General features: G+C 46.1%; 1 protein-coding gene across 1 annotated transcript; it reads left to right on the top strand.

The window, feature by feature from the left end:
- Positions 1-64,052: 64,052 nt before the first annotated feature.
- Positions 64,053-287,486, top strand: RAB9A (RAB9A, member RAS oncogene family). The gene is made up of 3 exons (XM_086934566.1): positions 64,053-64,190; positions 245,503-245,535; positions 285,923-287,486. The coding sequence occupies exon 3, from the start codon at positions 285,959-285,961 to the stop codon at positions 286,568-286,570; it is 612 nt and encodes a 203-aa protein (XP_086790692.1). The 5' UTR covers positions 64,053-64,190; positions 245,503-245,535; positions 285,923-285,958; the 3' UTR covers positions 286,571-287,486.
- The last annotated feature ends 872 nt before the right edge of the window (positions 287,487-288,358 follow it).

Genomic DNA, 288,358 nt, shown 5'->3' with positions numbered 1-288,358 from the left:
GGAGTTCTGGCGAAACTTAGAGGAGTATGGGAGGCGGAAGTGGGGGAATTAGAGGACTTAGACTGGGAGCTGATACTGATGCACCCCCGAGAAGTGGCCATTAAGTCACGGCTGAGGCTGATCCAATTAAATGTGCTGCACAGGACATATTTCGATAGGAGGCGTCTCCTCAAGATGGGTAGGATAACAGACGCCACATGTCTTCGATGCAGATCCGAACAGGGGGATTTCTACCACACTATCTGGCCATGTGAAAAAATACAAATATATTGGTCTCACATCTTCACTGAATTGGGGGAGGTACTGGGAATAGAGCTAACACTGGACCCGAAACTGGCGCTACTAGGCATGGTGACTGAAGTAGACCTGCCACGCCCGCATATCATTTTCCTGGTGCTGGCACTAGTAGTGGCGAAAAGGGACATTGCGAAATACTGGGGGGTGGCGGAGAGGCCGGAAATAGAGGCGTGGAGGAGAGGGCTAGACCTCTATATGGCAGCAGAACGAGTGACATACAAAGCTAGAGGCTGTCCCAAAAAATTACAAAAGGTATGGAATAAATGGAGACAATACCATGGCCTAGAAGTGGGGCAATAGAAGGTGACCCATAGAGGGATAGACGGCGGAGACGGGAGTAGGAGACCACCTGATAGCGATAAGTGCCCGAAAGAAGACTGGGACACTGAGAATCCAGAGACACCAAACATATGAGGTGCTATACAGAGACATGGGTGGGGAGACAAGCAACAGTATATTATGCACAAATGGAACTGATGGATAAGTGACACATAGATTGATGGAAATGTGATCTGACTGTCACCCCTTTGAGGGGGAAAAGCTACCAGTTTGTAGATATGTATGGGTGGGAGGGGGGCGGGGGGGAGTTGTGGGAGAAAAACAAAAGCAGGATTGGGGGGTTACATGAAGAGCTCGTAAGCCTTAGAATAATTATACACTAATTGACGAGAATGGTGTCGCCGCCCGGCCCCAGGGATGTGGGCGTGAAGGCTGTGGATTGGAGCTATAATGTAAGTTTGACGTGCTAATGTGAGCTTGATACACCTGTATTCTTTTTATACCTGCACAAAAATAAAGTTTTTAAAAAAAGATTAATCAAGAATGGGACAATAGCGAGACACAGATAAGAATGGGCTGGTTATGTTTCTTAGTGAAGCCAATATCGGCCAATGGCAAGATAGACTAATATAGTCGGAGTGAGTGACAAGGAGTCGAACATGGTTTACTTTTTGAAACTAACATGACTATTAGAGGCTATAAGGAGCGTAATAATTGAGGTTGATAAAACATGTAGCTATAATGAATGGCACATAAATATGCGAGTACTGACATAATGCTTAAATTATTGAGTTAACCGTCGATGATATTTAACCATCAAAGTGATAATAAAGAGTTGGTTGATCAAGAAATACATAGCAGAATCATCCGTTTAAAAGTAGGATACATATGGGGTTTCTTTAGACTATGAATAAGAATAGACAAAACGAAGTCATATATGATTTACCCAACAGGCTAAATGGAACTTATCATGGCTCCATAATAGCATCATTGTTTGGAAAACTGACATACTACACATCGTCCTTGGAAAAAATTAAAGAACTACCTGTTGTCGATACTACTTTGCAAGCGAAGGTACAAATTTGTTTTGGTACATTTATGATGAACTTAACATGGTTTTAACATAGGATACGGCATAGAAACTTTGAAAATCGTTTTTCCATGTGAATTTTATTATAGATAAATCGGATAAAGATACACCAGTGGTTTTACAATCAATAAATTGACATTAATAAAGAACATGATATATGATACGACGCAATAGAGGTGAGCTGGGATGTCTTATACATTGTGTGTGCATGCTTTGGCTTGTTACAGGGTACTAGAGACACTCCAGACTTTTGATAGTCATATATCTTGACATCGGGTGTTTACACACACTGTGGATGCGACTATGCATTGTTTTATAATGGACTAGCAGCCCGTCCCGACGTTGTCCGGGTATGAATTACTTCCGGCCAGTAGTATATTGTTTTGTAGGATTTCGTTTTGATAGCATTTCTTATCTGTGACAGGCCTGTGAAACGCTCTGATTCAAAGTGCACTGCTGATGCACTTAAGAGTATGCGTTCAGTAGTGTGTGAACTCAAGTTTCCCTACTTTATTTTTCCTTGCAATATTATATAGCGCAAACTCGACAACATGGCATGAGCACAATTACATTACAGAAGAACACATTCATTTGTGGTAGGCACGGGGAGACAAAGCGATTTGCCTGGAATCACAGGATGTTGAGCTGATGCCGAGATTCGAACGTAGCTCCCCAGCTCTAAAGTTCGCAATTCTAGAACCTGTGGCGGGAGGTGTGTCTAAAAGTGTATGTCGGTGCTGGCCATCAATGAGAGAGACCTGTGCATTTTTCAAATGGGTGGTGAAAAAATATGAGTATGTTGCTGGAGATGTGGGCCGCCGTGCCACCAATGTACTTACCGGGGGAGGGTAAACACCCATTAATCCGCAACTTTCTTTCCGCATACCATCACTCCGCATACTTTCATTACGAAAGTACCATGACTCCGCAATCCCATTATAACGCATGGCATTACATTTTATATGCTTTTACCACGCATATATTTACAATGAAATTCGTTGTAAATGCATGAATGGTAAAAGCATGTTTTTTTTAAATGTTTGGATAAGGTAAGTATGGGTATAGGGGTATATGTTTGGGGGCAACTGAGGTATATGTTTTGGGGTGTTTGGGTATTATAAGGGTTCAGATATAGTTTTGGGTTATGGGATACATGGGTAGTTTTAGGGTTTAGGGATAGGTATGGGATTTGGGGTACAGGGGTAATTTTAGGGTCCAGGGCTAGGTTTGGGTTTTGGGGTATAGGAGTATTTTTAGGGTTCAGGGGTATGTTTGGGTTTTGGGGTACAGGGGGTATTTTAAGGGTTCAGGGCTAGGTTTGGGTTTTGGGGTACAGGGGTATTTTTAGGGTTCAGGGCTAGGTTTGGGTTTTGGGGTACAGGGGTATTTTAGGGTTCAGGGGTAGGTTTGGGTATTGGGGTACAGGGTTATTTTAGGGTTCAGGGGTAGGTTTGGGGTACAGGGGTAGTTTTAGGGTGCAGGGGTAGGTTTGGATTTTGGGGTACAGGGGTATTTTAAGGGTTCGGGGCTAGGTTTGGGTTTTGGGGTACAGGGGTATTTTAGGGTTCAGGGGTGGTTTTGGGGTACAGTGGTATTTTTAGGGTTCAGGGCTAGGTTTGGGTTTTGGGGTTCAGGGGTATTTTTAGGGTTCAGGGGTAGATTTGGGTTGTGGGGTACAGGGGTATTTTTAGGGTTTAGGAATAGGTTTGGGTTTTGGGGTACAGGGTATATTTATAGGGTTAAGATGGGTTAGTGTTTAAGGGTGTTGGGGTATTTTAAGGAGTAAGGGTGGGTTATGATTATGGGGTGCAGGGGTATTTAAAGAAAACAGGGTGGGATTAACACAGGATATGAGACATGACATGAAGGGCGGAATGTACCACACGCTTCCAGCGTTTGTCACGCCCCCAGCACATGCCCACACAACAACACAGACACGCCCACAAGGGACTACTTTGCTGGCACGGTTCTTTTACCTTTTAAATGTATATGGTGGGTGTCTGCATAGCCTATGTCCTCCTGCTGCAACTGCCCTTTCCAACGCTGTATTGGGTGTTCTGATTGGTGCTGTGGTTCCTGAGATTACCCGCCTCAAAGGTTTGGGCTCTCTCTTTATTATATTAGTATAGATTTCACTTACCTGTCTCAGTGTTATTCACAAATGGGTCTTGCTGTAGCATGGAGTCATATATCTTGACATCGGGTGTTTACACACACTGAGGATGCGACTATGCATTGTTTTATAATGGATTTCACTTATCCGTCTCTGTGTTATTCACAAATGAGTCTTGATGTAGCATGGAGTAATATTGGTTGGATTATTTGGGATGCGTGGCGTGCTTCGCGCTTTCTTGGTGTTTAACAACATGGAGCTGTCATCAATCTTTATTGAAAATGAGGTTGATTACAGTGATGTTACCCATATACGGTGATGGTGGTAATTACATACATAAGTGTAATGCATGCAAGATATGCATGATTAAGAGTGAAAAGCCTTTCAATCCTATGTACATGTGCGTATATACAACCAAAACGCCTAGGATTTAGTATATGCTTCTTTTCTTTTCTGTTTTATGTACGACTTACAGCCTTGAGAATGCCCGAACGGGGAGAAAGCCGCGTCGGCTGTGGAACAATTGAAAAATAAAAGCTTGAATTTTCTACATCTTATGGTCTTTGGAAGTTGCTTCTGACAAAGGATATGGACTAACAAGAAAAGTGATATAATTGCACAGAGGATAAAAGTGACTATCTTGATGTGCACTGGTGTATTACGTATTTTGAGGTGACCTACGGCCTGAATTACTATTTGGGCAGGAGGTGCCAGTTGATGCTCTAGGTGGATGTGCATCCAACGCCAAAGATGCACTCTATATTGTTCGTTGTGTGCGAAATTGGGCTGAAATTGTAATTATATGTGACTAAGAGAAGTAAGGTTGATGTGCGGGTCACTATAGCAAATCTGCCATTCTTTGTATCTCATATGGTTTCTATCTTGGCCTGTAGGGGCTGCACATTGCCCCCGCCCACCAAGTGTCCTAAGTAGACTACCGACGCTTGCCCTATCTGGCATTTGCTGGCTTTGATAGTCAGGCCTGCCTGCTGCAGGGCCTGAAGCACTTCCAGGAGGTGCCCCAGATTGTCCTCCCAGCTGCTACTGAAGACAGCTATGTCGTCCAGATAGGCAGCAGAGAAGGCCTCTAAACCGGAGAGGAGCCCGTTCACCAGACGCTGGAAGGTGGCAGGAGCGTTTTTCAGTCCAAAGGACATCACTCTAAACGGGTAGTGGCCCTCTGGGGTGGAAAAGGCGGACATCTCTTTGGCTCCATCTGTTAGGGCGATCTGCCAGTACCCTGGCGTGAGGTCAAAGGTACCAGGTATTGGGCGGCCCCCAGGTGGTCAATGAGCTCATCCTCCCTAGGGATAGGATGAGCATCAGTCTTGGTCACAAAGTTCAGTACTCTGTAATCCACACAGAACCTAAGTTCTGGTGTGGTGCCCGGTGGGGCAGCTTTCGGTACCAGAACCACCGGCCTTGACCAAGGACTGATGGAGGGCTCTATCACCCCCAACTCCAGCATCTTAGTGACTTCACTCTGGATGCTGGCCTTCACCTTATCTGACAGCCTGTAAGACTTGGACTTGACAGGGAGGCTGAATACTGTGTCCACATCATGGGTACACAGGTAGGTAATCCCAGGGATAAGGGAAAACACACAGAGAACTGCCCCAGGACCTGGCGGCAGTCCCTCTGTTGCTCAGGAGTTACGGATGGGGAGAGAACCACTCCCTCCACCGATCCATCCTTGTCTTGGGAAGCAAAGAGGTCCGGGAGAGGTTCACTTGCCTCTTCCTCGGCCCCATCGGTCACCATCAGCAAGGTGAGCTCAGACCTCTCATGGTGGGGTTTGAGGCGGTTTGCGTGTAATACCCTGTGGGGCTGCCTGGGGGTCTTAAGGTCCACCAGGATCGTGGAAACAGTATAGTACTTCGCTCAGTCACTCGTGCTCACTTTGTCTCAGAGAGGTACAAAGAATAAACGGTGGGGATGTTTTCAATTTGCATTTTTTTAACCAACATCATTCTAGTGTAAAATACGTGGGCTGCAACAACCATGAGACACAAACAAATCTATATGGCTATAAGCACCAACTGAGAAAGAAAAGGTAGAATTCTACCATAGTGCTAAAACAATGAATATATGCAGGTATATAGATATATGGTAATAATAATGCATACTCCTACAATGCAAACCCTAACTAGATGTACCTAAGTGTACCTAGCATGTATGTAGGTGTGTAGCCAAGAATCCCCTTAGGATAAAGACAACCCCATTACCCGATGTGGGAGAGCGAAAGACCCTGTCTTGGGCTCAAGAAGGACACTCTGCGAGGGATGTCAGACCACTGTGTGCTGGAGTGTCTGCAGGAACCTCAGCATCTTGCGTCAATGTGTCAGCATGGAAGTCTTTTTCCTCTACCCTGCCCAATGAAGATATAGTGCTTATATACCCGAAAGTCACCCTCAGGGGTTTTACCTAGAAGTGTACTATGGACATCGTTGGGTAAGTATGACAATAGATGTGACCCTTATACAGAGTTATTATGCAGAAGATGGTAATCCTGCTGTGGTACTGAGAATCCTCATGCATGATACATGAGGCTAGTTTTCAGAGAAAGCCACACGACATGTAGCACCTAACAATTATAACGGTCAGCGCCAGACCTGGTATGTAGTACAACAGATGTAGGTAAAAGGTTGTGTAGCTACCTAGACCTGTATTGAGGTACACTGGGGTTCATAACACCCACTCCTCATCCGACTGGACAAAATAATAATAAATGCTAAAATATGCCTGTTTAAAAAAAAAATGTAGCTAAAATATGAGTATGAAAGCATTTAAAAAGAGGGTAAATGCTAAAAGTAAAAGATGTAGTCGTAACAAAGCCCTATGAGTTCTCTAAAAGGTCAACATACTGTGAGACAAACTGAGCATGCCGAAAAGCCATTGTGTTCAGTGAGAGCAGAATAGGAAAAATAAAACAAAAATTATCTTTTTGAATTTTAGTTTTAGTTGTTTTTGAAAAATTGCCAAATTGTTCCCAGAACACAGAGAGCCAAATGTTTATGTGTCCTGTGAAAGAGACGCAACGTCACTGTTGCCGCCTTCGCAGACGACGGTCCCTGTAGCACCTCTTGGATCAGGTCACTGGAGCAAAGGTGATCTTCTCCTGGTCCCACAGCCGTTGCTGTGGAAACACTTGAAGCCTGTAAGCCTGGTACAGAGCCGGTGTCCATTCCAACAGGATCTGAAGCATCCCTTGGTGGCTCTAAGAATGCCGACATCAGGATTGTAATATGCTTGGTACACTGCACTTCATGGGCCTTTAGCGGGTCTAGCAGTACATCTACGTCCGGAATCGCAACCAATGGAAGTGTTAGACAGATGTCCAACACGCACTCGTGTTCGCAGAATAAGCAGCGGAGTACAGGCAAGACACAGTCCACCCAGATTGATCTGAACAATAGAAACCAATGCTCGCTTAGCTCCCGAAGCCAAGGTGTGTCCAGATGGATTACCATGCATTCACGGCAACATTGCTCCAAGAGCGCCTTTTCCATCTCCTTGGAATTGGGGACATCCATTGCGTAGCACAAAAATTGTAATTAGGATACCCACTACCAGTAGCAGGATCAACGGAAGTCCTCCAAAAATGCTTCCAAATACGGAGTGTATTAAAGATGGAATAACTCCAAAAACCGTCTGAAAGGTGCATAATAGTCCAAAACCTATGGTCTTAAATAGGTGTACTATCCCACTCGTATTAGACATGTTAAAGATTCGATGTACCACTTCTCCTAAATGGAGCGGGAAGTTAGTTCGGACTAGAGCCTGTATCTCAAGACCTTGCAACCTGGAGATAAAAAGTCTTTCGAGCTGAGGTTGAGGTCACCTCCTTCTGTAAAAGCATAGCTTTCAGTCTGCTCAGATAATAAAATCGTAGAAAGGAAACATTTAACGAAGGCCATAGTGGCACCTCGCCGAATTCTCATAGTCTGAACCCCATTCCTGCATCTAATTCATGGATAAATTCCTTCCCAACGCTTCATACCTCCCCACTTGATGGCACTCTAGGCAGTATTGAAATTAGAATCTTGTTACTGGCAATGTTATATGGCCATGGATTAACCATTCTGTGGACGGTGACTCAGCCACGGTAAAAGATAGTTGGTCCACTTTTTCAATGTGCAGCATTGTATACTTTGCATCTCTCTGTGCCATTGTTTGCCTGGTTGTTAAATTATAGGCTGAACACAGAGATGTACTGTTAATATATAGCCAGGGCATGTGACCAGAGCGCAATGATTGTAGCGTCTAGCTTAATAATAGAATGGATTGCAACTTTGATTGCCCATGTAGTAGGATGGACATATCCTGTTCCATTATATCTATAGCAGAAGACACAATGTTGCCCAGTAAATACATTCTTGATGTTAGTGTGGTCATGCCATTGTCGACCACTACCAAAGCATTTTCTAAGTTAACCCTGTCAATTTCACACAAACTCTCCACAGCTTCCTGTTGATTTTCCAAACTTCGTTGTAAATGGCGTATAAGAAGCGTTTACGATGTGGTTTCCGGGGACCTGGCAAAAAATCCCTTAAATCCATGTAATTTGATAGCAAGGATAAGTGCTGTTTCACCTGGGGCAGTGTTGAGGTCCTTAGCCACTCTAGGCATAACTTTCCAAAACTATAGGATTTCACCACCTCTGGACGTTCTCTTTGTACATAGCGCTGGTCAGGCCTATGGATACTACACCCTTCGGTGGTAACTTTGAATCTTGATTGACACCCATGTGTGTTGATAGGCCAAACTAACCATTCCTTCCAATTGGGTACTGAAGAATTGTATGAACCCTCATGTATAATGTCATTAAGTGTCTTCTCACTACGTGATGTATAATTTTGCCATCCCTCAAAGCGTGTAGGGGAGGGAATCCGAGGTGTTTTCAGGTCCTTAATCTTGGCTAGTCAAAGACGGAAAAATTGTTGCACTGTTTCGTACAGGAAGATAATTTGCTGTGGTATGAGGCATGCTCTAAATAACGCCTCAGTTCCCTGAACTTGCCAATCTTTAGTCCCCCAGACAGATTTTGCGTCTAATAGTGTCTTTCCAAAAATTGAAACCCTGTAAAGACAGCTGGGAAATAAAGGAAGCAGAGTATATTTGTGTCATGTTGGTGAGCATATTTTCCTTTGCAGGTGTAAGTGCAACCTTATAATAATATGAGGTTGGGTCTGAAGTGTTAAACCCAGAAAAATAATCAAACCTTTGTGCAAAAGTATGTGAACTACCTTTCGATGATGTTGGGCAATGTTCCCATTGATGGTAAGTAAAAACATTACGTTGAATACTTAACTTCTGCAAGAAAGGGTTACCTTCGTTTTGGTAACAGTACATGGTGTCAAATCTGATGTTTCGTCATACAATTCATTTTTTGAAAAAGCAGCACTTTGTTCTAAATCAGAAATCATGCTATTTACAGTTTCAAAATCCCAATCATCAGAGAATGTGATGGAGGTGATGATATCATTTAAAGATATTTTAAATACATGTGGTATTTTTAAATGTTCAGTGCAACCCAATACATTATAGGAAACCCTGTCCCAAACTATTCCTTCAGGAACCGGAACTGCTGTAATGTTCACAAAAGACAGGTCTCTTCTTTCACGATGAAATGACGGATGAGGTTTCAGGACCAAGTTCATATGTTGTACTGCGGAGCGTTCTGGGTGATAATGTCCTTTCAGAAGCAGGAAAAAGACTGTCACTACCCCTATCCAGAGGACTAGGAACAGTAGACCAATTGTAATCCAGAGCTGTAGCCAGGGAGAAACAAAGTAAGTCTTTTTCAGCCAAAGGTCAATATTGTATATTTTTTCCTTTTCCAAAACCAGAAGCTGGGGGTGACTCAGGTTCACTTGGATCCAGAGAGAAGGTATCAAAGTCAAAGTAGCCAGATACTGCTTAATCTATCTTTGGTAGCTCAGAATGTTTTGTTCAACTGGTAGTTGATACATTTTTAGACATATTCACATAGATGTCGGTATTAGGCCGAATTGAGATCTGTGTTTCATTTGCGTTTTGTTGTTGTTCAATTTCAATCGGTACAAGTTCCATTCCACTGTTGGCAACTCCGTTACTTTGTATAGAAGAATCTTCAAACGTTATTAGTCATTATGTCTGAACTACCTGTATGGTAGCGAGACAAGATCGATGGCTACCCAGGAGCCCACGCGGCCTGCTATTCAGTATTGGCCGCAGTGTGTGATTTGATCAGATCAATGGAGACAAATCTATTTTCTTTTTTTCCAGCAAGAGGCAGTAGAAGTACTGTTCTTGTTCCTTCAACAACCAGGAAAGGTACAGGCGCTCTTGGAGATGGCCCAAATTATTTCTTGTCCACTATTGTTTCCCTAACCAGGTCCCCAATTTTTGGGACCAAGGCAGGTCTTGCGGAAACTGCTTTCACTTCCCTAGTGGTGGTGCGTTTTATTTGGCTGTTGCTTTGTAGTGTCTGGAATTCATTGAGTTCCTGTAAGACAGCCAAAAGAATATTGATGTCAAATGTTTTTTCATCCGCCACTGTGCTGCCACAATGGAGGTCGGGTACCAAATTCTCATTATCTATCAACAAAAAGAAATACAGAGTTCCCCGGTTACAGTCAGCTAGAGGACTGTCATTGGTCTCTCTCTTGTCGGGTCAAAAAGAGAAAAGTGAGTGTAATAAACCCTCTCTCGGAATTTTAGGGGTACCTCACACAGGTCGCCGGTAGGACTACATTTGTAATCCCACCCGGTGATCGTCCAGCGTCATCATCGGTACCCTGCCCCTGCGCCAGGCTGGCAGTGCAATGCCTGTCGGGCAACAATAAATGTTGCTCTTTGGCGGGGATCTTCTATTCCTTCGCCAAAGGGTGTGTGGATGTAAGGGGACTATGCAAGGAGGTAATTTGTGATTGTGCAAAAGTGAGCGTGGGTGAATAAAAAGAGTCAGTGGAGTCCAAAAATTAGGATTTTAATGGTATGGCTCACTGCTCTATTAAAAATACAAGGGGTATAGAGGCAGAACAATCAAGGTAGTAAGCCTCATTCGACCCTTGGTGAGTGGATGGTCAACATGTTTCTTGCTTTTGAAGCAATTCGTCAGGACCAAGGAGTGCTCATATGATTTGCAAGGGCACCCCCGTGATCAGGGGGCCCAGTATACGACCTGGTAGGTGTCGTATGGCAGTCCTTCCTCAGGACCCTTCCCAGAACCGTATGTTATACTCGGGAGGCTTCCTCGAGCTGACCGGGTGGGGCCAGGACTTGGTGGAGACCACCTCGGAGTTCCTGGCGTGGGGCGTCTAGTCACCTACCCTTCCCACTGCGGACGGTACCAAATTCTCATCCCAAACAGGACCTTGTATGGAGTATGGCCTCCTGGGGAACTTCTTGGCATGTTATTAAGTGCCCTATGGACCCCATACAGGGGATTTACCCAACTACCACCCAAAGCTAATACCTTTGCTGTTAAGTATTGCTTAAAGTCCCGGTTTTGTCCTCGCCCCAATCGAATTTCTCAGGGGATGAAACGGAGTGGAGTACCGCAATGCAGCACCCAAACTTCTCATGGCTTCTTTGTAAACCAGAGAGCTAGATGCAGGGCCACGGTCAGAATGTAATGTGTCAATTGCTTATGTCCCAATGAAGACTCGCAAATCCTTTATAACAGTTTGGGCGTCAGCTGAGCGCTAAGGTCAAACCCACAGGAATCTAGAGCATGAATCCACTTCTACCAAGATGTACTTGTAAGCCCCATCAGATTGAATGGGGCCACAGTGGTCCAAATAGACACATTTGAGAGCTCTGTATGATATCAGTAAAGATGTCCGTGGTGGAAGTGCTATGGTGGAACCCTTCATATGCTGGTAGATGTCCCACTTAAGGACAAAGCCCTTGGTCTGCTTTGTAAGACCCAGACACCAATAACGTTGCTTCAATAATGAAACTGTTCCAGTAATACCTGTGTGGGAGGAACCTAGACCCTCATGTGCAGCTAGTATTAAAACTAATCTGCAATCCATGTTTGGTATTACTCTATCCCCCACTCCTGGAATTTGAGCATACAGAATATTTTGTGCATCTAACTTGTAGGAGAACTTGAGTGGAAAAACTTTTGGCAAGGCTGAGCTGTTTTTAAGTGAAGAGATGACAGCTACTATTATCTGTCCGTCTAATATCCTGCGAGAAGGAAAAAACTGCAGCAGTTTTCACTGTCGCCTTAGCGGTTTCATAAGCCAATCAATTCCCTTCAACGTTCAAGCCAACACATTGATGACTCAACGTATGAATCACGTGAGCCAGCTGAAAGCCTTTTTTCAGCTCTGCCACTTGTTCCCAAAGCAATTTGTGCCTTATTGTTCAACCATTTAAATCTCTGAATCCATTTTGGTCACAGTAGTGAAGATATTCATTGTATGACTGGACACGGTAAAAGGAATCACTTAAAATAAGTGTGGGGAATTTTATATCCATATTTTTTGTGCCAGGACCAGGGCTTTTAGTTCTGCCAGCTGAGCCCTGCAATCTCCTAGAGACTGTATCTGCATATTGCTAGGACGGAACTTACCATCCCGCATACGATCCTTCAGAATCGCACATGCTTCGTTGTATTGCTGTTTACTACCTACGACTGGCTGTGCTAAACTGTCAGTGTAAATTATATATTCAGAATGATCTAGAGTCATTATTTCATTAGGGAGAGCATATTCTTGTTCGTACTGCAGAAATTTTGTGTTTTTAATGCAGAATTAAATGTATAGTCTACGTCTGTTGCAGTGAGAGAATTATCCTACGCTTGCATTAGTAACAGCCTCTAAGGTTGGTACTCTAGTCACGACAATTATTTGTTTCCCCTGAGCCAATGCTCTTTCTCTCACTACTGTAAATGTAAATGTAATTTGTACTTGTAAAGCGCACTAATACCCCAACTGGGGTGTCCTGGTGCTGTAACGCATACTGCTGTGGAACCCTTCCTGGCTTTTCCCTGTGAAATGTCCACTCCTGGGCACCCCCAAGGTGAAGCCAGGCATCCCAGCACTGTTGGGGCCTTTGTGGAGATTAAGCAAGCTATTGCCCAGAGCTGCAGAGTGGGACCCATGATTAGAATAGGCACTGAGGCGAGAATTATCAGGTCCGAGGAAATTGAGCCCAAGACCCGCCAAGGCGGGAATTGATGCCTGGTCCCGGGCCTGACCTCTGCATCAGGGTCTGCCGCTCTAACCATTGAGCCACACTTCTCCCTTATCCTACTGCAGTCTGTACTGCTGTTTAGATGTTATCAGTGGATGCAAAGCGTATCTCTGCGTTTGTGTACAAATAAGATTTGTATGCAATGGGTGCAGTTTCGCCTTCATTGAAGGTGTGGAGAGTGTACCCGGATTGACCCGAGATTACCCGCATCCCCAAATTCTCAGTTTTTACATGTGTGTGCACATGTTTGGAAGATATCCTGTCTGCTTGTAAGGAACTGAGAATTTCAGTGTGTTCCTGTGTCCAATGTCAAACTGAAAAATCAGGTCTAATTAAGTCGTAGAAAGGTTTTACTCTTTCTGCGTAATCTAAAATGTGTGTTCTGCCAAAAGTTAGGAATCCTAAAATGTATTGTAGTTTTTTCAAAGTTTTTGGAGGTTGGAGCAGTGCACATTTTTCCAAAGCTGCTAGGCTTTTCCCTTCACATCATTAAAGATTATATCCTATGAATAAGACATTGAGGTGGGCCATTTTTGATTTTTTAAAGTCACATTTGTAGCCCTCTGAGGCGAACCCCACAATGATGTTGTTTACATTGTTCAACCGATCCAATAGTTCATCGTCCATCAGGTAAATATAATGTACATCGGACAATGCCTCTTCATCAAAATTTTGAAGTAACTCTGATACTCTTGCTGAGAACAACCCGGGATTATTCTTATACCCTTGGGGCAGTCTACAGAATTGACGCTAAGAGCCTAGGGCTGAAAATACTGTCAAATATCTGCTCTCAGGTGCTATATTTTGGCAAAAGAATCCATTTCAGATATCCAGTGTTGTTTTGTATTTCTTCAGCACAATGTTATTCAGTAATGCAACACTATGTGCATTCTGTACTATAAATGTTTAGGTCGAGCAATTTATTGCTCTGAACCTATTGGGTTGAAAACAACTCTTTGACCAAGAGGATTCCTCCCAATGCATGTTGTCTACTGAAGCGTGCAGCTTCGCCAGGCGCACGCTTGGCCTGCTCATTCCCTCCCACTCCCGCTTGCTCCCCTGCTCCCCCTCCCCTGCCCCCCACGCCTCCCACCAGACTACCATTTGTTGCACGCATCAGCAATACCCCCGGAAAGGCAGAAGCCACGAGCTTACATGTTTGTGTGTGTAACTTATTAGCTGGAAGCCTGTGAATATCTCAACACACTTGTTTTTTATTTATTGTTTCCTGCTTTATTTGGCTTTTTATTTATTGTTTCCTGCTTTCTTTGGCTTGTTTAAATTTTTATGTATGATCCGCCCATCTGCCATTTCTCCTATCCTTCTTTCTTGTGTTACTCTTTCCCTTCCCTTTGCTTTCTTCTTTGTTTTGTTAATGTTGCGAGGCTTCTCTCTCGCTCCCCCGCCCCCCTACCAGGCTCTTGAAGCGGCGCTCCCCAGGTCATAAACAGGACCATCTGCTGCATTCCTAGAGAAAGGTCACGCTTGACAATACCCCCGGAAAGGCAGACGCCACGAGCTTACATGTTTGTGTGTGTAACTAATTAGCTGAAAGCCTGTGAATATCTTAATGAGAATGTCTTATTTTTATTGTTTCCTGCTTTCTTTGGCTTGTTTAAATTTTTATGTATGATCCACCAATCTGCCATTTCTCGTATCCTTCATTCTGGTGTTACTCTTTCCCTTCCCTTTGGTTGCTTTCTTCTTTGCTTTGTTAATTTTCCAAGGCTTATGTTTCTGGCATCCCTCCCTAAGCGCGTCCTGCGCCGCAGTCCAGATGAGGTCAGTGAGAAGCGTACCACCGCAATTGCTTACTCAACATATTTCGAGGGCAGTGCCCCTCAGACTTCCAACACTCTAGTGGTGTTGGGTGAATACATGGAAGTTGCAAAGACAAACAGCAGCCCCTTAGACGGACTGGGGGCCGCTCAGTGAACCAGGGGCAGCGTCTGGCTCACCTCTCTGTCCTCCACTTTTTGTGCTCTCCAGATTATCCTTCAGGTTGTTTTGACGCCTCCGCAACATTGAGAACAGATTATGGCACCGGGTGCCGCTTTAGTGCCAATACAAAAGGGGGTGGTGATGGACGGAGCATGTGTACCAATCAAACACTCCCACCCAGTCAACAGATCTGGGTTTAATCCATCACCGTTCTTTAGCCCACTTTGCCACCCCAGTTCAGACATGGCCATATGCAAATCAGTCTGACCCTGTGCCTCATGGGAACAGTCCAGCCCAAACTGCCAAGCCATGCCTTCCCTGGACTGGAAACAAGCTTCCTAGGACCAGTTTCTGGCATTACAGCCGTCTTCAGCCAGGCTTGCTTGAATCCAGTGGCAAAGTGAGTAAGGGACTCACGTCTGAGCATACCCTGCCAACTTATGGCAAACAAAGCGGTACAAAAGGGGGTGGAGATGGACGGAGCATGTGTACCAATCAAACACTCATAACCAGTCAACAGATCTGGGTTTAATCCATCACCGTTCTTTAGCCCACTCTGCCACCCCAGTTCAGACATGGCCATATGCAAATCAGTCTGACCCCGTGCCTCATGGAAACAGTCCAGCCCGAACTGCCAAGCCATGCCTTCCCTGGACCGGAAACAAGCTTCCTTGGACTGATTTCTGGCATTACAGCCGTCTTCAGCCAGGCTTGCTTTAATCCAGTGGCAAAGTGAGCAAGGGACTCATGTCTGAGCATACCCTGCCAACTTATGGCAAACAAAGCGGTACAAAAGGGGGTGGTGATGGACGGAGCATGTGTACCAATCAAACACTCACACCCAGTCAACAGATCTGGGTTTAATCCATCACCGTTCTTTAGCCCACTCTGCCACCCCATTTCAGACATGGCCATATGCAAATCAGTCTGACCCTGTGCCTCATGGGAACAGTCCAGCCCGAACTGCCAAGCCATGCCTTCCCTGGACCGGAAACAAGCTTCCTAGGACCGGTTTCTGGCATTACAGCCGTCTTCACCAAGGCTCGCTTGAATCCAGTGGCAAAGTGAGCAACGGACTCACGTCTGAGCATACCCTGCCAACTTATGGCAAACAAAGCGGTACAAAAGGGGGTGGTGATGGACGGAGCATGTGTACCAATCAAACACTCACACCCAGTCAATAGATCTGGGTTTAATCCATCACCGTTCTTTAGCCCACTCTGCCACCCCAGTTCAGACATGGCCATATACAAATCAGTCTGACCCTGTGCCTCATGGGAACAGTCCAGCCCGAACTGCCAAGCCATGCCTTCCCTAAGCTTCCTAGGACCGGTTTCTGGCATTACAGCCGTCTTCAGCCAGGCTTGCTTGAATCCAGTGGCAAAGTGAGCAAGGGACTCACGTCTGAGCATACCCTGCCAACTTATGGCAAACAAAGCGGTACAAAAGGGGGTGGTGATGGACGGACGGAGCATGTGTACCAATCAAACACTTACACCCAGTCAACAGATCTGGGTTTAATCCATCACCGTTCTTTAGCCCACTCTGCCACCCCAGTTCAGACATGGCCATATGCAAATCAGTCTGACCCTGTGCCTCATGGGAACAGTCCAGCCCGAACTGCCAAGCCATGCCTTCCCTGGACCGGAAACAAGCTTCCTAGGACCGGTTTCTGGCATTACAGCCGTCTTCACCAAGGCTCGCTTGAATCCAGTGGCAAAGTGAGCAACGGACTCACGTCTGAGCATACCCTGCCAACTTATGGCAAACAAAGCGGTACAAAAGGGGGTGGTGATGGACGGAGCATGTGTACCAATCAAACACTCACACCCAGTCAATAGATCTGGGTTTAATCCATCACCGTTCTTTAGCCCACTCTGCCACCCCAGTTCAGACATGGCCATATACAAATCAGTCTGACCCTGTGCCTCATGGGAACAGTCCAGCCCGAACTGCCAAGCCATGCCTTCCCTAAGCTTCCTAGGACCGGTTTCTGGCATTACAGCCGTCTTCAGCCAGGCTTGCTTGAATCCAGTGGCAAAGTGAGCAAGGGACTCACGTCTGAGCATACCCTGCCAACTTATGGCAAACAAAGCGGTACAAAAGGGGGTGGTGATGGACGGAGCATGTGTACCAATCAAACACTTACACCCAGTCAACAGATCTGGGTTTAATCCATCACCGTTCTTTAGCCCACTCTGCCACCCCAGTTCAGACATGGCCATATGCAAATCAGTCTGACCCTGTGCCTCATGGGAACAGTCTAGCCCGAACTGCCAAGCCATGCCTTCCCTGGACGGGAAACAAGCTTCCTAGGACCGGTTTCTGGCGTTACAGCCGTCTTCAGCCAGGCTTGCTTGAATCCAGTGGCAAAGTGAGCAAGGGACTCACGGCTGAGCATACCCTGCCAACTTATGGCAAACAAAGCGGTACATCCATCCATCCATCCACCCACCCCCCCACTCTATCCATCCATCCATTCATCCATCCATCCCCCCACTCCATCCAGCCATCCATCCCCCACTCCATCCCCCACTCCATCCATCCCAGTCCATCCATCCATCCATCCATCCCCCACTCCATCCATCCATCCCACTCCATCCATCCATCCATCCATCCCACTCCATCCATCCATCCATTCCCTCCACTCCATCCATCCATCCTCCCACTCCATCCATCCATCCATCCATTCCCCCACTCCATCCATCTATCCCCCACTCCATCCATCCATCCATCCCCCCACTCATCCATCCCCCCACTCCATCCATCAATCCCGCCCACTCCATCCATCCATCCATCCATCCCCCCACTCAATCCATCCATCCATCCCCCCACTCCATCCATCTCCCCACTCCACCCCCCACTCCATCCACCCCACTCCATCCATCCATCCCCCCACACCATCCATCCATCCATCCCACTCCATCCATCCATCCATCCCACTCCATCCATCCATCCATCCATTCCCCCACTCCATCCATCCATCCATCCACCACTCCATCCATCCATCCATCTATCCCCCACTCCATCCATCCATTCCACCGACTCCATCCATCCCTCCCCAGCCCCACACTCCATCCCTCCCCAGCCCCACACTCCATCCCTCCCCTGCCCCACACTCCATCCCTCCCCCGCCCCACACTCCTTCCCTCCCCTCTTAACACTCCATCCCTCCATCCCTCCCCCGCCCCACACTCTATCCCTCCCCCGCCCCACACTCCATCCCTCCCCCGCCCCACACTACGTTTCTCCCCCGCCCCACACGCCATCCCTCCCCGCCGCACACTCCATCCCTCCCCCGCCCCACACTCCATCCCTCCCACAACCCAAACTCTATCCCTCCCCCGCCCCACACTCCATCCCTCCCCCCACACTCCATCCCTCGCCCTACACTCCATCCCTCGCCCCACACTCCATCCCTCGCCCCACACTCCATCCCTCGTTTCGTGCATGTGGTTAAATGTCTGTAGTCTAAAATTAGATGGTATGAATTGTCCGGTTTCTTTACGGTAAACCAAGGGTTATTCATGGAAGAAGTGCAATTTTCTGAAACACCTTGTTATTCAAGTTGATCTGACCTGTTTTCTCGCGTCATCTTTTATTGGATTCTGTCTCTGTGGAGCTGGAGTAGTTTTTACTGGGATTACATGGTGAGGTGACTCAGCATTCCACCCTACATGATTGGGGTATAATGCAAGAGCTAGTGCTACTGCTCACTCCTGTCTGTATCAATATTTTAATGATTCTGGAACAAGGTCAGAGAAGGCTGGTAAAATTACTGTTTCTCCCTTTGGGAAGTCCATTACAAACTCAGGAGGCCAATATTTTTCAGCCAAAAGGATATTGTATCCAAATGTCAGCTTCTCCCAAAAGAGACCCTTCACCTTCCTGGGTATGTCCCCCTCCATATAGAGTTCTACTTCATATAATTGGTGTGGGACACTTACCTTAGTTTCAGGTGTTTCCACTGTGATATGCTCATTCAATACCACTGTCACCAGAAATTCCATCAAGTTCTGGCAAGCTATTGTTACTTCTGCTGCACTTTCTAGCATCGTCAGAGCCCATTCCCCATTCAGAAGTTGAGTCCTCAGCAGCCTGGGCACTTCTTATTTTAATGCCTGCTACTTTCTTCTTTTTAAATTGAGGTTTTGTTTTTGGTTTATCTTCTTGGTGAACCCTGAAAGGAACGAGAGGAATGTGTATCAGTACCCTGATTCCTGTCCGGCTTTTTATTGTTATCACAGTTTCTAAGGTTATACGTCCTTTTGAAGTGCTCCTGTTGAGGAGACCCACCCCATGATTGTGATGCATTTTGCTTATTTTTCTGTTGTTTATTATCCCATTTCTTTTTAGGAGGATCTGGTGTTTGCTCAGTGTTATCCTTTTCAGGATTTCCAATTACTTGTGGTTTCATTGGTCTAGCTCCCTAATTATCTTTACCTAATTCAGTCTATGTAGCTTCGATAATTTTAGGTAATCCTCACTCCTGTTGTGCAGGAGTGCATTCCCTCAGACGTTGGCATATAGCCACCGCTGCTGCCTCCCCTTTTATGTTTGCCAACATAATTGTAGATACCTGGGAAACATTGCCCATTAATTTCATCCCTAAGTTCAGAGCAGGTTCTGCTCCATACTCATTCTGTATTTGTCTTAATACTTCTGGTATCGCTGCTATTGAAGGGTTGCCATGTGTCCTGGTATAGATGGCAGTGAAGACTGTACCCCAAGTGGTACAATCCTCAATCAGTGCAGCTATCGCCAGTGGCAAGCAGATTGTCAGTATTCTGTGTTTTCTTGTGGGTATATGTGTGGAAACACCGCCTCTAACTATGCTATATTCTGTGCTTTCCAGAATGGCATTTGCTTACGTTTAGTGGGCATTCTTCAAATAACTGCAATCAGTGTTTGTGGGGTAATTTTAGTTGTGGTCCCTTGTATTTGACCTGCAGGAGTAACCCTTGTGGGTTCTAGTGTGAGTGTTCTCATAACAAACTGTGTCATATTTCTATAAAGTGTTATTATTTCTTTATGTAGTGGACGTAGGTCTGCAATGGCAATGTGCCGACTTCTGGATGCGGTGTGTAAGCAGCTAGGACCGGACAAATTGTTCCATCTCTGCTGTGTGGACAGAGTCTTACTTTTTCTGTTGCGTGTAGGAGGGCGCCTTTAAACCAATTTATATGCTCTTGGTATGTGAGCGAAACTTCAATGTCCTTGTACGGACAGTACTCTTCTGGTATTTCATCTGGAGTATAAGAATTAAATGTATTTGTGCGTGTGTCTGCAGGTGGGAACTTGACCCAAGAATAGAATACCTCTGTTCTGAATGACTCGTGTGCCTCAATCACAAATGTTACGGCCCCTCCTAATGCTGAGAGACCAACATTTTCTAATTTTGCAGCAAGTGCATTTCTGAAATTTTCTGAAATATTTATAGCACTTTCCTGCTCATCTTCCTCCCTACTAGTACTATCATTGCCATCAGTTGTAGCCTGAGATATTATCGTGGAAGTTTAAAGAAGAGATAAAGGTTATGGACAATGTAGGGTACTATTATCCTTCAAGCTTGAATAAACCTACAGCCAATATACAGGGTATACCTACTCAGCTGTGACAGGTTTTTTCCCTTCCCACTCCAGATGTCTCTGGGAAAGTCTGAGTAGGGGTCTCTGAAAAAGCACGACTGAACTACTCAGATATGACCGTTAAATAAGAACCAAACCTACGTTGGAGGTGCCATGTCATGTAGTTCCTACAAATCTATATAGGATCTGTGCATTTACACAACATAAGCTAAGGAATTGGTATTCAGACAGATTCCAGACACCCCCAAAGGATATGTTAGTATGTTAGTCTTGCTAGCTCACAGTGCCACTCCGAGCCCCTCTTACCAAGGAGCGAATAGTTTCTGGCAACTATCGAACATGACAACCCTCAGGGATCATGGAAACCGTAAAGTACTTTTCGCTCAGTCACTCGTGCTCACTTTGTCTCAGAGAGATATACAAAATAAACAGTGGTGATATTTTCAATAAGCATTTATAGAGCCAGATTCATTCTAGTGTAAAATACGAGGTCTGCTGCAACCATGAGACAGAAACAAATATATATGGTCATAAGCACCAATAGAGTAAAGAAATCGTAAAATTCTACCATAGTGCTAAAACAATGAAGATATGCAGGCATATAGATACATGACAATAATAATGCGTACTTCTAGGATGGAATCCCTAACTAGATGTACCTAAGTGTAACTAGCATGTATGGGGGTGTATAGCCAAGAATCCCCTTAGGACAAATCCAACCCCATTACCTGATGTTGAAGAGCGAAGGACCCCGTCTTGGTCTCAAGAAGGACACCTGCGAGGGATGTCAGACCACTGCATGCTGAAGTATCTGCATGCCGGAAACTCAAGATCTCGCATCAGCGTGTCAGCATGGAAGTCTTTTTCCTTTACCCTACCTAGTGAAGATGTAGTGATTATATACCCGAAAGTTACCCTCAGGGGTTTTACCTAGAAGAGTACACTGGGCCTTGTCAGGCAAGGATGATGATAGAGGTGACTCTTATACAAAGTTATTATGCAGAAGAAGGTAATCCCGCTGTGATACTGAGAATTCTCATGCATAATACATGAGGCTAGTTTTCGGAGAAAGCCACACGACAGTCATGTAGCACCTAACTAGGTAAAAAGTCAGCGCCAGACCTGTTATGTAGATCAATGGTAGGACAGATGTAGGTAAAAGGTTGTGTCGCGACCTAGGCCTATATTGGGGTACATTGGGGTTCAAAACAGCGTGTTGCATCTTGGTTGCAGTGTCTCTTTTTTGTACTTTATCATACTCTTCTTTGGAGATTATAGAGATACATGACCCAGTATTGACTAGAATTTTAACATTCTGCAGATTAATTTTTATACTGCATTTTGGTTGATCATTAGGATTACATTTGTCCAGGATGGCCACTAATAGAATGAACTGCCCAATCGTTCACTAATATCTGTGAACTCACTATCTTTTCTTGCATAATAAATATTTTTCAGGTGGCTACTTGCCTGAGACATCTTGGCAAAGTGGTCTTTTCTTGCACATTTACAGCATTCTATACAAATTGCTGGGCTATTTCTATAGGAAGGTATATGAATGTTAGATCAGGATCAGTAATATTCACTTCTGCTAATTTCTTCTTGTTTATGTATTAATAGATTGGTTTTTCCTTCAGTCTTGTAATGTTAATTGTTTAGAACATTAGCTGAAACCAAATTTAAATCGTTGGATTGTCCTTCTGGTTTCTTAAATATTTTTGTTTCAAATCTGTTTATTGAGAATATAATTCAGATAAGAACAATATAGCCATCAAAATCAATAGAGAACTGACAAGGGAGAAAGAAGAAGCGGAGGAGAAAAAGAGGAAAGCGCAGAGAAAGATAATGGTTGAGGCGGGTGATAGTCAGCATCCCCCCGATACGGAAAACGTGGGCTAAAGAAGCAAAGTTGCTGCAATTCCCAAGGCCAGCACGTGCCACAGTTGACATTCAAGAGGAGAGCAAGGCTGCCTGCGAGGGAGAGGGTGGGATGACGGGAGCCTGCGGGGAGAGCCCCACCAAAGGGAGGGGTCGAGCAGTACTGCTATTGGTTCCCCAGAGGCTATCTGCATCCGGAGGGGATACGGCATCTTCAAAAAGGCGCAAAGCCCTGAGCTCCAGGGGCTGTAGACTGGCATGTATCAATGGTTGCCAAAGTTTGGTGAAATTAGTGTCTCGAAGTTGCGGATGTGCCTTAAGCAACTCCATTGCCGTAGTATGCCACAGGCGAGTGAACCAGACATTTACCGGAGGTGTTTCAGCCTTCTTCCAATAAAGAGCTATGATTTGCTTGGCAGCGCCAAGCATATGGCGGCTTAGATGCCAATCTCTGCGGGTCATGGCAAGTAGGTTCACTGGCTTGAGGCCTAGAATGACTGTGGTTGGGTTTTCAGGCAACGGATAGCCAATTATCAGTTTGATGTGGCTAAGGACCTCCTTCCAGTAGATGGTCAAGAGCGGGCACGTCCACCAGATGTGAAGAAAATCCCTGGGGGCGCACATGCAACGCCAGCAGGGAGGTGAAGAGGTAGGAAACATTTTGTGTAGTCTATGAGGAGTGCAATACCATTGCGGCATGACCTTGTACGCGGTTTCCCGCTGAGAAATGCTACGAAAAACCTTCTGAACGTCACGCCACAAGTGGTCCCATTGTGTGGTCGTGATGTCAGTGCATGTGTCTGACTGCCACCTTGACTGATAAGCATGTGGGGTGACACGCTGAGAGTGTTGGAGGACTTGGTATGTGCGAGAGATTAGACCCCTGGAGTTGTCAAAGGAGCGCACCAGGCGTTCAAAAGGGGTAAAGGGGCGAGTGGCCGCCTCTGCCGAGGATGACACCTTGACCCAATGCCAAAGTTCAAGATATTGAAACCTAGCCCCCTCAGGGAGCTGGAAGTCCTATTTACATTGATCAAAAGATTTAAAGGAGTCCCCCGAGAAGAGGTCCCAAAGTGTCCGACAATCCCCATCTGTCCAGTCCCAGAAAGAATGTGGGAGATGGGAAAGAGGTATGGCCTCTAGACAATGCTAGCTTATCCGAGATATCAATCATGGCGTTTGTGGGGATGGCTATATAGACGCTATTTGATTGTGCCTCCCGTGGGAGCCAAGCGAGGTCCCAGATGGGGCGACAGGTAACCGCCCTATCCATGTGAAACCAGACCATCTCACTCTCCCACGCCATCCATTACGAAATAAAACAGAGATGAGAGGCCCAGTAATACTCTAACAAATTAGGACAAGCAAGCCCCCCGTCTCGCTGTAAGAAGAGAATTTTATTAGAGAAGCGCGAACGATGCCCTCCCCAAATGAATGTGGGGAGCCTACGCTGAAGGCTCTGAATCTGATGTTGTGGGAAGGGCGTGGGAAGGGTCTGAAACAGGTATAATATTTTTGGGAGTACCGACATTTTGACTGTATTCAAACGCCCCAGCCAGGAAAGAGGGAGGGATTTCCACACTCTCAGATCCTCTAGTACGCCCTTTTTACACTCCTGCCAGTTAGCTTGTGACCATGTGGCGAGGTCGGGAGTCAAATTGAGCTCTAAGTAGTGAATGGAATGGGATCTCCGCCTCAGGGACTGTGAGGATCAGGGCCCACGATTTAGCATGGTTAATTATAAGGCCTTAAACCAGTTCAAACGATTGAAGCAGTCTATGAAGAGCAGGCAAAGAGGTTCGCGGGTGGGATAGCGTATGAAGGAGATAGTCCGCAAACAAGGCTATTTAATGATCCAACCCACCAAGTGTGATGACATGAATATCGGGGGACTGTTGTATCATGACAGCAAGGGGTTCTAAGACAAGGGCAAATAAGAGGGGGAGAGGGGGCACCCCTGGGGGGTGCCTCTACGGATCGAGATGGGTCTCGTGAGTTGGCCGTTAACCCGTACCTGGGCCAGAGGGGAGAGGTAGGGAGCCATGATCCTAGCGATCATCTGAGGGCCCAGCCCTATTTTATGCAGGACAGCCCGGAGGAATACCCAATCTACTCAGTCGAATGCTTTTTCAGCATCGAACGATAACAAGCAGAAGGGTATCCTCCAGTGATGAGCCTTCTCGACTAAATGTGCAATGTGTCGCACATTGTCTGCACCTTGCCGATGGTGAATGAAGCCAACCTGATCAGGTGCAATAGGCCCGGGTAGGTGCAGATCGGCTAATATTTTATTATAGAGTTTAAGATCCATATTTAAAAGAGCAATAGGGCGGAAAGAGGAGCATAGGTTGGGTTCCTTCCCTGGTTTGGGGAGTAAGGCGATTTTGGCCACTGCCTTAGAGGCAGAGGACCCCTCAGTATCTGAGAAAGAATTAAAAAGACGAAGTAAATGGGTCTTAAGTTGCGGGAGAAAAGCACAATAAAGGAAGACCGGAAGGTCATCTGGTCCCGGAGATTTACCGAGAGGGAGATCCTTCTGGGAGCCGGTGAGTTCCTCCGGGGTAAGCGGGTCCTCCAGGAGCTGCGCGTGGTATTGGCCAATCGGCGACCAGGCGCGGTCTACCAAGACAGCCTGTATCTGTTCTGGACTGGGTGATTCCCTTGTATAAAGGGACGAGTAGTATTCATGAAAGGTTTTAGTTTAGCTGCTTCAGTGGTGGCTCATGTGCCATCCTCCAGTTTAATTTTGGCAATGTGCGCCTTAGCTGCCCGTGTCCGGTGGCGACGGCCAGGACCACTCCCACCTAGTCTCTCCCCTCATAATACAGTTGTTTCAGGGCTAAGAGAGCGTGATCTGCCTTGTTGGTTCTATGTGCCTTAGCTGGCCTCTAAGCATGCCAAGGGGTCTCTTGTGGAGGGCCAGAGGACGTTCCTAATCTAATCTCTCAAGTGCCTTTATATCCCTGTCCCTCGCCATCCTTTTAGCAAAAAGAGGAATAGCCATGCACTTTGCGGGCCCCGACAAGCCCCCTGAAGCGGCCTGGATAGGAGCCTTAAAAAAATGGGGGACGGCGGAGGAGGAGGTATTGCAGGACGAGGAGGTAAAAGGTACCTGCAAACATCCCATCTCTCTCGAGTGGGCACAACTACTGCACACCTTTACACACAAAACCACCCCTGAGAACGAACCAGCAAACTTCCAACCCCAGGCCTCGCACACCCCCCCTATAGGGCCCAACATAGAAATTTTGGGGTTGGAACAACGTAATTAGGTTCCCACTAACATAGGAGGCATACCTGCACGTCCCCCGGTCATTATAAAATACTCGATCAGAACTGTTTCACACCCCAACCTCCCTCCCTGCATGAAGGAACAATCACACTGCAAGGAAACAATACCACCACCCACACCGTAGATCATACCCAACTGAAATTTGACGACTCTCTGCCACTCCCACCCAATTCTCACCCCAACAGTTACAGGTTCGAAGCTCTGCACTAGAAGTTATAGTATTACCGTTAGTTTGTTGGGAACGTACTCAATCAAGTACGGATACACAAGCAGTGGGATAGCATAGGACCATCGACAGCAAAAACACCCACAACCAATACTGTAATGGTCATGAATGCGTCACAGCGGGAGGGCCCACCCTCCACATGACACTCCCCACTGTTGGGCGATTGTAATAGATGAATGTTGATGGCACAAACAATTGTTAACCTGCGCCAGATCCACGCCTTAATACAATTGTAATAATGTGTATAACGAAAGTGTCAAGATATATGAACTTGCTCATGAAAAACCTCAATAAACAAGTTTAAAAAAAAAAAAGGAAGTGCCTTTATATCCCGAGAGAGCTTGTCTTCAAAAAGACAGGCTTTCCGACCTTGAATCGTGGCCTTAAAAGCGTCCCAGACCACGGAAGAGGGGGTCTCAGAGAGATCATTAGACGCAAAGTAGGACGTAATAGCTTCCCGAAGTTCTGCAACAGCCACGGGATCCCGAAGAACTTGAGGAGGGAGGAGCCATCATAGAGGATGGCGTGGGTGAGCAGAGTGGTCCTGTATGAGAAGCTCCACGTGAGAGTGATCAGAGACGGAGATGTCGGACATAGACACCGAGAGAGTGTCGCTGATCAGGAAGTGTGAAACAAAGATGTAATCGATGCGCGAGTAAGAATGATGGACTTGGGTATATTAAGAATAGTTGCGAGCGGCTGGGGAATGGTAGCACCAAATATCTGTTAAGCCAAGATCAGTTAGATGCCTCTTTAAGGTAGAGGTCATGGCCCCCATCCCATGAAACGAGCCATCGTTATGGTCCAGACCCGCATCCCAGACCAGGTAGAAGTCGCCCCCCAGGATGAGGTGAGAGTCATCATGTGTTACCTGTTCTCGCAGGAGATCCCTAAGGAAGAGGTCTTGAGCGTGATTGGGAGCGTAAACGTTGCAAAGAGTGAGAGCCCACTGCCCGATCTTAACCATCAGTTTGAGAAATCTGCCATCTTTACTACGGATCACCCTGGAGTCTCCCTAGTGGATGCCTGCCCTACAGAGGATAGCCAACCCAGCAGATTTAGTGGGTGCAGATGCCCAGAATTGAAGGGGGTATTGAGGGTGGGCCATGCGGGAAATATCTGCCCTCAGCACGTGAGTCTCCTGTAGGAAGACAACATCTGGATTCTGCTGCAATAAATATCGCTGTTAGAAATGGGGGTCTCTAGTTGGCAGTGGCTGGCCACAGCCCAAGTAGGGACCCTTCTTCGTAAGTCAGAGTAAGGGGGCTACACCCTTTGATAACCCCTGCTCAAACCTGTGGTACCGTAGCACGAGCAGCTAGTCTTATCTCAGAGGCAGTGTGTAAAGCATTTCACAGTAACACAGTGGAGGACACTACAAAGGGACACCACACAAGTAGTTATAAAAAATGAGTATCTTTCTATATAGACTTAACACAAGACCAATAATGGTAAAAAGCCACAATACTGAAAAAAGGGGGGTAATCTTGAAAAGCTGGAAAAAGAGTTCAAAGTGTTCAAATAGGGGTTCAGTTCAAGGGAGGGGTCTGATCCGGGTGCAATGCGAGGAAAATGGTGGATGCACGCGCCTGCTCTGCGATGTCGTGATGTGATGATCTCGATGCGATGATCCGGGGTTAGCGAGCCTTGGAAAAGCCCACAAACATGCAATGTGATGATCTTTGGCGTTAGCAAGCACTTTGTGGCCCGCAAGCGTGCGATGTGATGATCTTTGGTTTGCGAGCGCTCGGGGCAGCAGCGCGATGATTTTTCTTACGCTCTTCAGCTGCGACGGCTCACAAATGGCTTTAGTGATGATTTCAGCACTCTCTTCTCTGTAGTTGAACTAGAGGCCCTGGAACTCACAGGATCCTCGCCTGCAGATAGAAATCCTCACTGGGAGGAATCAGGAGGCTGGTGGGGTTGTCAGATGTGCCTGTGACTCCAGCAGGAGGCTAGCTCTCTTCTAGCCCTTGGGTGCATGCTTTAGCAAAATTAAAGTTCTCTCAAAAGTCCTTATCCCTCTTCTTCCAAGTCCAAGGGGAACTACTGCAGGCCAATCCAAGAAATAGCACACAAGCACAAGGACAGTCCTTTCCTGCAGATTCCTTCAGTGAAACGGACGGAGATTCTTCTTGACATCCAGGAGCAATACCAATTGTAGGGGTTTGGGCACAGATATTTATACCCCAAAAGTCTTTGTTCTCAAAAGTCTCTAGTCACTGAACCCAGCCAGAACCAGTTCTGCTCAGACCTGGGGCACTTTATTTACCAGGCTGCATCCTTCCATCAGACGCACAGTAGGAGGTGGAGCCAGCATTCACCTTGCCAGGCACCGCCCTATTCAGGTCAGTTACCCCTCCCCAGTACTCAATGAAGATCTCTCTAATCAACCCAGGTCTGACTCAGCCTGCCTTGTCCCTCTAAACCCAGACAGCCAATACACATAACAGCAGAGCACACTGGAAGGCTTAGGCAAGAAAATACCTACTTTCTAAAAGTGGTATTTTCAAACACAGAATATTAAAACCAACTTCACTAAAAGATGCATGTTATCATTCTGAGTTCAGGCATACTAAACTTGTATTTCTACCATGTTCCCCGAGTCAGATAGGACTATAAGATGTAATAGCCAGTCTGCTCATTCCAGCCTATGGAGAACAGGTAGCCTTGCAGCAGTGAAAAACAAAATGGAGGGAAATTCACTACCAGGACATGCTACACATACCAAGCCATGTCCTACCTTACACACGCAATGCACCTACCATAGGGGTGACTGACATGATGCCAAGGGAAGGCTCAGGGGCTAAGAAGTGTGGGCACTTCACAGCCAAGATGGCAGTTCTGGACTGCATGCAGACACTGCAGTGGCAGGTCTGAGGTACACTTTACAAGCTGCTCCTGTGGGTGGCGCAAACCAGCGCTGCAGGCCCATCAACAGCATTTGGGTTACCAGCCCTGGGCACACACAGGCCACACTACTAGGGACTAACAGGTAACCCAAATAAGCCAATCAGGGATATACCAATTCACAATCATATTTACAAAGGGAGCATTTGCGCTGTGGCACTGAATGGCAGTGGCACAGCGCCCAGAGCATATTATACCAGCTAAAACAGAGGAGACAGCAGCGAAAAATGGAAGGGAGACCCACACCAATGGTGCCAGGTCTAACAATCACCATATCTGGCGGCACTTGTTGGGAGAGTTGAGACCCTTTACATTAAAGAAAAGGAGTTTCAGACAGGGTACAGAAGTCATTTCATGGGTAGACCACATGCAGGCGCCAACACAGGCAGAGGAAATAGAGTGGAACGCACTGCCACCCCACCACCCCCAGCATGGCCCCAGAGGAAGCAGGTATAGCAGGAGCAATTCGCAGAACCCAGTGCGAAGCACGGAGGCGTAGAAGCAGCGCTCATGTAGAGTAACGCACCCATGGAAAGTAGGGAACGAAAGAGAAGAAGAAAAGGAAAAGGAGAGCAAGAAAAGTGAAACAAAATCGCCAAGTGGAACAGCGGCCAACGTGACCAACATGACCTATTCAAGTCCAGGAGCAAGCCAGGCTCAATGACACAAGCCATCCCAGAGATGTCACTCTCAGAGGAATAGGAGGGGAAACGGGTCTCAGAATATCAGCATCGCGGTCGAAGAACACACTCTGGTACCGCTGCCATGATGTAGTCAGGGCGAGGGGTGAGCAAGCCAGGGGAGTGGGGGACCAACCCCGCTTATGCAGATGACCTGTGAAGACGACACTGATCCGCAGAACATCGAGAGATGCCTAGACATTAGGTCTCTGTGGGCTGGGAGCCTGAGGGTGATCGCCCACCATCTAAGGAGCGAAGGTTTATGATAATGTCTTGTTTGGCTTGAGAAAAGGCCCGTTCCCCTCGGTGAGACGGGCGTTTAGATCGGTGCACCCTGGTCCATTGAGGTTTCACAGGTTCACGATTCAGGGATGGTAGTCTTGAGGGGCTGGATGGCGCAGTGACCCGGAAGTGGAGCAGTTGTGCGGCTTTCTGGAAGGATCGCAACACTGGGCATTTGGATTCCCATTGGAAAATGAGTGCAAGTGGATGGCCCCATTGGTACTGGATGCCCAGCTCCCTTAACTTGTCGGTGACGGGTTTGAAGTCCCTGTAGCAACGAAGCGCGGTAGGGGAGAGGTCCTGGAACAACTGGATGGTAGAGCCCTTGTAGGTGAATTCTGATTTAGAGCGCGCTGCCTGAAGGATCGCCTCCTTTTCCGTAAAGAAGTGGACCCGGGTCAGTATGTCGGGGATAAGGCCAGGGTGACCAGGAGGACTAGACACACGGTGAGCACGCTCAAGTGCCGGCGGGGAGGCATCTTCATCCGCTCTAATTTCTTGTAGCAGGTCTTCCACGAAGGTCATGATGTCCGAGCCCTCAGCCACAACGGGGACCCCCCTTAGGCGCAAGTTGTTGCAGAGGCCCCAGTTTTCTAAGTCCTCCTGCTTGATTTTAAGCTCGATGTGTTCTTCCTCCAAGATGGCCAGATGCTGCCAAAGTTGCTCTTGGTCCTCCGTGTGAGCATCAACTGTCTTTTCGAGGTCATCCACTCTTCCAAGTTCCACGACATCTCTCCTGCACTCCCTGACGCATGATTGTACCTCCGTTCGAAGGGAGCCTATTTCAGATTTAAGTTCTTGCATAAAATTGGCCATGAAGGATTGGGTGACAAGGTCAAAGGACCCCCCCGCCGATGATGCCATATCCACGACAGAAGTAGAGCCCGGTTTATTTCACAGGGCAGTCACAGGGTTGTCCATCGGGGTGTAGCAGTGTCCTTCCCAGCCTTTGATCGAGTCCCACGTGCTAGGCAGCAGATCAATGTCAGGGAGCGCCACACGAGGCTGGATGGCTCCCTGTGCAGGTGTTAGGGGGCACCAAAGTAGGCAGTAGCAGAATGCTCCCCAGGCGAGGGACGAGCAGCAGGGGGCTGATCCTCCAAAGTCCCAGGCCCCCCAACGTCTCCACCAGACGTGTGGAAGAGTCCGGGTCGCAGGCCGGAGCAGAGAATCTCCACAGGACACCAGGGCCAAGGCCAGGCATGTGGTGAGAGCAGGGGCCCCCGCAGGATCACACAGGAGTGGGCCACATGCACCGTCTGGGAGGCAAGGCCAGGAAGGAAGGGTGATAACGTAGGGTCCAGCTGCAGCGTGTTACGGTCCTAGGGGGCACCAATCCAACAAGCGTTGTCACACTCCCCGATTCAAAGAGTGGCACCTCAGAGCCCCCAGGGGATAAGCCAGAGGTACAGTCCATCTAGTAGCCCGAGGCTGGATACCCGGTGTTGCACCGGCAGAACAATGCGTCAAAAGGCCCTGCAGCTGGGGGAAAGATACGTCTGCTATGAGGTAGAGTTGCACTCCCAGGCCACCAAGCCCCCAACCCAGTGCCCCGAGTGATGCATAGGGTTCACCAATGCTCAGGAGGGTGGCGTTATGGAGGCTGCTTCTTCAGGAGCCCTCCAGGGCCCAACACAAACCAAAATGGCGGCCGCAGGCACTCGTCTCAGGCTCTCCCCCCAGGGTCTGCAAGCACGCCCTCGCTGTCAGCCAGAAGGATGCACCTGGCAGGCAGGGAATGCCCAGTCAACGATGGCTGATGCTTGATGTCCAGGGACCTCCGGCGGCGTGACCGTGGTGCAGCGAGGAGTCAGATCGGGCACCCCAGCAGGCCTCCACAAACCACGCGGGGGCCCAAAATGATGACAAAGGTTGTTGCTGCAGGGCAGCGTGCCCTCAATGCCCCACTGCAGGGGAGGCCGGGCCTCCAGGCCACTGCCCCAGACCCCCGGAAGGGATGAGGACCTCCGGAGTAGCGACGGAGAGGTGTGGCAGGGCCTCGCTGGGCAAAATCTCACTCAGAAACCGGGAATGTACAAGATGGCGACATTGATGGCTCCAGCCGGAGTCCGGCCCTGCATCGGCACCGATGTACGCAGTCCAAGGCTGCAGGTGGTATCAGGGACTCTCCGGGGCCCAGCCGTAGGTGTGGCGTGTCTAGGGAGCAGTGGGTGGACCCGGCCAGGACGCCGCGGTCTGTGCCCGTGAACCACACCAAAAAGGCCCAAGTTGGTGACCTAACGAGCCGCCGCTGGTGAGGGCACCTTCCGTGCATCAGCGCTGGGGGCCAGGGCCTTCAGATCACCAACGCGGACTCCAGGAGCTCCCGCAGGATGCCTGGGAGTAGTGTCAGGAGAGTGATGTGGGCTCCAACTGGGCAGGGACACGTCAAGGCCCGGGGAACCCAAGATGGTGGCTGCCCACGCCCGGGCAGGGGAACACCTCGATGTTGCCGCACACAAGGCAGACAGCAGCCCAAGGTAAGCGCCAAGCCACCAAAAGCTGCCCGATCCTTCTACTGTCCAGACACTCCAGGCAGCGTTGCCAGCGAGACCCCCCGCGCCGCTTTACAAGCGTATAACGGCAACGGCTGTCTGGAGCCTCCACGCAGCGCATCTCACTTCATGAGCAGCGACACCAGGCCCCCATCCTAAATACTTAACACGTAGCAGAGCGTTCTTAACTTTAAATCATACCAAACACCTTGTCAGGACTAGGATTTTTGTGGCACTATAATCTTACCTGTACTTTAGCGCACAGCTACTTGCTCATGTATCATTTTGTCTGTGTTTCTGAATGCACATGTTGATGCTAACATGAGTATAGTTGCAGCATATGCCTCTACAGATTCTCCTGGAGCCTAGTATCTATATTAGGAAGTATGATGTTCCATGATAATACTAGGGTACTGTGAAAATATTATTTTCAGCTTCAATATATTGATCCCAGTTTGCTCTCCTTCTTGCTTCTCTATGAGTGTTACATTATGAAACAATCTTCCTTCTGCTCTCAAGCAAATGTATAAGAGAACTTGTTTGCGCTGGGCACTCTACTCTAATCCATCAAATGCTGCTAATTTCACATCAAAGCTGTTTAACTACTGACTCCACCTTTCCCTAGGGGTTCTATAAATTCTGAAATGGTGGTGGCATTCCCACTGTGTTTATCACCCCAGACATGGTGGACTGGAAGGTATGGCCAAAACAAGGGTAAAATGTACTTGGAGCATAAGAGAGGGGAGCAAAGGTGGTGTGAACTAAAGGGAATATTGATGAAGGTGAAAGACTATTCATTTTTTTAAACAGAAGCAGAGATGTTATGTTATGAGTTTTTGTATAGCGCGACAGCTGCCCCAGCAAAGAGGCATCCCGGCGCTGAACCGCAGATAAATGGCCACGCACAGAAGAGCACAGTAAGGCCTACAGAGTAGGGAAAAGAAAAGTTTTAATGGCATTCCTAAATTGGAGGTAATTAGTGAGCCCCGAATGTGGGCCGGCAAAGAATTCCAAATGATGGAAGCTCTTTTCCGAAAGGAACAACCTCCAGCGCGAACCCTTCTCACGCAGGTGATCACTACTAGGCATTGTCCCATAGAATGGAGCAAGCACGTGGGGGTGTAGGGTAAAAGTAGGTCGGTCAAGATTTGTGGAGATGCCAATTTCCAGATTTTAAAGGCTATACACAGTGCCTTAAACTCCATTCGCCTAGCCACAGGTAACTAGTGGAGACGGTGAATGGCGCTTGTCACTGAGCAGGTTCTGCGCAGACCGAGGAGAGAACTTGCGGCTGCATTCTAGACTCTCTGTAGCCTTTGTATTTCTGACTTGTTGAGTCCCCGATACAATGAGTCTAGACATGATCAAAGCCTGGATGATGATCTGCCTCGTAGGGGCATCAAAGAAGCCCAGGATAGGTCTGAGTCAGCGCAACAGACCATAGCAGGTTCCCGCCACCTTTTTGGTTTGAGTCTGAAAGTTAAGTGAAGCGTCCATCCAAACCCCTAGATTCTTCACTGCAGGCTTGGGGACAGGGGCGTTGCCTAGACTCTTTGGCCACCAGAGCTCGTTCCAACGTTCATGGTTCCCTCCCACCAACAACACCTCCGACTTGTTGGCATTCAGTTGGAGACAGATGGTGGTCATCCACTCGGCGACTGCCACGAGATCGCCCTGAAATTTCATGGCATCCCACTTGGGGTCGCTCGAGAGAGCCACCAGCAACTGTGAGTCGTCGGCATAAGAGACCATGGTCAGCCCTCTGTCCATTGCTACTTCGGCCAGAGATTGAACATAAAGATTGAAAAGCAGAGGTGTGAGAAGTTGGCCTGATATATGATGTTTCCAATTCTGGAACCACCTTGTAACAGTCCAAACAATCCCTTATGGTGTCTGGTTGTAAGTCAACCTTATAGACAAGCTATCCTAATGGTAGCATGGACTAAGCAGCCTTAAAGGCTTAACTTAAGAGGTCGTGTTAAGCAAGCTGTTTTACCAATCACAATCATGTAATATCAAATGAAAGGACACCACACAAGTATATATTATAAAAATATATGTATTTATTACTAGAATAATCCTCTGTACTCTTTATGAGTGCAGAGGCACAAGCGTTTAAACAAAAGCACAGTTAAACATATGAAAGTTGCACAATTATGGATGAGGGCGGGTGGCCACTAAAACCATATATTAAGAAAGTGGTATAGGAGATACACCAATCGAACAGTGGTTAGGCCTAGGGAATTGCTGGGAGCAGTCGGGACTAGCAATGCTGAAGTCGGGAAAAGCCCGCGGGATTCGGGTGCAGCGCTTAAAGCACAGGCATGCACCAATGTAAAGTCAATGGTGCGTAAAAGTTATAAAGTTATAGTTTATGAATACTTCCGCTCAACCTAGAAGGACGAAACTTAAGACACATACATTAGAGGTGTGTACCAGTGTGGGAACACCGGCGTTGCTGAGTTACCTCACCCACAGGAAGCGGGTGCACAGGTGCGAAGTAGTGTCGGGTTTTGTCACGCAGGTTGCTGGTGCTTGGAGCTGAAGATGTTGCAGGCGTCGAGACGAGAAGTGTCCGGTGTTATCCAAGGGTGGATCGAAGTTAAAGATGATCTGAAAGCAGAGGGGACAGAGTCTGGGTCATTTAGCAGTGACCAGGGTGGAACCAGAAGGAACCAGGCAATGTCGGGCGCTTTCAGGTCGCTGACGGGTTGTTTCTCTCCACTGCCACGTGGACTCTGGGGCACCGAGGATATCCAGGAGTGGATCACGAGCTGTCCCACGCAGGCTCTCGCTGTCGGCGGTGTCGGCTTCCGGTTTTGGTGCAAACAACCCTTGGCAAGGGCAACCCACGAAGGATTCGAAGATGGCGTTGTACTCGGACCAGGAGGGTCAGAGCGGGTGCTCCTTTTCAGGGGAGCGAGGGCAAGTCTGGAGCAACCAGAATCACAAGTTAGTTTTCAAGGTTCGTTGGCACAGGGGCCACAAGCCAATGGGCAAGTGAACGGGCCAATGCATTGAGCCAAAAGTTGCAGAAGGGCCCCACGCACCACTCAGTGAGTGTGGAGGGGTGGGCTTCGGTGCAAGAGAGGCTCAGGGCTGGGGCTTCTCAAACCCCAATGCACAGCTTCGAGGGTCACTCGGAGGCTGCACGGTCAGCGTCTTGTGGGCTTTCCAAGATGGCGGGCCCCCCGCTTCAGGTCGCATCCACGGGTCTCAGCTCTGCAGGGACTGTGGATCGAGCTGTTAGAAGGCAGGCACGCTTGGTCTTGTTGAACTCTGTCGCTCGAGTTCTGGCGGGAACTGCAACAATGCAAACGTCGAGGTGCTGGATGGTACCTGTTTGCACAGGGTGGTCACTCCTTGACCAAAAGGGAGATTCTTCAGTCTTCTACGTCGAGTAGGATGTCGAAGGGTCCAGAGTTTCGTTTCATAAGTTTCAGTCAGGATAATCTGAGTGCTATGGCACTGCTCCCATTCTTATACCAATCTAGGGGGCTGGATTATCTGCTAGGTCCCCTCCCATGGGTGGGACCCAGGAAGGGGGTGGTTACACCCCTTTCCCTTTGTCCAGGTCACGCTGGGACTGGGGCTGGTGTGCCCCAGAACCGGTTTGACCGGATTATGCAAGGGGAAGCCTTGTGCGCCCCAGGCACTGTCTGGTTTCTTTCAAACCTCCCTGCTACAATCCACTATCTCCTGTCTGGGGTGGTGTGACACCTTCCTGTGACAGGAAAGCCTTTGTCCAGGCCTCCTCGGCTGAGTTTCGGCCAGCAGCAGGAGGTCAGACTCGTGTCTGTGGCAGAAGCGTCCATTTTGTGATGCTGAGGCTCTTTTAAAATCAACCGCGTTTTATCAAAGTAACATGTCTTCTCCCTCTAGAGGGGTGGAATGCTATCCCCGTCGACAGGACTGTTTAGGGGATAGTATTCCAAATCGTATGACACCTTACACGACATGTTTTGATAAAGCCAAACCAAAGTTAACATATAACCGCGATGGATTATAATGCACTTAATAGTATGTGGTATGGCATTATCCCGGAACAGCTTAGGGAGTTGTTCCCGACAGCTGCAGACAGGCTCAGCTCATGCTAGAGCACCATCTCACGTTAAACCACGCACTCTGCCTCCAGGATTGATAAGGCCTTCCATAGGAGTGACTCACAGGTTTATATGTGTCCAGATATAGGTTTAGATATAGGTATACTATATCTAAGCAAGAGGTGATTACACCAACTTGCCCCAGCTGAGTGATCAGCCAGTTGTGCCAATTTAAGAACCAGCCAGGGGTGGCAAAAGCTATGCTGCAGCCCCTGGTAGGGCTTGGTGGCACCTATGCCCTGAGCACCTATAGTGCATGGTACAGGGGCTGACAAGGAGTCCAGTTCCAATTGGGTTATGTACCTATAGTACATGTATGTGAATTTAGAGAGAGAACAGCAGGTTGGGGGTCTGATTAGCAGGCCCACAGCCTCATTAAGTCGAAAACCAGTGAAGCAAAAAGCAAAAATTGGGGTGACCATAGGATAGCAGACCCTACTCTTCTACAAGAGGGCTCAGGGAGAGCCCTGTTGAACCCCTTGACCTATAGGGAAAGTACTAGAGGCGAAAGGGGGGGCTATCACCTGAAACTTCCTGTCCACGGGGAAGGATGCCAGCCACTTCAATGCTGAGCCAGTGACTTCAGCCTCCGCCAAATGACTCAGCAGAATGCCGTGAGACACTGTGTCAAACGCGGCACTAAGATCCAAAAGGATCAGTGCCAGCGTTTGCCCCGCATCTAAGGCTTTCCAGAGATGTTCAGACACAGCCAGAAGCGCTGACTCGGTGCTGTGGCCGGGGCGAAAACCATTTTGGAAGGAATTGAACCTATGGTTAGAAGCGAGATATTCCGTGAGAAGAGAATTAACGTAGTCCTCCGTAATCTTCACTGTCCAAGGTAGAAAGGAGATAGGCCGAATGTTTTCTGCTTTTTTGGGGTCTAAAGAAAGTTTTTTGAGCTGCGGTATTACCCTGGCCTGTTTCCAAGCCGTAGGCACGACCGCTGCGCCAAGGGACCCCTTAATCACCTGTTCCAACAAATGTATGATGGTGGGAAGAATTTTCCAGAATTGGTCTGGCTTCAGAGGGTCAACAGGAGAGCCCGACTTGACTTTAGAACAAAGTGTAAGTAGAACATTATTTTATTTGTATTTATTAATAACGTTTTATATAGCGCAACTAGACCCAAGAGGGTATCAGAGCGCTTTATATTTAGGATCATTGCGTTAAGAGTTACATCAGTTACAAGAGCATAGTAAGGTACAGTACACAAAAACAATGTTGCAAGAATTCGTAGGAGGGAGGGGAGGAAGGAGTCATAGCGAGGAGACAAGTGGGAACTGTGCCCAATATCCGGCTGAGCAGCTGACGGTCAAGGGGGAAACCAGGGCCAATCTCCTCTTGAATGATAGGGGGAAAAGCCTCAAGAATGCCATTGGTATGATTGCAGGATGTCTCAAGGGGGCCTATCTGGACCATAGGGAAGCTTTTGTAAATGTCTTCTACTTTCCTAACAAAGAAGGCTGCCAGCTCATTGCACTGCCCGTCAGATGTAATCAACGAGCCTGCAACGTCTTTCTGGTGCACTATAATGTCTACTCCACAATACTGAATTGAGCCAGGTGTTAGTAGAGCTGAACAGTTCCAATGAGTGACAAGATATCAGTCAGACAGATTGGGCAGACTATTCATTTGGCAAGCCTCCCCTCAACAAAGTGCATCGTCAATTGATTGAAGAGGCTATGCCCTGAAGGTGAAACAAGCACAATAGAGCTGCACAAGAAAGGTGGTAGATGATCTAGTAAAGCATGGGCAAGGTCTGAAACAGACAGATGGTAACCAGAACACATAATGCACGCGCACGTCACCAATTGATGCCTGTAAGAACCACAGGAACCTCAAACAGAATGCAACTGTCCATTTACAACAACCTTTTCTATCCCTAACATTACAAATGCAGCGCATGGCAAGATGCTATGGGAGTGGAGAAGTGGGGGACATACCCAAGACCACTGGAATTAGGTGGCAGGGAAAGGCCAAATTCGGCAGCAGGGTTGAGTAAATTATACAGCAAGAAAAGAAAGGCATATTATGCGGCTTAATGTGCCAGATTTTGTGGTACTATTACTTTATTATTTTGTTCTTTATACTCTTGTAAAGACTTTCTTTTCTTTCGTTGCACCTCATTAATAACAATTTAACACACAAAAATATCAATAAGTAATAGAAATGTGACCAGTCAACCTTTGCAAAAGGCCTTCCACTGCACAGCAACATGTGTTTGTTCGTTGTTATAAACTTTTGAACTGATTGCGCTAGAAACAAAAACGTTTTGTTCAAATCTGCAGATTATGCAGTAGATGATGGAATACGTGGCAAATGCTTCAAATCTATTCTGTGAAAATCACAGCAGCCACACAATCGCATAATTCTAGTGTCCCTGAGCATACCAAATGTTAGACCTGGCATCCTTATGGTAGTCTTCCTCCAATCCTTTTGCTTTTTACCTCCACGTTTTGCTGTATCTTTATGTTGGCCATAGGACTCTGAGCACTTTACCACTGCTAATCATTGCTAAAGTGCATGTGCTTCTTCCCTAAACAATTGTGTAATTGGTGTACACCTGATTGACATATACCCGGGCCTCTAAGTTAAATGCTACTAGTCAGACCCCCCAGGATATAGCGGCATGGATTGGCAAATTTTGCGGCAAAAAAATGGAAATTTAGCGGCATTTAGCGGCGTTTTATTTTGGGTTTTTTGCAACACCAAACACAGATATCTTACTGTTTGAGTTATTTGACAACATGGAGCTATGTACATTTTGTTTATTTACAATTCAGCCCATTTGTTTTAGTTATAAGGCATGTTAATCTTGGCCATGTACGTTCAGTTCTTCTGAGCACTCCACAATGCGCAACATTAAAAAAATCTGCCTTTCTGCCTGTAATTTCGCTTCCCCCGGTCTCTCTGCCTTTGGGATTCGCTCTTTCCCTTTCATCAGCTGCCATTTTCAGCAGCATGGAGTAATTTCATGGCTCGAACTCCGTAGCAGGTGCTTTTAAAGCAAATTTCTTTTTTTTAAATAATCAGCAACTTCCACCCCAACCTCAGCTTTAGGTGCGGCTGAATCAAACGGTTCTCTGTGACAAAAGAAGCAACCCACTGAGCTATCTACATATAATGCAGTTCATTACAATACAATATGCTGTTAGACTTTCTTTGCAGTATGCATATAAACTCTCTGCTATACTTAATAGTGAGTGAAAACAGCCATGAGACGAACTCTGACAGCTCTCTAGCGCGGATAATAATCATCTGCCTTAACTCTGACTAAGCAAGTCTCACAGTGCTGGGAAAATAAAGGCTGCTGCTTGTAGTACCACTGACAAGTAAGGATATTAAACCCTTCAACTAAACTAGCAGTTTGATGAATTATTAGTGCAGACAAAACTCAGAGATGGCCTGCATTTACAACACAAACAGACAACTTCAGTGTACCCATTTCCAAAGCGCTATGCTGTGCTGGAGGCCCCCTCCCCATTCTCTTAATAAACATTTTGAGTTTCATCAGCGAATTATTAAATGCATATCTGACTTACCTGGTGTGGTCTCTTGATAGTCAGAATGATCCACTGAGAGGAGCTGCCTGCCTGAGTGTCACAGCAGAGATTGTTAGCCTGTCTCTTCTTAAGAGAGTCAGACAGACAGCCGTGCTGCAGCCTCAACCTGTGCCACCTGCTCTCACTGTGAGAATCACGGTTGGGTGGTGAGTCCGGCCATGGGCACTAGTTGGGCTGACTGGCTGGGCAGGGTACAGCAACAGTATGTGCCCAGGTCATGAGGCGGTGAACAGGTGATCGATTGTCACCGGCGTCCTCCTTTCACTCTGGGCCATGTATCAGTGTGTGCAGAGGAGCAGCAATGAATTCCTCGGTGCCTTGGGGCCCGACTGGCAGGCAGGAAATGAAACATCCTGTCAGACTGGTACAATCGAATGAGGACTTATCAAGGCCCGGGAACATCTACTAAAAGTAGTTGTGGTGCTAGGTTCTTTGGCATAAGAAAGCCTTCGTTCCATTGAGCAATTATTGCATTGTAAATATGTGCCTCTGCAGAGTTAGAGACGAGCAACAGTAAGCTGCATCTCTCCTCGATCCTTTGTCCGTGCACCGACCCTTCCCTCCCATAGAGAGAAGCTGTCACACCAACCTCGGAGGGGTGGGGGGCCAGGGCCGGGGGTAGAGAGACGGGAAATTAATAAATCCTCTCGGCTTGTTCTGTCTCTGCCCTATGCTTACTGCGCCGGCCGGCGTGACTCTCTATGCCAGTGAGCCTTGGTAGAAAATAAACAGCCATTTAGGAAACAGAGGCAAAACACTTTCTACTTCCAGCCTGTGCATAATTTCACTTCTATCTATATTTATTTTACATTGAGCTGCGTGAAGGACGGACGTACCTCCTGTCTGTGTTCTGTTCGCCGGCCGGCTTTCCTCCTGCTCCGAGTCCGCTTCCCTGGTCTCTGAGGAAGAGTCTTCGTGTGTGTCGCTGCCGCTTCATGCTCTCTCTCCCTCTTGCTGGTGTGGTGCTGGTCTTCTCCCTCTCTCGGCCGCCGTGGTCTTCTCCCACTCTCGGCCGCCGTCCTCGACCTCCTCGCTCCTTCTCTTCTCGCCGCGAAATCAATCCTGGGGGGAATGGGAAAATGGGTGCCTCGCTCCTTCTCTTTTAAGGCGGAAACGGGCGGAAAGAGGTCGAACAGCGGAAACAGCAAATTTTGCGGCCTTTTTGCCAATATCGCGGCATTTCCAGAGATCGGGCGATTTCGTGATTTTTTTGCAAATCGCGAAATCGCGATAAGCTGGAGGGTCTGACTAGTGGGCTTAGGCACTGATTGTGCCACCCACAGCAAGCCTTTCAAACTTGTCTCAGGCCTGCCACTGCAGTGCTTGTGTGTGCAGGTTAGCACCACTTCGACTTATTATTTAAAACTATTTGACAAGCCTTAAACTCCCCTTTAATTACATATAAGTCATCCCTATGGTAGGCCCTAGGTAGCACTAAGGGCAGGGTGCTATACAAGTAAAAGGTAGGACATGTCCTGTTATGGTTTGCATGCCCTGTTGATGACAAACAGCCCATTTCTTTTTCACTACTGTGAGGCCTACCCCTTTCATAGATTAACATTGGGAATTCCATTATACCTTTTAGGTGGTTCGGTCCTGATCAGAGAGAGGTAGTATTTTGATGTTTCATATGTTTGTAATGGTATTGCTAAATCCTATTTACTGGTGAGGTTGGATTTAACTTTACTATTTTAGAAATGACACTTTTAGAAAGTGTCTGTCACAGCAGGAGTGATCTTGTTGAGGTAATGGGGGACAGGGATCAAACAAATATGTTGAAAACATATGTACCCCCCAACACCATACATTCTATTACCTCTCTTGTATTAGACTATGCCACTAATCCAAGTCTGTATGAGCCAATCAACAGCTACATGTACTCACATTACATTTTTCTTCACTCAGCTCTCATATATATTTTTTTATACAAAATGATACGCCATCATACGCCTTACTCAGAAAAACACTTGGCATATATCACAAATACTTTTTACTTAAATTGGGTCTTCACTTCAAACTCCATCACATATGTATTATGTCATGTGTAACCAGATGCTGCTGTTTCTACATCTGCATATTTCCAGAAGGACTGCTGTGCTGCCAGGAGGGACTGCCGCTTTGCTAACTGCTTTGTTCTGTTGGCTTGCTGCTTGTTGAGTGCTTTAATGCAGGAGGGACTGCCACTCTGCGACCTGTTTATATGTGCTGGCCTGCTGCCTGCAACCTTTTGCTGTTCTACAAGTGTTCTTCAAAGGCTTGGTGGCTTGGCCATCATATACTTTTTCTCATCCATGGAGGGGAACTAAGGGCTTTTATATTATTTATTACTCAGGTCCAGCATACATGCCCAAATGTAAGTGTAAATAGAAGTACTATGCTGTTCCTAACACGTAGTGCAGGTATTGGTATGTGATCAAAGAGTTTGTCAAGTATTTGTACACTCACTGAGCAGGAGAAGAGTTTCCTCCTTTCGGAAAAAGACCCTCACACACCCAGCACACTAGGGGCCAGATGTAGGTAAATCACATTTACCGATTTTGAAATACCGAATTTTACTGATTCGGTATATCAAAATCGGTAAATGTGATGTAGGTACCAACATCTGGATTAGTTACCGATTCCTTAAGAATTCGGTATTTACCGATTCGGTAAATACCGAATCGGTATTTGCTATTGAATCCTATGGGCCTTGAAGCCCATAGGATTCAATTCAAATACCGATTCGGTATTTACCGAATCGGTAAATACCGAATTTGTCAAGGGTGCAGGGGGTGTCACTTTGACACCCTCTAGCACCCCCAAAACGGGCATGTGTGCAATGTGGCACACAGACATGCCCTAAGGGCACGTCTGTCTGTCACATGGCACATGTGTACATGCACAGATGTGCATGTACACAGGAATCGGTATTTTACCATGGATTTGTATTCCATGGTAAAATACCGATTCTGAAAGCCATGTGCCAATGGAATATTGGCTACCCACATTGCATTTTCGGTAATTTTACCGAATCGGTAAATATTACCGAATCGGTAAATTTACCGATTCGGTAATAATAACGATTCGGTAAAATTACCGAATATATGTCCCTACATCTCCATAGCCCGTTACCAATCGGAAACGGCCGAAAATCGGTATTTTCGGCCGATTCCGATCATCCCCCGGTAAAGGGCTACCTACATCTGGCCCTAGGTGTCTTGCTTCATCATCAGGTCTGCTCCTTATCGGGTCGGCGCTACAATACCCCATCGGCACCCGTGATGGGGCCTTCTTGGCGCAGATCTTTATTCCTAGTGCTGTTGGGTGCAGTGCGTGTGAGGGCCATTAACAATAGTGTAGGTGAAGATGATGTGTAGGGATGTGAGATTAAAACAGGGAATAGTGGTCCACTCAGAACAATTTTAATGAGTTGTGGTCACTACCCTGACTAAAACGAAAAAAGGCGCATATTCTCACTCTAAGGTATGTGAGGAAATATTCTAGTGAAAACGGTCAACATGTTTCTTGCCTGTAATCTATTAATGGCAATTCTTCAGGACCAAAACTAGATCTACCTACACTTTTTGGTGGTGGTCAGGGGGTGTAAAAACTACCACCCATACAGCACCCTAAAAAGTGGTACCTGTAGATCTCTACCAAAACCTGCAATAAAAACACAATATGACAACATTATAATATCATATCAAAGTCAGTGTAATGTGTTGGGAGCACCATTAAACATCCATGGTGCCTCACACGCATGCAGAACACAGGTGAGCTGTGACATGCATCATCTGTGATCTCAGTATGATAAAAACATAAAAGGCAGCAGACAATACACCAAAGAAATCGCCATGATCACAAACAGTTGGTGGTATGGTTGTTGAACTCACCCTAATTGGGTCAAAGGCTAGCAGCATGGTGTACTGGCAGAGACAGACACTCAAGTGTAGCGTCCTAGTGAACAAGGGAAGACAGCATTTGAACACCAGGTCCCAGAACTGGTGCTCAGTTGGCTGCGCTAGAACCAGGGTCCTGCGCATGGCGCCCCCAGCCTGTGTCTGAACGTGGTTGTGTGTTAACGTCAGAGAGATACTCCGAGAACATTTACTCTTATGGAAAGCATGGTGGTAGCGTCAAGGAACACCACAGGCGGCGGCTGGTGGCATCTCCAATTCCAACCGAAGTCAGTATCAGAAATACCCCTGGTGTGCACCGAGTGGGCCGCTCCCGAACCCCCATCTACTAACCTGTGCAGTATTATACACAACATAAGCACACAGAGCATTGCTCCAAAGTCCAAGAGTGGATAATTAAAAAGCTGATGCCAGATCCCACAAACATTGGCAATGAGTTCAATGTGCTGGGTCAAGCTCTCCCTAGTTAAGACCACCACGGATCTGGCTTGTAGTCCTGTGCTTATCGCGAGCGGGACTTCCAAGATGGCGACCGCGACTAGACTGCCGGAAAAGGACACAGGCGGTCTAGTCTTTCCGGAAGAAGCCATGGTGATCCAGCAGGCAGGGAAACAAGAGATGGACACTGAGCCCAAGGAGGCGTTCAACGTGGACCAAGAGGGCCACGGACTCAGTGAGACCAGCAGGAGACCGGACCAGCAAGAAGACGCCGAGGCGAGCGAGAGCCCCAAAGAAGAACCGCCTAGTGGCAATGCGCACGAGTCAGGCCGACCCGAGGAAGAGGAAGAGGGCGGCAAGGCTCCAACAGCCACGGCCCGGAGGGTCGTGGCCTTTGGCAGGTACCTTTTTTTAGGTTCCTCATGATGGGTTGGTGGTGATCACTAGTGTAAACAGCACCCGGCTACAACCCCTTCACTCTACACTCCCTTTCTACCCCGAGCACCAAACTTCCTTTTTTCGTGCAGTCCACTTGTGTCTGGGGTGTCGGTGGTGGTGGTACATTCCCTAGTGGAGAACCCCATTACTGTCCAGGCCATTGTTTTTGTTGTTCCTGAGGATAACAGCGCTGTACAAGACCTCCTCAACCTGGATGTCCTGCCAAATAGGGAGAGAAGAGAGATAACCAGCCCTTCATTCCTGGTGGAAGAAGCTCTAACACAGCCCACCCTGAGGTGTACGGACTGGACTGTATGGACTGAACTGTCCCCAAAAAACCCTTTTTCTTTTGTACCTTTTCTTTCGGAACTCCACATAATTTGAACTGTAGCTTTACTATAATAAAAATAAGCATAACTCCACCCTTGTCCTGACACTTTCTACAACTGGGGATCACAGTGGTGTCAGAAATAGGATTGCGTCATTGAGTAAAATGACCCAACCCGTCACCATGGAAGATATGATCGCCCAGTTAGCCGAGGGACAGAGACACCTGCAGTTGGTTATGGAACGCCAAGCCCAAGAAGCCCAAAAGGAGAGAGAAGCCTTTCACTCAACCTTGAAAGAGCAAGCTGCCCTATTAGTTACTAACCAACAAGTCCAGGACCCAGCCATCCTAAGGCTCACTGATGCCATATCCACAGCCAGGGTCCATCCTAATATACCTAGTTCCGTTGTCCAGAAATACCAAGAAGGGGCGGATCCCGATTACTTTTTCGTGAATTTTGAAAGGGTGGCTACAACTGCGAGCTGGCCTCCCGAGCGATGGGGCCAATACATAGCCCCACTTTTATCTGGGGAGCTACAAGCTGCCTATCAGGCCGCCAACCCCTCCAGCCTCACACCCTACCCCGAGGTAAAGAAATCAATCCTTGAAAGGCTGGGCTATGACACGGAATATTACAGGTCGAAGTTCCGCAAAGAAAAGTGGGTGGCAGGCGACAACCGGAGAGCCCTCTATTACCGGGTTAGAGACTTGGGAGAAAGGTGGTTTAGCCCAGCCGCTCCACCATGGAGGAGGTCTTGGAAAAAGTATATTTGGAACTCTACCTAGAGGCCCTTCCTGCCAACACCAGATCTTGGTTGAGACAACATCCACACTTGACCGTACAACCAGCGGTGGACCTGGTCTGTGCCTATCATCGATCCCCAGACTTTAAAGCCCAACATGTGAAAATCCCTCCATCTCTAGGCCCTAAAACATCCTTCAGACAGACTGAGAGTAGAAGTGCCAGTGTAGGTAGACATTACAAAAAGGGGGGTTGAACCCATGCAGTCGCGGGGACCTGGGCGTTATGTGGTAAGTGTAAAGAGGGGTCCCCGCAAGGAGAACGTGTTGTGTAAAACACACACTGACACAGTTATGAATCAAAAACCATTAATCAAAGATAATCAAAGGTTACTCATAACAAGTATTGTCATTTATTTAACAACACTAGGTTTAAATCAATAAGACATTACATTCATATTTATTAAGTGAATGGCCCCAAACGGGAGAAAGGAGAGGGAAGAGAAAAATGTGCTCAAAGCGGTGTAAAGTCAAGAAAAATACACAGAGTCAAAGAAAAATAGGTTATTACAGTCTTCAAATCGCAATTGGAATTATTCCAAAAACAAAAGGCCTACACAATTGTGGCATGCATTGTATCACTATTAACCTAGGGACATTCAACGGTCACATACATAGTTCAATGTAATCAGGGGGATGTGCCGGAGGTCCCAAATGAGAAGGAAAGTCGTCGACGTTTCAACCCCTAACCGTAGGCTACATTAAGTCCTTTACCGGGGTCTTCATCAGGACAGGTACAAGGGGAGGGAAGACGAAGTAGGGTGGGGCAGTCCTATTTCAGCTTAGAACAATCAAATTGCTGATTCAGAACCACAGAGAGGCGAAGTCGTCTCTGCAAACTCCGCCGGCGGAGTTTGCAGAGACGACTTCGCCTCTCTGTGGTTCAGATTCAATTATCACGGAACTTTCCCTCTTAACGGAACGTTCAAGTATGGCGGAATCTTCCGTGTGTACCTGGAAGGGTTGTCCCACTTAGCTCTGCTCTGACTTAAAAAGAAAAGGTTTTCAGACAAGCGATTGAACACGCAACAGTGTCACAACAGAATCCACTTCGGTTTTGCCCAGGCTAATACAATTGGTTATATCGGCATTCTCTTAAGTGATAATTCGTGAGGCAAAGTGACATCAGGCACCATATCCGAATTGCATAGACTACCAGTGTATTTACTCCTGTGTAGTTAATTTTGTGTATTCTCGGAGCAGCTAGTCTTACCTGGAATAGTAACAAATTGGACGCCTATCCACTTCAGCAATTTGATTGTTCTAAGCTGAAATAGGACTGCCCCACCCTACTTCGTCTTCCCTCCCCCTTGTACCTGTCCTGATGAAGACCCCGGTAAAGGACTTAATGTAGCCTACGGTTAGGGGTCGAAACGTCGACGACTTTCCTTCTCATTTGGGACCTCCGGCACATCCCCCTGATTACATTGAACTATGTATGTGACCGTTGAATGTCCCTAGGTTAATAGTGATACAATGCATGCCACAATTGTGTAGGCCTTTTGTTTTTGGAATAATTCCAATTGCGATTTGAAGACTGTAATAACCTATTTTTCTTTGACTCTGTGTATTTTTCTCGACTTTACACCGCTTTGAGCACATTTTTCTCTTCCCTCTCCTTTCTCCCGTTTGGGGCCATTCACTTAATAAATATGAATGTAATGTCTTATTGATTTAAACCTAGTGTTGTTAAATAAATGACAATACTTGTTATGAGTAACCTTTGATTATCTTTGATTAATGGTTTTTGATTCATAACTGTGTCAGTGTGTGTTTTACACAACACGTTCTCCTTGCGGGGACCCCTCTTTACACTTACCAGTGTAGGTAGAGGCCTGACGAGAACGCCAACGCAACCCCTTCTTCCAACATCCGGACCTCAGTGTTTTAGGTGTCTGGATTGGGGGCACATAGCTAAAAATTGTCCAGTTAAAAGTGAAACGATAGAGCCCATGGAGGTTGGTTGGACCCAGGGAAGGGTGCTAGCTACAGGAGGAACGAAACCCTGTTATAGAAAAACCATCTGTCTAAACGGCCGGTCTGTTGATGCTCTTTTAGATACCGGGTGTCACCACACGATAATATCACAAGAGGTGGTTCCTATGAGTCACATTAAAAGTGAAGCCCAGATACAAGTGTCTTGTGTTCATGGGGATGTCCGACTGTACCCTGTAGCCAATGTCCTCATGGACATCGACGGAGACCCCCTGATACAACAGGTCTGCATAGTCCCAACTCTTCCAGAGAAGGTTATATTAGGAACAGACCTGCCCCGCTTCGACGAGTACCTGGCCAAAGTGTCTAGAAATCCCCCTGAGACAGATTGGCTACAAGAAGTCCCCTTTGCCACCTCTGAATTCCCGCAAAGCAAAACCAAGGTCCCCAAGTCTAGATCAGAAAAAAGGAGGGAGCGAGCGGCTTATGCAAATTCTTTGTGTTCCTCTGTTACCTGTCTCCTTTCCTCCCCAGAAGAAAGCGACTGGCCGGCCCGTAGTTTCAGGACGGCTCAACGAGACAACAGCACTCTAACTCAGGCCTGGAGTCAAGCACACAAAGAGGAACCTAACAAGGTAGGACCCTACTTTCTTGTTAAAGAGAGGTTCCTTTATCGGGTCTGTGGGACTCCCAATTCATGTAAGGAACAACTACTAGTTCCCCTTCCGTTCAGAGAACAAGCTATGCACATAGCACATAATCAGGTTGGGGGTGGTCACTACAGGCAAGAACACACACTGCAGTATGTATTAGAGAAGTTCTACTGGCCTGGTATTTATAGGGAAGTCGCTAGGTTTTGTGCATCCTGTCCCAGGTGTCAGCTAATTAATCAGTCTACAGATAAAAAAGCCCGGTTAAGACCCTTACCTATAATCGATGTACCCTTTACATGGGTAGGCATGGACTTGGTTGGTCCTCTCTTACCCTCATCCCGTGGATACAGATATATCCTTGTGGTGGTCGATTATGCCACCCGATACCCCGAAGCGATACCACTAGCAAGCATGACCACAGTGGTAGTTGCCCAAGCAATGGTTTCTTTTTTTTCAAGGGTTGGATTTCCCTTAGAGATCCTAACCGACCAGGGAACCCCCTTTATGTCTAGATTAATGAGAGAAGTTTGTACCTTACTGGGTATTCACCAACTCCGTACCGCTGTCTACCACCCCCAGACGGACGGTTTGGTAGAACGGTATAATCGAACCATAAAGACCATACTCAGAAAGTGCACCACGGATTCAGGGAAGGACTGGGATTGAAAGCTCCTGTTAATCTTGTTTGCCATACGCACCCATGAACAGTCATTAACCGGGTTCAGTCCCTTCGAGCTTGTCTTTGGCCGTAAACCCCGTACCCTCCTAGACATTACAGTGGAATAATGGACTGAGGAAGAAGAGGAAGGAAGACCTCTGTTGACATATTCCACAGCTCTAAAGAAAACCTTAACATCCCTCTGGGAGGAGGTACACCAAAATCTTGAAAAAGCAAAACACCAGCAAAAGACAGCTTATGACAGGAAAGCACAAATCCGCAAACTGAAGGTCGGAGATAAAGTACTTATATTGATGCCGACCTCATAAAAGAAGTTATTAGCAACGTGGCAAGGTCCCTATACCATCACTAGTGAGGTAACCCCTGTCACATATAGAGTGGCTATACGAAGAACCAGATCCAGAGAGCAGGTATACCATATCAACTTGCTGAAGAAATGGGAGGACCCACCCCCTCAGGTTAGAAACACTGTGGCGTCAGTAAACCACATCACTTGTACAAAGACCCGAGAGATACCTGATTATCCTTAACTTCCTCATTTTTAGAACGACCCAATATAGGGGAAATGCTCACTACGAAAGAAAGGACACAATTCTTTAACGTGTTGGATAGTTTTCCTAGCGTGTGCTCCAGCACTCCGGGGAGAACCACTCTGGTCCACCATAACATAAGAACCGAAACAGCGACAGTTATAAAATTAAAACCTTACTGCATACCAGCCGCCCGACGACAGGCTGTGGAGCAAGAAATAGACTTTATGTTACAGGCAGACATTATAGAACCCTCCCAGAGCAACTGGTGTTCCCCAGTAGTGTTTGTGCCCAAACCGGACGGTAATCTAAGGTTTTGCATCGACTTCCGCCAACTCAATGCACATTCCAAGTTCGACAGTTATCTAATGCCAAGAGTTGATGAGCTCGTAGAAAGACTTGGAGGAGCCCGTGTGATGTCGAAAATAGATCTGACAAAGAGGTATTGGCAGATTCCCCTCCATCCCGCTGCCAGAGAGAAAACAGCTTTCTCCACTCCCTCCGGGCTATACCACTTAAGGTCATGCCCTTTGGACTGCACGGAGCACCCGCAACTTTTCAGAGGTTAATGGACATCATTCTACGAGCCCATCACCAATATGCGGGAGCTTACTTGTATGACATTGTGGTGTACTGCCCTGACTGGGAGACACACTTAGATTAGGTACATCTTCTCATCCCTTCACAAAGCGGGTCTAACCCTCAGTCCCAAGAACACCACCCTAGGAACTAATCACAAAGAATATTTAGGGTACTCCATTCAAAATAGAACTATACAGCCACAGCGCAGTAAGTTAGAAGCGATACAGAACATACCACGGCCAACCACTAAAAAGTACATACGAGCTTTCCTCGGACTAGTTGGTTATTACCGATGCTTTATTCCAAACTTTGCATCCTTATCTTGTCCCCTAACTGTCCTCCTAGCACATAGATACCCCAATAACAGAGTAGAATGGACAGATCGCCAAGAAAACAGGTTTCAGACCCTAAAAATCTTGTTATGTCAAGCTCCGGTTTTATTGTGTCCCAATTTCGAAAGGCACTTTGTCCTACAAACGGACGCTTCTGATCGTGGACAAGGGGCGATCCTCTCCCAACCTGATCAAAAGGGCAAGTTACGACCCCATCTATATCGCAGTCGTAAGCTGCTCCAACGAGAGACCCATTATTCCACAATGGAAAGAGAATGCCTGGCTATCAAGTGGGCCATGGGAGCCCTGCAATATTACCTGTTAGGACGCCCTTTCTTTTTGGTTACCGACCACGCCCCTCACACCTGCCTTGCCACTCACAAGGACACCAACCCTAAGATACTCCGGTGGTTCCTCTCCTTACAACCTTTATCTTTTCAGACCATTCATGCCCCCGGATGAGCCCAAGGGAATGTGGATTTCCTCTCCCGTTATCCATCAAACACATGGCCCGAACGTCCATGCCTGGAAGGAGAGCAATGTAGTCCTGCGCTCTTCAGGAGCGGGACTTCCAAGATGGCGCCCGCGACTAGACTACCGGAAAAGGACACAGGCGGTCTAGTCTTTCCGGAAGAAGCCGTGGTGATCCATCAGGTGGGAAAACAAGAGACGGACACAGACCCCAGGGAAGCGTTCAACGCGGAATGAGAGGACCATGGACTCGGTGAGACCAGCAGGAGACCGGAAACGCAAGAAGACGCCGAGGTGAGCGAGAGCCCCACAGAAGAACCGCCTAGTGGCAATGCGCATGAATCAGGCCGACCCGAGGAAGAGGAGGAGGGCGGCAAGCCTCCAACAACCACGGCCCAGGAGGGTCGTGGCCTTAGGCAAGTACCTTTTTTTAGTTTCCTCACGATGGGTTGGTGGAGGTCACGAGTGTAAACAGCACCCGACTACAACACCTTCACTCTACACTCCCTTTCTACCCGAGCACCAAACTTCCTTTTTTCGTGCTGACCACTTGTATTTGGGGTGTCGGTGGTGGTAGTACAGTCCCTAGTACAGAACCCCGTTACTGACCAGGCCATTGCTTTTGTTGTTCCTGAGGATAACAGTGCTGTACAAGACCTCCTCAACCTGGATGTCCTGCCAAATAGGGAGAGAAGAGAGAGAACCAGCCCTTCATTCCTGGTGGAAGAAGCTCTAACACAGCCCACCCTGAGGTGTACGGACTGTACTGTACAGACTGAACTGTCCCCAAAAACCCCTTTTTCTTTTGTACCTTTTCTTTCGGAACTCCACATAATTTGAACTGTAGCTTTACTATAATAAAAATAAGCATAACTCCACCCTTGTCCTGGCACTTTCTACAACTGGGGATCACATGGCTGCAATTATCTGCAGTGGTCTAGGAGTCCATCAGGATAGCCTCAACACTTCCCATGTGCCGAGTGCCACAGGGGGGCATCGTGTGCTCCCAATTACTTACAGTTTGTTGTGAAGAACCATCAGTATTCCTACCCTTTGCTCTGCCGGTCCGGGTTACTCTGAGTGTGTCGGGGCTCGTACTATTATACCCGGCCGGTCGATTAGAGGGGGCAGAACTTCCGGATGGAGCTGTACTCGAGGCTAGAACGCTAACCCCATCACACGGGCGCCATGGTGGACAGTCCCCGGGAGATAGCGATCATACCGCCTGAGACAATCACATGGGACCGGCTTGCCGTGTCCCATAGTCTTGGTTAAATAAAAGTCAATAACTCGGGTTGATCTGTTACCATGTAGGCAGTGAATGCAAGATAGTGAGAGAATCTGGACAACTGGATGTCAAAGTAGGTCTTGACCAAAAAGTACCAATGTCCATGATTAGGTGTCAGTGCTGATAATAACAGTGTAGGGGGACATCCCATTGGAGGAAATGGATCTGGTGACATTAGGGTGAGGAAGTTCTGTCAGCTCAATGAATATGTTTAAGTGAGGAGACTCCAAGGGATATCTTCATTTAACTCGCTCTTGTCAGTGGCTAATCGCAGGACCCAACATTGTTCAAGGTGGAACAATGACTTCTTCGGCATACCCGGGTGTGTTTCAAGTATACCGCATTGAAATTATTCAGGGGTGTGCCATGCCTGATGGAAGTGTGCAGTCATATTAGTGTTGGTTTTGTGGCATCTGAAATTGCTTCTATGTTCCATGATTCGGACTTTGACCTGAATTTTGGTCATTCCTATGTATAGGAGTCGGCTTGGGCAACTCAGTATATAGATGCTATTAGATGAGTTGCAATTGGTGTGTGTCATGATTTTCCAGGTGACTCCGTTGGGGAATGTCAACTCTTTATTGATCTTGGTCTGGGGGCACACTGAGCAGGAGCCACAGGGGTAATGTCCCTTAACAGTTGAAGATCCCATAATGTTCTCTGTGAACTGTTGTGAGAAGTTGGCCTGATATATGATGTTTCCAATTCTGGAACCACCTTGTATCAGTCCAAACAATCCCTTATGGTGTCTGGTTGTAAGTCAACCTTATAGACAAGCTATCCTAGGGGTAGCATGGACAAAGCAGCCTGAAAGGCTAAACTCAAGAGGTCGTGTTAAGCGAGCTGTTTTACCAATCACAATCCTGTAATATCAAATGAAAGGACACCACACAAGTATATATTATAAAAATATATGTGTTTATTACTAAAATAATCCCCAGTACTCTTTATGAGCAAAGGGGCACAAGCGTTTAAACAAAAGCACAGTTAAACATATAGAAGTTGCACAATTATGGATGAGGGCGGGTGGCCACTCAAACCATATATTAAGAAAGTTGTATAAGAGATACCAATCGAACAGTGGTTAGGCCTAGGGCCTAGGGAATCGCTGGGAGCAGTCGGGACTAGCAATGCTGAAGTCGGGAAAAGCCCGCTGGATTCGGGTGCAGCGCTTAAAGCACACGCATGCACCAATGTAAAGTCAATGGTGCGTAAAAGTTATAAAGTTACTGTTTAAGGAGACTTCCGCTTAACCTAGAAGGATGAAACTTAAGACACATACACTAGAGGTGTGTACCAGTGTGGGAACACCGGCGTTGTTGAGTTACCTCACCCACAGGAAGCGGGTGCATAGGGTCGAAGTTGTGTCGGGTTTCGTCACGCAGGTTTTTGGTGCTTGAAGCTAAAGATGCTGCAGGCGATGTGAAGGAGAAGTGTCCGGTGTGATCCAAGGGTGGATCAGAGTTGTAAAGTACCTGAAAGCAGAGGGGACAGAGTCTGGGTCACTCTGCAGTGACCAGGGTGGAACCAGGACGGAACCAGGCAATGTCGGGCGCAATCAGGTGGTTGTCGAGGAGCTTATCTCCGCTGCCACGTGGGCTCTAGGGCATCTGCGACGTCCAGGAGCGGGTCACGAGCTGTCCCACGAAGGCTCTCGCTGTCGGCTTCAGGATTGGAGCAAACAACACTTGGCAAGAGCAATCCACACAGGACTGGAAGATTGCTTCTCACTCGGACCAGGAGGGTCAGAGCAGGCGCTCCTTTTCAGAGGAGCGGGTGCAAGTCTGGAGCAGCCAGAATCACAAGTTAGATTTCGTAGTTCGCCGGCACAGGGGCCACAAGCCAACGGGCAAGTGACCGGACCAACGCGTTGAGCCAAAAGAAGCAGAAGGGCCCCACGCAGCACTCGGTGAGTGTAGAGGCGTGAGCTTCGGTGCAAAAGTGGCTCAGGGCTGGGGCTTCTCAAACCCCGATGTACAGCTTCGAGGGTCACTCGTGGGCTGCACGGTCAGCGTCTCGTGGTCTTTTCAAGATGGCGGGCCCCACGCTTCCGGTCGCCTCCTCGGGTCTCAGCTCTGCAGGGACTGTGGATCGGGCTGTTAAAAGGCAGGCAAGCTTGATCTTGTTGATCTCTGTCGCTCGAGTTCCGGCGGGAACTGCAACAAAGCAGACGTCGAGGTGCTGGATGGTGCCTGTTTGCACAGGGTGGTCACTCCTTGACCACAAGGGAGATTATTCAGTCTTCTACGTCGAGTAGGATGTCGAAGGGTCCAGAGTTTCGTTTCATATGTTTCATCAGGATAATCTGAGTGCGTTGGCACTTCTCCCATCCTTATACCAATCTAGGGGGCTGGATTACCTGCTAGGTCCCCTCCTATGGGTGGGACCCCGGAAGGGAGTGGTTACACCCCTTTCCCTTTGTCCAGGGTCGCGCTGGGACTGGGGCTGGGATGCCCCAGAACCGGTTTGACCGGATTATGCAAGGGGAAGCCTTGTGCTCCCCAGGTAGTGTCTGGTTTCTTTCAAACCTCCCTGCTACAATCCACTATCTCCTGTCTGGGGTGGTGTGACACCTCCCTGTGACAGGAAACCCTTTGTCCAGGCCTCCTTGGCTGAGTTTTGGTCAGCTGCAGGAGGTCAGACTCGTGTCTGTGGCAGAAGCATCCATTTTGTGGTGCTGAGGCTCCTTTTAAAAATCAACCGCGTTTTAGCAAAGTAGCATGTTGTCTCCCTCTAGAGGGGTTGAATGCTATCCCCGTCAACAGGACTGTCGAGGGGATAGTATTCCAAATCGTATGGCACCTTACACAACATGTTTTGATAAAGCCAAACCAAAGTTGACATATAACCGCGAGGATAATAATGCACTTCATAGTATATGGTATGGCATTATCCCGGAACAGCTTAGGGAATTAGTCCCGACAGCTGCAGACAGGCTCAGCTCATGCTAGAGCACCATCTCACATAAAACCAAGCACTCTGCCTCCAGGATTGTTAAGGCCTGCCATAGGAGTGACTGATAGGTATATATGTGTCCAGATAGGTTTAGATATAGGCATACTATATCTAAGCAAGGGGTGATTACACCACCTTGCCCCAGCTGAGTTATCAGCCAGTTGTGTCAATTTTAGATAGCCAGCCAGGGGTGGCAAAAGTTATGCTGCAGCCCCTGGTAGGCCTTGGATGCACCTATGCCCTAGGCACCTATAGTGCTCTGTACAGGGGCTGATAAGGTGACCCAAGCCAATCTAGTTATGCACCTAGGGTACATGGAATCCATTTTACAGAGAGAGCAGATAGCCTGGGGCCCTGATTAGCAGAGAACCAGGCCAACTAAGTCGAAAACCAGCTAAACACTAGGCAAAAAGTCTGGGGTAACCATAGTCAGGTATCCACCTTCATACAACGGATGTGTTACTTATTAGGTCTCGTGTGTATAAGCAGATCCTTTAAGTTGCTTGTCCGTTTGAACGCAAACCTTGGTGTTGGTAAGCTCAATGTCCCTGTATTGAGAATGTCCCAATGTTTCCGAATGATGTTCCTAATTCGGTTGGATTCGGGGTGAAAGTGGTTACACGTGTGATTGAATGTTCTGGCTCTCTGGTCACGTTTTCCAGCAGGCTTTCATAGTCGTATGTCTCACTCGTTTTCGAGCGAGGGCAACCACTTGTTCAGGGGACTCACGCTTGACAAGATCTCTCATCAAGGTTCTCGACTCTCTCTGGTAGTCTACCATTGTACTGCAATTTCTTCTAATACGAAGGCATTGCCCAAAGGGTAACTTCTGTCTCAAAGCACTTGGATGATGACTACTAAATAGCAAAAGGCTATTCTTGTTGGTAGGTTTCCGATATATAGTAGTAGTGATCCTGCCTCCATCTAGTTTAATCAGTAGGTCAAGGAAAGGGATCTCCGTCGCTGAAATCGTGTTGGTAAATTTCAGGAATGGATTCAATGTATTGATCCAGGCACAGAACTCCTCACATTTAGTGCGTTCTACTTTCCATAGGATTAAAATGTTGTCACTAAATCTTCTCCACAGCAGCACGTTCACCTGGTATGGATTGCTGGGGTTGTTGATTTCCCTGTCCTCGAAAGCTGACATATACATACATGCTAGACTCGGCGCGAACGTGCTGCCCATTGATGTGCCCTGTGTTTGGTGGTAGAGCTGTGTATCATACTCGAAGTTTTCAGTTAATGCCATAGTTGCGCATTCCATTATGAAAGCCACTGGAGTAGGTGAGGCCCACTCACTGTTACTGAGTGCATCCATAATCACTTCAAGAGTTGCCCTCTGTGGGATGCTAGTATAGAGGGCCTCAACATCTACAGTGACCAGTAGATTCACCTCTTCTGGATGTTGGGCCCCCTAAAGTAGACGGAGGATGTCTGTGGTATCCCTGACAAAGGAAGGTGTTGTTTTGACCAGTGGATGAATAAAGTGGTCAACAAATTTGGACAGGGGTTCTAGAATAGACCCGATCCCTGACACAATGGGGTGTATGGGCAGGAGGGTGATCCCCTTGTGGATTTTAGGTAAGCAGTAAAAATACGGAATCCTGTGTTCTTTGGCTAGTACGAATTCAGCTTTCTTCTTGGTGATCCAGCCTTCAGTTTCTGCAGAGAAGACCATAGAGGATATGGTCCTACTCAATCTGGGAGTCAGATCGTCCCTAATAGGAGTGTAATATATCCTATCACTCAACTGCCTGCGACATTCAATATCATAGTCCTTTGTGGACATGATCACAGTCGCCCCACTCTTATCAGCTTGTTTGATGGTGATATCCACATCGTTTGCTAAGTCCTTAATCGCGCGGCCTCGCTTGATGATAAATTGTGGTAGGAAGTAGGAGTGGTCATACTATTGAGATCCTTAAGTACTGCCTGTTCGAACGTAAGCACTTCATTGGGAATCATGCTGCTGTTCGGTGTGAAAGTAGACGTCTATGTAAACCTGAATCGTCCACTGGTGGTGGCGGACAATCCTGAAAGAATGCTTGTAATCTAATCTTGCGAAAGAAGCTCTGGACCTCACAAATGTCTCGAAATGTATTAGTTCTACGTGTGGGGACATAACCCAGACCTTTTTGGAGGACCCTCTCCTCTACTGGTGTGAGGACTATCAGGGAGAGGTTGATGATTCATCCCTCTTCCCCCTCGTCTGAATCCTGGTTTCTACTGATCGTGCAGGCTGTTCCTGCCATTGTACTCTTTTTTGTCCTCTTCTGCGCCTTCATCATATACTTTTTGCCATACCGCCACAGTCATGGGACTCTGAGTCCAGCAACTGAAACCACCTCAGACTCTGCGATTCACTTCTCTTAAGACAAGTGCTCCACCACGTTAAGCCGACACTCTGTGCCCCCCATGTCCACGACATGTAAGCGGAGACCCAAGACAAAAGCGGCACCTTGAGCTGGTGCCAATCAGATCAGCTGTATTCCCTTTGAATGCCTTACCTGGGCAATGCGGAGTGCAGAGAATATGTCATCCCCACGCTAGCCGCCTTGGGTCGTCCGATGCCAAAGACCTGCTTCCCTTGTTTTCAGCATCCGGAGCAGGTACGGATTCACACCAGACCTCAATGGTCCCGGGCAGTTTCTGTGCTTCCACTGACAGGTGGTGGAGTCTGCCTTAGTAGCGGAGCTGTGTTGTTTCAAATCCTCTGTTGTTTGCGCCTGGTAGTGTAAACCAGTAAATGATTGCGTGACTGCCCAATCCAATGCGAGTGTTCTTTCGGCACTTCAAAGTTTTCTCATCTTGCATTTCTGCCTACTGTAAACAAAACGCTTTGAACGCGAGTGTCCCTTCAACATTCAAGAACTATTGAACACCATGATTCTTGGCATTCTTTAATTGTGCATATCTTGAGAAATATATGTGATATTTTTATCATTTTTGTCTCGTTTTGCTAATAATACAGACAACTATTTTTTATTAACCTTTGTGGTGGGTGTGTGTGTGTGTGTTTTGCACAAATACTTTAAACATTGCCTCTTTGGATAAGCCAAACTGCTATTTGCCAAGCTACCAGATGATGAGCACAGTTTATCTTTTAGTGTGTACTTAGCTTACCCTGACTAGAGTGGTGGTTCCTGCCTGGCTTTGGTGCACTCCTCAGCCAACAAGGAATTTAATTTCTAACATTGGTGATCAGCGATGAGGATAGAACTTGTGTTTGTGCAATATCATACAGTAACTCATTGTTCACTACAACTCTGTACTGAGACCATTTTGATTTTGTTGTTTCAATTTGCCCTGTTTAACCTCTGTGATTTTTTACTACTTGACCATGTCCCCAACAGGAGAAGTAGTAACTGTACCTGCATCAACTGATTTTGAGCTGGATAAGTGAGAGTCCTACAATGGGACCTTGCTAAAGAGGTTCTGTAAGGGATTTCAGATTTCTGTTAAAGGACTCTCCAGGAAGTTACAGTTCTGGAAAGCATTGAGAGCCTGGGCGGAGATCCAGGTTGAAGGATTTGACAACCCAGGGGAGGAGCAACAGGAAATCATAGAGGAGGAGTGTAGATTCCAATGTTGGTTTACAACTTCTGGGGAATATGGCCAACAACCTACAGGAAGAAATAGTGGTTCCCCGGGCCAGGAGCAGTGTCTCCTCCGAAACCTGTCCCTAGAGAAGCTGGCAGACAGGAAGGAAGAAAGGAAACTGAGGCTAGATTTTGCTAAATTGGAGCAACAGCAGAAACTGGCGCTGGCTGCGAAAAAAGCTGGTCCTAGCATAGAAAAGACTAACCATGGAGGAAAGGAGATGTTCTTTCAGAATACTCTCAGCGAGCTGGACATAAGAGCCCTACAGGTGGGGCCCAACAACAGTAATGGTGTCAGCACACCTGCAGGGTCTTCACATAAGTCAAAGTATAGAGTACCCGAAGATTTAGTGCCTAGTTATGTGGTAGGGGATGATGTGGGCAAGTGATTTGCAGCCTATGAGGTGGCTTTAAGAGTGCACAACGTCCCAGAGAAGTTCTAGGTTGGTAGTTTTTGGAGGTGCATACCCACAGGAGGAAGAAACACTCTTCTCACACTAGAAGTGGAGAACCAGACATGCTACACTGCAATGAAGCGATACAAAAGGGGATGATGGATGGAGCGTTTGAGCAAATCAAACACTCACCCCCAGTCAACTGATCTGGGTTTAATCCATCACCATTCTTTAGCTCACTCAACCACCCCAGTTCAGACATGGCCATATGCAAATCAGTCTGACCCTGTGCCTCATGGGAACAGTCCAGCCCGAACTGCCACGCCATGTCTTCCCTGGACCGGAAACAAGCATCCTGGGACCGGTTTCGGATTCATAATCCTCTTCAGCCAGGCTATCTTGAATCCAGTGGCCAAGTGAGCAAGGGACTCACGTCTGAGCATACCCTGCCAACTTAGGGCGAACAAAGCGATACAAAAGGGGATGATGGACGGAGCGTTTGAGCAAATCAAACACTCACCCCCAGTCAACTGATCTGGGTTTAATCCATCACCATTCTTTAGCTCACTCAGCCACCCCAGTTCAGACATGGCCATATGCAAATCAGTCTGACCCTGTGCCTCATGGGAACAGTCCAGCCCGAACTGCCAAGCCATGTCTTCCCCGGACAGGAAACAAGCATCCTGGGACCGGTTTCGGATTCATAATCCTCATCAGCCAGGCTATCTTGAATCCAGTGGCCAAGTGAGCAAGTGAGTCACGTCTGAGCATACCCTGCCAACTTAGGGCGAACAAAGCGATACGCAAGGGGATGATGGACGGAGCGTTTGAGCAAATCAAACACTCACCCCCAGTCAACTGATCTGGGTTTAATCCATCACCATTCTTTAGCACACTCAGCCACCCCAGTTCAGACATGGCCATATGCAAATGAATCTGACCCTGTGCCTCATTGGAACAGTCCAGCCCGAACTGCCAAGCCATGTCTTCCCTGGGTCGGAAACAAGCATCCTGGGACCGGTTTCGGATTCATAATCCTCATCAGCCAGGCTATCTTGAATCCAGTGGCCAAGTGAGCAAGGGACTCACGTCTGAGCATACCCTGTCCATCATCCCCTTTTGTATCACACTGCAATGAAGGCCATTTTGACCAGTAAGTTTGGGCTGACACCTGAGAAATACAGACGATGGTTCAGGGCCAGTCCCAACCTATCCACACAGAGCTAGGTTGATTGCTTAGATGACCCTGGTAAGGCACTGAAGGGCTGGGTGAGGCGCAGCAAAGTAAATGATTAAGCTGTAAAACTTATTTTTGAAGGAGAGCATGCTTGATATTTGTTTCGCAGATCTGTGCCAACACCTAGTGAATAGTAAGCTTTCTGACCATAGGACGCTTGCTGAGGAGGCAGAAATCTGCTTGAGAGGGTCCAAGAAAGCATCTGGAGTGGGGGACAGGGGAGGGGAAGACTCCCAAAAGGGTGGTCAGGGTTCCAACCAGATTAAGAATGGGGAAGATTAAAAGACTGGGCCCCCAAAACAACTCACAGGGTAAAGGGTCTGGTTCTCATTCCAATCTGGCCACCAGAGGAGAAACTACCCTTTTAAAGTTTAGTATCCCAAGTCCATTAAGTGCTACAAGTGCTTTGAGTATGGACACTACTAGGCAGATTCCAAGTGTCCAAAAAGAGCCTCAGTTCCCACTGGAGGAAAGGTTCCAGGGGTGTCTAGTGTAGTGCTGGAGGGGGGGGGGGTTATTGTTGTTACCCTAGTGTCTTTGAATGACAGTGAGATAGTTCCTAAGATTCATGTGCCCTCAAATACTGCAAAGTATAGGCAATGGGTTACCATCAATGGACAAGGTGTGGATGCTCTGAGGGATACAGGAGTCAGTACAACTATTGTAAGGAGTAAGCTGGTTTCCCCAGAGCAGGTAATTCCCTGTGCATTCCACCATGTTGTGGTGGCTGATAACAGAAAGGGGCATTCGCCTGTGTTCCTGGGTCCATTTGAGTGGGGGGAGGGAGTTTCAGATCTTCTGAAAGCTGCTGTAAGCCCTTTATTGGCTATGAGCTGTTTGTTGGGTAATGCCCTTGAGCACCCTACCTGGAAGAAAGTAGAGCTCAAGGCTCATGTGGAGATGTTAGGATTACCTGATTGGAACTGTGGTACGACAAGGTCCATGGCAGCCCAGGATGGGAGACACAAAGGCCTGAAGCCTGGAACAATGGCACAGCCATCTTCAAGAATACCTTCAATATGGGTGAAAGATTCAGGGGTAAGATTAAAAGAAAGGTAATGTTCCAGGAAGTGCAAATTAACCGTAACACCATTCAAGGGTAACCACCCATTTTAAAGGTATTCTTGAATATACAGGAGGTAATTTTAGACACTACCTGATGGATCTCAACAGTACATTCCTTGAGTGGCGGTGGTACTCACCTAGGGAAGCGAGTACCTATTTGCGAAACCCAGTGATGACGCCGCCTAACGAGAATACCATAGTGGTGACTGATACATTCCGCTAATGGCTATGTTTGGTAGAGAGTTTCGGAAAAGGATTGTTAACGCCTGAGTCCTTCCAGATCTGTAGAATTCACTCTCTTTTGATTGAGAATATTATGACACATGGAAGAAGAGTGATATTCAATACTTACACTTCTACCTCACCCTCTCTGTTGATTTGTAAGTTATAAGTTCTCCACCCCTTACCATCCACAAGCCAATGGCCTTGTTGCAATGTTTAATAAGACTCTGAAGGGCATGATCATCGGCCTGCCAGAGGCCCTGAGGAAAAGGTGGGATATCCTCCTACCATGCCTGTTGTTTGCCTACAGGGAGGAACCGTAGAAGGGAGTGGATTTTAGTCCATTTGAACTTCTGTTTGGTCACTCTTTTAGAAGACCCCTGAGTTTGGTCAAGGAAGGCTGGAAGCAATCCCCCAGGAAAATTCCCCAAGATGTAGAGAGCTACATGCTGGCCTTCAGGAACCAAGTGGCTAAGTTATGGAATCAAACTTCCAGTAACCTAGAAGCCAGCCAGGATGTCATGAAGAAGTGGTATGACAAAACTTTCACCACAGTAGATTGGTAGCCTGGTCAGGCTACCACTCTCTCGAACAAACTCCCATCCCATCTGCTATCACAGCTCCTATTTGACAGACACCTTAGTTAATCACCCTAGTCCACACTTAAGTACTCTCCCCACCAGGCGCTGAACCACATTCTGTTTGTGACCCCACCATCTAAACTAATGCCTTAATTGTGCATGACCGTGGCCAATTAAAAGGGCGCCACCTTAGTGCCGCATTCTGGCACATCTACTGCGACCCACTTATTGTGACCCCAACTACGCCTTCGCCGTGTCATTTCCGGCTCGCAAGGGGCTGTGGTCCAGTACTTATACCTGCCACCACCCACTGACTTTCCTCTTTGTTCCCCTGCTACCAAACTCCAGGATTATTTACGACAGGACCTTGGATGGAAACGTTGGTGCCCTGCTAGTCCTTCGGGCAGTTGGAGCCTGAGCAACCGGGAGCTTGCCATGCAACGCTCAACCCCTAAAAATTTGTGAATAAAGTCATGGACTGGTGGTTCACAGTATTTAAGGGGGAAAAATCCACAGATAAAATTGTAGCACGGATTGGGTTGGGCCATGTTTGCCATTTGGCTGATCAGGTGGGTGGGCAGCTTAGGTTACACATCCCTGCCTGCCCTTGGATCACCTGTAATTTATCCCACCACACTGGCATACTTCTGTATGAAATAAACCTGCAGCAAACTGTTTTCTACCAAACTTTGTGTGTTGTGATTATTTATTGCAGTGTGTACGAAGTACCTTACTATGCTTCGGGGGAGGGTGCCAATATTGGCATCATGTCTCATGTGGTAACCCCTGCACGCATCTTCCAATAAAAACAGTAACTGGAACTCGCTGTAACCCATGTATCCTGCTACTGCTGTAGAGCCAGGTGCGCAACGCCCATTGGGCTCAAAGGGCTTCAGTCCCCCCCCCCCCCCCTCATGTGTGTCAGCCCGGGATGAGACAGTTTCCCGGGCACACACACACACAGCTGAACCCGAGTACTTCACAGGTCCTTAAAAGACCATGTACCTGTTTATGAGACTTTGTTGTTCTTTCACCCCTTCTTGAAGCCCCTGCATCTTCACTCTGCAAATTGCTGGAAGAATACCCCCCTGGAATTTCACTCTAGTTGCGCCTCTGTGTAGAGCGCTCTGAAGTCTTCATAAAATTGCAAAAATAAAATTTAAAAAAAGACCTAATTACCTGCACATATTGAAACTATTGTAAAAAAACTAAACACACTTTAATTTGCACTGGTTGCCCTTCGCAGATTGCTCCCGCGGGCTGTATCGCAGTCTTTAGTCAACACGAACACATGAAATGAATTTTGTTCCAAAAAAGAGTTGCGGGGTGTACGCTTCACGATTACTTGTGCGTACAAGATTGAGTTACAGTACCCCACTGTTCTGGACGGGGTCCGGGTAACAATGTTCCTTTCCCCTTCCCACTGAAGAAATCTCACGTGACCCACGCTATGTCAAAGCGTTCCTTTAGTGTTCATTGCGGTGGACACCATTAGCTGCAGGCTACAAAGACACAACACGGCCAAAACCCCGAATAAACAAACAAAAAACTTTGAAGATAAGCGAATATTACAGTATGGAGCTGATATTTCCGGGTCGGCCTCGGACTGGGCGGTCTCTCTCTGGAAGGATAGGTCGTCTTTTCCGGGGCATGTTCCTCTCTTCTAACCAATCACGTGCTTTCTGGACCGATACGGCGACAGAGCCCCGCCCAGCTCCGCTCCAGTCAGTTTAGAGTGGTTTTCCTATTGGCTCTCTTCGCCTTCACTTTTTGAAGTCTTGGAGAGTCGAAAGCAAGTCTGAGGCGATCAGATGTTTAAAGATCCTTCGCTGGGCGGTAAGTCTCGCTGGGGATTCTGTGGGGGTTGCTCTTGGGGTTTGATTGTCATTCTTTAGTGCTCCAATACTTGGAGTGTCGGCCCTTTGCTGAACGCATCAGAAAGCGGACAGGATCAGGCTGGGTCAGCTGCTGTTTACCTGCTGTCTCTATGCTGCAGGTTGTTGATACTCCTTGCTGCAATCCCGCCCTCTCCTTCTAGGGACTATTTCTGTCTGATGTATTTTTTGTTTGCCATCGCTGTTTCCCAGCACATCGCAGTGTGCGTCTTCAGTGCTGCTAAACGCACGCAGTGAAAAGAATATTATCACGAATACATAATCTTAATAGTTCAACGTGAAATTGCACGTATGGAAACAGAACACTCGGTTTCATTGGATAGAAATTCCTTCAACCTTGATTGAATCCTCAGATCCTGTCTCCCCGTGCGAGTTAAAAGAAAGCTATTGTCAGATAGGCATGATGCAGGGTCCCATGACTGACTCACTGCAGTTCAATTTAGGCCTGACCTGTCAGCTGTACGAGGCACGTGATGAGTCTGTCGCAAGTGGGGCATTTTTCCTTACTTTGTGTGATTAGTCGTGCCGAATTGGATTTTATACGTTTGCAGTTAGTTTCCCACTCCCCCTCGTCTCCCGGTACTAGGTAGGAGGGCCTGGACGGGATGGGAGATTGAGTTTTGTTTCTGTAAAGGGTTAACACAGCTTTATGTTCCCTCCTTTTACATATACATTTCAAATGTGGTTGTTCACCACTCAAGCTAGCGTCAGTGGGCTGCCCTCAGCCGACACTGGGGAGTGAGATTCATCTCCAGATATTGTAGAAAGGAAGGGCAGGGAGCTTGTCTTCACAAGACACTGGGTTGTGGGTGTCCTTAGCATGCGCAATAAAGTTAAAATATGACCATGTCTAAAGGGGCATCATGGTACCGTGCTGGTAGTTAGTTTAAAAAAACGGTGCATTTTGGGATTTGCAGTCCTGGTTCACTTCAGTTGATTCCGTATAAGTTCAAAGTTCACAGAAAGGATTAGTGATCTGATCTGTAGTGTTCTTGTTGACACTGAGCCATCTGGTAATTTTGGTTGTTATTGCACCTTAGTAACTAATAGCCGGAGAGTGCTTTGCAGCTGTTACCTTACTGCTTCCTTTGAACTTACTTGATACTAAAGCAGGGTACCTTCTTTTTGTTTGTTTTACTTTTTTTTTTACAGCTATGTATAATAGCAGTTACATAGACTTATTTGTTACATATTCGTTTTTGTAGTTCGTTGTATATATGTAGACTCAATCGTATTTATTCTTTGCTTTCCACATCTGTTCCACTCCCTAGCTTGGAAAAAGATTTGCCATGTTGTAAATACATAATCATTTTTTTCACCAAGAACATAGTTAGGAATTGTGGGCTATAGCTTTATTGATAGGATAGAGGCTCATCAATATTTGGGTCAGTGGTGGGATGGGGAGCGAGAGTAATACATTCCAAAATCCATCCTTAAAAATCAGAGCGAGCACATTGATATTTTGCAACACAAGTACTTTAAGGCACGGTTGAGCTGTGCTTATGACGAGTTGACCTTGTCATGAACAATGGGAATCATGGATCTGCAGCACAGGAGGGGAAAACCCCTTAATAAGAAACTTGCCACTTGCCTTCCTAACTGCAAAATCAGTTCTTATTTTTTTTGTAATCCCTTTCACTATTATGCTGTTGCTTCTGTGTTGCTGTTCTGCTTTTTTCTGACAATCTTTCCAAGTCGTGAAAAAGGACAGTATTAAGTGGAAAATTTGGCAGGATTTGTCAAAGGTCAATTATATTTCAATGAGACCCCTAGCTCAGTTTCACGATGATTACTGGAGTAGAATAGTCCATGGAAAAGCATCACTGCTATTACCATTTTATCGTACACAACCTATTCTCAAGGTAGGGCCATTCCCAAGAAGTTTGATTTATTTGCATGGATAAACGATGCTTGCGATGTTCGTAGGGGTAGTTATCAAATTGGTATCATATCAGATTGTGACAGCTTTCATAGACCTTTTGGTTAAGGTTGATTCCCATACCACAACTGAGTAAAAACTGGTCACCCTGTTTGTTCTATGACGATCTCGTTAGGTTGTGTGCTCAGCAGATGGAAATGATTGCGCATTTAGTATGTATTAGTAAGGAACAAATGCAGAATGCAACAAATGCTTGTGGTAGCTGTTATTTTTTTTAATGTATTTTTCCGATTTGTAGGAAAGTGCCTATATTAAATGTCTAAAACACAAAAACGCCTGCTCTGTGAAATTTGTAGCGTCTTCCAGAAACTGGAAGCTGCTACGATCCGGTATAAGTGTTTGTTTTAGTAAAGCACCCAAACTAATATTTTTAAATTTGCAGACCTAGTTAACACAATTTTAGCTTCTGCACTGAGGGTCAGCAGTGGCACTTCATCTGCTGACGTTGTTACCTTGTTTAATATATTCAGGTTTTAAAAAAATGCTTTTAAGTATTCAGCAGTATCTTATGAGCTGAACTGTTCCCGTATCTAATTATGATCTATTCTACTTACTCCATAAAGTGCCACAGAACTATATTTGAGCTTGTTGCCTGTTAAGTTGCTGTAACAAGGGAACCAAAAGACAAACAATTGATGGACGGAATGCAGAACAAATCAAAACATTCACCCCAGTCAAAAGATCTTGGTTAAATCCTGGCTGATGAGGGCTGAAAGCCCGAAACCGGTCCTAGGATGCTTGTTTCCAGTCCAGGGAGGACCTGGCCTGGCATTTCGGGCTGGACTGTTCCCATTGGGCGCAGGGTCCAGACTGATTTGCACATGGCTGGGTTCAAACTGGAATGGCATGGTGAGCAAAAATCGATGGATTTAGGCACAGATCTCTTCTGAACTTGGGTGAATGTATGGCATTGTTCTGCATTCTGTCCATCAATTGTTCTTTTTGCATTTGTCACCCTGAGTGGGACGGGTATGCCCAGACGTGGTTCCCGTGCTCTCCATGCCACTGAAGTCAAGCTATCCTGGCTGATGAGGGCTGAAAGCCAGAAACCGGTCCTAGGATGCTTGTTTCCAGTCCAGGGAGGACCTGGCCTGGCAGTTTGGGCTAGACTGTTCCCATTGGGCGCAGGGTCCAGACTGATTTGCATATTGCTGGGTCCAAACTGGAATGACATGGCGTGCAAAAATACGATGGATTTAGGCCCAGATCTCTGTACTGGGGTGAATGTATGGCATTGTTCTGCATTCTGTCCATCAATTGATCTTTTTGCTTGTAACAAAGGAACCATCATAAACCATAGTAACGTATTTGATGTTACTAAGCGAGTGCCCTGTCATCGCTTGACGATTTATGTGTTGATGGTTTTTGGTTTATAACTTCCTATTATAATCCTTTTTTTAAATTTAATATTTTTCTTAGTGCTCGTATTAACCTGAGGTGCTGCTTTTCTTAGAACTTACTGTAATGCTATTGATGATGCCAGAGTCCCTGCTTATATGGAAAGCTCTACTGGGGGTCCTCCTCCTGTAAGCCCAATTGCAAACAGACACCTTTCTTTAATGGGATTGGCAGGGGCACAAGAGGTTTGGTGGTGTGTTGCACTGGTGCGGGCCCCATGCTGGTGGTCTGAGTGCGAGGACCTGGGCAGCTGCCCACACTGCCCATGCCTAGCACCGACCCTGAAGATGGGTATGATTATGTGCCTGGCTCCAGTCTCCAGCTGTTGGTGAGGATTGCTTTATAGTATTTCTAAAAGTTTATTTCTCTGCTAATGATATGCAGAAGAACCATTGCCTTCAGTTTTTTGGCATAGATAAATAATTGTTTGACAAAACAAAGGCAGCCAGTTGGTCTCTTAACTCTATATCTTTAGAGAGGTTGCCAGTCTGTATTCCTCACAGCTTGCAAATAGCCACAAAGGGATAGACAAATCAAGAAGACCGCTATGGCGTGGCCAGCATTGACTGTGCAATATTGCTTTGTTTTAATTTACTTCGAGCTATGTTACTCAGCAACCCATGCTGCAACATCTTTAAAACACATTTTCAATGCAAATAGAACTTGCAAACACAAAACCTATTGGCTTTGCTAATGCCTATTTTTTGTGTGCAGTATTATTGGGAATACCAAGTAATGTGCCACAATTGGGTCTTAACTGTAAGTTGTACATATCACATTCTGGAATATTGAATGTTCTTCTTATGCATGATACAGGACATCTAAAATAGCTGTATGCCAGTGTAATCTATGATCTCCGGGATCTCGTGTCAGGCCCGCAATAGGTTTCCGACACGTGCGGGGACCTTGAAGATAGTGTGACTGCAGGCACGCCCTCCGCCGGGATCCCTATCACATAAATTTATAACGAATCCAATACAGAGTGCTGGATGAAAACCGTAAGTTACTGCTTCACCCTGGAAACCAAGAGAATATCTCCACCACTGAGTACACCTTATTGCGTGTACTTTTACTTCACTTAAGGCCGTATTTGTTATGGCCTTTCACTGTTGGTCCTGAAAAAAACCCATTGCAACCCATACGAAATCGGCTATATATATATAGATTTTGGCAGTACGTTTTGCACTTTTTTTTTTACAGTTCCACATTACCAAAGTACCCTGTGTTATTTTGTTTATGGCCTTTTCGTTAATTACAAGGTTAGTTGATGTGAGGTCATTGTCTCACTGGATTACCGATTATTATTACATTTGGGTCACTCCTCGTAATTGGCATGATTAGCTTATGTTGGCTTTTAGCGGTGCATTCTGGTCCCTGTAGTCTCTTACTGGGCCCTGTAAGAACGTCCTTAACTTTTCATGCCAAAAACACTAAATTCTAAATAAGTGTAAAAGCATTAAGGTAACTATGTTGTTCTGCTTACATTTCCTATGCTTTATTTAATCTTGCCTTCCCTATGAGTGTTTGCTTTTTCAAGGGTGGTGTTACTTTTTTTTTCAGCATAATACTCTTCTCTCCCCTCCTTCATAACCTAAAGCCCATTTTCTGGTTCTCCAGCGCCGCAAAGTCATACAAATGCAATAGCTCTAGCAAATATGATCACTCCACTCAAATTAAAAAAACTGAAGTACAAAATATTGTCATTTTCAACGCCAAGAGCTCTAACTTTCACAAACGTGAGACCGTTTGCATTGCAAATGCTTGTATTTCTTTCGAGGCATACCTCGTAGTCTTCGATGGGCAGCTCTGGATTAAAATGCGCCCATGCTGCAGGCAATTGATTAGGACTGCCGGAAATTCCCCACTTACTAGTTTTTCCAGTTTAGAGTTCATTAAAAAGATCACTCACCCCACGTAGAAACCAGCATTGGTATAGCCAATAGGTCTCGCCTTTGGGACCTTATAAGTGTTTAGTTATCCATCACAATATCCATGGTGCAACAATATCAAATGTTGCATGGCTAAACACTTATAAGGTCTCAAAGGCAAGACCTATTGGCTATGCCAATGCTTGTTACTCTTGCCCCAGGACCCCACTTTTAAAATTCTTCTGGCTAGGAGGGGGATCCTGGAGACAATTTAAAAAGTTACCTTTTTCACTACCTATCGCAAACAAAAACCTGCTCCGCTTTAGTCGGGAGTCGAAGCATACCTAGGATGCACTCTGCACCCTAGGTGGGAAGTCAGTGATGAAGTATGCCACCAACTAGGTTGGTGAGTGAGGGTTCTTTTTTAAAACTTAATGGTTTTCTCCACATGATTGCTTTTGGATGCAGTTGACTATTTCAGGCTCGTTCATCCGTATTGTGGAAATAGTGTAACCTATGTGACATATCTGTTGTGATGTGTCTTCTTCCCAGTTGTTAATGAAAGATACACAGTCTGTGGCGGGGCAGCTGGGGGTGTGATATAATATGTAAGCTCCAAGTGAATGGAATGTGAGTGGGTGATAGCGCCGAGATCAACTTTGCAGCACTTTATCAAGTTGCATCAGATAGGACACACCTCATGCCAGATTTTGTTTAGTGCTTACATTGTAAAAAAATAAGTGCCAGGGCTCTTGTAAGGAGACCACTGCAGCTTGCACCACACATTGCACACGACATGCTGCCAATGATAACAACACTACTACTAACTATCACACTCCTACAAGTGTGACCATTTTGACTTTTCCAGGCCCCCAAAGCTATAAGAATGGCTTGGGCGGCAGATAATAGTAATTTTAACAGTACTTGAATCCTCATCAGGCAGAGAGAGAAAGCAGGCGTAAACTAACAGGGCAACTCCAAAGCTGTCAGGCTCTGGGAAACAGCCATGTTTTGATCTTCTTCCTGAACTGTAGAAGATCATGTAGCTGTCTAAATTCCAAAGGGAGGCTGTTCCAGAGTTTGGCAGCGGCCGAGCTGAACACTCTGCCTCCTGACTTGGCTCTTTGAATTTTCGGGACTTTCACCAAACAGGCGGTGGCAGAGCAAAGACACCTTGTTGGAGTGTATCATGTGAAGCTCTCTTGAAGAGGTATGGGTCCCAGGCCATGAAGAGCCTTAAAGACCAAACACAGAAACTTAAACTGGACCCTCTGCATTATAGGCAACCAATGAAGCTCTGCAAGGGCCAGTGAACCTGACGAGCGTCGTGGTTTCATTAGTGCCAATTTGGCCGCCACAGTTTGAACTCTTTGGAGGCTCTCAATCAAGAATTTGGGGGCCTCTAACAGTAGAGCATTACAGTAGTCCAGTCTACTGAGGATGATACTACCAATAACCAGCGCTCTGACCGTCTTTGGCAGCAGCGGGAGGATCTTCCTTAGTGCTTTAATCAGGGAAAAACAGTTCCCCACCACCTTATTTACATGTACCTCCATGGTCCAGTTCGCATCAAGCATCACTCCCAGATTATGTACTGCTTTAGCCGGAACCAGAGTTAGTAGACTTGGTTGGAGAGGGCCAGAAATTGTCCAGAAAAAGGGGAGGGACCTTCCCCACGGCGCAGTATAAGACTTAAGTCTTATCTGAATTAAATTGAAGTGAGTTAGTTCTTTACCAGACGGCAGTAGCCTGCATGCAGTCATGAAAAGTTGCCAAAGAAATTGACAGATTACCCTCTAGGGAGAAGAAAAGTTGGGTGTTTTCGGCATAGTTTACCACTTTCACACCATGTGCCTTCATAATTCCAATCAAGGGTCTCATATAGATATTAAAAAGAATAGGGCTTATCGCCGAAGCCTGAGGAACGCCGTGGTGGATGTTGGAAAACTTAGACTGATACGGCGGAAGGGAGACCGCCTGACACCTGTCAGAAAGATAAGAACGAAACCACTCTAAAGCCGTCCCTGACACCCCAACTTCTTCCAGCCTGGTCAGCAGGATACCGTGGTCGACTGTATCGAAAGCGGCAGACAGGTGGAGCAAAATGAGAATGCCCGATTGTCCCCTGTCTGCCCGCAGTTGAAGGTCGTCTAACACGGTCACTAGGGCAGTCTCAGTTCCATGGCCAGGTCGAAAGCCGAACTGAACGTCATCGAATCTGGAGTTAGATTCCAGGAACTGAGACAAACTATTGCTGACCAGTCGTTGGATGATTTTAATCGGGTAAGGTAAGAGAGAGATTGATCTATAGTTCCGGCGCAGGTCGGGTCAAGTGTCATTTTTTTCAAAAGTTGAGTAACCACCGCCCGTTTCCAGCATGCTGGTACTGAACCAGAGATTAAAGAGCTGTTACAGATCTGACGCAGAGTAGGAAAAAGCTCAGGGCCCAGCTCCTTCCAAATTTTGTGAGGGAGGGGATCTAAAGGGGACCCAGAAGAAACACTCATAGCAGTTCTGTTAAAAATCTCCTCCGAGAGTGGCTCAAAAAAACTCGGAGAGGTCAGACGACCTGCCCTATTATCCTTCCCTAAATCTCGTGTCTCCTTGATTTTAACAGTGAAGTCTTCTTTCTTAGAAGAATTATTCCTATTCAGACAATCAATGATGTTGTTTATTTTCTCCATGAAGAAGCTCGCTAAACTATCACACAAAGCTTGGGTGATAGTTTATCTTAAAAATTGCTCTGGAGTTATTTTTAGAATTTAGGATATTAGCAACGTATTTGGATTTGGCCAAATCGATTTCCTTCTTATATTCCACTATTGCAGCCTTCCAGGAGACTTTATCCTCATCCAAGTAGATCTTCCTCCATTTCCGCTCAGCCTTTCGGCAAGTTGGTTTTAAGGTGATCATTGTACCAGCAGGCTGACGGCCTACCAGTCTTCTTACAATTTTTTAAAGGGGCAATCTGGTCAAGTCGACTTTGAATCTGATTGCAAAAATCCGTTTAATTGTCTTCCACTGTTCTATCATTATTAAAATCATTTCCTAAGGAAAATATCAAGGAGGAATCTCTCTTTTTTTTTTTTTTAAAGTCCCCTCCAATCTGTACTCCTTAACATCCTTGTTTCGCTGGTGACAGGCCGAACCCTACTAGGGTCAAGTATCTGGAACTTGACCAGGTGGTGGTCGGACCATCCAACCGGAAGGATCTTTATTGCTTCCACGGCCTGTTCCTTAGAAAAAGTTAAGTTCAGTGTATTCACCCCCTATGGGTGGCTTCAGTAATCCACTGGCATAATCGCAGGCTCTCACAAGCCTGAAAAAGATTACTGTATCCAGAGTCTAAGTTTCCGTTGCACCATAGATTAAAATCACCCATGTGAAACCAGTTAGAATGGGCAAGGGCCTTTTTGCAGGTGATATCTATCAGTCCCTGCAAATGACATGAACGTACCGCTCCTGGGGGTCAATAACAAATAATGCCTGCCAGTAAGCAACCTTTAGAGTCTTTAAGTGAGAAGCCTAAAAGTTCGAAGCCTTTGACTTCATCGATCTCTAATTGGACAAAGTCCAAGAGTTCCTTAAAAATAATCCCTACCCCACCTCCTCGTCCACTGACTCGTGGTTTATGTAGAATTTTATAGCCCGGAGGACAAGCCAAACCTAATTCTACCTCCAATCCAGAGTGAGTCCAGGTTTCAGTCACGAAGACAACATCTAGACAGTGAGAGTCAAGGAACAATTGGATCTCCACATGATGTTTAGGCAGAGACCTAACATTGAGCAGTTCTCCGGCCATGACATCCTTTTTGACAAAGTCAGAAATAAGACCAGCTGTTCCCTCCAGACTAGGTCTAGCAATCCTGCCACTTGCCGACTTGCCTAGCTGTCTTAGCGCCTCACTAGAGTAACAAATCTTCTTACTAGAGTCATCCCCTGCATCACAACGGGCAGCATGGCTGGCACTGTGCACGGCCAGTGAGCGGACGTGCGTGCCTTAAGCGCACCAGCGGCACACCTGCTGCGCGAGTCCACTGCACGCGTTCGCTGCGCCAGCGTCCTGTTTATGTAGGACTAGGGTGGGAAAAGACTAGACTGCTGATCTCGAAAATGGCGGGTCTGCTCTCACAGACGGACACCGCGAGGACAGTCTAGAGTCAGGGGTTTCAGGCAGAATTAGTCAGTGCTGCAGTTTAATTTCTAACTTTCAATTAAAACAGAGATGCAATCGTTATAAAAATACAGAATGTGGAAATAAGCAAATTCATAGCCCCCCCACCACATAAAAGAATCACGTAGCTTAGCTGCGCGGCCACGCCAGCGTCCCGCTTATGTAGGACGCTTTATTGCATATTTATATGTCTGGGATCGTAGGAAGACGGATTTGGGAATGCACAGTAATAGGATATTACACATACTGTCCTGCTTTCTACGCCACTCCTGTTCAGTGGGAGACACAGGGGGTGGGTGGTGGAGAGTGAGCAATTTTCCCAGAATCGCATGGTTTGTTTCCACTTTCTGACGCCGTAACTGAAACGTAAAACGTCCCAAAGGAGTGAATGCTGTTATAGACGTGGCCTTCTGGCACTGCTGTGTTTTAGCCTGTGGTCTATCTGGAATGGGCCTTATTGTCATATCAGCAACATGTAGATGGGTATGAGTTTGTGGCTGCAGCCTGTAAGTAAAGTAAAAAAAGTGTACCTGTGAAAGGACATTGGCCACGGAAGCAGTGCTTGGTCAATGGTCCACAGCTTAGACGAAGACACCAAAGCTCAGGAGGAGCCACTAATGAGTAGGAAAGAAGAGTGATGGGAGAGCCAGCTAATAATAACTAAAGGTAAGTAATGAGTGGACTTTAAGCCCCTCTTTAGATTTTTATGTACTCGAGATTTCGCAAGCACTGTGCAGGTGAAACCAAAAAATGGGAGTGACCACTCAAAATGGTGTGTGTGTGTTTTTGAAAGGTCTCCCCCCCCCCCCCCCCCTACTTTTACTACTTCTGCAACTCGGGCACCTGTTAACAGAGCCTTCAAGGTTTGTAGCATTCCAAATATAAGGTTTTCTTATTATCTAACTTTTAAAGAATGAAAATATGAAACCAAAGCAACATTTTGATCCCCTCAAGGTTTATTAATTTGTAGTATTTATTCGCTGCCTATTTTAACAGTACACAAAATGTTGGCGTATACCTTTTGGAATGTTTTTTTCTTTTCAACAAGACCTTTATTGACTGGTTGCAAAGTTGACACAGCAGGGTGTTTACATCCCAATGGGCCGGCACTGCGTCTCAATTGAGTCCACAATGGAGAGGGTATGGGAAGAAGCACAGCAAGCCGCCTACAACCCATCGGGCCAGCCACGTAAGGAGAGCACGCATGTTATTCAGTCAACTATTCAGGTCTCTAACAAACATAAAGATCCCAACAGCGGGAAAAAAACACAGATCTCTTGCCATCGGTCTTCATCTGGGTTGACCACCCCTGCCCTGGTCCCCTGCCGTGTATCAGCATCCCACATCACCTCTGCTCCCCAACCCACAAAGTGTCCAGCGCCAGACAGACCGCCTCTTCCAGCAATTCATGATTCTACGTCTTCAGGGTGTCCCGCCTCCTCCCGTCCGCCCTCCTCCTCCAGGAGCTGGTCTGGGTGTGTGTCATCAGTATCAGTGTGTTTCAGTAGGTAAGTTTGCAGAGGGCCCCAAATGTTCCGTGGGCGAGATGTAGGTGACATAAGTTCAGAGTAAATATGTAATTCATCCTGAAAGTGTGTGAGATCGTTCAACCACTCCTTAAATTTTGGAACCCTTCCTCTTCCCCCAACGGCATGCAATCCTTCTTTTTGCTAACAAAAGGGACAGTGAAGTGTATTTTCGGATCTTTACAGGCAATTGCTCAGTGTATCCCAAGAGCACCACAAGGGGGGTATCAGGCACGTGCATCCCTGTCATCTCATCTAATGCGCCAAGGACCTCCCTCCAGTATTACCGGATCAGTGGGCAGTTCCAGGCCAAGTATCCAAACCCCGCTCCTTCCGCTCCACATCGGTCACACCGGTCAGTATCCCGCAACCAGAGACGGTGCAGTCGGACAGGTGTATAATAAAGTTGGTGCAAGTATTTATAATGTATGAGTCGTAATCTGCTATTAGCCGAGATTTCCCTGGTCTGCCGACAACAGAATGACCATTGTTCTTCCGTGAGGGGGTGTCCCATGTCCCCCTCCCATCTGACCCGGGCCGGGGTCCCTCTCCCATTCCTTCTGTGTAGTGGACTATAGCCGTGAGAATACATGCTCTGGGGTTTCCTTCTGTAGCAGGACGTGCAGGGGGCCATGATGGGCGGTTCGAGTGGGAAGCAAGGCGTGAGGGCCCGAACGTCCTGCCTGAGTCGCACATAGTAGAAGCGTTCCAGCGGGGTGGGGGAGGAGGTGCCAAAGAATTTGTCACTGGTGCAAAAAGTCCCCTAAGTATTCAGTTGACCCCAAGTAAGCCGAGAGAGCCTCCTTAACATCCTATAGCACCCCCCTCTCGTGTAACAGGGATATCGTGTTGTCCCCGCAGAGGCGCCAAAGGTGAATACATTAGCGGGCTCTGGAGCCGCTGTGCCAGGTCCCGCCAAGCGGGTGTAGTGCATTGGACGGTAGTGGAAGCCAAGTGTCTAGGCACCGTGGGGGCGCTCAAATATGCTGAATAAGGAGTGGGTGCCATGTGCCCATCCTCTACCGCCAGATGAGGCATGTATGGGGGGGGGTGTATCCAGTAGGCCGCAAAGTGAGCCTGGGCGCAGATAAAATATAGTTCAATGTCCGGGATCTCCAGACCTCCTGCATCAAAGGGGCGATGGAGGATCTCCCAAGCCAGTCTGGGCTTTTTCCCGCCCCATGTCAATCTGATCAACTGTGATTTGATACTGTTAAAGAAATGGCGGCTCGGAATGTTCGTAAACAGGTAAATTATGTAAGATCACCATTTTAATCAACGACACTCTGGCGGCCATGGATAAGGGCATCGCAATCCGTTGGGGTATTTTATCCGTCAGTCGATCTAGTACCCGGCCATAACTGTCTCTCATCAATTCCTGCCGGCAGCGGGAGATGCGGATACCCAAATATGTAACCGAGTCTGCGCACCAAGCCAGTGGATAGTCAGGCTCGAACTGCGGGGAGGAGTCAGTTAGGGAAAATATCTGGGATTTCCCCCAATTCACCTTTATTCCCGACAGTCTACCGAACAATATTAGTATACGAAGAATGGGGTTAAGGCTTATGTCAGGGTCCCTCAGATATAGCGTAAGGTCGTCCGCATACAGTGATATTAGAATTTTGCCTCTCAGGGTAGACCAGGGCGTGCTCTTGATGGTGTTGTCTGAGTTTGACAGCTAATGGTTCATTGGCAATAGCAAAATAGCAGGGGTGACTCTGGTGCCTCTGGTGATCGCGAAAGGGGCCGACTGTACCCCGTTAATAAGGATCCGTGCCTGCAACCCTGAGTACAGTAGGTTAATCCAGGCCAGAAAGAGGGGGGAACCCCATGCGTTGCAGCACGTAGGCCAGATAATCCCATTCCAGGGAGTCAAACGCCTTAGTGGCGTCTAGGAATATTGCTGCGGCGTTTGTCTCCGGATCCACATCCTGCAGGAGCGCGAACAGTGTACACAAGTTGCGGGATGAGCCTCTAGTGGGCACAAAGCCCGACTGGTCCGGGGGGACCAATGCGGTCATCAGGGGGCTAATACGGTTTGCAACTAATTTAGCTAGGATCTTCGCATCTACGTTTATTGAGGAGAGGGGCCTGTATGAATCACAATATTTAGCGTCTTTGCCTGGCTTGGGTATAGAGATAATGTGCGCCTCCCGCATAGGCGGGGGAAGGATTCCAGACTCCCTAGCCTCTTCGAATACGTGTCACAAGTGCGGGATGAGCAGGTGATGAAAGGTTTTATAGAATTCCCCTGGTAGGCCGTCCGGCCCTGGCGCCTTCCCAGATGATAGCTGCATTATAGCTGTAACTATCTCTTCATCCTCGTGATGCCGTAAAAGAAATTTCCTTTGGCCATCCCCCAGCCACGCTATCACTGTGTCCTCAAAAAAGGTGTCAAACTCAGTAGAGTGATCTCTTTGAGTCTTGTATAGACGTTTATAGAAACTACGGAAGGCTGCCACTATATCCGCCGTATCTCTTTGGGTCTGGCCATCCTCATCCTCCACTTCTAGGACCATATTTGAGAACCGTGTAGAGCGGATTAGGGATGCCAACGCCCTACCCAGTCTGTCTCCCTCTCCGTATTATCACTCCCTATAGTATTTTCTCCTAAATTTACACTCGCTCTCAGCAGTGCCTTGGTACTCATCCAGTGTACTCCTAAATTGCGCCTGCAGCTCGGGCGTTGGGGCTGTCTGTAATCTAGTTTCGATATGTTTAAAGTCGCCTTCCAGTCTACTCAATCTGGTCCTAATATCTTTCAGGATTCCTCCACTCTTGGCAATGCATAGGCCGCGGATGGTGACTTTAAATGCCTTCACTGTAATGGGGGCTACATCTAGCCCCGAACAAACGCCCAGCTGAATGTGCACAGTTGCAAAAATTTTTGCCAATTTTTTAACCATATTCATCCGTTTTACTCCATAATTTTCAAATTAATAGTAATGCTATAATGAAATGGACAACCGAATTGGTGACTGTGATTATTTTTATTTGTTTACAGAGACCCCCGAAGAAGGGCGTTGAGCCCGAAATGCATTGGGTACTTTTAAAATAAACACTGCCTGAAATGAATTCGTGCTCTAGTCCTGTTCATTCTTAAAGTCTGGATAGACACAGTTGAACAGTAAAAATTCGGAAACAGCATATATACTTTTGCGTGTGGACTCGAATGAAAACCGAAGAATAAGGATTATAAATTTGAAAATTATGGAGTAAAACGGATGAATATGGTTAAAAAATTGGCAAAAAATTTGCAACTGTGCACATTCAGCTGTGCGTTTGTTCGGGGCTAGATGTAGCCCCCATTACAGGGAAGTTGTTAACTTTGGGTGTAGTGCCATGCCCTACAGGCACTAATCAGCACGCAAGCATTAGATGAAATGAAATAACTTTGAGAAATTGGATTATGAGGTGTGCATCCTGCCCCCCCACTTACAGTGACTTTAAATGCCTCCCATATCTTGGCATAGTCCACAACCGAGTTTGGGAAGAAGTCTGCGATCTCCTGTTCAAGCTCTTGTTTAAAGACTGGATCAAGCAGAGAGAGTGGATTAAGTCGCCAGGATAAATATGGAGAGCTTTCATGCGGGGGTGAGAATGATGACCATCGGGGAGTGATCGGAGTAAGTGCTAGGGAGATGAAGGGCGTGTGACAGCCACGGAATAAGCCCTTTAGTGAGCAGCCACATATCTATTCTCGACCAGGAGGCCCGAGCCGTGGTGAAGCAGGTCCCTTCCCTCTGCAGCAGGTGCATATGTCTCCAAGCGTCAACAATCTCATGATCATCAACAATCAGTTTTAAAGTGGATTGGGATTTGGACCAGTGGTGTGGCTGAGGGTGAGAGAAGTCGAGAGCAGGCTCAATAGTGACCTTTAAGTCCCCTCCCCATAGTAGGTGTGTGGAGCCTATTTCCAGGATTTTACCCCAGATTATTCTGAAAAATCCAGGGTCATCGGAGTTGGGTCCATAGCAGGAGACAAGTGTGAAGGTCTGGGTAGCTAATCTGCCCCAGGCAATGTAATATCGGCCCTGCTTATCTGCCAGAGACCCTATAGGAGTGTATGGGAGATTTTTCCTCACGAGAATGCACATACATCGGGCATAAGATGAGTAGGACGAGAAGCCGGTATAGCTGGCCCATCGAGATGCAAATGTGGGGGTAGCGTTAGGATTAAAGTGTGTTTCCTGCAGCATCGCACAGTGTATATTGTGGCGATCTAGATAAGCTAGGATGTGTTGGCGCTTGCGCGGGTCTCCCAGTCCCCGTACATTCCCTGTGAGGAACCGGTAAGTTGGATGGGGGGGGGGTGGGGGGGCGTCAGTCACTCACGGCGGCAGACATGGAATTCCGTATGTGTCAGCTATTTCGGTGGGGTGGTAGTCTCAGTGTAGTGGCACAACCAGGATCCACTGACCAGTGTCGCGTGGCAAGACATTAAAATGTAAGATTCTGTAACATAAGTGAACTTCCCTCCTCGCCCTCCCACATCAGCAACCCAATCCTGCCGTGGTCCCCTTCCCTCCCTCCTCTCCCAACCTCCGCATGTCCCAAGAGGCACCATAACCTCTTTCCAAACAACAAGACTGAGGGAAAACATCAAATATCCCAAACTCTTCATCCCCAGTCGAAATATGCTAACAGCACTGTGGGTTCACCTAATGGGTGGGTTCCAGAGGGCAGCCAATACCTCCTCGCAGGAGCGAGGGCGTTCGGGCAACAATTTAGGGTCAGCTCGTGTCAATTCACATCTTAAGTCTATGGCTTACTGGGTGACCAACACATGAATATAGATGTTTTTCAGGATCAAGTCATTACCAGCTTGCAGATCACAAAATTAGGACTGAGAACTTACCGATTCCGTCCCCTCTAGGGAATTGCATCCCCCAGCAGCGCCGATCAAGAGGGAAGGTGCTCAGAAGGCGTCCATACATACCACACGGTCGGTGTCTGTGTCGCAGTTCTTGCCCCCGGCGCCACTCGGCCATTTCGTTGATAACCCGTCCAGAAAATGGCAGGTCGAAGCGGCAAAGTCCCGTCCATCGTCCAGTGAGCAGCGCAGGGCGAGTTTGGCGTGTCTTTACTCTGTCTGAAGCGCCGCTGTTTTCTTCTTGGGGGTGGGGAGGAGAGGCTCGGGCCGCCGGCTGCTTCGATAAGTTTTTAAGAAATTCCTGTGCTTGCTGTGGGGAATTAAAAAAATGTCGGTTTACCCGAATGCGTAATTTTGAGTCGTGCCGGGAAGAGCATAGCGTAGGGCAGATTGAGCACCTGCAGTTTCTTTTTGACTGGAATAAACTTTCTCCTCTGTTCCTGCACTGCCATAGTAAAATCACGGTAGAGGGAGATCTTCATACCTTCAAAACTGAGCTGTCCATGCTCCATGGACAGGTGGAGGGCAGTGTTGCGGTCCCAATAGTTTAGGATCCTGGCTATTATCCCCCGGGGAGTGGCACCTGGGACCGGTCTCGCAGAGAGGGAATGGTGCGCCCGCTCCACCACCAGGACAGGCGAGAAGGATTCCCTCCCAAACAACGTTATAAGGAATCGCTCAACAAAGTCCTCCATTCGCCCAGTAGCAGTCGATTCCGATACGCCCAGGATTTGAAGGTTGTTGCGGCGAGAATGGGATTCCAAGTCCTCATTCTTGGCTGCTATTACTTTGAGGATCCTCTCCATGTCAGACGTTCGAGACGTGGTAGCAGTGGCAGTGTACTCTAGGTCCGAAATGTGACGTTCCGCCTCTGTCAGCCGATCTTCATGCTTGTCTACCCAATGCGTAACACCGTCCAACCTCGCGTTCATGGAGTCCATCTTAAATTCAATGGAGGTTAAGCTAGATTGCATGACAAGCAGGAGTTCCTTCAAATCTGCAGTGGAGGGGGGGGTAGGGCTCCGCATGGTCTTCTTCCTGGTCCGTCTGGGACCGGGTGGACTTTCGTGCCTCAAAGTTCAGCTTCGGCTGGCGTCTGTCCAGTTTCCCCATCTCCAAGGGTTGGGGGTTCCTGATACTATGGCAAAGAGAGAGGGAGGGGGGTCTGTCCGCAAATGTCAGATCACTCACGGTCACTCCTTCCTAGATCTAATACAGGTAATAACCCCGAACGTGGATCACATTTCCTGAATATACCACCAGGCCTACAATAGCAATACGGTGCGACGTCTCCCCAGTGTCTCGGCTGGCAGGGTCTCCACCACAGCAAGGCCTATATCCGTCTAATTCAAGCAGTCGCGTACTCCAACAGCAGTGTCGTTAAGAGCAGAGCGGAGTACAATACAGCCAGCATCCTCCCCCTTCGCACTTCCCCAGCAGGTCAAGCAGCAATCTCGGGCCAGAGACTAAGCCCGCAGCAGCATCTCGAGCAGGGTCCAGACCCCCCTGTGAAAAGTAGGGGTCACAAGAGTAGGCGTCAGTCCAGCTCCACAGGGCGCTGCGGGTCTCTCGCTCCAGCGCAGCAGGGATCAGTTGGGTGTCCGCAGGCAATTCCCAACCGCGCCCAAGGCCGCGGGGGGGGATCGCAGCAGGTCTCCGTTAGTGATGCGGTCGCCTCTCTCTACCTCCACAGGCTCAGGTTCACCTTTCAGCGCCTCTTTAATCCCCCAGCCAGACTAGGCAGGCCTCAAGTCCGGTGTCGTCAGCCTAGGGGGACGCCGCACACTCGATGTCCCCTTCGCTCCAAAGTAGCAGTGATCTCAGGCCAGCTATCCGGCCCGTAGCAGCCGCCTGGACAGAGTCCAGGCCCCTCCGCCAAAATCAGAGGTTGCAAGTGTAGGCGCCAGGCCCAGTCTACAAGACGCCGCAGGCCCTTAGCTCCGGCGCAGCAAGTATCAGCGGGAGTCTGCCAGCCACCCCAGCAGTGCTCAAGGCAGCAGGGAATGACACAGTGGGTCCCCGCAGGCGATGCAGTCGCTTCCCTCCGCCACTGCAGGTCGCACCTCTTCCCCAAGTTCTCAGTTAGCTCAGGCTGGGCCCAGGTCCGGGACCGTCAGGTCGCCAGGGCCAGCCCAGGGGGACGCCACCCGCTCAAGCTGTCCCTCATCCCCAGGCAGCAGCACACGCTCAGCCGGGTCAGCGCGCCCGCGTTCACCGCTCACCTTAGTCTCGCCGCAATTACTGGCCAAGCGTCCCCCGCAGCATCTAGGCTGCAATTAGCAGTGTTCGGCAGCCGGACAAGATGACAAGGGCTCCCTCCACGGTATATGGGGACAGCTCATTTCTAGCTTCCTCAGTCAGGTCGCCATAGCCGGCGCCATGTTGTGGATGATTGCTCCGGGAGCGGGTGGCAAGTTTCGGTTCGTATCAGCTTTTACGTCCCCACCAACAGTCCAAATTCAGTGCCGCCCTGTCTGTGCAGCCATGTGGGTGTTATTTCAGCCGCTTTACAGGCGGATGAGAGCCAGAACAGCAAGATCCTCACACAAGTGCAGTCATCTTGCTTGGCGCCCTCTAGCGCCCCCCACCTTTTGGAATGTTCCAACTTGGAAAATCATAGTTATTAGTGATAAGGAAGATATTTCTTTTTTGTCAACTTAAATTGGTTTCTGTGACTTAAATTGACATTTCTTATAGTTATTCTGCTAGCTTATTATTTGTGTGAGCTTGTTTTAGTTAATAGTAACATTGTATATATGTATATATGTGTGTGTGTGTGTGTGTGTATGTATGTATGTATATATATATATGTATGTATGTGTATGTATGTATATATATATATATATATATGTATATATATATATATATATATATACATACAATGTATGTATGTGTATATATATATATATATATATATATATATACCAACAGCAATCTTTCACCACGGAACCACCGGCAAGGCAGCAGCGAAGAAAAATCACGCGAGTCCCAATCTTCATTCGGCAAGATTTATTAAAGAGGCAAGTTCACCAAAATCTGACGCGTTTCGGGCGTCCGCCCTTGGTCACAGATCGTCAGGCAAATAAAGGAACATCCCTTTTAAAGGGTACATTGCACGAATTCAATTAACGATTTTTTTCATTTGCAACACCATGTGATTGAAACATAAAAACTGAGAACACACTACATATAACTGACATAGCTAGTCTGTTTTCCAAACCACAATTTGATATATATACAAAATCGAGTAAAACGAGGTATTGTTGCACTATTTACATTTTGTTGCCCAAGTTGACACGGACATTTCCATTTTTGTAAAGTTGTAATATTTTACGTTGTCTGGATTTAATATCAAAAAACTATTGTCAATGCCCATTTACAATGACACATATTAACCGCATGAATGCTCTTGTACAATGGATTGCTAAGAGAAAGCACAGTATAACTGATGGTCATATGTCAGTAGAAAGTGCAATGCGCGTAGAAAAAGTGCAAGTGCAAATAACGCAACCTAATCTGTGCAAACATAGCATATAAATAAATATTTATAAATAATTTCATGTTTAAAATCATCTAGGCTTCTCAATTCATAAAACCTGATGCTGGACATATGATCACAAAAATATCATCCATGTCTTAGTCTTTTGCAATCGCTCAATTAGCTGCATAAATGCACTGGAAACGTGCCAACAATATGGATCATAATTGATTGCAATATTTTCGATTGTGTATGTTTGGATAAAGCAACAAATTGCACCCACCCTTCATAAAATACTCTTCATACATGATTCAAAACAGAGGAAACAAACTAAAGCATTTGTCTTAATGTCTATGTTCCAAAACTGAAATAGGAAAAATAATGTGAATCCATTAGCCAGTAAAGAATGAAAAATCAATCGTGCATGTGATAATAAAGAAAAGGGATAATCTACAGTGTGTGTAATAAAATTCATAATGAAATTTGAAGGGTAAAGGCAGGAAAAGCAAAAAATTGCCCATAAATGAAACACTCAACAAGGATTGGTTATAAAAAAACATGTAAATCTTCCGTTGTGTTCAATCCATTGGGAAATCTGCTGTCTAACTCAATGATAAATTGTGACTCAAGTCTTCTGAGCATTTTTTCCCTATCGCCACCCCGTCTAGATTTGGGGACAGAGGCAATGACATAATACTCCAAGCATTGCAAGTCGTTATTATGTATCCCTTTGAAATGTCTGGCAACGGGATATGTGCCATCGTTGTTCACGATGGCACGTAAATGCTGGAGTATTCTGGCATGCACATGTAGCTTTGTGCTGCCCACATATCTGAGGCCACAGGTGCATGTCAGAATGTAGACAGCAAAGTCTGTTTTACAATTGAAAATGCCCTTGATATTTTTGGCAATAGGACTGAACGGTGTCAAGTATTGGGAAGTGTTTTTTCCAAATTTGCATGCTCTGCTGGTTGAGCAACGCTTGAATCCCGGCCGGAATTTCAACCAATCATCTTGTTTTGCTAACTCAGGGAATTCGTGGGTGATTTGGGTTTTAAAGGAGGGTCCCCTCCGATAAGTCACCACAGGGTTCTCTGGAAGCCTGGGGGCCAGAACCAAATCTGTTTTTAAAACAGGCCAGCGCTATTTTATGATGGACTTAATTTGTCTGGCCTGTTTGCTATACCCGGTGATAAGTCTGGGAGTTTGTTCCTCCCTTGAATCAGTTGGTACAGTTGATTCATTGTTGGTGAACAAGGACTGACGGGATCTAGCATTGGTTTTCTGGATGGCAGTTTTTAAAACTGACTCTTTGTATCCCCTAAACCTAAATCTATCTAAGGCTTCATTTGTACAGACATGTAGGTCAGAATCAGTGCTACAAATTCGTTTTAACCTGAGCAACTCCCCAAATGGAATATTGTCAATAGTGTGTCGTGGATGTGAACTGCTGGCATGTAGGATGTTATTGCCAGGAGTTTTCGTTCTATGTACTTTGGTGACAAGACGGCCATCTTTAATGTATAGTTTCACGTCTAAGAATTCAGCTTCATTGGTACTCACATTTGAAGTGAATCTCAGGTTTTCTTGATTGTTTTTAATGCAAGCAAGGAAATGATTGACACTTTCCAAATTCCCCCTCCACAGAATAAAGATACCGTCTATAAATCTTATCCACTGTATGACATGTTTTTGGTACATTGCACCATGGGTGCGCAAGAGGACCTGTTCCTCCCACCAGCCCACGTGCAAGCACGCGTAGCTGGGGGAGAAACTGGCCCCCATCGCAACACCTCGTTTTTGTATGTAGATGTTGTTACCAAATAAAAAGAAATTGTTATTTAAACACCAACCAGTAAGTTCCAAAATCATCTTGTTATGCATGTAACATTCAACCGGTCTCTTCCCAAGGAAATGTTCTAATGCGGTCAGGCCTGTTGTGTGTACGATGCTGGTGTAGAGCGACTCTATGTCTAGAGTGACCAATAAAAGATTGTCGCTCCACGGAATATCCTTGACTTTGGCAATGAAATCTCCCGTGTTCCTTACATATGTTGGTAACCCTTTTACTAAGTCCTGTAGGAAATAGTCAATGTATTCGGTAACATGTTCTATCATTCCACCATTGGCCGAAATAATCGGCCGGTCAGGTACTGGTGTCACCTGTTTATGCACCTTTGAAGGAGATAAAGTCTTGGTATTATAGGAAATTCCACATAGAGGAAGTCAAATTCTTGCTTAGAAATCATATTTTCCCTCTTCCATTTGTGGAGCAATTTCAGAAGTGATTCTTTGGCCAGATTGTAATCCTTGCTTGTAGATTTGATGTAACATGAGGCATCATTTAGTTGTTTCATGGCCTCCTCAATGTAGGCATCCTGAGGCCAAATAACCACATTGCCTCCCTTGTCCGCAGTGGTGACGATGTTTTTGTGGTCTTTATTCAGTTTTGAGACCAAAGATAGATATTGTTCTTCTTGTTGACTTTTGTAACGCTTCTTGTGCTTGATCTTATATTGTAGTCGTTTAAGATCTTCCACAACAACGTCATGAAAAACATCTATCGAGTCTCTTGGCATTACAGGCATGAACTTTGATTTAGGTTTAAATGGACTGCTATTCGCGCCCATCTGAGCCACAGATGCCTCTCTCAGTTCTTCCTGGGTAGAAATTGAAACAGGGTTCGATGTGTCATTATTGGCCAATTGATGTAAAGTTAAAAATGCTTTGGCGTCTCGAGCAGGCACATTTAAATTTGTGGTGATTCCACTGGTATTGTTTTTTGTATTGTTGCCTGTAGGACCATCCTTGATGTTGAAAAACTTTTGCAACTGAAGTTTTCTGATGTAACAATAAACATCAACCCGGGTTTTGGCATAGTTGAAGTCCGATGTTGGGCAGTAAGTAAGACCAAGGCTGAGTAGTTGTTTCTCAGCCATATTAAGGGACAAGCTGGATAGGTTAATTATAGCATTGTTCTCTACCGCTTTTTGTGCAAATATTGCTTTTTTGTTTTTTTCGGCGACTTTGTGTTTTTTTCTGCGTTCCCTTCTTCTTTTGTTACGTCTTGACTTTTTTTCTGCTGCCTCGTTAGGGGTCTGAGTGTTTGCAGGCGGTCCGAGACTAAAAAATCCACTTCCTCTCCCAGGTCCAGAATCATTGCATTTGGATTTCTTGTAAAGTAATCGCCATCTTCAGATGATGGACCACTGGTAAGTATTTCTTCACCACTGACAGTGTTAACAGAGTCAGTGGTCGTTGATGTTGTAGCTATTGCTTGGCTGGTTTGTTGGGCAGCTTTGGTTTGTTGCTGCGCAAGTTTATTACTCTTGGCTTTTTCATATTTGCGTGCAAAAGTATAGATTCTGCCCTGCGCATAGTCTTCCTTGTCTCGGGCGAATTTGTATATTTTGCGCGCTTTTATTTTCTCCTCCTGTATTAAAAGCCTTTCATCAATTTCTTTGCGCATTTTGGTAATAATGTCTCTTGGTTCAAACTTTGCCAGCAGCTCATTCATTAATTTCCTTCATTAAATTGTCTCTATCAATAGAAGCATATTTGATGAGGATCTGAACCAGTTTAGCCGATGATTCTAGGTTGGTTTTACCCCATTCACGTAACATTTCCGGGTTGGGGTTTTCATAGCTTGGAGCCAGAAGAATGCGCAAACCACGTGGAACAAGTCCTTCCTCCAAGTATTTGGTGAGAGATTTGTGCTGCCACCATTTTATCATTTCTTGCCGCATGCATTTTTCTAAGCGTTTTAAGGCCACTTTAATTTGATTTTCCTCGCTGCCATCTTGTTCATTGGACACATGTTTACTGCTTGTTGCAGAATTCAAAGTCACTTTGGGGAGATTAGAATAAAGGGCATCTGCTGCTGCCTCTCTTCCCCTTAAAATTTCATCTGACATGGTGATGAACTTACATTTGCCTTGAGATATTTTTAACAAAGCGATGAACCCAAAACCGATCTTTCACAGAGTCCAAAACGCTTTCTGCCGCTTTTAGTTCCCACCCCACCGCACGTATATGAAGGAACACTCACCACTGCTTGTACTGAGAAGTATTCGGCGTTTTCCCCGTCTCATTATTCAGACGTGCCGCCGCTGTTAATTTCTTCCCGTAGAGTTTATGAACAGCCGCCGTGCATTCAGGCAGAGATACTATTGTCGCGGAAGAGAGATTGATTGTTTTTTTCCACCGAATACAACATCAGCGTTCTCTCCGGCCGTCGCTGCCGTTCGAATCAAAATCTGGTGCAGTGAAGGTTCCAACTTGTGCGGGGGCTGTCGCTAAAGAGTTTCCCTCCAGGAAAGCGAAAAGTTGAAGGTTGAGTGCAGACAGCCAGCTTGTGGGGGGTGGACTCGCCTCGGGAGCAACCTCCTCCCGAATTTGTATACGCCAAAAGCAATCTTTCACCACGGAACCACCGGCAAGGCAGCAGCAAAGAAAAACCACGCGAGTCCCACTCTTCATTCGGCAAGATTTATTAAAGAGGCAAGTTCACCAAAATCTGACGCGTTTCGGGCGTCCGCACTTGGTCACAGATCGTCAGGCAAATAAAGGAACATCCCTTTTAAAGGGTACATTGCACGAATTCAATTAACCATTTTTTTCATTTGCAACACCATGTGATTAAAACATAAAAACTGAGAACACACTACATATAACTGACATAGCTAGTCTGTTTTCCAAACCACAATTTGATATATATACATAATCGAGTAAAAGGAGGTATTGTTGCACTATTTACATTTTGTTGCCCAAGTTGACACGGACATTTCCATTTTTGTAAAATTTTAATATTTTACGTTGTTTAGATTTAATATCAAACAACTATTGTCAATGCCCATTTACAATGACACATAATAATATCTACATAATCTCTGAGTTTCTCACAATGAGATTTGAAACCTCATTCTTAATTTTTTGTCCACAGTTGGAGTTGCAGCCCGTGGAGCCACCGTAACGGTTATACCTGCTACCCAAGGTTAGCAGCTGGTCACGCAGCTCAATTTACGGTAGCCTGGCAGATATTGATGTGTAGTGAGAAAAGCGTGGCTTGCAATATGTGTAGTATAGCTCAAGTTATTACTCAGTCTGTATATTGGTATGTTTCAAACAGTGTGATACTAGCTAAAAAGCAACAGAGCACTATACAATGTGTGGTTTTAGCTTAGATGGAGCAGACCGCAGAAGGGTAGAGATCAAGGATCTGGGATACAGTTGGAAAGGGGAAGAACCCTAGGATGATGGTTACAGGCAAGTTTAGTCAGCATGGGGAGTCCAAGTCCTACAGAGAAAGTGTAACTGGATTAACGTGAATCTGGCATACCTGCTACTGTTTTGCCTGTATGCTTGCCCACCTTCATTGATCAACTGTTCATTCATCTCTCGGACCTTCATTTTGTATGGATCTTCTCCTCAGTATCTTTATACTTCTCTGATCACCTTGTATATTGCTGTCACGTTTGTCTGCTCAGTTTCTAGTAATTTGTAAACGTTCAGCATTCATACTGGTGGGGTTTCTGAGAAGCTGTACCACTTTTTTTTGACTTTGCTCATAATTTAAACGTATTGTAAGAATTGTCCCACTGATCTGTTTGTGTCCCATTTTTCCTGAAATGTTCATCATCATTCCAACTCTGATTTTGTCCCGTTTTCTGTCTTCTCAGTGTATTTAAGTCCATGTCATGTCCTTGTCCTGCCTTTGTGCCCATCTCACAGTTAGCCAGTGAAGAACGAAAAACACACAATTTGCTCCTCGCTATGTATTCAGTTAGCGTCCTCTGCATTTACATTTTTTCGAGCTCTCGAAGGCATACACTTTTGCTTATTTGTTGACAACCTCAGGCCCCAGCAATACGACGTCTTCCAGTACTTCAACTTCTGATCCTCTAGTATCACTCTTCTTTTATTCAGGGATTTCCTCACACATGGTGTGTAGTTAATACAAGCGCTGTGCTTCACAGTTGAAGGCATCCCACTTTTTTTCTTGTTCTACCACTGTTGTTCATTTTCTTTGAAGTTTCTTAGAATGTTCTTAGGAGGTTCAGTGCCTAGAAGCCTCCGGCATAAACGCGCTTTAAAAATTATATTTTCATTTCATTATTTTCAAATTGGGAGTTTTACTGGTCGTCACAAACAGGAAGAAGAGAAAAATACACGTTCAGTTCTGTGTTTGTTAGTAGTTTTCTTGAGTTTTTTTCATCGGTTTATTTACTGTCCATGGTCAGGATGATTTTATTTAGATTACAAAATGGATCTCTTTTCCAACCAAACTTTCTCCTTGTGAGGAACAATAATGATGTAAGGCTCCAATACCCCATCGATCTGTCCGGGCTAAATTATCCATAATTACAGAAGGGAGGCACAGTTTGTTGGATAGTGGGTGCGAGTAGTTTTAAATCTACCAGTGACCCCTTATGTAAATGTCAAATCTCCACATGGGGATCTACCTCAGGCCTACTATGTGTTCTACAGTAGTGAAACTCATAAAAGGTGAATGGAAGCTGCTTGCAATAAATCCTAACCACTTGCAATAGCTTGGGGTTGCATCCAACCAATTGTTCTTGTGCTCACCATTTCACTCAGTCTGGATCCATTCATATGCAAATCAGTCTTGACTATTCCTCATGGTAACAATCCAGCCCAAACTTCAGAGCCAGGTCCTCCCTGAACCGGAACACAAGCATCCTGGGTCCAGTTTTGCCCTACTTATGGGCTCATCAGTCTGGGACAGCTTGGTACCAGTGACACATGAAGCATAGGACCCAAGTCTGGGCACACCCATGCCACTTATGACAGAACATGAAACACACAGCAAGTCACCAGTTTAATGTTAAAAGTAAAGCGCGCTTCACTTTTAATGTTAAAAGTAAAGCTCGGGTGCCACAATTATAGCAAAAATAAAGAAATAGATTTTTTTTCTGTTTCTTTACTTTTGCTATAATCGCCGCAACCGCGCTTTACTTTTAACATTAAAATGCTAATTAGACCAACTACTGGTCCGTGTTTGCCTGTTTTTTTGGGCTGTCCGCTGTGAAAAGGAGACCAATATTGTTGAATTCTGGGGTGCTTTTTTAACTTGTCTCTAGTTCAGTGCTAATCTTACCATTACTCATTCAAATTGTGTTAGCTTTGGCTTTTTTGCAATGCAAATGTTATCTCAATAAGTTGATGTAACAAGCTGCATGTCAGCTACGGAAGCCCATTCATTTGCTAATTATTTTCCACATAAGGTTGCTAGACCATAAAGTGGAGTTTTCAGGATTTTGAATTGTTTCTTGTTTGAGGATGTTACTCTCTCCTGCGTGACCCACCTCTGTACTAAGGTTACGAGTGACCTGGCACCCGCCTTTCAGAGGTTCTTGCATCCACCCAAGTCTGGCCTGGCACTGGTGCGTCCCAGCCTGGCACACACCGGGTGATGATCTCCCCACCTCCTTTTAGACCCCAGCTCACTACTGTTTGCAGTCTGTCACTCACCCCTCACCTCCCTGGCACTCACCCTTCACCCCTCAGGCCTGGAAGTCACTCCTCGCACCTGGCACTCACCTTCTCGCTCTCTGGCACTCAGCATTGACCTCCCTGACACTCAACTGTTACCTCCCTGACACTCACCCTCGACCCTCCTGGTACTCAAACTTCCCCTCCCTGGCACATATCCTTCAACTCCCTGACACTCACCCATGTCCCTCCTGGCATTCACTACTCGCCCCCTTGACACTCACCCTCCACCTCCATGGCACTAGCCCTTCATCCCCCTGGCCGGGCAGCTACCCTTCGCCCCTTGCACTCACCCTTCCCCTCCCTGGCCCTCACCCTTGACCCTCCTGACTCTTACGTCTCACCTCCATGACACTCAACCTTCATCTCCCTGGCTTCACCCTTCCTCCCCCTCACCTGGCACTCAACCTTCACCTCCGAGGCACTAGCCCTTCACCCCCCTGGCCTAGCAGCTACCCCTGGCACTCATACTTCCCCTTCTCGGCACTCACCCTTCCCCTCCCTGGCACTCACCCTTGACCCTCCTGACTCTTACGTCTCATCTCCCTGGCACTCACTCCTCACCTCTCAGGCACTCATCCTTCACCCCCTGGCCTGACAGTCACCGATATCCCTCCTGGCATTCACTCCTCACCTCCCTGGCACTCATCCTTGAGCCTCCTGGCACTAGCCCGGTTTCCCCCAAGAACAAAAAATAACAAGCATTGGCATAGCCAGTAGGTCTCGCCTTTGGGACCTTTATAAGTGTTTAGCCACGCAACAGTTGATGTTGTTGCACCAGGGATATTGTGCTGCATAACTAAATGCTTAGAAGGTCCCAAAAGCGAGGCCTATTGGCTATGCCAATGCCTGTTGAAGGTGCGCTCCTTCCAGGTATTTTGACAAAGGCTGCTATTCAGAGTTACTTTCAGTCACCTGTGGAGTGCCACAGGGTCTTCACTCAATTCCACGTTATTTAATGTGTACCTGCAACCTCTGGTCGATATTATTATTCCATTTGGGATTTCAATAGTGTCCTACGCTGACGAAACCCACCTGTTTTTTTCGCTTGCTCCTAATGGCGACCCTTTATCATCGACATTGGTCCCTTGTCTGGAACGGGTTGCCAGCTGAATGAACACTCAAGCTCAATGGCTCATAGACCTGAACTTGTGATCCTTGGGAGGAATTCTTCCCTTCAGTGGACCTTGGGATGGCCAGGATGTTTCAGCCGCCACCCCGGTTGCTAATACAGCTATAAAAAGCCTGGGGGTGTGGCTTGATAAAGCTTTGATGATGGAAACCCAGGACACTAAACTCTTGGCCAGTTGTCATGGGAGCCTGCGCAAGATTCTGCCTCTGCTCCCTCAAATGGTGAGGAGGCTGGTAGTTCAGGCCTTGATCCTTTCTCGCATGGACTATGGCAAATCACTGTATCTGGCCAGTGCTTTATTTGTAAAAAATAAAGTCCAGGTGCTCAAATTGTTATAGTAGGCTATGCCTACTTCCCAAACTCCACCCATGTCCTCCACTGGCTCCAACCCCTTACTCTAGTGATGAGATATTAAAGGAGGGTGGGTGGAAGAAGAGGAAGCAGAATTGTAGTAGATGCTGTGATTGTTTGCTTGGGGGAGTTCATAAATTAGGGGCGCTTAAGGGTGGGGGCATAGGTTTTTGAGAGTATTAGTGAAGAGTGGATTGTTTTTATTGTATTTCTGAAAGCTAGCTGCATGCCTCTCCTAATAAATCAGCTTTTTTCTCTCTGATGGTTGTCCTGCTTCTTTCTGCACCATTTTGCTGTCATCGGTATGTGCATTTTGTGGGCAGTATGGCTATTGCAATATTTTTATTTTGATATCACTATTTTCCACCAAATCCTGGAACTAACAGTATGACATTTTAAAGCATAATGCCGAGTGTGATTGCTCGGCCTGCTCTGGGAGGAGAATCCACGCTCTCTCTGCTTGGGCTAGCACTAAATGATTACTGTTTTCCCTCTCAGACGAAAGTGGTTTGCCACAAAGGCATCACCACCACAACATGTGACATTCAGGCACAAAGCACAAAGCATCAGTGATGATGTGTGATATGCCGGTCTGCACAGTGTGGGGCCCCTGGGGTCTTGGGACATCCAGCAATCAAACACAGACAAACGTGGCTGGCAGCAAGAAACATTAGCTGAATTCTGCCACCTGGATGGCCCTTCCTGAACTCTTGGACATTCAGAGTGTTCATATTTCGGAATAACGGGTTCAAAAAGTAAGAACGCAGCAGGGGTTAAAGCAGCGTCTGCTCTGCATGTCCAGAAAGCATGCTTCCAATACATTCTCTGATCGTTGGGCAGAATTCAGTCTGTCTACAGGAAGCCCAAGAAAGAGCAGCAAAAGTTATGCTGGTACAAGTGTATACTTTAATTAAATGTATCCGGTAAGGATTTTGCAGATAGTGTTCATAAACGTTAGTTAAGATGGTTCAGCCTTTCATCCTTCTGAGCACAACTAACACATTTTGTATGCACAATGAAATAATTCTACATAGTCTGTTAATAGTGACATATATCACAACAGTTGACAAATTGGCACTTAAAATAAATGTATAGTTCATGGGCTCCAACTTCTACTTACACGATGAAATGACATCATGTGGCCTCCGTTGGGTGTTCACTTTAAACCAAACCTTTCAAAACATAGGAGACAGAAGTAGGAGCAGCAATGTTTAAGTGATCTGCATCTTAGAGCTGAAGGGTCATATTAAATAAACTTGAGCAAGGCATCCCCATTTCGTGCTTGAGCTAAGGAAATGCCTCAGTACTGAACCACCTGGATGCACCACCACAAGGAATGATGACATGGAATGGAAATAAACATAAACTGGCCCATTCTAACATACTGCACACCGGGAAGAAGTTGAACTAGTATTATAAACACCTACATATATCCAGATTCCAAAAGAGATGATAAAAGTGAAACACACAGAAAAACAGCATATTTGTATGTCGTGTGTATGATCAACGATTATTAGAAAAATAGGGATAGGTTAAGGGCAAGGCCCTGCCCTTCAAGCCCCCTCCTGGCCCGGGGCATTGCATTTCCACTTGCACACAGTGCCCGGCGCCCGAGACATGATTGCTTGGGCCTCAGTTCACACTTCATTCATACCACGCTCAAGAAAAAAGCAGTGTTGGTTTGGCTACTTACTCGGTAACTGGTGGGTGGCACCAACACTTACTGCCTTTATTAATAAGCCTGCTGCTGCTGCCCGCTCAAAATCGTGCTGTACTGCTGGTCACGGTGACGTGCGGTGCGTGTGTGCTGGGGCGTGGCATTTTGTAAGAAACCTACGCATGCTGCCGCAGCTATTACACCCACGGAACCAAAACCCGCCCACCAGCAACACTGAGCTAAGGGCCGCCACCTAAGACTGATCTGCATGGAGATGGCTGGATTTATATCGGCTCTTAACACTCTTTACTGAGGTCTTGGGAGGCAACCAATGCTGACTGTGCCAGGTGCGCCTGCGGTGAATGAGGTGAATATATTTAGTTTGCCATAGACGTGCTGCAGATGTGTGGTGTAGACCCGGCCCTGATAAATGAGTGCCAGTGCTAAGCACCGGAAAGCACCGGCACAAATTAAGCACTGATCTGGGCTCACCTTTGGCAGTCACTTGAAAATTACAAGTGATGCAAAATGCTGGGGCACACTGTTTACTTTGGATTCCCAGACATGAGTCGGACAGAAACGGTCTTAAAACTCTTCTCTGGCTACCAGTCACTCAGAGAATCGAATTCAGATCTTTTTGTATTGCTCCCAGAGCGCTATATACGCGTGCCCCCCCCCCCCCCCCCCCCCCCCCCATTTTACGTCTGCTGGATACCCCTCGCATTACAAACAGGCCACTCTGAGCCTCTCATTTACATCTAGCCTCCGTACTGTCTGTTAAAAGAGGCAGAAGTAGTGGTCGATCTTTTAGTTTCATGTAGCAAAGCTTTGGAACTCGCTCCCTTTAGTCATCTGCTCGATTGATAATGAGTTGGGATTTCGGAAGGCTCTTAAGACCTGCCTCTTCAAGTACTAAGTCTTAAATGCTTCATTCTGCCTCTGCGGAACATTTATTTTCCTCAATCAGCGCTGGGATGCTTGTGGGTCGCAACGGGCTTTACAAATTCTGTAATGTAACATAACATGCTTTCTGTCCATTAATCTACTTCTAAATCCTTATAATTAGGCCAATGCTTTCAAGATCACTGTGGGCAGGGGATCCCCCGAATTGTGTTCAAGTGAGTTCCCTATTGGCCTTCCACTTCTGGCCTGTCCTGTCTTTCACTTTCTCTGCATAATTGTCACTTGGAGGGACTTCAATTTGTCCTTCTCTGGGCGTTGAATTTCCGGCACTACATCGAGTTATTTAGTTTTCCTCCCCCCTCAAGTTCTTGTCCCCTTTAGCATTTGTCTGCTTTTTAACACCCCTGACGTTCGTGGCATCCGTCCATTGATTCATGTGTGCAAAATAATAAAATGCATGAGGATTTCTTTATTTTCTTAGGAACCTGCTGCCGGGTGCCAGGCTGCTAGTCTTGAGTCCTCCACGTGTCTTTCTTCCACCCTGCCTATCTGTTTCTTTTCTCACTATTGTAGGTTCTTTTTAACCTCGCTAATTTGCTTCTTCCTTCATTATTTCCTTTTTTAGTTCGAGCCTGGGCAGCGCATACGCTGCTCTGAGGCATGCTGTATTGTAGTATGGAATAGAAGCCCTGCCCACTCTCCGCCCATATTTGTCATTTGCTTGTGTCATTGCCCTTTGTAAATGCTGGCTTCTGATTCGTTAATAGGCTTGTTAGTCCCTCCTTGGTACCGCCTTGTCTTCATTTGTAACCCCCAAGATGACTGGCCCCTTTACTTTGGTTGTTGTACAGTACTTCTTTTTTAGTCTGTAAGCACTATTTTCTTCAAGGAGTTTCTCCTACTGCAGGCACAACATGCTTTCCTGCAACATTCAGCGCACCATGCGTGCTTTCACTTTCCGAGCAGACTAGGACAACGGTGGGCGCTTCCAGTGATGTAGCAAGGGGGTGCGGCACGAGTTTTAGGAGCGGCTCCTCCCCCCCACCTCCCCCTCCCCCCCAGCTCTAACATGAGTTTGCAGCGGGCGCGGCAAACTCAGGAAATATCACCAGCACCCCCGCCCCCTTGCTCGTCAGCATGGCTGCAGGGCGGTAAAGGCAGGGACAGCCATTGGTGGCAAACTGCCTAGCTGTGCCACTGGCCACTTCTTTGAATAGTTCTTGCATTTACAAGTGTTTGAGCTATTGGCATTGTAAATGAAGCCTTTTGTTTATGTGTTACTTAGCAAAACAGATAAATAAAAGACATTGTCATTTACAATGCCAGTAGCTTAAACTCTAACAAATGCGAAACCTATTGCATTGCAAACGCTTGTTTCTCTTATTGTTTATATCTCTGTCATACGCTTGGTCAGCGCCTAATGAAAACTGCGTCCCGGTTTCCTGAAAATGAACACCAGTGCACGGCTCACTACTTGAAACCACCCGCAGTGCAATCACCCACCCGTTCATTCGCTACAGCGGGAGTTGAGCTCCTCCTGTCAAATTAATTCTTCTGAGTTTGCACGACATCAGATACAAAAGTGGTCGTATGGTGCACGCGCTTTCTTGTCCCATTAGCTATTGTGAATTCGTCTTTACCACGATTGGTCCAACGCAAAACCGGATGCAGTTATCGATTCTCAGGCCTTCAGACAATAACACACCTGAGTCCGGTCCGTGGCAGGTACTGTTTGGGGACACCTTCATCTAGGCTGGGGGGGGGGGGGGGGGGGGGGGGCATTTTCTGTACCAGGCCATTTTCCTCGCTGGTAACATTTTCTGCAGCTGTCACGCCTAACTAGCAACTGAGTTGATAAATCCGTGTGTGACCTTGGAGTATTCTAGAGCGCCGTGGGCGCGAAGCTGAAATTAAATAAAGAAAATACAAAGTGGCAATTGTCTCCGTGCAATAAACTAAACGGTGTTCCAGAATGTGACTTCTGTGAGTAGCAGATTGATTTTTTTTGGACATGGCCTGACGTCGGATCCCGTGACTGGCTGCTTTTCCTTTCAGGTTTGACCTTTCTGCTAGACGTGGCATATGACGAGCTTGTTAACAAAGGGGCCTGCCCGCCCACCCCCTCCGTTAACGGGGATACCGAGTTGTGACTTTAGCACATTTGAATCTCTCTTCTCGCCTCCTCACCACTGAGAGTGATCTGTTTTATTTTCGGTAAAAAGACATAAATACGTACCGTCCCTATATGAATTAGATTTAAAGACCAGAGGAAAGCTGGGAGCTGGTAATGTGCCTGAGCACTCCTTTGTGTTAATTGAGTCAGGGGAGGAGGTTATAATGACTGGGTGTTTGCGAAATTCACATCATTTCCTTTTGGTTAATTACCTGAAATGCCAAGAATGAATTCATAGTGCAAAAGTGTCATTTGGCGCTATATTTTAGAGCCAAATGCGTCCATTATGGAAGCGAGGACGCATTTTGTGATAAAAAAAAAGTGTTTTTAAAAATAAAAAAAGTGATGCGAACATCAGCCTCTCGCGTTTCTGACTATTCATGTGGTTCCCTTGCTAACATTTTGCTGCAAACACAGGATAAATATGCCACGTGGTGGAATTCCATGCAACCAGTGCAACACAAAATTCCAGCGATTATGTCGGTTTAACCAAAATTTCCCCTAGGCTTCCTAATAGCATTTAGTTGGTCTCTCTGATTTTTGAACTTTTCTCCTCCTCCTAGTTTGGAAACTTGCGCCATAAATAAAACTCTTACGGTTTTAATGTCCCAAAAGTACAGAATTCAATCAGCGTTCATTATGAGGAGTGGCAGATAGGTGGGGAAAGATACAAAGGATAGTGAGACTACCTCAGGATGCTAGGGTCCTGGCCTCTCTCTGGCTCTGGAACCAGGAGTAGAAAGTGACAAATGTTGAGGAAGCAGTATATTATTGCCTTCATATGGTCAGGATTGCTTAGCTCTGGATCTAGCCCTGTTTGTTAACATGCTCTCTAAAGTTAAAATCCTGAATTTAATCCACTAAAGAACTAGTCGACATGGCGAGTTGGTTACTCATGTCCCCTGAGTCTTAGTATTTCTATGGTTGTATCAATTTCCTTTGTGACCATGTGGATGCTTCTGTTTTGCCCCTTTTCCCCTATTCTGTAGGCATGAACAGAGGTGGGCAATGTTTATCAGCCCTGTCCCATACGAGCATAGACTGTGATTAAGGCTGAGATAAGTGTGTGTTGTTATGTTGGATAAAAGTGCTGTGCACGTTATTTATCCTTTCGCATTCTTAAATGTAGGAAGATGGGTGGGTTTTGTGGCATTTATTCTTAGCCACGCTAAGTGTTAAGCTATATCATCAATCAACAGACCGGAAACTTGTGCTATTCAAGTTATGCTGTCTCACCCACAGAGTACTGACTGGGAAAGGCCCAATCTATTTGCAGAGTAGGCTTACCCATCACTGTCCAGTCAGGCTACTCAAATCAAAGGACAAAGCCTTACTTCGGACTCCACAAATCTGCACTTCAAGATTTGTTGGGAGGTCCTTCTAGTACCTAGCTCCTATTTATTGGAACAAACTGCCCTTGCACTTTCGATCATGTACGGAGCAGGGTATATTTAAAAAACTTTTAAAGACTTGGTCGTTTTAGTTTTTCTGTCAATTCATATCCAGTAGAGCGCCGAAATGTACCTTTGTGTATGATTTGTTGCGGTATACCAGGTGATAACATAACATCTTTCAGCTAGCAAATTGTAAATCTTTGAGAGATACTCTACTTGCTCTAAGTGTGAACTCACAATGAGGTGCTTACCCGTGAATTTCTCAAAGATGATGTTAATGTTGTGTTCCCTTTATGTCTCCCGCAAGGAATCTTCCTCTGATTTGTGGTATGCATGATACAGCAGTCTCATTTGTGGTGCATTTTGAAAGACTATGAACCGTATTAATGTGTGGACTTTCATCAGGGTGCATACCACAAGGCAAGCACAATCAAACACAACTCACCCATGGGGAAAGTGAAGTTCTGGAAGGCAATGGAGAGGGGAGAACAATTTCAAGGTTCAAGTCTCTTAGAAAGGGTTCTAATCTCATAAAATATTGACTAACCCTATCTGTGGGTCCCATCCCTAATCCCATAGAGACAAATGTGCAATGAGAAGATGATCTAGGATAATCAATATAGTAATAAATGAAATATTCAGAAATTAAGATTGTTCCCTGTATCAAGTACAGTGAGCGAGATTATTTCATTTCTCATTAGTTTATTGAAGAAATATTTCAGTCCAGTCAGTCGGTTAGACGCAACAAGCGGCCAGCCAGCACTTGTTTCAGCCCTTATGGCGTGCGGGTCTAAAGCTTTCTCAAGGCTTTAAAGTGGGGTAATGTTTCTGTCAAGGCAGTCTGCCATGGCGGGCATGTCCTGGCAGGCATCTTAGAATAGATCTTTGTGGGTACCAAGAATTGGTATGTGGGTCTCTTAGAGGTGGGCTGTGCCAGGCATGGTAGCCTGCGGTCGTTGGTAAGTGTGTGAATCTTGTCCAGTCTGGGCTTAAAAGTAAGCAGGAAACCCTAAACTGAGGGGCTGATAAGAGTAGTGATCACTGCGGTACAAAGGAGTCAGGATGATCGCTGCTGTTAGTTAGAACAATGCGTTCAAGCTTCAGACGTTTTTCCTAGAAACAGTTCTACTATGGAGTGCTCCTAACCCACCTCCCACTCTCCCCCCCCCCCCCCCGCGCTGCTCCATATTCTGCAGCTAAATTTGTCTTCGGTACCAGGATGTACAACTTTCTTGCTCCAACTCTGAACTCATCAGTTGGCTCCTAATCAAAGCTAAGTGCACACTGAAAAGGGCCTGCATTGTCCACAAAACCATAGTTTCTTACACTTCTACCTACCATTTGAATAAATTGGTCATCTTAGTTACATCCTCAATTTGCAAGGTTTATCTGACTTTCTAGAAATTCTGTTCTTCAGAAGGAATCATTTTCTCAAGGTGTGCTTTGAAGCAGTGGTACTCCATCATTCCCTCTATCGGAACTCATCCCTCCCATGGAAAAATTCGAAAAAGAAATGAAAAAGCTTCATTTCAATATACGGGTCACAATTTTCATGTGTTTCACAACACACTCTCTGAGAGTTTCCATTTAGAACAAGGGCCAAGTTGTAGAGTCGATTGTAACACTGGACTTTGAATACAATAGTGCATTTAATTTGCAATACAAAAACGACTATCTTGAGTATTCAGGGTTAATGCAGATGTACCCCATTAGCACTGTATTGTAACTATAATCACTGCTCTTTCTGTAGACCCTATTAATATTTGTAAAGTGCTCTTCCACCCTGTAGGCCTAGTCCATACTCCGTGGTTAATTTGTGAAAAAAGTGCCTGGTCTCTCGTCAGGAGGCAGCTTGCACCTCCCGACTTCGGAGCATGTTCGATGACATGAAAGTGGGATAGAGGATGTGGCTTAACTGCCAGAGCTGCCGACTTCAAAGCTGGAGAACCAGGTTCGAGTCTTGGCTTTGGCTCAACATCTTGTGATCATAGGCAAATCACTTAATGTGCCTACCATAAATGAATGTGTCCATAGCTGGTGCCCATGAAAAGAGCTGGTGTTGATGATTAAGCACCAGAAACCACTGGCTCCAATTAAGCACTGTCTATACTATACAAAATAAAAAACATTTTGGGAAGTATATGGTTACATGGCTTACTCCAGATGTGATATGCCGGATGTGGAGCAATGTTTGTTAGTGATAAGGTACCTCAGTGGACTATGCCCTCACTTGAAGACCTTGAGGTCAGAGGATCATGTCTCAAGAAGGACAGCTCTGTCTATAATTCTTTTGAAGTGGATACATTAAGCACCCTGAGTTAGTTGTTAATGGGCCATATTGACAGAGCTTCTGGTTTCTGCTGGGCTTGCTCACGTTTAGCTCTATCCTGATCCTCATACATCCGATTCTTAATTTATACTACAGTGTGTTCCTCCGCTAATTTTTCAGTCCAGAACTAGTAATAAGCTGGTGCATTGTCCTGAATTATTAAATCTTGTATATTGCTTGTGCTAATCACCCTAAAGCTTTTCCCACCAGAATAAAAATTCACTCTTTGAGGTCTGGGACTATGACTGTGTGTCTTGTTTTATTTTAATAACAAAAAAAGCTGTTTGTCAGGCGTTCAGTCTTAAAGCATCTCTGCCATTATAACCCGTTCTGGTTATTGACTGCCTTTCTCAAGCCAATTAAAACACATGCGTTTTCTTTACATAGATGTATGCATTCTCATCTTGCAGGGTCATGATTACCCAAATTATGAACAATGCACACCCAATCAGTGGTACTGAGCCAGTTGGCCCTATGTAAGGAGGGTAGGATCACCAAAAATGTATTCCACATATAAGCTAAGATACCTTTGTGGGTCTCAAATCCGAAATAAACTCCCCCCCCTCTAGCACATGATCTTGATTAATGTGGACTAAATTGGGCTCTTAATCTCTTTTTCTGGAGCATCAATATCAGTATGTTATCCCTTGTACATTGCTAGAAGACATCACTTGAGAACGAAGTGGTTTTGCTACAGTGTTTATCACCAGTACAGGTTTGCTCTGTTTCACCAATCATCCTCCCTCTTTTGAGGAGTTGGGGATTACAATGCAGGATACACCACTAGGATACTTCTGGTGATGACTTAATTATCGGCAGTGGGACACTGTAGTTACTGGTTACCAGTGCTTACCTTTTACACAATGTAAGTGCCAGGGTCCAAGGTGTTTCTCAGGAGGTCACTGCAACATGTACCCCCATAACCATGCTAGTGCTCCAAATGCCAGTACCAGCACAATTACTAACCATCACTCTCCTACAAGTGTGACAATCTGGACTTTTCTAGGCCCTCCTAAAGCCTTACGACTAGCGTGGGTGCATTGCTATTATTCATGTTTAATATATGTTGAATTGTTAAACTCTCTGCTAATGTACTGTCCTCCCAAATTGACTAATAGCGCCACCATATGGTGTATTTTGCCACTGGATTCGAGCTAGCCTGGCTGATGAGGGGAGTTACCCCGAAACCGGTGCCAGGATGCTTGTTTCCGGTCCAAGGAAGACATGGCTTGGCAGTTCGGGCTGGACTGTTCCATGAGGCACAGGTTCAAGACTGATTTACATATAGCTATGTCTGAACTGCGGTGGCGAAGTGAGCTAAAGAATGTGGAGTTCTGGACTTTTTGGTTCCGTCCAGAGGTGTCAGGGACAACACCCGAAGACCCCGGAGTTCTACCTGTCTCGGTGCACAAATAAACAGAAACACGGGCTTCTCGATGGTGGCGTCAAAGACCAAAGGTTTATTACTGCAGGGACACAGAAGTCACAGAAACTACACACGGGCAGACTCTAGGAGCCTGTTCGATTTGTACAAAGTGGGTTGCTCCTTAAATACTAAATTTTCAGCTTGGGGCAAATTCTTTACATGCTAGTACATTTCTAAACCTTTGTGTCCTAGACAATAAATATTTGGCGTTACACAAAAATCGTCAGCAATATCTGATGTCAAAACATTACGAACGAGGGGTTCCCACTGTTCCATCATAATCCCATGTCAACTTTTCATTCAAGAGCCGGACCGCCTCATCGTAAATTTCGTTACCTCCCCCTAATAAAGGCCCAGAAGGAAAGGAGCAGAGCCAGGTGCAGAAGATAGAAAAGCAGGATAAGAGATGTTTGTGGGTCGTAAATGGGCAAGGTTACCAGCTTCGGCCGCCTAATCATGATCAGGCCAACGAACACAAGAACCAGTATAGCAGGACTGGCCTCAGGCTGGGGAGGCAGCTTCTGCCGAGTCATGCGGCCACAGCGTTTCTGTCCTAAGGTGCACGTGTCACTAGCAAGGTGAATCGCCGGCTAAAGCTAACGTGTCCTTAAGTGAAAGAGGTCACTGCGTGTCCATTGACTATGTGAGGGCAAGAATACAAAATGGCTGCCGTAATCTAAAATGGATGCCATGGGTAAACCAGAAATGTGTTCATAACAGGAGTGCTCTTGCTCGTAGCATAGCGCAAACACCAGGATATGCTAAATGGATCATTTGCGGTTCACTGATACCAAAATTATGAATTTACGACAATGTTGAAATCACGGTTTCAAATCGTCACAGAACCTCAGACCCTCCTTTTGCCCTTACATAGGCAATTACTCAGTCTATGTCAGAGTCTATCTCGATGTTCATTAGGTCAGTGATATGTTGTTGCATCATCATCCTTTCTCGTACCTTGTCTCCAAACACAGGTGGTTTTCTGAAACCGGTTGCAGCACAGAGGCTACACAAAGCGGGACCACATTGGATAATAAGGCAGCACGAGAACAGGAATACTAGGATGATACCAACGACCATCAGAACCTTCCATCCCCACGCTGATAGTAGAGTCCAAAGCCACTCCATTAAGGACCAGTTTCCCTTGTCTACGTGAATAGAGTCGGAAATCTTGTGTAGCTTAGAGATCGCTTCATATACAGTTGGAGCATTATTGGGAATAAAAACACAGCAGCTCGATTGGATCATTCTGCATACCCCACCTCGATCTGCAAGTATTACGTCTAGAACCATACGGTTCTGCAACGTCATGAGACGATCCGCCTGGAGCTCAGCTGTTAAGTTACTAAGGGCACCAGCAGTTTCTGTAATAGTAGATTCAACTACCCGTGTTAGCTGACGTAGATTTCTACTATTGGCCATAGGCCCCCAGAACGGAAGGAAACCTTTGAAGAAGTCACCAGCTTCCTGACCAGCGGTATCTTCCTTGCTGAAAACACCTCTTGCTACTCTGGTCTTGTGATAATCTGGGGAAGCAGTGTACGTTGGAGGCAACAGTCGAGCAATATAGCATGAACCTGAGAAGTCAGCAGGCAGCCATGTATATGCTCTATCCTGACAAATGAAGTAGGTACCCCTAGCAGTCAGAAAGGCAGGGGAAGAGTTAGACGGATACACGTAAGTCTCAACGCACTCACTCTTCCCTAGCTGAGCTCTTGGATTTCTCCCATTACCTTGCAAACAGACTTGACCTCGGTGAGGTACGACCCAAATTGGAGCGGAGCTCTTACGCTTGCTTTCACCCAAACTAATGCGATACTCTGTAGAATTCCAACTCCAATATACCCGTAATTCATCTCTGGGGTAAGATGGGGTGTTATTGACGTCTTTAATCATGTCAATGATTCCCTTGACTAAAGCTTTATTGGCAGAGCTATATTTAGTGGAACGTGGTGGACGCGGAGGATAGGTCTCAAGGGCATAGACAAAAATAGTCTGAAAGGCCTGAAATGATCCATTATAGCTAAAAGGCAAGACCAGATAGGGGATGCCTTTATCCATAGTGTGTGGTATCAAACCACATACCCAGCAGTCTGTTGTGTTAACTACCAGTTGGTGTTGATGCAGGAGTTGTACAAAAGTGTTACTAATGAATTCTGAGCGTCGAGCTTGTTCATGTTCAGGAAACGAGTGAAAAGAATGATAAGAAGCAACAGTAGAAGAAACGGGATCAAGGGGAGGCACTGTGGTTGTTACCGGTGTAAAAATTAAATGCATACAAAAGACGATTCCACCCACCAACGTTATTAAAACAATCAAAAACGTAATTGCACATTGCATCAGAAAACATTTGTTATGAAGAATCTTGTAAAGTCTATTTCTGCGAACATAAATTACATTCTCTCGGTGCAGCTCAGGAAGCTCCATCTTCTACAACCGCTCGCGACCACTGATGATGTGTACGTAGTTGAAAATGCCTCTATCAGCCCTGGGAGTTCCCAGAACTAACAGAAAGATCGACCTTGTGTCTGACCCCCGCAGATTCAATTAGGCACACAGCCACGACCCTACGGCTACCCAGACGGCAAGGCAATTTAAAACAACATAACAATACAAAATATTAGCAAACTTCCTGGCTGGAGGCAATGTATCAAAATTCAAATATGTAAAATAGGCAGTTTCCTGCTTTATTTGTCCTTTGTGTGAGAACGTAAGTTGTATCTCAATTTTCCTGAAGCTGTTTGATCCGGAAACAGTCTATTTTCAGCAGATGTGACAATGTTCAAGTTCGCAGATGGCAAATGTTCTTTTGATGCAGAGGACAAATGTTCGGAGTTCAAAGGTGCAGTTTCAGAAGGGGAGCCAGAGTTCGGTGAATCAGTAATCAGTTCTGCATCGCTGAAAGGAATGAATCTGGGGACTGGTTCAGTTTCAGAAGCACCGATTCCCTTTTTCACCCAATTGTCGTAAGGAAGTGGAAGGGGTACACGTTTAGCGTGCGTCGCATGGATCCAGTTCTTTCTGCCAGCCACACGTATAGCAGTCCTCGTCGCCAACAAGACCTGGAATGGTCCGACGAATTTGGGTTGGAGATTTCTCGTCCGTCCAAAGTTTCTTATGACCACCTGGTCACCGGGTTTCAGCTGATGACCTGGACTCTCCGGTGGCTTTGGCAATGCATCGAAAACCTGTTGGTGAATAAGACTCAATTTAGCAGTCAAGTCGAAAAGGTAATCAATTAACATTGGATATTCCAGCTGCTTAAACTCCTTCGGTCTAGTACCCCCCAAATATTCGCAGGTCGACCAAATACAATCTCATAAGGGCTAAGCCCTACTCGAGAATGTACAGTCGCTCTTGTGGACAACAGAGCCAAAGGTAGTGCATCTGGCCAGGACAAACCCGTGGAGGCCTGTATCTTAGCAAGTTTCAGTTTGAGGGTGCCATTGTAACCCTCAACTAAACCAGCAGACTGGGGGTGATTCGCACTGTGGAACTTTTGTTTTATCCCTAAGCCCGCACACACACTCTGCATAACTTTCCCTACGAATTCACTTCCATTATCTGACCATACAATCCGTGGCATGCCGAACCTGGGGAAGTATTCCTTGAGAAGGATTTTGGCAGTGGACAAGGCAGTATTGTCCTTTAGTGGATATGCTTCGATCCATCTGGAAAAAGCACAGACTACCACTAGGACGTACTTTAGATTATTGCAACGATCCATTTGAATGAAGTCTAACTGGATCCCTTCAAAGGGGCAAGAAGGAGGAGCGAAGTGACCAGCGGGTGTGGGGATTCCCTTGCCAGGATTATGCATCAGGCATATCATGCAATTTCTCACCACTCTTTCTGCACACTTACTAATTCCATCATTCTTCCAGACTGGAGCCAACATCTTACAAATCCCTTTAGAACTGATGTGCGCTGCTCCATGCGCCATCGTTACTACTGCAAGCACATATGCATCAGGCAACATCCAACGCTGCTGTTCCGACAAATCAATCCAACATCCACTCGAGTCCAATTTACCCATATTCTCTTTCCATGCAAGCTTTTCCTCTTCAGTCGCCTCTTTCTGAATTTCTTTCACACTTTCCACTGTATCCTCACACATTCCAGACTCAGAAATCCATCTTGCAGACGTTGCAACATACATTCTACTCATTGTATTTCTAGCTGTCTGTTTAGCGGTCTCATCAGCAAAAGCATTTCCACGACCAACATCATCCGTGATTGCTCGATGAGCACTGCACTTTACAATCGCAACTTCAGTCGGCAAGGTTAGAGATTCCAACAAGTCATTAACTAGCTGACCATGTTGAATCTTAGTCCCATGGGACGTAATGAAACCTCTCTCTTTCCACAAACGGCCAAAACTATGGGCCACGCCGAACGCGTACTGACTATCTGTGAACACATTCACTCTCTTTCCCTTAGCTAAAACACACGCTCTAGTCAATGCGATCAATTCTGCAGCTTGGGCAGAATTCTGACTCACTCTTGCAGTCTCCACAATCGTACTCAAAGTCGTCACTGCGTAAGCAGCTGTCACATCACCATTCTCCAATTTAAAACAAGACCCATCAACATACAACGTGCCATCTGGATCTGATAACGGAGTGTCTTTAAGATCAATTCGTCCTTTTGTCTCTTCCTCGGTTCTGAAACAACAGTCATGTGGTTCCGAATCACTCGACTCCTGACTAGTCGGCAACAATGTTGCTGGATTCAATATATTGCATCTTTTGATCTGAATATGACTCGCTAGCAGTGTCAGCTCGTAGCCTGATAATCTAGCACTGGTAAGGTGCTGTGTCTTGGTTCGGTTCATGAGTGTGTCCACAGCATGAGGAACCATGACCACTAGCATGTTGTTCATCACCAAACCAGCAGATTGTCGAATGGACGCTGCAGCTGCTGCTGTGGCTCTCAAGCAACTAGGCAACGCTCTGGCTACTGGATCTAATGTTGATGAAAAATACGCACAAGGGCGTTGTTTGTCACCAAATCGTTGCGTCAGAACACTCAACGCGCAACCTTCTCTCTCGTGAACATAGAGCGTGAATGGCTTGCTGTAGTCGGGTGTACCCAATACAGGAGCTGAACACAGTGCATTCCGTAACTCAGAAAAACTTTGCTGACATTCGGCAGACCATGGCACCGGACTCGGAACACCTTTCCCAGTCAAGGCCACCAATGGTTTTGCCAAAAGAGAAAAATTTGGGATCCATTGCCTACAGTATGAGGTAATACCTAAAAAGGCACGCACTTCTCTCTGTGTGCTAGGAACATTCATCTGCGTAATTGCTTTTATTCTCTCTGGGGTCAACTTTCTGTCAGGAATTTACAAATTGCATCTACCTATGTTCCAAGAGTAGGGAATGGTGGAAAGGCAATTGTAAAGCCTTGTCGGGTAAATATTTGGTACCCGTGTATTTCCAAATAGATTCCTGCGTTATCATGTAAATAGGTTCCGGTCATAGTGGGGGTTAGTTCCTTCCTAAGATGGCCGCCACGATAGCCACTGAAGTCATTCAGAGTTTAGTACGTGAGGGCTAGTTGATGTGCGTCTCGCGCAGCGTTCTAACTGCGCACTTCAACTGTTCGGGTTCCTGAGGTAACAGCTAGAGTCTTACGCTCCGTGTCAAGTATTCGTGACAGGAGTAGTTTAGTGATATTCTTGAGTCCGCTAATCTAGAGACTTGCCTAGAGTGAGTATCATCTGTCCAAGGTTACTTTTGAGTGGATTCCTGGAAGTTCGTGAAGAAACGTTCTTCCGTCTGCTGCAGTGACTGAGACTTCGTTCATCTCCTTCCGTCATCGTCGTGGGAGCCAGTTCACTCTGCTGAAGCTCGTCAGAGGACTTCTTCACAGAAGGTTCAACGGACTCCACCAACCTCTTGCAGTGCTTGCGAGAGGAACAGTAAGCCAGCGACTGCTTTCCCCTTCTTCCCCATTGTCGGCGAACTTGTGCTGAACAGCAATTCCCTTCTTGCGCTTAACCTGTTTTTTCCTCCCCCTTTTGCCTACCTTGTTCCTTTTTGCGCGCTTCATTCCATTCAGCATTGGAATCCTTCACTGCAAGACATTAACAGATACAAACAGAACCCCAGTTGGGGCTAATACAGAAAGCTTACAGGTAAAGAAGGAGGGAGAGAGTTTAGTTCCTGGGTTGTAGATTTTTCCGTAAGGAACATCTAGTAATGTTAGTCTTTGTCCTGCAGGCATGAAGCTCTCTGAATGTACCTACACATCTTAAAGAAGAGTAGCAATACCTCTGGGAACTCCTGGTAGGATAAGATTCATTATTTACATAGAGTGAGAAAGTTGGTAGGTAGAAGTTGTTGTTTATTCTCTTCCCCCCCTGTTCTGTGCATTAGGCATCTACAGAAACCGAAGTCCAGGTCAAGAGTGATCTACCCAATCGGTGAAGGTGCCAGAAGCTCTCAAGGTCTTCTCTGTCCACTTCCCCTTTCCCTGTCACTAGTGCGTTCGCCCATGTGGCGGAGTCACTGGTGGAAGGGTGATCGGGAACAGCATCACTGCCTATGCGAAGATTGGAGCCTTCTGACAGATTGAAGTGCCCAAGTATTCACTTCGCCCAGGCAGTATGGTGGAGGGCTTAAATCTAAAGGAACTGGGAGACATGTTAGCGGGTATCCAGAGAGAGTTAGGAGCAGTAAGAGAGGAAAATAAAAGTTTAAAATTAGAACTGGAGGCTTCTAGGCAAGAAAATAGAGTGTTAGCTCAGAAGATGGATGGGTTAGTGATGGGAAATCCTGTTCAGGGTCCTTCTTCGTCCCACACCAGTTCTGTAAGTTCAGATCCTAAATCAGTAGCTCAGGTTATACATTCAGTCTCCCCTTTAATTCCTTTGGCAGCTCCCGAGAGATTCTCGGGGGATCCGCAGAAAGCCCAACTCTTTTTAACTCAATGTTCCCTTCATTTCATGTGCCGCCCAACCCTTTTTCCCGATGCCCAATCCAGAGTAGCATTTATTTTGTCCTATCTTAGTGGGGATGCTGCTAATTGGGCAATGCCCTTGGTGAGCGAAGATGACCCAATCCTTTGTGATTTTGTTAAGTTCAAAGCTGAGTTCCTCAGAATTTTTGACAGGAGAAGGATTTCTCAGGCCACTGATAATGAGCTGCTTGAATTGCGTCAGGGTTCTAAAGATTTGCTATCATATCTGACGCAGTTTAATAAGTTAATTGTGGAAACCAACTGGCCGGAGGAGAAACGAGCTGCCTTATTTTATCGAGGACTGAAAGATGAGATTAAAGATACTTTAGCCCAAGTTCCAAACCGGCCCACTGAACTGTCTGCATTGGTGGATTTAGTTTTGGAATTGGATTTTCGTCATTCAGAGCGTAGAGGAGAAAGAAGAAAAGATTGGAGAGTAAATGTTCCTCGATTCGATCGGGCTCGGTTCGAGAAAGGTTCCGGAGGGAGTAATGAAGCAGAACCCATGCAAATTGGAGCCGTCCGTGGGCCATTGAGCAAAGAGGAGAAGGAGGATCGGCGTTTGAAGAAATTGTGCCTTTATTGTGGGACCGCTGGCCACTTTGTAAAGGATTGTCCTAAGCGCCCCAGAACACCGTTCAAGGGAAACGAGGGGGGCCATCAGTAGGCGGAGTCGCTCTGGTGGTGCAGGAGAACAAGACGACTCCGGATCCGCATTTAATCCTAAACACTCTTCAGTCGTGTATCCCACATGTAATCCTTCACATGACCTTAAAATTCCGTGGACGACAGATTTCTGGAGTGGCTATTATGTTGGACTCTGGGGCCACAGGAAATTTCTGTGACATAAGGTATGCGCGAAGCATGGGAATTCAAGCCATAAAGAAAGAAAGACCCGAGCCAGTGAGAGCCGTTGACGGAACCAATTTATCATCTGGGCCAATTATCAGTCATACGGAAGAATTGGAACTGATTCAATCGGATGGGCATCGAGAAGTGATGCAATTCAATTTAATAGACGCCCCTCAGTTCCAATTGATTTTGGGTCTACCTTGGCTGACTCTACACAATCCGACCATTGATTGGACGAATCGAACTGTCAGTATGCAATCAAGCTTTTGTCAGGAACATTGTTATGGGCCCCAAGAACACTCCGAGGAGAACTCCCTTGCTTCTTTACTATCGTATGGAGGTCAGTCAGTCTGTGTAATTAATGCTGGAGAAATTCCTCCCGAATATCAGGATTTGAAGATGGTTTTTAGTGAACGGGAAGCGGAGGTGTTACCACCACACCGTTCCTACGATTGTACGATTGATCTGGTTCCAGGAGCAGTACTGCCTTGCAGTCGGATTTATGCTCTGACCGAAGCTGAAAATAATCATCTCAAGGAATATCTGGATCGATATCTGGCCAATGGGTTCATCAGACCATCGCAGTCCCCGGTATCCTCCCCGCTATTTTTTATTCCAAAGAAGCAAGAAGGCAGTCTGAGAACCTGCATTGATTATCGCGCCTTGAATTTAGTAACAATCAAAAATCGATACCCCTTGCCTTTAATTTCAGTCCTTCTGGATCAACTCAAAGAAGCACAGATTTTCACCAAGCTTGACTTACGAGGGGCGTACCACTTGGTGCGGATGAAAGAGGGGCACGAGTGGAAGACGGCCTTTCGTACCAAATTTGGCCTCTTTGAATATTGCGTGATGCCCTTTGGGTTGTGTAATGCACCTGCTGTGTTTCAGCATTTCATAAATGACATTCTGAGTGATTTGATTGACAAGGTGGCGATAGTTTATCTGGACGATATTTTGATCTACTCTCAGAATACCCGAGACCATCCTAAGCACGTCAGAATGGTGTTGGAGCGTTTGAGAACACATCATTTATATGTAAAACTGGAAAAATGTGTTTTTCATGCTACCACGGTGGAGTTTCTAGGATTCATCCTTTCTCCACATGGAATCACCATGGATCAAGGAAAAGTGCAAGCCGTCAAGGATTGGCCAGAACCACGGAGTGTCAAGGAGATACAGCGATTTTTGGGATTCGCAAACTTCTATCGGCGCTTCATCCAGAGTTTTTCACACTTGATTGCACCCATCACTCGTTTACTAAAGAAAGGTGTGCAGTTCGAGTGGACCAGAGCAGCTGCTCAGGCTTTTAGTCATCTCAAAGAAAGATTTGTGTCAGCTCCTATTCTTTTGCATGCCAACCCGGAAGAACCCTTCTTTGTAGAAGCAGATGCGTCAGATCAGGCTATCGGAGGAGTTCTCTCGCAACGACATTCCCAGACTGGTCAGTTGCATCCGGTAGCATATCGCTCTAGAAAATTAAATCCAGCAGAACTGAATTACACCATTGCAGAAAAGGAATTGCTAGCGGTTAAGGATGCCTTTGAGGACTGGAGGCATTATCTGCTGGGGGCTAAACATACTGTGACTGTGTTTACTGATCACAAGAATCTACAATTCTTGAAATCTGCAAAGACCCTCACTCCTCGACAGTTACGCTGGTCCTTGTACTTTGCAGATTTTGATTTTGTGCTCACTTTTCGCCCTGGAACAAAGAATGGGAAGGCGGATGCGCTTTCTCGCTTGGATACAGACGACTGTGAACATCCTGTTGAACCTCAACCAATCATCCCAGAGACTAAAATCATTTGTGCTCTTTCTCTGAGTAACTTTCAAGAAGAGGTGCGGAAGGGATTATCTTCAGAAGAAATGCAGAAGTGGGTTCAATCGGGTGAGGGGAGAGAGTTAAACCAATGTTTACCCTACTACAAAGGAGCGTTGTATCTCCCGACAACTCCTCTCCAACAAAGAGCCTTGCAAAGCTGTCATGATCATCCGTTGGCCGGTCATAAAGGAGTTTCTAAGACTTTGGATTTAGTTCAGCGCTATTTTTGGTGGCCTGGGTTGTCCTCTCATGTCAAGCAATATGTGCAGTCGTGTGAACTGTGTGCCAGGGGTAAACCTAGTCGGCAGGCTCCACAAGGATTGCTGCAACCCCTTCCTACCCCGACCCATCCATGGCATACAGTCTCAATGGATTTGATTGTTGATTTGCCGGTCAGTAAGGGATTCGATACTATCCTGGTGATTGTGGATACTTTCACCAAGATGAGTCACTTTATTGCCATGTCCGGTACCCCTACTGCTCATGAACTAGCACAAGCTTTTAGTGAGAACATTGTAAGACTACATGGGGTTCCCAAGATTGTGGTTTCTGATCGAGGTCCCCAGTTCATCTCCCGTTTCTGGCAAGCCTATCTAAAGGGATTGGGGATTGAGAGAAGGTTGTCTACCAGCTATCACCCCGAGTCGGATGGACAGACGGAGAGAGTTAACCAAGAACTGGAACAGTACCTCCGTTTGTTTCTCCTTGAGAAGGGTGGTGACTGGTCAGATCACTTGTGGATGGCAGAATTCGCTAGTAATAATGCTAAAAGTGTTTCTACAGGTTACTCCCCTTTTTATTTGAATTCTGGACGCCACCCTAATCCATTCTGCCCTCAGGAGGATTTAGATGTCCCCGCAGTACAGACCTTGTTGACTAATATGTCCACTCTACATAAGTCTGCAGAAGAGAACTTGATCAAAGCTAAACAGGTCTACAAGAAAGATGCAGATAGACATAGGAAACCCGCTCCGCAATATAAAGTAGGAGATCAGGTGTGGCTCTCTACAAAGAACCTTCATTTAAAAGGGAATAGGAAATTCCAACCAAGATTTGTGGGTCCCTATCCAGTTGAGCAGGTTATGGGTCCGGTGACAGTGAGGCTAAAGTTACCAGTTAAATTGGGGATCCATCCAGTCTTCCACGTCTCCTTACTAAAAAAGTCTAAGTCCAACATGAGGTTGGGTAAACCACCTGAGCCCCTCCTTATTTCTGGTCACCCTGAGTACGAGGTTCATGACATTCTAGACTCCAAAAGCAAGAAAGGTAGGCTATTTTATCTGGTAGATTGGAAGGGGTATGGCCCTGAGGAAAGGTCGTGGGAACCAGCTGCCCAAATTCATGCTCCACGACTCATTAAGAGATTCCACGCACGGCAACCTCTCAAACCTGGACCGATAAATCGGTCTTTGAGAGGGGGTACTGTCAGGAATTTACAAATTGCATCTACCTATGTTCCAAGAGTAGGGAATGGTGGAAAGGCAATTGTAAAGCCTTGTCGGGTAAATATTTGGTACCCGTGTATTTCCAAATAGATTCCTGCGTTATCATGTAAATAGGTTCCGGTCATAGTGGGGGTTAGTTCCTTCCTAAGATGGCCGCCACGATAGCCACTGAAGTCATTCAGAGTTTAGTACGTGAGGGCTAGTTGATGTGCGTCTCGCGCAGCGTTCTAACTGCGCACTTCAACTGTTCGGGTTCCTGAGGTAACAGCTAGAGTCTTACGCTCCGTGTCAAGTATTCGTGACAGGAGTAGTTTAGTGATATTCTTGAGTCCGCTAATCTAGAGACTTGCCTAGAGTGAGTATCATCTGTCCAAGGTTACTTTTGAGTGGATTCCTGGAAGTTCGTGAAGAAACGTTCTTCCGTCTGCTGCAGTGACTGAGACTTCGTTCATCTCCTTCCGTCATCGTCGTGGGAGCCAGTTCACTCTGCTGAAGCTCGTCAGAGGACTTCTTCACAGAAGGTTCAACGGACTCCACCAACCTCTTGCAGTGCTTGCGAGAGGAACAGTAAGCCAGCGACTGCTTTCCCCTTCTTCCCCATTGTCGGCGAACTTGTGCTGAACAGCAATTCCCTTCTTGCGCTTAACCTGTTTTTTCCTCCCCCTTTTGCCTACCTTGTTCCTTTTTGCGCGCTTCATTCCATTCAGCATTGGAATCCTTCACTGCAAGACATTAACAGATACAAACAGAACCCCAGTTGGGGCTAATACAGAAAGCTTACAGGTAAAGAAGGAGGGAGAGAGTTTAGTTCCTGGGTTGTAGATTTTTCCGTAAGGAACATCTAGTAATGTTAGTCTTTGTCCTGCAGGCATGAAGCTCTCTGAATGTACCTACACATCTTAAAGAAGAGTAGCAATACCTCTGGGAACTCCTGGTAGGATAAGATTCATTATTTACATAGAGTGAGAAAGTTGGTAGGTAGAAGTTGTTGTTTATTCTCTTCCCCCCCTGTTCTGTGCATTAGGCATCTACAGAAACCGAAGTCCAGGTCAAGAGTGATCTACCCAATCGGTGAAGGTGCCAGAAGCTCTCAAGGTGTCTCTTCTCTGTCCACTTCCCCTTTCCCTGTCACTAGTGCGTTCGCCCATGTGGCGGAGTCACTGGTGGAAGGGTGATCGGGAACAGCATCACTGCCTCTGCGAAGATTGGAGCCTTCTGACACTTTCTTCCCTCCTTTGACAAGAGATGACCTAGATAGGTCACTTCTTGACAACAGTATTGCATTTTCGAAGGTAACACCTTGTGATTCAAACTAGACAAATGATGCAATAAGGAAATTGTAGCTGCTTTGCAAGTTTCCTTGTCATCTGCAGCCACTAGAAGATCATCAACATATTGCACTAAAGCAGAACCAGGAGGAAGTACAAAGGAATCTAACTGACTTTTTAATGCCTGACTGTAAATGGACGGGCTCTCACAATAGCCTTGTGGAGCACGTTTAAACCTGAAGCTTCGACCTCCTAGAGAGAAGCCGAAAATATCTCTGCTTTCCTCGGCTATCGGAATGCTGAAAAAGGCATTCTTCAAGTCGATAACTGAAAACCATGTGGCTGTAGCAGGAATCAACGTTAACAATGCAGTAATGTCTGGAACCACAGGAAACTGTGGAATCACAATTTTGTTAACCTCTCTAAGATCGATTACAAACCTGTAGACTGGAGGCTTTGAAGGATCAGTGCGTTTTAGAATTGGTAGTACAGGACTATTACAGACATTTCCTCTAGTTTCTTCTACTACGTCTTTCTTGATCAAATCTTGCACGATCAATAAAAGCGCACGTTCACCTTCACTAGAGATCTTGTATTGTGGGATTCGTGGAAATTTGACATTCGCTTTCAAAGTGACTACATATGGTGGAATTTCTAAAAGACCTACATCGTTAGGACCAGTCGCCCAAAGAGTATCAGGGAGAGAACGCAGCTCTGGTGGGAGCGCATCCATTGACAAGTACATCGGAGAGATGATTCTCTTACCCAATGTAAGCTGTACTCCTGCCGGAGAACAGTACAATGTCGCGTACAGGCGTTTTAACAAGTCTAAACCAAGTAGATTTTCATTACAACCGGTTGTCAAAATCAAGGGTGCTTTCAATTGACTGGGTCCAACAGAAATAGACAAAGGACCAGATACGGGGTTGTAAACAGGGGCGCCTGAAAAACCTACAGAAACATTTGTTAAGCCAGACAAAGGTGCGCCAGGTAGTTTCGCATGTATGATAGAACTTTTTGCTGCACCAGTATCCAACAGAAACGGTTCGACTACACCTGATGTTGCTACTGCGACATAAGGCCCACTCTGATCTACTGGAACTGATACTACTCCCTCTCTTTGTCCAAGGCTGTCCTAGTACTCGTTTTGCTGAAATTCCTCACTAACTTCACAGTAGTCTTCAACGTGATATTGTTGAGATCTATTTGGTTGGGCGGACTGTCCATTTCGCTGATCAAAATAATTAGAAGGGCGATCATTCGTTTGTGGAGGCATAGCTCCTCGTCCTCGACCTCTAGAATTTTGCATAGAACCACCACGACCTCTATGAGCTGCTGCAGCATTATTTTGTGCTAATACTGGACACTCATTCTTATAATGACCTTCTTTCTTGCAGTAAGCACACTGATTCCACTGGTATTGCAGTCTCTGAGAACCATAATCTGTCCTCTGATATGACCCTTGCTGTGTTAGTCTGATTCGTGCGAGGCGGATATGCTTGTTGCAAAAGAACTTTAGTTTTTAAATCTTTCGTTTTCTTATCTGACTTTTCCTTCTCTTCTTTATCCCTATTTTCATAATACTGGGCAGTTGCAAGTATTTGCACAGTCGTAGAGACAGCCCACACACTTTCAGAATCCTTCAATTTATTACTGAGCTCTGGTAACAGATTGTGCACAAATTTATCAACGAATAGTCTCATATCCTGACCACTGTGATCTACGAAAGTTTCTTCAAACCTTGTAAAAAAGTCGGAGACACTTTCGTCCTTTTTCTGCCTGCATGCGGACAACTTGTCCCAGTTAACACGCAATGCTGGCATCAGAGTCTTCATTAAATCTATTATTCTACCGGGCAAATCAGCAATTAGAGGTTTGGGTTTAGAACCACCTGTTTGTTGACCATCTGCCGCTATTATAGCTGCCCAATCACCACCTAGGGCAACTGGATGATTTTCTTTACGAATTTTAGCCCAAATTGGTTGTGGTACTACATTGCCAAATAACATGTCAATGTCCGCTAAATTCATTACGCAAGCTTCAACTGTCTGCGCTAACTCTTTGTAGTATCCGGCTGGATTCTTGCGCGGATCTGGCAAGGCCTGTTTCACTGCTAACACTTCGGCTCGCTTTCACGGAATGTGTATCCACACTCTCTGGAATTGGGCCGGAGCGGCTGCAATACCACGGTGCGCATCAGCTTGCACAGCTTCGCGCCAAATTGGAGGAACCTCTCTCATAGGATATTGTCGATTCTGCTTCATACTGCGTTTCTCTAACTCTCTTGGTGAACGAAGGGAAGGATCGAATCTAAAATCTAAAATCAATTCCATAGCTTCTTTTATCTCCTGACCAACTATCATACCTGCCGCGAATTTTTGTTGAACCTGAATTAATTCATCTGGTACCTGTTCAGATTCGCTCTCTTCCCATTCTTCACGTAAAAGGGAACACATGACATCAAACACATAGCGCTGTGTCGGTTCCTTCCATTCCATGAATGTATCTAATACATCTCGCACACTATACCTTCCAACTTTCGAAATCCATCTAAGGGCAGTGGAGTCTAATATTCCACGTTCTTCACTACTAGGAAGCTGACTACGTCTCTGAACGGAGTCAGAGGCAGGACTCCTAATCAAGGTTTTGTAAAAGGGAGATAGAATATTAGCAACAGAATCAGTGATTTTCCGACTAACAGAAAGCGGAGTCATATAGCTTGCAGAAGTTTGAAGAAGAGTAGTAGTCAGGACAGAAGAGACAGCAACAGTAGGGGTAGCAGGCAAAGTAGCTTGTGAGACAACAGGTATGAGCGGTACAGGCATAGGCAAAGGAGCCGGCAACCCTGGAAGAGGGGGTGCCGGAGGAACATTAATATTGACCACAGGAAGTACAGGAGCTTGATTCGGGGGAGCAGGAGCAGGAATACCAGGCTGTCCAGCAACCGGTAATTGAACATTCGGTAAAGGTGGAGCCGTAGCACCCTGTGCATACGGTGGGGGTGACCTCAACAAGTAAGACAACAGGGGATCCTTTTCGGGGTCCTCTACTATCTTAGCTGTACTCGATGGCAAGGCAGGATAGCACTTGTCTATCGCTAAATTACGCTCTCTATTGGCCACCTCTATCGCTTTCTCAGATTCATTGAGTTGCAGCTGCTTGGCAGACTGTTCTAAAGTCAACTCTTGCTCTTTCTGTTCTCTTTTTAACTTTTTAGTTTCTCTCTGTTTGGATTCTTTTCGCCAATAACGGAAAGAATCAAACATTGCCGGCCGGGCTTTCTTCTTAAATTTCATTTCTAAATTATCAAGAATTTCGGGCTCGAAACTACCATGCAGTGGCCAACTAAGGACACCGTCTTTCTCTGTATATCGGATCCATACCTTATTATAAGATATAGGACCCACACCATGCTTACAGTACAGATCATAAAGAGGAGTTCCAATCGGAGGAACCAGACATGAGTCCTCCAACCGGGAATCACTGTTGTAACCAAAACACGACAACATACAATTTTTCCGACTTACCATTTTATAATCCGGAACACAGAACAGACACAAACAAAGGTGCGCACTCGAACTAAGAATTTAGGCCTACCAAAGCGAACAAATGTATCGATACCCAAACTAAACCAAATGATTATCGTAACTAGAACAACCAGTGATAATCTTACGAAACCAAACCAAACCAAGAAACTAAAAGGATTATCCAAACAGGAGCAAACCCTTACGAAGTAACCAACTAGCAACCACTTAATACTTAACTGAGGCACTGAAGACGTCACCAAGGAGAAACCCGTCTCGTCTCGCCGTACTAAGGTCTGCACCTCGGGTCCAAGACAGGGCGACAGTCAAGGCAGCGGACCACTGCAGCCGTCCGAACGGGAACCCTCGTGGAAGAGAACGTCGGGCCACTTTTGCGATATGCCGGGATTGATGAAGTGGGGCGCCTCCCTCTGAAATCTTCACACAAAGCTTCTCGAACTCTTCAGGCTTTTGGACCGGTATTGAATGACGTCGCCCCACGTTGGGCGCCAATTGGAGTTCTGGACTTTTTGGTTCCGTCCAGAGGTGTCAGGGACAACACCCGAAGACCCCGGAGTTCTACCTGTCTCGGTGCACAAATAAACAGAAACACGGGCTTCTCGATGGTGGCGTCAAAGACCAAAGGTTTATTACTGCAGGGACACAGAAGTCACAGAAACTACACACGGGCAGAATCTAGGAGCCTGTTCGATTTGTACAAAGTGGGTTGCTCCTTAAATACTACATTTTCAGCTTGGGGCAAATTCTTTACATGCTAGTACATTTCTAAAACTTTGTGTCCTAGACAATAAATATTTGGCGTTACACAAAAATAGTCAACAATATCTGATGTCAAAACATTACGAACGAGGGGTTCCCACTGTTCCATCATAATCCCATGTCAACTTTTCATTCAAGAGCCGGACCGCCTCATCGTAAATTTCGTTACCTCCCCCTAATAAAGGCCCAGAAGGAAAGGAGCAGAGCCAGGTGCAGAAGATAGAAAAGCAGGATAAGAGATGTTTGTGGGTCGTAAATGGGCAAGGTTACCAGCTTCGGCCGCCTAATCATGATCAGGCCAACGAACACAAGAACAGGTATAGCAGGACTGGCCTCAGGCTGGGGAGGCAGCTTCTGCCGAGTCATGCGGCCACAGCGTTTCTGTCCTAAGGTGCACGTGTCACTAGCAAGGTGAATCGCCGGCTAAAGCTTACGTGTCCTTAAGTGAAAGAGGTCACTGCGTGTCCATTGACTATGTGAGGGCAAGAATACAAAATGGCTGCCGTAATCTAAAATGGATGCCATGGGTAAACCAGAAATGTGTTTATAACAGGAGTGCTCTTGCTCGTAGCATAGCGCAAACACCAGGATATGCTAAATGGATCATTTGCGGTTCACTGATACCAAAATTATGAATTTACGACAATGTTGAAATCACGGGTTCAAATCGTCACGGAACCTCAAATGATTATGGATTGAACCCAGATCTGTGACTGGGGGTGAGTGTCTGAAAAGTTTCAGAGCTCTGTCTATCATCTCCTTGTGTTTGGACTGTCATAAGTGCCAGGGTTGTTAATTGATTGCCTGTGCAGAGTACCAGCAACCGCTGCCTCAAATTAAGCGCTGCTAGTTATTCAAATCGATGATCCCTGGGTATAGGATGCTCTTTAATCTTTTCTTAAAAGTTCTAGAAGCTAAATATTTGCAAAGATTTTTAGAAGTATGTCTACCAACCTATATAAGGAAGGTTGTCTTCTGGTAGACCGGTGTCACTTTATGTTTAGATGTTGTCAGAACCCCTTTTGAGGGCCACGAGTGTTTAGGAGCTACTTGACCGAGCTGTGGCAGTTAAGACCTTTAACTCTTGATGTCCCGGGGCCTGACTTGGTGTGGATCCTGATCAAATGGGCAAAGTACCTGGTATGCACTGGAGTCTCAGTGGCAGCTGTGGACTGAGTAATCTAATGCTAACTTGTGGGTGGGGAGAGTGGGGGGTGTAGATACAGGCGAGTGAACCCACAGTACTGTCAATAAATCAATGTCCAGTGAAATATACTTGCAAGTAAAGTAAATATTTTATTTCTAACTATAACTTTCAAATGAATAACGTGATTCATAAGCAATAACACAATCCCCTTGAGGTTGAGGCTCTATCGTTTGTCAGGCAGAATCCCTGCCCCACCCTCTTCCAATGTGGTTGGGGTTATTCCACGTTCACTGTTAGTCGCAACCAGGGAATGCTCACTAGCAGGCTGTAGTCAAGAGTTCCCCTTTTGACTTCTTAGTAATTAGTCCAAGATGTCTATAGTGTTGCAGCACCTTGATCAGCGAGTCCCCAGGGCCCCACAGTCTAGTTCAAGTCCTGCAGTATCGCAGTGTTCAGGGGTGCAGCAAGTGCCCTCTCCGTGGGTGCTCACTAGTTTTGATCATGTTTGGAGAAGTTGGGCTGCTCGCGGTACACGCGGCAACCCCTGGGAGGCAGAGGCTCTGTCCTACAAGCGGAGCTGCTGGCTTTTCCCAGCAATTGGAGCTCCTTCCAGTCTGCTAAGATGAGGTGAGTCAATCTTCTCCGCACAGTGCCTAAAGGGAATTTTATCCTCCACCTGCCTAGAGCCCAGCGAGGGTGAGATGTCTCCTGCAGTGTTCATCACAGTCCATGGGTCGAACTTCTGACAATGTTGGTACCGGCAGCCTTTTCTGGAGTGGGTTTTCAAGACCCAGTGAGTAACAGTTTATGCTCTCACTATTTATTTTTTTATTTTTCAAATTAAGTTAGGGGCGGTCTAGTAGCCTTCCTGTTACCTAGAGGGCAATAACTGCTGATAATTATCCCCCCAAATGATGTACTCTCGCCTACATCTTCGCCCATAATTATGAGGGACTGGGAGGTAACTGACAGCCATTAATAACTCTTAATTATTTCTGCTCTTCTACACAGTTCCGTTTGTTTGCTAAATGAATAAGCATTGTTGGCCTCGTTGTTAGTTTCTACATTTTGCTGTTCTCTGTTCTAATCTGAGGCTCCTTGTTCATAATTATTTAGATTAATTTTGGTTATTTTTAGCGCTCTTATTCCTGAAGATACCAGACAGAGGTATTTTGTAGCTAGACTGGATTTTCATGGACCCCTGCTTCATGGACCCCTGCTTCATGTATCTCTTTGGAGATTTACTAGTTAAACAACTATTCGACTATATGCAGAAATATTAACTGCTCAAACTCAGTTTTTTCTCAGGTCTGTTTCACATTGAAGCAATTTGGTCTTTGAAAATACAAACGGTATTTTCAGTTATGAAAAATCTGTGCTTATTTGTCCAATATGTTAAGTTTAAAAGATAATTAGTGCCACTGAAGCACTCACTCGCCAATGTCCATAATTTGAGAACTGCACAAGGGAATCTTCATCCCCGTCCCATAATCTATATGTCTGCACTCGCTGCCAGCAAGTCTGTCAATCTCTAGGTTTGTTTCGTAACCAAATACTTGATTCGATTGGAACCTACCAGACAGCGCAGCAGTCTGGATTGTTAAAGACATCTTGAGGGCTTTCAGAAAGTTGACCTATTAATGCATTCTGCCCGTTGCTTACCGTTGGCTTTCTGGTTTGTAACTCCCATTTTCTGGCTTTCTATTTGCTGGCTTTATTTGCTTTAGGCTGTCCAGTTTGAGTTCATCCCTCGTGTTGCCCATACATTTACTGTATTCATTCATAACCTCGATTTCTGTAAATAGGCTTTTAAATCTTGTTCTTATCTAGTCACATTTGCTGTGCATTCAAAGACCGAGGTCAAATGTCAGGCTGTCTCTTACAGGGAGGTCGGAGTTTACTTTTATTTTGTTGCTAAAGTGTGATTTCACCTTGAAAAACCAAAAGACAAGGGGCGTTTGGCAAAACAGGAACAGTTGGTTTAATAAACTCTTCGGCCGGGAGGACAGTTACAGAGTCTGGGTCTTGTTATGATTCGTATATGTACCCCAGTATAGGCTTAGGTAGTCACCCAACTTTTCACCTATATTTCTCCTGCCATTATACTATATAACAGGTTTGGTATTGACCTTTTACCTAGTTAAGGTGCTGCATAAATATTGTGTGGTTTTCCCAGAAAACTAGCCTCATTTATTATGCATGAGGATTCTCGTAATCACAGCAGGGCTACCATCTTCTGCATATTAACTATGTATAAGGGTCATCCCTTTCGTCATCCTTTATCGCTTGACACAGCAAGGTAGAACCCCTGAGGGTACCTTTTGATTGATATATATATGTATATGTATATGTATGTATGTATGTATATCAATCAATCATATTTTTTGCTGAGGCAGGTAGAGGAGAAAGACTTCCATACTGATGCGAGACGCTAAGGTTCCTGCACGCAGACACTCCAGCTCGCAGGTGTCCCTCGCGAGATCAAAATGGGGCCCCACAGTCTCTTACTTCAGGTAATGGTGTTGGCTTCAGCCTAGGGGGATTCTTGGCTCTACACCGACATACATGCTTGGTACGCATAGGTACATCTAGTCAGGGTTGCATCATAGTATGGGCATTATTATTGTCATATATTTTCATACCTGCCTGTATTCATCGTTTTAGTACTATGGTAAGAATCTACCATCCATTTGCCCTATTGGTGCTTATAATCATCTATGTCTGTCTTATGGTTATTTCAGCACACCTATTTTACACAAGAATGACGCTGGTTCAATAAATGTTTATTGAAAGTCGTCCCCACCATTTATTCTGTGTATTTCTCTGAGACAAAGTGAGCACGAGTGACTGAGTGAAAAGTACTGTACTATTTCCACGATCCCTGATGGGACAGAGTTGTCATTTTCGATAGTTGCCAATAACTATTCTCTCCTTGGTAAGAGGAGTTTACAGTGGCACTGTGAGCTAGCTGGTATACAGGCAAACATACCCGGTGGGGGTGTCTGAATCAGTCTGGACACCAACCCCGCAGTCTATGTTGTCTAAACGTGCAGATCCTATGTAGGTTAATAGGAACTACACAACAGTCTGAGAACTATCTCAAAGTGCAATCAATCTGAGCACCATTATGTTAATTTCTTTGAGCACCCTAAAACAATTCAGAAATCTTTTTTAGGATGAGAAATGTGGGCCTAACCATGGAGTTCTAAATGACTCCCACCTGATAACAAATGCAGGTGGGTCTCAACCTTGCATGGACAACATGAGGGCCAATAGGTAACGTGTCCAGCAGTCTGGCATGGCAAGCGCCCGATCAGTACGTATGCTGTGTGTGCTTTGTCTTGATTGGCAGAGTGTTCCTAACTTTATGTGGCATCTAACTTAATGGTGTTTTGCGAATGCATGCACCCCTCGGGCCATGTGTACTTTATTGGAGCCAAACTCCCGGACTGTTACGATGTTGCTGCTTATCTGTGGGATTGATCGGAGGTTTCCTGTTTGTGTATTTGTTCTGCTGGCTACATTCCACCGCACCTGCGATCGGTCAATCAGTTGCCTCAGACCTAAGTCGCAACTCCTGACTGACCACATATTTCTGACTCGAGGTTGATGGAGAGGTCATTTCAGGTGACATTGACAAGAGATGCATTCTCGTTTTTATACACACATGTATCATTGCATACATTGACTGACTTTTTAAATATTAACATATTCTCTGACTTCAAAGTGAGAGAATTTATGTGATGATCTAGCTGAGTATCCATGTGTGAGGAGGGGGTAGTGTTATATTTTTTTAATTCGTTCCCAGTATGCAACAAAATAATGAACTGTGCTAATGTTTCAGAATATTTAAGAATTAGTACAAATGAAGCACTTTTTTTTATAATTCTGAAGTGTAGTGAAAACAATTAATTGAATACCATCAAAACACATTAACACACTAGGTGACGACCATTTTGTATGTAGTGAAACTGTATTTCGGGGCAGATGTAATTGTGATTTCAGTTGAAAATGTGTTGTCTGTAATGGCAGTGCGCTACCATTCCAATCTACGCCACTCATTCCACGACCCAACATACTACTCAACTTTACGCTCCTCTACTCCACATCACCTACCCCACTCCACTATAGCCTAATACACTCTAATCTGCCCCATCCCACTCCACTTCGCTACAATCTACCCCAATCTCCCCCACTCCAATCTATCCCACCCTACTCCAATCTTCCCCACTCAATCTCCCCCACTTCAAGCTATCCCACTCTAACCCAATCTACCACACTCCACTCTACCCCAATCTACCCCAATCCACTACACTACGATCCAGCCGACCCCACTCTACTACAATCTATCCTACTCCAATCAACTCCACTCCCTCAATATACCTGCCCTAATCCCCCCACCCCAGTCTACCCCACACCACTCTAATCTAACTCACTCCAATCTACTCCACTCAGCCTACCCTAGTCCAGTTTACCCCACTCCATTCCAAACTCCTGTGCAATCTATCCAACTCCTCTCCACTGTAATATACCGCACCCCACTCTACTTCAATCTACCACAGTCAAATCCACCCTACCTACCCCACTCCACTCTACCACACTGAACTCCACTCTACCCAAATCTACCCCACTCCCTTCACTCCAGTCTACCCTCCACTCCAATCTAATCCAATCTACCCCACCCCAATCTACCTTACTATAATATACCCCTCACAAATCTATACCACCACAATCTGCCCCACTCCAATCTACCCTTCTCCAATCTGCCCCATCAATTTCACTTTACCCCACCCCATTCCAGTCTACTCCACTCCAGTCTACCCAGTCCATTCCAGTCTACCCTACTCTAATCCACCTGACTCTACTCCAATCTAGCCAACCTCGCTCCACTCTACCCCACTCCACCCTACCCCAATCTTCCCACTCCAGTCCACCCTGATCTTCCTCACTCCTCCCGATCTTCCTCACTCCTCCCGATCTTCCCACTCCTCTTCATACTACAGCATGCCACTCAAATCGACCCTTCGTGGGTCCATTCTAATCCATTCCACTCAGTCTACAGTACCCCACCTCAAACTACCCTACATCAGTGTACCCCATCCAATCTACCCACTCCAGTGTACTACATTCCAATCTACTCCCCTCCAATCTACCCCGCCCTAACTCCATCTACACCACACCACTCCACCCCATCCCAATCTACCCCACACCACTTTATCCAAGTACACTCCAATATACCCCACTCCAATCGACCCCACTCCAATCTACCCTACCATAATCCACACAATCTATCCCACTCCAGTCTACCCTGCTCCACTGTACCCCATTCCAATCTACCCCCACTCCAATATATCCTACTCCAATCTACCCCACGTGGTCACTCCAATCTTTTCCAGTCTACTCTACCCCAATGTACCCCACTCCACCCCATCCCAATCTACTCCACACCATCCCAATCTACTCCACGCCATCCCAATCTATTCCACACCACTCTAATCTGCAGGGGCGAGAAAAAAGGGCGGTCTCAAAACTCGTTTTCCCCATGTTATGTCTATCGGGATTTTTGCATTTTTTTTAACACGACTACGGCCCGAACTGCTGAACCCAATTACCCCAAATTTGGCAGAAAGCTAAGCTAGATGATGGTCCAGAGAGTGTGTTTTTGGTGATTTGGTGTAAATCCGTTCAGTATTTTTTGAGATACTTAACATAAGAAAATATATCTGGGGATGCAAGTCCTTGCAGTGGACTGGCGAATCCTACTAAAATTTGATTAGCTGCCAACACTTACACTACGAAGTGTTGCTAGCCATTTGGGAACTCCAGACTGAAGTGGGCTTCTTCCCCCAACCAGTAGTACACTAGTGGCACGTTTGCACAGTGTTGGAGATGGGGAGCATTGCCTCTAACAACCTATTAGCTGTGTGGGACTTACTGGAGGAAACAGGAGGGGTAGTTGGCCCCCAAGGACCCTCCTGAGCCAAGAGGACCTCATTCCCCAACTTGTAGTGCACCAGGTGGCAAGTCATCAGTGATGTCACAGACCATGTCATGAGTGATGTATTAAGTGAGGTCATAAGCAGAGCACTGCGGGGACGTGAGTTATATTTAGCTCACTAACTTTAACGGCTGAATTTCACATGTTTTGTATGAATGAAACCTGAGCCTAACTAGAACGTCCTTAAAACCTTTGTTTTTTTCAGTGAATTTGCAGAGTGGTGGAGAAAGGGGGCAGGCCTCCAACCAGCTCTTAGGAATCCCGCTGTGTAGGACGTGCAGATAATGCAAGGAGATCTTCTTGGCTCCCAAGGTCCTGGAGGAGTAAAATAGATTTCAACCCCCCCCAACCATTAGTGCACCAGGAGCTGTCTTTGCAGAGTGGTGGAGAAAGGGGGCATGGCTTCTGGAGAACTCTTAGCAATCCCGCAGTGTGGGTCTTATTGGAGGAGTAGTTGGCCCCCAAGGACCTCCTTCTGGCCAACTACCCTTCCTGTTACCTCCTATAAGTCCCACATATCAGTATTGGTGAAAGGTAGTCTGAGGCCATGCCCCCTTTCTTCACCACTCTGGAAATGCCACTACTACTTAATAAAACATAGAAAAAAGAATGTTCTAGTTAGGCTCAGGTTTCATTCATACAAAACCAGTGAAATTCAGCCGTTAAAATTAGTGAGTTAACTATAACTTGCGCCCCCGCAGTGCTCCGCTTATGACCTCACGTAATACATCACTCATGACATGGTCTGTGACATCACTCATGACATAATCCACAGAATCTTTGATGCACCTATCACACCCCACATAACCTTTCATACACCCACTCCAACTTCCACACTACCATTCTCAAACCCATTCACACTCCCGTGCCAGTAGGGCTGAGCGGAGAGTGCAGAGTTTTACTCCACGGAATTCCACAGCGTTCCACAGGCGGGCAGAGTTCCTTATAAAACAGACATGTAGGACCATCCTAGTCATTTTGTGAATGAGGGAATATTCAGGCCTCGTTCTAAACACTAAGCGTGCCGTAACTGTGTTGTGTGAACACTGCGGAGGCATCTTTCTGCTGACCTAACGAGTACCTTTCAGTGGCAGTACCAAAGTCAGACCAGAGCCTGCTGGACCCAGAGCCAGGCACACAGGAAATCAGCAGAGTCAGGCAGGGGGCAGGAGCCACAGCAGCGTGTGACTGGGACACTGCAGGCACACGGTAGGGCTAGAGCGGCCACCTTTCTCAGGTAAAAGCGACTATTTGTTCAAGTTTCATGGTTACAAGAGGGCTGGGAGCAAGGCATGCATTAAGAATTTGTGTAAAACCCTGTATTCTTTTAAAAAAAATAATTATCTACAAGTTGTTTAGACTGCTCTAAAATACTTTTTGAAGTGAGTGAGTTATGTAATGTTTTGTTTTGAGAGACGGTAACTATCAGACTTTGCTGTTTTTCCAAATTATTAACAACTCTTGGCCCAGAACCACCGCCTGTGCCAAAACAATGCCATGGAGGTGGCAACCCGAGCAGAGCCAGGCACATGGAGGGTGCCCAGGACTGAGACAGCAGGAAGTGTGAGGCTGAGATCCGAGCAAGCAAGGAGGGGAGTTTAGCAGAGAGCCGAGAATGGGACCACGGGCTGTACTTGGGATCACATGAGAGCCAGGAGCTTTGCCCAGGAGCACACAAGCTATGAGCTGTGTTCTGGGCTTGGGCTATGAGCTGTGCCCAGGAGAGCCTCGAGCTGTGCCAGGGCGGAGACCAAGAACTGGGGCCAGTGCCGGGGATACGAGCTGTGCCCAGGAGATTAATTGTCATCCCAGTACAGGTAGTGCACATAAGTAAATACTTGTGAGTTGCACCCATCATGAAAACATTAGGACTACACTATCACTGTACATATTATACCTATAATTTCATCAGGACATAAAAAATAGTAATTTAGAGGCAGAGCATAAATCACTCAACATTACCAGGAACACATAGGATACAGCTTCCATGCACTCCTAGAACCATTTATAAGGCAATTTTTGTAAAAGCCACAGTGATATAAACCACACGCAGCAGTTTCTATGTCCAGAGAGAAAACCATATGATCCCCTCAAACAGGTCTGTAAGTTCCAATGTGGGGACCTCCATCGAGGCTTCACACCGCAATGTCCCCAGGTCTATTACTGCTAGGTGTGGAGGCGTTCTCCTGTCCCCCCCCCCCCCCCCCACCACAGGTAGTGGGGGGACCTTGGTGAGTCTCCACCTGCTTTACTCAAGGAACTACAGCTGCCCACGTGGTGCAGCCGCAAAATCAAGCCTCACAATTTGTGCTCTGAAAGGCAACTGTCCGCATTCGTGCGATGCAACTACAAGACCAGCCTCCACGTCGGCTGGGAAGTGCGAGCTGCATGGCAGTTCCCCTGGGGCCCAGTTCACTCACTGGGCTCCTGGGGTGACAAGAGTGGTCCTCGTGTCTGTGGGGACCTGTTCTGGGAGCTCGGGAGTGGGTCTGGTGCTGACTGGGCTTGGCCTGCCCCGGATTCACCCGGCAACGACTCCCTGATGTCACCGCTAACTCCTCCCGTTTCTGCGGCAACAGTTCTAGTGATGCTCCATCCGCTGTTAAAAAGTTACCGCTGTACTCCTCCCCGGCCTACTCTCCTTTGTTAGCGGCGTCAGCATGGTTGCCATGGCAACGCAGGAGCTGGGCGACCTTCCTTCTCAGGAACAAGTTGACTTTCTATGGTGTGGCAGGTGCCTCTTTGATACTGGGGCAAAGTTCAAAGGAGTTGAAGCTCTCACCACGCGCAGATTTGTAAAAAACTGAAAATAGGCCAATCACGTTGTACTTCTCTCTCGCCGGCCCCACCTCAGGGAGGAGGGGGGGGGCAGAGCTGCACTCCCGACGCCACGGGGAAAGCAGGAAGGCTGCACAACGACTTGGGGCAACAACGTCCACCAGGTACTTCAGAGCAACAGAAGTAAAACGTAGGCAGGGTCCTCTTGTTCCTCGAAGTAATCTAAAATCCTGGGGGTTTAGGTCCAGTACATATACCCCAAATTGTCATTGTTCTCTTTTTGGCAAGGGTCTCTGAATCCAGTCCAAGCCAGTCTTGCTCTCCTTGGTGCAGTATGACCACAGGGAGCGGAGACAGCATAGTGAAAAAGGAGACACAGCCTGTTCAGGTGCAAGCGAAACTCCTCCCACCACTCTAAATGCAGACCAGGTCTATTCAGCCCAGCGATGAGTCATCCAGGCAAGGCAGGGCACATCTCAAACCCCCCTCCTCCCCTCCAGTGACTGTCTAGAGTGAATGCACATCCCCGCTCCTGTCACTCAAACACCAGACGCTGAATACGCAAACAGCCAGAGGCACACATAATGGTAAAGTAAGAAAATGCCCACTTTCTAAATGTAGTATATGTACACAAGGGAAACCCAAAGATCGAAAGGGACCAAGAATACTTAAGTAATTCGATAGACAACGGCCCCTAACTAAAAATGAAATAGTCGATCTGGATACGAAAATCAGTTCCATTAACCGATTCAATGATCACAGTTTTCCATTTTATTACTACAATTCGAACAAAAATTCGAATAACCCCAGCCGGAATAATTTCAAAAACCGAAGATCAAGAGCAAAAAAAAACAATGAACTGAAACAATGAGTAAAAAAACATTAATGCACAGAAAACCATGTGATAAAGACTGACAACAACAAAAATATAGACATAAACAGGCAAGTAAACAGTGACCAACAATAATACAACACCTTAAGGTCACTTCTTATTAAAAGCAAAACACTACTGCACCCAAAACACAAATTCTACAAAGCATAGTGTAACGAGTCGGAGTGTATGTCGATGACATTTAGTTCCAATAAAAATATGGGATCATCATTAGGACTGAGGATCAGTTGCCTAGCATGGTATCAATTGATATATTACATGTAGCACCTGATTTTTCAACAATCTGTAACTAAGCAAACAACAGGCTTTTTCAACACACACAACTAGTGCCTGTTCATGAGTATCATACAAAGATGAAGCACCTACAAAGGTAGTGGTGCACTGTTGTATTAAAAAATTGGGGCGAATTTGGGGTAAATCCAGATATATATACCCATATAAATATACACTCAATTTTAGTGTTGCTTCTATTAACAGGTGTTTTCAATACAATGCGAGAGTAAACCACAAGTGGGAGTCAATGCCTTAATAGGGAAGTGGTCCCAAATAAAAAAACATTTGTGTCATGCTGACCTGACATCAATGTGCAAAGTCCAAAGTGCCCATGGGTACGCCCAGCTGTGGGTACTTGCTCGCTGTGCCACTGGATTCAAGTTAGTTTGGCTGATGAGGTGATACCCCTAAACCAGCCCCAGCATGCTTGTTTCTGGTCCAGGGAGTCTGAACTGGGGTGGCTTGGTGAGCAAAATAACGATGGATTAAACCCAGATCTGTGACTGGGGTTGAATGTTTTGCCATTGTGCAACATTCCGTCCATCATCTTGTGTGTTTTGCTGTTCACCCTATGTGGGAAGGGTAGGCCCAGACGTAGGTCCCGTGCTCACTACGCCACTGGAGTCACGCTATCCTGGCTGATGAAGGCTGATAGCCAGAAACCGTCCTAGGATGCTTGATTCTGGTCCAGGGAAGACATGGCTTGGCAGTTCGCTCTGGACTGTTCCCATGAGGCACAGGGTCAAAACTGATTTGCATATGGCCATGTCTGAACTGGGGTGGCTTGGTGAGCAAAATAACGATGGATTAAACCCAGATCTGTGACTGGGGTGAATGTTTTGCCATTGTGCAACATTCCGTCCATCATCTTGTGTGTTTTTCTGGTCCAGGGAGTACCTGGCTTGGCAGTTCAGGCTGGACTGTTTCCATTGGGAGCAGGGTTAAGATTAATTTGCATAAGGTTAGGTCCAATCTGGGGTGGCATATTGAGCAAAGGAATGATGGATACAACCTAGATCTCTTGACTGGGGGGGTGAGTGGTTGAAAAGTTCCGGCACTCCGTCCATCACCTTGTTGTGTTTGTTAAAAACTAGCTTTAGCAATTGCTGTAGCTTACCACTTTCACTCTGAAGGAGAGACCTATTGGCTTTGCCAGTGCTTGTTCTGTCAATAAGTGGGCCGCATTCCTGAATATTCAGACTCAATCTAATGCTGTTGAAGGAGGCATGCAATTGGTTTTTAAATTACATAAATAGTAAACACACAAAGGGCGCATCTGCTCTATATAGCCTTTTACACCAGCCCGCATTGCGTTATCAAAACGCTCCAGTTCATGTTAAATGTAATTCTTTGATGTTAAAGTGCTACTTGGCTTCGGCTAGACTGGGTGACTTGGTTCTGTTCGCACCCACTTCACCCTGTCATATTGTGAAAATGTGTTGCTCCCCTTGCCCTACTTCCGCAACTGCCTCTACGCACCACTGTTGCAATCTTGGCATTGGCACGTGGCCATGTAAGCCAATTAACACCTCGTTATTTTTACGCATTCTGCATGCAGCTCGCATCAGTCCGTCAAAACGTTCTGTGGCAGATGGAAAGGGGAAATGTAGAAATGAATACTTTCACACCACTTGGTCATGTGGCACACGTTGGTAGTTTCGTCCCAAGGAACAAACTGCTCCATTAGTGGTTGCAGCTTGTGACTCTCAAAATCAACTCGTGTTTCATTTTTCGTACCATCATCGAACATTCCACACTATTATCTGCTACTAGTAGAGGTGAAATGTATTTTGTTTGCAGCCTGAGCACTTCATTTGGAACATTAAACACTTGGTCAGCATGTGAGCGCTCCTATTTCAGAGGAAACTATCTGATGCCGTGTGCTCCTGATTGTAGCCACGCGGAAGTCTTAAACCTTTGCTAAGCTGAAAGATTTCACTGCCACCGATTTCGTCTGTTATGTGGCTTTGTATTTTTGAGACTCCGCTACATCATAGCAGCCAATAGGGGGATTGTTGTATTTTGAAGTAAAAAACAAATCGAGGATTTCAATATTTTTAAATATCTTTGAACTCTGTGCTCATTGGACATCTAATCATCAAAGCACCACGTTTATCAGTTTGCTCTGCTTTAAGGTTGTAAGTTTTGAATTTCGAAACCACCATAGATACATTAATGGCAGAGATGTTGCCATTTACTGCGCAGAGCGTGCAATGCAGTTAGGCCCACACATGCTATGCTTGTTGCTTATGAGACAGTAAAGAGTAAGGGTTTATTTTAATAGCAAACATTGATTTGTGTCATCTCTGACATTTTTTGGCTTTACTTATAAGTCGTGGAGTCCGAGCACACTAGAGACCAAGATGATGTACTTATTGAAAGCTACCTCTTATTGCTCGTCAATGTGCCGCATACCTGCTCAAGTGGAGAAGAAGGTCCTGCAACCAACATGGCACCTACCTACTATGCCTTCAGCTCCCACACCAATTTTTAGCTACATCATACCTTGCTTTTCACTGTATCCACATTTTCCTGATAGCAACCTATGAAATACTCTGACATTGCACCTCTTTGTAAAATGAACGCTCACTGCTCTTATACTGTTATTCTGCTGATGAGTGATCAGTGCCCATCCGCCATTTTGCATTTGCGGTTTTGTACTGCGCCCCACCTCATTTTGCACTTGAGCTATAGTGGTGCACTGTTGTATTAAAAAATTGGGGCGAATTTGGGGTAAATCCAGATATATATACCCATATAAATATACACTCAATTTTAGTGTTGCTTCTATTAACAGGTGTTTTCAATACAATGCGAGAGTAAACCACAAGTGGGAGTCAATGCCTTAATAGGGAAGTGGTCCCAAATAAAAAAACATTTGTGTCATGCTGACCTGACATCAATGTGCAAAGTCCAAAGTGCCCATGGGTACGCCCAGCTGTGGGTACTTGCTCGCTGTGCCACTGGATTCAAGTTAGTTTGGCTGATGAGGTGATACCCCTAAACCAGCCCCAGCATGCTTGTTTCTGGTCCAGGGAGTCTGAACTGGGGTGGCTTGGTGAGCAAAATAACGATGGATTAAACCCAGATCTGTGACTGGGGTTGAATGTTTTGCCATTGTGCAACATTCCGTCCATCATCTTGTGTGTTTTGCTGTTCACCCTATGTGGGAAGGGTAGGCCCAGACGTAGGTCCCGTGCTCACTACGCCACTGGAGTCACGCTATCCTGGCTGATGAAGGCTGATAGCCAGAAACCGTCCTAGGATGCTTGATTCTGGTCCAGGGAAGACATGGCTTGGCAGTTCGCTCTGGACTGTTCCCATGAGGCACAGGGTCAAAACTGATTTGCATATGGCCATGTCTGAACTGGGGTGGCTTGGTGAGCAAAATAACGATGGATTAAACCCAGATCTGTGACTGGGGTGAATGTTTTGCCATTGTGCAACATTCCGTCCATCATCTTGTGTGTTTTTCTGGTCCAGGGAGTACCTGGCTTGGCAGTTCAGGCTGGACTGTTTCCATTGGGAGCAGGGTTAAGATTAATTTGCATAAGGTTAGGTCCAATCTGGGGTGGCATATTGAGCAAAGGAATGATGGATACAACCTAGATCTCTTGACTGGGGGGGTGAGTGGTTGAAAAGTTCCGGCACTCCGTCCATCACCTTGTTGTGTTTGTTAAAAACTAGCTTTAGCAATTGCTGTAGCTTACCACTTTCACTCTGAAGGAGAGACCTATTGGCTTTGCCAGTGCTTGTTCTGTCAATAAGTGGGCCGCATTCCTGAATATTCAGACTCAATCTAATGCTGTTGAAGGAGGCATGCAATTGGTTTTTAAATTACATAAATAGTAAACACACAAAGGGCGCATCTGCTCTATATAGCCTTTTACACCAGCCCGCATTGCGTTATCAAAACGCTCCAGTTCATGTTAAATGTAATTCTTTGATGTTAAAGTGCTACTTGGCTTCGGCTAGACTGGGTGACTTGGTTCTGTTCGCACCCACTTCACCCTGTCATATTGTGAAAATGTGTTGCTCCCCTTGCCCTACTTCCGCAACTGCCTCTACGCACCACTGTTGCAATCTTGGCATTGGCACGTGGCCATGTAAGCCAATTAACACCTCGTTATTTTTACGCATTCTGCATGCAGCTCGCATCAGTCCGTCAAAACGTTCTGTGGCAGATGGAAAGGGGAAATGTAGAAATGAATACTTTCACACCACTTGGTCATGTGGCACACGTTGGTAGTTTCGTCCCAAGGAACAAACTGCTCCATTAGTGGTTGCAGCTTGTGACTCTCAAAATCAACTCGTGTTTCATTTTTCGTACCATCATCGAACATTCCACACTATTATCTGCTACTAGTAGAGGTGAAATGTATTTTGTTTGCAGCCTGAGCACTTCATTTGGAACATTAAACACTTGGTCAGCATGTGAGCGCTCCTATTTCAGAGGAAACTATCTGATGCCGTGTGCTCCTGATTGTAGCCACGCGGAAGTCTTAAACCTTTGCTAAGCTGAAAGATTTCACTGCCACCGATTTCGTCTGTTATGTGGCTTTGTATTTTTGAGACTCCGCTACATCATAGCAGCCAATAGGGGGATTGTTGTATTTTGAAGTAAAAAACAAATCGAGGATTTAAATATTTTTAAATATCTTTGAACTCTGTGCTCATTGGACATCTAATCATCAAAGCACCACGTTTATCAGTTTGCTCTGCTTTAAGGTTGTAAGTTTTGAATTTCGAAACCACCATAGATACATTAATGGCAGAGATGTTGCCATTTACTGCGCAGAGCGTGCAATGCAGTTAGGCCCACACATGCTATGCTTGTTGCTTATGAGACAGTAAAGAGTAAGGGTTTATTTTAATAGCAAACATTGATTTGTGTCATCTCTGACATTTTTTGGCTTTACTTATAAGTCGTGGAGTCCGAGCACACTAGAGACCAAGATGATGTACTTATTGAAAGCTACCTCTTATTGCTCGTCAATGTGCCGCATACCTGCTCAAGTGGAGAAGAAGGTCCTGCAACCAACATTGCACCTACCTACTATGCCTTCAGCTCCCACACCAATTTTTAGCTACATCATACCTTGCTTTTCACTGTATCCACATTTTCCTGATAGCAACCTATGAAATACTCTGACATTGCACCTCTTTGTAAAATGAACGCTCACTGCTCTTATACTGTTATTCTGCTGATGAGTGATCAGTGCCCATCCGCCATTTTGCATTTGCGGTTTTGTACTGCGCCCCACCTCATTTTGCACTTGAGCTATAGTGTCAAACTTTTGTCCGCCTGTCACTTCATACCCAAATGTGCTTTTCAGATGTTTTCCGCTACCACCATCATCCTACAATGCCATTGTATGCCTTTGGTTTACAAGACTGTTAGAAAAATGGATTCTCCTTTCCTATTCGTACAGTTTGATATCCCACTTCACTTGCTCATGGCATCTTTAGCAGCCACTGCCAAACTCTCCCAAACTGACCGGCCAAACTCTCCCACTTTGACCTCTTCTCATCTATTGCATTTCAGACTCTCCTGGTCACCACACGTCATCTTGCTGTGTATCTGGCGTACTCTGTATTCGCTAAACCTCTGTTTGCAGTTGATTTCCGCGCCCACCCTTAGAATTCAATTTTCACACCGGTATTAGAAAAAGCTTGATCCACTAGCAGCACCACCTTCTTAACTACTCCCCACTGATTATCCTGGAGACTTCAACCTTGATGTAAAAAAACACAATCAACTGATTCCTTTCATTCTTTCTTACCACACTCTAACCAAACCCCACTCTGCTCCAGCCACACCTATAGTGCACCCCTTGATCCCCTTCTCATCTCCTTTTCTGTGAAGCTACTTCATCCCCTCTTTTGGCCTGTTCTCTTTTGATCACCCTCTCATCCACATATCTACAATAACTCCTTTGAGTCACATTTTCAGATAATATAGGACTAACGAAAAATTCGGCACAACCTTGTACCATGCTCAATTACTCTATGATGTGTAACCCTTCCACCTCCTGTTGCAGAGTTCCAACGGACACTCTTCGGTCCACTTTAAGGGTAATTACACTCACTTCTGCCTTCTCCCCACATGCTCCCGGCCCCAACCACCCTTAATACGCCAACTTGAGACTCCTTTTGCATGCATTTTCACAAATGGAGAAAGGTAAGAACACCTCAACACTGCACTCGATATTGCAAAACCAATTAATTGACATAAAAACACATTTCACTTCCTGCAATGGAGCAGTGAAAGTCCTTCACCTTTAACCCCTGTGCTTCGGTATTCCAAACCTTGCTAACTCTGAACAACGTTGCCTCAAAGATCAGAGATTTGATTGACAGTCCACTTGCTAGTCACCCCCGCTGTTCTTCATCAAACTCTCACTCTTTGCGTCATCCCCTACTTGCACTCCTTTCTCAAACTTCCTTAACTGAGCAGTTTCGCAGTACAACTAAAGTATCCTATACACTCCTTCCCCTTTCAACTGTCCGACTGTTGGCCCTAAACTCCCAGGTTCCAATCTTTTGTGGCTGGCTGCACGTCACTTAAACTGCACTGACCTAAGTGACCGCCTGCATCTCCTTCAACCTCAACAATCTCCTCATACTTTCATGTTCCTTAATTTCTCAACAGTATTTCAGTAATATGGAGCACTTGGCTATGCTTGGTAACTTCTCTTTGCATCCTAAGCATTTGTTTATTCTTTCTAGTTGATAACCGTTTATCAATAACTTTTTTGCTTTATGTAGCGCTTTATTCAGCATTTCTGTTCTTTACTAAGCATTGTTAACAGCAGTGTTCCCACTACCCAATGTTAATGCAATTAACTTGCTTACCATGAAAGGATGGATGACAGAGTTGACCTTACTGAAATTTGAACCTGTAACCTGCAGATCCCTGCATACCTCAATGGCAAGCACTGAAACTAAGTCATCTCGTCAGCTTTGAGCAATATTGCTTTATATATCCTGGTGCTCACTTTAATCCTTTACTTTTTTCTTGTGTTTGGCTTCCCATAGGATCTGCCGGAGGTCTCTTCTCTTAAGGCTTTACACCACCTTCCTCTGTGACTTTATATACTTCTTTGACTTTTCATGTCTACTTTACATTAACAAAAAGAACCATTGATGGACAGCATGCAGAACAATGTCATACATTCCCTCCAGTACAGAGATCTGGGCCTAAATCCATCGTTCTTTTTGCTCACCATGCCATTCCACTTTGAACCCAGCCGTATGCAAATCAGTCTTGACCCTGTGCCCAATGGGAACAGTGTGGCCGGGGCTGCCAAGCCAGGTCCTCCCTGGACTGGAAACAAGCATCTTAGGACCCGTTTCGGGGTTTCACCCCTCTTCAGCCAGGATAGCTTCACTCCAGTGGCATGGAGAGCATGGGACCCATGTCTGGGCATTCCCATTCCACTCGGGGTGACAAATGCCAAAAGAACGTGGATTTAAAAGAACATGGATTTAACCCGGATCTTTTGACGGGGGAGAATGTTTGCATTGTCAGCATTCCATCCATCATTTGTTTGCTGTAACACTTGTCGCCCTAAGTGGGATGGGTATGCCCAGACGTGGGTCCCTTGCTCACTGTGCCACTGGATTCAAGCTAGCCAGGCTGAAGAAGAGTGCCACACCCTGAAACTGGTCCCAGGATGCTTGTTTCCGGTCCTGTGAGGACCTGGCCTGGCAGTTCGGTCTGGACTGTTCCCATGGGGCACAGGGTCAAGGCTGATTTGCATATGGCTGGGTCCAAACTGGCGTGGCGTAGTGGGCAAAAGAACGATGGATTTAACCCAGATTTTTTGACTGGGGGAGAATGTTTGCATTGTCTGCATTCCGTCCATCATTTGTTTGCTGTAATATTTTACATTAACAACGCACACATTTTTTCACCCTCTGATTGCCTTATTGAGGTCAGACACTGGTTGGCTCTCAGATTTGCCTTTTTAAACCTGTCAAACACCAAGGTTACCTACTATTATGCAAGATTTTTTTTTTAAACACCCACCTGCCACCTTGCCCCAGTCTCCTTCCTCCAGTCCCTAAATGCCAAACATTTTGGGGCAATTTTTGACTGCAAGCCTTTCAGCTACTTAATGTATGCAGAATGTGACCTCCACATAGCTGAAACCTTCATCCACTCCACTGTTATGAAAAGGTTGAATAGCTTTCGCAATCTTCTTCAGTCCTTCAACAAAGTTATAACTTGGTCACTGAAATAACATCAGTGAGGTGGCTTCACTTTCTGTATGGTTTGTTTATGGCCGTACATTGATATACTTCCACCTATCCCATATCCCAGCGCCGTGTACTCTGCTTACTCATAAACCACAATGTGCTTTTTTCGTCTTTCAAGTATTCCACCAACTAGGCTCCCTTAACTGGAATCCTCTCCCAACTAGAACAATGTGCCACCTCCTAATTTCCAGAATTCAAAACGGCCATAAAAGCTTACCTCTGCCAGATCAATACACCTCCTGACACTCCCTCCCTGTGCCCCCGCACCCAACAACCCTGTTCTTTCATATACTTCTTGGAACTGTAGATATGTAGTGTGTGAACTGCATTCCTCCATGTGAGTGTCCCAGGGTGTGTCCATCGTGCACATCAACTCACTGTTAATGTAATCTATTGAGCACTTAACATCTTTAGGCGCCACATTGATTACTAAGACCATTTTTTCCAGTAGAAATGTTAGTTACACAAATAAAAAGAATGATGAAATCTAGCCACCCATGCTGATCTACTTGAGCTTAGCTAGTCACTAACATGGGCAAGTCGGAATTCGCAACAGTTTGAATGGATACTGAAACGGCAATAAACCTTGTACTAGATAGGTGTAAATGACACCACATATTTTACTCCCTCTCTGATTCTTGGAGAGCCAAGAGTTTGCAACCGCACCCAACAGTCATTCCTAGGGCCACCATTGCATTGGTCTACCTCTGGGGCTCCATCTCTTTAGAGTTGTCGACTGACAACTAGTGTCCAGAAAAGTGAATGACATTGCAGATAGGTCTGGCACCTCCAGTCATTCAGGTACAAGCATAAGGATCTCAATGTAACTCTGTCTTCTCTGCTTTTCTCGGGTTCAAGCCCAGTATTTGCTCGTGTTTTACATTTGTTACTTCAAGGTGAAATAGCAAAAGCCCGTTTCTAACACGTCTGATTGCGTCATTTCGAAAATGTAGTGTGAAGTGACTTAAGTTCTGTGTCATAAAACCGCAAATCAAAGTGTTGATTTTCACTGTATTTCGATTATAAAGTCAAAAAAGTGTTACAATTATCAACACACCTGAAATTAAACATATTTCATATCAACACACCTGAAATTAAACATATTTCCAAAAGTGACATTTACAAATGTAACCATAAGCGTGAACCCTTTACCCATAACCTATACCCCAAACCATTCAGTGTTATCTGAGTAGCCCAAACCATTTACTCATAATCATTTAACCTTACCCTATAAGTTAACTTCTATACTCTTAGCCATATATCCTTAATCAAATACTAATAACCTGTTTATCGTATACCTTTAACCATATACACCAAAGTCTTGACCCTTCCCTTTAGTCCCTTAACCTCAATCCATAACCCAATACCTTGTCCTTAATGCCTTGTGTCCCATACACTTAATTTTCTAACCCTCACCCCTTACCCATTACACCTGTACTCTTGAGCCATAACCCATTCCATTAACCCCTATAACTTTCTCCTCTAATCCCTTTGCTCAATAACCTAAATTCTTAACCCCAACCTTTAACCCCTTAAATCTATACCCAAGACCTGTACAACAAACTCTGAACCCTAAATTCTGATCTCTATATCTATAATTTGTAACCCTTTCTCTAACCCCTCAGTCTTCATTCCTTTCACGCTGTCCTTACTTAGGTGTATTTTGGGACCAGATTTCAAATTTTTTTTTTTTAAAGAACTAATAATTGAAAAAAACACTTTACCTCACAATGATCTAGGGCAGTGCCTTGTTAATAGCCTAGTATTTGATATACACCTGAGCTGTGTTGGACCCTGCGTGGCCACTTTGGCGGAGCTTTGAGCCATGCCAAATCCCTTAAAGAAACTATGTAGAGCTCCTAAGGGTCTCTACCCATGACTTCTGGAACCGCAACGTGACCCGAGACGGAGATCTACATCTCGTTTTTCCCGGCAGCTCCTGCTCAGTATATTGTCTATCTACATTGAGCAGTAGCCTTAGCTGCTCCGCTCCCGACATGTACCGTATTGCCCCGTGCTTGCGGGGAGTGTCCACATACGCTGTCCTGTCGTTTGCGGCTGCAACACAAGACTTTCTCCTACAAGGTTTCCTTGTTAAATAGCAGCATTCTCTGAAGCTTCTCAGAAAAGGCACAGCTACTTTGTACTGAGGGAATTCAGTCCTGATATGCGATGGTTCTCTTTATGTATTGTCATGAAGAGGCCTGAAAGTGTACGTTTGAAACTCATTGGCCACCTATATCCAGGATTTAGACTATTGCTTGAACTATTTGCAATTCATTTGCATATTAGATTTGCTGGTTTGTTGTATTAAGGCGGTCTATCCTGGTGACAGTACTTTCTTTTACTTGACTTATGGATTTGTCCTTCATATGTATAACGTTCACTTAGCAGTAGATCGATTCCAGTCTTTTTGAATTTGTATGAATATATAGTTTCTAAAATACTGTTTTAATTATTTTACACAACATTTGTGTATGGGGGTTGTTTGTTAAAATGTTGGTGTTGAAACCCTTGGAAAGAAACTATTTTTTGTACATCTTTTTTTTTTGCCAGTTGCTTTCTTGACAGCACTGCAACGATGCCTTGGCAATAACAATTTGTTTGATAGACAATTATTTTAATTAATGATTTAATCCACAGGTTTTTTTTGGGCGTACAGTTAATTAGTGACAATTTAGCTGTATTAAATCTTTGGTGAATCCATCCTGCTAGAGTTCCATTTTCCTTTTCTGGACTTATTTTTGGTGTGGACTAGGCTCTAGAGGGTGATCCCCCCCTTTCTCATTTTTCGTGTTAAGAGCCTAACATTTCTTTCCAGTCTGAAAACCTTTCTGGATAACTTTAGTGTAAAGCAGAAGCCTGGGGAAACTGCTCCAGGAATAATCACCTCAGCTCCTGCTGCCCATGGTGCATCTCTGCATGTCCTCGTTACACCTCTTGGTGCCAGAAGGGCAGCACGTCCAGTGCAGGCCAATGCACTCCCATGATCTGCCAATATTAGCCCTACTGACCCCTCCTGCCAATATTAGCCATACTGACCCCTCCATGTCTACTCCTGGATGTTTCAGCAGGACCATCAGTGGGGTGGTCATGGGGGGGGGTCTGGAAATCGGGGGTTTAGAGCTCCAACACTCATTCTAGCTTTTCTACTCTCTGCCAGTAAAGGCCTGCATTGGCACACATATCTGACTGAGGGCACCTGTTCACTGATGGCAGGGGACTAGACACCCATTATTCAATCTTGGTTTGCCCACTGCGGAAGAGGTGTTAATAGCTGGGTTTCAGCACTTCATTAACAAGAGAAGATCCGCAAATACAGGGACGCGTTCCGCATGGTGTGTGGACTAGGGAACGTTTATTATTATATTTTTGAATTTCCTGAATGTTCCACTCCTCGGCGGGGCAAAATTCAGAGTGATAATCTGCATCATCACTAATGCTCTGGGATCTGTAGGCACAGTTAAGTAACAAGTTCTTCCACAAGTGCACTGTAGTATAACTTACTCAAGTGCACTGTAGTATAAATGCTTCAGGGCTCTAGTGCTTGAGCAATAGGCAAATCTGAAACCTTGCCATTGGGACCTGTAGAGATTTGCGGCTGTTTGTCGGTGGCGATACTACATTGATTGTCCTCATTTTCAGTACTAACTCTTCATGGCACATCATGTTTTGCTAGTTATAATTAGGTACATTGATAGCTACCCTGCTGCATAGCACTACTAAACCTTATGTTGTAATTCCTGCAAATATAGGTATTTTTATGAAAATAGACATTTGTGTTTAAGAATTGTGACTTTTTCCTAAAATCGAATTAATTTAATTAGCTTCAGTTTTAGTTGTATTTCATTGGGAAGTTGATGGGCCTAAAAGCCTCTTTCGAAGGCAAGGAAGGACCGGTCGGACATTACCATAGGCAAAAATGAGAATTGTAGCCAGTAGCACAAAAACATGACCTCCATTTTGTCATGTGGCGTTTGCAATTTTCAAAAATGTTTGAAGTTAAAAATGTTTGAAGTTAAAAATGTCTGAAGATAAAAATGTTTTTCCAGTGGGCCCTGGGGCTTGACTTTTGCAATTAGAGAAGAACTTTTTGTGACACACGCAGCAAACTGAAATTTTGCTAGACAGAACGTTATCTTGATTGCAGTTTCAAAGCTATTTTTGACGCAATTGCAAATGCATATGCACTGACCCCAACGATTTTGAAATTTGATTTCGGTTTCAAAAACATTTCCAATATTGCGAATAATTCGTCCATAATTAGTTCTGTTTTTTTTTTTTCTTGAACTCAGAGGGCGAGGCTTTTTTTTGCTCTGCGCGTAAGCAGTGCTTAATCGCAGCTTGCACGGCTTCAGATAGCTATTTGTGACATTCTCATAATTTTTGTGTAATCATGAGTGACATTTCAACAACTATGAGTGACACTTTCTAGCCCAAAATCAAGCAATGAAGATGAGGGAAGCATAATATGTCAGAAATTATGCTCATTTCAATAACGTGAAACTCCAAGACGATTTTGAAACTGCTGTAAAGCAGAAACGGAAGGAAGGGCACTAACCAAGTGCCCTTGTACCCCGATAGCACTGTAAAACAGATATTTACCCATGATGATAAACTTTAACGATGATATTAAAACTTCAACTCCGAACTAAGCAGGAACGTTTTAAATGTCAGCAGGTTTTATTTTTTACACTTACCAAGATTGTGAATCACAGTGCTGCAGCTGAGTACAGGAGGCGCTACAATGCGTGATCATCACTTTAAATGCGGGGACTTGCCTTAAAATGCGTTAGACTAACGCATGATGCGTGGCACTTGGCAGGACTGGCTTAATGTGTAAAACAACGTGCAGCGCACAAAGACTTCCTTGGGAGCCCGCCCTCTAAGCTACCGAATGTGTGATTTGCACAATACCAAGTTTGCCTTAGCCTTGATTCCACCAACTGCCACTTTCTTTCACCCCTCCATAGTTAACATTGTTTAAACTCACTCTTGTGGATTCTTTTTCTTCATCACTGCTTTCTCCTTTTAGCACCATTATCTTTTTTATTTAGTCTCCTTTTTAGGTCTGTCTTGACTGCGCAGCTGTCACTTTACCTTGCGTGATCAATAGAAAAAGAGCTGCAAGAAACACTATAGGAGGGGGGGTTTTGACTTCTTCTAAATGTTAATCAACTTAACTACAGCATTTGACTGGGCCGACTGTGCGCACGTCTTCTGAAAGAGTACTTGTACTACACTTTGTGCCTTGTTGCAAAGCTTATTCTCAGTACATTAGATTTGAATTGGTGTGGTAATAATCCTGTGATACCATTGGTCCGATGCCATAGGGCAACCTGTTATTGTGACAAAGGCAATAAATAGGCCTGACTTATTTATCGTGACAAGCATATTTTAAAGCCATTAAGCCTGTAGTGGTTGATTTTTACTACTCTGTTTCAAAGCCAGTTTGAAGATCTTTTGCTATATCAAATCCTACCAGATTACCATTCTAGGCAAGGTTTTTAGTGTTGTTTAACCTCTCTGGCAAACTCTTCGGGTAGGAGATTTGTTCTGTGAGACTCCCTCATGGTCTCTTAGGAAGCATGTATGTTTTGTCAACTGAAATTTTGTACATATGTGTAGTTTTGGGACTCTGTACACCTGTTTACCTTGTGGAAAAGCTTATATTTAATACAACAGGCCTGGTTGATTACGGTTGCAAGCTAGTTATAAAGGCTATAGGCGTCCGAGACCTGCTTTTAAATGTTTCAGCCTTTTTGTTTTGAGGTTGTTAAACCTGTCTGCGTTAAAAAATCAGACTGTGAACCATTCTGCATGTGTTGTGCATAAATTAAAACTGTTTAGTGTTGGGGGACGAAGCTACATGAGCACCGAAGATAGCCGCGTAGGCCAGTAGCTTCCAGTGCCCTGTACCTTGCCCGCGTCTATCCTGCCACTATCCTGACCTACCCTGGGTGGATGTACCTGGTAGAGAGGTAGCGGTCCTACGCGGTGCTGCTCCGCAACCGGGACGAGGCTCTGAGCCACAGCGGCGAGCCATTGAAGAATCGGGCCTCCGCGGTAGCTGACGCCGGATCCCGGGTGCTGTGGACGGCCGGCGCCGAGTGCGTCAACACCGGCGGCGCTGACCGGAAGTTGCTGGCGGCTCCGGGCGGGCATCACGCCAGCTCCTGTTGCAGTTGTGCCTGAGTGCCTCGAGGAGACTGGCGGTGCAATCCGACCGCCCCCCCCCCTCTCCCCGTGAAGCCAGCTGGAGATTGACGTTGGGCCGAGGTGGGCCCTGGAGAGATCACTGGACAGACGCTGCGAGGTTAGGAGGGGGGGCCTGAGGAGTGGGGCCCCTCATGATCTGGCCCTCCTTCTGTGTGAAGCTGATTTATTGATCCTCGGGGGCTAGCTGAGCCCCTTCCACCTGCCTCAAGATTGGGCCCCCAGGTGTGGCCCACTGTTGATTGCCTGGGGCCGCACCCCCTCTGAGGATCAAGAGGGGGGGCCGCTGGAGCCGGACCCCCATTGGTGCAGTGGCTGTAAGGGGCCACTACAATAAACGCTGCACAAGTGATCTGTCTGCAGTGCGCGCCGGCGGCAGTGGCCCTGCGGTGCTGCGGTGGCTGCGGGCGGACTGATAGTGTTCCCCAATATTGCCTGGCCTTGAGCGGAAAGAGGCGCCATTGGTGAGCGCCGTCCGGTGGCCCCTAAAGACCTGGGTGCGACTGGGGCTGGAAAGCTCCTCTGGGGTGCCCGGCGGTGCTGGGTTGACGGCTGGCGGCTGACTCTGGCGAGGGGTGCCTTCTGGCTTGCTGGCTACATGCAGGAAATGCTCCATGAGATACACGTAGGTCCCTATGCCTGTGAATGGTATTGGGCCGCCTGGTGACTCGCGGTACGCTCGTCGGGGGAATCCGGCGGATTGTTGGGTCGGCAGTTTGCGGTGTAGCTATTGACGTGCCCGTTGGAGTGCCCGGGCCTTGGGGAGGGTGACTGCGGTGGAGTTGTTCCTGGACGGACTGTCGCAGTTGTTGCTCGCGCCGTAGACTGGATCTGCTCTGCGTGCAGCCTCGAGATGGCGGCTCGACTGAAGGGTGACAAATCGCTGTCCAAGTCCACGAGGGGCTCTAGAACCGTTCAGTCTAACAAACTAGACCGTTATACTCAGCCTAGGGGCTTGCCTTCTGGCTCCGGGCATGTGCTGTGTGGAAACAAGGATGCCGCTGATTCTGCCTCGGAGCCCATGTTACAGGGTGTCATGGCCGCCATAGAAGGGGTCAGGGCCTCCTTGGGGCAACAGATGTCGTTATTAGATCATAAACTGGATATGGTGTCCATCGAACTGAATCTTATACGGGCTGACCTCACCAAAACCAGTGAGAAGGTCAAGTCCCTTGACCTTAAAACTACAAGCTTGATTGACGACGTGTCAGAGTTGCAGCAAGAGGTTCGTGCGCTCAAGGCTGCTAATGAAACGACCAGCCGTAAGCTTAATGATTACGAAGGGGGGGTTCGGAGAAACAATGTCCGTATAATTGGCGTTCCGGAGAAAGCTGAAGGCCAGGCCCCTGATCTCTTTATTGAGGACGTAGTTCTTAATCACCTGAAGCCAAAGGGACTAAGCAACCTCTTTACCATAGAACGTGCCCACAGGATACCGGGGGGTGGCGGCCTAGGCCGGGGAGTCCCTCCGCGTCCGATGATCGCAAGGGTGCTCAATTTTAGAGACAGAGACGCTATCCTGCAGGCGTCAAGATCCAAGGGCCCCCTGAGCTATGAAAACTCTACTCTCACTTTCTTTCTGGACTTCACGCAGGTGGTCCAGCGACGGCGGCAGAGCTTTGCTGGAGTCAAGAAGCGACTCAGAGACATGGGTCTGAAGTATGCTATGTTGTACCCTGCCAAGTTGAGGGTTGAGGTGGCGGGAAGGTTTGGTTTTTTGATAACCCTGAGATTGCCTCGGATTGGTTAGAGAGTCTTCCCCCCCAGAGAGATTCCAGTGGGGAGGGAGGCGGAGGAGACAATGGCGCGCAGGAGTAATAAGTAGGGCTGTGCTTGCAGAATGTAGTTTGTTGAGAGCGGTACTGCTAGCGGCTTACACATGTGTAACGATGTTCTTTGCCTGGGTGTCACTTCAGGAGCAGGACATGATTCCTATGGGTAGGGTTGGACCGCGGGACGCTGGCGTTCCCCTCTGATCTACCCTTAGATAGTTGGTTAGTTAGATGATGGGGCACAGGCACACTGCGAGTTGGGGTTGGCGAAGGCCGCGTGCAGGGGTGGGGGGGATGGGAATGTTTTTGTATGTATTGCAGTGGTTTTATTTATTTGTTCATCATGGTACCGAGTGGGAATGTAGCATTGGTGATTTGCAACAGACATGGGATTTTCGTTTTTCTTTAATGACGGGAACTTTTGCATCAGGTGGGGTATAGGGCGGTTCAATGTTCTTCATATGGGTTCAATGGCACTGCATAGTCATGGATCTGGGATGAAAGTGCTGAGTTGGAATTTGAATGGTTTGGGCAATAAAATTAAGAGAGGAATGGTTAGTCAGCTCATTAAGAGACACTTCCCAGACGGTGTATTGCTTCAGGAAACCCACCTCGTGGGAAATAGATGCATGCCCCTCCATAGAGCAGGGTATAAATTGGTGACACATGCGGGATTCACTACTGGGTCCAGAGGGGCGGGGATCCTGATTAAGAATTATTTTCCCTAGTCGGTGCTGTCCACTTGGATTGACCAGAGGGGTAGATATGCTGGGGTGTCGGGGCATCTGGGGGGGTAGGATGGTCACCTTTCTGTCAATATATGTGCAGCCGGGCCTCCAGACTAATACCTTTCGGGATTTGGGCTCCGTCTTCCTTACGCTGCCTTTTGGCGTTCTTGTCCTGGGGGGCGATTTTTAATGCCGTGCTGGATGGTGAGGTTGACCGTTGCCCGCCGCGAGTACTTAGACAGTCGCAGAGGTGGCTCCCTGACTTTCTGGCGATGTTGGGATTGGTTGATAGCTGGCGGGTCCGTAATCCAAAGCGGACGCATTTCACTCACGTTTCAGCAGCACACAACAGTTTGTCAAGACTTGATTACATATTGCTACCGGCCGCGATAGCCAACGCGATTCAGGAGGTACGGTACCTGGGCAGAGGTATCTCTGATCATTCTCCATTATGGTTGCAGCTCACCCTCGGACTACAGACGGCTGGTAGTGTAGCTCCCATTAGTGCCTGGCAGTTGAAGGACCCGGCCGTTAGGAAAGAAGTGCTCCAAATATCGGACCGCTACTTCCTGGAAAATGAGGGAACTGTTGACTCAGCGCAGTCTCTTTGGGAGGCTTATAAAACTGTAGTGAGGGGAGATTTTGCCCCTGGTAGCCGGGAAAAAGAAGAAAAGACAGGCGGAGTTGATTCAGAAGGAGGCTGAGGTTATTGCTTTGGAGGAGAGTGTAGCTCTGTCGCACCCGCCTGCAGACCTCCACATATTGAAGCTCCGTCAGGAAGAGTACAGAGCGTTAGCGAAAGACAGGGCGATTAGCCAAAATAATGCCGTGCAGAGTCGCATATATGAACATGGCGATAAAGCCAGTAAGTTGATAGCGTGGCTTGAGCATGGGAAGTGGGCGTCGAGACTGGTGCCGGAGCTGGAGGGCCCGGAGTCTGATACAATTACTGAACCACAGGCCGTGGCCGACACCTTCTTGAAGTACTATAAGAAGGTCTATACAGCTGAAAGGGAGTTCTCGGAGGCAGACAACAGCGCCATGATTAGAGATATTGTAATGCCGGGACTGTCGGAGGAGGATAGGTCCTATCTGGACTCTCCACTCTCTAATGATGAAGTGGCACAGGCTATTAGGCAGGTACAATCCGGTAAGGTGACTGGCCCTAATGGGATACCGATCGAGCTTTATAAACTAAATGCTAATAGGATCGCCCCACGATTGCGAGCTATGTTTTTGGAGAGCAGGGGAAAAGGCCAGCTCCCTTATGATCAACGGTTGGCAAATATTATAGTCCTACATAAAGCAGGTAAGCCCAGAACGCAATGCGCCTCTTATAGGCCTATATCGCTCCTTAATGCAGAGCCCAAAATCTTAGCGAAACTTCTTGCTACCCGGCTGGTAAAAGTGATCACGAATTTGATACACCCTGATCAGTCAGGTTTTATGCCGCGTAGGAACACGGCACTGAATCTGCGGAGGCTGCACGGTGTCCTGGGGGGCTCCTCGAAAATTCATGTGCCAACGGTTTTGGTGTCCTTGGACTCCTCGATGGCCTTTGACAGAGTCGAATGGAATTATCTGTTCGCTGTATTAGCAAAATTGCGCTTCGGTGGGGAGTTTATCGGCTGGGTGCGATTATTGTATGCAAAGGCCCTGGCTAGAGTGGTTGTCAATAATTGTGGGTCAAACTACTTTGCGTTGGAGAGGGGCACGAGACAGGGTTGTCCGCTGTCCCCGTTGCTCTTTGCCCTTGCTATGGAGCCACTGGCGGCCTGGGTCAGATGGGACAGGACGATAAGAGGCCTGCAATGGACACCAGAATGGGAAGACAAGATCTCGCTATATGCCGATGACGTTTTGCTCTGTCTTAGCAAACCTAGGGAATCCTTCGGGAACTTCTTAGACGTGCTTGCCATTTATGGTAGGTATTCAGGATTAGCGATCAATTGGTCAAAATCGGTGCTCTTTGTGTTGGTGGGAGAGCCGCCGAGGATCCCGCAAAACTGCCCAATCCAGATCGAGACTGTGGGTTTCAAATATATAGGGATATACATAACGCTTGACCCGCAATTAAGATATTTTAAAAACTTAGCCTCCCCGCTAGATAGGTGTAAGAAAGATGTGGAGGGCTGGAAGGCTCTTCCACTCTCCATGCTCGGGAGAGCCGCCCTTTTCAAAATTATTGTTTTACCCCGGTTCCTCTATGCCCTACAGAACTCAATGGACCTAGTGCCAGCCTCCTATTTCAAGCAGATTGAGTCGCTTCAGAGGCAGCTTTTGTGGGAGGGTAGGCCCCGTATAGCATTCGTTAAATTGACGCTACCATGGTACGATGGTGGTATCGGACTCCCGGATATGAGAAAGTACTACTGGGCCTCACAACTAGCCTCGATGAACTACATTATATACGGGCCCCCGGGTGATCTTGGGTTCGCCATGGACCGTGCAATGGCCCCGGGTGGAATGTTGGACAGAGCGCTATACGCAAAGCCAGGGAAATTCGCTTTATGTGGCCCAACGGCACATGCGGTACGGGTTTGACATGCGGCCAATAGGTTCCTGGGTTGGGAGGGCCGGCTGACGTTGGCCACACTTCTGTTGAACTCAGAGAAGTTAGGAAATCTGTGGAGATCCAGGGGGTTCGATAAATGGGACCTCATTGGAATTACGCAGATAAGAGATATCTGGAATGGGGACATGATGCACACATTCGAGTCACTTCAGTTGCAATATGGACTGCATGTCAATGAACATTTTCGTTATAGGCAGGTGTGACACGCTCTTCTCGCCCATATACCCAGGGGCACGGTGCTCCCGGAGGCTTCTCCTCTGGAGGACCGTGTGCTGGATGGGCACATCACGGAGAAAACTATCTCTCTCGTTTACAAGAAGTTGGTAAATAATATGGAGAGCCCATTGGGGCGACTCAAAATATAGTGGTGTGCAGATGGCCTAGAACTAGATGATGAAGACTGGGTGAAGGCGGTCTTTTCCCCGAAAGTTGTGGCGATTCATAATCGGCTCCGGCTGGTGCAATTGAAGATATTGCATAGGACTTACATAACAGGACCCAGGTTGGTGCGAATGGGGCGGGTGAGAGTGGGGCTTGTAGAAGAGAGTGTGGGGAATCCGGCACCTTTATGCACATACTTTAGCATTGTGTGGTATACAGAGGTTCTGGATAAAGATTCATGACGAATTGAAAGAGGTGCTGGGTGTGGAGATTCAACCAGAGGCCCGTAGATACCTATTGAATGTGTGGGAGCCTACAAATTTGAATGAGTATCGGAAGCAATGGGTGACATTGGCGTATATGGTGGCAAAACAAAACATTGCTCAGCTTTAGGGGGCATGTCAACCGCTAGAGTGTCTCGGTGGACTGAAGACCTGGACTGGTGTATGTTTAGGGAGAAAGCTGTGTATGTTGCCAGGGGTTGACCGGCGAAGTGGGATAAGGTTTGTGGGGCGTGGAATGAACACCAAGGAGAGATTTGTGAACCTCCGGTTTGAGGTTTGCCACAGGAAGCGCAGGTATCCCTATGATCCAAGTGCTTAATATTTATTTCATTATTCTGATTTTGCCTTGTAAGACCCAATGTAGAGACATGTAAAGTATCACCTGATGCTTGTTTATGATTTAGTTGAGTTTATTTGTTAATAAAAAGAGTTTTAAAAAAAAAACGGTTTAGTGTTGATGCTACAACTCGAATTGGGTGAGCAAATGAAAACCTGTGCACAGATTTCCTAGTGAGGGAAAAAGACCAGCGTCCAAGCTGGAAAACACCAGTCGTAAAATGTGTGGACAGTTCCCATAATGTCAACAAAAATGTCCATTTTTTGCAAAAGTCCTACTTGATTAAGAGCTGTAAACAATGGGTCCAAGAAACTGATCAATATATTTCTGCCATATTCTGTGACAGAAAACAATGTGGCAGTGTTGAGTCCTGTCCTGTCATTGGTTGTACGTGGTGTATCTTGTCAACAGAAGCTCCATTCTAGCCGAGAAGTTACATAGCCTTTTCAGGAATACTGAAATATCTGTTGGACAGGGAAAGTGCGCCTGGCTGACTCCTTGTGCATTGTGCGAGTTAAGTGAGCATTTACGGCACCATTTTTAATTCAGCCGCCATTTTTTGTTGTGATCGGAATGAACCTTCTGTCTCATACTTCTTTGTCTCAGCAGAAAGCAGCTTCAAATGTTTCTCTTTATTATTCAAGGTCGAGCTTCGCTGCACTAATGAATCGATTGTTCTGTAACTGCATGCCATTCCCCATAGGTAGTTCTGCTCCCACTCCGAGAGAAGGGCACGGGCAGAGTAACCTTGAAACTAAGATACCATGTACCCGGTCTCCGGATCGTAGCTTATCCTTCTGTACCTCCTTTGTTCATCAGCTCCCAGACTAGAATGTGTTGCTAGGTTGGTGAGGGTCAGTCCCTCTGCAGCAATCTAAGGAGGCTGGTCAGACTGGACTCCACTCGAGCGCATACTAATAAATAACTTGGTTTGTATGCTCTACTATCTGACCGACTCTTCATTTGTGTGGAAGGCTGACAGGTGGTCGCGAGTGACCCGGGTGACCATATTCGGGTCACTTCCTTCACATCTGAGAGTTTTGTTGGTTTGATTGAGGTGTTTAGGCACTTGAGCCATTTGAGAGACTAAGCCTACAGCGGTACAACAAAGTAGTTTAACTCACAGAGCCTTCCTTCTGTCTGTAGGACCAGTTCAGTCCATTTTTCTGATGAACAAGACAAGAAAGATTTGACTGTGAACACGTTGAATCACAAGTCTTTTTAGGTGCTCACTGGTGAACCGGTCCTTAAACCAACAAAGTAGAGATTGTCACGGAAACTGGAATATAAAAACAGGGTATTTAATATTCTCTCATGAGTGGGACTGCATCAATACATCACCCTCGGGCACTGTATGATGCAGTACAAGAAGTACAGAAACCAGGAGCCTTTTATATACATGTGTTGCTGTGTCAGCACGAGACCAAGGGGAGGTACTAGCACATACAAGAATAGGTTTTGACTAACATGGGCATACAAATATGTCTTAGTCGGCAAAGTGGGAGGGGAGTCATTTCTCCTTACATCAGCAAAAACAGCCTGACAGTTACAGACTAAGACAGATGCATTCTGGCAGCTACAGGTCTTTCTGAGCATGAACAAGGCTCTTGCTCAGCACTGAAGAAGTTCATTTTATTTCATGACTCAAGTGAAATACATGAGCAGGCAACAGTAAAGACGTGAGAAGCGCATGGCGAGCACATGGCTGACTAGAATGGATGCCACAAACAAAATTGCTTCAGCTTATGCTAACAATCATTTCTGCAGTTTCCACAAACACCCTCAGTCCCCTTTCGCTGCTCCCTTAAACTCCATGTACACCAAGCTTATTTTGTTCCAGTCCATGAAAATAGAGTGACATTAACTTGCTTTTCCCCCTTTGACCCCATCCCCCCCATCATCACTCCTTTGCCTCTATCCATATATTTTCTGATTCAGTCTTGGTTGAGAATTCTGTGGGCTGATTGTGGATCGCAGTGATTTTATATTTTAATTGCAGGTGTTACTGCCCAACATGAGATTGATTGCTCTATCTGTCTGAGATCCCGTACCTGAATTCAAAGGTGATTTTAATCACTGATCTACTTTCTTAAAAAACTATATAAAGAACTCAAGAAGCGAGGCGTGTCCATTCTACAGCTCACCGCACAGGTCAAGGTGTGCAGCTGCAAGGCACAATATCCTTATAATTTCTTCTGAAGAAATAAAGACTGTTAGCCTTTCCCCAATTTGAAACTGACTGGCTGATTACGTTCAGATTTTTGCAAATAGGCATTATCACACTGAGCTGCCTTGCGAAAAAAATACAGGAAAATGAAGTGTGTGAAGCGCTTTACCATTGCAAAGCGTACCCCATATATTGGTTTATTACTGTGATCACGATTGAGGTTCATTCTAACAAAACAATAGAATTGCAAAATGATAAAAATCTGAGTGGCTGAACAAGGCATTGCTTGCAGGTGCCGAGATGGAGACCACCTTGATAGAACTCTTACTAAGCCTGGTACCGGCTTCTTGGCGATGTTGGAGTTCAGCCAATGGAGGCAGATGCTATCGCTGCACTGTACCTGGCTATATGTAAGGCCCTTGAAGGATGTATGTGATCATGGTGGTTGCATGCACATTGATTAAAGACTCTTGGAAATAAATAAATAAATAAATAAATAAACAAACAAATAAACAAATAAATAAATAAATAAATAAATAAATAAATAAATAAGGAATATAGAAACGCATAGAACCACATACATGGAAAGGGCAAAATATTTCTTTATTCCCTACTTTAACATGCAAGCATAGTCAACAACAAGGTCTTGTATCCGTCTAGGCTTTATGGAACGGTAAAAAAAAAGCATCGCCCTGTTTAAGGTAGACAAACTTTCACATTTTAAAGCTAATATTAAAAAAGTGAGACTTAACACGTTTACATCACAGAACGTTATGGGTTTACTGAGATCAGCTACTAACCTACCTTAGAAAAAGATGAACAAATTCCCTGTGGAAATAAACTCAGTTGAAGGGACATAATGGTTATTAACCAGAACCTGCAAAACGCTGAAATGTGCCTTTTCTAGTTGATGATATTATGTTTAAAGTCATGAGCAGTGCATGGGGCTATGTTTACACAGTCAAAAACAGGATGGCGGTGGCCGTGCCCATGTGCTCAAAGTCACAGTATATAGTGCGCACTGGATATGCCAAAGTCCCTGGGTGCCCATTCCCCATATATCACTGGTAAATTACATGCCTGATTTCCCATCATGTGTTTGCCACATTGAGATGTATGCAGATGTCAACCATTAACCGCAGGTGATAAATCAATGACTTATTATATATGAGTCACTTTTTAATTGATATGACTTTACTGTCGAAGGCCTACATACTAATTGATGGAACTTGCTGCAAGCTGAATTGTGGTAAACAAACAGAAGCCAGCTTTTGTGTTCTTAATTATCCGTTATGACGACTTTATCTCGATATCCTTTCACAAAGGTATCTGACATTTTGTTTTTCTTGGCTAATATCTAATACTAGTTTAGCCGTTTTTTTAAATGAAATACATACTGTTTGATAGAGTTGTGTTACACACGAAGGTTATCTGAGCACTTTACATAAAACACGTTTAACTGTGTCCAGAGACTGAACTTTTTTATATAATTTAATGTTGGCTGTAATATAGCTAAATGCAACAACCTTAATGTATTCCCTAATGTTGCAACAGTATCCCGCAGTCTCAGCTTGTAGGGATTTGGCAGCTCCCCCTTTAATCCAGGCCCCAAAACGCACGCCCTTGTATTTCATTCACTTTATATTTTTATTCACAATATCTCTAATGTTGCCCAGCATCCCTTCGCCCTCATATATGCGTTTCTCTACTCTCACTCCCTCTTCTGGCTCTTAAACCAGGCTGTTTCTTGTTGTTTCTCTCTGCCATTTATTGTTTATCGAGCATCCTGGTCGAAGAGCTGCTTAGCAGGTGTCGAGGGAGGTCTCATTTGCACGGTCTTATTATAGACCAGTACGAATCTGTCTCCCAACCTATAATTGGGGCGTTTATGTAGGGAAATTATAGGCATCAACCCTCACCCGTGATGGTGAAGCTTGTATCACGAGATAATTTCTGCACAGCTAGAACAAGCGCTCCTCTGTGCTGGACACTGAGCCTGTTTGTTGAAGATACAGGAGACCAGAGCTGATGTCAGCAGGGTCACGTGATGAAATTAAACTTGCATCAGCATCCACTTATCCTCTACAAAGGAGCGTTCGCGACCCACAATGCCGAGCGAGCAGCACGAATGCGTTCCGATGCGTTACTTGTCTTAATTTAGCATGCACTTTATTAAAAAAAACATTTAAGAAAATGCTGAGTGCCGAATAAATACGGTTATGAGTATGTAAACAATCTGTAGGGTGGGTTTCACTTACCCAACACTCCATGATATTGCGTGAGGTTGGGGGGGAAAGCCACATTGCACCTAAAACATGGATTTTTTTCCGCATGCTTCACCCAAAAAGAGTTGCTTTGGGGAGTTAATTGTTCCACATACTACAGTTCTGTATTACACAATACGTTATTTTTTTAATATAGGCTTGTGCTAGAATATGTACACTCTTTGCCATTAAAATAGGCAGTTGTGTGTTTAGCAGTTACTTGCCTCGCTGCTTGCCGCACAAGAAAACCACCGTTGTGCTTGCCACACCTATACTGCTTGTGAAAATAACAGGAGTAAACCCTTCAACCACGCTGGGATTGGGGTAGAGAGTATGCAATTAACATATAGTATCCCAACTGGTCTAACTTGGAGACAATTAGAGAAGATATGTGTAAAACATTATCAAAAGGAGATAAGCAGCCTCTTTTGGTATTTCATTCAAGTGCACATGGCATCATATTTATTGTAGGAGTAAGGAGGAAAGACACACAAATAAAAAGAAGAAATAATTTTGCAGTTATTGCAGCACTTCAAAGGGCAATGTAACGCAATCAAGAAAAACCCAAATTGTACTTGGTGCTCAGTGCGAGTGAGTGAACGGCACGGTAGCAACACAAGTGACAATAATCAGCGACGGCGGCGCAGGTGACTGGTGATAATTATATACAGTGAGTAAAAGACAGCAAAATGGTTCCTCATTTGTTTGAAATTGACTTCGGAAATGCAGGTATTGTTTTAGGAACCATATAGTCTGGGGCGCCTATGTTCGCGCTGTATGGTCGACGGCGTTTCGATCCTTTTCAAATCAGGATCATCATCAGGACTTGGGTAAGGTACAGTGCGTAGGTAGCGCAAGTCTAGCACCTGGTCCGGGGTTCGTGAGAATCCGAGGATGGGGAGCCAACAACGGAGAGAATCCAGTCGGCAGGGAAGGCGATCGGGCAGTAGATCCAGAGATGGATCTTACTAGTCGATCCAGGATGGGATCGGCAATCGGAGAGTGAATCTCCAGACGGCAAGGTCTCTGCAGGGGAATGAATCTGAGCTTGTGTTGCCTGACAGGCATCACAAGCACAGGCAACACAACCTGCCGACTGGATTCTCTCCGTTGTTGGCTCCCCATCCTCGGATTCTCACGAACCCCGGACGAGGCACTAGACTTGCGCTACCTACGCCCTCACCCTCACACACCCTTTCACCCTCTCACCCTCACACACCCTTTCACCCTCTCACCCTCCCTCTCACCCACCCTTACCCTCACACACCCTCCCCCTCACCCTCACACACCCTCCCCCTCACCCTCTCACACCCCCACACACCTCACACCCCACACCCACTCAACCTCACACCCTCACACACACCCTCACTCTCACACCCCCTCACCCTTACACACCCCCTCACCCTTACACCCCCTCACACCCCTTACACACCCTCACACTCGCACACCCTCACACACCCTCACCCTCGCACACCCTCACACACCCTCTCACACCCTCTCACCCTCACACACTCTCACCCCCACACACTCACTTTCTCTCTCTCACACACCCTCTCACACTCACACACCCTCTCACACCCTCACTCACCCCCTCACACACCCTCACACCCTCTCACCCTCACACACCCTCACCCTCACTCACACCCCCTCACCCTCACACCCCCTCACCCTCACACCCCCTCACCCTCACACCCCCTCACCCTCACACCCCCACACAACCCCACACCCTCACAACCCCACACCTTTCCCCTCACACCCCCTCCCCCACCCTCACCTCCCCTCGCCCACCCTCACCTCCCCTCACCCACCCTCACCCTCACACCCCCTCACTCACTCACCCTCACTCACCCTCACTCCCCCTCACCCACCCTCACACCCCTCACCCTCACACCCCCTCACACTCACACCCCCTCACACCCCCTCACCCTCACACACCCTCACCCTCACACCCTTCACACACCCTCACTCACCCTCACACCCTTCACACACCCTCACTCACCCTCACACACCCGCACTCACCCTCACCCTCACAACCCTACACCCTCACCACCCCACACCTTCCCCCTCACACACCCTCACCCTCGCACCCCTCACCCACCCTCACACACCCTCACACCCCCCTCACCCTCACACACATTCACACCCCTCACCCTCACACCCTCGCACCCCTCAGCCTCCCCTCACCCACCCTCACCCTCACACACCCTCACCCTCACACCCTCACCCTCACACCCTGTCACCTGCACTCCCCCTCACCCCCTCACCCTCAAACCCCCTCACCCTCACATCCCCTCACCCTCCCCTCACCCTCACACCCCTCACCCCCCTCACCCTCCCTCACCCTCACCCCCCTCACCCTCCCTCACCCTCACCCTCCCTCACCCTCACCCTCCCTCACCCTCACCCCCCTCACCCCCCTCACCCTCACCCCCCTCACCTTCACCCCCCCTCACCCTCACCCCCCCTCACCCTCACCCCCCCTCACCCTCACACCCCCTCACTCACCCTCACTCACCCTCACCCACCCTCACCCACCCTCACTCGCCCACCCTCACCCACCCTCACCCTCACACACCCTCCCTCACCCTCCCTCACACCCACACCCCCTCCCCTGACCCTCACACCCCTCACCCCCTCACACCCCTCACCCCTCTCACCCTCACACACCCTCACTCGCCCTCATACGCCCTCACACCCTCACACGCCCTCACACCCTCACACAACCTCACACCCCCTCCCCCTTACACCCCCTCCTCCTCACACCCCCTCCCCCTCACACCCCCTCCCCCTCACACCCCCTCACACCCCCTCCCCCTCACACTCCCTCACACACCCTCACTCACACACCCTCACTCACACACCCTCTCTCCCTCACACACCCTCACACCCCCTCACCCTCACTCACACTCACTCGCCCTCACCAGCACAGCATAACAAGACCTAGCATAGCATAACAAAGCATAGCATAGCAAAACAAAACATAGAATAACAAAAGAAAAAATTTGGCATAGCAAAACACAACACAACAAAGCATAGCATAACAAAATACAGCATAACAAAACCAAGCATAGCACAGCATAACAAAGCATAGCAAAACAAAACATAGCATAGTAGAACGAAACATAACAAAACATAGCAGAACAAAACAGCAAAACTCAACAAAAGAGCATAGCATAACAAAATGCAACAAAACATAGCATACATAATAAAACACAACATAGCATACATAACAAAGCTTAGCATAGCATAACAAAACATAGCATAACATAGCATAGCATAACAAAACATAGCATAACATAGCATAGCATAACATAGCATAGCATAGCATAACAAAATATAGCATAGCTAAACACAACACAACACAGCATAGCATAGCATAACAAAACAAAACATAGGATAGCAAAACTAAACGTAACGTAGCATAGCATAGCATAACAAAACAAAGCATAGGATAGCAAACCTAAACGTAGCATAGCATAACAAAACATAGCAAAACACAATAAAACATAGCATAGCTTAACAAAACATATAATAGCACAGCAAAACATAGCATACCAAACACAACAAAGCATAGCATAGCATAGCATAACAAAATATAGCATAACAAAACATAGCATAACAAAACATAGCATAACAAAACACAACACAACTAAACATAGCATAGCATAACAAAACATAGCATAGCATAACAAAACACAGCATAGCATAACAACAAATCAAAGCATAGGATGGCAAAACATAGCATAGCAAAACAAAACATAGGATAGCAAAACATAGCATAGCATACAGCATCACTCCGCACTACCACAGCATTCCTCAGGGGCACCACAACATCACTATATGCTACCACAGCATCACTGAACGCCACAGCATCACTCGTTCGCCATCACAACATCACTCAGCCACCATTGCATCACTCAGCGCCACCACAGCATCAATCTGTGCAACCATTCAACAACACCTGGTTCAAATATGTTCTCTCAATGTTTCAAGCTTTATTACAAATGTAACAAAAAGATGTTAATATTTCACTTCTGTTCTTGGATTTTTGTCACAATAAAATACACTGAACATAATCTTCACAAAGGTTATTTACAAAACTTTAAGCTATTGCCATTATAAATTACAATAACTTTTATTTAAGTATTAATTATTGGGAAAAAATTAAAAGCCATTGTTATTTGTAATATCAATACATGTAAGTCACGTAAATACAACACATATTGCATTACAAATGCTATAGGTGTCACATTTGCGAAAGTTATAACTATTGGCATTGTAAATGACAAAGCTATTAATTTTGCTATTTTCAAAAACAAAACATAAATAAAAATTTGTCATTTACAATACCAATAGCTCAAACTTTCCTAATGCGAAACCTATTGCATTGCAAATGCTTGTTTTAGTAGGCATGCAATGAACTGCATTTATAACTGCACTCCCGGAACCTCAGTCTGCCAAAGAATTTTAATTGAGGACCACAGTTATATTTGTAAACCAGTTTCGTTTTTATGTCATGCTTGCATGGCTTTCTAGTGTGCTTTCAGTGCTTTTTGATGCCCTGCTTAAATAGACTTGTAACTATTACATTACTAATTTTAGCTCTGCCATTTATTCTGATATTTCCTGTCCTACCTGATTTTGTAACTCTGTCTACTCTATATTTGCAACTCTATCTTCCTGTCTGTCTACCTTTGCAAACCTGTCTATCTATCTGTCTACTCTACCTAGCTTTGCTATTTGTCTACCCTTGCAGCCCTGTCTGCCTATTCCATCTTTGTAAATCTGTCTGCCTACCTTTGCAACCATGTTTATCTGTCTACTCTGCCTAACTTTGCAACCTGATCTGTCTATGCTATATATCTTTGAAACTGTATCTAGACCACACTACCCATCTTTTTTATGGCTTTGTGCCTGGTATGTATTCTATTTTTCTTGATGCATCTATTTTAAATATTTGATTGTTTTGTATACTGTGTGTGTTTTAAATCATGTATGTCTTTTATGATCATCTGGGAAATGATTGAATAAAGATTATTTGATTGACTATCCATCAATGCAGCTGTCTCAATGTAAGCAACTCGGACTCTCTTTGCAACGCAGTCTGTCTCTTTTCAACACTCTCTCTCTTTGCAACAGTGTCTATCTGTTATTGCAACAAAATGTGTCTGTGCAACACCATATATCTTTGCAACACCATCTATCTAATAAACCTCACTATCTAGCTGTTTTTGCAAGCCTCTCTAGCTAGCTTTCTTTGAAAACCTCTCTAGCTAGTTATCCTTTCATAGACGATTTGATTAGGTCTCCCCCTTTTTAGCCTACATTGCAGCTCAAGGAGCGTTTTAGGATTTTACTAAGAATTCTTCTTACATCAAATATTCGGGACTCTTACAATTGGTCCTTCAATTTCTATCGACCTTCTTATTGTCGCCGCTTCGTGAAAAATATTGTTGCCCTGACGAAGTTCCCATGGCAAAAAGGGAACGAAACGCGTTGGCTGTGCCCTTGTTTACAGAAAAATATTCTGAATAAAGAAGACACTTTCAAAATATTCTTTCTATTGACTTCATTCGAGTGCACCTTCCTTTTTGGTTATCTAATATTGTGGATACTTGGAGCCATTGTGCTTGACCTTTGTCTGCTGCTATATGTCTTTTTGCTTCACTGCAGCATGCATCATTAGGCATTGATTTAGTACACTTAGCCACTTGCTGATTTCACTTTGAGATACAGCATGCTGCCCTTTCACAAGGCAAAATAAACAATTGATGGACGAAATGCTGGACAAAGCAAATATTCACCCCCAGTCACAAGGATCTGGGTTAAATCTATAATTCTTTTGCTCACCACATCACCCCAGTTTGGACCCAGCCACATGCAAATCAGTCTTGACCCTGTTCCTTGTGGAAACAGTCCAGCCCGAACTGCCAAGCCAGGTCCTCCCTATACTGGAAACCAGCATCCTGGGACCGGTTTCAGGGCACCACACTTCATCAGCCTGGCTACCTTGAATCCAGTGGTGTAGGGAGCATGGGAACCACGTATGGGCATACCCTCCCCACTTAGGGCGACCTATGCAAAAAAAAACAATTGATGGACGGAATGCTGGACACTGCAAACATTCACCCCCAGTCACAAGGATCTGGGTTAAATCTAACCCTGGGCGAAGAACTATGCTCCGTTCGCGGAGTTTGCGGAGTTTCGGCAACTCCGCGCTCCGCGGAGAACGCGAAGTTGTCGAATACTCCGCAAACTGCTGCGTAGCTTAGTTCTCGCGTGCTCAATAGCATTTTCGCGTGCGCGAGGATGCTTGTCGGTAAGATCGAGTTGCCGAACACGCAGAAACTGCAATCTGGCACAGAATAACTCGCAAACACGTTAGTAGTGACCGGAAATAAGGGGATGCGAGCGGGCGGGACAAACCTCATGGGTAACTTCGCGCGCTACACATCCCGAGCATGCAGGCAATCAATCAATCAATCAATCAATCAGGATATTTGTATAGCGCGCTACTCACCCAGAGGGTCTCAAGGCGCTTGGGGGAGGGGGGTCCGCTACTGCTCGAACAGCCATGTCTTAAGTTGCTTCCTGAAGCAGAGGTGGTCTTGGGTCAGGCGGAGGTGGATGGGGAGGGAGTTCCAAGTCTTGGCTGCCAGGTAGGAGAAGGATCTTCCTCCCATGGTGGATCTTCGGATGCGTGGCACGGCGGCGAGGGCGTGGCTGGTCGATCGTAGCTGGCGGGTGGGAGTGTAGAAGGTCAGGCGGTTGTTGAGGTACCTGGGGCCCAGGTCGTGGAGGGCCTTGTGTGCGTGGGTGAGGAGTTGGAACGTGATTCTCTTGCTGACGGGGAGCCAGTGAAGGTCTCTCAGGTGTCCGGAGATCTGGCTGTGTCAGGGGATGTCCAAGATGAGTCGTGCGGAGGCGTTCTGGATGTGTTAGAGTCTTTTCTGGAGTTTGGCTGTGGTTCCGGTATAGAGGGTGTTTCCGTAGTCCAGTCGGCTGGTGACGAGTGCCTGTGTGACCGTCTTCCTGGTTTCAGTGGCGAGCCATCGGAAGATCTTTCGGAGCATGCGTAGGATGTTGAAGCATGATGATGAGACGGCGTTGACTTGTCTGGTCATCGAGAGGGAGGAGTCCAGGATGAAGCCCAGGTTGCGTGCGTGGCCCGTTGGTTTGGGTGCGCTGCCCAGGGCAGGGGGCCACCAGGAGTCGTCCCAGGCGGAGGGTGATGATCCAAGGATGAGGACTTCCGTCTTGTCTGAGTTCAGTTTCAGGCAGCTGTTCCTCATCCACTCGACTACGTCTTTCATCCCTTCGTGTAGGTTGGTTCTGACGGTTCCTGGGTCGTTGGTGAGGGAGAGGATCAGCTGGGTGTCGTCGGAGTAGGAGATGATGTTGAGGTTGTGTTGGCGTACGATGGCTGCGAGGGGGCTCATGTAGACGTTGAAGAGGGTGGGGCTGAGTGATGATCCTTGTGGTACGCCGCATATGACTTCGGTGGCCTTGGATCTGTACGGGGGGAGGCGGACTCTCTGGGTTCTTCCTGTGAGGAACAAGATGATCCACTCCAGTGCCTTCTCTTGGATTCCGATGTTGCTGAGGCGCTGCACTCGGGTGCGGTGGCAGACCGTATCGAATGCTGCGGAGAGGTCCAGGAGGATGAGGGCCGCTGTTTCCCAGTTGTCCAGCAGGGCTCGGATGTCGTCAGCGGCTGCGATGAGGGCGGTCTCGGTGCTGTGGTTGGCGCGGAAGCCGGACTGCGAGTGGTCCAGGCTGGTTGGGAGAGCGCAATTGGTGATCCACTGTGTGAGGTTGTTGGCTGCTTGGTTGGGGTCCGTTGAGCTGGCGGGAGGGTTCTGGCTCAGTGAAGTGGTGAGCTGGTCGGTGGTGATCTTGTTCCAGTTCCTGCGGGGAACCTGTTGCGGGTGGTGGTGAGTCATGGTCTTTCTGAAGCTGAAGTGGACGCAGCTGTGGTCTGTCCAGTGGAGTCCGGTGGAGTGGCTGAAGGAGATGTACTTGCTGGAGAAGAAGACTGGGTCAAGCGTGTGTCCGGCGTAGTGGGTGGGGGTGTTCACCGGTTGCATGAGTCCGAGGTTGGCGAGGTTGTCCAGCAGGGTGGTGGTGGTGTTGTCGTTGTTGTTCTCCAGGTGGAAGTTGAGGTCCCCTAGGAGGATGTTGTTAGCGGAGGCGAGGGCGTGCGGGCTGATGAAGTCTGCGATGCCTTCGCTGAATTGTGTGCGAGGTCCTGGGGCTCTGTAGATGAGGGTGCCTCTGAGTGTGGTCTTGGGGTCGGTGTGTATCTGGAAGTGAAGACGTTAAGCGGCTGTGAGGGTGTCGTCTGAGTTGGTTGTGATGCGGATGGTGTTCTTGTGGACGATGGCGATGCCTCCTCCTGTCTCGTTGACGCGGTCTCTCCGGGTGATCTTGTATCCGTCCGGGATGGCGACGGCGATGTCGGGCGCTGAGGAGGCGTTCATCCATGTTTCCGTGAGGAAGGTGACGTCTGGAGATGTGGTGTCGAGCAGGTTCCAGAGTTCCACGGCGCTCCCGAAGACGAAAAATGGCTCGCGAACGGGTCAAGCAAGCTACTACGCATGCGCGCGGAGCTATGCGTAGTTCGCGGAGTGCAAGTGCGTCTTCGCGCAGCTCCGCGGAGTGCGGCTACGCGAACTACGCCCAGGCTTAGTTAAATCCATCATATGTTTGCTCACCACACCATCCCAGTTTGGACCCATCCATATGTAAATCATTCTTGACCCTGTTCCTTGTGGGAACAGTCCAGCCCAAACTGCCAAGCCAGGTCCTCCCTAAACCGGAAACAAGCATCCTGGGACCGATTTCAGGGCATTGCCCTTCATCATCCAGGCTAGCTTGAATCCAATGGTGTAGTGAGCATGGGACCCATGTCTGGGCATGCCCTTCCCACTTAGGGCAACATTTGCAAAAGAAACAATTGATGGACGTAATGCTGGCCAATGCAAAACATTCACCCCCAGTCGCAAGGATCTGGGTTAAATCCATCATTCTTTTGCTCACCACACACCACCCCAGTTTGGACCCAGCCATACGCAAATCAGTCTTGACCCTGTTCCTTGTAGGAACAGTCCAGCCTGAACTGCCAAGCCAGGTCCTCCTTAGACTGGAAAGAAGCATCCTGAAACCGGTTTCAGGGCATCACCCTTCATCAGCCAGGCTAGCTTGAATCCAGTGGGGTAGTGAGCATGGGTACCACGTCTGGGCATATCCTTCCCACTGAGGGCGACATATGCAAAAGAAACAATTGATGGACGGAATGCTGGCCAATGCAAGCATTCACCCTTAGTCACAAGGATCTGGGTTAAATCCATAATTATTTTGCTCACCACACCACCACAGTTTGGACCCAGCCATATGCAAATCAGTCTTGACTCTGTTCCTTTTGGGGACAGTCCAGCCCGAATTGTCAAGCCAGGTCCTCCCTGGACCGGAAACAAGCATCCTGGGTCCGGTTTCAGGGCATCACCCTTTATCAGCCAGGCTAGCATGAAAGGAGCACATTTACAGGCAATGTTTCCAGCACCAGGGATTACTTTGGTAATGAATGCTTTTTTGAAACCAAGGAAACATTTTTTTCCTTTAGCGAATGAATTTATTTTTTTTAGATTGAAGATGGCCTGGTGACTTTCCCAACAAAAAGGTTTTGCACAAAACCATGACAGAACAAAACCAGAATTGTCAAAGCCAAAAGGCTGGTGGCCAGTGCCAGACTAATGGCTTTGCCAATGCTGCGTGTTGTTTATTGTGTATGTTATCCTGTTGCTGATTTAGCCATTGAGTGTTATGGGAGAAGCATAAGATCTTCTATGTGTCCTTGACGTAAGCTGTGGCAAAGATTTCTATTATCCCGATGGCAATAGGTTTGTACAATCCAAGTCTTCTCTGCGATGTCCCTTTTAGTAGCTAGGAGATTTCTAAATACCCAATCCTGTTTTTCAAACAACATTTCTTTTTTGTTCTTTTATTTTTCAGTTTTCAACTAGCATAATAATATAACAATATATTTTCTCTTATCACCAGACAGGTTCATAGTGAGATTAAAAAGAAAACCTTTCATAATTCTTTGACCCAGTCATTTGTCCCTCCATTAGGCTAAAAATATTTAAAAAAAAATGATTAGATAGAAGTTAACACAGTTGGGGGGGGCGGAGCTAGCCGGCGTCGATGGCGGACGTGTGAGCTTTCGGCTCTTCGCTGAAGCCCCTTAAAAATCCTTCAAACTATCCTGCTTAATGCCGAATTGACTGGGTTCGGTGCCTGGTGACCCCCGGAGGCCCCCTGACCCGGTTGTGTGACCCGGAGTGCCGGTGGCAGTGGGTAAAGACCCGCGCAAGATTGGCGACGGAGAGAGGTGCGGACCAGGCCTGAAGCCGCGGCCTGCCCTGTGGCGCGGCCCGTACGACGTCACCTGACGTGCGGCCCCGACACCCGGAGGAGCCGGAGAACGCATCCTGCAGATACTGTGACGGGGGGGGACCCGCGAGCCCACCAAGGCCCAACTGGAAGTACGGGAGTAGGAAGGATACGTCCGCAGGGACCCGGACATTTGTACACCATCGGGGCCAGACATTGCTCTGGGTGGCTGGCACACCCTGACACGAGGGGCACTCCTGAGGTCGCTCCCGCGACGCGGCCGCCATTTTAGGCTCGCTAGCGGGGACTGCGGAGTGTGCACTACTCTACGCCCGCGGCTACCGCTGAACATTTCCAGGGCGAGATCAGCTTGGGTACTGGACCGCCAACATGGGGAAAAATGATGCGACACAAGCGAAACTCTCGTTCGACCGCCGGAAAACGAAGGGGCCGGAGTCACAGGCGGTGGATGCCTCCCCGAAAGGAGCCGCGGCGTCCTCGACCCCTGCGGACCTTAGAGAGTTGCTAGCGGCGATGGAGAAAGGCATTCAGAACAGCATAGAAGCGGTGGGCTCCAAGATCGATGATTTGTCGTACCGCATGGACCGCATGGTGGAACGTGTGGACAAGCACGCCGAACGCCTAGACATGGCAGAACGGAGGCTCACGGAAGCGGAGGAGGCACAGACCGAGTGGGACAAAGACCGTCGGCAATTCGGCAGGCTGCTCCAAGTGATCCGTGATAAGGCCGAGGACCTGGAAGCGCGTTCCCGCAGATCGAACATTCGCATAACAGGTGTGGCGGAATCAACGCAGACAGGCAAGATGGAGCTCTATGTGGAACGCCTGCTGAAAACGCTACTTGGGGAGGAGGCCTTCTCCCCAATGTTCATAGTGGAGAGAGCACACCGCACCCTGGGCCCTCAACCCCAACCCGGACTGCCGCCCCGGCCCATAATTGCCAAGCTCCTAAACTATAGGGACAGGGACACAGCCCTGCGACTGGCCAGGGAGAAAGGACAACTACAGGTGGACGGCATGAAGATATCGTTGTACCCTGACTTCACGGCCAAGGTACAGGAGGAACGCCGCCAGTTCATACCGCATAAGAAGCAGTTACGCGAGCTGGGCCTAGACTATGCGATGCTGTACCCGGCCAAATTGAGAATTAACACAGGCGGGAAATCGTACTTCTTTACGGACCCGAAGGAACTGCAGAAATCACTGAAAACTTGGGCCAAGGAACGCAAGGAACACCGACAGCGACGTGGGGAGGACTCGGAGGAAATGTCGAATATGGAGGAACAGGACTGAGACGCCAGGTCGACTGTATTCACAGTAAGAGTGTAATTGCTGTGTGATGTACTATGAATGCACGCGGAGTCTCCCGGTTATGGGCTGCGGCCTGGACTAGAGACAGTGGCCGAGAGACGGCAAGCGACGCGTCGCAATAATTCCTGCTGCATTGTTGTTCATGGTCCCGTTCACGTAAGCTAGTGAGGTGGTCACTGGGATATGATTGAAACGGGTGGGGGGGCGGAGGGGGAACCAGGTGAATCCAGTCTGAGGTATTACAACACTGGAGGGCAATGCGGGGGGACGGAACTGGAGATAAGTGAACTTTTGCACCACTGGTGGTGACTACGTGGTTTCGGCACGCTTTGCCCCTGTGCTTTTGGCTGAGGAACTCACCAGGGAGTTGGGACTAGTGTTGCCCGCTACTTTGGGGCACTTGTGTTGATGGGGAACTGTGGGGGGTGCTGTCTGGCCGGGTTGGGGGTGGTCAGCTGTGGGTGGGGCGGGGTCAGGGGGGAGGGTGGATGGGCGAAAGTTGAGGGGTTCGCTGTTTGGGAACCGGAGGGCCCGTGGTTTGCTGTTGATAACTGGCGAATGATGTGTGAGAATGTGCAGGGTGGAGGTCTGCCTGCCCTGAGCGATGATGTACTGATTGGGTGTCCGACATCTCCCGAAGGAGTCAATACGATGTGCCGTGATTTAAGATGTCTGCTGCTGTAGAGTCTGGGGCCCCGCAACCGAGGCGCGCGCTGTCCCTCCTAACTTGGAACGTGAGAGGGCTGAATGATCATAGGAAGCTGAGGAAGGTGATGAGCTTCCTGAATAGGCATCGAGTGGATGTGGCCATGCTACAAGAGACACACCTGCCTGTACAAAGTAGGATGCTAAAGGTCAGAGGGTTGGTAGGAAATATAGCAGTAGCGGGTTTCACTTCCCACGCCCGCGGTGTAATCACCTGGGTTAACCCTGCCTCGAGACTGAAACTTACCCCACTAACTGTGGACTCTGAGGGCAGATACGTGGTGGCTAGGTGCACGGGGAGGGGGCAGGACCTGCTCCTGGTAAATGTTTATGGCCCTAACCATGATAGCCCGGAGTTTTATACAGCACTGTCAGCTGCATGTAGGTCACACACACACACTAAAATGTTATGGGGGGGTGATTTCAACTTTGTGTTTGACCCAGACAGGGACCGCTCGGCGGGCCCAGTAAGGCGGCCAGTTGCGTCAGCTATCTACATGAAAGCGGAAATGACGAAGCTGGACCTGGTGGATGTTTGGCGGGAAAAGCACCCTACGCAGGGCGGTTACACGCACTACTCCGCATACCACAACATACACACTAGGATAGACTACTGGCTCGCTTCCTCCTCAATGCTGGGTGGCATCAGCTCCTGTGCGATTCTCCCACGCACGCTATCGGACCACTCCCCGATATTGCTCAGTCTCTCCACTGTTAGGAAGGAGATACCGCCATATACCTGGCGTTTCCCGCCCTACGCGCTTCTTGATGACGCCTTCCGCGGGGAACTAGCGGAAGACATTGAAAGGTTTTTCGCCACCAACACTAACTCAGTAGATAGTTTCTTCACCGTGTGGGAGGCCTTTAAGGTCTATATTAGGGGAATAGCCATGTCCAAACACTCCAGTGTCCTGCGCTCCATTAGAAGAGATCTCTCTGCGCTGGAGGGCAAGATAGCTGCCCTGGAGAGGGAACAGCTGATGGACCCGGGGGGTGGGGTGGGACAAGACCTAGCGCCCGCGCTAGCGGAATACCACGCGCTTGCGGATAGGGAAGTTCTCTATATGGGGAAGTATGCCACGGCCCGGACTTTTGGAGAGGGGGAGAGACCGGGGGCTCTGCTGGCGCGTATGGCCAAAGGGTCCCGTAAACCACTGGTGATAGATGAACTGCGGACTCCGGAGGGCACTCGAGTGGTCGAGGAGGACCAAATATTAGAGACGTTCCGCCGATACTATGCGGACCTGTACCGAGCTAGGGCGGGAGGTGCGGAAGCCGAGATAGACGATTACTTGGATTACATCTCGATGCCGTTCCTTAAGAATTCAGACAGGGAATTCCTGATGGCCCCCTTTCATGAGGACGAGATTCTGGATGCACTGAGTGGCATGCGCTCGGGGAGCGCCCCGGGCTCGGACGGCCTAACGGCAGGCTTTTACAAAGCCTTCAAGGGCCTCTTGCTCCCACACTTGCTTGCCCTATTTGACGCGATCTGCGAAGAGGGCGAAATGCCGACCTCGATGCGGGAAGCGTTGCTGGTCACGATCCCGAAACCGGGGAAGCCCCTGGACCAATGTGGGTCGTACCGTCCGCTCAGCTTGCTGAACGTGGATGCGAAGCTCTACGCGAAGGTCCTCTCCAACAGGCTCGCGCTGCTGGTCCCGACCTTAGTGGCGCCGGAACAATCGGGCTTTGTACCCAGCAGGAACCTAACCTATAACATCCGCACGGTGCTGGGGACGATGCAGCATGTGAAACAGGAGAACCCCGCCTTGGCAATATTCTTAGACATGGAAAAGGCATTCGACTCCGTCGAATGGCCGTTCATGATTAGGGTCCTGCGCAAACTGGGGCTGGGAGAGCCGTTTCTTCAGAGAATTGGGGCTCTTTATCACCACCCTACGGCCCGCCTGCGTGTCGGCGACAGAGTTTCGGCACCGATACTCATTGGTAGGGGCACCCGGCAGGGATGCCCCTTGTCCCCCCTGCTGTATGCATTGGTTGCTGAGCCATTAGCGTGCGCCATGCGTGAATATCATAGCCTGGAGGGTGTCAGCTTCCCCACATATAAGATTGGCATCTCCACTTATGCAGATGACACCTTACTGTACGTTCGAGACCCGGTCAATAACCTAGCTCCAATTCTCAGGGAGGTGGTACGCTTTGGGGCGCTATCGGGACTCAAAGTGAACTGGGATAAGTCCATTGCTTTCCCCCTGACCCCGGTCACGCAGCCATTCGAGATGGAATATCCTCTGCAGTGGACGGATGACTCAGTGAGATACCTGGGCATCCGTCTCCACACGGACCCGGAGATCCTGATCCGCGATAACTATGGGGTCGCATTCACCAAGCTTGAGGAGGATGTGGATGCCTGGATCAAGCTCCCCCTCTCATTGATGGGCAGGATTGCCCTTATGAAGATGGTGGTACTCCCCCGGTTTCTCTTCCTCTTTGTTAATATCCCGGTGGTCTTGTCGAAAGCGTTCTTTAGACGCCTGAACCAGGTACTGATTAAGCTTGCCTGGGGCGGGAAGCAACCTCGTGTTAAATGGGAGACACTGATGCTCCCGTGTGAAAAGGGGGGCCTGGGGGCGCCGGACCTGGAGCGTTATTACCGGGTGGCGCAAGCGACCCATTTACACTCCTGGGTCCATGGGGATGCCCGCATTCCGCACCTCATCCTGGAGAAGCTATTTGCTGATCCTCTTCCCTTACCCGCCACGATCTGTCTCACTACGGACCGGGCAATCGGGCGCATGGACTCGCTTAAAGCAACGAACCACGCGTGGCGAGCTCTGCAGAGAGAAAGGGGGTGCCCCTTGCTGTACTCCCCACGGATGTCGGTATCCTGGGCCCTGTGGTTAGATCCGCTCAATGAGAGGGGGGTGGTAGAGGCTCTGAAGGCCCTGGGAGTGCACACCATGGAGGACCTATTCTTGGATGGTACGCTGAAAACCTGGGAACAGCTCCCTCCCGTCGCCCCGGCCCCATCGCTGCTGCAGAAGTTTCAGTACCACAGGATACGGTCGGCCTGCAGAGTAATACTGGGCCCCGCACTACAGGAGCCTGAGGAGGTCCCAGAACTGACGTACGTCATCAGAACGAACACACCGGCCAAATTGATTTCAGCGGTTCACAGGCTTGGGCCTTCATATCAGACATTCCCTACTTCGACCCCTAGAGCGGCGTGGGAGGCAGATCTGCAATCCCCTATAGACGACGCCATGTGGCAATACTGCTGCGCCAACACTCGCAGGGTCTCACTCAATGGCAGACACCGCTTGGTGCACTTCAAATATCTGCAGAGAGTGTACTATACTCCAGAGCGGTTACACCGCTATGGCCTACGTGGCTCCCCGGAGTGTGAACGCTGCGGGACTGGGTCCGCCGATTTTCTACACTTGGCATGGCTGTGCCCGGGAGTGAGTGCGTATTGGGAGGAGGTTTTCGCGGAATTGGAACAAATTATAGGGGAACCTCTGATGAGATCTCCGGCGCTCGCGCTACTGGGCTTCTCCAAGCCGTTGGCTCCTGCGCTGCGCAGATTGGTGGACGTGGCGTTACTACTGGCCAGGAGGGTGGTGGCTGCGTGCTGGATGCGTGGTCCTCTCCCCACAAAGGCGAGATGGCTCAGGGATCTCCAATACTGTTGCACACAGACGGAAGTGTACAGCGAGCTGTTGCCGCCCAGGAGTAGACCGAAGTCATTTTGGGACCTCTACAAGGAGTACCGACAAAGGGGGGAGGTGGACGACAGTGACATATCGGAGGAGGTGGACCCACAGGATGAGGGGTTAGATACTGCTCTGGAGCGAAGTCACTCGCCGCAGGAGGGGCTTTAATGTTCTACTGGGGGGAGGTGGGCACAGGGACGGTGTAGGTGTGGGACGGGGACGGGGGGAGGGGTGTGACATGGCTTAGGGGACAGGGCTAGCGGGGGGCGGGTGCAGAATATACACGGTACGCACGCGACATCACGTAGGCAGGAAGAGACACTAGGACTCAATCACGGTACTCAATAGCACACGGGGTGGGCCTGGGGGGGGTTTGGGGGTAGATGGGGTTAGTTTTTTCCCTTTCCTTACTTCTGGTTACTTGTCCTTCCCTGGTTCATGAAAGACCGCATTATCATGCCTCCATTTATTGCCTATCGACTGTCTTGCTGACACGCTGGGGACCAACGGTGCAGAATCGCTTTGCTTTTGATTGAGTTGTGACACTGAGTGACGCCGCTGGGCCTCCGGGATGCCAGCACACCGGCTGTGTATTAGGCGCTGCGAATCTGTCTTTGTAACTTGTGTACACGTTGATGCACTGTATGGTCGGAATGTAATGACAATTGATTTCAGACAGTTGGCAACTTTTGCAATAAAGGTCTTTTTCGAAAAAAAAAAAAAAAAAAAGAAGTTAACACAGTTATCCTCCACCATGCAGTGACATCTGACTGATTGTAAGATCCATGCCAGCCGCAAGTATTGCAGCTAGTGTGTTAAAGTATCTCAATTCCTGTACTCAATGACTGTGTCTATTTTGCGGTATTTATGCCGGTCTATTCCAGTCGGAAGAGTCATGAGTCACTAGTTGCATTTCTAATATTCAGTGTCCCCTTCTGTTCCTTTGCTCACATTGTGGATTTGTATGTACATGGTCTTCTTTTTCTTTACCTTTAACACTCCTCTCTTTTGTAGAAGTCTGTAACCATTATTAGATCTGCTAGGTCCAATAAATGACTGCGCTCCCAACCCCTAGTTGTTTAAAATAGGCTCTCGTGAGCCGCGGAGCTGACGAGCTCAGGGAGCAGAGCCTGTATGCTGGGAGAAGAACTGGTCCTGATAGACGACAGCAGCATGCACAGCAACCTAAGAATATGTTATTTTTTCCCTACTGATGAATGCGGAAGTAAGAAACACGTGTCTAGGGATAAGATTTGCAATAATAATTGGAGCACTGGCTTTGAACATTACGAACTGAGTACTGAACGAGACATGAGGAACTACACTAACCAAGATGCAATAGGTAAATGCGCTGAGCATGTCCGGGCGTGCTCCCACCCCCCTAGTTGTTTAAAATAGGCTCTCGTGAGCCGCGGAGCTGACGAGCTCAGGGAGCAGAGCCTGTATGCTGGGAGAGGAACTGGTCCTGATAGACGACAGCAGCATGCACAGCAACCTAAGAATATGTCATTTTTTCCCTACTGATGAATGCGGAAGTAAGAAACACATGTCTAGGGATAAGATTTGCAATAATAATTGGAGCACTGGCTTTGAACATTACGAACTGAGTACTGAACGAGACATGAGGAACTACACTAACCAAGATGCAAAATGCGCTGAGCATGTCCGGGCGCGCTCCCACCCCCCTAGTTGTTTAAAATAGGCTCTCGTGAGCCGCGGAGCTGACGAGCTCAGGGAGCAGAGCCTGTATGCTGGGAGAGGAACTGGTCCTGATAGACGACAGCAGCATGCACAGCAACCTAAGAATATGTTATTTTTTCCCTACTGATGAATGCGGAAGTAAGAAACACGTGTCTAGGGATAAGATTTGCAATAATAATTGGAGCACTGGCTTTGAACATTACAAACTGAGTTCTGAACGAGACATGAGGAACTACACTAACCAAGATGCAATAGGTAAATGCGCTGAGCATGTCCGGGCGCGCTCCCACCCCCCTAGTTAAGGAAAAATAAGATACTTAAAGCTTCGTCTTTCTGTTTTTTTCTTTGTTGCGCACCACTCGTTTGAAATAATATTTCTTTTTTTTTTTTTTTAAAGTGTTAGCCCCCAAATTATTATTTTAATTTTAAAAACACATATTTTTGCCATTTTGTCACCCCCCCCTCAGTGATGACACCCGGAGCGGAACCTCACCCCCTGCACTCCCCTTCCTATGCCGCTGGTCTAAGGGCAGTTGGTAAACCATCTGCAAGGTTGAGGTACACATGTCCATTGTTTCTCCATTGTTCTGTACCCTTTGGAAGTAATATTTGCCTCCCCTATCCTCCATATATGAACACTTCAAAACAAGCTACTGAAACTTTCAGATTCTCACGTGATTTGTGGCCTGTAGAAATACTCCAGAGGAGATTATAGTGTTGTATTTCTTTTTTGTCAAATATACATATATTAATAGATATTTGAAGTGTGCATAATCCAGTAATAAAGGAGGTTATCTAAGAATCCATTCATGAGTGTAACGTTATACATGTCTGCCCTATGCAGCTTAAAAATAACACATTAAAAAACTCCCTTTTAAAAAAGGCTAATACATACACACTGATTAGGCAACAAAGTGGAGAGAGAGATAAAAGAAAACATAGGGACTAGGCGCTCTGCGGTCCTATCCAGTACTTATAACTCTAAAAGCAATGTTCAACACTGATTCTATCATGTACACTTCCATAACCTCATTGGTTTAATTTGGATACAGTAAAATCCCAGTTATACGTCAATAGTAACATTTCATACAAGCATCAAAGTACAGCACAGCATTTATGACGGTTCACTGCATCTCAGTGTCTAGAATATCAGCATACATAGCAGTACAGATAGCAGGTAAACAACGTGTGTAATTATTTAACGATTCCAGTTCATTATAGGCTATTCGGGTATTGCCTTGGGTATTACTAGTAGCGAATCAACACCCAAAGTTGGCATCCTGTTTGCATGTAAGAGTGTACTGGGGCCTCAACATGGCAGGTCATTGTCTGTCAGATACTGGGCCATCATTGTTCACCCAGGGTGCCCCCATATTCCATAAAAGGAGGGCGCCCTGCTCCTTAGTTTGTGTAAAGGCCGCAGTTACCTCTATCCATTGTGCCGCAAGCGCATCTTTACGCAAGGCCCTGTCTACCTCCTGGTCTCCACAACTTTCTTCCACCTAATGAGGTGGGCCTTCCGGGGACTTGCAGTGTAGTGCAATGTCACTGCGGGGTTCAGTCAGAACTAGGTCTACAAATCTATTACCAGTCTTCCTTGCAGTCGGTCAAGCATATAAACCAAAGGCAGATTTCTGCGATGTTCATATCCCACCTATTGAAGCTTATCCTCAGGTCAGAAGTCACCCCTGCTTAGAAGTGGGCAACCACTGGGAAGTTCCATACCATATGTGCGAAATCAGCAAGAGCACATTTAGGGCAACTCAGATTGTTAACCTGCATCATTACATTCATCTTGCTGGGCGTGAGGTACGTTGTGAGCAAAAAATTAAATTGTGTGAACTTCAGCCATGTGTTCCTGGAGACTGTATGTTTGCGTATGCTCAATAGTCAGTTCCCACTCTGTGTCTCTAAACAGCCTACCTAGAAAGCCCTCCCATTTGACATGTACATATTGCAGGTTGTCAGAGATCATGGAGACCAACACCTTATACAGCCAGGAAATCAGTTGGTGCCAGTCACGGAAGGTGAGTATAGTCTGCAGCAGTTCGTTCACCTGAGGCTCAAGGCCTGTCTCTCCTGACATGCTATGTGGTGCCTGCATTACGGCCCAATACATCAAGAATAGTGCACTAGGAAGCTATTTTCAGCTTCCAAACTTTCCAGGCTCCTAAGGGCTCCCCCAAATAAAAATCCTCTAGGGTCCTAATGTCCGCTACTGTCTAGTCCCTCACACCGCTGGCTGCAAAGTATCCTTTCCTTGATGTTGGTAATCCCATTAAGGGCAGCGCTGGCCCACCTTAGCCATTATATACTGATTAGGTGGCACATACATAGATCTTGGTAATAGGGAAAAAGTAGCAAAACTGAAGTGTAATTGCAGGTGGTTTCCAAGACTGGCGCAATTCTCTCCCACGTCTTCTTCTGGCATTGTACCAGTTTCTGGCAGTACCACTGTGCATGATACGTATTGGAATATCAATGTTAAAATCCTCGAAGTCTTCTATTCTTTCATGGAGCCTCAACCGCCTCGCTAACACGTTAGTCCTTGCGAAGGGTGCCCGTGCTCAAATTAGTAAAATGCCGTTCAACCCAAGTTGCCTATTCTCCAGGTGGGACACATGCTACCCGGGGTATTAGATCGATTACCTAAAGCGAGAAGGAAAATCTGGATTCTCTAAAATAGTGAGTTTGATCCCATTCATTGTTCATTCCCATAAATTCCGAATTTTGATGTCCAATGAAAGCTATATTTTCCTAATTTCTTATTTGCACAGGACGTGAAGGTCAAAGAGCACGTTCACGACTCTGATATCAGAAGGACTGTAAAGTTTTATGTGGATAGGGAAATTGTGTTAAAAACAGTCACCCGGGCAACTGAAGTACGTAGATCTTCAGTGCACCTTTTGTGTGCTGTTCAGTGACCATCTGCCGTTCCTACAACCACTAACTATGGGACATTTTAAATAGAACGAGTCACCAGGTACAGGGCCCCAAGGGATATTGGTAGATGAGTGGTTGTGTATCAAAATGAGAAGATGCAGTGTTTAGCGATAAATTAAGAAACGATCATGCTCTAAAGATGAAAATGTACATAAATTACATACTTTTGTTAAAATGCATGATCAAGCAGTGTTTGTTTTTGGCTCCGATCCAGGTGGTTAGATCGCAATTTTGTTTTTTTCCATTCACTTTTTTTGCGTCCGATTACACCCCCTGACTCAAGGAAGCTTTAGTGCACATTACAATAAAAGCCAGGTTGTAGGACATAGTATGAGGAGCAAAAAAGTCCACACTCCTCTTTGTCGCAGGGCAAGGTGGCATTTCCACATCTGCAAGCCCTTTAAAATTGTGTAGTTTTTAAGCAGAGGCTTTAATAAAGGAGGGCACATCCAGCTTTACTGATTTTTATAACACAGCCCTCGCACACCCCCAGTCTGGTGACCCTGTATATGGGGAATGCCAGGACGGCTAGTTTCATGAGTTAAACTTGTAACGTTATGAAATTGTTTGCAGCTGGATACCAGCAAGTCGGAAATTCTTCTCGTAGGCAGGGACGTTCACGCCTGTAGAGACCACTGGCGGCCCTCTTCCCTTGGGACTCCCCCTGTCCCAAGTCGGTGGTTAAGAGTTTAGGTGTTTGGGTCGATAATGCCCTAACTTTTGAAGCACAGGCGAAAGCGTTGACGGGCACCTGTTTTGGTCTGCTACGCGGTCTCTAACCCATTCTGGGTTTCTTCGACCCCCACATTCGTCAAGTCATCGTTCAAGCTGTTATTATCTGCAACATCCTTTTCCTAGGAGCTAATGAGCCTGTGATTAGAAGGCTTACATTGGCTCAAAATGCAGCTGCAAGGTTGCTGTTTGCCGTTCCTAAATACTGGTAAACTGCAGATGCTAATTTCAAATTACACTGGCTCCAGGTGGATAAGCGTGTTCAGTGTAAGGCACTGAGCATGGCTCACAAGATCTTCTTTTCTCGGGGGGCCACCGTTTTATCTAATTTGTGGATTCCATACCTCTCCTTGTGGTCCTTGTGCTCTGCTGATCATAATTTAGCTTGTGTGCCACGTGTTAGAAGAGCAAGTGCGAGCGGTCGGTCAGGCTTTTCGCGCCAAAGCCCCTGCACTCTGGAATGCCCTCCCTCTTTCTGTAAGACTCATCCAGACCCACTTGTCCTTTTGGAAATCGCTGAAGACCTGGTTTTTCGCCATCTAAATGTCCTTCTGGTTTTCTTCCTTTTCCCCCGGGTCTCTCTTTCACAGTTGTGGCCTTCTGACGAAACTAGCGCTGGAACGCCCCATCGCTGAGGCAGCCGTGCACTCTGCAAATCACATAACTTATGTTGGATCCACACTGTCAATCGCTACTAGTGATGCTGCTGTAATATGAGGCTTATCAGTTGAATTTCTTGTGAGTGGACTCCTAACCACTGTAATTTTGTTTCACATACCTGCAGTCAGGGGCGGCCTTAGGCATGTGCAAGCTGTGCATCTGCACAGGGCCATCAAACCCCAGGGGCCACCACGCCAATATATATCCTTAATATAATAATCCTCTGAGGATGAATACATATTTGGTTGGCGGGCCCTGGCAGGGATTTGGCAGCCTCCGGCTCTGTTCCACTTCCAAACACCCTGACCCCCCCTCTTCACTGGCCTCGGCGCTCCACCCCACCTGGACCCCATCTTCCGGGGCCCCCTACCTACGCTCCCTGCCCAGGGCCGCCATGAGCCTAGAGCCGCCCCTGTTGCAGTGACAAATGTTTAGGCTGTGCTCAGAGCTAGTGAAATGTGGGAGTCGGCTGTGAGCTTTCACTGTTGTGGAGCTATTTGCACAGTTGTTTAATGAATGTCGACAAATGTTCCAAAAATGAAAATCTCTTAATTTACCATTAAGAATATGTAGCAATCATCTGCAGTGTATTTTTTTCCGTATTTGGTTCTGTTGCCTCGGTTTTTTTCTGAGTGGTATTTTCTTAGTTGTTTGTTAACCTGCACGAGAATAAATCCCATAGAATACTTTTTTATTGTCGGTTTTGAATAATTGCTACAAACTACGTTAATATATTACGGCAGATTTAGAATTGATTTCTTTGTTTTACTTAACACATACATTAAGCCTCCCGATTGTATTTTAATTTCATAAGTACGCATAGAAAAAGCACAGAAATCTACGCATAGAAAAATCTACAAAGGCATAGCTATCATTGAGAGGAGGGAAACCAGGGTTTGTGGGACCCACTGCACTCCAGTTAAGATTCTCTTACTGTCAGTCTGAGGAGCAAGTGGGACCCTTTTTCATTGCTTGCATAACGTCCTGAGACCTCTTTTCCACCCCACTGTCTTCGTGGTTTTCAGTTTTCTAACATAAATTAGCAGGTAGCTGGCAGTGGCTACAGGTACAATAACTTTAACGGTGGTGTGGGGGGACTGTGCATTCCCTGAGAATGCAAGTTTTCTTTGTTTTGCCAAAAAGTTTCAATAAATTGTCTTTATTGTGTATTTTTCATCGAAGAGCTTCCAGCTAGCACGTGCTTCGTCAGGCATCACCGCCAAGGCCTTCTCAGTGGTAGAAAATAGGCGCACAATAAGGACTTTTAGTCTAACAATTAACGCAAAACAGTCATTCTTCACCCAAGTCTAGAGATATCGCATACGAGGAATTAACTGTAAAAATCATTGCGCTGCATCATTAAGAGTCTTTTGCCAACACCTGATAAAATAGTTCACAGGCATTACCCCGATTCCCATAGAAAGGTGTGTGAGTAGGAATGCTTCAGTTTAATGTTGAGGATTCATGCAGTGTAATACCTTAAGGTACCCTTCGTTTCATAGCTCATAGAAGAAAGAAATTGCAACCGTAATAGTGAGGGAATGCTTTTGAAGTTGTCACCAGACAGGTAGAAATAAGAGTATAGTGAAGTAGTCCACACAGCACACCAGACGGGTATAAATTAGAGTAGTTAAGTGGACCCCAAATAAGGTACACAACACACCTTAAAATATTTGATATATATACGTTTGTATGTATTGATGAAAGTGTGTCTGCAGAATGAGTAGAGCCAAACACTGCTCCTTCATACCCAATGGGTTGTTTTCTCATAAGCCCTGTCAAGGTAGCTTTTAGGCTAATAGCATGAGTAGACCGGGTTCCCGGCTGTGGAGTGTAGAAGGGACACTCTCCAGCAATTGAAATGCTATGGTCTTTGGTGCTGTAGTAGGACTTGATGCTCTACTTCTAGTTCAGAAGTAGGTGTGTGTGTGTGTGTGTGTTTGTCTTACTGAGACTGGAGCAGGAGTGCAACCAGCTTCTGTGACAGCTTTTTCTTCTCATTGAAAATAAAGATGTGTGATGAGATGCTGATTTCGGAGTGTGGCTAGACCTAGGTGACCGTTTCACTTCTGACAGGAATTCAATGGTTTTTAGGGCGTTGGGGACTATAAGTCTGTGAATCATGTGTAAATTATGTAAGGGATTTCTGTGTGTCGCCTTGAGGACCCTGAATGACGGGGTGTACTCCTAGCTAGTTGAGGCTTTCAATGCGTAAAGGATGCCCACGGGGTCTCTGATAGTTAGGCCATGGAATGTGTTTTAATTTTGGAATTTAAGTGACCGCATAGACGACAGGTTAGTGGGTCAGAATATCACTTGGGCAATTTAATATTGTTTATTTAATCTACAAAGGATGTGTTCATGGGGGGCTTGATCATGCGGTAGTTGGATGGGATGTCTCACTGAGCTTTGTGTCATGTTGGCCTTCCATGGTCATTCCCCCAGCCCAGTGAGCTTCTCTGAGTTCAGGTGCATTCAGCTGGTGTCAGGGCTTCTCCACAGAACAAGAAAGTGACCAGAAAGAGCTCACCATTACTGGAGTGAGCCATCCACACTTCAGAGAAGTAAATGTGTTCATTGGCGGTCTCAGACGTTGTGAGTGACCAACAACTCAGTTTCCAGCTTAAAGAGTGGACTGTTCTCGCCAAGATTTGTTTCAATAAAAGATTGGAATCCTTGAAAATTCTAAAAGAATAGTTAACATCTGATTGATAGACTGGCTTGGAAAACCTGACAGATCCGTCCTGTCGAAGTCCAGAGACTTGCATTTGGAAGGAAATGCACTTAGCTTCTGGGTTACAATTTGACATTGAGATGGGCAATGCATCAACCCATGAGGAGTAAGATGGAAGAAAGTGACAGCTGAGGAGCAGTTAAGGATCACAGTGCATGAAGAAGTACATTGAAGCTTAATTTTAAGAAGGGAACAATGCAACACTAAGATGGGTGATTTATCTGCTCCTGATGCCAGCCCTACTTCTACTCTGAGAAGGAGGTAATTACAGAGGCTCTGGAAGGAATTTTGTCACTATTGGAGACCAGGCTAGCATGCTACACCCAGGTCACTTGAGGCTGGTTGTGTGAAAGAAAATTTGGCAGTTTAGGCAGATGGTTGAGGTTAAAACTCACATGGAGTGCAATGAGAAAATAGGCTCCCCTGTTATCTTAATTAGCTGTTTCATTTCACCTCTTTTTCTTTTTGTTGTCAATTTTATATTTGTCTGTGTTTCTATGTTTTTGCATTTCATGTTATTTTCAGCATAAAGGCATGTGATTCCATACCTCCTGTTAGAAATGGGGGGAGGGGGGGGGGGGAGAGTCTCTGGATACTCCTTGTCTCTGGGAGCACCTAAATACACAACAAAGAAACTTCAAGTCGTTCAAACTGTGCAGCTCGGTTGCTGCTCTGCATTCCTAGAACTCAATCGGCTAAGCCAGGTCTGGAGACCTTACACTGGCTGCCATCCGGGAGAGAATCACATTTAAATCTCTCTGTGTAGCCTACAGATTCTTTGGGGGAAAGTCCCTTCTATTAATAGCTCTCATCACTTTCTACTGTCCTAGGAAACTCCTCCACTCTGCGAACCTGAGTTTAGCCGTTATCCTTAAAATCCGAAGGATGCGAAATAGGGGTAGTTCCTTTTCCTACAATATAGCTAGACTCTGGAATACCCTTCCCCTGGCACTTGCGCTCAGAGACTCGCCATCTCCCGTTTCGGAAGCATCTTAAAACCTGGCTGTTCCAGAATACCATCCTGTAAGCCATCACACCTCCCCCCCCCCCCCCCATAGCGCTGGGATGCCTAAGGATAGCTATGTGTTTAATAAATGTTAATTAATAATAATAATAGTTGGCAGTGGAATGCACTCTGTCCAAGTAGGGACCCTTCCTTCTGGTCCGGGCAAGGGTGTTACACACCCAAGATAACCCCTGCTCACCCCCTTGATAGCTTGGCACAAGTAGTCATGCTTAACCTAGAGGCAATGTGTAAAGCATTTGTACATAAAACTCCCAGTAACACAGTGAAAACACTACAAATGAACACCACACCAGTTCAGAAAAATAACCAATCTTTATCTAAACCAAACAAGACCAAAACCACAAAAATCTATCATACATAAGCAAAGATATCACTTTTTAAATGTTTAAGCAATTCAGTCCATAGAACTCTATGGATGCGTTGATTTTAGCACAAAGTACCTTTGATGCGTCTAAATCAGAGACGAAAACAGCTGCAAAGGAAAGAAGCAGCAGAAAACACAGGTATGCGTAGATTCTTGAGTCCCAGGGGAATGGAGGCGTCCTTTCTGCTGCATGCAGGAGAAGTGATGCGTCGATTCCTCACTGCGAGGAGAAGCAATGCGTCAAATTCCAGAAGTGGCCTGTTACCGCAGGGTAATTCGCTGGAAACTTGTCGCCCAGGTGCGATGCATGGAAAATCCAGACGCGCTGGGGTCGATGCGCCGAAATAGGCGCTGCGGCGATTCTTCCAACTCCAAGCAAGTGATGCGTCATATCTTTCTGCCGCACAGCAGAACCTTTGCCGGAGACATGGTGCTCTGGACTCGGGCTGCGGCACTTCTTCCAGCCGTGAACAGTCGATGCAACAGTTTTTCAGCTGCAGCCTTGTGCTGGTTTTCAACCGCACGTCAAACTTGCGACGGAAAAAACAGTGCTGAAGGGTGATGTGTGGATTTTCAGCTCTTGATGCAGCAAAACCACCTCCAGTGGCCCAGAACGGGAGTTGGCCCACTTGGTAGGCCAGAACTCCCAGCAGAGGAGGTCAGGGGAGCTGCAGATTAAGTTTTCGATTGCCCGAGAGTTCCAACAGGAGGCAAGCACAAGCAGGTCCTTGGAAAACCTTGATAAGCAGGATAAGAAAGTACAGTCCAGTCCTTCCTCTGCCCAAGACGGAAGCAGCAGGCCAGTACAACACATCATCAGCAGAGTGGCAGTTCTCCTTCTATAGCTTCTCCAGCTCTTCTTGGCAGAATCGCCTCTTGATCCAGAAGTGTTCTAAAAATGTGGGGTTACAGGTGCAATACGTGTACCCCATTCGCCTTTGAAGTCGGCATACTTCAAAGGATAGTCTTTGTAATGCACAGATCCTTCCTTGCCCATACCTGGCTCCAGACACACTAGATGGGGGTGGAACCATCATTGTGAGAGGACAAGCACAGCCATATTCTGGTGTCTGTGACAACTCCTCCCACCACTCTAGCTCAAGAAGGCCCATCAGCCAGGTGATGGGCAATCAAGATAGGCAGGGCACACCTCAGCTCCCTCTGTCTGACTGTCTAGAGTGAGTGCACAAACAGCTCAACTGTTAGTCTAAACTAAACGTGGATTCCACAGGCAGCCAAAGGCACCTATACAGTTATTTGTTTGAAACTGTTTTTTCATGCACTGTTCCTGGTTTTAATTAGGAAGAGGCCAATTTCTATTAAAATTTTCTTTTGTCCTCTATCCTATTTTAACTTACCACTCCAATACACTTTTTTGGTTTTGCACTGCACTGGTTCCCATCATACATAATTATCTACATGGTCCTGGCGTGATTGTGGGTCGGTACCCAACTCCGACCGGTGGTTGGTAGAAACGTCTCAATGATCTAGAGACACACCATCCCCAAAGGATGACTAGATGATAGTATTGATCAGAATAAGACTTTCATGGAAATCCTACTTCTGTTTACTGGTTTCACCCACAATCACTTTTGGTTCTGTGAGTATTGTTTGAATGCTTAAATTGGTAATAAGTTTGCCCTGGTACTCAATAGACTTGACAGCTATTGTTACCCTTCAATAGAGGTTCCCCTTTTTCCTCTTCTTAAGACCCCTAGGTTTTTTTGTAGCAAAAAGCAAAAAAATTCCCACTTTCTAAAAGCGGCATTTTCAAACACACAATTTAAAAGTACCTTTACAGAAAGATGTGTTTTTAAATTCTGAGTTCAGGGAACCCAAACACCAAATCTCTCTCTCTTCCCAATTGAAAGTTGCACTTGTAAGGTGTTGCAAGGCAGCTTTAATGATAACCTATTAGAGAGAGAGAGTCCTTGCTATAGTGAAACTAATTTTAAGTATTTCCCTATCATGACATATAAAACACACCAGTACATGTCCTACCTTACACATACAGTGCACCCTGACTATAGGGCTACCTTGGGCCTACCTTAGAGGTGCATTCCATGTAATAAGAGGGACGATTTGGACGTGGCAAGTGCTAGGCCAACAGGGCAGTTTAAAAATGCACTTTCAGACATGGCAGTAGCAGTCCTGAGACATGTTTACAGGGCTATTAATGTGGATGGCACAATCAAAGCTGCAGGCCCACTAGTAGCATTTGATTTACCGGCCCTGGGCACACACAGTAAACTTTATTAGGGACTTACCAGTAAATCAAATATGCCAATCATGGGTTACCAAATATAATCACAATTTGCACAGTGAGCCTTGCACTTTAGCACTGATCAGCTGTGGTAAAGTGCCCAGAGTTTAAAAACAAATAAAAACGAATTCCAGCATGCAGTCAGACATACAGGAGGTAGCGGCAAAAAGCCAAGAGAAACCACACCAAGGATGCCAGGTCTAACACCTCCCCTGGACCTGTAGTCCACTCATTTACCCTCACAAAAATTGAAGTGGTGGTTATTACATAATACAAATGTATCACAAAGTACTTGAGGGATAACCACTTAGGAGGGATTGAACTAATCATATTGCATTGGTTATCTAGGGTTTGCTGTGTCTTTCTATTCTTCAAAACACCAATAAAAGTAATTTGATTAAAAAAAATACATTGGGGGAAAAGCTACCATGAAGTGATTGGTGTCGTGATCATGCCCAGTTGTAGATAGTGGGTTGTGTATATAAAATTGCCTTGTTTATTGCTATGACTAGACTGTGGAAATGGGAATTTATATTTGTGTGAGAGCTGGGCTTTAATGGAGAGCAGCTTGCAAGTTCAGCAGTCAGGAATTGTGAGATCTTCTTGGATACAGCAGGTAAATGACTTGCCAATTGAAGGATTTGTTCTACATAAGGTGTTGTTTCACATAGGAATTTGATGGTTTGTGGAAGTGGCGGGGAGGTGGCAGAAGAGGATGTAATTGGTGTCATGCCTATCCGCAGAAAAGGACAGGTGGACTTTTTGGGGATGGTCATGATTTGATCAAGAGAAGTGTGCATGTATTATTAGTTCATCCAAGATGGGTAGTGAGATGGGAGCAAAGTCTTACCATCATGTTACCCATACAGATCCTCAGGGAGATATTCCAGAAACTGAATGGGATGCTTACAGGGTTAATTTGTGGAAGTGGTAGATATCCTGCATGGATAGCTGACCAAGAAGCTACTTCCTGTAGATAAAGGTGATCTAGCAGTCCTAGATCTGGGGATTATTTCCCGGCTGCACAGCTGCAGTGGGCAGTTGGACAGAGAAGCAGTTTATTTGAGGGATTCTAGCGATGGGGGCTGCTGACTGCCTCCGCAGGCAGTGCTCACACACCTGTTGTATCCTTCCATGGGTCCCCAAGGGCAATTGGAAGATAGTTTGATAACAGTGCTATGTTATGCGTGGACAAGTGCACTACAGAGAATGCACACCAAGCCTCCTTACACATGTGAAATCTCTATCATGGTCTTGCAGGCGCTCCTCCATCGGGGAAATTGATGCAAGACTTTTTTTCTCCCGATCCCTCAATTCAATCCAGTCGGACGCTTCTAAACAGGGGATCATCTTGGCTGGTTTCGGAGAACTAACTGAAGAATAGATGCCAGGTGGACAGTTTTTAATGCCGGGCAGTAGCTGCATTTGTTCACAAGTGGTGGAAACAGGGTACACTGGAACCTGCAGTTCACTATTATCCAAGCAGTTTGTATACAGTGGATTTTAGAGACAAAGCTTTCACTCCCTTATACAGATCATTGCTCACACAAGCTAAAGCTGTTCTGTCCTCATTTCTCGCCAAATAAGGGTAGGATATAAAATACCCAGTGACCGATGGCGCGTGGTCTAGTAGTATATTACAACATACACCGAAAATATCCAAGAACCCCTCGTTCAAGTTAATACAATATTATCTGCATAGGGTGTATATTTCCCCTAAGAGGATAATCTGAATATTTCCTGAGGCAAATGCAGGCTTCCCTTTATGTTATATGTTTGGGCTGACTTCTTCCACATGGTTTGGTTTTCGACTGGGAAAGCGTGATACAGTTTATTCAAAGAGCTACGGACAAGAACTTTCCGACTACATCAGCACATGTATATTAGGGTTGTTTCCAAGGACAAAGGGCTAACCGGGTAATCGGCAGGGTTATAGACCTTGTGCTTTCGCTTATCCTCGCCAAGCAACAGATCTGAGTTGGAAAAGTGCAGCAGGCCCTCTTGGTGCAGTGAGGTTAAAAAGTCGAAAGAGTGTGAAGAGACTATTATGGATGTTATGAATATACCTGTCAGTGATGGAGCTGGAAGGATAATCCTCACTGCTAGCAGCTGTAATGTTGATTTTAGTAGTTAATCCAGCTCTGTAGATCATTAATGGAAGTAATGATTGCATTTAACTTGTAATCACTCTTCCGTTATGTGCGTTTGTTACTTCTGTTATGAAATTTCCAAAACCGCGTACCTTGATTGATATGTTTTCATATAGCCATATTTGATTGTGTAAAAAAAAAAAAACGCCTCACCCAGCAGTGCCATTTTTAAGGTTAACATTGTTACTCTGGGTCGTTTTTTTGTTCTGAAACACATGATATGTAATTTTGCAGCTGAACCCCCACAGTGGGTGAACAAAAGGACATTTGATCTCTGTATTTTTATCTTGTAGTGCTGACCTAGCTCATACATCGAATGGGGCTAGATGGATCTGTTCTTTTTGGAAATGCATGTGCAGTCTATTAATAATAAATGTTTTACAACACAATACAAGATGGGCATGAAGTGGACTTTGGAACATTCAGCCTGGAAACAATTCCAGGGTAGTGTGGCAGTATTAAGTCTGCGAAGTGAGAAAGCACAGATCTTGCATTGAGAAGCATCAGTGAGATGTTCTGTGTACTGGATTGTGTGAGCATATTTTATTCCTGCACTGGCTCAATGTACTCTTTAGCAGCCTCTTGATCAGGGTAAGGATTAGATGTGGTAAATGTAGGTGTGATGGACTTGTTGCTGGTTTGATGTTAACTGGGCTGGCGGGAGGCTGTGTAACATTGGCCCTTTATAGGTTATGGGTGAGGTGTGAATTTGTAAATTTGTTCTACGGATACTCATTTCGTAATTTAGTGCTTTACTTAAGAAAATCGCACGTTTCCTTGAATCTTTACATCGGTGTCACACCAAAAGGTAACACTCAATGTTTCTTGCATGCAGGCAGCAGAAACATTGAAAACATAATCAAAGTTGAATACATCTCAATCAGTGTTTATTAAAGTAAACCCTTGATGTTCATGATAATGTAAGTAGTGACTTGAAATACTTAATGATACACCCTTCATTGGATATACATTCTTAACCAAGCATGTCATCACTTCAAAGCATTCAGAATATATACCCTGTTCTTTGGAATCACAAGATATGAAATAAAAAATGATTATTCATTTTTGCCTAAACGATGATTGAATGTACATGAAAACAAATCATTTATATTCTAGAAACTCATCAGATTCTCTTAATCTCATATTTTTTTACTGCCACAAACCATTCAAAAAGATGTATTACTTTAAACATACTAAGAATTTGTTTTTAAGTTTGGCCTTCATAGTTTGCCTATGAATTTACCTTTTTGTCTACTTAGTTCGTGCAATCTACATAATATCCAACTGCTCCTATTACTTGTATGCAGTCTAAATAATAAATACACTTTTGAAAATCATGAACTGAAGGTGCCTACATAATAGGATATACCGACATGCTTATATTAACTTCCAGTTTCTGTGAATGAGGTAAATTTAATCTCTATGCAGAAAAACACACGTCTGAAAATATTCAGCTGGCATTTGCATTTACAAACTGTGAGGTGTTAAGAAATTGGCCTAAATAGAAGGCACAAAAGTTTTTTTTCTTTGTCGCCTGTGACATGATTTCGCAGTGAATGTCCTTGACTACTACTTTTTTCTTTTTTTCTTTTCTTTTTGCTTTATTTCTTTTTTTCTTTTTAAATAAAGGAAAAAGTTCTTCAGAGCAAATCTTATAGAGTTCAATGGGAAGCAGATCTTCCCCAGCCGCTTTGCCCAGAGGAAGTGAAAAGAAAGCCGTTTTGATCTCGTCTAGTGTAATCTCAGAGCTAAGCAGATTGACGGCTTTTTTTTCATAGTCTCCATTCAAATAGACTCTCAAATAAGACCTGATATCTTCTTTAATTGGGCGATCTTCTGGAGTATATAAATTGTGATAATATTTGGCAAATTGTTCTAGAATCTCATCTGGTTGATGGTACATATTCGAGTCCATGCCCTTAATTGATTTGATTTTAGTTTTAGCTTTCTGGTCTGCAACCTTGTATGCTAGGACTTTACCAATTCTATCTCCACTTTCATATTGAGACAGGTGGAATTTATGCATTCTGGCACTACTCTTCTCTCGTAGGTATTTTTTTGTCTCTGATTGTAAATCCACTAGTTCTAATCTGATCTTAGCGATGTCATTATTCGATGCCCCCTGCCGGAGGGCTAGTGCTAATCTTTTTTCCAATGACAATATATGTAAGTTAGTTTGTTTGAGATTGTTGCATATTTCTGCATTTTTCCGAAATACATATTGCTGAGCAAAGCCCCATACACTAGCCTTACACGCTTCCCATACTGATATGATTGCAGCCGAGTTCAAATTTAATTCTATAAACTCTTTTATATGTGCTTTCAATTGTGACGTAAATAGAGGATCTAATATTAAATATCTTGGGAATTTAAAACTGCGTGCGTCTTTCCTAATGTTACCAATCTTTATTGTCAAGAGTATAGGATTGTGGTCTGAGGTTATTCTTGGGCATAGTTCAATAATACATCCTTCAATGACTCTGTCAGTAGCCCAGGCTAAATCAATTCGAGAGCAAAGCTTATGAGGATGTGAATAATATGTAAATCCTGCTACATTGGGGTGAATAGTTCTCCATACATCCTTCAAATTATGTATGCGGCTTAGTTCCATTATGGCAGCCCTTACTTTACGCATCAGCGAAGAAGAAGTTCGCCTAGTAGAATCCTCAGCATAATTCATCACGCAGTTAAAATCCCCCATTATTAACAGTTCACCCTCCCATTCAAGAAGTTCTACATTTAATGAGTCGAACATGTTCGGGTCGTCTATATTAGGCCCGTAAACAACACCAAATACATATTTACTGTTCTCATATTGAACTTGTGCTAGCGCCCATCTGCCTTTTGGGTCAGCAGTAGTCTTTATAATATCTAGCATGAACTGCTTTTTCTTTAATATGGCCACTCCCCTGATGGAGGCACCTAGTGTAGAGCAAACAATAAGGTCATAGCCTAGTTGACTCAATAGTTTCCTGTCTTTATATCCAATGTGTGTTTCAGAAATCATAACCAGATGAGGTTTATACATATATAGCTCTTCTTGAACTAGTCTACGTTTTTGCTGACTATTAAGACCTGCTACGTTCCAAGCAAGACATCTAAGCATTGACATTGTATATTTTAAGTTGATTCAAACAATAGTAGTATCTACTCAACATAACATACTGCATATTGTATTTTATTTTGTTTAAGCTGTCCTTTATCACTTCTTGCAATACTTTTTCTTCCCTCTCTCTTGCAATAGTCCCCCCCCCCTTCCCCCCCGCGGCCACCCACTAGGGACAGCTGGTTCCCTCCCCCCTATACCTACCCAGAAGCCTCCCCCTATCTTCTGCTGCCGATTGAGGGGCAGCCAGTCAGAGAGGATTCTCCTGGAACCCCATCCCTCAGTATTATTGTCATACACAAAGGAAAAATAAAGCAGCTATAGCCCTTTTAAGAGTATCAGCTTCACCAGTCAGCTCAAAAAAAACAAAAACAAGAAAAGAAAAAAAACATTTTTGTAAATTCTTGATGTCTATTATCATCCATGATAGCTTAATCATGAAAGTCTTGTTTTCTTTTCCCTGCCCTTTCTCGTATTTAAGAATTCATTTTGGAAAGATATTCTTTCGCCTTTTTAACATCATGAAAGAAATGAGTATGTCCGGACTTTATAACTTTGAGACGGGCGGGTTCTTGGAGATAAACCGTTGCTCCATGAGACTTGAAGGAATCAATCATTTTGTGTAACCCCCACCTTTTATCCATAGTGGCCTTGCTGAGGTCTGATTTAACAAAGAAAGTTAGATTGTCAATTGTCACTGGGGTGTTTGGTCTAGCTTTAATAGAGACCGCTTGTCGCAGCAAAAAGTTACCAAAATAGATTAAGATAGGCCGTGGATATTTACTTTCTTGAGATCTAGGAGTAGTAGGAAGTCTGTGTGCCTGTTGAATTTGAGAATCCCAGTCCCAATCAGCCAGATCCGGGAATGACCTCTGTAGCATTTTTACAGTGTATGCCCTTGCATCTGCTCCCTCCGATCCTTCAGGTATTCCAAAAAGTCTCAGATTTTGGCGTCTTTGCCTATTTTCCAAATCTTCCACTTTGTTCTGCAAGCTCTCTATCTCATCGTTATGTCGATCTGAAGTGACCGTAGTAGTGACTAAAGTTTCTCCACATCTACTACTCTTTGCTGCAGTTCTTCAATTTCTTTAGCTACTCCACTCAATTTGCTAGTGACTTCCTGAAGACAACTATGTATTTTGCTATTATCTTCCCTTAGTTTAGAAAACTGTTCTTGTACCTCTTCGCGATGATCCATTAGTGTTTTTAGAATTAAATCCAGAGATGAGGCATTAGCAGAAGTCGATGTATCACTAGAGATCGGTGGAGGTAAAATAGAGATATTGGATAGTACCGTTCCCTTGCTGTGGGGAGATGTAAGGGCGAGAGATTTATCGTTTTGGCTTGATATAGTGTGTTTGATATTATCTTCCCTTGAGTTTACAATTGGCAATATATTCGCTGAAGCAGGTGCAAGTGAGGGCAGATACGCAGGAGGGGTCGCTGTGGTAGGCGAATTATCCGAATTGTCCATGTCTGGTCCTATTAGGTCAGAGCTCTCGGATAGAGCAACTTGCGATTTTTTTAGATTAGTTTTGGAATTTTTCCCCGCAGTATTATTGTCCTCGGGATCATCTAATGGCAGATTTTTAAGCCCTCTTTTTTTTATTTGAACCCATTTACTCAGCGGGCTTGATTCAGCAATCAGTTTCCCTCCACTGATAGTGGGTATCAAAGAAGTTAATAATGCAGTAGGATTCATGCTCCTCCCTCCTCTTTTTGCTTTGGTTTTGGCTTTCCCTCTTTTTTTTAAAGCAGAGGATCTGTTAGGTTTTATTTGAGCTGAGTTGTAATCTGTATCCTTGTCTGCATCGTCGGTTTCCCCTCCCTCCACAAGCTCCTCATATTCTTCGTCATCAATGTTAACCTCTGGGGGTATCTCATCCTCAGTGTCATCCTTTCTATCGTTGCCATCACAGTGTTTATCAGCCTGACAATTGGTTCTCTCTTCAGCTCCTTCCTCAACTAGGGTTGATTCGGTGATTTGTAGTGCCAATGTAGAAGTTTCCGTTAAATTATCTAGAACAGTCTGATCAGTTAGTGCCAGTTTGTTAAATCCAGGATCATTGATATTATTGCTAACAGTAGTCTTATCTACTGATATTTCAGTGAGCGTCGCAGCAACTTCTTCTGTATCTTTTTGTTCGTCTTTTTTTTTAGTAATTGCTGTTGTTACTGTGTTATTACCTTTTGGTATATTTAAGACTAGTGGAGGAATTTGAGCAGGAGGTTGAGCAGGAGGTTGAGCAGCTAGTTGATTCCCCAGTGGTTTCTCCGTAAGTCGAGGAATCCTTGCGACTACTGCTGGTGAAATCGCTTTAAGTGCTGATAGAGACACCTCGTCTGCTCCTCCTTTCACTGGGGTACCTTTAACTGCTCTAACTTTAGTATGCTTTGGCGCCATGAGCACTATTTTTCCTCCCTACTCTCTTCTCCTGTCAGTGGGGAACTCACTTTCTTCTCCGTCTTATCCTATGGCTCCGCCTTGTAAATATCAAATCTGTAATAAGAATGGCAGCGTGATGCAACGTAGTGCAGTATAACAATGGAGAGTAATAGTAATAGTAGTGTTTTATTGTTAAGTATTGGAGTTGTATTGCCTGTATTTTCTGGATCACAGTTCAGTTCAAAATTCTCAATATAGAGTTTGCAGAGCTCAAGAGAAACCCCCCCTCGTGCTCTGGTTAACTCAAAAGAAAACCTCTCCAAAATTTCTCCAAACACCTCAATAGCGCTGCTTTTATAGTAATAGTTACAATGTCAAGCAGTAATACACAATGTGTCCTGCACCTCGCACTTCACTTCACTGCTCTCGGTTCGCAGCTCACAGTCTTTTCAATCTTTTCAGGAAAGTTCCAGTCTCCCCACTCTCCTCTCGCAGTTTTTTTTTTCAAAAACGGTTTCTTTTTACACAGTGCTGAGTCCTAAGGCACTAGCTTCTACCTTGATCCTCCGCCTCTGCCTCTGCCTTACAGCTTGCAACAGTTTTTTTTTCCAGCTCCCTGGCTCCTTGGCTACCGGCACCCGACCCCTGGCTCTCAGCTTCGATTCGCAGCCCCTCCTTCCTCCTTCCTTGCAGCGGCACCGGTACTGGCGACCTCAGCAGTGTTTCCTCCGAGCCTTGAGCCTGGAGCCTGGAACCTGGAACCACGAACTCATGCCCCTCTGGGCCTCGGTAAAATCGTACGTTTTCTTCTGCAGCGCCGCTCCTCACATAGCGCACAGCAAGCGCCTCGTCTCGCCGCCTCGCCGTGCCTGTAACCTTTCAGAGCCAGAAGTGTTTTCAGCTGCGATGATTTAATTCTTCTCGTTCCTGCTGCTAGTATCTTTTGTCAGCAGCAGGCTATGGTCAACATTGAGCCTCAAACATCAAGTGTTTTTCAGTGCTTCTCAGCGCAAAAGCGAAAGCGTCAAGGCTTTTTAGCGCTTTCAGTGCTTTTCAGTGCGGTGCGATGTCCGTAGTGTCATCAGAACAGTCGAGGGTAGGACGGGGTCCCAGCAGAGCGTCCTCTCCGTGGCGAGTCTACACCGCCATCTTGCTCCCAGAAAAGTGTAAAATCCCTTCCTATTGCATTTGGATGCCGCAAAGGCACTTTCTACTAAATATATAATTAACTTAACTAAAATGGTCTCGTTCACTGAGAACTGGGTGTAAAATGTAAACCACATTTGACATCTGCATTTGGAGAAGTCACGTGTACAGCTCTTCATTTTAGAGCTTGTAAAACGGGCTGCGTTTTATATTGCAGATGTGCAGGACAACAGAATGCCTTAAGTCGTCTAAAATGAATGGGAATACATGAAGCCAGAAGCGCAATGTTTATTTGAATTAACATATTGTTCTTTAAGAATTTGCTGGAATAGGCATTCAGTTCTTTTTTTTAAGGTTCTTCCTGCTAGTGCACTGTATTGCATTTTTTCACAACTGTTTTTGTTGTTTATCTTACTAGTTTGTACTGACACCTCCGAATAACATTGGGTAGAAGGGACGGATCCATAATGCTAAAATGATAGAATTATGTGACGTTTTAAAAATGGAAAAATAGAAAATTGTGGTGTGTTACAGCAATGATCATAACATTCTGACTTTGAAGTTGCTGCAATTTTCTATGCATGGAGAAACCGTACATAACCCTTGCATTTGGGGTGAGCCTTTGCTGAGCCTCTAGGGATACTGCCTGATATAGGGGTCGAACCGCGTAATGGCGTACTGATCGGGCGATTAAACTAATCACTTTGATTGGCACTATCTTTGAGGTCCGCTTTTCGTTATTTTCTGTCCAAGCGAGGCAGCTGCAGGCGGCGATTTTCACTTATCTGAGTACCGAGTTGCTTCAGCGGTACGAGCGGAACCCCTCCACTCTGCGGGCACAGCAGCAGGAAGCAGCAGGTTATGGTCACCCGGAACTGATTTGGATACTCCGGCGAAGAGGAACTGCAGGAGCCCCTGGGAGCTGCGTATTGACCTACCTTCATTGCGGAAGTCGGTGCATCCCGTGCCAGCTGACTGGAGTGAGCGCCAGGCAATCTTTTGAGGTAGGATCAGGCACATTTTCCAGTGGGGAGTGTGCACGGCGTTCGGTTTGGATATTGTTTCAAGTAACCGGCGACCGTCTTTCAATCGTGTTAAAAAAAGTAAGCCACAACTACAGCCACTATATCCGCCGAAGCGTTGCATCATCGAGAGGAGGAAGCCAGTTCTATGTTTAATGACTCCCCGGCTGGGGGTTTGGCGGCTGTTGAAAATATTATTAATACATCAGGAAGCCCCAACACCAGGGAGATGGTTAAGAGATTGGAGAAAATAATGCACTCAGAACAATCCAAGTGGTGGGAGCACAGGTCTTTATCCCGCTACTTTGAGGTCGGAACAGTACCGAGAGGGTTGCAGATTACCCTAGCGCCCAGTTATGAGAACCCCGACCCGGCAATGCTTACTGAGTGGCGGAATCGAATCTCGAATCATCAAGCAAACTCATGGTTAGATTGGTCAAATACGCGGAAAGTGACCACACTAAACTACAAGTTCAGATTGAACTATTGGAGGTGGAAATTTACAAGTTGGAAAAAACCGAGCTGAAAAAAAACTAAGGGAAGATATGCTGGCCCGCTTGAGCAAAGATGAAGAAGTCATTAAGAGAAGAAAGGCTTTTAAATTTGAAAAGGACCGAGCAGACTATCAAAATGGTCAAGTATTCACGTACGCCCGTAGGTATGATGCGGTAAAGGCACGAGCTAACAGACCTTCTCAGAGAGAACCAAGCAATGCAACTGTGGCTTCGGATTTGAGCTCGGCAGCCAAAAGTGACCCAGAGGACGACACTACAAGGGCTCAAAATCTGGGGTTTACCAAGCTATCCGTAGCTAAGGAGGTCGACTGCCTGTGCCAAGACAGACGAGATACATTGAGGCCTCGCGGGCCTAATGGAGCCAAAATCAAAGCATCAACTTCAAGCGGAGCCAGAGACGAAAATGTCGCAAAAGAAACCCAAATTGCGGGCAAAAAAGCAACAAGGGGCAGATAGAACCGATTCCAGAACAGGAGTCCGTCACAAGCACAAACACCAACGCAGTAATTAATCTTACCAACTTGCAATTGACAACGGTAGAAACAACGGTCCTGGGATTAGGACTGTGGTATTGCCCACCCTGCAATTTTAGTTACGCAGATGCGCGGATGGACACCTACAGGTTCGTGAGGAAACTTAAGCTCAACAAGTTTCATATGTTGCAACCCAAAAAGAAAATGGTTTTGCCTGTGGATGAGAATACCACTAACCCTTCCCTTTTGACAGCCAGGGATTTTAGTTTATTTGAGGATGTTTGGTCTCTACAGAATGAGCAAGAGGGAGAAATGCCGGACAGAGAACGAGTGCAGTTGGAAGATAGGGGGCTTGCACAACGCCCTTCAAACCTAAATCAATCTTCCAGCCAATCATGCTGCACGACAATTTGGATGTGTATCACGAGCTTGTTACTCAGGATTTTAAAAAATTGTACATTGCCACCCACAGAGTCCGCCATGGGATAAATAAACAAAATCTCTGTTACAAGCAACTTATGAAAAAGTTGGAATCTGACACCAACATTATTGTAAGACAAGCAGACAAGGGTGGCAACGTTGTCTTATGGCCACGCCAGCTGTACATGGAGGAAGCTGGAGTTCAATTAGCTGACACAGCATTTTATAGAAAAAGCAATATCCACATTGTAAAAGCGGCATGAAGTGAACATTACCTCAAACTACTGGCTTGGAAAAGTGAGGGGTTGTTAACTGATGCAGAATACTGGTTTTTAAAAAAAGAACCTCCAGTCATCCCCACTTTTTATCTAATACCAAAGGTCCACAAAAGTACTTTAATACCGCCTGGCAGACCTATAATTTCTGCCATAAATAGTGCAATGGAAAACACCACCAAATATATAGACTATTTTTTACAGGATTGGGTCTGGGGTCTGACATCCTACGTGCAGGACACGCCTGACTTTTTACGTAAAATTGAGCATGTGGTGTGGAGCCCGGATATGCTATTAATGGCCCTTGACGCAGCATCACTCTACACCTCTATTAGACACTGTGATGGTTTTAATGCAGTGGAGCACTATTTGAATCTACGCCCCATGAAATTTTTGGCACACAATAGAATGTTGATCTCAATGATATTGGCATGTTTAGAACAACATTTCTTCCATTTTAATAATCAGATTTACCATCAAGTTAGGGGAGTTTCAATGGGGGCCTGCTTCTCCCCCAGCTACGCATGTTTGCACATGGGTCTGTGGGAGGAGCAGGTCCTGATGGGATTGCATAAAGCGACTATGGAGGAACATGCTATTTTTTATCTATGATTTGTTTTTTATTTGGAGGGGTACAGAGCGAAGTGCAAATGAATTTGTTGACATGCTTAATATGAATTGTTTGAACTTGCACTTTACATCAACTATAAATGTTAGATCTGTCTGTTTTTTTTAGATGTAGAAGTGTATGTGGACAATATTTCCTTAGCAACAAGGTTGTATAGAAAACCTACTGCTGGCAACAGTGTCCTTCATGCGTCAAGCCACCACCCGCATCACCTGATACGCAGCATCCCATATGGTGAGATGCTGCGTATCAGGCGAATATGCAGCTCGGATGTGGAGTGTGAGGCTGCACAGGAAGCCAGTAAACTTCGTTTCCTGGCCAGGGGCTACTGACACAATATGATTGACAGTGCGATTAAGAAAACGAGAAGCCTGTCTAGAAGTGACACATTGATCCCTAGAATTAAGCAATCTGTGCAAAGTAACACCACTACTAGTATTCAATCAAGGGTCATCTTAACTTTTAGCAGGCCGCATCAGGGGCTCAGGAAGATTTTCAATCGCAACTGGAACCTGGTACACGGTGATCCTGTTATCGCTGGTTTAGTTGCAAAGAAACCAGCATTGACGTTTAGAAAATCATTTTCTATGAGTAACAGTTTGGTGAGAAGCAGTCCTGAGGTGTCCATTCCAACAACTTATATGGCACAAGTTAAGGGATTCAGAAAGTGCCATAGCTGTAAGGCGTGTAACTTTGGGTGCAATAAGACCCATTTTAATAGTCCTTTTAAATCTGAACCAATCCTGATCAACAAAAGATTGACTTGCAAAACGGAGTTTGCTGTCTATGTGCTGGAGTGTCCGTGTGGGTTTAGGTATGTTGGTAGTACCAAGTTACCGGCCCACAAAAGGATACTCCAGCACATTAGGGCTATTATAGGTAAAGATCAGGCTTATCCTGTCGCTAGACATTTCGAGCAGAAACATGACAGCAACCTGAATTTTCTTCACTATTAAGTGATAGATACGGCGGTGCCTTTGAAACTTGGTGGTAATCGGGAGGCGAAACTGCGCGTCCTGGAAACCCGTTATATTTTGGAGCTCGACACAAAGAATCCGTCCGGATTAAATGCTAGTGAGGATTTTTATACCTGTTTATAGTTTCCCGTTTAACATCATTAGGTGAATTTTAATGTGGGCCCACATTACGATTCAAATGAGAATACAGCTGCTATATATAGGCTGGTTTTGTATATCTATAAAGAGGTAGAAAAAAAATTAGGAAAATTAAGAAACGAAAGTCCAGTTTCCTCTTGGACACACTCTCCTCGTGTACACTTATATGTAAAAAAGAGTGCTTTTATAAGGTTTCTCTGTTTACTGGTTTTGTATAATTTTGCACTATTTTGCACATAATGTCTTTAGACCGGCATTCTTTATGTAACTTACAGGATATGATTTATGACGGTCATAGGTTCTTAAAAGGCCCACTTGGGCACAATTTTGCACAAACATGAGCAGCGTTAAGAGCTATGATGAAAAGCAATTATTTGATTACTGTGCGTATTTTGGATCAGTTGATAAATGAACTACAACTTTAAACATAAAATGATGTGCAAAGTTGAGGAAATTCTTTCAGAAATCCGATGTCTATAATTGTGCATATTACTGTATCCAGTTGTGTAATTAATGTGTTTTAAGGAAAGAATTACCTTTTAACTTTTGTAAGCATATCTATTTATTCATATTTATATTTATATATTTATTGAATGATGCTTAAATTATTACGCATAAAGTTTTGCCAAGTTCAATTATGAATGCTGCTAGTAGTAACTTGTTGCTCTCTATGCTAAATGTTGCACTACGATGTCGTCATTTCCTGTCATGGTACTTAAATGCCGCTTTCTCCTGCTGCAACGCGTCATGTGATCAAGACCCGAGTGGGGGGTCGAACCTCGTAATGGCGGACTGGCTGGGCGATTAAATAAATCACTTTGATTGGCACTATCTTTGGGGTCCGCTTTTCGTCATTTTCTGTCCAAGCGAGGCTGCTGCAGGCGACAATTTGCACATATATATATAAATATATATGAATAATCACCGTCCCACTCTCCAAATTCGCAAGGAGACACACAGATACAAACCACAGCATGCTGCTGATTTCCAGTTTTCAGTGCAACCTTATTTCGTGCAACTTGGCATGACGCGTTTCAGTCATGTTTCCACGACCTTGATCACATGACACGCTAAGATCCAATGTTCCATTAAATATCACACAAGGTAACCTCCTCCCAAATCAGCCAATAGCGATACACAATGAAAATGAACAACATACTACTGTGATCAGGTACAAACATCATCATCAACTGGTAAAAGAAATACTTCTCCAATTGAACACGTGTAATGCAATAATATACATGTAGTGTAAAAACAGTCCTCTTTTTTTTAACAACACTGCAGAAATGCTCCTGATCATGAAGACATTGTGTAAATCTATGGCTAACTACACGGGAGGCTTAGTGTGCCTAAACACATCCCCCCCAAAAATATATAACACTGTGCAAGTGCTAAAAAATGTTAAAAAATAGTGCGTGAATCTGAGAGACGGGGAATATCCACTAATCTCCCAGCCACTATTGGATTCATAGTTGGGCCCTAGGGTACAAAAAAGTGTAAACATGAAAAGAGAAACTTTAGCGGGTTCAGTTAAATGGACAAAAATAAATACATTTATAGATTCTGCCTGATATAGGGTACCAACAGCTGGAGAAGGCATTGGCTAATCACTGCCAGGAGTAATATATTATTATATTATGTTACCCCTTGTACATGGTAACCAGGTCTCATGGTTTGCTGCGAATAATTGCTAGGTCAGAAAGTTCCGAAAGAAACCCTCCGCTATAGCTACTGCTTTAAACATAATCTTGGATAGTATCTATAATCATTGAACTTGAAATACCACTGTCAATGCAATAAAATATCATACATACTATAGATGGATACAAATCATTAAAAACAATGTATAAAACAGGTAACAAGTGCAAGACGGTATGAACCAATCAAACTTAATCCCACCCATGGAGCACTAGTTAAATAAAGTGCAATAGCAATTCTTACTACTATCAGCAGATAGTTTCCCAATATGTATCCTAGGATAGTATATTTGCTAATTAAGCATCATGGCCAAAGGCAGTCATTTAGCAGCAGCAACAGAAACTAAACATGGAGTGGCATCACGCATACTCCAAATTTCATATGAAGTGCATGTACATTAGCAGCAATAAACATTCAGCACCCAAAGCTATTCCTTAACAATAGGCAAAATCAGGAAAGGTCCAAGTCTGAAATGTGCAGCAAAACAATAGAGAGAGCGAGCGAGAGAGAGAGAGAGAGAGAGAGAGAGAAAAAGAAATCTATATATATATATATATATATGTAATATTTATTTTTCTCTCTCTATATTGTTTGGCTGCACATTTCAGACTTGGACCTTTCCAGATTTTGCCTATTGTTATTCTGTGTTATTTCCTATTACTGAAAGCCTTTGCACATTTTATTAGATTATTGCTGTATTTTTCTAATTTCTGAATTGCATTTTAATCTTTTAATAAGCCTGTATGGTTTCCCTAAATTTCTGATCTCAAACTCCTGTTTTGAGTCCTTCCTTATTGACTGTACTTTGAAATGCTGTTTTGAATCTTTTCTTTAGGGACAAATTGCCTAATGGTCTTTGAGGTTAACAATGTCCCTGAACCACAAAAATGTGGAAATGTGAGTGTAGCCCACAAGACCGGGTGCATGGTATTTAAAAGACATATAGAAAAGCAATTGTTAAAATGTCCTTACATTGACTAGCTCTCAAAATCTATATTCACCATGGCAGGCCTAGCTGTCGCATGTAGCAAATCAGAGTACAGTTTTAAATGGTAATACTGGATCTCAGGAAAGGGACCAGCTATAAAAATAATTAAAACAACTATTTGTAAGGGTTATTAAAACTTAAATTCAATGGTGAAGTTTGATTTTCAATACATATTACAGAGAATGAACTTTTAGGACGTTACCTTTTACCTGCCTTAACTATCAAAAAGATAATTAACATAAGCATCTGCCAGCTCCAAACCAGTAATTTACCTTTGAATAGACGTCCAATGATTCCCAGGAGCAAACAATTGACTTACCTGAATGCGCAGAGATGACTCTTCTGAACGCCACCGAATATGCAGAGTGGCGGCTGTGGGAACCTTTTTGACACTTCAGTGACAGAGCTCAGCAGGTCTGTTGAGTTTACATACAACTCTAGGAGCACACTTGAGAGGGTAAAGAGAACAAGATACGTTGATGTGTTGAATCTGGGTGAGGTTCTATAGAGTTGTCTTGTAGAGTGGATGACTTGGGTGAGCAACATGGGGGGACCTTATTCCATTTTGCCAAATGTGGAGGTACAGAAGTACTTACCATAGTCAATCTAGGGAGGAAGGACAGTGACTGGAGTCCTGATTAGCAGGATTACAGTCAAACTAGTCAAAAAATAGACAGACACAAACAAAAAATGGGGGTAACCCTGAAAGAAGATCCAACTTTCCGAAAGAAGCCCACATGGATCAAATTCAAGGCAAGTGGTCACAAAGAGAGATGACATATATCAATGTCTTCTAACTATGCACAGTCCATCTGACGCTGAATGCGTTTTGCCCATTGTTCAGATCCCAGTCTCTACTTGTCCAGATGAACAATACAACCACCATGTACTACCTCAACAAGCAGGGAGCAACGAGGTACAGGCCCTTGTCACACGAGGCCCGAACAGTCTGGAAATGGGTCAGTAGCCAGGGACATGACTATTTTGGCAACTCAACTTCAAGGTGTGCAAAATGCACAGGCAGACTCAGCAGAGTTCTGCAAGAGAATCTCCAATGGGTCTTATACGACGAAGTCGTACAAAACCTCTTCAAACTGTGGGGCTCTCTAGCCCTCTACTTGTTTGCCGCAGCAGAAAACAAAAAATGTAGAAGCTTCCTCTCAAAGTTCTCCAATCCAGGGGTACTGGGGAATGCCCTGTGGACAACTGGTCCAGCAGATTTCTCTAGGCTTTTCCCCTGATTCCATCAGTCCTCATCAAGCTGTCCCACCCGAGAGCCAAGATGATGCTAATTGTTCCAGAGTGGCCACGTCAATGGTGGTTCATGGACCTTCTTCACTGGTCAGAGTGGCCACATCTCAAGCTGCCATGCAGACCAGACCTGCTAACGGAGTTCAGAGGCCATATGGTCCACCTCAAGCTCTCTTCCTTGAGTTTGGCTGCATGGCTCCTGAGCTAGTGCAGTACGAACACTTGTATTTCCCACAAGACTGAGTGGACATCCTCAGCGAGGCTAAGCGGACTTCAACACTTTCCGCATATGCCTTCAAATGAAAGATATTTTGCATGTGGTGTTCCTCTAAGAACGTGGACCTTACAACTTGCCAGGAAGATGTAATTCTTCCATCCTTGCTACATTTAGCAAAATATGGCTTGCAATTCTCTTCTGTAAAGGTTCACTTGCCAGCTCTTACTGCCTACAGAAAATGTCCACCACAAACGTCTTTTTCAAAATGCCAGTGAGCAAGGAATTTCTAGAATGATTAAAGGGTTTCCCTCCCATTGGGTGCCCTTCACTCCCTGGGAACTCAATTTAGTTATTTAATGGCTTATGCAAGACCCTTTCGAGCCCATTACCAAGACATCTCTACAACGTCTGTCATGGAAAACCGTTTTGCTCGTAGAAATCCCATCAGCCCGCAGGCTTAGCGAGAGCCAAGCCTTATGCTCTCATGCACCATACACAGTTGTTCAGTCTAGCAAAGTGGTTATGAGAACTCGCACAAAATTCCTTCCTAAGGGTATTTTGTATTTCTATGTTGAACAGACCATAGCATTAGCAACATTCTTTCAGAATCCCTCAGCTCCAGCTGAAAGATCACTTAATTCCCTAGATGTGAGGAGAGTCTTGATGTTTTATCTTGATAAGACATATAACATCTGCAGATCGAACCAATTGTTTATCAAATATGGTCAGATCCGTATGGGATTAGCCACTTCCAAGCAAACCATTTCCCAATGGATAGTTTTCTGTATCCTATTGTGCTATCAAAAAGCTACACTATCAGCTAAACCTAAAGTGCACTTGAGTTAAAGCGACTACTGCTGCTTTCTTGAGGAATATCCCTATACTGGATATTTGCAAAGCAGCCACATGGAGATCTGTTAATACATTTACCAAGCTCTGTTGCCTAGACTCTGATGCTAGAGCAGACGGTCAAGTAGGACACACCTCCCTCAGAAATCTATTTGCTTAAATTGCTACCTTAGTTCATCCTCTGTCTTCTCCACCACTCTTAGTAGGGATGGGTTTGCTACTCAGTGCTTATGGCTATCAATGGAAATCCAAAACAAAAAGATGATGGACAGAATGTTGAACATTGTCAAACATTCTCACCCCCAGTCACAGATCTGAGTTTAATCCATCGTTAATTTGCTTGCCACGCCATTCCAGTTTGGACCCAGGTATATGCAAATCAGCCTTGACCCTGTTCCCTATTGGAACAGTCCAGTACGAACTCCTATGCTAGCTCCTCCTTGGCCCAGAAAATAAGCATTCTGGGACCGGGGTTGGGGCATCATCTTCATCTGCCAGGCTAGCTTGATACCGGTGGCGTAGCGAGCACGAGACCCACGTCTGGGCATACCCTTCCCTCTTATGGTGACAATGCATCACAAAAAAATGATCGGCGGAATGTTGAACATTGTCAAATATTTACCCCAATCACACATGTGGGTTTAATCCATAGTTATTTTGATTGCCACGCCATTCCAGTTGGGACCCAGCCATATGCAAATCAGCCTTGACCCTGTTCCCTGTGTGTTTGCTTTATCAATGGAAATCCCCTATGGGAGAAGGAATTGTTTCTTACCTATAACTCCTGTTCTCTCCTAGGGGAATTTCCATTATAGTCATAACCAACTTCCTCCTCCCCTGTGGAGTGGACAGAGGTAACCATGGGACCTATCTATTATCTTTCCTCGCCTCAAAGGGAACTGAGGCAACTGCCACCTGCTGAGCATAATGGGGTGCTGGTGGTCCCTGGGTTCTTAGAGGCACAGTTTCTATCTTTGACTTGTGTGGTGACTGCCTGTGGGGCTACACTTTCCTGCTCTGTTTCATCTTTGTCAGGGAAGGGTTTGTCGGGGAGATTTGTGCTGTTTTCTCGAGGCATGAGGTTGTACACATGTACTTCCTCCTGGCCTCTTTTTTGGGTGCTGGATGGAGAGATGGGCTAGTGTGGCCCGTTCCGGTTGTCTGCTTAGGTTTTTCTCTTCTTGGGTTGCTCTTCCGGCCTTCCTGAGGAGGGGTGGGGTTCCGCACTTGGGAAGATGTCTATGGGGGGGGTGCTCTGGGGGGGGGGGGTCCCCACACGTGGGCGGGCCTCTTCAGTGCTTATGACTGTAGTGGAAATTCCCCTACTAGAGAACAGGAGTTAAAAATAAGAAATTATTCCTTCTTTGTCAAGAAAGACCACTACCAATTCAGGGTACTACCCTGGGGTCTAGGGGTCATGGACTTACACAAACGTGTAGGTTTGTCTTTGCAAATCAGGGCCTCAGAGCTCCACAACTACACAACAGACCCAAAAAGTAAATATCTATCCCAGTGCTTTTCTATTTGTAAAGAGAAGTAATTCACATCAAAATGTAATACAGTCTTTTGTTCTGAAAAAAAAAATGTAATGCAGTGCATACAGAAGGGGGCAGCACTACCGGCTGCCTGTACCCTGTTCTCCCTCACTGTGCTCAAACTTCCATGAGGGAGTTATGTAATATATCCTCTACCTCCACTTTGACTTATCTCAAACCTCATTATAGTACTCTCTTGTTGGACTTGGCCCTTTTGGCAGGTTCACCCCGAAACTTTTTGCATTTTCCTAGCCTTTTCCTGTAACCTGGTGTTGGTAATTTTAGGCCTCTGTGCACTTTAGCACTGTGGTCCAGTGTAAAGTGCGTGCGCTCTCTGTGTACGTGTGGTGAGATGGGCCTGCTCTCCCATAGGAATGCATGGGGGATAAGTGTGTCCATGGTAATTGCTGGTATGAGAGGAGTGCAGGGGCGAGTTTAGTATGTATGAACTCGTAAGCATAAATTCTGCACAATGGTGTGCGCAGATTTATGGTGACTGGTGGAGAAATGCCATTTTTAGAAGTTGGCATTTCTGTGTGCTGTGTGTCTGCCTGCCTGATGTGAATTGCATGTCTGGCTTGTGAGTGACAGGCGCCGAGAGGTGTGGGTGGCTCCAGGAGGGGCTGGGTGAGTCAGCTAGGCTGAATGGGATCCCTGGGCTAAGAGTAGTGGGAGGGGTAATCCCCTGACTCTGAATAGGACTATGCCCAGGCAGTACCATGCTGGCTCCGCCCCCTGTGGTAGGTCTGATCACTAACGGCCTGATTCATGAAAGACCCGTTTTGCGAGTCTCTAATAGCGATTCATAAGGAATCGCTATTAGAGGCTCGCAAAACGGGATTCATGTAGGAATATGCAAAAAAAATGCGATTCCTACTAAGTCCTTATTTGCGATTAGCAAATTGCTAATCGCAAATAAGGAATAATTCCCCATTCATTCCTATGGGCCAAAAGGCCCATAGGAATGAATGGGGAGTATTCCTTATTTGCGATTAGCAATTAGCTAATCGCAAATAAGATAGCGATTGAAAGGGTGCCAGGGGTGTCCAAAGGACACCCTGTAGCACCCCTTAAATGCTAATATGAACAGGGGTTGCGCACACACATGTCCAAAGGACATGTGTGTGTGCAACATGCAACTCAGAAAAATGCTTTTAAAAGCATTTTTCTGAGTTTTCGCTATTTACCACGAGGTTTGACCTTGCGGTAAATAGCGGCCCGAAATTGCGATTTCTCAATTTGTAAATGGATGATGAATTGCATTTAAGGAATCTCAAATAGAGATTCCTTAAATGTAATCCATCGCAAATTTGCGAAAACGCTATTACCGATTTTTGCATTTGGGATGATGAATCCCAAATGCAAAAATCTCACTCGCAAAGTGCCAGATTCTCAGAATCTGGCCCTTTGCGAGCGCTATTCACCTTAATGAATCAGGCTGAATGCCCCCACCTAACAAAGGGGAAGAGGAGATGGCTAAACAAAGTGCTCCAAATCCCCCCTGAACCAGTTGCGTCTGGTTCCCCTATGCCCTGCACTTGAGACAAAGCATCTGCTAATATAAATATAGGGTCTGTGACCCCATTAAAAGGTTCAGCTCTGTTCCTGATCCTGACGTGCTGGGGGATTGCTGCTGCTGGGGCCCAGGAGGAACCGCCATGAGGACTTACCTCCCTGCTGGAGGGCCCCGTGTGCTGGCCTCCCTGGACCCAGCTGGCCCCTGGACCTGGAAGAACATTTGGCTAGGACTTATTCTTTTTTATATGTATAGGATTTATGCTTCTAGCACCTGGGAGCGCTTTCCTTCCAATTTCCCAAGAGGAGAGCGCTTCTGGTACTGCTCTGCAGCACTGGGCAGCGACTCGGGATTCCCCAGCATTTTGAGCGCTTCGGCGGCAGAGCGGGAGCCCACCCTTCACTGCCACTGCTAAAAGAGAGCGGGAGCCCACCCGCGTTATGGTGTACTATGGCGGGTGCCCACCCCGCATCGTGCACCTTGGTATTCGGCGGGTGCCCCGCCGCATCGTGCAACTTGGGATTCGGCGTTTGCTCACCCCGTCACTAGCTTTGTTTAAAAACAGGAGCCTACCCCGTAATGGCCGAGAATCACCGCTGCGGCCCGGGCGACAATCGGAAGTCAGGCAAAGTTGCCTGGCGCTGGGTGGAGCAAGGACAGGATGTCCTGTCCGCCTCCGGGAAAGCCGCCTGGAACATCGCGGGCTCCACAGTGAAGTCCTGGGTCCCAGGAGGGGGCCCGGGTGAAGTACGGAGAGGAGTCTGCTCGCAACAGCCCAGTGAGTGGGCTTCATGCGAGTACCATGCAGGCAGCTACACCGAGGGAGGGGGCCTCCGCGTGAACTTGGTGCCAAGGTTGGCACTAGGGGGACCCTCGTGGGCTCCAGTGGCGATGTTTCAGCTTCCCCCCACCTGGCAGAGGGGGAGAAAGGTCGCAGAGATCGCCGTCCGTTTGTGGCTGGTGCATTCCGAGGCACATTGTTGGTGCCTGAGCAGTCCCGCCGTTGCGGGAATCTCCAATGTGGGGCATGCTTTGTTACAGAGCCCGTGCGGCTCCAACGAGAGGCAAAGTCGTGTTAGGGCCCCAGTGGGGGTCCCGAGGGCCAGTAATGCCCGTGCCCCTTCCAGTTTGACCGAATGTCTACAGCTACCCCGTCTGACAGAGGGCAGCTGCACCGATGGGGCCAGTTGATTTAGAGAAGGGCCCAGTGGGACCCAGAGGGCACAGTTGTGCCAGGGCAGTTTGTGGTCTCCACAGCTGGGCAGCAGAGACCTGCAGCTGCAACATTTTGGGCTACATTTGCTGGAGTGAGTCCCAGTGGGGCTCACGAGGCACAGTTGTGCCAGGGCCCATGTTCCTTACCCCCAGCTGCGCCGCACCAGCGCAGGCAGCTGCAGCGTTTGTCCCATGTGCTCAGGTAGCACAGCGAGTGCCACTGAGGATCACCGCTGCCCAGCAATTAGTGGGCAGCTGCAACGTTTAGGCCAGTGCGCGCTTTCTTCTGCTACATTGGCAGCCAGCCCTGACATTGTGGACAAAGGGCATTGGGGCCCCCTGTGAGAGGCCAGTTGGCCTGGGGTCAGTTGGTAAGGTTCTGTGTGCACTTTATCTGGGCTAGTGAGGCCTATTGCGTAATGTGATTTATGCTGGTGATACCTTATGCGTAATGTGTTTATGCTGATGAGGTTTGGGGCCTAGTGTGGGTTTATGTCTTATGTGATAATACTTAGGTCATTATGGTACCAGTTATTACTGGTTGTGGTTAATACTTACTTACCTGTTCTGATGGTTCTGACCGTGGCCCGATTGGCCTGGTCCTGTTTATAATTCCGCTGTGAATATTGCCCATGCCAGTTGGCACAGTATAAATGTGTGATTACGTGTCTAATGTGTTTTATGACAATACAAAGGCTATGTTTTTATATAACCTTGTGTGGAGTTCCTTTTGTAGTGTGCCCAGTGTGTTGCTGCTGTGTGAGTGTGTTGCGCAAACGCTTTACACATTTCCTCCGGGATAAGCCTGACTGTTCGTGCTAAGCTAACAAGGGGGTGAGCAGGGGTTATCTTTGGCGTGTAACTCCCTTGCCCTGACTAGAGTGGTGGTTTCTGCCTGGCTTTGGCGCAAGCCTTAGCCAACCGGAAATCCCATTTCTAACATCTCTCTAATGCACTACCCAATTTCTCACCTTATGCAGCTCTCACTATATCCTCTACCTCCACACCCTCATTATCCCAAACCCCATACCACAACAATGATGCCCAAAATAACCCTTTCTAGACTCTTCCCTTCTCTACCCCTCTGTGCATCATCTTGTACCTCTTTTACTATTCAAATCTCCCAAACAAGCCTTTCTAAACCCTTCCCACAGACTCTTCCCCCTTCCCTTTATTCATCCCAAACCCTCTCCTACTGCTATGAGCTTTCAAAAACAGAAAACTTTCTAGAACCATCCCTCTACTATCCCCCCCACTATTCCTTTTCAATCCAAATAACAGACTAACATGTCTACCGCTTTAATTAATTTCATGTTTCCCTATACTAATTCCCCACTAATTCTTTTTTGGGTTCCCGAGTAGCGTGCTACTCGCCTAAAAATGCTTCACCACCTCATCAGGTGTAGCAAGCTCTATATAAATACAAACTCTTCCATTCCTTCTCTCTCCTTCTCAATCCAAATAACAGACTAACGTATCCACTACTCAAATTAATTTCATATTTCCCTAGATTAATTCACCACTAATCCTTTTGGGTTCTGGAGTAGTGTACTACTCGACGAAAAAGCGCTTTGACGCCTAATATGGGCTAGTAAGCGCTATATAAATGGAATTACAATAAAATACAATACCAAGATGGTTCTTTTTGTTCCACTGTGTGGATACTGAAGGACTATGCTTTTGTACTACTAGACCTTTGTCTCTACGTTTATTGTGGGAACAGTGGCTGCCTCAAACTGGATTTTAGTGTTGGATGTGGGAGATCCTTATAAGTACTACGGCACACTTCCCACACAAGAACAGGGTTCTTACCACCGGAGAAAGCGTCCCCTAGTCGCACTACCTTAATCCCGGAGGGGATGTATTTAGGTTTATCAATTACAGCAAAAATATATATTTTTAAATGCTTAGTTGATGATGCTTAAAGGTAAATTTATTTTTAATTCATTTGCATGCCAATGTAATAAAGTATTTCAAATGTATCCGTTCATGTGCAGATCGATACACAAAATAATACTGGAAATGCAACAATCCCAATGCATTTCGAGCTGGACACACTTTATAAGGGTATATCAGGCTCTGTAGAATGATGCAATAAAATGAAATGAAAAAGGGGTCTGAAGCGGGTCCAAGTTAATAAACATCTGTTTTTCAGTGCCAAGATGCCCCTTTGGGGGTGAACGTGCTCTTTACAAATACATGTTATGTTTTATGTTATCCATACACCAGGTGGTACGTGAGACAGGCCAGTAGTTGTGACGCTGCCTACTGTGTCAGAGTGTGAGTGTGCTTCGCCATAATAACAAAGTTAAAAAGGTCATGTGACAACAATTCATGAATCAGCAGGTGCTGCCGGGTTTTGAGATATGCTACTAGTGGGCCTGCAGCACCGATTCTGCCACCTACTTAGGTAGCCCTTTCAAACATGTCTCAGGCCTGCCATTACAGCATGTGTGTGCAATTTTAAACTGTCATTTTCATGCCTAAGCCTTTTTTTTTTTAAAGACATACAAGTCACAGCTAGGGTAGGCCCTAGACAGCCCATAGGGCAGGGTACAGTGTATGTAAAAATTTGGACATGTACTTTTAAGTTTTACATGTCCTGCTAGTGAAAAACTCCTACATTCATTTTTCATTATTTTGAAGACTACCTCTCTCTTAGGATAACAATGGGTTGCCTTATTACATTTAATAAGTGCTGACTTTGGATTGGGGACAGGTCAAAATTTCACGTTTGGTGTCTGAGAAAATGTAATTACACAAGTCTTCTTTAATGGTAGAGTTGGATTTTAAGCTACAAAAACTAAAAGTGCCACTTTTAGAAAAATGTATTTTACGGCCTTAGCCATTCGGTGCCTGAAGCGGGCTCCTGGGTTACATGATATGGGGTAGTTGGTAATTGGACTTTGTTTATTGTCCCAGACAGCTGCAGCATATAAGGATTGGGTATGCTTGGTTGGGCCATCAACTGGCAAGATGGGGAAGCGGAGCTGGGCAAAGTCCCACTTGCAACTGGCGCTGCTCAGCCTTCACTCAAAGGGCTGGTCACCACTGCATTGTTCATGCAGCTAGCTTGGAGCAAGTACATGGCAGAAATGAAACTTCAAAGACTTCAAAAAGAATTCCCTAGAAACTTCTTCTATTTCTAAGAAAGCACCACGTATAAATGTTGGACCCTCAGACCCAACTCCTTAGTACATCTCTTGACCTGTGGAAGGCCAAGGAGGCCAGCTGTGAAAAAAGGACTGCTACTCTGCTACTCTGCTGCCATGATGCCTGAGTAAAGGACTGGTTCTGCATCCTGAACCCAGGACCACCAGCGTGACACCAAGGGCTAGTTGGGCGGCCTATTGATCAGAGCCTCAGGGACAGAAAATGCTCCAACCACCTGGAACCCAGTACCTAAACTCTACTTGCTGTGAGTTAACCCCCACAAATGATGCCACCCCAGTCCTGGGCTCTTTGAAGTGTGCCTGAAGGTGCTTTGCCAGCCAACTGTGTTCCTGTGAGCAGAAACGATGAAGCATGACTGATTTCCTCGCACCTGCTCCAGAACCACCGCCGCAGCGTGAAGCAACCGCAACGCAGGACTTCACATCGCAAGTCCTTCGCCTATGTCATCCACAATAACAATGCAGGACTCTACATCCTGCCCTACTGCCTCTCCAGAACTGCCAGTGCAAGATGCATCTTCGAAGCAGGATTTTGCGTTGCAAAACCCTTGTCGACAGCATCTTCAACTCTACATCGCAGTCCCGCTGCTCCTCGGAACCACCGCTGCACGTCTGTCTCAACACGAGATCTCGCAGCGCTCTGTTAGCCAGGATTTAATGTACTTTTGTTCAGCAGGCGTAACTTGGTCCCTGTATCCCACCTGCGCTCCTTCACGGTTGGCCTGAATTAGTGACTTTGCCCCAGTCCAGCGCGACCAGAAAACCACAGTTGGCTGTTTGTGCTTTTAGGCACTATTCTCATTTACATCTTTATATTAGAACACACTTTATAAAACTTCTGATTCAAACCATCACATGCAGTATATCTGTTAAAATATCAAACCTATCTATACAACTTAATCATTATATTGAATGAAATGCACTATCTGTCAATTAGATAATTGTCCGATTGGAGGGCTCTTTTAGAAAAGCATAGTCCTCCGAACGTGTGCCTGTCTTCTCCACCTAGTGTTAAGAACTCTGGCAAGGTGCCTTTTGCTTCTCTGGATTATAGCGGCAGAAACAATGTAGAGAACTCTGGGAAGGGTCTTTTTGCTTCCCTAGATTATAGCGACCGAAACAATGTAGAGAACTCTGGGAAGGGGCCTTTTGCTTCTCTGGATTATAGCGGCAGAGGAAATGCACATGATGAAGGTTTCTCGACCAGGTGAGACTAATCTAAGATGAATTTCATGGGTAGAAGCAGTATATGTTCCAGACGAGGCTCCAGAATCTCCGCCGTTGCATGTAGAGATATTCTGACATCACACTTGAAGCCCACTTGCACATGCCTAAAGATCTTGGAGGACTGATAGACCCTGTAAGAAAAAGGAAAAGATGAGATTTGGGGTAGTGGCCAGCTCCTACTGAAGGTTATAAAGAACACTATTTGTACAAGAAAACAGACAGTAATACACGTAGGTCACAAGCCATTGAGTACTTTGCATATTATTCACTAAAGCACCTACACGTTTAGTAATCTCAGAATACATTCAACTTTCCTCTATGCTCCTGGCAAAAGCATTCGGGATATAATCTTAGAGCATCAAGTCTTTAGCAAGGTACCAGCTCAAAGTGATCTACTATGACAATTCTAAAGTGTTGCTTAAAGTCTGTCTGAGGGCAAAGATGAAGGTAGACCAGACGTCTTCTACATCTGCTATAGGCAGTCTGGCGTTTCCTTTGGATCTTTCTGAATTCCTAAATGCAACTTGCCTACTGCTGCTGAAAGGAACCGCAATGTATGCCTACAGGGTGCTGTGTTTTATATCGAGTAGTTTAATCCCTTCGATGCTGATGACGAGCTCAGCTCGTCATCCGCCACGGGTGGCGTGTGCTGATGACGAGCTGAGCTCGTCATGTAACGCGGTAAAACAAAAAAAGCCGCACAGCGCAAAAATCGCTGCAGCAGCGATGCAGTTAAAATTATCACACGGGTACAGCAATATTTCCAAACCTTTCAGTTGCCTGAGGTGCCATGTGAACTCCGCTGGAAGAGTGGTGACATGGATGGAGGCTTAAACAACGATCATGGAGCATAATTTAGTGCGGACGTGGCTTTAGTCTATAACCTAACCTAAGGCTCAATGTTGAAAACCTTTAGATCAATAGGCACATCACAAAATGTCCCACTCGGTGCCTTGAGTTGCAGCCACTGAGCAGTTTGTGACAGTTTCTACGATGGCTCAGTGACCCAACAGCCAGGTTTGTACAAGGAGCTAGCAAGAAAGCACTGTGGGCCTAGTCCCTACTGCAGGAGAGTGGGTCACAGTAGAGAGAGTAGAGACACCATTTTCAGTCTGCCAAGAGTGCTGCTTTGACAGAATTCACCCCGTTGATCAGGTAGTGTGTCCGCCATGGTTGAACTTTAACTGATGTGTCTATTTGAATTTGTCGCGTCAAGAGAAGTAGGGGAAAACATTAATTCAATGGTATTAAAAGGTGCATCAAAGTTTTGCCTCTGCACGTTTTTTTTACTTCATGTTAATCCTGCACATGACAACAGTGTTCGGCCATCACACATTGTGAAACAGGAGAGTTGGTGTTTCAAAATGCACTGCCATTTTGGCTTGCTGGCAGAATTGTACAACCTTATCCTGTGTTTGGTAAGTGAAAAACCTTTGCAAATTAGCTCAACACTGTGCTTCTGAATTCTTAAGTCATCGTCCACTGCAGCACTGAATCAATCAGTGCTACTAATTGAATCACCAACTGGCATGATTATTTTTGGTGTCTGTATCAACCATTTTTCCTCAGGACAGATTTTGGCCATGAAGGTTTAATACTCTAGGAATAGAGACAAGGTAAGTAAGTAATACTTTATTGTACAGTTAATAAAAACCATTACAAAAACAATCAGCAGTAAAAAAGGAAAGTATTAAAAATATTTGTAGCAGCATAGATGATGGAGTTATTCAATTTGAGCTATGTTACAAAGTGCAGTTTAAAAAAAGTTAAAAAGAGCGGAGTGTCCGTCTGCCGTTAGATGCTTGTGTCCTTCTACAGAGAGGGTTTCTTTTGTCAGTCCTGACCCTCATTTCTATACATAGTTAAGTATTGCAGTGCCTATTCCTTTTTGGAAGAAGACTGGCTGGCATTTGCCCTAAATGTTCGTAACTTTTAGTTATAGTGTGACAGTGTTTTAATTCAGTTTAAGTCTCTGAGCTGTCTTGATGTTTTGGCACTCACAGTATTGAGGGTGTGCTGTCCTTGTCCGTTTGTTCTTTCTTTGTGTTGATTCTGCTTTCTACTGCTCCGAGGTATTTTACCAGTTGGCAAGCCATTTGCACTTCATCGCCTCTGAAGCAAGCCAGAGTTGCTTGTCTGCACGTCCTGATTCCTTTTTTTATAAATAGGGGTCTCAGTAGGTTCCTGCGATCTTGATGCAGCTCTTTGCAGATGGTAATGAGATGTACTATATTTTCCTCATGAGTTCCACACAGGCGACAGTTTGACGGTTTTGGGGGCCGCAGCCAAGGGGCCATGTGGTCAGCTGAGGGTAATACTCCTAATCGTAATTTTAGGAATGTTTCTTTTGTTTTTTTAGTGAAGCTGGTCAGAAGGTATGCCTGTGGTGTGAGTTTATTGTAGGTTTGTACTGTCAGCCAGCCATGTGCTCTCTCCGTTAGTGATGCTTTGTCTTGTAGGAGGGATTCTTTCCTAACTGTATTGTTTACGGCTTTTTTAAAACCTGCCAGGCTCCCTTGCAGATCCCATAGTTGGCTTGCCCCCAGCTGTTTAATTGCATCCTCTAGAAAGAGTCTTGCTGGGCAGTTGTCTTTGCTTTGTAGATCATTCCAGAGGAGTGCGTTGAGGGTGTTTGCTTCCCCTCTGCTAATTTTGTGCCAGGTCTTAAGGTATGCTCCCTTGCGAGCAAGCTCTTCCTTAACTTGCCCAAATTCGAGTCGGATCTGCGCCGGAGAAGTGTATCTTGGGAGGCCAAACATCATCCGCATTGCTCTCGTAATTACTCCTTCTAAGGTTCCGGTATCTCTGCCTCTCAATGCTTCGCTACCGTATGTAATGGATGGTATCAGTTTTAGGAGTGGGGTGAAGCTTGGGCCGATGATCTTATTTTTCAAGTTCCTTAGAGATACAGCTATCATTAAGCCTCTCTTTTTTATCTCCTCGCATTGCGGTTTGAAGCTCCCCCTATGATCAATAGTCACTCCCAAGTAACGATATTTATTTGTGACTTCCAGTTTATTTTTATCCAGGTTCCAACTGAATGTTGGTTTCTTCTTGCAATAGTTGAGGCGCATTACTTTTGTTTTACAATAATTAATACTGAGTTTATTTGTTTTGGAGTGTTGTGCGGTGATGTCGAGAAGCCGCTGTAGGCCGATCGGGGTCCGGCTAATTAGCACCAGGTCATCAGCATAAAATAAGTTAGACAATTGAGTACCACCCAGTTTAGGCGCATGAGAGTTGTTTTCATTTAGTGTGGTAGATAGGTCGGCCATAAAGAGATTAAATAAAGTTGGCGCTAGCACACATCCTTGCTTTACTCCTGTGTTAGTTGGAATTTTCTTAGTTAAAAAGTCGCCGGTACCTAGTTTAACCTGGACCCAAGTGTCGCTGTGCAGGAGGATTAGTTGGTTCAGTAGTGTTGCTGGAATTTTCATTCTCTCCAGTTTTTGCCACAGCAGGTTTCTGTTTACGCGGTCGAAGGCAGAGCTGTAGTCAATAAAACACAGGTACAAGGGTTGTTTTCCTTCTAGAGCTGAGTCGATCAGGAGTGACAAGGCAAGGATGTTTGTGGTCGTCCCCATGTTTTTTCTGAAGCCTGTTTGATTGAATGGAATTGCTGAGGTTTCTTCCGCCCATAATGTCAGTTCCTGAAGTAAGAGGCCAGCGTAGTATTTTGCTTCGTTGTCTAATAAGGCAATTAACCGATAGCTTAATAGAGATAGAATAGAGACAAGGGGGTCATGATATTCACCAAATCTGAAGAATTTAATATTTTTGAGATTGCTGAGCTTGCTGCTTGCTTCCCTTGCCGCTTCCTACTAGTGCCATTCCTCAAAAAAGAAAAAACATGTCATGTCATGGCTACTTGAATTAATCTCACCCACTTGAATTCAACTCCGTGTAAATACAAGTCAACTATTTCGTTTTTTTTGTTCTCACTGTGGCAGTATAGACTGGAACCAGTCATATTTAAATCACCCTAGGCAATACTGCCATAGGAACAGGCCATCTCAATTTGCTTAGTCACCTCCCCTATGACTAGAACTCGAACCGCTCCAGACTTTTTTTAAGCCTTTTAGGGCTAAATCCATGACTTTCATCTTCCACCCATGGCACAGTGAGACCAGTACCCAAGTCTGGGTCATGTTGCTTCCAGAGAGTTCTCTATTTCTATTATAAATTGCCTCTGCTGAGTTTAACAATTCAGAGCACATGCCAATGAATGATGTTGGGCAGTTTCAGACTATTTCTGTGAAGAAACTGCTCCTGCAGCACTCCTGGAAGTGTTTGCCTCAACCAGGGAAGGCCAATCACTATGGGTGTGGAGGAGTGTAGGGACAAACAAAAAATCTGTTTGTTTCAAGGTCTTGGAAAGTTTGTTGGGCTCCAGATGGAATATGTTCTTTTCTCACTTCGTGAGTTATAGGTGTGATAGCATGGAGGAATCTTGGATAAAGCAATACTAGAAATTAACAGTTACATGAAAAGGCTGGACATCCTGCACACAGCTAAACACAGGTTTAGGTTTAGGGATTTATAAAGCGCATAGCTGCCCAAAGGCTTCCCAGCGCTGGGAGAAAATGGCAGAGGGTACATGTGGGTTTAAGGGAAGAGCCAATCTAGGGCGTCTTGGTTCTTATTGTCTTTCTGTATTAATCGGGTATGAGACACAGCTTGAGAATTTTAGTACTCCAGTGTGAGGCTCCCATATATATTCAAATAAGCTTACTGCACGCCTCGCCTCTTGCTTTGCACTGCTTTAACATGATAGGTTGTGGCTCTTCATCATTGAAATTCGAGTACATAGCCAGAGTGGATCATAACAAACTCTTAATTGTTGTCCCATTAATGCCTATTTTAGAATAAAAACTAAAATGCTGCCAGGATGTTTAGACTTTACTTTGTACTCATACAGGCCTAAACGAATGCAAACCCCATTCAGATCTATTATGGTATAAATATGTGCCAAGTTGATGCTTTTAACCCCTTTGATGCGTGTGACAAGGTCAGCTCGTCATGGGCGTTACCTGCGCTGTGCGTGTGACGAGTTGACCTTGTCACGTAACGCGGGATTTTAAAAATCGCAGCGCTCAGCAGGAAAACCGCTAGCGCGCATGCGGTTAAAAAACTTTGAAATTAGGGAGGGCCAACATGTATGTACCCTTCTTTATGGTAATCTTCTGTAGTTCTCAATAGTCAAAACAGGTTGTCAACTCCATTTTCTTTTCGAGACAAAACATAAAGGCAAACTTGCAGGGGATTTTTTTGATTGTCTGGCAAACGAGCTTGTGAGATTTCTGTCAAAATAATGCCATTGATGTATATTTGTTCTCTTGTTCATTGACCGAAAATGTGACTTTAAGGGAGATGAAAGTTTGGTTCCAGATCAGATAGATATTCAAAAGCTCAATGCTGGCTTAGCTTCCATTGATTGAACACCTCCTAAAATCTAGGTATTTCTTTTCAGTTATAGTTTTTCTCGCCCCATTACTGAGCGGATTTTCTTGGGACAAGAAAGCAACAGGCGGGTTAGAGTATAAATGAAATGAGAATGAGGTCACTGGGGGAAGCAGTGCGGAGTACAAAACTGTCCAAGTATTACACGGAGTGACTGGGAACATGACCATTATTACCCCGAATTGAGATGTTTCAATCAAGTAAAAATTGAGCCTTCCTGGATTTCCATCACAACCGGCTATAAAGGGGCCTGGGTACAAGTAATAAAAGGACCAGAGGTAAGCAGCATACAACCTACTTCAAATAACTGTTCTATGCAGCCCTTTTTAAGTTTAGGAAATCTAATTGATTTGGTTTACCAAAACCGCCACGTTTCCTATATGCCCAGAATTGATGAGCATGAATATATTTAAGAAACTAGCTCGTTGGAGCTTGCAAACATAGAAACCTAGGTTTTGAGTTCTGTGTTTGCAATTTTCTTTTCATTTGATGCATATCAGACCCACCCTGACAATCTGTATGAACTTCGGAGAAGTTTTTTTTTTTTTATCTGAGAGCAAGTTTTAGCTCTTGAAATCTAGGGCCTAACAATGCCAGATGTCTCATAGTTTTCTTCTCATATAAAATGTTTTTGCTATACAAATCCATGTTCCCACTTGTAGGGTAAAGAAACTCTCTCTGTATGTAGATGGATATGGTACCATGTGGGCAATAATGTCTTTTGAGTCCACTTTCATCTAAGAATAAAATCCAGGGGAGTCTTTTTTTCCTTTGATAATTGGTTTTCAAGACAGGTTGATTAAAGTTTGGCAAAAATGTTTAGCTCACTCTTAAGTAATTTTGCTGTTCAATGATTTCAGTGTCTAAGGAGAGTGCTGACCCATAAACGATCAAATTAAGCTTTGAACGTCCTACAGAGGTGTGTTTTCCTTGTGGCCAGGGCGAACAAGAATAGTGTTGAGTCTGAAACTAACAATGTTAAAAAAACACATATCTCTGATCAAGACTTCTAACTGCATATTCCAGACTTTTGAATATTCCCCAGGCGTCTGACTGGATCTGAAACCTATTGAGCAAAATTTCTGCCTTCCAGTAGCTGGTGTTGATCTGCTCCATATAGGTGTTATCTGCTTAGGAAGTGATGTTGTGGTGCCCATGTAGGTGCCATCCTAGTGCACTGACATCAGTTCCATTCTTTTTGCACCAGCAGCGCGAATCCGAAAAGCTACTTCTGTTACTGTTTTACCACTTTTGTTAACCTTTTTTTAAGCAAATAGTGTGCTTGGACATATTCCCTACTAAACCTACTGGTTTAAGCTTTGTGGGGAATGTCACAGGCAGATGTCTGCGTCTGAATCCCCTTTGGTCTGAGACTGGTGCTTGTGGAAGTGTCATGACTTCAAGGGCTGTGCTGAGTGCAAGTCAGTGCACCCCAAGACGATTCATGAGCAGGTGATTAGGCTCCTGGTGGCATGTCCGAAGAAGGCTCTATACTGTTCTCTGGGCTGTTCACGTGGGCGGTCGTCTATGTGCTCTAAGACTTCTTTATCCAAGTCGGGTAAGTCAAAAAAGCACAAGAAAAAGAGGCTGATTTGAACTTTTTCTCCTTCCAAACTTCATGCTTCTAGGCCCCACTCCTGTACTTTACCTGCTAAGCCAGCTTCAGTGCCCATTCCACGCTACCCAGAGTTCCCTGGAGCTGAAATAACACATGCCTAGTTAAAAAAAAGTTGAGACGTCCCGATTGGGTTACCACCGGCAGGTTCGCTCAAAGGCAAACGTTGGGCCTTTTGGATATGCCCCCGGATCTGGACTGAGCTGTCAAAGGTGCCTTATCCCATACTGGCTCCCTCCCTGCTGACACTGCTGAACAACAAGCCTATCCTTCTATTTAGGTTTAATGCCTGGGCTGCCCGACGACGCTCAGCTCAATGTCGTCGCCAGTGCTGTCCAGGCCCTACCAGCCCCTGGACTTTCTGCCACTTGATAGTCCCATTCTCCCTGCAGGGGGAGAGGAGGAGGAAGTGTTTGGTCTAATGGAGGAGGACCCTGATCCAGCTGAAAACTGGTATGAGAAGCTGGGTGATGCCAGTGTGTTGGGCACTTCGCCAGATTCTGGCTTTCTCTCCCCTCTGGGGCCCCAATTTAGAGGAAGGCGTATCCTTCACTATTGTGATGCACAGGACAGTGGATGTCCTTGACCTGGAGGTCCTTGACCTGCAGCTGCTGGCCGTTGAGGTCAAGGCCAATGTCTTGATTGGGGTACTTCACACAGGAGGGGGCTCAGCTGAACTCTTTCTCCTTTTTAATGAAGCCCTTACTGACTTTCTCCTGGGGACCGGTCTAAACCTTGCATGGGGGCTCTTGTGCACTGCATGATTGCCCTACTCCATCCCCCCAGAAGACCCAGCCTTCTTCTCTCAGCAACCCTCCCCTGAGAGCCTGATTTTTAAGGCCTCAATCTCTGTCAACACAGATGTGTTCCTGTCCACCCCACAGGACAGGGAATTCAAGCGGACACCTTTGTGAAGCACATTTTTTCTTCCACCAGCCTAGCCTTCTAGTTGGTGAACATCGCATGCCTCTTGGGCTGTTACTCCCACACTATGTGGGACTCTGTAGCACAGCTTCTTCCCATGCTTCCTGGGAAGGACTGAGTCATCCTTAACCAAGTGGATGGTCAGGATACAGCGATGTTCAGCATCAGGTGCGGGCTGGACACAATAGACTCCTTAGGCAGAGTCTTGGCCTCCATAGTGGCTCTGCTTTGTCATGCTTGGTTGCGGTCCTCTGGGTTCTCAGGGGATGTCCTTGCTTTGCTGATTGACATACCCTTTGATGGTTCCTGCATATTTGGTGACTAAGCCGACATGGTGACAGAGTGCTTTCTTGAGAACCAGGTCACTGCCAGATCTCTCAGGCTTTCTGTATTTGCCTGGTCTCCGCAGCAGTCCTTTTGCTCCTACCGCAGATCTTGGCCAGGGCGTCTATATGCGATCTCCATGCTAGCCATACCTGCCGGTGCAGCACTCTGCCTAGTCCTTTCATGGACGCGGCAGCAGGCCCTATAAAAGACGAGGGAGTCTGGCACAGCGAGCTGTCCAGTCCCCAACCCCTCAGATAGTCGTGGCCTCAAAGCAGCTTTAGTACAACCCCTCTGTCCCACACAGCCACCCCATTGGTGGTAGGATCAGGCACAACCTGACCCAATGGTCTGCATTTACCACTGACAAGTGGGTGCTTCAGATTGTGCTGAAGGAACATGCTCTCCTATTCATGGAAACCCTTCTGCCTTTGCCATCATCCCGGGAATGGTTGACTGAGGACCACCTCTCCTTTCTCCCTCAAGAAAAGCTGGCTTTTTTGGCTTACATAACCATTGAAAGGGTTCCTGCACCAGGAATAGGTTGTAGTTGCTATTCCCATTACTTTTTGGAGCCCCAAAAGGACAGAGGGCTTCGCCCTTACCTAGGTCTGAGACCTCTCAACATCTTTCTGCTGAAAAAATATTTCAAAGTGTTCACCTTTGCTCAGGTCTACTGTTTGCGATAGACCACAAGCTTTTTCAGTTTGCTCTGCTCCCCATTGGCCACACCAGTGCGACTCGAGTGTTCACGGAAGTGATGGCAGTGGTTGCAGGCATATGCAGAGGTTGAGGTCCCAATCTTCCCCCTACATCAACAAATAGTTGCTGAAGGTGGGCTCGCCACAGGCAGTTGTCACCCACCTCCAGACTATATCAGACTTCCTGTATTTGCTGGGTTTCACTATCAACATGCAGAAGTTACACCTGACTCCCTTTCAGATGCTCCCTTTCATCTGAGCCATTCTGAATACAGTGCAGTTCCGCGCCTACACGCCTAATTGGAAAATCCAGCATATTTGGGCTATGATGCCGATGTTTCAGCTTCAATCCTGGATTTCGGTGAGATTGATTCTGAGGCTGCTGGGTCTGATGGGCTTCTGCTGGTAAAGCACGCTAGATGGCATATGTGGGCTCTGCAGTGGGATCTGAAGTCCCAGTGGTCACAGCACCAGGGGAACCTCTCCGACCTGGTCCAGATTTCGTAGGAGACTGCAAAAGACCTGGTAGCTGATGTACCGTGATTGGGTCAGCGGCAGATCGCCCCCCACTCTCTTCCCCATTCAGATCTCACAGTGGTGACCGATGCTTCACTTCTGGGTTGTGGCAGTCATCTGAGTGAAGTAGAGATCTGAGGGCTCTGGTCTCCGGTAGAATCTCAGGTCCACATCAACCTTATGGAGCTGAGAGCGATCCACTTGACATGGAAAGCTTTAATTCCATCCAATAAAGGGAGGCCGGTTCAGGTATCCGTGGACACCACCGACGTGGTATTACAACAAATGGGCAGGGTGGGGTTGTGGACCCTGTGTCAGGAGGCTTTGGACTTTAATGGAATGCCAGGATATTTCCTCGTGGTACAACACTTGGCAGGCTCCTTGAATGCCAGGGAAGACAAACTCAGCTGTTGATGACTTGGGGATCACGGATGGTAACTACACCCGGAGGTGGCACTTGTTGTCTTCCAGGAATAGGGAGAATCTTACCTCGGTTTGTTTGGCGCCGCCAAGAATGTGCAATGTCTACTCTTCTGCATGTTGGAATTTTCAGAGCGGCTCTCGCTCTAAGATTCAGTTTAGAACGGAACTCTGGATTTATATGCTCCATTCTGCCGATACCACTCCTGCCCTGAGTTCTCAAGAAGATCAGGTCTGATAGGGCTCAAGTCATTATAGTGGCTCCAGACTGGGCTCAGAGAGTATGGTATTCGAATTCCTGATCATGAGTATCAATCCTGCTGCCCCTTCAGAAGGATCTCCCAAAGCATCAGCAGGGCAGGATCCTGTACTAACCTATACACGCTCCACCTTCATGCATCGAGTTTGAGTGGAAGCAGTTGAGAATCTTCCTCTTGAGGTCTCTGATATCTTCTTGGCAGCCAGTCACCAAAACTAAATACCCTTACCGTTGGGCTAAAATTTTGACCTGGTGTTCCATACGCCATATGGACTGCCTCTCTGCACTACTGTCAATGGTGTTGATGCTTGTTCTATCTTTGGCCTGTCAAGGCCTTGCCCTGGGCACGGTTAAGAGGTTACTTGTCAGTCATTTCGGACTCCCGTCCTTGTTAAAGTCACCTGTTGTGACTTGTTTTTGGAAAGGTTTGCAACACTTGTCCCTCCTACCTCTTTGTGATGTCCCAATGGGACAGCAATCTGGTCCTCACATTTCTGATATGTTCCCTGTTTGAGCCACTACACAGCTGCCCTCTGTAGCTCTTCATCCTTCTTACATCAGCTTTCTCCCTGACAAACTGGTTCTTTAGGCAAAAAAGAGGCACATGTCCAAAGTTGTCACTTCATTTCATATTGGCCAATGCATCACTTTTTCTACCTTTTTCGGCCCACCTCATCCTTCCAAGGAGGAGAAGAGAGGGACTCAGTTGCTTGAACCCGAAGAGCGCCCTTTCATTCTACGTTGATTGCACCAAAAACCAGCTTGTCATCGGGTTCACTGCAGCAAAAAGGGCAAGGCTGTGCAGAAGCAGACCATGTCTTGATAGATTGTACTCTGTTAAGATCTGCTACGCAGTAGCTAAGTAGCAGCCCTCTGAGGGCTTGCAAGCCCATGCCGCCAAGACTGCTACTACTTGCTTGGTACCTGTCCTGGACATCTGCCAAACTGCTACATGTTCACGAAGCACTACTGCTTGGACAGCCACGTCTGTCGAAAATGAGCATTTTGGCATCTCTGTCCTCCAGAACGTTCTGGTTTGAGACAGTTTGCAGACCCATTCTTCTGGAAGGGATTGTTTACGCAAGTATTCTAAGGCGAAGAACGGATCCAGTTTGTCACCTGGGGAATATTCGAAGATGAGGATCTGCAGTTAGATACTCCCTACCAGAAAAAGTGTTACCAATAGTAAGTAACTTTTTCACCGGGTCTTGCACCAGTAAATATTCTATATCTCAATGTTTTTTTGGGGGGTATGTATTATCAGGAGCTGTTTGATTTTGTCATAAGTAGACATGGCATTCGTCTTGCTCCAACAGCCACCCTGCATCCAAGAAAACCAAGCCAAGTTTAAACTCTAATTTCCTGCATTTCTTTGCACCCTAGTGAGCAATTGAAAAACGGCAGCAGAAATGTGAGATACCAAATCAATCTTGAAAGACGTTTAAAGACTACCATAAACAGGCATTGGCAATCCCAATTTTTTTTTGCTTCCATGTAAAGGTAAGCAAGAACGATTGGCATTGCCAATGCTTGTTCTTGAAAGTTGGCTGCCATTACTGTCTAATGCTGGGGTTGCATAATAGCAACGCTGTGCAATACTAAGGCTACCTTGTCTTAATTCCACCTCATGCCTTTTTTCCACCAACGTACACTTCCTGTCCCGTTATCTTGCTCTTTCGGGTTCCTTCTCATCGCTGCCTTCTCGATTTATCACTGTTTGCAATCTTTTTCTTACCCCTTTTCTGCCTTTCTATGTTGTTCTGCGTCAAAGACTGATGATAAAGTAAGTGCTGGTTCCCACCACCTGCAACCACCTGTCCAAATTAAGCACTGCGTGGGTTTCTACTGCCAGTAAATACTAAAGGGGGGGGGGGGGAGTAGGGGGCACCACCAATGACGGGTCTTTAAACCACTAGATCGAACTATCAGATACTGTATGATCGAATACCAAGCCCTTGGGGGACTTGGAGGTATTTATTTGTCGGGCAGCCGGCGTGGCAAAATAATTTCGTTTATGGTGCCAGAAAACCTCATCTGTTTATCGATTGAATTAAAATGTTCAGTTTAAATTTCTGGATTTTCTGCATTCCCTGCGTATATGCCTCAATAGCCCAGAAGTCTTTAGAAAAGAGAGCTCCAGTCTCAAGAATAAGATGGCAAGAAACATAATACAAGTTCATTTTTAAAACTTAAAATCTGAATTTCAAAGGAAAATGCAGGGTTCAGGGGTTTATGGGCGGACGGGCTTTGCAAACTAGCATTGCCCCCGCAGAAGAATGTGTAAACGTGTTTTCCGCGAAGCAGTGTGGGGGAAAGGACATACAGTGTACTGAGGACAAATACGGGCTTTTTTTGTTGTTGCTTTTTTTCTCCCAAAGCATCAGCGTCTACCATTTTTTTGCTAACCTCCCTGCTGGCCAATATTTTATTTTCGTCATGAACATTCCTTGAGCATATTTCTGTGACTGAACGATAAAGGAACTGCGTGGTTAAGTCCCATGTGCGTAGCTTCTGGGCCTGCTGCCATTTACTAGTGTTTACGTTTGGGTATTTATATTTATTTTATTCACCTCTCATGTACAGCTCTCTGACTATTTTGTTTTTAAGTTTGGAATGCAAAATTATTTTATTTCTGAGCTTATCTTTATAATTGTTACCGTACCCATGCTGCTTTTTTCAGACTTAACAGATGAACATATGTGCCTTCTCTGCCATCTTGTGGCTATATGCAGATCACTAATTGTAAAACCAAAGGAAATGATGGACGGAGCGTAGACAATAGAAGCACTCACCCCCAGTCAACTGAACTGGGTTTAATCCATCACTGTTCTTTAGCCCACTCTGCCACCCCAGTTCAGACATGGCCATATGCAAATCAGTCTGACCCTGTGCCTCATGGGAACAGTCCAGCCCGAACTGCCAAGCCATGCCATCCCTGGACCGAAAACAAGCTACCGAGGACCGGTTTCTGGCATTTCAGCTGTCTTCAGCCCAGCTTGCTTGAAACCAGTGGCAAAGTGAGCAAGGGACTCACATCTGAGCATACCCTGCCAACTTATGGCGAACAAAGAAAAACCAAAGGAAATGATGGACAGAGCGTTGACAATACAAGCACTCACCCCCAGTCAACTGATCCTGTTTAATCCATCACCGTTCTTTAGCCCACTCTGCCACCCCAGTTCAGACATGGCCATATGCAAATCAGTCTGACCCTGTGCCTCATGGGAACAGTCCAGCCCGAACTGCCAAGCCATGCCTTCCCTGGACCGGAAACAAGCTACAGAGGACCGGTTTCTGGCATTTCAGCCTTCTTCAGCCCGGCTTGCTTGAAACCAGTGGCAAAGTGAGCAAGGGACTCACGACTGAGCATACCCTGCCAACTTATGGCGAACAAAGAAAAACCAAAGGAAATGATGGACGGAGCGTTGACAATACAAGCACTTGCCCCAGTCAACTGATCTGGGTTTAATCCATCACCGTTCTTTAGCCCACTCTGCCACCCCAGTTCAGACATGGCTATATGCAAATCAGTCTAACCCTGTGCCTCATGGGAACAGTCCAGCCCGAACTGCCAAGCCATGCCTTCCCTGGACCGGAAACAAGCTACCGAGGACCGGTTTCTGGCATTTCAGCCGTCTTCAGCCCGGCTTGCTTGAATCCAGTGGCAAAGTAAGCAAGGGACTTTAGTTTTTCTTTGATCACTAATTGTAACCTTTAAATAAATAGTTCCTCATAGTAATAGCCATAGTGGCGGGACCAGGAAGTTAGGGTAAGGAATATTGCAGAATGGGCTTTATGGGAGTTTATTATTTTGTACTTGCAGTGGTTTCACTAGTTGCAGCCTTGACTTGGGACTATTTATTTTGCTCAGAACAGAAAAATTACTGGCTGGCACCCATAAATAATCGTGTAGTCTTTAGAGTGTCCTGCTTGTCCAGTTTCCTTGGGTCCCCACTAACTGTGACGATGCAAACTTGGTATGTCTGCCATTTAGCTGCCCATCTCTGCCCTGCCGCTCTGGTGAATGTATTGAGTTTCACATTCATTTGTGTAATACTCAAACACAGGTCGTATAAATTCCGTTAAGGTGGTGAATAGCATTAATTGATCCTGGGGTAGACTAAGAAATGTGTCCACTTTCTCTGCTAGAGCAAGTGCCAACTCAGCAAGACCTCTGTATTTTCTAGTTTAGAGGGTGTTTCTGATGTTGCGAGCTTATGCTTATACTTTTTATCGCACATAAATATTCGATTAGTAAGTAAAAAAAATTTTTTAAATGGTCCAACTGCACATGCTGCATGCTGTGGGCTCTGGAGGTAATATTTAGGCCCTGGGGGGGTATTATGAGTAGAAATGAATGTTAGCCCATGCCGCATGTGGTGGTCACTGGAGTTCTAGTTAAACTAAGAATATTTGTTCACCACTCCCCTACTGAAGGCACTCCAGCCCACCGTCACCTTATCCCCAACCAAGGCACTAGTGCCCCTTCCACCCTACAACCACTCGCCTAAAACCGTAAGAGTAGTGTGACAGGCCTGCACCTTCTGTAATGATAGATCTCAGTTTGCAAAGGGGAAACAGGACAAGTGCTCTGCATTTACCAGTCTCCTCCAGACCTGAGTATTGCAGAAGGCCCCCCCCAGAAGGTGCAGGTAAGAGAGGTGTGATGTAGCCCTTCAGCAACACCACTTCTTCACAAGTCTGGTTCCACAAGTGTGCTTTCCCTCAAAGAGCCTCCAACAGTCTCTCCTCTCCTCTCTTCTGCTCTGTCTCCCAATCACTTGTCAGGGACTGCTTTTCTCTCCCCAGAGCATCTCGGAAACCACCACTTATGGAAGGGTCACGGACGCCGACTGATGTGCCCTATCTGATACGACTGTCAGAGAAGGTATGGGAGTGAGTGCTGACCAGATTCTTGAAGAGGTCGACCTCATTATTTGGATGCTGTTCCCTTTAGCTGTGTTAGTGAAGATATGTCTGTGGTGCACTGGAGGGAGAAGAGGATGAGACACTGGGTGACCTCTAACCGGGAAAAAAAGTATAGCAAAAACTCCCAGACACTTTAAACATACCTATTTCAAAGTGGAATGCTCTGCAAAAACAGTTTCCATTGATTAAAGGCTGAAAAGGAATGATTACGAGTAAAGAAAGTGCCACAATAATGCAGCAAAATTTCAATTTTTGTGCCGCAAATTTATGCTGCTATATCCTGGGTGGGTCTGTTAAGAAGTTTGAATGTGTACTTTTAACGTAGCAGATTTATTTCATCTGCAGTTTGAACGAATGAATTAGGTTTATTGTTGGGTGTTAAATTTCGGATCAATATCCGATTTTCACCAACCATAAAACTCTCCTGGTATCAGAGTACTATTATGCCTTTATCTTATGAAACAACAGATTTTGTGTGTGTTACAGCTCAGTGCATAACCAAAACTAATCAATTTGGTCCATTCAAAGCTTGACAGATTGTTGTGCGTTGCTGTCTCAAGCCAACATGAACATTTTGGGTCTCATACTCAGTCATTTCATGAATGTGAAAACGCAGGTTTCACCAACTCTGTAGGCCACTGGATCTTAACCATTTGAATTCTGTGGATCCCCCACTTTAATCATTACTGGCAACCACTGACCCCCACTAAATCACAATTGGAATCGGGGACCCCTGGTAAGTCCATAATGGAAGCTGGAGACCCCGATCTAACCTTTTTCAATTACCTGAACTGCAAAACAATACATAACAAAATAAAACAATCATTCTGCAAATTCACAAATGATGACATTTTATTTGATTCACAAACAAATATTTAAAATATCCTATTTTTTTTCTTTTAATGGGAAGGTTGGCACTTGTCTGAATTCCATTTAGGCCATCGTCCATGCGTTCTTCTGTTTAATACACTGCTCCCATGTATCAATCTGAGGATACTAACTTAATTTTTTCCCATCAATTTAAAGTTCCTTCAAATTAAGAGAGTTAATAAAAAATTCAACTTCACATTTTTCTTCTTTATTTATATACTGTTAGATCTGTCAGCCTTAGCGTGGTCTTCCCCAAAGCATATTGCCTCACCTCCTCCATTTGAAGGTAAGTTTTTTTCTTGGCCTTAGGACTCTGTGCACTTTACCACTGCTAACCAGTGCTAAAGTGCCTGTGCCCACTCCCCTCAGACATGGTTACATTTAGCTTATACATAAGTAGCCTATTTAATTTGCATTTAATAACTCCCTTGTAGAGTGGTATACCATATACCCAGGGCCTGTAAATTAAATGCTACCAGTGGGCCTGCAGCACTTATTGTCCCACCCACTTAAGTAGCACATTAAAACTTGTCCCTAACCTGCCATTGTAGCCAGAATTCAGTTTTAAACTGCCATATTGAATTCACATTAAAACCCCCTTGCCAAGCCTTAAACTCCCCTTTTATTACACACTTCACCCCTAATGTAGGGCCTAGGTAGCCCATAGATCAGGGTGCTGTGTAATTAAAAGGCTAGGCGTGTACTTTTAAGTTTTACATGTACTGGTAGTGAAAACTTCTAAATTCGTTTTCACTACTGGGAGGCCTACCACTCTCATAGGATAACATTGGCATTACTTATCACATTTAATAAGCTGCAATTTCCAAATGGGATTTAGTAGCTGTGCCATGTTTGGCAACTTTGGAATTGTAATGAAAATCCCCTATTTAACAGTAATTGCTGGGTTTTGATTACAATTTTTAAAATGCCACTTTAAGAAAGTTGGCATTTTTCTGTCTTTGTCCCTTTTGTGTCTGTAGCCTGGTCTGGGTCACATGACTGGGTGTAACTGACAGATTATGTGAATTCCTTTCAGGCAGTCTCTAAATGATGGGAATCGATGGGCCTGAATGGGCCATCTGCTGGCAGGGGAGGAAGAGGGTGGGGGTAGTGGAGCTGTGGACAGCCCCACTTGTAACTGTATAGCCTGTTCCTTAACAACCCCACATTGTCACTGCAGCCAGCTGGGAGCCAGGGCAGAGGAGGAGGAAATTCCATGCACTTCAAAGCCACTGTCTAGAAGCTTCTCCCTCCTTCCAGAACCATGGCAACTGGGTTTAACAAGCATTTGCAATGCAATAGAGCTTGCATGTGTTAAAGTTAAAGCAATTGGCATTATATATTATAATGTTTGTTATTTATATTTTTGGGTTTGCAGTGGAGTGATTAGTTCACTAAAAAAAGTGCTTGCGATAATATATTATTAGAATTAGTTGGGGCGTTAAGGAGTTGGGGGGTAGAGGGTAGAAAGACAGGAAGAGGAGGAAAGCCTACAGCCATTTGAGGGCAGGGGTGCAGCTGTTGAACAGAACAGAACTTCTCCAGGGAGGAGATGGACTGGACCACGGGGGATCGGGTGAGGTCTGCCAGCAGTTGCGAGACGCAGAAGTACACTTTTACCCTCTCTTCCCGGCGCGAGAATAGGAGAGAAGGAAGTTGGGCGAGCTGCGCTGAAGAAAAGAAAGGCGCAGCCACGGTTGCTAAAGATGAAGGTGGCATACCTCACTGCTTAAAATGTGGTCGTGTGCAGAGTCTTCGTATACAGGTAGATCCCAGGATGGTGGAAGCGGTAGAGATTGTCGTTCCTGCAACAGCTGCTAGGAGAACAGCTGTGCTAAAATAGTACACACAGACTGTAAATAAAACATACTGAGTAACATCACATGTTGCAGGGGCAGTCCTCGTGGGAGGTTACAAAATGAGAATAGGCGGTACCAAGGGAGGACTACTAAGCCTTTTCACAAAATAAAGCCACTATTTACAAAGGACAGTAAGAGGAGCCAATTGAAAAAATGGGTGGAAAGTGGGCTGAGCTTCAAGTCCATATCTGAATACAGCATATCTTGAAGAACCTCAGACGCAAACTCTTATGTACATTTCTGGACCTGTGGATTCTCTGCCAGAAAGGACTGCAGTGCTGCTGAAATAACTGCCACTGTGCTGGACGGATGCTCTGAATGACTACTGCCCTGCTGGATTGCTGCCCTGTTGTCCTGCTGCTCTTCTACCTCCTGTCTGTTTACAAGGACTCGATCTTCAACTGTCCCGGGACCTACAGAGTGAATTGCAAGGGTTAGTTTGCTGACCTCCTGTCCAGAGCCGCGAGACCTAAAAGGCTTTCTTCATCTTGAACCCGCACCTTGACCCATGCTCAGTGATTCCTGGCCCTCCTAGTGGTGCGCCTGCACTCCTGGACCCTAAATGATGCTAAAAGCGGCCAGATAGCTAAAATCTAAAAGATGGGACTTTTGCTAAAAACGTCTGTGAGAACCAAGAGGAGAACAAAATCAACCTGGTTGCCTATCTGCCCGAGGTGCATTGCCGGTCGGATGGACTTTGCTGCTTTTCCTGCTATGATCTTCTCCACAGCAGCAAATCCCTTTCAATTGCACTTCGTCAAAAGGGTATCCAACCTTGTGGAACTGTCTTTGGCTACATCCTGACCAGCAGAATTGCCGAACGGCACTGGAGGAAAACTAAAACTACGGAAGATCGAATCAGATATAAATTGATCCACCGTACCTATTTAAACAATCTTAAACAGGCCAAAAAGTCCTATTTAACAGCGAGCATTAATAATGCTGCTACTTCCAGTAAAGAGTTATATAAAATTTTGAAGGAGTTTACCATTCTTCAGGCCAATCAGTGCACCCTTCCCCTACGCAAGAATGGGTCGATAGAGTATCCTCCTTTTTTGACGAAAAGGTTAAAGCTATTTATAGATCCTTCCCCCAAGACAATGTCAACAACATTGACGTGCACCCAGTTGCGAAGAGCCAACCATTGTTGTCTCTGCTGATTGAATTTAAAACTGTGACCTGCGAACAGGTATCAGAAGCCATTGCGAAGGTTAAATCTGGCTCCCCAGCAGATCCTCTTCCTCCTCGTTTTTTTTAATGCAATTTGCACCCCTATTGATAACAAAATTATCAGAGATTGTTAATATTTCATTAGACCAAGCGACAGTGCTGATAAGATGGAAAAAAGCTCAAGTCAGACCTATCCTGAAAAAGCCAACCCTCGATCCCAGAGAACCGGGCAATTACCGTCCCATCTTGCTGCTGCCTTATTTCGGGAAGGTGCTCGAACCCTTGGTAAATAAACAACCTACTGTCCATTTGGAAAGGCATGGACTTCTTGATCCATCGCAATCAGGATTCCGGTTGGCGTATAGCACCGAAACTGCAGTAGTAGAGATGGTTGATAACATCAGACTGGCTTTGGATAAAAGAGAATCAGCTATGCTGGTTCTTTTGGACCCGTCAGCCGCCTTGGATACCATCTCCAATGACATTTTAGAACAACTGCTCTGGGAGATGGTGGTTCGAGGGAAAGCTCTGGACTGGTTTAAAAACTATCTAAAGGACCGCTCCACGACTGTAGATATAGATTCCCTGGCCTCATGCCACAGACCAGTAAGCATTGGAGTTCCCCAGGGGTCAATCTTCAGCCCTATGCTTTTTAATCTTTATGTAACACCTCTGGCCAGGATAATCTGGTCTTATGGGTTTGAGGTTGTGTCATATGCTGATGACACTTAGCTGTTCACATTTGGTCCGGACCCTACAGATACAATGATTCGGTTTAAAAACTGTCTGACCCACATCAATAGCCGGATGGCCAATAACAAATTACAGTTAAACAGCAGTAAAACTGAGATCATTCTGTTTGACAGGGCCGAAGAGTATTGGTCTAACAGCTGGTGGCCTCAGGCATTGGGACCATGCCCGTCCCCAAAACAAGCAGTCCGCAACCTTGGAATAATGATAAACCACAAGTTATCCATGAAAAATCATGTCAATCTTCCGGTGGGTAATTGTTATGGGATCCTGCGCAAGCTACGCACAATCTTTAAATGGCTACCTATCGAAGCCAGGAAACCTCTGGTCCAGGGCTTAATTGTAAGCCGTATGGATTATGGGAATGCCTTATTAGCCTCCCTAAATGAAGAGCTCTTTTCTAAATGCAAATTCTGCAGAATACTGCGGCCAGACTAATCTTAAATCTACCCCCAAGATTCCCCTCAGCCCCTAGTCTGAGGTCCCTCCACTGGCTTCAGGTTAGGAAAAGAGGTAACTTTAAAATCCTATGCCTAACTCATAAAAGTATCTATGGCACTGGGCCTGGTTATTTAGTGAAAAAACTTAAAAGATATCAGCCAGAAAGAACTTAAAGGTCCAGTTCAAAATCTCTTCTTACCCCACTGCGAGTCCGCACTCTACGTATTGGGGGTCGATCCTTTCCCTTTCTCATCCCCCATCTCTGGTATGAGCTGCCTTCTCATCTTCTTTCTATTGCTGACAACCAGTGTTTCCGCAAAGAATTGAAAACGTGGCTGTTTGACCAGAAATAACGCAATTGGATATGACCTTTAGTCTTTGGAATCTCTGCAAGCGCCACAAGACCTACCAGTGATATGTGTGCTTTATAAGATTCTCTGACTTGACTTGACATCCCTCTGCCTAATCCAGCTGGAGATTTTGGGCTTTCAAAAAAGAGAGTAAGTCTGAATGTATAAATATTCACCGCAGCTTTGACCCAAGGCCATCCGAAGACTATGCCCCCCCCCCCCGCAGACTTACCCTGCTGAACTTTACCTTTCTCAGAACATTCCTCTAAGTCTGTAGGTAAGCGCTGACCAAGCCCACTGCACTTCATATATCCAAAACCATGTTCCATCGCGGTCGGCCATATTCTTCATCTTTGACCCGGTCTTGCACAACTAGATGTCCACATTTGGCTCTTCGAACTTTTAGGTGCTAAAACTTGAAAAATTCAAATCTACGGTTCTACTGATTGGATTTTTGTCATTTTGGTATCAAATTCTTTATTCAAATGTACTTTATTTTCCTAAATTGGTTTGGGATTTTTCTTGTGTTTTCACTTTATTACTGTTTGTGTGCTGCATAAATGTTTTACACATTGTCTCTAAGTTAAGCCTGACTGCTGTTTGTGCCAAGCTACACAGGGTTAAGCACAGATCAATTCAGTGACTTATTGTGGTTCACCCTACAAGGGATTGTGGCTGTTGCTTGACCAGGGCTCACACCCCAGTCAACCAATAACCCAGTTTCTTACATATACACTTTATTAATCTGCTAATATTATTTCATTTTCTAAGTAGTAATGAAACCCCTCAGTAGGCTTGGGAGTCCTCAGACCACAGGCGAAGAACTGCGTCTGTAGACCACCTTGGGGGGCTGGTTTAGCCTGCCTCTGACTTAGGGCTCAGTGCTTCATTATTCTGGCGCCAAATTGGGCAGATCCACTAGATCAGAGCCATTGCCTTATTACTATTGAATAAAGCAACAGGGAAATCTCTCTGACATGGTCCAGATCTCTGCGGAAACTGCAAAAGATCTGCACTGGTAGCTGACTAACTGCAGTCAGGTTAGCAGCAGACCCCTCTTTTCCCCTGCCAGATCTAACCAATTGTCACTCCGGCGGAATTATTGCTCCACATCAACCTGGTTGTGGACCCTTTGTTAAGAGGCCCTGAAGCTCTAGACATGTTTGGAACACCAAGGCATTTCCCTGGTGGTTCAAAATCTGGCGGGCTCTTTGAACACCAGGGTGGAAGACCTTAGCCGTCGATGCTTAGTGGATCACGAGTGGTATCTCCATCCAGAGGTGGCGCAAGGTCTCTTCAGAGCCTTGGTTATCTCTGTTCGTTACTTCTGAGAATGCGCAAGGGCACCAGTTCTCTGACCTGGAGTATCCAAGGCAACTCTCGATTTGTATCACGAATGGAGCTCTGGCCTTCTGTACGCCTTTTTGCCAATACCACTCCTGCCCAGAGTTTTCAAAACTATCAGGAACGACCAAGCTCCCGAAATTCTTGTGACTTCGGATTGGGCACGGAGAGAGTGGTATGACAGGCTGTAGAGCATGTCCATCTGTCTTCGATCTGGCTGCCTCTTCAGGAGGATACTCAGTCTCTGGAGCAGGGGAGAGCCCTGCACTTGAATCTGTTAACGTTCCGCTTTCATGCATGGAGATTGAGCAACAGCAGTCGACAACCTTGAATCTTCCACCCGAAGCCTGTAGTGCCATTTTGGCAGCTAGGAGTCCATCTGCCAAAACGTTATATGCCTACCATTGAAGCAAGTTTGTGGCATGGTGTGAAGAAAATCAGGTTGACCCTCTATCTGCTTCTTTTTCACAAGTTCTCCTATTTATCCTTACCCTGGCCCAGCAGGGCTCTGCATTGGGCACATTGATGGTTTTACTTGTCAGCCATATCAGCATTTCTGCGGTTGCAAGATCAATGTTCTTTTTTCAAGTCCCCTATTGTAAATAGCTTTCTGAAAGGTCTTCAACATCTGTTTCTTCAGTCCCCTTCATTATGCCTCAGTGGGACCTCAACGTGGGTCTTACCTTCCTGATGTGCGCCCCCTTTGAGCGGCTCCATAATTGTTCAGTCAGACTATTTCCCACCAAGACAGCCTTTTTTGTGGCAATAACATCTGGCAGGAGGGTTAGTTGAGTTGAAGGCACTATCGGCGCACCCTCCTTATTTAACATTCTACCCGTACAAGCTCGTCCTTCGGACTCGAACATCCTTCTTACCAAAGGTGGTGACCCCGTTCTATGTAGGCCAGTCTATTACCCTGCCTACCTTTTAAGCTCTGCCTCATCACTCTAAAGAAGGGGGGCGAATCCACCGGCAGGACCCAAAAAGAACGTTGCTCTACCTTGACTGCTCAAAAGAGTTACGGGTAGATGATCAAATCTTTGTGGGGTATTTTGGAACCCAGATAGGGAAGGCAGTGCAGAAACAGACCATCTCACGCTGGATTGTGCTCTGCATCAAAATCTGCTACGCATAAGCCAAGAAGCAACCTCCTGGGGGCTGTTATGGTCATTCCACCAAAGCCAAGGCTGTGAACACTGCGTTAGTGTGCAGAGTTCTGGTCCTGGACATCTGCCAGGCTGCCACATGGGCGTTTCTGCACACGTTTACCAAACACTACTGCATGAACAGTCGGGTCCGTCGGTACAGACACTTTGTCTGTTTGATCCGGCAGAACTTCTTGTGTGAATCTGTTCTGCAGACCCACCTCTGGTGAGGTATTACCAGGATCATATATTCTAAGGAAAGGAATCAGCGGCTTGAAGTCTCTATCAGATGAACAAGTTACTTGCCTTCAGTAATACTGTATCTGATAGAGACTTTCGCCGCAGATTTCTTACAGACTCACCAATCCTCCCTGTGAGCGAATTTTAGATTCAGGGTCGTTTCCCTTTAAGGGCCCTAGCTTCACACACCAGTGGTCTGTGTTCTTTGTGGTTCCGTGCTTCTGGCATTGAAAGTCACAAAAAAAATCTGATGTCCGCGTGCTGGGGTGGCCTATGTATCGGCACCATGCCTCTCACTTCCGGCACGTATGACGTATGGAGCCAGACGACGCCACCTACCGGTGCATAGGTATAAGGCACACAAAAAATGTCTGGATCCAGTCTACTGCCTGGGAAAAAATCTAAATAAGGAATCTACGACTAGATAAGAGTCTCTACCAGATAAGGCATTACCACGGTAACTTGTTCTTTTTCTTTATTGAAACGGTTTATTGTTATCCTGATAACATATCACTTCTGTACAACACAGCAAATCATCTGCTTATTGAAAGGGCAGACAAAAACCAGAATGAGGGAGGAAAGACAGTTCAGGGCCGAATGCACCCCAAACATTATGGAATTTATTATGAGTCCACTGAGCCATATAAAGATTGGTTCAATATGCTTTACGCATTTCTGCTATTAATCTAAAGAGTGGTGCCTATTTCACTTGGATGTTTTTAACTGGGATGGTATGAGAAGTTACCATGTCATGCAATATAACGTCCTCACTTGTCAATCCAAAGATGACTGTAAAGGGTTCTCTTTCCAATGAAATATGAATGGGTGAATAGGAATGTAAAAGCAGAAGATGTAAGGATGGGAAAACGAAGTGCAATAAGAGAAGAGAAGAAAATACAATGAATAGGTAAGTCAGTTGAGTAAATGCATTTTTCTTGAGTGTGTTTTACCAGGAGAATTTGGGCCTGCCATATGATTAAAAAATGAAGGTAGCCTCCTTTGGGTATACTAGGCCCAGGATAATCTGTCGGTAGTAGGAACCTGATAAATCCTCCCTCTCTAGCGGTGCATGCACTCAAACCACAGCCATCTGCTGATCCAGTGTAGCTCCAGTGCTGTTTGCCCGACGAGGGCCTGAGCTCTCATCTTGGTACATTCTTGATATGTGGAAATGTGCCAAGATTAGACCCTAAATTCTTCACTGTAGAAGTTCAAGAGGTTGGACTGATGATGCAGAGTGAGTGGAGTGCCTGTGTGGGGTATGATGGACGTGCCTATTGGACGGAGCATTAGGAACATGTTATAGCTTGAGTCAGGAGGGGTATAGAAGATATTTAGAAAATAGAAAGGAATGCCCATAGGAAGGGGCACAGGTGTTTTTCATGGTAGAACCGACCCGCTCTCTCCCTACTGGAGAGTTCCATAACTCACCACATCCAGAAACTGGTATGCTTCTTGCAACATGCCTCTGTGTAGCCTGTAAGATCATTCAATTGCAATAAGGAGTACTTGCCTCTTCTGCCAATGTGCTTGGTAGGGATACAAGGTCCCATATTTTACAAAAAACGAATTAGCCCAAACTGTACACTATAAGGGCATTGCATGTCACTTTGGATTTCCATAACCTGTAGCTTCTTGCCTTTGTTCACAGACCTCACTGAAGACCCTCTTAACATAATACACCTATTTCATATGGGCTAATGGTGCGCCAACCTTTTGTGTCACAAGAGCTACTTATGCTCAATGAGAATCATCCTGAGCTACTAATATATTTAGTGTTGTAACAGTAACCACATCTGACGCAAATACATTATTGGCCATACTAAGCAAGATTACTAGCAGTGATCACCTCAGTGCATCAGGCAGGTTGGCCAGCAGTAATGTAAAAAAGCATTAGAAATGCAATCGGGCTCGGATTTATTTGAGTTTGAGCTAATGGCATTGTAAATGCCAATGTATTGTTGCTATGTGTTATGGAGTGTGTTCATGTGGTGTGTACTGCCAGTGAACTCCTTGTGAGTGTGAGAATATTGCAACACTTGCCTGTGATGTCCTTCTTGTGAGTGTGAGAAACTTGCACCTCTGCTGCCTGTGGTCTCCTTGTGAGCGTAAGAAGCTTGCACTGCTGCTGCCTGTGATGTCGTTCTTGTGAGTGGGAGAAGATTGCACCTCAGCTGCCTGTGGTCTCCTTGTGAGTGTAAGAAGCTTGCACTGCTGCTGCCTGTGATGTCGTTCTTGTGAGTGGGAGAAGATTGCACCTCAGCTGCCTGTGGTCTCCTTGTGAGTGTAAGAAGCTTGCAAGGCTGCTGCCTGTGATGTCCTACTCACTACTCTACTCTACTCACTACTCTACTCACTACTCTGCACTCACTACTCACTACTCTACTCACTACTCTAATCACTACTCTGCACTCACTACTCACCTCACTACTCTACTCGCTACTCTACTCACTACTCTGCACTCACTACTCTGCTACTCTGCACTCACTACTCTACTCACTACTCTGCACTCACTACTCACCTCACTACTCACCTCACTACTCACCTCACTACTCACCTCACTACTCACCTCACTACTCACCTCACTACTCACCTCACTACTCACCTCACTACTCTACTCACTACTCTACTCACTACTCTACTCACTACTCTGCACTCACTACTCTGCTACTCTGCACTCACTACTCACTACTCTACTCACTACTCTGCACTCACTACTCACTACTCTGCACTCACTACTCACTACTCTACTCACTACTCTACTCACTACTCTACTCACTACTCTACTCACTACTCACTACTCTACTCACTACTCTGCACTTACTACTCTACTCACTACTCTCTACTCACTACTCTACTCACTACTCTACTCTACTTTCTACTCACTACTCTACTTTCTACTCACTACTCTACTCACTACTCTACTCACTACTCACTACTCTACTCACTACTCTCCACTCACTACTCTACTCACTATACTTTCTACTCACTACTCTACTCACTACTCACTACTCTACTCACTACTCACTTCTCACTTCTCTACTCACTACTCTGCACTCACTACTTTACTCACTACTCTACTCACCTCACTACTCTACTCACTACTCACTACTCTACTCACTACTCACTTTTCTACTCACTACTCTGCACTCACTACATTACTCACTACTCTACTCACCTCACTACTCTACTCACTACTCTACTCACTACTCTACTCACTTGAAGAAGGAATTAAAATATTTAATAAATTCACTGTCATTTCACAGAAAAAAATTGTCAAAGGGGGTTGCTGAAATCTTTAAGAAAACTGGTCAGTAGACGAAAAATGGTGTCAAATGTATTATAACTTGTTTGTTTTATTTGTTATCAAGTTTCACCAATCACTTTGGATTTTTCTGGTGGCCCTAAGCATCGTTCTGTCACACTGTTTGAAGTGTTAGCCCATCCTCCAATGGTTGGTAAATTTACACCTCCAAACATGCTCCGTTTTCTTTTTGTTTCCAGTTTTATCCAGTGCAAAATCAACCCTAAGGTATTGGAGTGCTTTACATGAGCATATACATTACACAAGGACACATTCATTTTTGGTAGGCACAGGGAGATTAAGTGATTTGCCCAAGATTACAGGATGTTGAGTCGACGCCGAGATTCAAGCCAGGTTCCCAATCTCCAAAATCGGCAGCTGTGGGCGCTGCGCCACATCCTCCATCCAAAAAGTCACTTAGAAATGCATATCCTATAATCGTGTGCCCTGACCCCTCGACCCCACACACACACTGTGGCACTCGCGAATATCTGCAAACAACACACAGCATACGGCCACAAGCTTCCAAATAAATGTAATCCTACAAAACAGAGGGTTTGATCCCGTGCGCAGCATCGGGACGCTAAGGCCAGGCGGCTGCTGAGGAAAGACAGTTGACAAGGATAATGTCCAGACGGCGCCCTCCGCAGCCGGCGGGCCTGTAACTCAAATCCAAGGCCTGCCTGGGGTGAGCTCATCTTCCAGATTTAGCCGGGGGGGGGGGGGCACGTGGCCTCACAGGCTTCCTTCTAAAGGAAGAATGGGAGGGCAGACTGCCAGGGAAACTGCAGGCACGCATCTGTAACGTGTGTCTTCCCTTTTGCAGTTAGTATTTCTTGCAGCTGGGCTATGCACTGGCAGCGGAACAGGACAGCCATTCGACACAGTCTACGATTTTACAAAGACCCCTCGCCCTGGAAAAAAATGCCCCGTACAGCGCCTGCACAGACGGTGTCCCTACTGTACCAGTTTCCCGTATGTAGAAGAACGTGGGAAGAAGCCTACACTGCATAGTCGTTGTTGTACCAGTTCTTTATGCGTGAACACAGCTGTCACCATCGCTGTCCATACAGACCATGCGATATCTGTGAGCGTGAGGGCAGCTAGAACAGTAGCGCCTGTGCCTCGTGTTGTGTGTGTGCCTAGCAAAGCTCACCTGCCACAGGACTGTGCTGATTCTACAAGCGTCATAGCGATACTGAAATAAAAGACCTCATGTTATCTCCTACAACGCACTTCTGCCATTTTTTTTCACATACTGCCTAAAATCTCTGTCCAGCCAGGAATAGTGATCACAGACATACCGTCGGTCTGCCAGGGGTCCCAGGCTGGGAGACAGCAGCCCATTAAACTTGCTGGAATGCCAAGAGATTTCATCAAACTCAGCTGGGGCAGGAAGCAGCGCCTGGGGCTGCAAACAGGGAATACATCGTCTGCCTCTACAGCACTGGGGGATCCCTTAGAACTCAGAGCACAAAAGTGCTGGACATGTGTCCCTAAAGTGCCGGACTGGCCCTCCGTGCTGCCTACGACCATGTGCTGACGTCACGCATTGCTTGACGCGCGCCCGACAAACGCACTGCTAGATGGTGAACGCGCGCACAACATCTGGATTGCATTACACGGGCACTCTGACAGCTCCTAATTAAGATTAATCACTCTCCGTGCTCGTTCGCGCACAGAATATGCCAAATCAGGCACACGTACATTACATACAGCCTATCACGTCAACGCTACTAAATACACAGCACAGCGAAGACGAATCACTAGGCAGATGCCATAAAAAACTAAGGAATGTGCCAGCCGGAGCCCTTTCTGAATTTTTTTTTTCGAAATACTAAAGAGCTCGCAAGCTCCGCCCCCACTTCGTGGTGGGCGAGGCCCGAGCCCTAAAAAGGCTTTGTCAATGTGAAATGCTTTTACATTCGTAAAACATATCAGCCATAGCTGCAAAGCTCATGGTACCAATGTAATAATATTAGTAGTAAGCCCCCCAGCGCTCCTTTATTTGTCTCTCAAATATTAGCTTCAGATTTATTTTCTAAATTGAACCATTTTTCTAGAAAATTCAGTTTGAGATCTGAAAATAGATGCATTTTTGTCGCAAATATACATTTTTTAAATGTTGGTGTTCATATACTAATTTAACCTATTACAAAACTACAAAGCTAGTAGACAAGGAAGCACACAGGAGAGCTACTTCCATGTAGCTGGAGAGCTACCAGTAGCTCGCAAGCTACTTGTTGGAGAAGCCGGGGCTAATAACGGTCATCTGTATTGGTTGTTGAGCATCATCTTATAAAAATATATATAAAACTTTCCACAAGTCGGGAAGTAGTTCATTTGATTCCTTAAATCTGAGACACAATGTTGTGACGTTTACAAAAATTACCAGTGAAAGGTAAAAAGTCAAATGAAAAGCTAGAATACCATTTCATATACATTTCTACTTCAGACTGGGCTTTACATCAATAGAAAAGTAACCAGATCTAAAAAATATTGCAGTAAAAAAGTTTATTAAACAGAATGGTACAGTCCATATTACCCCAAATATTTGCACAACCTAGTGGTTGAAGCTCTATAGGCCTAAATAGGGGTAGAGGCCGAAACTCATTTAAACCTCTTTGTAATGTAATGCACACCACTTCTAGTGCGACAGCCAAAGATTCCTGCTTCTGGTCTCTGCTTTGCGTTGTTTGGCACGGGTGTGCAAAGCTCTTCCAAGTGGTAGCATGAACTCTGAATTTATGCAAAGGTGATAGCTTGTATCTAGACATAGTAGCAGTGGGCTCCAGCTAAGCAATTGATCACTATTTGTTTCCCAATTCTACCACCAGAGTTAACAATTCCCCAGTACTGGCTACTCTGGGGGGTGAAGGGGCAAAGTTATCAGTGTAGATAATGAAGCCCTCCTAGTAAGTAGGTATCCTAGTTCTGTCAAGTCTTGATCAACATTCAGTAAAAACAGGTTGACGTTCAAACCTGCACTGGAGATGTACCAAATGTGAAATTAGTATCCTTGTTTTTACAAGTGCTTTTGTCCTTCATTTAATGTATTTAGTCACGCGTCCTCGTTTTAAACCTATCTGTTTATGAGTTAACTGATGTACATTGGGCTGGACCAAAAAACAGTGGCTTTGATGTGAAAACAAGAGGTTTTGTACATAAACCATTTCATATTTTTTCAGATTCATAGTAGCAAGTGTGTGAGGCAACTGTAGTTTTTAATGAGTATCCTCTACAGTTTACTTATCCTCCACCATAATGATTCAAGGTGACGTTTTGGTGGACCCGCCAACTTTTGCAAGTAGGATGGAAACTGCATTTTAGAAAGATAATGATGGAGGGATTCTTATAGAAGGAATTTCAAGAATCTCTGCCTGAGTACTGTGAATCAATTTAAGGTTGTTGTTGTGGAAAGCAGTTCTGCAGGAAAATACTAAATTGGAGACGGGGCTTACATGGTAAATGGCGTTTAGGAGTGTGTATATTCCAGGCATGGAAGAAACTATTTGCCTCAGTGCACCACTCCCAATTTGAAATAGCTAAAGTATTTTATAGGATAGCCCAGGAAGCACACCCGCTACTGAAAGGATTTGTAGAAAGATCATGCTGTTCTTTCATTCTTAACAAATGAGAATAAATCCAGCATGATTCTCTGTGCACTGCAAGGTCACTCATTGGTTAAAGACATAAAAGACTCATTTGTATGTGTTAGTGTTAAGTGTTCGGAGCTGGCAAATCACTCCTGGACCCTCCCTTTGCTCAAACTTACAATGCCATACACTTAAGAAAGAAATGGCATTCAGAAAGATAAACTTTAAGCCAATGGTTACACATTTAACTGCTAATCAAGCCTGAAGCAAAATCTTTCAAAAGCCTCTTGATTAATTTAGAAGTGAGCCTATTGGAGCTGTCTTGCTTTGGACTAGAAACAGTGGGAAAGCTGTCTTCTTGAACAGATGGTAGTCTTTCTTCCAATAGGAACATGGTGGTGCTGGGTGTATCTATCCATATCACTGTTGTATTGACATGTTGCTTGTGCCAAGAGTAATCAGCAAAACATTTCAATATCTAGAATAATAATTTAGGACATAATTAATCAAGATCAAGTACATTTTCTAATGAGTTTACTACTTCTCGCTACTCATGACTGCAGTTTTGTAGTAACTTACACTTTTGTAGTAACTTATACTTTTGTAAGTAATTCCAGCTCTACACGTGACCAACCACTGCAACCTCCTCCCATACAAAATAGAGGTAGGGACGTAATCACCCTTTAGAAATAATGTTAAATTACATTATTTTAAATAGTTAAAAATACAATATAATGTTTAAAAATATGTACAAAATAGTACATATTATGTATTTATAAATCCTTCTTAAATAATTACATTATTTTAATTCTATACATCACTTGTAATAAAATGATACATATTAAAAAAAAAAAAATCTTTCATCCGGTGGAAATTTATATTTCAATTTAAACATCAGAAAAATCTTTTTTATTTTGTCACTATATTTTACCAAAAAAACACAGTTGATGGACAGAATGCAGAACAATGTCTTACATTCACCCCAGTACAAAGATCTGGGCCTAAATCCATCGTTTTTATGCACTCCACACCACCCTAGGTTAGACAATGGCTATATCAGCCTTGACCCTGTACCTCATGGGAACAGTCCAGCCCGAACTACCAAGACATGTCTTTCCTAGACTGGAATGCCAGAAACCGGTCCTCGGAAGCTTGTTTTCAGTCCAGGGAAGGCATTGCTTGGCAGTTCGGGCTGGACTGTTCCCATGAGGCACAGGGTCAGACTGATTTGCATATAGCCATGTCTGAAATGGGGTGGCAGAGTGGGCTAAAGAACGGTGATGGATTAAACCCAGATCTTTTGACTGGCTGTGAGTGTTTGATTGGTTCAGATGCTCCGTCCATTACCACCCCCTTTTGTACCACTATATTTTACCAAACGGAGACTCCGCCATCGGTACTGAGCTCTCCGTATGCTAAAGTATAGGGAATTATATATATATATATTTTTTTTTCCTTCCTGTGGTTGGCGTGGAGGCTTTGACCGCATTCGCAGATCCGAAGTGAGGGAATTCTGTGTTCTTATATATATATATATATATATATATATATATATATATATATATATATATATATATCTGCAAATACCTCGCAGCAGCGCTCCTCACAGAGACACGAGGCAAGGACCAGCTTTTTCTCAGCATTCTTTTATTCAGCCATCAGATAGTGTGTCATGACGCGTTTCGGCCGTCCCATATATATTACTTGACAATATATATTAAAAATATTTTGATGTTCTTGTGAATTCATTGTATATATTTACTTTAAATGTAGAGTAAAATAAAATAAGTGGTACAGCACCATTAAATGAATTTTGAATTAAAACTTTAATGGAAATATATTGATTAAAATTATTTTTGTTAAGTTTAAATAAAAAATGAATTCTAAACTGAAGGAAAAAAACGTTTAATATGCATTAAGAATTAAAAGTGAGGAGGGAGGAGCTACGACAGCAAGCAAGATGGCCGCATAGCTGCCCGACTCCGCTGACCCCCGTCTCTCGCTCGAAGATCCTGTCGTATATCCTGATTTCTCGCCCCATGTCCGGGTGCATGAACTACTCTGCGAACTGATGGTGCAATCCCGAGGATTTTCCGACATGGTGGAGTGGAGTTATGTCGAGGTTTAATTTGAGGCCTAGCCCAGTCTGGAAGCCGGGGTCTCAAGTATTGGTCTAGCCGGGTCCTAGTTGAACAACAGCGGACCGGAGAGAGCGGCAGGGTCCGGTCCACGGAACTTCCGACATCTTTATGACTGAGTTGCTGCCGATCTGCTGCCTGGAACTGTACCTGAGGTGCGGAGACGAGTGATGCCTAAGGTGGTGTGTGTGGGGGTCCGAGACCCGGGGGCCCGGCGTTCGTAGCGCCGGTGCCGTTGGATCGGAGACTTGGAGCGCACTAACGCCTACTGACGATCGGTCCCTCACTGTACATTCCTGTTCCGCCTAATCTTACCCCGGGGAAGGCGCCTCTCCGTGGGGTCGATATGCTTGACGCTATGGAAAACCCGGCGGAGCGGGTCCAGTGTGGCCCGTCATTGCGGTCAGTGATGGCGGCCCTTGAGTCACTTCAGGCGACTATCAAGACCCAGGCTTGGAATCTGATGTTTGCGGCGGACGGAATTAGAGGATCGGGACCGGACTCTGACTTGCTGCCCGAGACCCGGTGGCCTGTTCCTTTTCCTGTCGCTACCCCAACGATGCCATTATGCCCGGTGCTTGGAGCTTTCTATGCCCCTACAGAAGTGGAACGGTTCGAGCATGTGGAGATTTGCGATGCGCCTGCAAAGTCGGAATCTTTGGAACCTCAATTGGCGGAACATTTCCCTGCTTTTCCCGAGTTGGGGACATTTGCTCGTAACTGTGATCTGAGTGGGACTGTGTCGCACCACCTTCCCAACTGGTCCATCAAGATGGCGGATGGGATAGTGCTTGGTCTTAGAGTCGGGAAGGGGCATCGTTGGACTCGAGCGTCTACTTTGGGACTTGCCATCCTTTCTTCGACTAATGGACTATGTTTCGACAACTTCTGTTGGTCCTTTGCCAATATTGCGGTGGGGCGCTCTCTATCGGAGGGGCTCAGCGAATTTGAACGACGGGGCCAAGGCTGAGACTGTTGTTTGAGGTTTCACAATATTGATTTATCGGTAACGGGACTGCTTTATTTGGGTAACGGAGTCCGGGGCGGGATTTCTGGTTTCCTCTGATGTACTGTTTAATGTGGTCTGCTTGATTGTGTTAACATTGCGGGGGATTCTTCGTTACGACGGGGGGGAGAGTCCGGGAAAGCGTATGACATTGTCCTCCTCCATTTCCCCTTTTGGGCAGGGTTTTAGTCCCTTCTTTCTTTCCCTCTTCCTTTTTTTTTTTTCTTTTTTCCCCTTTGTTCTTCTATATTTCGGGTTCATTTGGGGCGACAGGCACGCTGCTAGGGGGCTAGGCCGTAGTCATCTGCAGGGGTGCAGGGTGGGGGGTTGGAGGGTGGGAATTTTGTTTTTATTGTTTGTTTCTATGGCCTTTTTTCTTCTTATCTTTCTTCGTCTTTTCTTTTGTTTCTTCTTTTTCGGGTCAGCGTAGTGGGTCAATTCTTTTGTCAATTGTTGACTTTTTCTATGTGCCTCTACTTTCACGGTACTTCAGTACCATCGGGCGGGCGCTTCACTGGTGCGTAAATTAATTGTATGCTTGAGACCCTGAACCGTATGCCTCAGCGCCACTGTTTTGAACGATATCGACCTAACTGTTGACCTCCTCCGGTTTTGCCCGCCCTTTATGCACTTTTGTGATATTGTATGGCACCTGATCCTTCTATCTTTATATTATAAAATGGAACCTTTATTATCCTGCTATTCATATAGTATGCTATACTGCCAGTTTTAATTGAAGTCGTGCTGTATTCGCCTCCCAGAAGGCCGAGTCTTGTTCTAATTGCTTGATTGAAATGATATTGATTAGCGGCCAGCCCTGGTGGTTGTAGGCCCATACTTGTAACTGGTTGAAGTATCAATAAAGGTTTTCCAAAAAAAAAAAAAAAGAATTAAAAGTGATGCATAGAATTAATTAAAATTAGTTATATTAATTTTTAGAAATAATGTTACATAGTATTAACATAGGTTACAAAATATTTTATAATTATGTAATAAATATGTACCATTTTTATATATTTTAAACAAATTATATTTATTTAAACATTTAACTATTTTAAATAACCTAACTTAATTTAACATTATTTTCTATGGGAGAGTTTTGCATTACCAGTGGTTTGCCATATGTAGCGCTGCACTTAGTACAAAAATATAGGGTACTACTATAGTGTAAGCTACACGTTTAAGTTACTAAAAAAGTGCAGTTGGTGAATCGGGCCCAGAGTACCTATTACTTAAGAGGATACATATTTGCTACCATACATACTTCCACCCTTTCAACAACCCTATATAAATTCATGCATGCAAAACCAATACAAATGGGGACAGTCCGAAAACTCCTCATATCACTTGTTTACCCAGATATGTACATTAAGGAACACATTCACTAAAAAAGCACATCCATTTGCTTTTTCACTTCCGTTTGCTTTACCACTTCTTATTAAAGGCAACTGTGTAGTCTTGTTTGAAAATTATTTAGTTTAGAGCAACTTACACCGTTTGGTGCACAATAAGAGAAGATATTTATTGTACTCTAAACTTGGTGTTTGTCCTAAACAACCTAGCTTAAACATTTTGTTTATCTTTTTACAGATGCTGAAGAATGCTTTGAATTAAACTGCCAAGGTAAAATTATCAATTTTTCATTTGTGAATTAGACAATCGTTGCATGCAGTTGTCAGTGCAATCCAAGCTGCTTTTATTCCAGAATTCAACAATGAAAATTGTTGCCTAATTCTAGTGTGGTCCTTTAACATCAGAAACAGAATTTAGCAGTGGGGCTATTCCACCTGACTGGGGATTTCCCTAGTTTGATGACCATATACATCTTTTACTGTACCCTGTAGCTGACATTTATGTTTAGTAGGATTTTACTCCTGTTTTGCAGCAGCAGCAACTTTCCATCAAATATTACTCACTTAAACACCTAAAGGAGAAACAGGCATACTGTTGTAATACTTCTTAAATTTAAAAAAAAAGCACTAACCTCAAACATTTTTTAAGGGCCCAGTATTTTGCCAGTTTTATATGGTAGCATGGACTACAGCTGTTTGGAGAGATTAATCAAGATAAGTAGACATCCGTAGCACACTTGAACTCACTTAGATTAGGCAAACCTCAGTCGTTGTTGAGTATAGGGTAGCATGGAAAATGTTAAGACATCCACCTGCTTAAAAACCCTTTATAGTAATACTTTGCTTTGAAGTCAAGTCAAAAAATACTTTATTCGGTTCAATTTACAAAAACCATAAAAGTACAAGACACATAAAAGTGGTCCACAAATCACCGAGCAACATGATAATAAGAAAAAGCAGCATTCTATAATTAAAAAGGAACATCAATAAAAAATTACAAGATAAAAAACTTGATTCAAGTTACAGTGGGCAATGTTTATGGTGGATGACTAGCGCCAAGAAACCGCATGGTGTATGCTGCGCTTTAGAAATATTTTAAATTAGAAATTAAATTAGATGTTCTACGACCAATTGATCTTTTTGCCCAATCTCACCGCAATGGTTAAGAACTTAGCCACATTATAAATTTCCCAGATTTCTGCTAACAATTGGAGATACAGTAAAGCTGGTTTGACCTGCCTGAACCCTTTCCCCTTTAACAGGGGTATAATAATTCTTTTCCTGATGTCTTTAAAATGATCACAAAAAAACAAGAAGTGGGCAGTATCCATGATTGAATAACCGTCACAATTACATAGATTCGAATTCAAGTCCCTGGTCCAGCTGGGGCGGCCTGAGATTAATAGGTGGACTTTGTTCAGTCGGAACTTGGTTAGAAGATACCTGTGGTTTGTGTTGTTAACGGCCTTCAGGTAAAGTTCCAAATCATGGTCAGGAGAAGCAATCAATTGATGAGTCCTAACAGAGGGCTTTAACAGCTCCCTGCCTTCTCTGTCCATACCACTGTACAGCAAAAAAGTGTTCTTTGTCCACTTCAGATCGGCTTTCACCAGGGCGGATGGTTTGTGAAACAGTTCGGGTCGTCCCAACTTTACACACATTTGTTCAACATATTTCAGCCAGGGAATCGTGTTCCGGTGATCTAACTTTAGGCAGTCCTTTAGGATTTCATGGTTGACTTCAAGCTCTGGATTGAGCCATACAGATATCCATTTTAAAAGGGGGGCCATAGCAATTCGAGCCTCCAAATAATCCTTGCCGCATTCCTGATGGACTATGAAGCTGGCCGTGGATCTTGGCAGGGAAAGAATTGATTTTAAAAAGTTATCTTCTATGACTTGAAGAGATTTGATAGGCCTAAAGCCCCACAGGTCTGCACCATACATAGCGATGGCAATACATTTAGCAGCATACACTTTTAAAACTGCCTCTATGGGCTTCACCCCCAATTTGCATGAAAAACCCAGCACCGCGGAGATGGAGCGTGCCAAAACTTTTTTTTTCTCCAGCATTTGGGGGTGCCATGTTTGAAGTCTCACTTAAATGAAAGTATTGGAAGGCCGAGTTGTACATATGTGCGCCCTTTGAGTATTAGACACACTGAATCTTTGCTGGAGGAGCTAGAAATGGCAAATATTACACAGAGCTCGTAGTCTCAGAGGTATGCTCCTTTTATTGACATTTTTCTTCAAAAGAAATCGGTGTTATCTTCTGCCCTTCCCGCATTGTACAGCATACGTCTAAATAAGTACATGTTAAAATTCCTGCTGATAGTTCTAAGTGTGATAATTAGATTACTTGCCGTAGTATGAAGTTATGGATTTTGTTATCTGGAGCTCATTTGAAATTTCACCTCTCTTGAATGAAATACAGAAAAATCAAATATGTATACTTGGCTACCAGAAAAAAATAGTTTAAAATTGTATTTTTCCCCTTGAATAAACCCTTGCTATCTGAGGGTGATAAAAAATAAAGCAAGCAAATGAAGAGTTCATATTGTAAGATGGTCACTTCAAACTGTTGCAAAATACCAACAGAAAAGTAAACATGTTAAATTTGTCAACACCATTAACAATTAAGTGTATGTTTTTTTGTTAGAAATTACACTTCAGGTTAATGCTTGATGATTTTAGTCAACTTAGGGTTGTCAGACTGCACAATGTGTGGCAAAATAACGGTGCCAGTCCTAAGCGTTCATTTACCAAAGCAGTACAATATGGCAAAGTAGTCTGTATTTGTGTCAATTGAACAACCTGTACTATTGCAACTGAAAACAGTTGGTTTTGAAATGAAAGCTCAGGACTGGAAAATGTGTGGCTTAGCAAAATGGGGTTGTATAGTAACACTATATTAAAAAAAGGTTTCCTTGCAGCCGCATAGCAAACAAGTATTTAATGAAGTACTAATTTGATGTGACAGCATTTGTTGTGTTAAATGTTACACTGTTTTTAGGATATGTTTGATTTTAATCTGACTGTGAATTATGAACGTTTATGCAGAAATTGCGAGTGAACACTCTATGAATTGTGTAGTGTACATTTTAATATTTTTCAGATTTGTAGGTACTCTCTATTTTCCTACTTCTTTTTGCCAAGTAACTGGGTATTGATAAGCAGTTAAGAATTGTGTAGCTAGCCTCGAAATTCATTTTCCAAAGTTCGTGATATGCACATGAGATTGTTTTGTTTGCGTGTCTCCCCCAGTGGCAATGTTAGCAGATGCAACGCAGCTTTTAAATATGTCACTCTTCTACTGGTGCTATTCACATCAAAAAATCTCAGAACAATTGATTAAAATTCTTTAAAAAGACACATTTTAATGCTTTGACAAACCAGTTAAGAGAAACCCCGCTTTCTCAAACTATTTTGATCCCTTTTGTATGACAAACAAAACATGTAATTTCAGTATTTTACAGTTTAATTGTTTTATTGTTGGATCCGTATGCTCAATAAAATATCGAAAATTCTCTTTGCTGTGGTCTCACTCCCTGGTTTCTTTTATTTTAATTCGAGCCAGTGAGAACAATTACTGGCCATTTCATAGTTATGAGATCTGCAGAAAGAGCGCAGATATCTTTAGTTTCACCTAAAGATTTAGACAGCTGGTTGAACCCTCAGACAAAAAGAGTTAAAGTTTATTTTATTTGCATGTTAATTTAAGCAAATCCACTATTAAAAACTGTGAAAAGTGCTTCAGACATTGGCAAAGTGCATTAGTGCCATAACTGGTGTGGTGAAGCTTTCCATCAAACCTTCGTACTGACATTGCACTTGTTCCTGGTTGTTGAGGGTCGATGGTACTTAGTTCCAGTCCATTGCTTCCCTTCACTCCTTATACCAGGCTTCAGAAAAAAGTGCAAAGAGAAAGTGCATTAGAGTTTGGTAAAGTGCGTTAGTGCCACAACTGATGTAGTAAAATGGGAGCTTCTCATCCGATCTCCGTACTAACATTGCACTTGTTCCTGGTGACTAAAATGGGTTATAACTGTTGTGTTTGCATTTTCTTTTCAACTAAACACAAGCATTTCACTAGATAGCAGTTCAGTTGTGGGTCGTTAGGTGCAAAACATGCGAACACTGCTTGTCTCCTGATACGTACCCCTCACGGATTAAAATGGAATTTTAACAGTTGTTTTCGTTCCACTGAAAGTTCTTTACAGGTAGATAATAAAGGTAGCAGATCTTCCGGCGCTGAACCGCATAAGCGGCAGGTAAAGTAATCTTTTTCCTTTAGGCAGTGTGGAAGATGCTGTATACAATGTAGCAGACCAAGTCTGTGCTGCAAGAACTTGATTTTAGTGGCTTTAGCGTAGCCCAAATCAAAGTAGTTTTTTTGTTTTGTTTCTTTTTATTGAAAATTATAAACAAACAAGGCAATAAAGAACATTTTACAGAATACCAGTTCAAACGAGCTAGGAACAAGGCAATACAGAATCATATGCAATCGGCAATGGGATGGGGGGGAAGAAGGGGAGAAACAAGTCAGTGCGTCATTAAGATGATACTTCGGTAGGAACGTGGGGTAAAGGGGAGAGTGAAGCATCAGTGTTAGTTGTCACGGGGGGAGTGCAGATGCCCCCACGTTAACTGTTCCAGGGACCCCATATCTTGTTCCACTTCCGGGGTCGCCCCCGGGCCACGTAAACAGTTTTCTCCCTAAACATCGCCCAATCCATATTCTCCCTCCATACTTCAACGGTAGGTGGCCTCTGGGACCCCCATAACTGCTCTGTCTCTTTTAGCGATCATATTTCCAAGGGTCACCTACTGGGTCTGTGCAGCATTGTGATCTGTTGGCTCCCACACATCCAACAAACAGCGCCTGGCTTCGGGCAGAAGAGCAATACCCGTAGCCTCCTCCATCATTTTATGCACTTCATTTCAGAAGACAGTTAAATCATGGCACTCCCAGAGAATGTGGAGAAATGTCCCAACCAGCCCGCATCCCCGCTTACACAAATCATCTTCAGAAAATCCCATTCTAACCAGACGGGGGCCTGTAACGTAGGTCCTGTGGAGTATCTTGAGCTGCACTAACCTGAGACGGGCCGGAATCGCAACCTCCTTAGGAGAGGAGATCGCCGACTGCCAGTCCTCATCGTCCAATTCTAAGCCATCCCAGGTCCATGAGTCCAGGAGCTGAACCAGTAGGTCAGCCCTATTGTTTATTAGTTTTTTGTAGATCAAGGAGATAGTACTGTCCGGCACGTGGCCGTCCAGCACTCTATCCTCGAGCGGGGACGACTCCGGGATCTTCTCACCCTCTGAAAAACCAGACTTCAAGGCATGGCGGATCTGAAGATATCGAAAGTATTCCCAATCATTTAATTGGAACTCTGTCTTCAGTGCCTCAAATGATTTGATACGGTCCTTTTCCCAGAGGTCGCCCACCTTACTGATACCTATCAGGTCCCACTTCTCAAACCCCTTGGTCTTCCACAGGTTGCCTAGTCTTTCAGAAGCGAAAAGCGGGGTAGCCAAAGTCATGCGGTCTTTCCATCCCATCGCATTATTTGCATCATACCACAGACGCACAGCGGTCCTCGTAGGGCCCGACAGATCCCTACCAGCTGACCTGGAGTACAGTGCTCTATAATAATCACCCCCAGGCAACAACCACCTATCCATAGTGAACGCGGGGTTGGACGGACCATACATGGCATGATTAATAACACTCAGTTGAGACGCCCAATAATACCGCTTAATGTCAAGGAGAGCAATACCCCATCATACCAAGGGAGTGTTAGCTTCGCGAATGCAATACGGGGTCTACCATCCCAAATCAACTTCCTCTGGAGGCCCTCCACTGCACGGAAATAACTAGCCAGAACTATGTCAAGGGTATTTTGGAGTGCATAGAGGAACCGTGGCAGAGACCTCATTTTAAAGAGCGCAGCCCGGCCGAGCGGCGAAAGCGGGAGCTTACGCCAGCCCGCCACGTCCAATTTCAACCTATTCAACGGGGGGATCAAATTCTGCTCATAACGAGCCACCGGGTCTAATGAAATATAAGTTCCGAGATACCTGAACCCCGAAGACGTCACCTGGAAGGGACAGTCACATGGGAGAGGAGGGACGTCACCCCACAGTACATAAAGACAAGACTTGGTCCAATTTATAACCAGACCAGAATTCTTACCAAAGGAGGTCAGGACGTCAAATAGAACTATCAGCGATTTCCGGGGAGATGTTAAATAAAGCAGGATATCATCCGCGTAGAGCGAGATACGATCCTTGATATCAGGGGACCACCGAATACGCTTCATAGAGGGCTCCCACCGTATCCATGCAGCAAGGGGCTCGAGGGCCAGGGCGAACAGTAGCGGTGACAAGGGACAACCCTGCCTCGTACCCCTCCCCAGACAGAACGGCTTAGAAACCCGTCCGTTAACAACGTTCTGAGCCAGGGGTCCCTCATAGAGGAGTTGCACCCAGCCAATAAAGCCCGGACCAAATCCGAACTTAGCAAGGGCAGCCCACAGATACGGCCATTCCACGGTATCGAACGCCATCGTGGCATCTAGAGAGGCCAAGATGGCTGGCTCACGTAACGTCGCCGCCCTCGCGAGAACACCATGCAACCGCCTGAGATTCAGGGCTGTGTTTCTGTGCGGAATGAAACCCGATTGATCTGGATGGATCAGATCGCTAATCACAGTTATTAATCAATTGGCCAATACTTTCGCGAGAATCTTAGGTTCCGCATTTAAAAGAGATATCGGCCTATAGGAAACACACTTATCCCTCGGTTTCCCTTCCTTGTGGATCACCACAATGGTAGCCAGACGCTGATCACCGGGAAGGGAGCCTCTCTCACGCGATTCCACAAACATATCCCGTATATAGGGAGCCACCTTGTCGGGACGCAATTTATAAAGTTCAATGGGGAGACCGTTGGGACCCATAGCCTTCGCCGATCGCAAGGAGCGAATGGCGAGAGCCACTTCACCTATTGTTATCTCCGATTCCATTTGTTCCTTATCTGCATCAGACAGGCACGGCAACGCGATATCGCGTAATAACAAATGCGAATCATCTTCCGGCCGCTCTGACACAGGGGAATAGACTGCTTGGAAGTGCTCCGCGAAACACTGGGCGATCTCACCAGGGTCGGTCATCCGCTCACCACTCATTCTCTCAATCTCTGGAACAACACGACTCGCCCTATCTCTCTTATCCAGCCACGCTATTAGTTTACCCGCCTTGTCACCAACATCATACAAACGACCCTGCTGCTCCCTGTTCATGATTTTTGCCGCATCCGTGACCAACGCCTTGTATTCCAATTGCTTAAGATGCAAGACATGCAACTTCTCACGGGTAATCCCCTGCTCGAGATCACTCTCCAGATCCACAATCTCAGACTCAATCTTTACGACTTCCTCATTTCTTCGTTTCTTCACACCCGCGATTAAAGACAAGGCCTGGCCTCTAATGACTGTTTTGAAAGCCTCCCAAAGGGACACAGCAGAAGACACAGACCCCTCGTTTTCCATGAAATACTGGTCAAGAGACTTTACAAGGGCAGCACGAGTCGTAGGATCATGAAAATACCAGGAGTTGATCGGGCCACCCTACCCTCAGCACCCGCAAGTAACTCCATCTGGATCCACACTGGGGAGTGGTCGGATATACCCCGCGCCAGATGTATAACCTCGGTAACCGCGAGGGCCTGAGCCGCGGGCATCAATACATAATCGATCCTGGAAAGTCTACCATGTGCTCCTGAATGAAAGGTGTATTGGCGCTGGGAGGGATGTAATAGCCGCCAGCAATCTACCAAGCCTAGTGTGTCTATAAAGCCGCGGAGCCAAGTTTGAGCACTCGTGAGGTCCCTAGGCGGATGTCGATCCTCTCTACCGGACACCACTGCAATAAAGTCACCACCCAATACCAAAGTCCCCTCCGGGAGTGAAAGGATGACTCGCCCAAGATCAGCAAAGGTGGTCGATTGCAGGCCCGGGGGAATATAGACAGAAACCAAGGAGTGGGTGCGACCCTCCCACCTACCAGTGATGGCAACATAGCGCCCTCTATCGTCCAGAACAGTTGCGTCGATTTCAAACGGGAGGGAACTCTTCATTAGAATGCCCACCCCTCTAGATCCAGAGGTAAAACCGGCATGGGCGACTAAACGATAACCCCTCCTATTCATGGCCTGACAGGTGTTACCTATTAAGTGTGTCTCTTGGAGGAGTATCACATCAGGGGATAGACGTTTCAACATTTGCAACACAATCCCACGTTTTATCCTATCCCTCAACCTATTCACGTTCCAACTAAGTAGTTTCAGTCCCCTATCCCCCATCCCAATAATGTAGACAGATCCTTCCCTCTCCAGAACTCGGCATTTCAATCAGTCGATAAAACAGTACGTTGCCTCGCAAAAAACCCAAACACACAAACCAGGACCCCTCCACCCCCTAACCATAACCCGTTACGAGACCCCCCACCTTGCACCCCTGCGTAAGCCTAAAAAGCCACCCCAACTTACAGTGTGCCTGTCGCCCTAGCATCAAACTAAACTACAAAAAGTAAAGAAAGAGGAGAAGACCCACCATTAACCCCGCCCCCCCCCCCCCCAGTTGTCACATTGTCACTGTAGTTCAAGCAGCAAATATAGCGAACCACTGTCTTAGGCCAGCATAATCGAGAATCAAAGGCCGAGCGCCTACTCCTGTCCCTCCGATCCGCCCTCCGCTCCTCTAGACTGTCCATCTTGTCCACGCTGATTAGGCAAAGTGTCCAGCCAGTCCGCCACCACCCCAGGACGATCAAAAAAGTATGTCAGCTCCTCAGATTCGATTCTCAGTTTGGCCGGGAAGAGCATCGCGTATTTTAGACCCAAGTCTCTCAGCCTCCTTTTGACACCCATGAAACTTAGTCTCTGTTTCTGGACCGCCTGCGTGAAGTCCGGGTAGAAACTCAGTGGTATTTTCAAATTTCGTGGGTCCACCCACCCGCGAGGCCTGCAGAATTGCATCTCGATCTCTGAAATTAAAGATCCTGGCAATGATAGGCCACGGTGGGGCTCCCAGCTTTGGTTTACCACCCGGAACTCTGTGGGCCCGCTCGACAGTAAAAAAACTTGCTCAGTCCTTTAGGTGCGAGATGGGAGACTATGAGATTTTCCACAAAGAGGTCTGCTGCAGGATCGTCAGCTTTTTCCAGGACCCCGATAATGCGGACGTTATTACGCCTAGCTCTTCCCTCGAAATCCTCCAGACGACGGGCAAAGAGTTCATTGGAGGTTCGCAAGTTGAGGACCTCGGTCTGTAAATCAGTGACATCCCCCGTCAAGCTAGCAGTCTTGACGTCCAAAGACTTGACCTTCTTGTTCGTTTTGGACAAATCAGTTCGAATCAGATTGACTTCTATAGCCACTGTGTCCAACTTGTGAGCGAGGGTCTCCATTTGCTGTCTGAGGGAGGCTTTACTCCCGTCAATGGCGGCCATCACGTCTTGCAAAGTTAGTTCCGTTGACGAGGCGGGAGCGCCCCCTGTGTCTTTCATCGTTTTACCCGATCCAATGGGGGATCCCTTTGTTTGGGCGTACCGATCCATGTTATTGGACTGGGTATATCCACCTCGCCGCGTAGTCTTAGCCTTTGTCTTGTCTCCATCAGTTTTGCTTGCCATCGCGAATGACTCGACCCTCGAGGCGGGTGCTTCTCGACGAGATATGGCAGCACAAAGTCTTTAAGACAAAGGAGCAGTGGCAGCCAGAGGGGACAGGCCAGGCTGTCCCATATTGCAGTCAGATGAACGATCTAACGTGCCACGTATAACAATAGCCTCCAGCCCAGGGGGACATCGTCCGGCGAGATCACCAAAAACGAAAGTGAAAGTCAATCGGACCGCCAGTCCGTCCCTCCTCAGGCCGATGTTGATCAATTACTGCACGGGTATCATGCCAACTCGAGCCCCGGGCATCACTACGATGTAGGCCGCGATCTTCAGAACGTCGTATCTTTGGTTCCCGGTGTCCGATTCAAAATCTGACTGCAGGTTTCGCCTCCCCCGTGGTTAGTCTATACGAATTCGTAGATGAAGGTCAGGATATATTACAGGATAGATGTGGGCGGTAGCGAGGGTCTCGGGAGCCCTGTGCTCACGCGGCCATCTTGGTTGCGCGCGAAGCTCCTCCCCCAAATCAAAGTAATTTTGAGCAGCTGGCGCCATGTACTTGTTCAGAGTCATCCATCCATGTGTCCTTTTCAAGAGAGATGCCTTGTCCTCAATCCACAAAAGATATTTGACCGTCTCGCAGACCAATTTTTTAAATGTGATGGTATTTGTGGGAATGGCCCAGAGCTGGTTCAGTCCCATAATATGCAGGCTTCTATTGAGGTATTTAGCGGCGGGTGAGGCTGTTTGTTGTTGTAGCTCCTTCCACAGATGTTCATTTAGAGAACCTTGTGTGGATTTCCACACTTTGTCTCAGGTGATAATATACACCCTTTGTCTTGCAAAAGACTGTTTCTGTATACCAAATTCTAGCCTAATTTGCGCTGGTGAGGTATATTTCGGTAGACCAAACATAATCTTGTATGATGCTGTAACTGTGAGGTCAAGTGTTCTTGCATCTCTTCCTCTCCGTGGTTCGCTGCCATAGGCAATTGTGGGCAGAATCTTGGCACGTGCGACTTGAACAAAGGGAAGAATCAATGGGCCATTCAATTTGCTTTATTAGTGCTTTTAATGAGATTGTTGAGACAAGGCCTTTACATCTGATGGTGTTTTTCTGAACAGTGAAATGGCCACTTTTATCTATCTTCACTCCCAGATATTTGTATTCAGATGTGTCCTCAATTAGGGTCCTGTTACAGAACCTAGCTACAGGTTTTTTCCTTTTTTTAGGGCTCGCTGGTACTGCATCCGAAGGATGCGTCCAGCTGGAGCCTTTAAGTTGCCTGTCTCGGGGGAATGAGGGACAAGAGGGTGTTACTAGCTTTTCTCCAGGATTTGGGTGCGCGAACGCGCACGTCGGCTCCGTCCACGCGTGTGCACACAGCCAGCCACCACACAGACTAAAACACACTCGCGCTGGTTACTTTCACTTTCCATCCCCCACCAGTCATCGGCTCTTTTTACACACGCATGCATGCATGCATGCATGCATACATACATTCACACACACAGACAAATGCGCACACACAGGCGCACACGCGCACAAACACACACACAGACACACTCGCGCACACACACACGCGCGCGCGCACACTTTTCTTCTAAAAGCCTGCAAGCTCTCACTTACCGGCTCGGTGTGCAGGTTCCTGGGCCGTCTTTTGGCACGCCGCAGGGGTCTCCTCACCACTCGGGAGCCCCGTGTTGCCTCTGTTGCCATGCAGTCTGCCCTCGCTCTTTCGCCCGGTCTCTCTGAAGCGCCCCGGGACTTCAGCGTGGAGCCTGCATGTTTCCGGACGTCCTCCTCGGCGGTTACTTCCTGGTTCTTTGACGGGCCCCGCCCACGTCCAAACAAAGGCTGCCTGACTTCCAGAGTGCGCCCGCGATGTTGTAAGCGCAGTGCATTTAGCCATAGCTGGGATTCCGACATGCCAGAATCGCTAGAGTTTCAGGTTGCTGGTATGCATTCACTACTTTTAATTCGAGTGGCTTCATAGTTCCATTTCCTGCAGCTGCCTTGGGTGTCTCTATTGGGTGATTGCTCATTTTCTGGCACACATGGTTGTAATTTGCTGCCATATATCAGTCCTCCTTTAAAGCAGAGTGTATTTTTCGAACTTTTATTTTTTCTTACACTTGAATGTTCTGTATATTTCCATGTGGTCTGAAAATCGTGCACCCCTTTAAGTTGCTTTCGATGAGTGTTAGAACGCCAGCCAGGTTCTTTATTGGCACGACATGTGACAAAAACAATTAGACGCGCAAATGATACTGCCAGGGGTGGTTGAGTCTGGAGCATTGGCACAGACGCCAGGGAGGCGGAAGGCAGTGCAAGTCGGAGGGACAGCGGAACGAGGACACTGAATGTTCTTCTGCACTGGCCATGCGAGCAGCTTGAAAGCTCCAGTGGTGACGGTTCCAGAGAAGACATTCCGCCTTCAAAGGAGTGGATGTGACAGGCGAGGATGCCTGCGACAGCTGCAGAACCCCATGGTGCAGCGTAATTCCCATTGCAACGGGGCACTTTGAAGGTTGAAAGTGCAGCTTTTACTTCAACATGTGAGGTTGTGGGCTTTGAGGGGTGGGGGTGGATCACAAGAGACATTCAGAAATCGGATTGTCCTCTGTAGATAGGATTGGCAGGGCCTAATGTACGTTTTCTTTGCATCTGTGTTGACTTGCTCCAGCAGTCCGTACTTAGAGTAGGGGGTGTATAGTACAAAAAAAACGAGACCCATGATTGCAGCCACTAGAGCCAATGGGCCAATTTCCCACATTTTGATCATAGCGTTTGGGATTTAGAGACATGGTCACTAAACTATGATATAACTTCCCCCTCAACGTGTAGCCTCCTTAATTTCATGTTTATGCCACCCACATAATTGAAATGCAGATAAATTCGCACTTGCGTCATATACTTGTTTCATTCCCTCCTGCACTGGACATGGTAATGAAAATCAAAACTTTTGCAGCATTTTTGCAGAGGGGCCAACTCTCCAGACACTGACCTGCAGACTGTTTGGAGTGCTGCACAGTGTTTCTTACCTTTATGCCACACATGTTCTGATTGGTGATGTGCCAAGGGTTTCAAGGGGATTGTATATATACTTCGTATTTGCATTTTAAGCTTTAGATGCACCAAAGCACCACTAACTTTACTTATAACATGTGAGTTGAGGAAGCTGGACCTGTGAAGTTTCAAGAAATGGTCCTAAAGATGGGTCAGGAGCTAGACTGGTAGATTGAAGGTATCATGTTTATTGACAAGCTACTCCCTTTGCTACAGCATTGGGTACATAGCTCTAGTCAGGACTTCATCCTCCCATCAACTGTAACTATCTACAGACATCCACTGTACACTTGCAACACACTCCCTCCCCAATATCCCTCAAAACACCACTGTACCGTTGCATCTGACCAACAGCAAAGACATACAGAACATTGGGAGACTCTAGATACTACGGGACCCTGATGAAGAGTAAAAGTGTCAAACCTAAAAAGCCAGAAATGCATTAACTGCTGATTGCAAGCCGGAATTCTTAATGAACGGCAAATTATCTTTAACCTTGCCACCAAAAACGCACAATTATTATTACAATGGTGGGGATTTGGGTGCCAGGATGCCTGTGGTAATCCTTGGAAATGAAAGGGTCACAGATTTCTCCTGCCTTGCCCTATGTGGCTGCAGGCAGTATTGGAAACTGAAAACACAGCCTCCCCAAAAACAAGAGAACTAGCCCCTCACTGCAGGAAGCTGTGAGTTGAATGGACCATTTCACATGGTTGGTTTATTGCTGCTCATCTTGCTCCAGAATCAGCCCTGTAGCTTGCAACCTACCTTGGAAATTTCAGAGTGCCGAAATAGCCAGCCGAGCCCTGTGCCCATCACCCATGCCATTCAGATCACTTAGATGAAAGGCCTATGCCGGCTCCACTTTGCAAGTTGTGGGTCTTTATTTTTTATTGCCAGACCACACAACACATGGTGACAAATGTGAGATGACCCATCCACTTCCAAATGTATGGTGGAGGTGCTGTTAGTTCAGTCCTTCCTTTTGGAGGCGAAGAGGAGGGTTTAGGAAGAGAGGCAGGGCTAAATCGGTTCACGGATCGGTGGCCTTTTTATAGCAGGACGGTTGAGTTGTCTTTCATTCAAATCATATCCATCCCCCACCCTGACACCCCCTGTGATCACCAACCTTTGGGGCTGATTGAGGGCTCTTAATACAAATTTGCAAAAAGCTCTAGCAAGCTTACGCTGATTAGAAATCTTTAGTGCTTTCTTTAAAGGCCACTTGTTATAATGAAGGTACTGCCTATCAAAGCGGGAGTTGGGTAACCTCCTCATGTAGTAACGTAAGTTGTAGGTTTCTTGTAGAAGATGTTACTAGTTACTCTCCAACTACACAGTAACATTCCAACTTCTTTTGACCTCATTTGCTACAATCAGCAGGGTAGGAAAGATAAAGCAAAGACTGCTTTCTCTCTGTACAGTCATGTATGGAATGGTTGGAATCTTAAATTCATTTCTCATGTGCTAGAGTAAAAAGTCTGATCACATGATGTGATTTCTGTTCAGGAATGTAACCAAGCAGTCTCCCTTATGCAGTTGGTACACCATGCCCTTGAAGGCTGTCATTACTGTCATCAAATTTATATTTTGGGCCAGTTGTATTTTCTGTTTGACAGGATTCTCCTCACTTGGACAGTGGGTTCGATGCTTTTTCCTACTCTCTTGTTTACATTTGCTTCTGTCCGTGGTTGTTCAGCTTCAGCTCCCGTCTGTACTGCCCCCACCCCCATCACTTCATTATTGCAGAGCAACCGAAGCCCAGCCAAGCCCCCCAGTAACACACCGTATACCACGTTGAGGAAGTTGGAATTTCAAGTCCATGTCTTGTTAGTTTCCTTTTGTTTCAATTTAAGTTTTCAGTTTGGTATAACATTTTTGTCGTTCGTAGTGCACCTTAAGAAGTGCTTCATTTTTATATCTGCAGAACAGAACCCGTGACCTACAAGTAACACATCACTGCATGGGTCTCTTAGCTCATTAAATCACGTTAAAACTTCAGAGCACATTTACCAGTCCTGGCTCAGGCGCTTTGGTGGCGGTAATGGGGCTATGAAATATTAATTTGGGTGGTGTGAAGAGGCCACCTCTTTGGGTCTATAAAAAGAGGTCTGCGCATCAGGTGTGCTTTGATGTGTGGGTGCACAAATCATTCAATTAACCATATGGCCCAGAAAGTAAAAGCATTGTAAGTGCTTCCACTAGGCAAACTAAAAGCAAAAAAGCATTTGCAAAGCAATAGGTCTAGCATTTGTGGGAGTTTAAGTTATTGACATTGTAAATGACCATGTCTTTTCTTTGTTTTTAAAACGAAAACATAAATAAAAGGCATTGTCATTTACAATGCCAATAGCTCAAACTTAAGTAAATGCGAGACCTATTGCATTGCAAATGCTTGTTACTGATTGTCATAGTTCTTGTTTTCTCAAGATTTATGGTTCATCTGTTTTGTTTTAGAGTACTCCTGCGTAGCGTTCAAAAGATGTTGTAAGCCTACTTGTATGTGACTGATCAAGACTATGTCATCTACATAAAGGAGACATGGTAGTGTTAATCTTCCTAATCTTGGGACGTGTGAAGTACAGCGGTTTAAAATCTGGACAAGGTGGGTGTGCTAGAACCAAGTTAAATAGCGTAGGAGTTAAGATGCATCCCTGTTTGAGCGCTTTTTCAGTTGGTATGCGTCTTGACAGTAGCCAGCTTTATCTGCACTTGTGTGTCTGTATGCAGATTGATCAGCAGGTTTAACAGAGGCTGTGGGATCCCCAAGCTACTCAATTTGGACCATAAGCTGTTACGATTAACATGATCGAAGGCGGCCTTGTAATCTATAAAGCATAAGTGTATTGGCATCTTTGCAACTTCCACTTTGTCCATTAACCTTACCATGGTAAGAATATTTGTGTCAGTTCCAACTGTTTTTGCTAAACCAGTCTGATTTGGTGGAATTGCAGATTTCTCTTTGGCCCATGCCTGGAGCTCCTCTCACCATGGCAGGACGTTATTTCTGACTAGGATTGATTGAATCGAATCTTTTGAAATTATTTGTGATTAATTTCACAACCGGACTGATAGTTTGATAACGGCTATTGCATCAGCATTTACACAGCTTCTAAGGATTTGTATGGATCAAATGTATCTGAAAGAGACACGTTAGTGATAGATTCCTTACCTTAGAATATCCCCAGGCGTCAGACTGGATCCGGAAATTTTTGCGTAGCAATACCCCTGCGCGCTGGTAGGCGTCGTCTGCGGCTCCGCGTCCGTCGTCAGCGTCGTGAGCGCCGGGATGACGTCGTCGGAGTATATAGACGGCGCCCATGCGCGCTGACGTCAGTTCTTCTTTTTTCCGCGCCAGCTAGCGCAGATCCGGAAGAAGCTCTACCCCCAGTCACTTTTTGACTGAAAACTTTTTTGGTCTTTTTGATCCTCTATTTAGTCGATTCTCGACTATCGGTGCCAGGGATGCCCGGGTTCAAGCCTTGCTCGAAGTGCGGCCGGCTCATGTCGGTCACGGACCCCCATCGCCGGTGCCTGAAGTGCTTAGGCCTCGACCACGACGATCGAACCTGCTCCGACTGCCGGGCCCTGACGTCGAAGGCTAGGCGGGAGCGGTCCCGCAAGCGTCTCGAGCTGAGGCAGTCGGCCCCGCGCCGCTCCAGGTCCCGGTCCCGGTCCCACGGGAGGTCGAGGGACAGGTCGCGAGGTCGGAGTCATCGACGTTCCGGGAGTGGACACCGATCGTCTGGTTCCAAGTCCTCAGGTAGGAGGCATGAGAGGTCGGAGCGACACCATCGATCCTCCGACCCGCCCCGTCGTTCGCACGATGCGACCGGGGACTCGGGCGACACCGCCCACGCGGCTCCGCGGGAGTCGCAAGCGTCGCCGCCTGCCCCACACCTTCGGGTCCCTGGGCACGGCGCGTCGCAGGAGGAGGTCGAGAGGTACCTCATGGCCATGAGGGCCCTCCCTCCTCAGTCGGTTCCCGTGGCGCCTTCGGGCCGATCGGCTCCGTCTGGAGGTCCTTCCGGGTCGGGCGCTTCGGCCCCGACGACGTCGGGTACTTCGGGCCCGGCGCCGCACGACCTCGCTGGATCCGGCTCCGGATCCGGGACCTCGCCGGTCGACCCTACGACCTCGCCGGCGCCGTCCCTTCAGGTGTCGTCCCCGGCGGCCGATGTGGTTGCCGCCCCCAATGTTTCCTACGGTCCTCCTCAGGAGTCGGAGGGGCGCCGCTGGGCGCCGATTCCGTCGGCCTTCGGAGAGTTCTATCTCCACGAGGAGGCCCTGGCTGTTAATCCTGGTCTCCAGGAGCCAGGTGACGAGGAGCAATGGGAGGGGTCCGAGGACCCTCTGGCACGTGATTGCCAGTCGAATCAGGACTGGACATATGAGCTTGGGGAGGCCAGTGGTATTGACACCTCGCCAGACACTGGATTTACGTCGCCCCCGACTGTGGCTTCGGAGGCGGGTTCTGCTTACAGTGTAGTGTTGACGAAGGCAGCTAAGGCCCTAAACCTTCAGCTCCCCGTCGCGGCCGTGAGGACTAATCTCCTCACTGAGGTCCTCAAACAGCAGTCCGGCTCCGCGGAGCCCCTCCTGCCGTTCAACGAGGCCTTGTGTGACGTTCTTCTGGGCACTTGGTCCAAGCCCGCCACAGGCCCCCCTGTGGACAGGAACGTGGCCAGACGCTACCGCCCGGCACCGGGCGACCCTTGCTTTTTGTCCACCCACCCCACCCCCGAGAGTCTGGTCATCCAGGCCTCCAACTCCCAGACCGCATTCCGTCGGCCCCGCCCGACAGGGAATCCAAGAGATATGAGCAGTTCGGGAAGGTCTTCTCGTCTGTGAGCCTAGGGCTACGGTCAGTGAACACCAACTGTCTCTTGGGCCGCTACACCCACACTCTGTGGGACACGGTTGCGGAGGTGCTGCCACAATGCCCTGAGGAGGTCAGGGCTAAACTCAGCCAAACCCTTGCGGACGGCCGAGATGGGGCACGTTTTTCTATCCGGTGTGGGCTGGATACCACGGACTCACTGGGCAGGGCGATGGCAACGACGGTGGCGGTTCGACGCCACGCCTGGTTGAGGTCCGCCAACTTCTCGGCCGATGTCCAGGCCACCCTCCTGGACATGCCGTTTGATGGCCGTCGCCTCTTCGGCGACAAGGCAGACCATGCGCTGGAACGTTTCAAGGACTCCAGGGCCACGGCCAAGTCCTTGGGTCTTACGGCCCCACGCCAGCAATCGGGTGCCTTTCGCTCCTTTCGTGGCCACGGAAGGGGCGCCCCACCACGGACCGCCAGCCACACGCCGCAAAATATCCAGCAGCGCGGTGGCGGACGTGGGAACCGCCGCGGCGGTGGTCGGGGTCAGCGGCGAGGCCAGTCCACACCTCCCTCAGCAGCCCCCGCCTCAAAACCTTCCTAGTCCGAGTTTTCAGGCCCATGTGACGCCTGTGGGAGGCAGGGTTCGCCATCACCTCTCCCACTGGCATACAGTCACTTCGGACAGGTGGGTGCTGCAAATTGTCCGAAGGGGTTTCTCCCTCCCCTTCGAGTCTTCCCCTCCATCCATGCCACCTCAATACCACCGTGTGTCGGGGGATCACTTGCAACTTCTGCAAGGGGACGTTTCGGCCCTCTTGGCCAAGAGGGCCATCGAGCGCGTTCCTGGGCCAGAAGTAGGACGTGGCTGTTACTCCCACTACTTTCTGGTACCCAAGAAGGGCAAAGGGGGCCTACGCCCTATCTTGGATCTGCGGAACGTCAACGGCTTCCTCCGGACGGAGAAGTTCAAGATGCTCACTTTGGCTCAGGTCCTGGCTGCCCTGGACCCAGGAGACTGGATGGTAGCGTTGGACTTGCAGGACGCCTATTTCCACATCCCCGTCCTGCCGGCCCACAGGCGTTACCTGCGGTTCACGGTAGGCCTAGAGCACTTTCAGTTTACCGTGCTCCCCTTCGGCCTTACCAGCGCCCCACGGGTGTTCACGAAGGTGATGGCGGTGGTCGCAGCCAATCTGCGCAGGCAAGGGGTATCAGTCTTCCCCTACCTCGACGACTGGTTGTTGAAGGCGGGCTCGCCCCAGACAGTCGTCAGCCACCTCCAGACTACGGCCGACCTCCTGCACTTGCTGGGGTTCTCCATCAATGTGCCGAAGTCACACCTGTGTCCCTCTCAGAAGCTCCTTTTCATCGGAGCGGTTCTCGACTCGGCGCAGTTTCGGGTTTACCCACCCGAGCAGCGGGTTCGGGATATTCAGGCTCTGATTCCTGTCTTCAGACCGTTATCCCGGGTCTCGGTCAGGTTGACGCTGCGGCTTCTGGGACTGATGGCCTCCTGCATCCTTCTGGTGCGTCACGCCAGGTGGCGGATGCGGGCTCTGCAGTGGGACCTGAAGTTTCAGTGGGCCCAGCATCAGGGCAACCTGTCCGATCATGTCCTGATCTCGGAGGGCACTGCGAAGCAACTGCAGTGGTGGCTCACGGACCGCGACTGGGTCAGTGGCAGACCCCTCTCTCTACCCCAGCCGGAGCACGTAGTTGTGACGGACGCGTCCCTCCAGGGCTGGGGAGGCCACATGGGAGAGGCGGAGATCAGAGGCCTCTGGTCTCCGGCGGAGTCCCGACTCCACATCAACCTTCTGGAGCTGCGGGCGATTCGTCTTGCACTGAAGGCATTCCTCCCCTCTGTCAGGGGGAGCGTGGTGCAAGTGTTCACCGACAACACCACCGCCATGTGGTACTGCAACAAACAGGGCGGTGTGGGGTCGTGGACCCTTTGCCAAGAGGCTCTGCGCCTCTGGCAGTGGCTGGAACATCAGGGCGTGACCCTGGTGGTTCAACACCTGGCAGGCTCTCTGAATGCCAGGGCGGACGAACTCAGCCGCCGGTGCATGATGGATCACGAATGGCGTCTGAACTCGGACGTGGCGCAAGGTCTCTTTCGACAGTGGGGAGAGCCTTGGTTAGATCTATTCGCCACAGAAGAGAACGCGCAATGTCAGCAGTTCTGCGCGTTGGAGTTTCCAAGGCGGCACTCGCTCGGAGACGCTTTTCGTCGCGAGTGGAGCTGCGGTCTGTTGTACGCCTTTCCGCCTATACCACTTCTGCCCAGAGTGCTGAAGAAGATCAGGCGCGACCGGGCCCAGGTCGTCCTTGTGGCTCCGGACTGGGCACGAAGATACTGGTATCCCGAGCTACTCAGCATGTCAGTCGATCCCCCGATTCGTCTGCCTCTTCGGGAGGACCTTCTGTCGCAGCAGCAGGGGACGGTCCTGCACCCGAACCTGTCCAGTCTCCACCTACAAGCTTGGAGATTGAGCGGCGGCAGTTGAGGCCATTTGACTTGCCTCCCGAAGTCTGTGACATCATTCTGGCAGCCAGGCGTCCCTCCACGAAGTCGGTATACGCCTGCCGGTGGAACAGATTTGTGGCATGGTGCACAGCAAAGGCTGTGGATCCTCTCTCTGCACCCCTTTCGGAAGTGCTGCTCTTTCTTCTTTCCCTTGCCCAGCAGGGCTCTGCTCTGGGCACTCTTAAAGGGTACCTTTCTGCTCTTTCAGCCTTCTTGAGGCTACCAGATCAGCCTTCTTTATTCAAGTCCCCTATTGTGAGTAGATTTCTGAAGGGCATCACGCACATGTTTCCTCCTGTTCCCTTCGTGATGCCCCAGTGGGACTTGAATCTGGTTCTCACCTATCTGATGTGTGCTCCCTTTGAGCCACTTCATAACTGCCCTCTTCGTCTCCTTACTCTAAAGAGGGCCTTCCTGGTTGCCATCACCTCTGCCAGGAGGGTGAGTGAGCTCCAGGCTCTTTCTTCTTCTCCACCTTTCCTGTCTGTTCATCCTGATAAGGTGGTGTTGCGTACACGACCTTCCTTTCTGCCCAAGGTTGTCACGGCCTTCCACATCGGGCAGTCCATCACCTTGCCCACCTTCTTTCCGCCTCCGCATCCCTCGAAAGAGGAGGAGAGGCTCCACCGTCTGGATCCAAAATGTGCGCTCTCCTACTACCTTGATCGCACTCGCCAATTCCGGGTGGATGACCAACTCTTCGTTGGTTACGTGGGCGCGAAAAAGGGGAAGGCTGTACACAAGAGGACCATCTCCAGGTGGATCATCTTGTGTATCCAAGCATGTTACTCCATGGCGAGGAAGGAGCCCCCGGCTGGATTGCGGGCTCACTCCACTCGGGCCACGGCAACGACAACTGCCCTGGGCCGCGGTGTCCCCCTGCAGGACATCTGTCAGGCAGCCACGTGGGCCTCGCTGCACACGTTCGCAAGACACTACTGCCTGGACAGTCCAGTCCGGAGGGATGGCTTCTTTGGCCGTTCCGTCCTCCAGGACTTTCTGGTGTGATATTGGTTCGCAGACCCACCACCGGGGTTGGTATTGCTGGGGTATCTATTCTAAGATAAGGAATCTATCACTAACGTGTCTCTTTCAGATGCACAAGTTACTACTTGTGTAACGATATATCTGTAAGAGACATTAGTTAGTGATAGATTCCTTACCGACCCACCCATCCTCCCCGTTCTGCGAACCGATATTTAGGGTTAAGGTCATCCCCTTTCAGGGCCCTAGTTTCATGGCACCAGTGTTAGTTCTATCATGGCTCTGCGTATCTGGCGCGGAAAAGCTGTGTTATCAGAACTGACGTCAGCGCGCATGGGCGCCGTCTATATACTCCGACGACGTCATCCCGGCGCTCACGACGCCGACGACGGACGCAGAGCCGCAGACGACGCCTACCAGCGCGCAGGGGTATTGCTACGCAAAAATTTCCGGATCCAGTCTGACGCCTGGGGATATTCTAAGGTAAGGAATCTATCACTAACTAATGTCTCTTACAGATATATCGTTACACAAGTAGTAACTTGTGCGTTTATCACTCTCGCCCACACTCTTTGGAGCTCACGAAGCCCTGTTGTCCATGACGAAACATGGTGCCCATCAGGCTTTATCTCTAATCTGATACGGTGCCCCTCTGCTCTCACCCTGACTCTTGTCCTGAGGAAGACCCCGTTAGTAAGGATTAGAATCAACCTACATCAGCCCAGGGGTCGAAACTTCGACCCACCATTGATGCCAGTATTATCAACAGCGCATTGTGGCACTGTGACTCTCTGTTATACATGGCTATGTAAATGAGTGTAATGTATTCTGTTACGAAGTATATTATGATTATGTGGCATTAAATAACATGCCGAACAATTTGATTGTGATACCATTTGTATCAATTTGATCACCAATCTCACTACCTCACACATGTCACCCCCTTCTTTTTCCCCTCCACTCAGTTGGGCTCACCAACGTGATATTTTAATGTCTGTTGTAAACTGTTCTAATTAATGAGCATTAGGTGTTTGGTGTGATTAAATAACACTCTAGCACCATTTAGTTTTCTAATTTGAATTTATTTTCTTAAATACTATTTTGCACGGTTTTTGATGCATTTGTGCTGGGACCATCATTTTCCATATCGGTATACTCCCAGGTCCCAGTGATTTTGGGTATACCCTTCTTTACAACAATGGAGCTCCTGTAGTAGCGTTCCTGCGAAAAACTTTGCAGTGTTATCCAGAAAGAGGAATCATTTGTTGAACGTGGCCTGGAATTTCTAATTTCCCTGATGATTCCTAAGGAGAACCTCTGGGTCCCACATGGATTCCATTTAACTGTGTACATGGCGCCTCCAGTATTCTTCCAAAGTTATGGGTACTCTTGGAGTCAGTAACTGCAAGGGGCTGAGTTACCGGGCGGGATATCGGGACACTTCTGGAGAGGCCTGAGCGACTGAAACCCCTTAGTTGGCAAGGGTTAATTTACAAATAAAAACTTTGAGGTTATGGAAAATATGTTCTAAGGATTCTGTGTGATGACCTTCTAATGAACTTGGAAGAAAGTTTATCAAAAAACTTCCATTTTATGAGTGTAAGCCACACCATTTTGGGTATGTTATTGGGTGTTTTTTTTCTTGTTTAGGAAAAAAAATCACTTAAAAAAATCAAACCTAAACATACTTGTCAGATTTACTTTTTTTCTGCTGGTACTGCATGTTGATTGATATAAAGTGGCACTGGAATTATGTAGTCAACAAAAGATTATGGTTGTGCTTCTAAAAACCATAAGGAAGCTTCTGACCTAACAATTAGCCAATTTGTGTATTGTCTTTAAATAGATCCTAGAAAATCTGACCACAGATCTCCTGCAGTAAAACACTGAGTAACACAGTTGTAACTGGTCCAGGTAAAATCCCCTTTCCACAAAAATTTACTTATTTGAAGTATACCAGATTATAGTTCCTATTAAACAATGTCGACAAAATTAGCAAAATTATTTACCAGATTAAATCACAAGTTATAAACAACAACTGAGTCATTTGAATGTTTGCAGAGACCCCGCTCTCCCAATAAAGGTCCTGTGATATAGAGGCAAAAAGCACACCCATCCACAAACCTCCTTCCCTGCCTACATTACTGACTAGTGTGCCTTTCCATACACCAAATATATGCATTTGAACATTGACATGATCGCGTCACAGTGGAGCCCGATGATGGTGTTTGGTGCCAGTTGGATCCTTCCGATGTGGGAGACAGGAACCAGTCCAGGGTGCATCAGTTATCTATTGCCATGGTTGAGAAGGGCACACAAGCCTCTGCAGCAGTGTTCAGGCTGATGACAATCCTCAGTGGCCATGTACTCCCCTCTGGATGGGGATAGAGGTGCCATGGGAGCAACTCAGCAAGCATGTGGTTTCGAGCTGCAGGCTGCTGGGGAAGTGTGGGGGTGGGAGAAGAAGCAAATATCCAGTTATGAAAATGTAACTCCTTGCACTGATTGTTTATTCCACAAGACCTACCATTAGGCTGCATGACTGGGAAAAAAAGAGAATTTCTTAGCACCATTATGGCCATTGTCTATTGCATGACAATGGAGTATGACTGCTGTAACCTCGTCCAATCTGAGATTTCACAAGGTGAAAAAACCCTGATCAGGTCAATACTACAGGTGCGATTGGGTGGGGGGGGGGGGGGGGGTAGTACAGGGAATTGAGCAGAAACTGAAGGGTGTGGTTGGTAGGGTTCTTCTTGTTGAGCAGAAACATGAAAGGCTTGAGATGACGACGGAGGCATTGAAGAGAAAGGTAGCGGGGACCTATGCAAATTCTGTTGCTTCCTTGTGAAAATAGATGAATGGCTTGAGATTCTTGACTACTTGCGGAGAAGCACTCCTTTAAGTGAGGCTATAGAGGAAACATTATCTGAGTTCCTGGGTCACAACATGCACAGGCTGATGTGGTAGAGAGACTATTCCCAAGTTATGGGAAACTTGGAGATGAAGGATGGTGGTGGTACTCCTGCATTACCATTGATGCAGACACATGAGCTGTTGTTCAAGAGTTCGAATGGCTTTCTTTCTAGCCTGCCTGTGGTAGTGGCATAAAAATGTCTAGAGTGCTTAACTGTTTACTGTAGGATCTAATGAGTGTGGGCAGAAGTGCAATTGGAAAGAATAATCACAGGAATGTTTCCAGAACTTCCTCCTTGAGGGGCATTGCCTGGATAGATATATAAATGTGGCAAGAGCGGCTTTACATCTTTGATATTGTTGGCTGACTGTTGGGTCCATTTATGTAGCTTGTCTGGCATATGGTAGATCCAATATATGGATTTGAAATATAGTAGTTTGTGTCCCAAGGATTATGGCATGCCGCAATATTGTTGGCATTTCTTCTATCACCCTTCCTGTATTAACCAACCACTGCTTCCTTTTACAGAAGGCTCCCTCCTTTATTAATTCCATTAGCAGTAGCGACAGTCTGGACACCGAACTCCTGTTGCCCATGAGCCATCCTTGAGCACTGATTACCTGCACAGCATGCTGTATCAAAGGCAGGCCCTCCGCCAAGGTGTGTGTGCCCTGCGGGAAGCCCAGGCTGCTTGCAGAGGACTGATTGAAGTGAAGACAGCGCAGTGGACCGCTGGATGAGTCACAGCCCAGGCGTCACAAGTTTTGCGTTTTGATTAGCCATAGAGGTGGTGGGGGAGACATCACCAGGAGAGACCAATCGTTCTTCAGATCGGGAGGCAAGACTGTCCTGGTTCACAGCAGAGCAGTGTAACAGAGGCAGAAGGTTAGCGCCCCCCCCCTCAAAAACCCAGATGTGCTATCAATGATCTGATAATCCGCAAAAGTGATACGCAAGGGTGAATCCTTGAAATATGCTCTTCAGCTTCCGCACTGGCAGTGTGCTTGGCTGTGGGGCGTCGTATGCTGGGGGCAAGACACCCACCCTACCTTTTTTGGCTGAAACACTGAGCTTGAATGATGCCCCAGCTGGGGACCACTTTATAACCATGCTACCTCCTTGCGGCACAAGTGACTTGAGGATGGCAGTGGACACTGAACAGAGTGGTCCGAGACAGTGTAAATAGTGCATTTCTTCCTTCTCCTTCCTGGCACTGACTGACAACGTGATGGGCCCCGGGATCAGGGCCTATCTGCTTTAGTTCACTTACTTTGATGGCTGGGACGACATCAGTGAGGGGACAGATTGAGCTGACTCTGGCTTTGGAGATGTGCACGCGCCATAGAAGATGTGGAAGGTGAGGATTGTAGGCAGGTGACTACGCTGGAGGATAAGGCCATGGCCCTGTGGCAGGGTGAGGCTCCACAAACCCGCCAAAGGGCTGAGCTCATAGGTACAGCATACGTGGGAGTGAACGGGTCTGACCCCAGAACTCAGGTGGGGCCAGGTGCTGCTGGCCCTCATTTTCTGGGAGGAACTGCTCCGGAGGGGTAACCCACATCTCCTCAAACACCTTGCGTCCCAGCCCATGTCCTAATTGGGGGTCAAGACCTGGCCCAACAGCGCCAAATTGGCTTTGGTGTCCTGGTGCCAGGGCCCCTGCTTCTGTAAGCCCGCTGTGAACTACTACTGCTGTCGGAGCTTTGATGGGGAAACCATTTGCTTTGAATCTGTGGATCAGGCCATGTCTCCCTGAGAGGGTGACCTGTCAGCTGGAGCTGTGAGTACCTGTGAATGATACGGTGGGTGATTGGGAGTTCATTCACTGACTGTATTCACTGGGTGGAGCCCATCATGGGGAAGGATAGAGCACAGAGAGGAGAGCATCAGCAGACTAAGATAGACCAGTTTACGGCCCTGTGGTCGAGTGCAGTGACAAACTAACCCACTGCAGGAGTATCCAGATGCTGTGCAGGGACCACAGGGTCTCAGATATTGGCAGAGATGGAGGACTCGAGGGCAACGGTACAGACCAAAATTGAAGCCGTCTCCCAGGATGATGGCCTCTTCAGACTTGACCTCCATAGGGTGGCTGAACGTTCCCTGGCCATGGAACAGGCTGTCTCCAAGATGCAGAGAGAGGTTGCCGCTTCGGGGGCTGAACTAAATGCCCAGCCGGCCAGGATGAACACACTGGAGGCAAGAGCTGAGTACTCAGAAGGTTATTGTAGCCATTTCAACCTCTGCTTCATAGTTTTCTCGGAGGGGGCAGAGAGGGAGTGGGGGGGGGGGGGATCCGGAACTGTTCCTCAAACACAGAGTAAACAAGCATTTACAATGCAACGGTTTTGCCTTTTGAAAAGTTAGAGCTATTGGCATTGTAAATGACAACATTTTTATTTATGTATTTGTTTTGAAAACAGCTAAATAAATGGCAGTGTCATTTACATTGCCAATAGCTTAATCTCTCGCAAATGGGAGACCTATTGTACCCTACGGACGAGCTCAGCAGACAGCAATTAATACCACACACACACACACCAAGAGCCAGCCACTGGGTCAAGCTGCAGTTCTGGGACACGGCTGGACAGGAGATGTTCAGGTGTGTACGCTGGTAACGTCACGGGTGTGTAATGCCCAGCTGTCATTGTACGTGTTATTTTATGTAATGCTAAGTGCAAACTGCTGTATGTCAGTGCTTGCATATAAGTCTTGCTACTACGGAAGCAACCAGGGGGGGAGGGGGGTGAGGATCGCACGCAATGCGAACATTAATACAGAGTACCAAATCCTTATGTTATTGCAGTTGTAAATTACATGTATACCATGTACTTACAGTAACATAGGGGGCCTACACAGGGCAGATTTGGACAGGCGAAACCTAAAAAATAGTGTTAGAGGTTCCCCTCTGGCTGTTCCACGACACACATTTGCGGGGCGGCACAGCAGACGTGTCATGATTGCTTTCAAAAGCACGCGCGACAAGACGAGGGCGCGTGTGCGGCCCTGTGCACGGCTATAAAAAGGATATATTTACAGTGCGTGCGACGTGATCCACAGCAGGAAGGCCATCGCCTAGAGGTCGAACGACAAGTACACTTTGTCATCTGCGAAGCACTTGGTCAGATAGTCCCAGTTCTAAAGCGCCAAGGTTACAAGCTGCTGTCCTCTGGCCGCCTCCGTTCCATTTTCGGGGAAACCCGTCGGAGGGAGACCCATTGCTGAACTCTTAAATTAACACTTTTTTGATGTTCGCTGCCGTTTGCACGAGGTGTGCGATTAGGGCAGCTACATGCAGGGACACTGTTTCTAGTGCTCTAGCCTCTAGTCTAGGCACTACGTTGCTATTTGTACACGGGCAAGGAACTTGCTCAGTTGTTGAAACGATGGCTTCTAGGTGCCGAGTTCATGTTTTTGGCTTGCTTGTCGCCATTTAGTGAAAAGCTGCTGGTATCATTCCTTTAACAACAACCACAAGTGTCTCTTGTAATTCTAGGCACTAAGTCATGGACATTTGGTTAACGTGTGTTGCTAGCACCTCCTCATCCACGCGTAACTCCGCTTTGTGTGTGCTGAGCTACTGATGGCCATGTTGCAAGGTGCTGTTGCAGATGTCCCTGAGTCTTTTGTAGCTGGTGCCCGTGCTTCTAGGCACTGTGTTGCAGGAGTAGAAACGAATCTTTGCTTTGAAGAAGTTTCAATGTGTTTTTTTCTGGGTATCTCGAAATTGTCCACAGCAGTCGTGCACCTACAATAGGAGCAGAGTCCCGTGGGTTGTAGATAGTCTCAACGGAGAATCACGCATATTGCGAGCACCTGAGGGCTCCAACAGCGAGAGTAGTGGTGTGTCCAGGACGCCGGGAGTCCAGACGGGCTGCAGTCCTCCTCGGTGAGCCCGAATGTGCCCGTGAGCTCAGGTATCCAAGAGGCAGCTCGGCTCACCGGCCGACAGCAGGCAGGGACTCGCCGCCCCTCCCCGCCCAGTCACCCGAACTCCTGCAGCTCTCAACTTCTTCTGAAAGTTTTCCAAAACAGCGCTTCTGTCACAGGCGAATCCTGGGAGGTTGGAAGGGCTCACAACCCCCGAACAGCTGTTAAGATCCTCGGCCGACGGGCCTCACCTGTGCTGGTTAGCAATCCAAATGTTGCATTCTGGGAATTGTAGTTTCACTTTCAGCATTTGCTAAAACAGTGAAAACACCCCCTTAAGTATTGGCTAAAATGCCAGGGATGGTTGAAAAGTGTCCCACGGCGGTGTGGCGACTTAAGAAGCTCTTTAGCAGCCGAAGGACAGCGGCGCTCCTCCCTTCACACGTCAGCTGGTTTCCTGGTGTGGGTTCTGCCCTCCACCCCTCCTCCAGTGGCATAGAGCGGGAAGTCGCTGCCTTCACTCCTCACCTTCGGCAGCTAGTGGAACCACATTCCTTCATTTCACGACACAGACAACGGGGGGGGGGGGGGAGTGGGAACGGACAGCGGGAGGTGGGAGGGGGGGCGGGAAAGGGTAATCCAAAGGTAGACGGAAATAAAATGAGGAAAGGGCCAGGTGGGCTGCGAGAGGGGCACACCTGTGTGTTTGAAAGATTACTTTACAGGGCCGGGGGCAGCTGGCCTGTATGAGGGGAGTTCAATAAATAAATGCCGGCATCTCTCGGCGGCAAGGGCGCCTGCAGTGTTTCCCTCTCACTTCAGTCAGGGGGGAAGCACAGGTACCCCGGCAGATGACAACAGCCCTTTCAACGGTGCTTCGGTCTCTGGGAACCTTCATTGACATGCACGTCGTGTACACTTTGAACAGCTTGCCTTTCATTGCCCCGCAGCTGCGTCTTAACCTTAATTCGATTTTAAACCTGAGATGCTTTGTCGATATCGGCGCCTCATTACCAGTCCTCCACCTTCCCGCCTGCAGCCCCGCTCACACGCCCAAGTGTTCACACGCCGGAGATCCGGAAGTCACGTCTGCAGGCCCATTCACAAGAGCCCACTTAACACAATATACGTATATTCTGATTTGGGTGACAGGATTACTTTCCATCATTAGCTGTTTGTCAAGAGATACTGTTATCGAACAAAAAACAAAACAAGCACTGTTTAACAAGAAGCACGGACAGCGGGAGGGGGCGGGTTAACGGGCACACGGACAGCGGGAGGGGGGGCGGGAACGGGATAAAAAAAATATGAAAAAATGCCGCTTAGCTGCAAGGAAAGAGAAATCGCGCAGCCCACCGCATCCTGGCAACTTCAATCTCGCAGCCCACTCCTACAACAGACACTTCGAAACTGACCAAAACACGAAGAGACAAAAAAAAACATAGCACACGCCCACCGCCGCAATGACGATCGGAAAGGGGTGGAGAGGGAAAAAATTGCGGGAACGCCCACGAACCTGGTCCGGCCATGACTGACAGATCTCTGTTCCAATGGCTAGCCTCCATTTATGGAGCTAGCCAATGGAACAGAGGGCGGATTCCCAAGCCACTCTACTAAAACATAAGGTTTTCCGCCTGCGCGAAAAAGCAGCAATAGGGCTGGTTTCCAAACTGACTCCCTCTAACTCAGACTCAAGTGCAGGGGATGTGGTGGAGGAGATGCCAGAGCAGAGTGACACCTGACATTGGGTAATACTCCGACACCACAGCTGATTTTATGTTTTGTTATATGATGATGTGATCTCCTTACGAGGAGTGCTTGTGATCAATTATTTTGCTGAGATGCTGTATTATGGGGATCCTCTAGAGACTGACTGATAAAGTGGTTGGCATTATCTAGGAACAGATTTGAGTAGGTGAATGGGTGGTATGTACTGCGTAATGCGAGAAGGCTGCCTCTTACCGCTCTCCTTAGGCTGTTAGTGGGTACAGTTTTAGAACCTTGAGTCTCTGAAGGAGATCTTATTTGGCAGAGAGGTATTGAACGAAAGTGAGTGTATGTGTTGTGTGGTAGTGTGACTGGTGTGGGAAAAGCGGGTACGCAGGGCTAGGCAGTACCTGGGGATAGTGACTAAGTTAAGGTGCCTCGTGAGCAGCCTCCCCTCAGATTTTATTTTATTGACATTGCGGACTGTGGATAGTGGAAGAACGGGGGGTTTAGAGATTTGCTTTTATCGTGGAGTAAGTATTTGCTGGGTTGAGTGTAGAGCGATTTAAGATGCTTGAGGAAACATGGTATTCAGTTGTGTTTACCGGGTGGGAGGGATGGGGTGTTAATGTTTGATATCTATGTTTTTGTTCTGCAGCGGAAAAATAGGGGACGTGGAGGAGTGGAGTGATGCGGATTGTGAGGTGCTACAGCTACTTCCATTGAAGTAGCAACATGGAACGTGCATAAATTGAACTCCTATATTAAACGATATAGGCTACACTCCTCCCTTCCGCGGCAGGGCATTCAGATTGCTTTGCTGTAGGAGACACTTCTGACAGAAGAAGAGAGCCAGAAATTGCATAGGAAATGGAGGTGACAACTCTACTTTGCAACGTACTTTAAGTATGTATGCAGCGTCTCCATATGGATTGCACCGCAGGTCCCTTTCGGGTACTGAGTTTTAAGGTAGATAACAATGGCAGACATATACTGCTGTGTGACCTACTGGATGGTCAGGAGGTGTGCCTGTTGAATTTGTATGCACCCTGCACTAATGGTTGCGCTTTCTACTTTAACGTTGAAAGTGAGCTCCTCCCATATGTTGGGACTCCCCTGCTGTGGGCAGGATGGTAGTGGGGATTACCGACACACGCCCCCGTGGCAGAACATAAAGCTGCACATGGTAACCGCACTGAGAGGTGTGTGATGGCACTCATGGGCTATTTGGATGTTTGGTGCACCATGCACCCCAAAGCCAGAGAATACACATGCCATGCCTTAAGCCATAACACATATAGTCACCTTGATAGATTCTTAGTGATGGAAGACATCACCACTGAAATAGCAGATGTTCAGGTATTGAACAGATTTCTCTCAGATCATGCTTCAGTGCTCCTAGAGTGGGGGTGGGTGTGGAGATAGACCGCGAGTGGCGCTGTTGCGTTCACACCCTTAGGTGCTTAATGACGCCCAGGGGAGTGGAGTGAGACACCCTTAATGCGGAGAAACAGGGGAGTGAATGCCAGTCACGTATTAGTGGCAATAGACGCCATTTGCAGACGCAGTTTCTAGAGGAAGAGCAACAACTGGTGACTCTTCAATGGGCCGCCTCTATATCGGGGAGCCAGCAGGGGGCACTACCGACAGCCAGTGGAAAGTGTGGGAGATATGGGACAGACTAGACCGACTGGTACGATTGGACTACCATCAACTTCTTCCTCTGGGCGCCTTCTAGCATCATTTCTTAAAAAGGAATGCCCGCCATCTGTGATTATTTTTCTTAGACATCAGAATGGCACCATTGTGGGATCACAGGCTGCAATCCTCATACTTCTATTGGACCACCTAGAGGCTTTTAATGAGGAGACCAAGGATAGCCAACCAGCTGATATCTGCAGTTGTCTAGACCATATACCCCTCCCTCCGCCTACAGTGTAACAGACTGGGGAACTAGAAAGGGAGCTCCTCAGAGGAATTTATGGAGGCGGTCTGGGACTTGGCTCGCTGTAAAGCACTGGGGACCAGATTGTCTCCCAGTGGAATACTACCAATCATACTCGGTGCTCCTTCTTGTGGGAAACACTTCAGTAGGCACATGGTTGTGGTATAAGTCAGCACCCTGATCGTTATGCGCCCCAAACCGGTGAGGGACCATTCCAACCCCGTTTCTATAGGCCCCACTCTATGTTAGGGGTTGACACAAAAATACTTGCATAGGCTCATGAGACCACACTACAAGGTGTGGTTACCCAACTGGTACATGAAGTGGCTTTATGTCAGATAGAGGGACTCCTGAATCTAAGGAGATTGTCCCATATACTATATGCTGTTGCTGACAGGGAGCTGCAAGCGGTATTAATAGCTTTAAACCGCAAAAAAGCACTCAATATCCTTAATTGGGAATATCTTTTGGAGGTGCTCCTTAAAATGGGGCTGGGTCCGGTATTTCTGTTCTGAGTTTGGCTGCTGTATGCGATACTGTGGCAAAAGTACGCACTGGGAGGGTGGTGTCAGGTTGCGTACCTAAGAAGAGAGGCATCGGATATGGGTGCTCCCTGTCACCGCTCCTTTTCGCCTTAGCGATGGAGCCTCTTGGCATTAGGGCACTTTGCATTCCTATATGCCGACGACGCCCTTGTCTATGTCACGCACCATGAACGACCATTTGCAGCGTTACTGCGGATCATGTCCAAATTCGGTGGGGTGTCCAGCCGCAGGGTAAACAAACAAAACAGTACTGTTCCCCATTGCCGGGCGTGCGTGTGACAGACAGAGCTTCCAGTGACTGAGCTTAGCTGGGAAGGTGATCACTTCCGGTACCTGGGTATACAGATGGCAAATAACCCAGAGGCCTGTTATCGTCTTAATATAGGCAGAGTTGTCGATGCGCTGGAGGAATCGATTCACTTTTGGGTTTGCCTACCCCTATCGGTGATGGGTAGATTTGTGTTGAGTAAGATAGTTCTATTCCCTCGTTTTTTGCCTGGCCCCCAAAATGCCATGTGTGATGTCCCCAAATCCACATTTGCTAAACTCAGTAATCTCTTAGTGTCCCTTGTATGGGCTGGTAAGCGAAGCAGAGTTCAACGAGACATCCTAAAACTGGATACTCAACTAGGAGGTCTGGGATTTCCCAATATGCAGTTATACTACCTAACTGGCCTTTTGCAGTATGTAGCTCAGTGGTGCATGGAAGGCACCAACATCAAGAAGAAACTCCTAGGGGCGGATGCAAATCTCCCTCATTGCCTTATGCTGGGAACGGGTATTCCGGGTGATCACCTCTTCATTATCAGATGGGTGGTAGTGGCCTGGGACCAAACAGTTGTCTGAGTAAGTAGTTGGGCGCCCTGTGCCAAATTTTGGCCTCTCAGATGGTTGAAACCCGTTCGTGTTATACAGTCTGTGATGGACATATCACAATGGTTTGAAGGTGGCTGCAACACCACAGGTGATCTCTACCTTAATTACGCCTTCCTCACATTGGGTGAGGCACAAGATACCATTGACCTTCAACAAGCCCAATTTTTGCAGTATGCTAAAGTATCCCATATGTTTTGTGAGATTTGGCCTTACTTTCCTGCTGAACCGGAGGAGTAGCAGACATTGCAAGTCACATTGTATCCCAGGTCGACTCAGGGTATGATCTCTCGCATTTATAAGGCTCTTACTGGGTAGTTGCTCATTCGTCTTTTGAAGCATATCGCACACGTATTGATTGAAGAAAGATTTCCTTTCAAGTGAGTTCTAATTCAATATGTTTTTCAATCACATTTAAAAAGCAAACAAGTGTGGTCTGTGGCTCCTTAAGCTTACATAAAGTTTTCCTTTTTTGACATTTAGGAGCTTTTCTCATGTTTGTAATGTCACTTTAGTTTAATAACAAGCCATCCACACACCACAGTGTCCATATTGCATTGCGTTTGTACTGGTCAAGTACTTAATTTTTTGACCTCATTGAAGCTAATTTCACCTTCGGCATAGCAGTGAAATGTTCTTTAACTGCCAAAAGATGACATCTGAGCCTTCACTTTTTTTTTTAACAAAACATCCTTGTCCTTAAGTGACATGATAAACATGAGAATAGCTCCTAAATGTCGAAAAAGGAAAACTTTACGTACATAGTCACAGGCTTGAATCCCAAGGTTCAACCCAATCTTTTATCCTCCAAGGGTGATAAAATGAATACCACTGAGTTGGGTACCAATACATCTGTTATTTTGTTGCCAAGCAACCTTAGAGTCAATGTACGCTTTACAGATACATGTGTTATGTTTTATTTGCTCATACAAACAATCACAAATTTGCTTTTTCTATACCCAAGTCAAGTCATAGTTTATTGTATGATTAATTAAAATCTTTACACATTTCCAAAAAAATAAAAGTATATCTTTACATTCACAATTAATCCAGACAGCATTGATGGGATCCCGTTGGTTGTTTAGCTAAAGTGCACGTGCTTGACCATCGGCATAAAATGTTATGAAGTACATAATGGAGATATTGACTGAATGCATCGTTTTCATTGCTAGAACCATGATCGTGCTTTAGACCTTACTGTTATGTAGTCACTCACACTCAAGTGAATGGCAACATGAAAGACATACTATCAGTGAGTCATCACAATGTGAACCGTAAAAAATGAACTGTCAATGTCAACATTTTAAAAACAACCGGCTGGCTAATTAAAAAGCCCTTACAAATAGCAGGATCCTGGAAGAAAGTGCAGTTATACAGTAAAGTGTAAAATTAATTTAAAAACCAAATTCTGTGGTCCAGCTAACTAAATAGTCTCCTAATAAGTTTTACATTCTGTCCATTTATTACACAGATGAGTCAGCTGGGCCAATGCCGGGTTGGTCATACCTCTTTGTTTTCCTCCGAATTGGCTTGCCGTAAAAGATTTCTTACCTCTGCCAGGTATTTCACTCCCCGGTAGGCCAAGATTATAAAGGAACCATCGAACCAGCATATCACGGCTTGCCTGCACATGATAATATTCGGTTCGTTAAAAATGGATTTTAAATGCGGTCTCCTCAGGTCCATAACTACTGGGCATACACATAATAGATGAATTAAAGATTCCTTATAAAAGCCACATAGTCGACAATGCGCGGTTTGTTGGGTGTTTTTCAAAGAAGGCTGTAGGTCTTTTGAATCGTGCAAGCCCATCCGATAGTCTATGTAGCTCTTTTTTAACTGCAGGCTAAAATGAGCTATTAAATAAGCTTGCGGATTTAAAGATTTATAAGAGTTGATGACAGTCCACCCATGCCATGTTTGAAAATTGCTATTTTATCTTTCAGAAAAGATTTCTTTTTTGCTGCATCATTGACAGCTTTAGTGATGCTTGCTCTCTGTGTCCTAGTTTCCCATGCTGTTGTATTTCCAGGTCAGACAGTGATGTTCTCAAATAACTTCCCCATGAGTTCAGGTATTTCTTGATCCATCTGGGACTTAATTTCTTCCCAGCATAACCTGTTCATTGTGTCTGGATCGGAGGAGCGGAATTTATGACATAGCTTAACAAAGCCCCTCATGCCCTGGAATTTCAGATTCTGGAGCCGAATTCTAGCCGGACCTGAGCTGGAGAGGCTGACTTTGGCAGGTTGAAAACTGCCTTATAAACCTTCATCTGAAGTTAATTTGATAAGTCAGCCTCCTTGCTGCACGAAGTGACTAGGCAATATGACAGAGTGGGCAGAATTTGCGCCGCCATCACTTTTTTAAGAGGTAGTTATGGTTCGGGCAATCTCATTTTTTATATTGTAATCTGAATGCGAAGATTAGCGATTACGCTTTGACTTTTAAGGCCAATTTATGTTCCTTGTGTGTTATGCCCTGCCCTATTGTTATGCCAAGATATTTGTAGGACCCTTACTCTTTTACCGTTGCCCCTTTCACCGACCATTTAAAATATTTTTTTTTAGTATCCACTATGCGAACGACTTTGGTTTTCTCTTTCTGTAATTCCAAATTTTCCTGGTCCAAATAGGTTACTAGTTTACTTATTGCTCTTTGTAATCCAATGGGGGTTTGGCTCAACACTACGATATCGTCTGCGTACTGTAAAAATGAAATTGGCTCGTTGACCATATTCGGTGGATGACAATCGGCTGCTTCCATGTGTTTACTGATATCTGAGAGAAACAAATTAAATAGGCTTGGCGCTAAGACGCAGGATTGTTTTAGACCTTGCTCCCTATAGATGCTCGAAGTTGTGCTGCACCCGTCGCCTAATTTCACTCTTGCCCAGGTGTCACTATATACGGTAATTATTGCATTTACTAATGGACTCGGCAATCCCCATGTGTTTACTTTCTCCCAGAGACGCTTTCTACTCACTCGATCGAAGGCAGATTTTATATCCACAAAACATGCTTTCAGCCGTGTTTTCTTTTTTACTGCGTTTTCAGTTAAAAAGGCAAAGATGGCTAAATTTTTTATTGTGCCCATCCCTTGCCTGTACATAATTAGAAGATGAAGAGTTAATGTTTCGGACTTGGGCGCATAACTCTATAGGCCTCACAAACCCACCAGCCCTCATACCACATTCCTCTTCTGCTTGAGTTGATCTGATGTCCTTTACTGCTTTTTTTATTCCGGTTCCTGAGCATCTTTCTCTTAGCCTCTGCCTATCCTGATTCCAGCAATGGCCCTCATGTCAAAACCCCAGAACAGACCTGCATGTTCTGTTCTGCTTGAACTACATAGAGGCAGATTACCCTGGCCTGAATGATTGTCTTGTAATGTTATCTCTTAAAGGATACTCATATATGGGTTACTATTAACAGCTTTGCAAATTTAGATTGAGTGCTCAGGAATTTGTTGGTAAGAGGATCTTGAAGTGGGTGATCACTTGTTTTTACTGGCCTCCCTAACAGAAGATTTGACCTTTCAGGATATTTGCTCTTGATCTTAGTGGAAAGCCTGGTAGTACTGGGGGCTACACTGAGTTGTGTAACTCAGAGGTGCCTGTGTAGCCGAATGTTGCCCATGTGCAAGGGTGAAGTCGGGATCACATCATACAACAGCAAAATCACATATTTTAAGCACCTTATCAGGGCTTGGATTTCAGTAATACTTAGAATATACATTTATCTTAAAGAATAGAGTCTAAATCCTCTTTCAGCTTTCAAAAATCAAATAACAGTCCTTATTGTCACAGTTTGTCATCCTCTGAATTCGTGATAAAATCATTAATCATGTCCACCCACTGAGCAATATCTGTTGCTGCCTCTGCATTCTTCCTGACTGCCTTCAGACACACTTTCTCACCTAGCGCCCATTTCTCCTTTTTTGGTCAAACTCCCTCCTGTGAGCGTGTGTGTACTAAAGCTAGTTAATGGCTATGTGACGCTTCATCAGCACTAAACCGTAAAATTGTAGATATAGGTTTTTCATGCTTTGGGATTATGCTCAGCAGACATTGTTTGAGAGTACATTGCAAGCACAATGCTGTTGCTGGTGGAGCCTCAACCACAACCTCTCCTGATTGTCAACCAAGGCAGCATAAGAGCGTGTCTTGATGCCTTCATTACACCACATCTAGACCATGAAGGAATGCACGATGTTAAAATGGATTAATTTAAATCTTGCATTACTCGAGACCTTCCACACCTGAGAGCACACCTTTCTACATTCCACATCCATCATTGGAACAGTATGTAATTTTTCCAATATTGGTTCACTTTTAGGGACGTATTTTTTCCGATCTGCCTTTAATGCTTTTCAAGGAGTGAGCTTTCTATGTATGCCTGTCCTAAGGTTAGTATGGCCTCCATTGTTTGAGACACATCAGGGACCTCCTGGAAACTCATTCAGATGCCTCTAGCAATTCCTGCCAATGTAGTGTATTGGAGGAACTGAGTGGACCTCCTCCCCTCTCCAAAGGCATCTTGGTCTTCGTCAAATGTAATAAAAGAGCCTCCTGAATATATAGGAAGCTGGCTTTTTATGCAGTGTACCAAAACGAGGTTCACTTTGTAGAAAGTCCTAGATGCTCTTTATTGTTTAGTGCGGGCGAGCAGTGTACGCTTATCAGAGGGTAGTGTATAGCATTTTTTTTAACACAGTCCATAACTGAGACACACACTCGAGAAACGCGAGACTAATTGTAGAAAAATAGCAAGTATTCTCAATATATATTATATATAACACCAAGAATTTCGGAATTAGGTAGGAACGTTTTGAGATATCAATTATTACATGTAAGTAATGTAACACAAATGTGTTTTAGGCGGTAACGCTTTCTTATGGAGAAAGAAACGTATACTGCATATGTATACTGCATAGCAATCGTGCTCCGGGGGTCTCCTTTAGGACTTAAGGGGCTGGGGCAACGGTCCAAAGTACCACTAGCAGTTAGAGTTTACCTGCACTTGAGTGACTGGGTGCAGAGTTGTTGGACAGGTTAGTAGCCATGCATGCTTCACCATGGGCAAAGAAAGGGGGGCACCTAGAAACAGGCTGCAAGGGGAACTTGGGGACTAGTCTGGAAGCTCCCAATGGGGGTAGGGAGAGTGGTTCGTGTGGGTCCTGGGATCAAAGTCGGTTGTCGTGGTCTTGGGCTGGGGAGCTCGGGTGCAGAGGGTTTTGGCCATCTGGTGCCCGTGCTTGAGAGCCACCCACTGTTCTCGTGTAGACCTCCAAAGGAGGAAAAAACAGGACAGTCGGCCCACTCTCAGTGCTGGCCTCTGCAATGCTGACATTCCCCATCTGCTGGCCTCTGCAATGCTGACATTCCCCAACCACTGGTTGGCATTGCAGATTAGAGATCTGGATTGGACTCAAACAAGCTTTGGTTGCTACAAGAGGTCCAGTAGCCTGCGTATTGGTGCAGGGCAGGTCCAGTTGGTCCTGGTCTCTTCACACTTGGTGGGGAGACGGATCTGGTGACCTCCTCCCGAGTGGCTGCTGCATCAGTGGACCAGAACATTGCAGTCTGTGCCTGCAGGTTGCATGGAAGTGGCTTCTCCACTTCTAGGGAGATGCTGATGGCTTGGTGAAGTGCTGGAGGTCCTCCAAAGCTTTTGGATGTTGCACAGCTGCAGGATGAGTCAGATTGTCTGGAGCAATCAGGCAGGTCGTGGTGCCAAAGTCCACCAGTAGTCTGCAGTTCTTGCTTTTTTGGCTCTTCTTGGTACTTCTTCTGTGTCATGGGAATCTGAGTTCATATTGTCAGCGGGCCACCTAAATACTGAATTTATGGGCATTAAGGCAAGAGAAGGATAGGAATCAATGGGCTACTTAGCCTTGCGGTCACTACACCCCCTATATGACAACTTCCTGTGGGGAGTGGGCATAACCGTATCCCAAAGTTCCAAATTCCATCAAAAACAAGATGGTAGAATTGTTTTTTTAGGAGAAGACATCAGGCAGCCCACCTTAGGTGTGTGATTGCCCTGGTAGCGCACCACGCCTCCTTGCATAGCTAATTTCCCACCTGTCCTGGTGCCAAATGGGCTTCAGGGCAGGGGGTGGCATCTACTAGGTCTGAGGGAAGCCGTGGTCTCATATCAAAGGAGGCAGTTTCTTTGAAGTCCCTAGTCTTGGTATGCAGATTCACTAGCCTCCCAGCAGGAAGAGGTGTGAACACCTTCTTCAGGAGAAGGCATTGTTTCTGGCATCGTTTCTGGCATCGTTTCTGGCATCAAAGAGCATGGACTTTCACCTGTCTGTGATGGCAGCGCTGGATGACACCAATCAGCCAGCACACTAAAAAGCTGGTAGGTTTTCAGGGGCACCTCTAAGATACCCCCTGGGTGGATATCTTAATAAATCCACTATTGGCTTCAGTATGGATTTATTAAGACAAGGTGTTTGATACCAAACACCATGGGTTTCAGTGAAGCCATCATGTAGTTGGGGAACTCGAAATGACCAGTGCTCAGTACATATACTTAAGACAGCTTCCCTGTTCGCTTGTACTATCTAGCAATTGAATTAAACAGCCCGGGGCATATCTGCTCATGCAGATGTGTCCTCGCATGTAATATAATGCACCCTGCCATAGAACTATAAGGCCTCCTGTAGGTGTTACTTACACAGATTGCATGCAGTATCTGTGGGCATTGCACACAGGGTGTGTGCCATGTCTTTTTTTTTATTTCATGCAGCCTGCATTGACAGTTTGCATGGCATGGGCGGCAACCTGAAGCACTGTTGCTTAACAAAACCGGCGCCCAGCACTGTTGCTTGTGTTACTGGGAGACAATATTGCAGCATTGCTGCAAAACTGTCCCCCGTACACCCAGCCTCCCGGCCAAACGACCCAATTACTGCTACAGTCACTCCAGTCTGGGCGTGTCTACAATAAGAGGGGTGCCTCAGTCCCTCTCATTGCATGATGCTAGATGAAGTTACAAATTCTTTACTTACACTAAAACAGTGGTTGTTTGAAAGTCCAAACTCAGCTCTGTGCTGTGTTGTGTAATCATAAGAAGGGTGAAGTTGTGATGGGGTTGGAAAAACACTTATTTTGCTGCTTTGTTTTGAATGGAGGGGTGCCTGCACAGCTCCTGCCATTTGAAATATTTTTTTTTTACTCATCTCTTTGCCTTTCCAGTCTTGTACCTTAGCATCACCCTCTGTCTCACGATTCCATTCCCTGCTCCGAGTCTACTTCCCCCATAGGGCTCCATATTCCATAATATGGCGTGAGGTTTGTGACCACAGTTTGTTTCCCCCTTGCACTACACAATGTGTTATAGTCGTGTTGATATATTTGTTGCAGATGAGTTGAAGGTCAGTCAACCTTTGTATCGAAACAAACCAGCACCATGCGGATCTGCTGCCTCCATGGAATGGGGGTTCTGCTGGATTGAGCCCCTTTAATAATAAATGACCTCGTTGGCCCACGTTCTGAAAGGACTTCTTGGAGAGTTCAGAATTGCTGTCTGCTACTATCTCAATGTTTTAAGTAATTTGCTAGAAAGCCTTGCAAGTTTTTTGTTGCTAAGCATACCAGCAGTTAATAACTAATGATGTACTGTTTTGATTAAATTCACATGATTTGCTTTTCTTTGTATGCACTGATTTGTATATTAACTGTTTTACAGAACTCGGACATTGGAAGAAACCCCATTTTGTGAACAATGGCTGCAAAATCTTCTCTCCTCAAAGTGATCTTGCTGGGAGATGGCGGTGTTGGAAAAAGCTCACTCATGAATAGATACGTCACCAACAAGTTTGACACTCAGCTGTTCCACACAATCGGTGTCGAGTTTTTAAATAAAGAATTAGAGGTGGATGGCCATTTTGTCACTATGCAGATTTGGGACACAGCAGGTCAAGAACGGTTTCGAAGCCTGAGGACTCCCTTCTATAGGGGATCTGACTGTTGCCTCCTTACTTTCAGTGTAGATGATTCCCAGAGTTTCCAAAATCTGGGAAACTGGAAGAAGGAATTCATCTACTATGCAGATGTGAAAGAGCCAGAGAGTTTCCCTTTTGTTGTTTTAGGTAACAAAATCGACATCAGTGACCGACAAGTGCCTTCAGAAGAAGCTCAGGCTTGGTGTAGAGAAAACGGCAACCATCCCTATTTCGAAACCAGCGCAAAAGATGCCATTAATGTTGCTGCAGCCTTCGAGGATGCCGTTCGGAGGGTTTTAGCAATTGAGGATCGAACAGATCATATGATTGAGACAGATACAGTGAATCTGCATCGAAGGCCGAGGCCCAAGCCTAGCTCATCCTGTTGCTGACTGCTATGTTTAATGTCGACTAACTCCCTTCGGTTATGTTCCAATTGAAATATGTAACTGTATGGCTATATTCTTTGGTGAAATACCATTCAATGAGTTAACCTCTTCCTAAAATGATAGCATCTTCCGCTTTTAAATGGTGAACATAAATATTCTGATATAACCTTGCTTGATTAATGTTTGGGGTAAGTTGTGATACCACAGCTGAAATTATTGAAGTACTTTAGCTTATAATTCTAAAGAAAAACTTGAAAGTTCTAAACGCACTACTTTGGGGAAGGGGATTTTGTGTGATTCCAATGCAGAGCAAGCTTCTACTACATACATAAGTATGTTTGTGTGTGTGAGTATACATTTTTTATGAGATCCATTCGGTTTCTTCGATCAGTGGAAAGCTAATTTTGAAAGTAATAATGCATTAGATTGATCTAGTTGTTTTAAGTTTAACATTCCCTTGATTTAAGTGGTACATCTTATTTTTAATAATTTTGTTTTATAAAAAGTCAGAAACTACAATAGAAAAAGATCATCATTCCCATTACAGTATTGTTTAAATTACTATAACTTCAGAATTTGGTTTTGAAATATGTATTAATGCTAATTAGCATGAGCTTGCCGTGCATCCATAGTCACTGGCCGTGTTAGGAATTAACATGTTTTAATGGTAGAATTTCAGGCGACTTGGCTTAGGCCATGGTTATGGTAAAATGGACCCATAATAGGAGTATTCGGGTGACTATCAAAGTGTTGGATCTTCCTACACTCAGATCAACCTGCTGGTTTTTAAGATTTTCTGGTTGGAACTTAAGAAACCACTCGAATGCTGCAGTGGAGCAACTGAATGTTTTGTTTATGAAAGTATGTTACGGTTTAACAAAATACAATTTTAGTATAACTGCTGTGTTGTTGGCACAGCATACACAACATAATGCAATTTATTGGCCAATATGTATGATTCTGTTAAAATGCTTATTGATGTACCAATATGTATGTACAAAGATTTGCGGTTTATTTCTAACACAAGGGTCTTGTTTGGAGAGAAAAATTTGCACAGGCATAAGGGCAGCCCAGGGAGCGTTTTTTTTTCCGTCAAATCACAAAATGTTCACAAATGTACTTGAAATCTGATTTCGTTCTCAGTGGTGAGACTGTGTAAAAAGTTAGATATTGCCTGGGATCTTGTGAGTACTTCTATAGGTGCCAACATGGCGTAGGATTTTCAACCTAAGAGGGTATGCTCGCAATTAAGAATGAGTGTACCTCTCGTCAGGGTAGGATTTTCAACCTAAGAGGGTATGCTCGCAATTAAGAATGAGTGTACCTCTCGTCGGGGACGGCGTTTAGCATACGTGTTGGTTATAACTTAATTCGAATGACCAACACCGCAAACTAAATGATTGACTGGATTGTGTGCTTCAAATTAGTGCCAGATGGTAACACTCAGTGTAGCCTGGGTGGCTTGTGGCATGTGCACATTCTCTTTAAATGTACTCTATTTCCAACAAGCGTGGTCTCTGGCATTCTTGTTCACGACACAGTGTGCTTCATTTCACATGCTTGCTCGTCATTAGAGTTTATTGAAGGCCTGAAGACTACGTTCCTCAAACGTTAGTTGGCTTCTTGAATCAAAGCAAATTATTTAGATCTGAGCATAAAGTTGGAAGTGCACAGGGTGGATTTCAGTTATTTCTCAATTGAACTCTCTCTTCATAATACAGATTCTGACTGGGCACTTCCTTCGGCTACTTGTATATGTATATATATATATATATATATATATATATAGTC

Source organism: Lissotriton vulgaris, chromosome 8 (assembly GCF_964263255.1).
Source record: "Lissotriton vulgaris chromosome 8, aLisVul1.2, whole genome shotgun sequence".
In the NCBI taxonomy this organism is placed as follows: Eukaryota; Metazoa; Chordata; class Amphibia; order Caudata; family Salamandridae; genus Lissotriton; species Lissotriton vulgaris.
Note: the sequence above shows the minus strand (reverse complement) of the source record. Positions and strands in the feature narration are given on the sequence as shown.

Excerpts from the sequence above, each read along its gene's own strand:
- RAB9A (XM_086934566.1), top strand. The coding sequence starts at position 285,959 with ATGGCTGCAAAATCTTCTCTCCTCAAAGTGATCTTGCTGGGAGATGGC.